We start from the raw sequence: 288,358 nt of genomic DNA, 5'->3' as shown, positions 1-288,358 counted from the left end.
CAGCAGATGTTTGCTGGCTGGAGGCTCTGCTGCTGCTCATGTGTTCCTCAGAGCTCCTTTGAGAAACCTGCCTGTGCTGGTTCAGTGGAAAAACAGTCATGGCTCACACAGAGTATGTTGGAATATTGGTTTTGCCCTGGTAATCAGAACTATGGAGACCAGTTGTGATTGTTTGTGATTGTGATTGTTGAGGGACACTTTGGGAGGGCAACATTTTTCCCCACAGTACCTGGAATTCGAAGGGTTATGTTTGGCAATGGCCTGGATCAAGGCAAGCAAAAGGGACTCCACGCTTGCTAAATAGATGTGTTGAGGAAAATCAGACAACAACATGTATGAACTGACATAGTCTCCCTCCAGATTTCACTCTAAATTTGGCCTCTCTTCATCCAGCTGTTCCTCTGACAATATGGAGATGAGGGCTACCGTGGTAGATTCACCTCATGGAAGTCCTCCTGGAGTCCTCTCTGCATTATGGCTTGCCTTTGTGAAGGCCTGGGTTTGATGGTCTAGTAAGTCTTTTCCATCCTGTGATCCTACATGGCCTTGGTTCACATTTCCTCTTCCTGGCATGGAGTCTCCAACAACTCTGCTGCTCTGCCCAGGAGACTGAGTGCTTCTGCCAAGGCAGCTGCTCCATGTGAGATCCAACACCAAAGGAGAAGGGAATTTTATTTCCTTGAACAGAAAATGCTGTGTAAATTCAGGAATGCCAGGAAGGAATATTCTTGGCTTGTCTTTCATCCGCACTGTAAATGATGTATCTAGTGAGTAGTGAGTGGTGATAGAGAGCTGCATTCAAACCTTAATCAGCCAGAAGTATGGTCACAACCAATAAACTAATGAACCCCTACAAAGCCCAGCCTCCCAAGAGGGGTCAGAGTCTATTTATACAGAGTGAGAAAAGACTGTTTTTCACAGACCCTGGAACAGCAAAAGCAGGTTATTCTTTGGCACTTGCTTTCCCTCTGTGGAGCAGGGAGGAAGAACAATTGGCTCCTTCTTCCCTGTTACATAGCTTTAGAATATTTGGGGTTAAAACAGAGCAATTATTTGCTGAAGAATAAATTAGAAAAGCACTCAGCTATTTTTGAATTTGGCTTGAATTTCATGACTAGCTCCTGTTGGATAAGAAGGGGAGGAATTTTTTTTTAGAATGTCACAGTGTTTTATTTGATTGCGATATCTGTGGTCTGAAACATTTGATTTCAGAACAATATTTTCTGCTGGACACATCACCTCTAAAACAAAGTTAAAAACAGATTTTAAAAAGAGGTTTTGCAATTTCAAAAAGAAGCAGATCTTTTCCTTTGAAGTCAAGGGAACCATTTAATCTCAAATGACAGCTTTTTCTTTTCAAGTAGCTTTGCCAACTTCTCCCTTCATGGTTGTGTGCTTCTCTTTGGCTTGGCAGGAATTGGCTCCATGATTTCTGCTCCTTTCCTCTTCTCCATCATGGCCTATATCACTCTTTGGACTGAACAGGCCAACATAGTATAGGTCCTTTTGGATTAAAAAATAATCTGAAAACATTTCTGGAAGAAAATAGTTTCAATTCATTTTTAACAAAATGAACTTCTGAAACAAAGCATTTAAGAGTGGAACAGTTAGAACAAAGTAGTGATTTAACGGAGCCCTTAGATTTCATGATTTAATAAAACACATTGAGGATGTTGTAGTGACTCTAAGGTTAGACAGTTTGCCTGCATGAACCAAGGGCAGATAGACAGGGATCAAGAAAAATCCTGGGTCACTGCAGCTTTAGTATTCCTGTTTATCACTGTTGCAGAGGAAGCAACTTCCTCCTGATGTGTCCCTCCATCTAGTTAAAGTGATTTTGTGAGAACCCTATGAACACTTTTCAAGCACTGAAGCACCATGAAGCACTCCAATAGCTCTGCCTATCTTGTGTTTGGATGCCTTAGTAAGTAAAGCCTGCTTCTGTCATCACAGGCCCAAAAAACTTAAGCAAAACCTTTGAGTGTATTATAGCATTGTAGCCCTAAAGGGTTGCTGTTGCTTTCACACTTATTTCACTGTCCTTCTGTTGGACTTGGAGATACCAAAAGTTTATTTCTTCACTGCAGTAACTCACTGCATCCTGTTAACAAAGAGTGCTGAGACCTTGGATAACAAAGAATGCATCTTTCCAGCACTTGCTTTGTTTGGCAAAATGCAGCAACCATCCAGTAAATGTGTGCCTGATCTGACTTGCACAGCTCTTCCCTGCAGTCCTGCCTTTTCCCCCTTTGCTTAGGTATCAAAACCCTTTGGTTAAATCCTACCTCACTGAAATCAGTAGAAAATCTACTTTCTTCAGAAGTCCAGATCTCACATGCCTTCAAAGGAGGAAGACTTCCTCTCTCATATGGTTTGTACTTTGTGTTACCTGATGTTAAATGGAATCCAACAGCAATGGCAGTGAAAAAGATACAGGGGAATGACCACATATGAGCTGTAGCTAGAAGATCAAATATGCCAATCACATTATTAAACCAAGAACTGCGGTTTATCACTGCCAAGTAGAGACATGATTTTTCACAGGAAAAAATCCACGTGTTGGAAACTTAATCTAGATACACAGCCATTGAAAAGCAACATTTTTTAGAAGTCATGATAAGTAATTACCAGTACTCACCTAGATATGTGGTGGAGTTTTCTACTCTTCAAGTCTTAAAATAAAGATATTTTACTAATATATACACACTGTGTATCCAGAGTCTTGTTGCTTTCTGGAATAACATGTTGAAATCACATATGCATGCATAGATCAGAATAAACTCTAAAGATGATTCTGCTCTGAAAAATCGTGAGTTGTTTTTTCCTAAATAAAATCTGCTGCATATACAAATTTCGCTATACTTCTGATTATTAGAAATAGCATAAATAATTTTCTTGATTGTCAATCTATACTTTTATAAGAAAAACATTTAAATACTTCTGTTTTTTTGAGCCGGCAGTGCTGCCATGCTGGATATTTTGTGAGCACTTCACACACACCACTAGAAAGATAGGGAAGAATACTATGGATAGGGTTGAAACAATAATCCCCATGACTTCTAACCGTTTCCACATAAATCATCATCAGTAATTGAGGGCCATCTTCTTTATGTGTGACATGTTTCTGAATCTTTATTTTCACACTTTTTCATCTGTAAAATAAAGATTTTTGCCAGCAGAGTATCCTTTACTTGTTTGATACCTGACCTTTCACAAAGAAAAGTCCATTAGGAAACGTGATGCTTATCACACTTCCCTTCCTTCCGTATTTTGCTGGAAATGGCAAATGGCCCCTAATTATTTCTTTATGAGTTAAACCAACCTATTTTCTCATGTGGGGATGGTTCAGTCTAAAAGCCCAAGCAAGTGAAATTATTCTCCTTTTAGGGCAAAAATGGCTTTCTTGAAGAAAATATTAGATCAGTGATAGGCTGTCCTTATCAATATAATACAAGTCATTTTCTCCAGGTAGAAATTCAATTTTAAATCAATAGAAATGAAATCATGAAGGCAACTCCTATTTTTCAAGCAAAATTCCATGCAACAAAACTTGCTGTCTTTTGTCCAGAAAAGGAATCACTAATAAAAAGTCAATTTATGGCAGACCAGGTGCATGAACATATGATGTTTGGCTCCCCCTCTTGGTGGGTTATTAGTTGTGTGGGAACCCTTTTCTTCCCCTTTACTGAAAGCAGATTATCAAAATTTCCTTTCCCTATGTACATTATGCACCTGGAAATAGTTTCAGCTTGAACTAGGGTGTTTTGTCCAGTGATTCAACAAAAAGCTATCCCATCCCTGTTGAAACAAATGGACTCCGCTCTTGTTTTGCTCCTGCTCTCTCTCTTGGAACTATCTTGCACAAGTTTCTATGATCTGTTGTTTCACATTATGAATAAATTGGTTTTCTTCACTTTAGTTATCCCCTAATCCCTTTTAGGCATATGATAGTTTTGGAACCTTATACAGTGTCTCTGGTTAATGTACCTCTGAGAAGTTAGATAACACTGATCCTTATTTAGCCTGCATTCAGTAGAATTACATTGAGCTATTTTTGGCTAAATGCCCTTTTAATTTTCCAAGCTCTCAAATGGAGTCATTTAAAGTATAAAAATGTATGAACATCTTTCCTCTAAACTAAATGGCACTCTTTTTCTTGGCTTAATTTCCTTTGGAAGTAAAAGCTATACTATGCTTCACTGGTACCAACAATCAGTAATGTAGTGTAAGTTGCCAGACATAAAGATGAGATAAGTATTTGAATTTCCAGTAGTGTTTTCAAGGAATTATCTATATGCAGCTCTTATTCTATTCTGAGAACCCATCTGGGCCAGCAACACTAATTATATTTCTCATCTAAATATGAGGGACTTGTAATCTATGTGAATTGCGTATATACTTTTTTTCAAAAATCACTGTAAGGGTCAATATTAATATTAGTCCTAAACCTGAGAATGCCTTGATGATGCAACATTTGCACTGCACAATTTGTTATTAATGGTTCAGCATGGAAAGCATGGCATTTAGTTCCTCTTATTTTTCTCTCAAGATGAACTTACCATCCCATTTATTCAATACAATTTATTCAATTATTCAAATAATGATCAGTTCTGGTCTAGGAGGCAACCATGTAAAACCAGCCCAGGCTTCCACATCAGAGCTATTCCTTGAATGCACTGAGTCATTTCTGCAGACTGAGGACAAAAATAGCTTTTCACTGCTGACGCTGCAGGACAGCCAAGAGAGCTTGGAGAGATGGAGCTGGAATCGATTTCTCTTCTGCATCATCTATTTTGAATGAAGTGAAAAACCTTCTTTAAAAAAAGCAATGTTTCCTGAAATGTACATTTCTCAACAAACCTCTGTTCCAAATAGCCGAACTCTTCCTCTGCCTTCCCTTTTAAAACTTTTGTTCACCAGCTGACTTTTCTCAAAGTCCCTCTGTTTCCCTTGAAGGAAGCTGCTTGTACTATTTTGTTTTTATAAACCCGTACCTATTAATATCTCTTTCTTTTTTTTTTTTTCAACAAAACCAATAGTAAAATTCTGCTGACCAAGCCAGCTTAGACAACTTTTAGAGAAATACTGATTTTGGCAACTTTCAGAGGGGATCTGCAGAAAGTTCCTCAGGTTCCAGAGCTGAAATACTAAGTACTCATAACTCATTAAAAAAGAAGTCTCCAATTATTAATCTTGCCATCTTCCTGTGTAGATGAGTGGTTGCCCAGGATGGAGGGAAATGAGGAACTCTGGCTGGTAGGGTTTGCTATGCCATTCTGGAACGTGCAGGAATGTACAAGCGATCAGGGCACTTTGCCACTACAACCCACACTCTGATAAAGGCTTTCAAGTCAGAGCTGCTGCTTGGTCTGTGTCTGTGGGAGCAGTCAACCTCTTCCCCTGCGTGGGATGACTGGGGGCAATATGAGTGTCACACATTGCCTGCACTCACAGCCCTGTTCTCATCAGGTACATTTTGTGTCATCAAGACCAGAAGCTTCAGGAATAAGGTATTTTTTCTCACCACCTTTCCCCTACACATTACCTCCCACCACTCTTCTCAGTGAATGTTTAAGATATAAGGCAGAATGGTGTAGCTGAGCAATTCCTAAAACTGGGAGCACCCAGGTCTGGGAGTGCCAGAGCAGACTTCGAATGGGCTGTGATGAATGGTCCCAATGTTAAGCACCTAGTGCATGTCATGGGGTCTTTCTGTGCCCTGACCTAAGAACAGTTCTAGTGCTCTTTAGAGAGTCTGTGTGTTTAATCAGCAGCATGTGCGGGTGGGAGGTGAGGCTGTGTCTCTCTATATACTACTTACTCGTTTTTACCCACTTCCTAAATCCTTCACCAGAGTCTCAAGGGATTATTCGTTTGATATGAAGCTAATAACTTGTGTATCTTTCCAGTATTTAAGTAAGTGGAAAAGAGCCCGTTTTCCTAATCTCATTGGCATCTAGATTGTATTTTATGGATTTTATCATATGGAACTAATATTTCAGTACATTTCAGAAAAGACTATGCTTAATGCAATCCAGCACTTCTGATTATACTGGCCAATTTTTACAACATTATGAAACAATTAAGATGATACATATGCAATATGAATATGGCATAAGTAAAATATGAGCTGAGCAACATGATGGTGAGCAGATTTATTTATGGGATGCTTTTCGCTGGATACTTGACTAAATGAAGAGAGATAGGGACAAAAGTGTTGGGTAGGTGCTTCTCTGTAAGCCTGAGATCCATGCGTACAGCATGTTCAGCATGTAGTAAATGCAGGATGGGGTGGCCAGAAGAGACATCAGTGTGCACAGGTCCTAACAGTTGTCCCTTCTGCAAAGCTTTGCTGAAGTCCTACAGAAAATCCACAGAAGAGGAGTGTTTTGCCTTCCTGTTCCATCTGTGTGCTGATGTTAAAGCCATAAATATTGCTCAAAAAGTTTGGTTGGTATTACGCTATTGGACTTACTCACAGTGGACTGCAGGTTTGCTGGGCTGCAGGCATGGAGATGAGAGAATGAAACTGTCCTGAGAACATTCCTGGAGTGGTGGAGAGCAAGGTGCACCACCCTCCAAATGCTGGGCTCAGAGGAAGAACAGACATAGTGCGTTTGCTGGTAATTTATTTGAATAAAAGCTGATGATGAATCTCTTGTATGAGCTCTGTGCAATCGTTTTAGCATTACAAGACCCTGCTGTCCCATGCATGGTGCCTGGCAAGAATTTATCACCAGTGGTCTCATGGCACTGATCCTGTTACTGCTCTCCTGAAGGCACTGCTGCTGCTATTTCCACAGCTTTGCAGCGATCTCATGTATCAAAGTCCTACTGCAGTCTCTCCTCCTCTCCACCTTTACTGTGCAGGGGGCTTGTGGGACTCCAGGAGTCTCTCACTTCATTTTCCTTTAAGCAAATTACTTCTGCACATTCAGCTGTGGGAGGGGAATGGGATTCTGGCAGCTTTAATGAAATCCAAGGGTATTTAGGTTCAAGTGATGACAAATGAATGTAATTAATATATTAAAGTATGAGACTGTAAGTACTCCCACCCTCAGAGTAGTGTTGCTTGTTTTTAAGAGCAGTTTCAAAATATAATTCATTATGTGATCTGAGGGGATATCGAGCCAATTTCCACTTGGATCCATATCCTTGAGGACTGTAAGGAACGTGTTATTCTGCCTAGCACCAGGGATAATGCGTGCTTCTCAGGCTGAATTCATGTGAATTGCTTTCAAGTAGCAGTACTCAAGCGAGCATCTGGTTGGACTGAAAACTCCAGAGAAGGCATCTCCAAAGGCTCAGGCACATATGTAGTTGGATCTGTCCTGGCTTTTCCTAGTAGTCACTGCTTTCACTCAGATGCAGCTTTTGCTTTGAATATACTTGCTTGCCAGCACTGCCAGCTGTGGCAAAAACCACAACTTCTGTCCAAGGTTCCCAGCTTTGTATTTCAGAAATATGATCCACACTACCTTCTCTGGGTTTCACCACCTTTAGACCCAAACGTTGTCCCACTGGCTGTATTCAAACCTTCATCAGAATTCAGAAAGTGTTGAGGATTTGGATTTCTCCTTAGATGTCTCCAGAAATCTTTTTTTCTTTGATCCTTAGGATTGGTTAATTTGTGATCTTTATTGAGCTTTATTGGTTTTTGTTGTTTGCCTCTTTGGTTGACAATTTACCACCCTAAGAGAAAATAAATTTGGATTGCACAAAATGTTTTGCTGAGAGAGAGCAGATACGCCTACCTTTTACCTTTCTACATTTGTCTTCTATTTCATGGGTCTTGGGTTGTTCCGATCATATGATTCAGAGGATGAGTTGGAGCAGGAATCTAATCCAGATGGCCTGAACTGCCCCTGATTACCTCAGTCTCCAGAGATAGCTTGTAGAGGCCATGCAGGTTTTTCATACCGATCAAACATCTTCCCAGGAAGATTTGAAACAGCAGAAAATCTCTTCAAATTTACTCAGTCATCCATATGATAGGAAATATTTCCCAGTGATTTGTGAAAACTATGTCACGGCAAAGCAAAATTGTTTAATATATCTGTAGCCAATATGAAGTCTCTATATAGAGGGGCACTAAGGAATTAAAAATCCAATGAAAGAGTCCAAAACCAGGAAGGATGATTATTTAATGAAACAAATGTTTTTTTAGGGGCTTAAGGTATTTTAAAACCTATTCCATGTAGCATGTATATGCCATCTTGACTTATTCTTTCCTTGGGAATTATTTAACTGGATTACATTTGCACACAAAACTACAAACTGGAATAGGTGATGCAAGTATTTTAATTAAGGCTTCTTAAAGTATACAGAATGCAAAATACAAATAACCAATAGTTGTGCATGAAGTTCACACGGTCAACCAGACAAAAAAATTTGAAGTCATCCAAAACTTTCATCCATCGCACCATATATTGTGTGCAAATACCTATTATAATGTCTCAAGTGCTTTAAACCACACAACTCTCCAACTGAAGTCTCAGGTTCAATTAAAGTCTGAAAATGCCCCAAAGCAAATAGCTACAGTGATTTCAGTAAGGAAATCAACACTAAAGAAAAGCTCCCTGAACAGCAATAATCATACTATATCTCTCTAGTCAGTTGTAAAAATCATGATTTTTCATTTCCCGATGAAAATTAAAATCTGAGGTGTGCACTTACAGTCTAATAAGATATTCACTTTGACTTGAAACAAAAATGCACTCAATTTCTGAAAAACATGACTTGGTACCAGTCTAAATATTTCATCACTATTATTTATCCAGAAAGAAGTATTGGAAGGCCTTTGTAGTTGAGACAGCAGGTGTCTTCATAACAGTCCATTGAAATGTACAAACCACGTACAGGAGCGATTCTGTTTCAAATTATAAAAAAAATTGTCTGTAACAGGTTAAGGCTCAATAAGGCTATAGCCCTTAGTAGCTGCTTGCTGCACTATGTGATGTGAGTGAGTAGTGACCATGCAGCTGCATAACCTCTCCATCACCTTCCAGATGAATGTGGTTTTGCGGATGATAACTGCCTTACTCTACCTCCAAGAAAAGGCCTTTTGTAATAGTTCTGCTGCTGAGAGTGAGTATTCAGTGTGCACTTGAACTGTGCTGACCCCTCACCATCAGCTACACAAAGTAGGCAGAAATGTTGGCCACGTCCGGACTCCAAATGGCATGAAAGAGCCATAGAGAGGCACAGCATAGCTTCCTAGGTCTTTGCTGACCAGAGAGTAACTCAAGTTATGGTAGGTAGAAGAGTCATAAAGAAAATGAAATGGGTAAAGTGAATTGGTTGGAGCTCTCTCTCAGGCTGCATGGTGCTTTCTTTCTGGTGCCTTTGAGCATATCTATTTGGTGTCTTTCTGTGCATGCCCCAGGATGATTTATTCTTCTGTCAGGATCTGTTCATTCAGACTGAATCTGCAGACCAATGAGGTTTGTGCTGAGTAGTCTCACTCACTGTCCCATTGTGGATGCCATCCTCAGCACCTCTGGAGCAGGCCTAGAGATCCCACGAAGATAAAACCCAGCTGTAGTCACAGTCAGACCATGGCTGACACCCAAGGGTTTGGGTGCTTGCAAACAGCACCAAATATTCTTCCAACAGTTGTACAGTGGACTTTCAAACATCTACATGCAAAGCCTAGGACAAACCACATACTCTTTCCACTGTGGTGGTAGAGTGAATTGTTAAAACTTCACTCTGCAGCTCTTATATAGATGCCTGGTTATTTATGAATTTCTGATTGATAATCAACTGAAGATGTAGTATCGGAAGCCAAAAAGGTGCTGCAAAGGCCAGTCCAGGATGCGTCACTTTGCTACAAAGGGCAGTGTGGATCTGGTGCAACATGGGCACAGCTCAGGGATCTCTGCTCCACAGATAGGATTGGCCCAAACCAGATGAGCAGGGAGAGACATCTAAGCTATTTGGAACAAATCCAGTTGAAGCAGTCAAAATAGTCCCTACTTGATATTAAATTAGCACTCAACTGCACAATTAATCTATTTTTGAGATCTTTCCTCTGACATAAAATGGGCTGTGAATGACTCAGGTATTTGCCTTGCCTGTTATAGTGGAATAGATATGGCAACTGCCTATAGGAGAGATGACACGCAAAATCCTGTTTTTTATACGGTCATATCTTTCAAAATATTAAACTTCTCTATTGACTATTACTATAATGTTTTCTTACTTTTTGAATATGCAGGTTTTTTGCAGCTGCTACTAAACCCAGGCTTTTGGTTTCCCAGAGACTAGGACAGTACTCTCCTCCATTTGCAGAAATTCTGCAGGGCTGATAAACCTTTCTGCAGTATAGCCATTTGTTCTCTTGCTCAGGTTTTGTTTCTGGGCAGTTTATTGACAGAGGCTCAGACTAGTGTCATGTCATGCAGAAATTCCATTTCACAAATAGATATGGATTTAATTGTATTAGAGAAAGAAGGTAAAACCTGCCTTCTGAAAGCATGTCAGATTGTAAGCAACTGTGTCAGTGGCCTTGCTTAATCAGATTATTATATAAATTACCACATTGCTGATTTGGCAGATTTTCCAGCTTGCTCTACTTCCCCTTGCCTCAGAGAAGGGCGGTGCAGAATTTGGTCCATTGACTTGGGTTCATCCAAGGAGACTGACTCACTCAAAATGCCCAGGTTCTCCAGAGCAATGCCTAATCTGCAGCCATATTCAGGCCCTCCAAGACAGCTTCAGATTTCTGTGAGTTTATTATTCTGTCTTTGAATGTTTCCCAATCATCCTTTTCAGATATATAGCAAACTGTTTCCTAAATGAACTTTAAGCCAGGACATGAGCCTCACTCATTCGTTTGTGTGCTTTTGGCTTCCTGCAAGCAGCACTAGCTCTGTGGTTTTGTGAAATGGACTCATTTATCACCGAATGTGATGGTGATGATACCACCACCCTGTATGAGTGTCAGACGCCTCACAGCTGTCTGATCAGACAGATTTCTTGTTCCTCTGGCAAGGCTTCATGAAAGACACAATGCTACAGATGAAAGGTCAATTTTATATAATGGATGAAAACAATGAGTAGCAGATTAAACTAGTTTTCTGGTAAATAGGGCCATTACTTTCCAGTAAATAATGTCATGAATTACTTGATAAATAACGCAAGTTGTGAGATAAAGAAGATACTCATTAAAGTGATGGAAAATTAGGCATTTCTATGAACTCAAATATTCCTTTGGTTTTCTTTCCACTATGATCTAGTCCTTGAAATATTTACTAACAGGTCATTTTAGCAAGGCTAACTAATGAATTCTGTGTAAGAGTTTAAGCTCAGTCTAGAGAGATAGTACTTTTCAAGCAGTATTTGTTTTCTGATTTATAGGAATGGGAGATGATAAAAGGGGTACAACCTCTCAGGAAATACCCTTCCCAAGGAGTACACTAAAAAGACCCTGGGCATCCCCCTGCACTCCTGACCTTCCTGACCCTCCTTACCACTTGCATCACAGCCGTTTTAGGCAGTCATTACAGTTTCTGCTCATGAGTCAAAGCACCTCCCCTGTCAGCAAGTTCATGGAGAAGGTTGCTTTGTACAGGTAGGAGGTTTTTATGTGGCTTTACTTGCAGCAAAATTACAGCTGCATGTCTGCTAGCCAGTACAACAAACAGAACCATCCCTTCTGCAGTGGAAAGGGATTACTAAAAAGAGGAAAGATTTCCAGCCTGAAATACTCAATTCTGTTGTCTTTACAAAAGCAGAGAAGACAAAATCACTGGGGATTCTTGAACAATGAACAGGAAGTAATATAATCTGGTCAAATAAGAAAGTATGTTAAAGTAATTATCTTTCAGATAACTCCTCAACAGAGCTAGACAAATCCTAAAGAGCACTTGTGAGCCATAGCTAGTGGGTCTATGAATGGGAAAAAGAAGCTCTAGAAAGCTCTTCTAGTAGAGGATCATAAATGTGTCCTGTTAAAACTTAACTTGATAAGCTAAGAAATTATAACAAGTAGTTGCCAAGACCTTGAGGAGACTCAGCTTAGTAACCCTGCAAGATCCTTTCCAGTTCTTTCTCATCACAAAGGCACTTCATGTGAACATGTTTTAGTCATTTTATTTGGTCCTTCATAAGCTGTGGTGCAGCAGGGTTTCTCTTTGCACAAATAGGAAGCTGCACACTCAACATAAGGAATGTAGTGCCATGAAGGTCTCTGTCCGTACACTATGGCTCCTTAGCCCTGCCCAATCCCCTCCATGCTTTCTTGCACAAGTTCACTCCAAAAACAGTATCTTCTTAAGGCTTCAGTCAGTGAACACTGACCAGTGGTGAAAATCTGTTACTGAGGAGTGCCTGCCAGAACTTTGTTCCTTGGGCAAACTGTGCTGGAGAGCCTGCCGAGACTCCCTCTCCTCCTCTATCAGACAGGGCTGCAAATCAGACAAAGATGTTAATCAGGCAAACAAATATTTATACAATATCATTGACTGTTGCACCCTAGGGTTGCTGTGGAAAAAAACAACACAGTAAATTTTTATAAACATCTCTTACTAGTGTCCTGCTCTTTAGAAATTACAACACGTTTGCTTTCTAAATTATTTTCAAGGGGGATGAGGAATGAACCACAAAAATACACATTCTGCAATTATAATTCATCTTCAATTTAGTTGGAGGAAGCAGATTTGCAGATATATTTTCATCCAAACTGGCTTACTTTAATATTTCTGTCTTTTTCCATTTTGTCTGAATAAACAGACACAGAGCACAATAAAAAAGGGAATCTGCTATTATTCATTTTTTCCTTCTGGCTGCTGTAAAGACCTCTGTTTATTGTTTGTTTTGAAATACATAATAGCTCTTCTTCCTCACATGTCTGTTTACTGGTTTCTGCCTTGTCAGGAGATGTTATTCTCAACTGACACACGGTGGATTTGAGTGTTGGGAGACCGTCACCAGGATCTCTTTCTGAATCATCTGGAAACCTCTACCTACAGCTCTGCACAGAAAGTGAGAAGAGCCCCCTTACTACTTTTCTTAACGGCACCTGCAGTGTGTGGGGCAATGAGGCTCAGTCCATCACTCACGCCATGCAATCCCCACAGATGGGAGAGGGCCTTCTTTCAGCTCCTCATCAATGCCCTTACATTACTGACATAGACGTGACAACTACTACCAGATTTTCTGTACCTTTCACACAGTTTACTTTCTTTAAATGAATTCATTCCCACTATCTGCATTCACACTCATTTATTCTGTCCAGAGGCCCAAGCTGTGATAGTCCTTTGGTACAGATACTGTAAAACTCTGCATTCAAGAATAGATGACCTGTGCAGGAAACATCCAGTCTTTCATCTTCTTGCTTCCCATGGGGAAAGAGGTGTATATGAACACTGGACATGATAGCCCAAGTCTTGATCAGTGGCTCATGAGCCAGACCCCTGTGTTCCAGTTCATTGGCATTCTGCACAGGTGCACTCTCAGGCCCTTCAGGAAACCATGAGCAGTGACTGAACTGTGAATAGAGCATTAAAAAATGAAACTTGTAAAGCTAGGCTTACCCAATATATGATTGCTGTTACTTGTGCTATTCAGACATTTTAAGAGATGTAATTCTACACTTCGATATTTTTCTCCAAATTACCCTAAACTGTTAAAACTTGAAAACAAAAGTCTTTACCAATCTGGAAACAATATGTATTAGAACTGGAACATTAATCGGGTTTCCAAACACCCTCTCAAATAGCATTTAATTTGAATTATGGATGCAAGCTGCAGCTGTGTTCAAGTAAGAATGATGAGCATGGTTCCACCCTTCCAGGATGTGACTGCAACTTCGTGGTTTATCACCGAGCTGAAGGGTCATTTCTAATCACTCCCTTGGCAGAAACCTGCCATGGCCAACACCATTTGGAAATGTCGTTGAGATGTGGTCTCCAACACCACGTAATACAGAAGTAAAGCTGGTCTCTTATCTGTCATCAACTGCAAAGACTCCCATTGTTGGGAATGAGGTATTCAAACATTCATTCAGATATTGAAAAAATTTCCTCCTCATTCAGTATAAGAACCAGGCAGATTTATCCCAAAACACTTAACCTGCATTTGTTGGAGTGTGCAGATGGGAGTTCAGTAAATTGACAGCTGCAGAGTAGGTCTCCAGTTCTCCTGACTGTGTCCTCACAGCTCTCCAAAAAAACCAAACCAAACCAAAACAGTGGAAAAAACAAACAAACAAACAAACAAACAAAAACTACCACACAAACCCAAATCCAAACCCAAATGAAAATCACCAACACCACCACAAAAAAAAACAAAACAAAAAAAAAAACACACAAAAAAACTTTCAATTCTTTTCACCTAGAACCCAAACCTGTTCATTCTTTTTACCTGCTCTGTTGCTGCCCAGTCTGTCTCAGCCTGATGAATTTCTAGCTTCAATTCCAGTAAGCCCTCTCACGTCTCACAGGATCATTTCTGAAATGTAACATGAAAATCATAGAGTCACTGAATGGCTTGGGTTGTAAAGGATCTCAAGGAATATCATGTTCCAACCCCCTGCTGCAGGTTAGAACTTGATGTAGGTTGTCCAGCACCCCATCCAATCTGGCCTTGAACACCTCCAGGGACGGGTCATCCACAGCCTCTCTGAGCAGTGTGTTCCAGCACCTTACCACTCTCTCAGTGAAAAACCCACACCTGACATCTTATCATAATCTCCCCTCCTTTAGTTTAAAACCATTTCCCCTTGTCCTGTCACTATCTACCCATGTAAAATAAAATATCCTCATGGTGCAGCTATGCTTGTGGTCAGACTTCAATGTGCCGTTACTTTAATTTGACTCTTATAAGCATGAACAGATTCACATCTTCAGGCAGGAAAGCAACCCATCAGTGGTTTCTTTGCTCTTGATTTGTATGCATGCCTCTGACTCTCACTGTGACTGCCACAGCCGAAAGGAGAACTAGATCTCCATTTGATTCAGCCTTTCATAAATAGAAATATCTTTAAATGCTATTTAAAATATGTTACATTTAACAAATCGACATGAAGTCCCTCACAATTTATTGCATTTGGCAATATTAATAAATGTGGTCTATATTTTACAAATCAAGAACATGCTTGCTGGAGGTGTGTGCACTGGAAATCACTTCTATCCAGAATCCTGCTCTTATTTCCATTAGGAAGTGTTTTCTCCTGTTTTACTGCATACATGTCTGCAAGAGTGACTACAAGATACATTTTAGTCAAACAGTGTATTTTCTCTCCTTCCACCAGATGGGAAATGCTTTCTCCTCATTGAAAATGTCATGTTGTATTGATTATCAATCACAGTAAAACATTACAGGAGCTTGAATTGGTTTCTTTATTTAAGAAAAAGAAGGAAAAAAAAAAAGAATTCAGAAGACAGAACAATAGGAACAATTAAATATTGCAAAATGTTTTGTCATTTTACTGTGGAAATACTTTGGGTTAAGTCAGCAATGCCATCCTCCATATTTTTATGTGAATTAAACTGTTACTAATTTTTTACTTTTTCTAATCATAGGAACATTTTGTAGAGTTGTCACAACTCACAGAGCCTTATCCAATCCAGATGTGCTGGTAGGTGCACAGAAGTGTTTCAGTCTATGACTGATGTCCCAGACATGGCATTTGCATGAGATACCAACCCTGCAGAGGGCTATGGAGGCTGCTCTACATGTGCAGTAAGCTACATCTTGTATGTACAGCTTGACTAGAGGAGGAAGCACTAAATTCTGGGATTTTGATCCAGTTTGTTTGGAGTCTCACCTTTCTACAGCTTCTCTGAGCAACTCCAAAGCCATCACAGACACAGTTTTCTTTTAACTGTGAGTCCTGCTGCTTCCCAGACTCGGGTTCTCCAGATCACTCTTCAGTATCTCTGAGCAACCGAGACCCCACATCAGTCCTGGGTGTGACTCTGCCCTTCAAGGAAGAGGGAAGACAGACATGAATATGAAGACAGAAGGATCTAACAGAGATACTGAAGCCTTTGGGTCAGATAATGAAACTGAACTGGAGGAGAATGGATCTGCAGAAATGTAGCCTTTGTTCTCAGCCATTTTTGGACGTTTGGTCTTTCATTAACCCACATCCAATAACCCAGTACAGAACCAAGGTGGTTCTTGTGCAAAGTGCACTGGTGGAAGGTTTGTGCTTTAAGTGTAAAATGAAATTCTGGGGCTGATCCTCAGACTCCTTTGCTGGGTTTACCTCCTGTATTTCTCTCCTGTAGCACCAAGACTTTGCCTCTTCTTGTTCCCACACATGCCAGCATGTTCACACTCTTTGTACATCCAGGGGTGAGCTGCAGCTTTATGGCAAAACTTACAAATCAAGATGTTAGACTGCTTTATCACATTTAAGTATTAAGTATTAAATATTTTCTGTTATGATGAAAGGGCCTTTTGTGTTCATGGTTAAAACTGTCAGGGCTCATTTTTCTAGATCTGTGCATTTAATCTAAGCCAACTAGTATACTTATTCCTGATGGGTACACTAAACAGATTTCAGTACCTGCCTTGTCCTTTCTGTTATGTATTAAAATTCTTACTCCCCTTTTTCATTGATAGCACTGTAAATGTGATCTGATGAATCTGTTGTCAAGAAGCTGTCATTCTTTTCAGTTTTATATTTCTCAAATGAAAAAATGTTGGAAATGAGATTATGTACTCACAAACACATGCTCTTTTTCCCACTGTGCTTCTTTATATTAAGGCTGACTTTGACCAACCGACCTCAAGTCAGCAGAAATCTTGCATGTGTTCATATTCAGGCTTCAAGAGTTTGTTGGGGTTTTTTTCGTATTATTCTACCCTTGCATTCTCTTAAATATCTAACTTTCAAGGAGTCAACAATATAAATTAAAAAATTTCTATCTGACTTGATTTAGTATCTGATTTAATGTTTTTATCATAGAGAACAGTGTCCAATATTAAAAAGATATAAAGATTTTGTCATCTTAACTCTTTCTGAACTTGAAAAAGATGATTCTATATAACCTTTGCTGCTGTATTATATCCACTATTTGCAGTAAGCATTGCCAAGTTTTAACAGAGTTCTTTTAATGAACATTCTTTAACTTCAGATACACAGCTATCCTGATGACAGTCATGTCTTGTCTTTGCAGAAGCATTATGAACATCACCACCAATTGTGTTTAACTTCACTGGTTATTTTCCTTCTGTGCTCATGCTACTTGTTTGCAGTAGAGGCTATGACTTACTTCCAACAATATCTTTCACTCAGAAATACTGGCATAAATCATGCTGTCAGAATGGAAAACAAGTTAAAAAAGTAGCTGTAGGAATTTGCTGCTTTGTGAAAAACGCTGGGAGAAAAGTATAAAGTTTTAAGAGTTACTAACTTGTGAAGTGAGAAAAAGATCAGATCCAGGAAATGTGTCACAGTGAAATATGTAGACGTATGGAAGAAGGACTGGACATTCTTCCCAGATAAACTTTCTGGATATTAATGGCCACATTTTTAGCATTACATGATTATTCCATCCAGATTTGGGACAGAATCCAAGGATTTTGTTGCACTGAGGTATGCATTTAAGTGACATCTTGACCTGAGGCCAAAATTTCGGGTCTCCTTTTAGGTGGCTTTGTGCAGTCAGGGGAGTTGTGCTCGTGCTGAGATTGCTTGCCCTCCAAAATGTGCTGTCACCCAGCTGCAAATGCTCCCAGATCCTCATCCAGGAGCTCCTCTCCAAAATATACTGTACATTATACTAGATAAGGGAAAGAATTTCAGGGATTTTTTTCAAACGATTAAAGAAGTTGCATCATTGGTAATACATCATCTCTAACACAGTGCTCCCTGCCAAAGAAAATCCCACACAATCACATAAAGGCAACAAGCAAAGCAGCAGACATGAGCAAACCCAGGATTCCTGAATCCCTGTGTTAGAATGCTACTGTTGCCTAAAACATATACTTCACATGAAAGACCCAGTACACTGATCTACGCATAATTTAGACATCTAAGCTGCTTGGCTACAAATCCCCAAGGTTAGGCGGTGCAGGCTGCCAGGGCAGGAAAAAAAACAACAGGCACAAAAAGCAGACCCTTAGCCTGTGATGTACTCAATTCAAGGATAGAAAGGGAATGTGGGAAACATCTTTTAAATTTTATTTTTGTCTATATGGGAAGTGATACAAGTTTATTTACTAAAAGAGTGTGATACAAGAGAAAGGCACTTTCAGAGGTTTCATGTGGTGCTGTATGTTTAATAACCCTTTTTAGAATCCATATCCAAATCCATCACGGTCACTGTGGGTAAAACTTATCTGATGGTTGGACATTTAGATCTTCCAGTAAGTGGGAGCCCACAGTCAAACTCCCTCCTCAGCAGGAAGAAGGCAAAATTTCATCCTGCAGCCTCTCACAACAGCTGGGGTGTTGGCAGATGTGCACCTTCTTACATGCTGGGGCCATACTACTGGGAAGGAGGGCACTTCTCCATGCGCTGCACAGAGCAACTCTTTGGTCTTGTCTTTTTGGCGTTCAGCCCTAAGGCTCTCTACTCCTGAAAGAATACTGTACTTACTTTCCTTCGGCACAGCACTACTAAGGAATAGGTCTGGGAGAATGACTAGAGATACCAAGGCTGTCCTGATCAACATGGCCTATGCAGCACATAATGAAGTGCTCTCTGCCCTGTGTTGCAGCTCCCACAGGAGGTAGATGGAAGGCCCACGTAAACATGTAGGCACACTGGTGTCTCTACCCTCCAAGGTAGACTATAAGCCTCAAAAGGACTTTCAGAGGGGATGTAGCTGAGCCCAAAGCTACAACTCATGAAGAAATACATACCTTTGTTATTCTGATGGATGTTGGTTTGGCATAGCCTTAAAATTCCCACAGTAAGATATATTCTGCAGCCTCCCCAAGTAATCCAGTACAGGACTTCATTGCCTTACTGACAGAAACATATTCCCTTCTCTAACCAAAACCTTGTGGTAGTTTAAGCCCATTGCTTCTTGTCCTGACCATTATGGACAAAAAGAATGAATTATTCCCTCCTGGCTTACAGCAGCCTTATTTAATCTTTGATACTTGTCATATTCTAGTCTCAAGTTTTCCTCCTTCAGATTAACTCCTTCTCCTTCAGTCTTCTTTCCCTGTCCTGTTTTCCAGACCTCCTTCAATCTCCAGATGCACAGGTTCTGGTTGATTCATGTCTGTCTCAACGCATTGCACCACTATCAGTTCCACAGAGTCCTTGGACAAAGCTGAGAGGAGCAGAAAGTGTACTTAGTCTGGCAGTAAACTTGATAAAGGTAGTCCAGTGATGCTGATCACTGTTCATATGTCAGTACAGCACTGGATTGTCACAACTGAGTGCCATAACTCTCAAGGAGCCTACACTCTACTATGGCCTAAGGTCCTTTGCTGCATGAGACCTATCAAGCTAGTTGTTTTCCAGTTGTGTTTCAGCTGTTGTTTGACCTTATCATGAAAAACACACAGAACACATATTACTTATAAAGTCAAAAAGCTCCAGAGATAACATATATTTTGTGATTTCATTAAAAAAATATTAGTTCAAATCTTTTTTCCTTTTAACTTTGCTTATCTTCTCAATTTATTTGAAAAGCCTGGTGAAGATGCTACCTAAGTTTTACATACGTGATCCCAATTCACTAAGATTCTTTCCGGCAGAGTATTGAGTTCATCATAAATCTGTGTCCAGTGCTCAGATCAAGTGTGCAAAATATACTTCAAATTGGGACAAGGAGGAGCTGTTTGAGATTCATTAGGAACAATCAGTGGACCTTTTCTTTAGTACAAGTTATGCTGAAAGGCAACAAAATAATACGAATCTCAAATTTGGATGTTTTTTCCATTAACATGGGGCAGAAGCAGTCTTGCTACTTGTCATTACTATATTGAACAGTACACTTCATCAGAAGGATCTGCCATAACTAGAACAAGAATCATGGACCCTCTTTTTTTACTGGCAGCAAAAAGATCTTGTGTATTTTTCTCTTGAAAAAAAAAATGAAAGAAAATCTAAATTCAGATTTTTTATTTTGTTTACTTTTGTATTTTATGTTCAAGCAATTTGAAAATCATTTTCCCACACTTTCTATTCTGCTCCAGCTAATCAAGTAATCACTGTCCATTATTCCAAAACTTAAAACTAAACTTCCATAAGAAATCAATGCATCATTTCATTACCTTGAATTACTAAAATGTTTCAAAATTCTACTCTGTGACTTAATCACTTTCAAATGCTTCTTCAAGAAATTACTGAAAACATGTTGCAGTTTTATGAAGACAAGTAGATAGTGAGAAATAAGAAATGCACAGAATGTTTCAGTTATAATACAAAGAGAACTCATTTAATCCTGAAATAAAGTTCTTCATGACCAAGAAATGTGCTTTTATTATTGCATCTCAGTTTGCATTCAGAAGTATCAGTTATAAATATACAGATCTGATTCAAGCACTATCAGAGTTTATTCAATCGCTCAGATGTTCATTTATAGTATGCAAATTACAAAATATTCATTTTGCAAAATGCATTTAAAATAATTCTTAACCTTTGTAGTTATCAAAATTCCTACATGAGTCTATGCATCCAAATCTTTGACAAATACTACCTTAGCAGAGGTATTTCTGGTCTGTCTTTTAACTAAACTCACCTGAATGTGCAGGTGTATAGGACATTCTCTTGATGGTAACCAAGGCTGGTGCATTGCTTTGTTCCAAAGTGTTGCGCATTGGTTGTATCGAAAAGATTTATGTACACTGTTTTCAGAGGGGTATGCTTTGGGATTACTGACGTCAGACTGCTACAAAAAAAAACCTTCAAAACTGAAGAGATTTTATGCACTTCAGTGCATTTGAATTTACTGAAAAGGCATAAGCATGAAGTGCATATGACACAAGGTCTAGAAATCTCCCATCCTGCTGCATTTTGCCTTGAACCCATGAAATTACAGTTTTACAGCCAACATAGCTTTAAACCAGACCTGGTTCAGAATTTGGACCTGAATGTGGCCTTCCATATTAATGGAGATTTGACACATATGTGTGCAATCATAAGCAACCCCCCTGATATCTCCTACAGCAAACCCTGTGGCAGCATTATTATAACCGTACATAGCTACATATAAGATGTGGAATCCAACCAGCATCCAGATTTGAGGAATCATCCATAAAAGTTTCACATAGCTAAAGTGAGCAGTCAACCCTCTCTTAATAAATTTAACGTTTTCACAGATTCTCTGGTCAGTTTCACAGTATAAAGTACTCTTTAAAGAGACATGTACATTTATATGCATGTACACAGGTCACCTGGAAAACATCCAAAACCTTTCCTTAGAGCAGTCAAACACAAATTTCTAGATGTATTAAGCAAGATCCTTGTGCTGTAATAATGATATTTCTTGCAGTGCTGCAGATTTATGTTGTGTAGCAGTGGGTTCAGCAGAATTTCAAACCTGCAAATATGTCATAAGATAAGCATGTCAGAGGCTGTGGGGATGTCAGGTAATTTGACTTGTACATCTATCTTTGTTCTGGCATCTGCCCATTTGTGACATACACAGATGATATAGCTTAGGGAGTACAGAAGACCTGACTGTTACTGGTACTTGTTAAAGTGAGATATAAAATGGTAAATATTATCTATCTCCTTGATTTAGAGAAGTCAGACCATATATTTTTGGAAGGATGAAACACTATCTGATGTGGTACATGACATTTGTATCTGATACATGATCAAATCCAAACGTAAGTAAAAACACTACAAGTCTGCTTTACTCCATTGCTTCTAACAAAAAGATGCTTAACAGTGGTACAAGGAAAGATATGTTAGGAAAAATGTCAGTCTGAAAAAGAACATTCTGCATTAGTCAACCTGTTATCCTTTTCCCCTATTGATGAGTGTCATCTTAGCTTTCAAGTCTTGCCATAGTCCAGCAGATATGTCTAGTGTCTATCAGCCCTAGATGTTCAGAACCTGAATCCTACCCTAATTGCTTATGATACCCACCAGTTTGTAGTGACAGCCCTATGGTTACAACATGGTTGTGGTTGAAGACCTACCATGACACAAGGAAGAGCTGGTGCTGCAGGACTGATCCATCTCAGTCTCTGGAGGATAGTGAACACAGCCCAGCCTCCTGATGGTCATTGCTTTTACCACAGGGGTGTAAACACCTCAGGCAACAACAGAAAGAAAGTATTCCCACCTCCTCTACATTCAGAGTAGTCTGATTGGCGTGTGCTAAGAGCAGGGGGAAAGTAATGATCTGATCAGGTCACTCAGCTCTTGCTGATGAAAGAACAGATAGTTTATTAACCAGTGCCATCAGCAATGCCAAACTGCTCTAAGCTGTCCAGATAGAAGCAAAGGCCATGCTCTGGTGATCTAGAAAACTTCAGCCCAGAGAAGGATACTTAGAGCTCATGTACTGTGAAGGACTTCAGCTCCCTTGCATTTCCAGGTCCATTGCAGAGTGTACAACCAAATATTTTAATGTTTAGATGTACAGAGTTTTTTCCTGATGCGATTTGTTGAATGGTACTGCTGTGTGTTTGCAACATTTTCAGTGACTGCATCCATATCCACAGAAATATCTGAAGCCAAAAGCTAACACACCTTTCACACAAATAAAAGTTCAATTTGAACTATACCTTCAGATTGTTTTAACTGTTACTCAACTGTTGAAAGTCCCTTATTGCTCTTTCTAGGGAAGATGTGGCTCTTAGCTTAGACAGACAATCTTGCAGCAGGAAAAGCAGACACTAATAAACAAGAACAACCGGAACAACCCAGAGACTGAAGTTTCTTTGCATAAACTATTATTTTAGGATTTATGAATAACAAACACATCCACTGAAATGAGACTGTGAATGACTCACATTCAGAAAAAGCCCAGCTTTCATTGGGCATTCTGTTTATCACAAATAATTTAATCAACTCTAAAAATATTTGGGGGGTTTTTCCTTACAGGGAAAAAAGTGTCTCACCAAAATGGACTTGTTAAAAGGGAAAAAAATGTGTGGACTGGCTCGTAACCCTGCAATCCAGCCCAAATAAGGACAGTGTGTGGTTATGCTATCCCAGGAGCAGAGCTTTGACCAGGCAGTGCCTGTCAATCTAATACTTCCCCTCTGAGGCGTGGGAGAGAGAAACCACTCCACTGACTTTCAAAGCTCCTCAGCATTGCCAGGAGAGCCTGGTGGTGAAGCTAGTAGGCTCTGTAGCCCCCCAGCACTCCAACATGTTTTGGTGACACAAATGACTTTCCTGGGGAGCTGGGCAGTGCCTCACACTTTTATCCTTTCACAGAAATATCTGTGCAAGAGATATCTGCTGAGTCCAAGTCAGCAAAACTTCTTTTCCAAGTCTTGAGCAATAGGTGGGTTTTGATGTTTGCACAGTTTAAAGTGTGTGAATATCTCACACTTTTGCTTGTATTTGTGGATTCTTGGTCGACCCACTGCTGAACTGTTTCCTTTGACAGCTCCTCCCTCACCATCCGTCTAATGCTTTCTGACTTTCTGAGATTGCACCGATGTGTGGTACAATGCTAAATGCATTCCTGAAATCCAAAGACATTATGTCTATTCAGCTGGGGTAAAGTCTCTCCAAAAATACAAATACACTTATCAGACATGAGCTATTTTTTAATCGTTTCATGCTGAGTGACCTTTAATAAATCAGAATTAAACAAAATCCTTATAGGTCAATATGTGTGTTTCCTCCCCTTAATGTGCTCCAGCCTATAGGCAGGTAGGAGAATGCTACAACTTTGCAGTCTCCTGCAAATTTCCCCTAAGTGCAATGAGAATTGGTGCTGTTCTGGCTGGGAGCCTGTATGCATAAAATCTTATGAGTAAGAGCTCATCATGGAAAAATGTTGTTCCCTCGTATGGCATGAATTAGGCAGTCAGCTTTACCCTGCTGGAGCTGCCTGTGGGAATAAGGTGCCACCGTTCAGACAAAAGCAACATGGAATCATACAGTCCAGAAATCACAGAATCATAGAAACATAGAAACACAGAAACATAGAATCATAGAATCAAAGAATCAGAATGGCTTGGGATGGAAGGGACCTCAAAGATCATCTAGTTCCAGTGTCCCTGCTGTGGGCAGGGTTGCCAACCGCTATATCAGGCGCTGGGTCAGATTGTCCAAGGTTCCACCCAACCTGGCCTTGAACACCTCCAGGGATGAGCATGGACAACCTTTCTGTGCCATTACCTCACCACCCTCACAAAAAAAAAAAACCACTTTCCCCAACATCTAATCTAAATCTCACCTCTTTTCACTTAAAACTGTTCTCCTTTTTCCTATCATTATCCACCTGTGTAAAAAGTTATTTTCCCTCCTGCTTATAAGCTCCCTTTAAGTATTGGAATGCCACAATGAGGTATCTCCTGAGCCTTCTCTTCACGTGGTAAAATGAACTGGATGCTTGCAAGGTGCAACCACTATTCCTCAGAATCTCTTCAGGAAAATGATCCTTCACTGGGTAACAGAATGGAAAGATGAAGGGATAGATAACCTTACACTGGGCTGGATGAAAACAATTCAGAGTATAACACTGGAAGAAAGAATGCAGAGGGTCAAGGTTCATCCCTAACTCTGTCATGGGCAATGGGATCCCAGTGAGACACATTTAGGTCTTAGAGTGAATAGGATAAAAAAATTCCCAGTACATTACTTATGATGCAAGTTATAATTACGTTAGATGCAAATGAAAGGCAACTCATCAGTATTCAGAAGCAGCCAAGTGCTTTCAACTGCATGGTCCAAATACAGCTTCAATTCAGTTAGTCCATGAGGAAGAACTTCTTGCCCATACAGAGAGCACTGCAGAACTGGGGCCAAAACCAGCAAAATGCCTCTGAAGCATGGGAGACACAAGTGATTTTGTAATACAGTATTTATACCAGCACAATATATATCTTGCTTCTGCCCTTTCTGAAGAAAGTGCAAGAAATTTACCATTTATACATTTTTATTGATAATACATATGTCTGGGAAGTCCAGAAATCTCTCTGAAATATACAGAAACCTTGAAATTGAAAAAAGGGAGGTTTACAAACTGCCCCAAAATAACTTTTATATGCCAGCCTGAGTGTTGTAAGATTTGTGCCCATTGCCTTTGCATAGCTGTAGCCAGAAAAATTGTACCCCCTAACCAAGCACCTCAAACAGGAGTGCCCAGTTCTGAGTGATGAGCCAGACTCCAGTGTTCTGTACCTGTTGCTTGTCTCTCTTCCAGATTTGTGTAGTTTGGGGAAGGGGGATAAAAAAAGGTGATTCTGAGTTTGCGGTGGAATGAAGGAAACTGCCTGTGACAGAGTGTTTTCCAGCACTGGCTATTTGATTGCTTCTTAGAGGTTTGCAGTGCCAGAAATGGCCCCAGCAGAAATGGATTAGTGGGCAAAGAACAACTGAGAAGGTCAGAAGGTGGAAAACAAAGGCAGTTTAACATGTAGCTATGTTGTTTATCACCAAGTTAAAGAAAAACTCATCACTTTGCATAGGACGACCCTACACAATCTGAACTACCACAGTTTATTTAGCCTGTGCAAAGGGATGGTGAACTAGATCTGGCTAGACTGCATCAGCTGGCAGGCTCCTGTTTGGGGAGTAAACATATGTCAATACATTTTACATGACCAGTCTCCACTGCAAGGGGACAGAGAGGAGAAATCATACCCAGTCTGGGAAATTTCCATGGCAGTTTTACAGTTCAGAAAATATACATATCACACACACACACATATGCAGTAAGCACAAAAGATTAGCATTGGAACTGACAACTTGTAAGCCAAGTTTTAGCTTTATGTGATTCGAAACAGCTGAGTGATAAATTAAAATAAAAACAAATGCCAGCAGCTCTTTAATGCGAGTGGGATTGGTGGGCGCTCCTGTCAGGAGAGCCTGGTGCGTACATATTGATATAATTGGCCGGGTGGAGGTGGTAGAACAAACGTGACTCTTCCAAAGCAGTGTTGGCACTGACAATAATTGTTAACAGATTTGGTTTCCTATTCACCTCTTTTTTCCCTTATAGTTCCTTCTTAACTTATCAGCAGATTTTACTTTTGAATTATTAGAAATTGCATCCTTCTTTTATTGATTCTTGTGAGTTGCCAGCCAGCCACTAATTGCTTCCAGCTCTGGCATTTCAAAATTACTGATTTCCTTTTAGATACTTCAATCATTCATATATCTTCTTCTCTGTCCTTCCACCCCCCTTATGACTTTCTTTGGCTTGAGCTTTTCTCAGAGGAGCAGTAAGCTTAGTTAACCCTCGTCATTCTAGCCAAGCACTGTTCTCATTCTTACGGCAAAGGGTAGATCAGAGCTGCCACTAAACGTAAATCCTCATCTAACTCAACTCCAAGCACAAGCTCTCTCAATCCAAATACTTGGAATTTGGACATCTAGTTCATGTGCTGTGCAGGTATTCATATATATTTATATGTATGCTTGCACACATACATACACACTGTCACACATACATATGTGTATACATACATAAAATGAGTTTGTGTGTTTATATGTAAACTTATGTAAACTTATGTAAACTTCTATTTATATAGCATATAAACAAATGCATAAAGTAATGGAAGCGTCTTTAAGGTCTAGTGGACTGTTCTTTCCTTTTGTCTGTTTGCCTTGTGGCTGGTGGAGCAGGGCACTGATGGCACTGAGGCCATCAGAGTCAGGAACCACTTACAGATGTGCTGCTAACCTGTGGCAAAGGGAAGGGAGGTGAAAGGGAAGTCTGTGTTCTGAAGCTGTGGCCTGCACTGTCTGCTTCCCCAGGCTGGAAATTCCCATCACAACCTCATCAGCTCTTTGTGCTGGGAAGCACAAAGGGGAGGAAATACACGCATTGACCTATAAGGATTTTGTTTAATTCTGATTTATTAAAGGTCACTCAGCATGAAACGATTAAAAAATAGCTCATGTCTGATAAATGTGCTGCTTACTAGAGCTCTCTGAATGTAAGCAAAGATACCTGAATTGCCACACATTTTCCAGACACTACAAACATGCAGATGGGCTGCCATGGAGCACTGCCCACCTGAATGACTTGCCAAGATGCAGTAACTGATGTGTGAGCCTGTGTTCTGAAGCTGTGGCCTGCACTGTCTGCCTCCCCAGGCTGGAAATTCCCATCACAGCCTCCTCAGCAATTTGTGCTGAGAAGCACAACCTGCCACTGCTGTCAACCCACGCACCTAGCCCTATGGAGCAGGACTTTCCAGGCTCAAAGACAGGTTTAGCTGCTCAAGAGGTCTGTGCTGTCCCAAGTGCATGCTCTGAGCTGTCAGTCACGCTTTTAGAAGTGCCTGTCCCATAAAGCAATAAATACAGGACCTAGGAGCATTTGATGAGACTCCTTTTTTCCCTATTGCACAGTTTCTCCTTCCCCAGGCCTTGTCTAATCTACTTCCACTGCTCTGCTGAAAGCAGCTGATGGCAGCTGTTAAACATATGGTTTAATTTTAGGGATCAGTCCCAGCCATGCAAATTAGTATTCACTTGCTTTTAAATTCAAGAGTCTCTGCATAGTGAGAACAGAAGCAGTTGGAAACTGCTGCCCAAAGCAAGATCCTGTCTGAAAAGACCAAGAGTAGTCAAAGTATGTCCATGAGCACAGATGCAAAGGTGAAAGGAATGACTGGCTGCAGCTGAGCATGTTAGTAGAGCAAGAGCTTGGAGATGGACCTGCGATAAAGCCACATTTCTCTAGACCATGATGCTCATTGCAAAGACATGCAGTGAGGGTAAAAAGTAAAGCTTAGTCTGTTTTATTACAATCCTGTCTTGTCCTTTTTAGGATGGATCTCTAAAAATAGACAATATGGAATACTTTAATGAGCTGAGTTTAAGGAAAAAAGAAGAAAGGAAATTAAACATCAAGAATGTCCATGTCTTTTTCTTACATAATCCACAACTAGTCTTACCCATTCTGTTTTGGTTGTAAGTCTACTACGGGATGCACGCTCCAGATTTTCACTGACTGCACTCAGCATCCTGAAATCATAGAATCATAGAATCATAGAATGGTCTGGGTTGAAAAGGACCTCAAAGATCATCTGGTTTCAACCCCCCTGACGTGGGCAGGGTCTCCAACTGCTAGACCAGGCTGCTCAGAGCCACATCCAGCCTGGATGTGATATAGATAACAAGTATCTATATGGTGAAATGGATCTGTTTTCATTTTGGAGGACTGAATGTTCCTTTTCATGCAGTAGCTTGTCATCCTGCATACAGTTCAGAAGACATTTTTGCCAATGAGAAGCATAATTCATTGGCTTACTTATTCCAGAGTGATACAGAAATACATGGGATGTATTTATTGAATACACTGAATATTGAATGTATACATTCAATGTCTTGCGTTTTCAACCTGTAATGCTAAATGGCTGGTAAAGGTCAACATGATACTGCATTACTGTTACAAACCAAATCAGTGCAGGCTAGCCAGTCTTTGGGCATTGTTTTTCCACTGCATGTAAACAACAGAATTTGTGACTAGCAGTAATAAAGAACTAACATGTCTCTTTGTGTCCTAAAGTTAAAGAAAAATATGCATTCATTCTAAGCAAACCAAACCCTCTAATCAAGATTGATCCCTATCCCAGGTGACAGGTTTGTGAACAAATCTTTTCACTTCAGCAAAAAACTTCAGTTTCCTAGGAGCTTAGAAAGTCTGCAGCAGGGTAAGCAAAAAGCCAAGGGCAATTCTATTTCTAAATCCACAGACTCATCCTTAAAATTGCACCAAGTCTAGAATTCTTGCCGTGTTACTCATGATTCTTGAGTGGTATCTCATTTTTAGTCCTCTGCCTATAGAGGAAGGAAAGGGAAAAGGGGAGGGGAAGGAGAAGATTTGTGAGAGGAGATATAGTGACTGCATACAAAAAGTAGGAAGTTTGGGGATGGAGAATCAGATAAGTAAAATGCAAAACAGCAAAATGTGATGTAGAAAACAAATTAGCAAATGCAAACCAGTTAGCAAGATAAATTTAAAACATTCAGCATTATCTGGACTGATTTTCTTAAATGCTACTTATCATTTTGAAACTGACAATTCACGTAGGTCATCTCAAAATGAATAAAGGAAGAGGTGGAACCGTTTTATCAGTCTTCCTTCATCATATGTCTCTGTGTGACACCTGAAGTCATCCCATGTATTTCTTTATCACTCTGGAATAGTAAGTCAATTTAAATCAATATATTTACTACAGATTTACACCACATCACTACATGCAAGTCTTAAGTGAAGGATTTCAAACAGATGTGATCTGTCATGAGCTGTAGCCTGATATGAACTCTGTAATCCAGATTACGATCAATCAAATTCTTACTTGCAGTAACAAATGAAGATTTATGTCCTAGCTCTCCTTTTTTATGACCAAAGAACTGAATTACTGCATCCTCTTCTCTTCTATGACAACAACCCTCCACAAGATTGAAAGTGAGCTCTCTTACCCTTCAAAAAGTATTTCTAACTGTCTCAGTATTCATAACAATCCTTGGCCCATGCTAGATTGTGAACCATGCTAAGGAACTTCTTTGGAAAAGATAAAAATAGATCAAAATAGTATTAGAATAGTCTCATGTAGTTTAAGAACAAATATAATATTCCTACTTCTCTAGGCTTGGATGTAACCTAAGCACATTACTTGATAAGGAAGATTACTATGAAACAGCAAATTCCTGGATGCTTAACACTTATGCCTACAAAAAATAACGAGTGTGAAATTTTAGTGTATAGCCAGTGGCAAGTAAATGTGTGGTTAGTCTTAGCAGCTATCAAGTTAGTACTAAATAAAAGCTATCACCTACAGAAAACACTTAACTACAACAGAACTGTATTCAGACTTGTTAGATTTCTGGTACATATTTAAATCTTTATAAAGACTCTTGAAAGCATCATAACTTATGTGAGTTTGTTTATACAGTGCACATGGATAATGCCCTCACTTAGGACTGTTTGTGGTGGAGTCTCTCTTTTGAGAGGCAGAATATGACTTTAACTTGTTATTTCTGATGGGATCTGAAGAGAACAAATTTAAAGAGGCCTTGGTTTACCAAAGTCTTGCCAAACCTCCAGCACAAAGCAAGGTCAACACCAAATTCAGGCCAGATTTCTTTGGGCTCTACTCAGTCAAGACTAGAAACCCTCCAGTGACGAAGTCTACAGAGCCTCTCTGGCAGCCTACTCCATTTCTTCACTCTTCTCTTCATGGAGTCTTTTTTTTTATGTTAATGCCTCCCTTACTTCTCTTTATTGAATTATTACATTCCTTAAACTCCAAACCTCATTTTGCATGTACATTAAAGGTAATTTCTGAAGACACGTGATTTAGAAGACACATGATAGATTTAGATTAGATATTGGAAGAAATTCTTCACTATATGAGTCATGAGGCATTGGCACAGGTTGCAGAGAAGTTGTGGATGCCCCATCCCTGGTGGTATTGAAGACGAGTCTGGATGGGGCCCTGGCCAACCTGGTCTAGTGGGAGGTTCCTGCCTGTGGCAGAGGGATACAAACAAGATGGTCTTTAAGGTACCTCCCAGCCCAAATCATTTTGTGATACCATGATGACATAGGAAGACAGAAATCACAAAAACAAAGGAAAAAACAGCTAACAGTGGAGCGAATGACGTGAATAAGTGGAGACAGTTGCTGAAGAACTGCATTTCTACGCTTGCAGTGCAATGTGGGTGAAAAAGAGAAATGCCTTAACCCAGCAGCTAGAAGAAATGTTAAATGAAGCTTACTTTCCTCACAATGTGATACTTTCCCAGTGTGCTATGCAAATCATGTTACAAAAAAGTTATGCCACTGTTCTTTTTTTTACCTATTTGTAGAAAACGTGAGAGGATTGGATTTGACCAGCAACTATATCCATGCTAACCTCTGAGGTAACTCAATAAAAAATCCTCTTCTGCTAGGAAAAGTGGCCTCCCTTAGCCTTACCAGGTGTTTTGTGCCTCCCTCTCCTGTCTTATCACTGAGGACAGAGTTGGCTTCCAGCAAAGTGGGAAGAAGCCCAGCCCGAAAAGCAAAGAGATCCCCAGCCAAAGGAATCTCCTTGGAAGCGGTTCTTTAAATAAACTTCACATTCTTTCCTTTCTATAAAATTATTGTTTATAATTTTGATATTCTCTCAGATCAGCATAATACATTGGCATGGCTTGTCAAATAAAAGTCAGGCAGAAAGCAAGGATCCAAATCACACTGATACTTCGGTATAAAGCAATGACTTCATCAGGATATACACAAATAAGAAAAAAAATACAATTTAAATGTTACTTGTGGATCAGATCATCATATGTCACAAGTCTGGATTAATTTAAATAAAGCTACCTTCGCTTTTACCAGTTCATTTCTTTTTCTGGAATGTTAAAAAATATTTCACAATTTTATATTTTACTATTTTCCAAATATTGTTAGAATTTTGGGGAAGGGAAGTTATATTTTCTCTTTTTCTAAATGGCCTTTTGCCATTTAGCAATCTTTCATAAGATTTTCTTCTGAATTTGACAGAGGAACTCTTTAATAAAAGCAAAAAGCTGATCTGTTAGTTTTTGCTAGCCAACATTGTAAAATGTCATTCAGGTGGGAAATCACTAAAGAATTGGACATTAGAATCTGTAAAATGCTGGTCTTAGAAACGCCAAAATAAAATAAATGACGGGAAGGAAACTTTCTGTCCAGTACTTTGAAAAGTGGCTACTATACAAAGCAAAGTTCAAAATAAATACAAGGAAAAGGGATTTGTTATTAAGCTCCAAAGTCTTGATTTCTTTAAATGTTCACTTTAAATGTTCACTTAGTGAACATTTAGTAGGTTCATAGACTTGAGACGAGAAAATAATATACACACATTAAAATTCCATATTATTTCTGCAATTGCACCACTTTCCTTTAACTCCAAGCTTCGCTCTAAGGAATGATTCAGTGTCTTGTAAGCTACATCTGTACCACTGTGGGCAGCAACTATCTCACTTGGGCACTACTCAACTCAACTTCTTGCCTAACTGGACCTCATCTTTCTGTGGTGGCATTATTTCACCACAGAGAGAAGTCAATGACTAGTTAGCATTCATAGAGTATACACAAGGAGGGCAGCAGAAGCTATGAAACATGGGGAGAATCATTTCAGAACCCCAGCAAAGGGAAGGGTTGTCTCCTGAAAGTCTCTCTCCTTTTTTCTGTTGATACTAACTGTGCAAATATCTCTGTCTTTACAATATGCAGAGCGAATATGAGCAATTTGAAAATGTGAAAATAACAGAACTTTTAGAAGTTGTATGTTCACAATGTACCCTTTAGGTAGATTATTTAAAAATAAACTTACCCTTTTGACCCAGTTTTCCTCCAAACAGACTATTTTCGGTACATTTATTAACAATCTGAGAAATGACTCTAGCAAATGTCTTTGAAAATTCTACTGTATTAATACACAACTTTTCCATAGTTACTCTGGCAACTTTATCATTGAAAAGTAATCAGTCACTCAATTAAGTACGACCTATACTTCATAAAACCATACTGGCTAACTCTAATAAAGTTACACTTCTTATTTTTCTCCCTTACTGGGTTCTCTTGAAGTCTTTATGTTGATATCCTTACCATCAGCGCAGAGTACACTGGCTTACTGTTGCTCTTACTAATCACATAAGCTATAGTCAAATTCCCTAATCTTGCTGATGTGAATATCTACCTACATTTATCAGTAGAGACATCAATCATTTTTATGCTTGGTTCCTTCAAAAGTCAAAGATGAGGGCTAGATGAAGGCCTCTTCCTCAAACTGCCTACTCCAAGGGCTACTAATCTTTCTCAAGCCTCTGAGGTGTTTAGGATGGAATTCCTCTTCTAATGCACTGGAGGGCCTCTTGCCTGCAGTGTGTGGCTCTGCTCGCCTTGGCACTGTAAAGACTAGAAGGAGGAGAACAGCTTGCAATGAGTGACTTCCCAGGTTAAGTTTGCTTCTGATGTCCTTTTACAGATTTTCTGTAATTAGAATTTCCTACTTGCTATTTTGTAATCAGAATTATTTAGCTAAACAAGGCATATGCATACCTCTTAGAACCTATTTCACAGATAGCAGCAGAGTACACAATCAGACCTATGAATTAAGTCAGAATTAATGTAAAAATGATCCAGACAGCTCTCAGAGCAAGGCTCTTCCCAGCGTTGATCCCAAAGTGAGAAATACTGATGATGCCTGATCTGTGGCTATAGAAGACTTGCCACTGATGGAACAGACCCACACAGAATCAGAAAACCTTTCAGCTGCACAGTTGCACAGGGACTCCTGGTGTTCCTGTGTGTGAGGAAGAGCCAAGTGATCAACTCTACTCAGACTTTAGGTAAACTGTTTCCCAGAATAACCCACCTCTTTCCATTGGGAACTGAAGTCAACTAGTGAACTCTTAACTGGGAGACTTCAGGCTAAGTGCCCAAATTTATGGGGAATGAATCCAGGCCCTAACACATGCATTAATTCATCTGCATAACTCCAGGCACAAAAACATTCATTACTTCCATGCTGGTCCGGCTTATCTGTACAGTATCTCATTCTCATTTACATTGCCAGCCAGGTGAGGGGAGGGCTTGTCCCACTCTGCTCTGCTCTGTGTAGTCTCACCCTGAGCACTGGGTGCAGCTTGGGTGCCGCAATAGAAAAAGGACATAAGAATATTAGAGTGTGTCCAACAAACAGCAAAAATTACAATGAAGGATTTAAAGGGCAAGATGTATGAAGAACGCTGAGGCCCCTTGATTTGTGCAATCCAGAGCAAGGAGCGGAAGGGCAGCGCTGAGCTCTGCTCTGTGTGGCAGCGACAGGGCCCGAGGGAACAGCATGGAGCTGAGTCAGGGGAGAGGCGGATGGGGGTCAGGGACAGGTTCTGCACCAGAGGGCAGTGGGCATGGAATGGGCTGCCCAGGGCAGTGGGCACGGCCCCGAGTGCCGGAGTTCAAGGAGCGTTTGGACAGATCTCAGACACAGGGTCTGAATTCTGGGTAATCCTGAGTGGAAATAACCTCACCACAACCACTGGTCTGATCACACTGCCATCTATAAGGTGCTGAGACACACTAAAAACTTTGCTACCAGCAAAAGCCACAACAGGCCACAACTGCACATAAATGCGCAGCAGCTTGACTTCATCCACACTGACAATATTCACTTCACTTGCGTGAGTGTATATAACTCATTTCAGCCTATCTTGCTGAGAAGAGCTGAGCTCAGGATTCTTTTGTTTTGAACTTTGAAAACCTTTCACAGTGTTTTTCGTAACTCCTCATCCAAAGTCCCTGTACATTTAAATATCAAATCTTATTTTTCATTCTCAACTAGTAAATCTCATCTATTTCTAAATCCCTCTTGAAATATTAGTGTTATTCTGCATATTCTGTCATAAGCATTACTTTGTGGATTACATTGCCAAAATATTTTTGTGATCTGTCTGAGCTTAGCCATTTTAAATCCAACCATTAATACACATCTGCTCACAGCTGAGAAAAAAATTCTATTGGAACTATGAAAGATGAAGTTAATAACCAGTTATTGTGATATGTATTCTGTGTGTGTGTTTCAGGTTTTACTTATTCCTAGACACTGGGTCCTGTGGTTCTGCAAGGACATCCCTGATTGGGATGAGACACTCATTCATGGATTCCTTGGACCTCACTGAAGCAGCTTCAGTGGAGCAGGTTGCCACCCCATAGGGTAGCTTTGAAATTATATAGCGTGAGAGATGATCCCGGTTGATACCCTTGGTAGAGAGACATGCCCTGAAACAGTATGCATGTCTTATCACAAAGTCTTCAGTCTTTTCAAATCCACAACTAGGCTTGCAGAAGGAAGGCAATGGCACCATCAGCAATACCATTAGAAGTTTTCTTCTGCTAGTCTGCTTTGCCAGCCAGCGTGGCTGGGTTGATCACTTCCATAGATGTCCAGGAAACAAAGCCAAGCTACTGTTGTCAAAGGCATGAAAGAGAAGTAAGTTATCTTGTGTCAGCTGACTTGTGATAACTGTACCTGTAGTGCTCCTACCTTGCTGTGCCTCTGAGACAGTGTGACTGAGTTTATTCCTCATTCAAGTATTCTTCATTCAAAGAAGTACAACATTATTTCACATCTGCTCAAAGAACATCTAGAATGATTTCTGTTATGCTTTACTTTAATACCACATCTCAGTAACTTGGGTGTGGTTAAAAAGTATAGAAGAATGTGTAATATCACTGAAGGGCATCAGAAGAAAAATCACTTGCTTGCACTGCTCACTTCCCAGACCAGCCAGTCACCCTCCCTGCTGAATATCCATGTCTTTATTTGTAATTTTAGCCTGTTTCTCTGAAGTTCTCAGACCTTGACTTTCTCTCCTTCAAAAGGTGATTACACAAAACTGTTCCTGATTGAAAGTGTTCCTGGGAGAGGACTGCAGACTCTTCAAGGCCACTGACTAACCTTCATCACAGTCAGTGGTGAAATCACTTTTCTGCAATGAAGACTGGGCAACTCAGCTTTGCAGATCTCTGGCTGGAAGGAGTCCCTCACCAGGACTTGAGCGATTTCCGTGGTTTTCTATCCTCACCAATTTTTTATAACACCTGAAAAATCTTCTCAGAAAACTGAGGAGAATTTTTTAGCACTGGTCACATCAAGAACTTCCCTCCTCCATGGGAAGACACTTAGATGGTTGTTTATGGCTCAATATATTTCTAACTTAATGTAGAAAAATGGTAATGACAGGAGGAGCTAATCCACAGTCATGACAGGCTGCAAGGCTCCTTCATTCAATAAACTAAAGAAACTTGGCCATATCCAGATTGGATGACCATCACTGTCTTTCTCCATCCTCTGGCTTCTCCAAGTCTCACATACATTACACACCTCCAGTCTCACCAGATGATTGCAGACCAACTTTGATGTCGTCAGGAGGTTCCACTCCTCTTTTAAACCTTCACATTATTTTACAAATGCAGAAATCCAGGAGGACATCACCTTACTGGTATCATTTTCCAACACTTTGTTATGCCTGATCAGGATGTCTGAGGCTGGTGCTGGGGGAGAACAGTCCATTTTTTCTCTCTTCACACTACCTGTGGAGAGGTTACAAATTCTCAGGCTTCATTTGTTGATTTTAATCAGTCTGAGAGCTGCTGCATCCAGGAGGTGTGTCAGTGAGGTATACTCATCTTTCCTTGACTGGGTGGCAAACTGTCCCACCAGGTGTCGGAGGAGGGTGGAAGGAGTTTGGGAGACATGGGAGGGGATTTCCATCAAAAGAAAAAAGTGGAGAATGCTTGGCCTACATGAGGATCCTTGGAGAGCCTAGCTCATCTTCTCACACTGCCTGACATTTATTTATCTGTTATAATACAGCATTGCTTCTGGAGACTGCTTAACCCAGGAAATCTTGTAGTTGCAGCAAAGGGCAACAAGAATCCTAAGCAAGATGAAATCAGGGTTCGTCTTCCACCTCACACAAGTGTGGGTGAAAAAACTGTACTGCACCCTTTCTGGATTTTATCTCCAATCCTCTTCTCCACAAGCTTTTGAATAAATTCAGCAATCTGCTCAAGGATGCTGTCTTTAGTGGAATACAGGTCAAATGCCACCACACTACCCCAGAGGGAATACTTGTTGGAGAAGAGCCTAGATTACGGTGGGATGCCCCGAGTTGTGGTGGATCGCAGGAGAATGCTTGTTGCCTGCTCTCCCTGATTCCAGCTCTTGGCTCCTTGTGTCCAAGGCAAGGACAGCCCTACCACGTACCATAGCCCTCAGGGCTACCCCAGGGTAGCTGAAATACTGCCACACAGACACTGTGGGAACCACTGCTGGAACAGCTACTACAGCACTGCTTTCTGTGATGCAGAAAAATGAAGCAACAAACAACGTGATAAAAGAAGTATGTCAAAAGGACAATGCAGTCAACTTAGAACCCATCAACTTTGACACACACTTTCATAGAATCACAGAATGGCTTGAGATGGAAGGAACCTTGAAGCTCATCCAGTTTCAACCCCCCTTGCCATGAGCAGGGTTGCCACCCACTGAATCAGGTTGCTGAGGGCCCCATCCAACCTAGCCTTGAACACCTCCAGCGGTGGGGCATCTACAGTTCTTTTGACTGCATTGCAACTGTTCATGCCTGTAGATACACAGTTGTCAGCTGTAATAACAACCAAAATTGGCCTGATCTTATGTGAAAAGCCTCCTCCCTGCCTTCCAAAATGAAGTGGCAGTCTCAGAAACTTTTCTCTTTTGGCTCTGGAGAGGGTTGTGTATCAGGGCACAGAGGAGAGGAACACATTCATGCACAGATGTGTACCAAAACAGATATGACTACAGGAAAAAAAAGAAAAAAGAAAGAAAGAAAGAAAGAAAGAAAGAAAGAAAAGAAAGGAAGAAAGAAAGAAAGAAAGGAAAAAAAAAAAAAAGGAAGAAAGAAAGAAAGAAAAGAAAGAAAAAAAAGAAGAAAGATGGCTAGGAGGCAAGTATTTTTAATAGTGTTCCCTTTAACTGAGCCTAAAGAGAAGTAACACTTCATTTTACCTTTTCTATTAAAGCAAAGATCTCACCAGTGTCAGTTGTGTGCAGGTGCTATGCACAGCGGGAAACAACCCAAACCAGCATGTGTGCTTTGAAATATTTCTTTTAAACAGACACTAAGTATTTTCAGCTTTCGGGGAATGTGGTGCAAAATAACAAGTAGATAAAATATCACCGTGCTGTGCAAGGGAGGATACAAGCAGTTATCTTCTGCGATTTCACACTAATATTTAGCTATCATGTAGCAGTCTCTCTGCTGACCCGCCTGCATAAACACTCAGTAATTAACCAGCACCCTCCCCACTATACAACCAGTATGTATTATTGCTCACACCATCGCCAGTTTACAGATAAGGGACTTGGAGAAATGATGAAGCTTATCCAGACCTGCTCAGGATGTTTGTAGCAAAGCACAGAGCAGAATCAATCCCTGCAGGACACTTTACCCTGCTCTGCCTTTAATGTTACAGCCTGGAGACATGTCAAAGCAGTCCTTGGTGGAGAGGAGTCCACCTGCAAAAACTACTAAAGCCATTTCACACCCCTGGCAGTGTCTGGAGCAGAAGAGGCACAGCAGGAAACCACAGGAGGACTGTAAATCAGAATGGAGGCAGAGCAGTGTGGGAAAGCTGCCTGTGCTCTGCTTCTTGCTGGGAGCTTTTCTCAGCGCTTTTGATGCTTCTTCTCCTTCATTGCTAAAATCTGCTCACGATGTAAATGCTCCTCATTGACTAATCATTCCTTTTAATTACCATGCGTGGTTTAGTTGTGGAGAGGATATGAAAACAATGAGAGTACAAGCATTGCACTAATTTGTTGCAGGTATGTGGCTGCAGGAACGGCTTGTGAGCATCCTACAGATGATTGTGTCCCAGCAGGGACATTGTCCTTTGCCTGCACTTCCCAAAGGGGCTGCCCGTCTCTCTCATTTCATCCCACTCACTATCGCTGCCGTCAGAAGCAGCACACTGAATAATAGAGACCAGTTCTCCATATAGGAATAAATAAATAAACAAATAAAGCTATATTACATCTCTAAGGATTAACTTCTGCCATTTTACACCTGATTTTGCTTTAAGCTTGGAGTGATGAGGAAGAAGATGTCATGGACCAATGAGGTTGTTTTCATCACAGGAAATGATGTGAAGCAAAAGGAAATCTTCACGTGGGAAATAGTCAAAACACATTAAAATTTCAACTCACTGTAAGGACTGAATTTCTTCTGCAGGGAGGATGGACAATTTGAGGAAGTACAAAGAAGGGCTGTCCCATTTTTCCCATTTTCTCCTGAAGGACTCAATAAATGCAACTGCATTTCAATTAATTGAAAAACAGGTTTAAGAGTAGCAACAGAATTTTTCTGGCCTGGTTTTCGGGATGTTTTGGTTTGGCTATTGAAACAGTCGATTGTTTTTTTCACTTTGTTGCATGGAAACTATATGTGGCCACTAATCATAGCCCAGTAAGTTCTTATTCTGTGGCATAAAAGTCACACATTCAAACTGCAGCAACATTGCCCTACTTCTAAACCGGGCAGTATATTGCAGTCCTGACCATCAGATCTTGTGTCTATTACAAAAATCAAGCTGCATGTTTTTCCAGGTGCTACCATCTTGGAAACAAGGCACGTGGGAACCCAAAAATGTGCTTCAGGACTTAACATGAGGCCTACAATTAGAATTTTTTATTGAATCTCGTTATTGCAGCCTGCTTTCAACTGAAGTGTGCATTTGTTTAAACACCTCCAAACTCAAATTTATTCTGACCATTGAAGAGAGTTGTAGTCTCAGAGTCAGTCAAATAAAATAGTTCAGTTTAATTGTTAATGTTATTTCTTCTGATTGAAACACTTTCTTTAAATCGGGAACATTTTGCTAAGATGAGCATTTTAAAATATATTGCAAATACTTCAGGTGTGCAGGATAAAATTTCTAAGAGGAAATACGTTGTGCTTTGCACAAGCAATGCAACACTTACACCTCAACACAAATGCATATGGAAAAATGTGGAAGGTGCAATTTAGAGTTCCTGTGTAACTCAGACAAAATGCCCCAGAATTATTTTCCAGCGCTACTTAGCACTTGTGTCTTCAGCTGTCTTTAGATGGTTAACTCAGCTAGCTGAAGCATCTCTTTAGCTGCAATTCTAAACAAATCTGAAATGCAGGCCGTTTACAAAACTCTTCTGCTTCCTGTAAAAATGAGCCTTCAGTTCCTTGCTAATAATATTAGAGATAAATATTAGCAATACAATGTGCATCTGACCTGAAGTGTGCAGCTCTAGGTTGGACCTGCATTCAGAGAACATGAAACCCTTCATGTAGTTGTAGTTATATATACCAAGTCTGACATATCAGCAGCATATGTTATAAATGTAAGATTGACTAATATTGACTTTAGGGAGTACAGAAGACAGTGGAAAGTCCGTGTGAGAAGCTTAATATGAAGGAAGGAAAGGATCACCTTCACTCCACCAAGGGGTCTCCTAAAAAAATGGCAGAAATAGGGAATGTGGATTAGTGATAGACAAGAACCCACAGTCAGGCTGCTCGGGCATACTTGCTTTCAGCATATCCTCAATATGTCCCTCCAGCCTTCCTCATAATGCTTCCTGGCAGAGTACAGCTTAGATATTTGTGGTGTCTCCTTCTTCTTAGGGAGGACAGGATAGAAATAACATTCATCTTCCTCTGGGATGCCTCCAAGGATGTAATCTTTTTCACGGTTTACCAAATGATAAGTCTGATGGCTTTTCATTAGGCATTATTCCAAGAGACCTCACCGCTAGGACATTTCTCTTTTTCCTCCACTTGTCATTGATTTTCTGTAGGTTTCATTGTGATCTTCTCTGATAAAACCTCCTGAGCAATGAATGATAAAGTGCTCTTTTCAACACGGGGCAAGAATGAGCCCAAACATCGCTTCTAATCCCTCAGTTTTAGGAAATTCTAGATAGCACTAATGCAACATTTGCTACTTCCAAACTGGCTACATGAGCTACAGCACAACCTCTGGAATGAGTTTGGCAGAAAGAATAAAAAGACATAAACATTTTCTGTGACAGCGCTGGCATGCCTGTATTTGTTACCTTCCTTTTGTTACAGTAAAGAATTTCCTCTCTTTCTTCACTTTTCTTAGCAAACACTGACGAGAGTGATCAATGAATAGAAATCCCATCCAGTGTAAACTAGGCATGAGCTGGTGCAATGTAGTAAGAAGTCACCCTGCCTATTCCAGTCTCTCATACAGAACAGTCTGTTATTGCTTTCACCATGAAGAAACAACGTGCAGGAGGTACGGCCGATGTGAGAGCAGAGACGAATGTTCTGAGTTTGGAGCCAGGGTGAAAAATGAGTAATGTTTTTGTAAGCTCTTAAAGTGGCATCATACATTTTTCTCTGCCTCTACACCACTCCACCATATGTAGTGATTCCTTGCCAAAAATATGCGTATTTAGCTTTCAGAATCTTTCCAGTTTCTCTCTATATCCTTGACCATGTTGGTGGTTTGTTGGTAGGGATCACTGAGGTGATCCTTATTGAGGTATTCATTCTCAATCCAAGGATCCCAGAACAGTCTTGAGCATCTAATCCCAGAGGAAAGCCTCTTGCAGCACCTCCAGAGGGAGTATTGTGTCCCTGAGAATTGTTGAGATGTTTCTATGCACACAATCAACAAACACAACAGCTTCTTTGCCCTAAGATGTTGCAAAGTCACTTCTGGTTTGTTACAGTTTTCTCTCCTAAGTCTTCATGTATTCAATGGTATCCAAGTATTACTCTGCTGCTGATTATGTAGTTAAGATGATTTTCCCTGAGCTATATTAGTTTGTGGGGTTTTTTCTCAGTTGAATCTAATCGTGCTGTTTCCTGCCCATATTCCCAACCTTAAAAGTCCCTTTGGAGAAATGATTTCTACCTCCTCACCGGTGTACATGTGAGGAAGACTAAGCAATCGCCCAAGGCAGAAAAACAGGAAGGAGAAAAGTAATAAAGGGTCTCGGTTCCCAGGTCCCATTGATTTCATATGTACTGAGCAGTGCACAGAGGGAAATCAGCACCATGCAGGCACGTGAAACACAACTGATCCCCAAGACAGAGAGACTGGAGAGCTGGTAACGCATTACCAACCTCCAGTAATTTAAGAATCATTTTGTTAACTACTTCAACATGCTAGGCTTTTATATGAAAAAAATTAATTTCCTTTTATAGCGTAAATAAAGTCATTACATAAAATCAGGATCAGTTATAATCCCTGCAGACTTCCCTCCAACTCGGTATATTGTTGCTTATCATTAGCATTTGTTTCCAATCTTTTATTCAGTTTTCACTCCACATAATAAAGTTCATGTCCGAGTAAGACGCTCCAAATGTTAATAACAAGGAATTTACCAAGTGCTCCAATCAAGCGAGCATTACAGTGAAACCATCCAGACACCGAAGCAATCTGTGCTAACATTTGTATCACACACACATGCAGACACAATTTTTTGCACAATTCAAAGGTCACTTTAGTTGCTCTGACACTGCATTGTTGGCAAGCCAGTAATTTGCTATCACAAAATAAAGAATTACTCTGACTTTTTAGCCAATGGAAATGATTTAAGAAGAATTGTCTCTGGTGGTCAGGATCAGTGCATGTTATAATTTCCAAGAGAAATGCTAATAAAAAGTACACAATTCCTGTAATTTATCAAATTTTTAGAAATTTAATGGGATGTATCTGAGACAGTGAAAAAGAATTACCCAAGTGCTCCTCATCACACAAGAAATATCTACATCTTGTAATAATTATTCCCTTCCTAGATTCCCAAAACACATCAGATGATCATTTTTGAGAAACTCAGTTAATGGATGGAGTTAAGGCATTGTTTCAGGGAGCATTAAAGCTATCTAGGGTGCTTTAGGCCATTTAGGCTTATGTAAAATGTGCTCAGAAATTAGACTATGCTGATTAAGATGTTCTTGCAAACTCCTGAGACTTTCAGGACAGCCTAGGCTACTCTACAGCTATGTGCCAATATAGTCACTGATTTTCTAGTTTTGGACAGTTTCAGTCTAGAAAGTGAGTAGAGCCAAAGAGCTCTGAATAAGTTTCATTCTGTGATTTTTGCTGTATTCAGAGGTTTACTGGGTAGAAATCCACACAGATAAAAAACAAAGAAAATGTTCCCATGAGCTCCCATGAAGACTGAATTTTTGGCAGCTTTGTTGAAACCTAAAACAAGTGTGAAAGAGCTAAATTATTTGTCATCATTTTCACTATATATGGATGTATTTTATTTATTTTCAATATATTTTCTATGTGTTACGATCTATGAGCTGTTTTCCCATTTTTCATCATCACAGAATGTCTGGGCATTCACCAGGGTTTGAGTGTCCATTTTCCTGTGGCCTTACTTCAGAAGTGCTGAGTTCCTACTGATCTCACTTTTCTGAGATCACTCCCCACCACCTAACAAGAGGCCACTGGTCTTGAAAAATACAGAAATAGTGTCTTGCTTGTGGCTTGTCTGCTAGCCTAAATGGTGTGAATTAAAGAACTGATGTCTTCCTGCTATCATGATAACCAAGTCATATCAGTTTATACCAAGCCACCTGAATTCACTTCTTTTATTAAGCTGATGGGTAAATCCCTGGTAAAATAGCAGTAGAAAATATTTTTCATAGGAAAACTGGTTACAGAGGATCTATATTCTAAGCAAAATGAGCAGCACGTAAGAAAGAGATTTAAGGTAATCGAGTAATCATTAATATGTTTGTGTTCATTCGCTTATCTATGCTTCCTCCACTCTGAGGAGGTAAAAAAGTCTTGCAAAGAGGAGCTCAACGTGTGCTGAAGTGCACAAAGGCACTCAGCGCAAAGGGTGGACAAACATTTGTTCATCACAGTCCTCTTCACCGTGTCTGCCTCCCAAATTCCCTTCAGCTCCTCGCCTCTACGTTTCTTCCCCCTCACCCACAGAAAGAAAAATGTGCAGATGGGTCTTGTAACTCTGTGTAAATGGTGCCTCTGTGAATATTTGGACTTCACGAATGAGAAACGAAGCTGAACGTGTCCAGATCCCAAAGCACCCCAGAGGCACTCTGACAGAGTTATAGATGCCCCAAACGAACACTTCCAAAGACTGTATTAGTCAGAGATTTTTATACTTTAACCAAGAGGACGAAAAATCAAAAGAACTGCAAAAACTCTTTTCAACACTTTGCATGTAACTGATGATCCCAAATGCAAGCTGAGTACCATTCTCAGAGCTACCCTTGGAGCATTCCTGACTTGCAATATAAAAAGACAGGGCAGTCATGTGCAATAACAGTCAGGAGGAAAAAACAAGTCATTCCCACAGGAGACCATCCATAGCCACAGTAAAACTATACAATAATGTAAGTAAATAACTAAGTGGAGGGGGCTGACAGTCTTGTTTTATCTAACAAGACTGGGGGGAATGTACATTTGGATTCAAACTGACAGCTGCTTATGGGATGGAAGGGCTTTCATTCATGGTGCTGAGTTTGATGGATTGGTACCAGCATGAGAACTGCAGGTCCACATCTGCATACACAAATAGCTGCTTCTGGGAGGGTTTTCGAAATTTGAGAAGGAAAAATGTTATCGTGCGGTTTGCCCTTCTGCAATTCTATATGCAGGGAAATGCTGAGAGTGGTAAGACATCTGGCTTGTAAGTAAACTAGGAAGTCTGGAGAGAGACTGATATCACATGAGGTGAAAAAAATCTCTTAGCTGTAGAGTCTCAGAGCAATATTCTCTTGGATGAGTCCCTTTCTGTTTCTATGTTTATGTTTTCTTATTTAACCTACAGACAATTTGACCAGTGCTGTTCCAGTTCTATGCATAAGACAGCAATATTTTGAAATAAGGAGCATTCAAGTTACTGCAACATTAAGGCTCCAGCATTTAGAAAGCAGGATCCTCCTAAAGTCACGGTATGCTGAAGCCAACAGTTTTTATTTTTTAGTTGTTATGCCTCAGAGCTGGCTGCTTGCACTGCTGGCTCATGGCATGATAATCACGGCTACAGGGAGTGGTATTGCCATTTGGACCCAGTGAAGCTGGGCTGATTTTCCCTACCTGAGGATGTGACCCTTTCTCTTTCACAGGTGGGTTTGGCCAAACCTGGAAAGTAGCAAGATGAGCACAAATAAGAAGTAGTGGTAGCAAAATTATCGTGTCTTCTTCTGCATGCAGTGATAAATCCCTGTCAGACCTTTGCAGTTCCTTTCATCTCTCTCTTCTGCTTTTTTTTTTTCTTCTTGTATTATCTTTATCCTTAACGTTATCTTTATCCTTAGCATTCCCTCTGCATGTATTTGATGTCTGGGTACATTGCTTGTTCCTGCTGGCATGATATGGAGCATTTTTGCAGATGTTCAGCCTCCTGGTGGGTTGGGATCCTCACTGCAGTGGGGACATGTCTTCCCCTTATTCTATGAAGGAAAACCATTCCATATAACTATTTTCCTCACATATGAAGACCAGACCTCGGGCACTTCTACCCTCAGGCTATCACATTTAACTAGTTGAGGGTGGAGGAATTTTCCAGTGGTCCAGCCAAGTGAATGCTTATAAGGACACAGAGCATACACGAGATCTTTACGTATGCACAGAGGGGATGATCTAAAAGTTTCCTGTTACTGCAATACAGCTACTAAATGTAAATTGACAGAATGCAAAAAATATTATCATGGAAACATCAGCAAGCAGAGTAGCCTGTGGGAAAACATCACAGGACAAGGAAAAAAGAGTTCCCCTCCACATTTGGAAATTTGGATGAAGTGCTAAGCTGCAGGGATTGGATCTTGAACTAAATGTCAGTACCTTGGGGTCGGTGACCTTACCTCTACAGTACTTTATTGGTAGTGTGATAGATAATTTATAGCTTTAAAAAATGCTGGAAGGACATACTCTTTCATGGAACATATGGTTTGGATTTGTACTATGTCCATTACTCTTGTTTCTGACAGTCTGTAATAAGTCTATATAAATTTGTTACTAAATTGCTATTCTCTAATAAATATACAGTATTTCCATTATTTGACGATATCATTGTCACAGGGGTACATATGTCAGGTCCAAAAGCAATTATGAAACGTATGAGTATGTGCCAGGACTTCATTTTGACGTGCAACCTTTAATTTTAAATACAATCATATAAGCAAGAAAGCTTTAACATTTTAGCTTGAATTTCTTGCAATAATAGTCTTTTGTTTATTTCCTTCTTTTAAATAAAATTGACACTGACAGCATATTGGCAGGGTTAAAATAATCCTGTTATTACAAGCACTTAATCACAATAAAAAGGAAACAATGTATTTTTTTAAAATATTCCTTTGAAGCATTACTGCCCGATTACCTCACAATTTCTTTATCTCTTAGCAAGTCCCTGCCAAGCCTGTGTTTCATTTTTCTGTCTGTGAAGAATGACACTTCTTTTCCCCAAGTATAAGCAGATTTTTCAGTGGCTGTGAAATTCCACCCTATTTCTGGTATTCCTGCAAGAATGACCACGGTGGTTTATCTTGGGAAATAAGTTATAATTATTACTATGATTTATTTGGTCATTAAAACAATCTGTAAGTTCGTACCCTTTCTTTGGCAGAATGTGATTGTTTGCAGTAACTATCCATTTCTTTCTTGCTGACCATACTGAGTTCCTGTGACCCTGAAAATTTAATTGTTATTGTTGTGGAATCATCACAGGCTGGCTTGCATTGGAAGGGATCTCAAAGACCATCCAGTTCCAACTCCTTCTGGGGTCGGGCAGGCTTGGCAGGCACTAAATCAGGCACTAGGGTACTAGATGAGGTTGTTCCCATCTAGATCAACAGAGTTTTGTTGTCAGCTTCCACAGGAGAAGTTTCAGGTTCCAGTAAGAAACAGACGATTTTTTATTATTATTACTTTTACTGAAAGCTAATTCTACCATGAGATTCAGGAAAAATCATGCAAAAGCTTTTGTTTCTTTCACTATATTGTCCTACCAGCAAAGGAGCACTGAGATGTTATGTCTAAACAGAGGCTACCAAAGTTTGTCACTGAGAACAATCACTTGGGAATGTCCCAAACACTATTACTTTTATATCCTACATGATGATATTTTCAGTCAAGCGATATGCAATTTTTGCCAAACCCAAGTAATATTAATACAGCTTCTCTTTGGTCATATTGGCAGGACCTGTGTAGTGTGGCAGGTGTTCTCCAAGCTTCAGTTCCCCTCAGAGCTTGCTGGAACAATCTGAGGTTCCCTCTTGACTTTGAGTCTGGGTTTCCTCTGCAAAACTAGGCAGGATTGCCTGGAAATGGTGCATATCTGAGTCTTGTCCCAGCAGGAGGAAAAATCTTGGATCCCACATTTCAGAGGTTGAATTTATCATTGCCTATTCCCATTATTGAGTCTCTCTGTTCTTATGACAAATCATAACAGAACTAGCAAATGGTGTCTTGCCATTTTTTGTAGTGTTTCCTTCAAACAAAGTTTGCTGGTTTCATCTTTCAAAATTCAAGGTCTGCAACACGGCTGTTCTATTTCCAAGTCAAGCATTAACTTTACCTGTGCAACAAATGCATTAAAAACATCATCAATCATCCTGTTGCCATCATAGATCAGCAATTCCCCATAAGCACGCAAAGAAAGCAAGAGCACTTTGCTGCAACGTTTGACAGAACTGTGTCTTGTATTAGTAATAAAAATACATTGCACATGTAAATTGCATTTTATACAAATATCCCTGTGTGCATTACAAAGGTTGAATTATCATTATCCTTGTTTTACAAATTGCCTGCCAGTGTCACAACGAAAACCATTATATCATTTTCCTTCAGCTAGATCTTTTTAATCACTAGTGACCAGGGCTGAGTTCAAAATCCAACTCCCACGCAAGTATCAAACCAGTATTTAAACCTCCTCATTGTCCCCTGGCGACACTTTCATGGAAATAATAGTGATGAGCTTGAACATATTGCTGAGTGCTGCAATATTTGTGAGAGAAGATCTCTAGAAGCACTCCACACTCCAGTCTGCCTTCCATTTCAGCTACTCCTGCAGTAAAACAGGGTGTATGTAGTAATGCATTTCACAGCAAGCTGTAGAATCAAAAAGTTATCTGCAAAAAGTGCAGCTATCAAGATAGGCTGGCAGCAAGAGAGGAGATGTAGATCCATAGCATTTATGACTATGGGTCACACAGTGCCTTCTTTAGGAAATAGGAGAGAGCCTGTAAGTCTTTCCCTTTTGCATGTGCTTTAAAAGATCTTGTGACTCTTGTACTATCACAAAAGCATGCAGTTAGTAACAAAGTCATCTTAGACCAGACCCTGTTCCCTTGAAGTAGAAAAGATCTTTTGAGTAGTGGTGTCAGGGAAACGCCATCTGTGGAGCATCCATCTCTTAGACTCTGCATGGCAGAATGTGAACCTCCTGCAAGATGGGTCTTTCCTTGCTGTAAGACACTCTTCTGAAGTAGCATGAATTTCAAGACAGGATTTCCTTGCTGTCTCACATTTCTCCAGAAAATGAATACAGCTTTGGTGCTGTGGCAGAGGTGCTGCTCAGCTTGCTTGTCTTTCTGCATGTGGGGACCCTTCTCCATTTATGTCCATGAGGACCATCAACCCAATATAACTCCATGCTCCACACAGTCAACATAATCCAACATCAGTATGTCTTGGATTATAACTGAAAGACACTCTGACTTTTTGCAGGAGAGGAACCAAAATTCTTGTAAATCTCACTGGAGTTTGGGGCAAAAAAACTACCACTTTTACCTGTGTTATGTTCAGTCTTCAAAGACTGTAAGTCATACACAGCAACCAACTTGCCTTTGCTAAAGCTTTTCTTCTTATTTCTTCTTTGAACTCACCTAGTATCAGTGTTCAGCCTTCACACTCTGCTATGCCTTCATCTGCAAGGCATCCTGCTGCCAGCTTCATTGGTGTTCTCCTGGGGATGGCATATTTTCACCTTTTCAGGGTCCCCAGCAGCTGTCAGACAAGTGATGAAAGGGAAGTAAAATATTGGTCAACAATGAAAGTATACAGAAGAATAACCAAAACACCTCAGAAATCTGGATAGAATTATTTCATACACATAGAGGATCTTATTTTGATATTTCTGCTTTAGGCGCATTTATTTTTTAAGAACACCTGTGATTTCCACATCTGGAGTTCAGCAGGATGAGAGGCCTGGGTTCTTCCCTGCGAAAACAACTGGAGCTGCAAAACAGATCCAGATACCAGTGGCTGTGTGACTCAAGGACTGATAACTGGAGGCATTGAATTTACATTGAAATCCATTTCTGTCCAGAAATGAGCTAACGCTGTTGTCGTCTGATGGTTCACAGGCACTCTGTCTCTGGAGTGCTGGGGGAAAAAAAATTGGTGATTGGTCAGGTTTTTTTGAGAATTGCACAAGGTCACTGTCTGACACCTCTTCAATAACTTTACTAGAGAGAATAAATATCAAATGAAAATATTTTCATTTCTGCAGACTAGAGCTGATTGTAGCACTAAGTAAGCACTAGGACAACTGCTTGGTGTTGCCTGGGCAAACAAATGTGTGTAATATTCATTTTGTGTTTATAGACCAGTTTGCTGACTAAAACTCTAGCTGCTCTGTAGAACGTGCTGCTAATATACCAAGTTCGGACTAACAAACCATGACAGACAGTAGCTTGATTTATGAAGTACCTGAAACGCTTTTTATCAAAAAAGGAAAATTTACATTGGAAAACAATGAAGATCTACTCAAGCAGAAAGATTTAATGGAACTATTTCAGCTCTCTTGAAACTTTTTAAGGAAATAAAAGAGCAAACTAAGCTGAAGAAGAAACATTTTGGGCGTCAGCCTCTCTTCTCCTTCTTAACTAGCATCAGGACTAGAAGGAATGGCCTCAAGTTGCATCAAGGGAGGTTCAGGTTGGATATTGGGAAAAAGTTCTTCTTCAGAAGAATGATTGGGCACTGGAACAGGCTGCCCAGGGTAGAGTTTGTGTCACTGTCCCTGGAGGTGTCCAAGAAAGGTACTAGATGTGGTACTAAAATGTAGTTTAGTGGGAAAATATTGTTGGTAGGTGGATGGTTGAACAAGATGATCTTGGAGGTCTTTTCCAACCTTGGTGATTCTATGATTTTTATATTTTCTGAGTGTATCCTTTCTGATTTTTCTTTCAAAAATATGTTTCAAATTAAAAATAAAACAAAACTTCTAATTTTATTAAAAACAAAATCTTGCAATTGGCAAGATTTTTTTCACCTTGCAGGTTTTTTCCTTCTAAAGAGAAGGCAAATTCAAAAATCCTAAAGAAACTCCTGGAATTGACACTTTATTCTGCTCATAATTCTTGCACGTGCAGTTAAAGGACTTTATTTTTGTTGCCTGTATGTTGCAGAGAGTTTAGTATTTGAGTTTTCATAGTAAAATATTTTAGGAAACAAAAATTCAGTCACATGTCTCTGTTTCTGGAGAGAACAACCCAAATATGATGAATGACAAATCACAAAAAAGGAATCTGATTTAACACTAGAATTCATGTTCAGTTTACAAAGTAAAATAAACTGTTTAAACAAATTAATGGGAAAAACGAATTCATAAGAAGTCTGAGGTAATGGAATTTCCCCTTGTATGTTCTTTGAGCATGTTTTTCTTTGTGACAAATTTCCTTGGATCCTTTCATGACATAATATTCCATACCAAATTATTGGTGCAGGGGTTTTTTTTCTGATTATTCTAGAGCTTTTGATATATATAGCCTTGATTCATTGTGTAGATGCCAAGAATTTAACAAGATTAAAAGATGCAATCAGATGATTACTTAGTTATTAAGCATCTTAAGTGTTGTGCTACATATGTTTTTTTAAATCCTCTTACTTCTGTCCAGAAAATGCCTCAAGGCATTTTTCAATGAACCCACTTTTCAATGAACATTTAATACCATGTATAGAGAAATTGCAGTTGTCTGGAACTTCTATGGAAGTAGACTTTTCTACAGAAAGACTTAAATTAGAGAGGGATTCAATGAATTGCCATATTTATTCATCATTATTTCTCACTGATGTAAAATCCTAAGCATCACGTAAAATAAAATAAATTGATCTCATGACTTTCCCAAAAACTTTGATTTCCATTGATAGTAACTTTTCCAGACCGTTGAAGAAAAATCAGTACAACATCTGCAACTGAGGACCTGTCCTATCTAAATGCCTCAGCCCCTCTCTCAGCCCTGCACAGATGAGCAGATCATCCGCAATCAACAGAGAAGCAGAAAGCTTTCTTTTAGGAAAATAACAATAAACTACAGGGTGGACTGTTGCAGTAGAAACTACATTGCTTGTTCATCTAGAACCATGGTGCCCAGTGCTGGGAAGTCACAGATGTGGCAATCAGGGGCACGAACACCACTCCGCCGACCGCCATAACTCACTCTCCTTCTGCTTGTGCACTTTGCCAAAATTCTCCCTCTCTTCTTCAGGGATCTGAAGAGTCAGCAAACGGCTTGGCAATATCGTATTGCTCAAAGCCAGGATTCACTCAGTGTCCTGACCAATCCAGTGGCCTTTTATGATGGAGTGATGGCTTTAGTGGACAAAGGAAGAACAACTGAATCTGTCTAGCTGGATTTGCACAAGCCTTTGACATGGTCCCACACCACATCCTTATTTCTGAATTGGAGAGATATGGATTTGAAGGCTAGCTGAGTTGGTGGATGAAGAATTGGTTGAGTTGAATGGTTGCAGCCAAAATGTTGTGGACAATGGCTCTATGTCCAGGTGAAGGCCAGTTATGGGTGTGCGTCCCCCCCCCAGGGACTCAGGAGAAGACAAGACACTGAAACAGATTGTCCAGAGCAAAATTGGATGCCCCATCGCTGCAGGCCAGGTCAGGTTGGATGGGGCCCTGGGCAGCCTGATCTGATGTGTGGCAGCCCTGCCTACATCAGGAGGTTGGAACTGGATGATCTTTAAGATCTCTAAGAAATTCTGTGATTCTATGATCCTATGTTTCTATGATTCTGTGTGTATTATAATTACATTTGTTGCTTGAGTCAAAGTGAGCTAGTGGTCCAGGACACTGTTTCTGGTTAACCTGATAAATGCACAGCAGGAGCACTCTTCCAAATACTTGCAAGACACCTTGGATAGATAGTGCCCAGCTACAGTGAGAAAAGCCACAAAATGTTCGTACACAAATACATCTTCTATCTAGATGAACTTCCAGTGCTGTCCTCAGATTCAGTCCTTTCTTTTTGAGATGTTCACTGATCAGTCTTTAATGGAACCGCTGGCATAGGGCATTTCAAACCAAAGACATATTAATTTGCTTAGCATCTAAACAATACTTAAAGGAACAGACAGTCAATTTTATCTGTAACAGCCCTCACAAACAAAAGGGCTGAGGCTTTCCTTCTTTATGTTTCTCTTGTGCATCTATCTACAGTCATTGTACAGTAATGGTTAGACTGAGAGGAGCAAAGCAGCATCTCTTGAGGAATTTGCAAGGTTTGAGAATGAAAAAGAGAATTACTGCCACCAAATTTTGAAAGATCTTAGAACACCTTGCAGCTAATTTGGTTATGTTGTCACATGTATGCCTAAATTAAAACTTGTATGCCTTCTGTGTTCTTGTAGTCTTCTCTCTCTCTTTTTCTTTTTTTGACTCCAAGGGGAATGATCTCTCAGGACATTTACAAAAAAAACAGCTTTTGAAGTAAGGTGTGAACTTGTTACTTGTTACTGTGCTGACCAACCAAACAAACTAGGATGCCCAGAGCATTTCTCAGCAGAGGTCAGGGCTGTATGTCAGCCTTGAGCCATGCTCTGGAGATTTCTATGGCTGGACAGGACAAGTTGAAAATCATTCTGAGGCACATATTAAAATGTAAAGAATCATTGTCACTGGGAGCCTTTACCCTATCTATACATCTATCTACTGCACTAAATGCATCTGCTCTCCCCTGCTACTCTGAGCTATCCTTAAACTGCCCCCACACCATGACAGAGGTAAGATAAAAAAGGCCTGGGGACATCTCCATGAGTGCTGTGGCACTGGTGCAGGATGCTAGACTCTCCATGGGGTTCCCAGGACCTCCCCAAGGGCACAGTCCCTCCCGCAGACCCTTCTTCCTACCAACTCTGTGCACTCCACAGCTGGAGGAACACAGCATCCCTCACTGTGACCCATGCACACATAGGGCTATTGCCGCTTATAGGGACATTTTAATTCTTTTGTACTTTGTGAGTCTATTGTAGAAAAAAAATCATGCAAGATTGCCTGCAGGAATTTGGACTATTTCTGCCATGTGTTTGGGTGCAGAGATTTTGTTTGCCTGTAATCAGAAACATTACCTTTTCCTCCCCCCAATAAAATGATTCCTCTAATATTTAAGTTCCAAGCCTATACACTGTGTTTATAAGCCTCAAGCACTGAAATAATATAAGATTGAGTTTCCCTCAGGTAAGTACTTCCAGATACTTTATCTGCTATATCATTACAACTATACTCTATTTGTTACTGTACTATGTAATACAATACTTGCATTATATTCCACATGAAAAGCTGTTTCTGCAGCATCTTGTCATCATTTCACGAACGCGGCTTTGAAGCCGTTTTGAATTCTGAATTCAGTGCATAACAGCTAAGGCTCAAGTGCACAACACCGTATTATTTACTCAGATGGGGTTAATTGCTGAATAAAAGAATGGTTCCTTTCAGTTTACCTTTTTACAATCTCACTCGCACTGGATATGGAAGACAGGAAAGTCTGTGATAAATATCAAACTTTCTAATCAGAAACGAGCCCGGTCGGATTTGAAATCTTGAACTTAATCCAGAATCAGGAAATGCAGCCACTTGTGTTACTGTTGCTGAAAGAAGAAAATGACCTTTTTATTGTAGCTTACATTCACTATTGTACTTGTGAACCATGGGGAATGGAGCAGGAGAAATGGAAAGGCTTAAGGAGATCTTCTTTTAACAAGGAAACTGAAATTGGGTGTAATAAAACTATATAACTGATATAAAGGCTGTGTTACTCCAAGAGAAATAGGTGACTTTGACACAAATTCACTCCCAACATTCCTGCATCTTAGCCACCATTAATGTTTACTGTCAGACACATCACTTTGAATTTTACAAGCAGAGGTTCATTTGAATGTAGAAAAATTAACAAGGTGGACTTCTAATAGGAATATAAAAAGTAAGATAATGTTATAAATTTGATGTGGAAATTGATCTTAAGGAACTACTTTTATTTCCCAGTGATGTTACAGGGTGAGTGCCTGTAGGATTATTTCAATATAATGACTTTCTGCCAGTGATTTATTTGTAGCCAAAACAGAACTACTGCCAGTACCCAAGGGCCATAACTCAACAGCGCGGCACACTTCTGGACTGTACACGGTGGTAGATGAGTGGACAAGATGAGATCACAAGCATAAAATTATTCACTTTTTTGTGACATGGAACCCAAGCCACGGAATTTATACCTTACCCAAATCAAGGTTGTTTTATTTTTTTTGCATGAGTGTTTCATTGTGGTGCTCTGAAGAATCATATGCAAAGAGAGTTACAAACGCAGTTGGAGCTTGATCTGAAAAGCTGTCATAATACTGTATGGACACTTAACTGAAGTGGACAGTTTTTAAAATAGATTTAATATATTATAAATATTTTAGAAATACTGAGAGTCTTCTACATTCCTTACAGCTGACCATTCTCTCTGGAAATCAGTTAACTCAATTATTTGAAGAAATCAGATCCCAGCTATGAGTGAAAGTTTAAGTTGATGGTCAGACAGTGGAAAACAGTAAGAGCTTTCTGTGCATTTTGTAAAGTGTTCAGTGTATTTTAAAGAGATTCAGTCTTGTTTTCTGATCCTTAGGTCTCATTTTTCACTGTGTTGGATTCTGGAATTTAAGATTTTTGCTTCCTTTTCACTATGTATATTATGAATTCCCCAGAAGACACTTAAAATGAAACCAACACAAAATCACACACCAACACAAAAGAAAAACTCACAGGAAGATATTGGCATTGACTGAAAGGACAACCTTCTACTTTTCTGGAAAATGGTCTAGCAGATTATTTCATCTGCCAACCAACTCTTATAGAACATAATAAAAATTTTGCTGCGAGTTTCAGCTTGAACAGATTCAGGCCTTTGTCTGTATGGTTTGTTGGCTTTGATGTGCAAGAAATATCCAAGGCCAGGACCAACCATGCTTATACTAAAGGATGGGAGAGTTAGTGGTGAAATCTCACCACCAGCATCTACCAACTGTGCTGTGCGTGACTCCCACATTTTCAAACTCAGCAGTGGAGTTCCTTGAACAATTAAAATGCGTTGCCATGTTCTATTAAAAGGGAGTTGCAGCAGATGGGATGCTGGTAAGCACCTTGGGCCAGAAAGTAACTCTTGTTCTCGAGTTGAATAGGAAGCAGCTCCATAGTCCCACGTTTGCTGCACTGGATATTTTAATTTCTCACTATTCTTCCACAGGAAGAGGGAAATCAAGACCTTGTGAATTGAAAAAGAAGAGCAAATGAAATCAAGAAAATGGCTACACTGCAGAAGCCAGTGCTGTAGTTAGGTCATTGACTTGAAATCTGGGAAAACTAGTTCCAGTTTCTAAATTTCACAGTTTTACAGTTCTAAATTTCATGATTCTAAATCATTTGTAAGAAAAGAATATAACTGGTTGGCTATAATAAGCACCCACCATACTCAATTATTTTTGCAAACTCATCAATTCCTGCATGTCTTTAACCTGAACACTGAAGAAAGAAACATTTGTTGAAATGTTGACTGGTACCCGTCTTAGTAGTTTTGTAGCAGTTAAGAAATGTATCTCATGTATTTTCTTTTTTCTAGATAGACATCACATCACAGAAGAAGATCGCACCTTAAGTCTGGTTGATCTACTTTTGTTATCTCCATTATGTTCTTTATTCTGCTTTTTGTTTACCTTCATCTTTTCTGCTACTAGACTACCTGTCCAAAGCAACAGAAATCCAGGGCGGGGGTTGTTTGACTACCAGGTTTAACTAGAAAACTCCCAAGCTCAGCCTCCCTTCTGAGCTTAGAGTACTCAGGGATCATTTGCCCCTGCTTCCCTGTTGATTCTGAATTCATTGCCACAATTACTCCTCAGCAAACTAGCAGGGAGCACTGGTTGCCAATTGCCTTGCTTGTCGATGTGACATTCAGGAAACAGAACATGGCAAATTTCTTTGGTCTCGTCTCTGGTTTTGCTTTAACGATGTCATTGTGATGGCACAAGAAAGAGTTAACAGAACAAAAAAACAAGTCTCTCTCCAAGAATTTTTATAACTTTCTTTACGCTACAGAGCTATGGAGAAAAACAACATTTTAAGTGTAGCTCTTTTTTTCCATTAGGTTGTCTGCTTTTACAGGTGGTGAGTTGCTATATGACTCAAAAATCTCCACACATTCAAATCTGATAGAAAGTTGGTCTGGAACTGCAGCACTCAACTTACCTGACCCATTGCTTGAGGCTTTATAACACAGTCACTTATTAAGCTAACAGCAATAGCCTGCTGTGTGAACACCTAAAACAATGAAAACCAGAGATACAGCTTTCTGCCTGGCAACTGGTTCCCCTTTCCTGGAGCAATGTACATGGATTCATTTTCACTGTCCCTGGGAGAAGAGCCTGGCAGTCACAGTATCCACCCATCCACTGAATATAGAATTTCACTCGTAATCTCTTTAATAGAAGACAGAACCAACTGATTCTTTCTTGCCACTTTCATTGCTTTTAAGATTTGTGTGGCCATTTATCATGGAAAGTGAATCCTTTGTGTACTACAGTTTTGCCAGAAAGCTGGATCAAGATGGACATTTGGAGTCAGGGCAAAAAGAGCTGACAGCTTTGGTGTTAGATCTTCTCATGGCCAACTAATTCCACCAGGTTGCTATATGCTCAGAACAATACAGGATAATTCAGGCGTGAAGGGACCCCAAGGGGCTCCTAGCCCAACCTGCTCCTCCAAGCAGGATCCCGTCCCTGGTCAGCACAGGTTACTCTGGGCTGTATTCAATCAGGTCTTAAAAACCTTCAAGGATAGAGACAGCACAACCTCTCTGAGCAGTTAGTTCTGCTGCAAGATAGTCCATGTGGGAAAGAATTTCTTCTTATGTCCAGTTGGAAACTCATTTGTTTCAATGAAATTGACAAAAAAAAATTCTGTTGTCCCTTGTCATCTACAGTGCAACCTGCCTTGTCTCATGGATTTGTACAGACTGAGTTCTTGTAGATAATTTCTGACAAGATATTCAGCCAGAGCTGGTTATTCCTAACACCCTTAAACCCTTTTAATAAGCACAAACATCTGGGAGAACTTGTCAATGAAGAGTAGAGCAAAGCAGGCAGCATGTACCTGAGCTCTGTTGTGTCTGCTGACAGTAGATCACTTTCCCCTTTAGGCTACAGGATGATCTTTCCCTTTTCAGTCTTTTACTGAGGCAATGGTAGAAGTTCTTCTTGCCCTCGTCATTTTTTGTAACTATCTTCTATGGTGAGCCTTGGCATTCCTAGCACTGTCCCTATATACCTGGGCATTGTTCCTTAACTCCCTTGTGGCCCATCCCTGCTTTCACTTCCAGCGAGATGTTTCTTCACACATTTGTGTTCTCTGTTTAGCTAAGTTAGTCTCCCGATACATCTATTTGCTTTCCTGGGTATTGGGATGTTTTGTATTTGAGTTTGGAGAAGCACCCACCTTAGCGCCCACCAGATTTCACAAGCTCTTTACCTTCAGAGCAATTCCCAAAGGATCCCACCTGTCCACTTCCTGAATAAGTCACAGCACATTGCCATCCTCGTTGAGCTCTCATCTGACCCAGGGGCCACAAATTCTCACCCAGCCCATCAACCATTCCATTCAGGAGTTCCATACATTAAATGTGCTTCTCCACATGGAGGATAAGATAGCACATCTTCCCTGCATCTCTTGAAAACCCTGTATGCTCCATGGCACTGCAGTCATGTGAACCACCCCACTGCAAGATACTCTAGAGTGAATGAACTGGGGACATTGAAGGCAGGAGAGTCTGGTGTCCCAAAGTATTACTTACTGTTTTTATCCAAAGTCTTTCTTTCCCAGAGAGTTCACATAACTTATAGTAATACTGACTTAAAGTGTCTGCCTTGCAGAGCAAAGTCATGCACCACCACAGAGGAAGCACAAGGGAAAGAAAGGAGGAAAAAGATAAATCAGATCAATCCATATGATTTTGCAAAGTATTATTTCATATTACTTTTTTTCTTATCTCAAAAAGGACATAAACCTATGAGGAGGAACCTGAATGAACCAGAAGAATACATATGTCCTTCAAAGAGTTAATGAAAATTAAATGGGTTTGTTGCCTATTTTGTTCCTTCCATTGAGCTACTTTTGGAATTAGAATGCAAAACCCATGAGTGAAGCTGACCGCAATGTAAAATAGCCACTGGAGGATGTCCATGGATGACCAAGGGGATTTTGGAAGGAGGCTCATTTATTTATGCTGCCAGACAACACCACATGGGCAGTCTGATGGAATAAGACTTTCAACATCATAAAAGTCCTTGAGGCATAATTAGAAACTTTGGGCAACTAGATAAAATTTATTTTGGGAGGAGTGTTAGTCAGGTTTGACTTGTTCTTATGTCATATGTTCTTATGATTGTTTAATAATTTAGGAAATAAATGTATCTATTTGTTTATTTGTTTTTCTTCTCTTTCTTATCTATATTAAATCTGCCTGTACCAAGAAACACTAAGAAGTCAAAGGCCATCAAGACATACTACACTCTTTCTGAGATAGAGTTCTCAGACAGCCCAAACTGCTTTTTAAGCAATTTATTGGCAGCGAAAAGGAATGGAAAAGAGGTGAAGAGATGGCCCATAAAAAAAGGTTGTTCTAGGTTGGTGTCTGATCTGGAATTTCACATCTGGAAAGGTGGAAAGTCAAAAGGCTCAGTTTTGCCCTTTAGGTGTGGAAAAGTGAGCATGTTTTATAAATAGCATGTCCTTCCACTTGAACAAAAAAATAATAGCATGCTGTACATGACATTCCTTCTCTGAATAGGTGAGAGTGAGATGGGGGCAGTAACGTGTGAACTGAAGAGGGAGGTGAATCGAATTCTGCCACTTTTTACCAATTACAAAAATTGCAACTTGAGAGGAACAAATCAATCTGGCCACAATAAAGGCCCTTTGCCAAAACATAAACATCTCCATACAAATGACTTTAAGACGAGGAAAAGAACTTCAGAACTTCTGTTCATTTCTTGTTTGCTTCGCGTTTTTTTCCATTTTATTTGGAGTATCTGAAAAATCTGTTTTAGTTTTGCTCAGGTTTTTAAATGAATATATATACTGAACATTAGATGTTCATATTCCAACCAGGCTGAAAGATACTGTGACTGGGGATTTAGTAAAGGTGTGTTTCTATAGAAGAATGTGTTGTGAAACAGGGACTTTAAGGTAGCTAAAATGACTTTTGTTGTTTATTACACATATTTAACTCCAGCACTTAACATTATGAAGAGATGAAGACTTCATCCAAACCATTTAAGGTTTTATGAGTCACAGTTCTACACATTAATTATCTGCAAAGCCAGGCTTTTTCACACTTTTAATTATGATTTTAACTGTACAAAAGTATAAAGGAAGAAAACCTCTTAAAATACAATTTCCAGGTTGTTGTGTTGCATAAAATGGAAAAAAAAAAAAAAATTAACATTTTTAACAGGGTCAAGACTTTACGGAAATTTAGACCATTTGGGGGTGTTCAAGGAAAGACTGGATGTTGTGTTGAGGGACATGGTTTAGTGGGAGCTATTGGTAATAGGTGAACGGTTGGACTGGATGATCTTTTAGTCTTTTCCAACCTTGGTGATTCTATGATTCTATGATCATTTCAGTGGTTTTCTAAATGTGGCTACAAATTCCATTTTCTTTTGAAAACTATCACTTAACAGACACAGAAATTCAACTTGAGCACTTCACGCTTTTGAAAGATGTGCTGGTGACCACCAAAAGCCATCTGGCATACCATATGCAGCTCTGCCCATCCCACTGCCTTTTTTTACTGATGTTGTCCAAGACTGTCAGTTAACACACAGCCAAGATCAGTACAAACGTGAGGATCCCAACAATCAAACAGCTCTCTGCTCTCAGTCTCTGCATCCACTTGGTAATTAAAGGATGGCCTTCAATCACTGAAACCTGGACAACCTCATGGCAAACCATTCAATTCTGAAGATCTCCCTTAGTGACATATATACAACACAAGATGTCTTTAGTGGCATATTTCAGATTTAAAAAAATCATATTTTCTTGAGTGTTCATCATCACATGTTACTTTTTCCAAGTCTGAGAGATAAATGTAAGTAGATTTCCCAGAGGCATTGATGATGCAACTGTCATAAAAATGGACATAACAATGTCAATTAATGGATTGCATCAGGGATCACAACTATCAGCAACGTTGCTTGTGGGTTATTTTAAGCTGTACACATTGCATGGATAAATAAAATTACCAATAAGAGTAGACTTGTTGTGCCCTTCATACCTCAAATGGAGAAAAGGAAGTCTAGAACATTATTTTATTCTGCTTGTGTCAAACAGACTGAGCTCTGATCTTATGGGTCAGGATGGAAGGCTTATGGATGAGTATAGGACTGCTTCTTTCCCATATCTCTTCTATGCGGGCTCAGGGCAGATGGAGCACAAGCTGAGGAGGGACAGTGGTGCTGAGCTGCCTCAGGGTGTGCTGCTGAGCATGACACACAGGACCCCAGGTTGCCCAGGTGCATCTTACAAGGCTGAGAGAGGCCACAGCAGCATGCTGCAAATGTGTCAGGCATGGACTCATCTCTGGGGAAAGAGATGGGAGTCGCAAGGTGTCTTGCTCCACCCATAGAAAACATGACCAGGCAAGTGAGGTCAACCCCAACCATTGCTGGTTGCAAGATGCCCAGCAGCTCAAGCACTGTGCTGCAATCACAAGCCTCATCTACTGCATTGCTCCTGCACCTTGTTCCTAAATTTAGGGTGAGGACTGAATAAGGGTTAAGAAAATGCCCGAAGAGTTGACAGTAAACATCTGACCAGCACCCAGACTAAACTCTCCTGGCACTTTATGAAGCTCTCTACAGTATATGTGGCAAGACACAGAGCATCTGTGGTGTCCTCCATGGCCCTAATTTGAGTGGATGTGGATTCCTCCATGCAAGAACCTCTGACTGGATCCTCAGTTATCCATGCCAGCAACACAGAAATGGAAGCTGGTTTGATATCTGTGCTGACTGATAGCAGGAATCCAAGTTCTTCTGCTGCCATAGGGATCCTGCTTTCACTGCAGCAATTGTTACCCTGAGCAAGTGAGAAGGGAGCAGGCTCCAGAGCCAAGCCTGCAGTTTCCACTGTTGCTCTCAGCACGGGCTCGCATTTCTCCAGCACAGCTGCATTGTGTTGCAGGCCTTCTCATTGCTGGAGGATAGTGCCACTGGCAGGCCTGAGTGCTTCATCAGGAAAACATCTCGTAGGGCCAGTTCTGATACCAAAGTCACGATTTCTCTATCTGCACAAGGCTGCATGGGGAAAGCTGGAGGTGCATCGGGGCAGGAGCTGGCTCCCTGCCACCAGCTGTGCTGTTGGAATAATGCTGCGAGACACAGCATAGCCTTGTCTCAAGGCAGACAGCCCTGGACTGCAATCTATATTAGCTTTAAGTGGATTAGTTACAGCCTATCAAACTCTTGTGTGTGTGTTACTATTCAGAATTAGAGTGACCTAATTTCAGCACAACTTCATTCCACCTGTAACAGGGTTAAACTAAATCTGAGAACAAATGCTTTATTACAGCTGGTAAATCTGCTTTGCACCTCTAGTTAATTTGGATTAACATCTTGGAGGGACAACCCATGCTTGAGCCCTTGTTGGTGGCCAATTCAGGTTAAAGTATATGTTGCTATCACTGATGGGAGGAAAATGTGCCAGAGTGCTCCCTGCTACGAGTTGGAGAAGCAGGAGAGGGTCATACAGTAAGGACTACTCCTGCTGAAAGTCAACACTAAAGCCCTTTTTCTTGGAGCTCTCTCACCAGCTGCCTCGTTAGGTGGGTATCATAGCATTTCAGTGCCAGCAGCAGAGGAGAAGGAGGTGTCCCATGATTCCCAAATACTTCAACAAGCAAGTTGGTATTTCCTAAAATGGTGAGTTTAATGGTCAGGATGATCAATTAGTGTATCTGGGCATCACTGCTAACCAAGGAACAACAGTGCAGTTTTTTATTTCAGAGCAATCTACTATCACAGGGCATTTCCACCCCTCTGAGGTGTGCACATGGCTGATTTTCTACTGCTTCAAAATGATCAGCAGGAATCTGTTTCTGCCTGAATCTGAACATTATTCAGTTCATGAATATTTGTCTAAGATGTCTGATTATTAAGGCCAAACGAAGCCTTCACTTCCTCTAGAAATATTTGTGCAATGACCTATAACTACCGGCCAACACGCCTGCCAGCACTTCGTTAGATGACATCCCATTCTACAATAACTATTATCATTTGATAAACTCTTGAGGTTAAGAATACAGATGTAAGATCTCCAAGATTCCTAATGGGAATACTTCATATCAGAAGTATGTTTCCCTTGAGGATGACATCACCACAGGGACACATATTTTAAATATTTTGGCCATCATATTTGAAAGTTTCTTGTAAAATACAAAAATGATTTTTGAGCCATGAAAGAACTTTTCTACTGGTCTCAAGTAAACATACTACCATTTAACTCTTTTGAAAGCTTTGTGCATAGCACAAAAAATATCATGGGGAACAAATACAATTGTTTGGCAAGAATTATTGCCTTGCCAAAGAAAGAAGCATGTTTTATATAGAGCTTATACTATCTAAAATATTTATTTGCCACATGCTATCCTAGCTTTTTTTGTGATAAAACAGTTCTAGTAAAGTCTACTTCATAATATCAGATCAGAACTCTGAACGTCTGAATGTCTGGAGAGTTGGATTCTAGGTTCAAGTCTAAGAAGCATTAATCACATGCTTTTATTGTTTTTGTTTGTTTGTTTGTTTTGTAGTTGATGAACAGGTCAACAATGGCCCTGAAATGTTCTCTTACTTCCAACTATCAACTAGATTAATTATCAATAAAATCTCATGAGACATTACACCATCATTCAAAAGGTAGCTATGAGCTAATTGGCAGTATCTTTATAAAATTTAATTTACTTATGTTAATTTAACAGTACAGTATGCAAAATCACTTAAATGAGGCCTTAACTATATCCTAAAGAGAATATTCAAAATAAAAATGAGCACTTGAATATTCATTCAATGAGACTAGTTTGCGTCCAATCCTATTAATTCTTTTCGAATACAGCACTCGAGTCACTTCCACTCTCTAAGACTTCATAGAATTTCTGACTGACAGACAAACCCTAAAGATGTGTTTTAAAAAAAATGATGATAATAGGAAGTCAGGATTTCAAAAATTAATTGTATCTGAAATCTAAATGTATAATTAACACTTTGTGTCTTGGTGTCATAGTTTGAAGGCCTATTGTGTATTTTATAAAGTAGAAAATTTATTTTGAGCTTTAAGAAGAAAAACAAAGTCAGTTCTGCTTTCAGAAAGCTGTATTAATACCCATGTGCCTTGATGAGTTTATTTATACTCATATTAATTGGCATATCAAATTTTAAAAGGCCCATCAATTAAAAAAGCATGGTGCTTTAAGGTAAGCTACACTCACTCCCAGCAGTTCAGAGAGCCAATAGTTTGGGTGATTTGATAATACAGAAATCAGTGGCTACCGTGGGCAAGGGTACCCATTCCTCTGCCCACATGTGCTCAGAATCAGAGACTTAGCACCACCGGAATGCAGACTCTGAAAAAGAAAATTGCATCATGTTCACATGGAAACAACAACAGTGAAGAAGTGTTAGACTGCCTCTGAAAAATGACCTATCCTTTTCCAGCCTATCAGGAAATCTGCAGGTAAGCTTCATCTTAGTCTCCTCAGAATGGACACAAAAATCAGGTATGCTTTCTGGACTGAAAGGCTGAAATAGAGAAAAATACGTACCAATAACACAAACTTCTGTATGCCTTATATTTCAGTATCACTGTCAATCTGCCCATCTTTCTTAACTTTCTTAGATCTTTTCTATATGGGTGACAGCTCACAAGCTTGACTTCCGCGAAACATCTTCCAAAATAAATTAAGCATATACATATTCTCTTTCTTTCTTTCCCACTTCAATTTTACTCTACCTAGGCATTTATACCACACTTACTAGTAACTTGAATTTTCTACTACATCAGCCTGAACGGGAAAAAGGAAAGCAGAAAACAATCAGATTCTGTTGGGTAGTTTGGCTCTTGTCTCTATCTTTCCGCCATATTAAGAATGATCACTTTTGGGATTTCATCAGATCTATTGCTTGGAAGAACACTGCCACTAGATGTAAACTAACTCAAGAATAAGCAATGTTATGCAGAAATACAAGGCAGTCTTCTCTTGTGTTGCATAAGACTAGACAGAGAAAAAAAGATCCATAGGAATTGTATTTTAAGTCAACGGACATATGAAAGTGCATGGAGTACACGTTTGCCAGTCTAACAACCCATGAGAAGCTGTCACTCGAGAAGAAATATTTGGTAAGTATAATGAAGTTCATAAGAAGACACCAAATTAAGCAGATTTCATTGTCATTTTTTGACATCACTAGATAATAGACTTCACAAATCAGTCACACACAGATTGATTATAATGTGACCTAAAATTACAGAAACATAGGGGAAGGAATGAAAAACTTTCAAATTAAGTTTAAAACTACAGATGTCTTTGTTTTTTACATTGGCAACTCTAACACTATTGCCTTTGGACATTACATTTTTAAGAAACATCTGTCTAATTTGGATCTGTCATACTGCAACTGTGATTAGTTAGAGATGTTACAAAAAGTAAAACTACTTATGCAAGTAAGGTCTACACAGTTAGTATCTCATAAACACAAAGCAATAAATTTGTAAGAACAGATTGAATTTTTCTGTTGTCTTTTACCCATGGACCCTGAAACACCTGAAGATCATTATTTAATTAAATATTGCACAACCTAGAGAGACAGACAAGACGCATAACTGAAATTCAGTAAGTCTCCAGTGAGATGTAAAACAGCACATATTCCTTCAGCAGCTTCAGAGGGTATGAGGATAGAAGTCAATGAAAATTCAAGAGCTCACAAGCAGGTAAACTATCATTTATGCTATGCTTGAGTGAGTTCTTCTAACATGAAAGCTTTTGAGGTCTCTGTACCACGATCCTTGTGATCACGAGTGGTCAGTCATTCCCTCCTTCCCCCAAAAAATATGGCAGTGGCAACTGTTCTGTTTTAAATTTCATCTGTGAGAACTTTGAGATAAATTTCAGAGCAGAACAAAAATTTTTAGACAAATAGTTTACTCGCCAAAAAATGCAGGATGACTGAAGCTATTTGGGAGTTTGGATTGAATTCAGCGAATTGTTTCAGCCAAACAATGTGGGGGAGTAAAGCGGAATTCTGAAAATGTGAAACATTTTGTTCTAACATTATCAAAATTACAAAATTTTTCCTTTATTTTCTTCTTTTCAGTTAAAGCATTTGAACAAGCAGGCAGTGTAATCAAAAAAGAAGAAAAGAGGACAATGACACACAAGAAAAACCTGGACTGTGTCACACTTGGAAGCTTTTCAGCCTGACCATTCCCAGTTTGTGCAAGAAAGCCTCCAAATGAGAATGAGCTGTACCATGGAGAATAAGGATACGTGCACATTCCAGCTGAGAACATATTTCTCCTGTGAGTTAGAGCATAGATGCACCAGTTGAAAGCTGGAAAATGCCGTTACTAAAGTCTACCAGTTTGATCTATTTGCTCGTTTTACATAACGTGTTTGATGAGAAGTGATTCAGACAGCTTCTCATCTGCCTTACTGAACTATTTTTGCACGGGTCATCTTCTGCCTTATAGTGGTTACAAATATAGACTAGACAAAACTACCAGTTCTCTGGAACTGACAGCACATCTTGGACGAATGCTTCTCTTAAGCTGACTGCAGCTGCGTGGAGGTGACAAATGCAGAACAAGCCATCTCACCTGCTCACCAAAGGGCTGTCTGGTGACTGAGGAACTGAATAAAAGCAGCTAATTTCCCACTCACTGATGGAGCAGTATGCAATGTTCTTGAACTCTGGAAAACTCACTGACTGTAGTCCACATGACTTAAAAGGATTGCACACTTTGGACTAGTATACTCATACAAAAGGCCATAGACAACTAGCTCAAGAGCAAGCAATCCAAGAAGAATAGGGCAATCTTTGTGCATTCTTCTTGCTCTAAGCTCCACTGCAAGGCCTTCCATTGCAGCTGAAGACTGAGAACAATGAATTAGTTTCTGAGCCCAAAAAAGACAGCAAAAATACATGCTTACAGAAAAAGAAGGAAAAAAAAATGGAAAAGAAGAATAAACTTGAATTGTAACAGTTCTAACATGTCTCTCATCTGAGCAGCTGAGAAGAGAAGCTTTTAAGACACTGCTGCATACATTCAGAGCATGCCTGGCTGACATGGTGCTCTGGTAGGACCAAACTGTTGTTCTAGCAGGCTGGGTTGCTCGGGCTGCAGACTTGGAAATAGCTACTTAAAGTGTTCAGGAGGAAATGGAGTCTCTGTGACTTTAACCCCAGCACTGAACTCCTGCCTGATAACAAGCAGGGGGAGAGTGCTTACTCATAAACATAAGTGACGTTCAAATGTCTGAAACATCATTCCTTCCGTTGTATGAAGCTGGCAGAGAAGCAAAAGATTAGAGAACCTATAAAGATACATAGCTTAGAGATGTGTGGGAGGCTCCAACCCATTTCTGGCTGGATGCATGAGACTGCTGTCAGGGGCATGTTGACCAATCATCCACAATGCAAATCTTCAAGCCCTGGCAATTCACCTTGAAACTCAGAGTCTCTGGAGTCTGACCCCAACCTGTTGTAGCTCACTTTGTGTGGACAGATTGTGTAAATTTCAACTAACTACAGCTTCCACTACTGGCAGAAATCCTAAACTCAGCTGTACTTGGGGCTCTATGTCTTCCCTTGCTCTGTGATAGCTCATATAAGCTTTCTTGCAAGAGAAGAATCTGGCATCCAAGACTGCAACTGCTAAACTCCTTTTACAGACATCTGTATATGCTTTTCAATATGGAGCTGAGGTACCACATTATTGTGAAGGGAGAAAAGTGATGTGGAGGAGTGAAAAGCTTTCTACCATACAGGATCTAATTATTGTTTCAATATTTTCAAAGATTTGTTCACTTTGCTGGTGCACAGAGAAGGGGAACAGACCTTCATGTATGTGTATGACAGACACACACAGTCCACTGGGCTGTTGATGTGATTTTGGCTCAGCTTAGCAGTGGTTGTATATTGACTCATGTTAGTAAGCAGCTTATCCCAGTTGTGTTTGCTCTGGTGCTTTCTGGCTAGGGATCTTCTCGGGGACCAGAATTTGTTAGCGTGTGAGAAAATAGAGTCTACTTCCATAAGAGAAACCTTCACCTACCCAGCTAACAGAGAACAGGTGTTGAATGACCAAAAAGAGTGCTATGCAGCTGGTTGGCTAGAGCCACAACATGCTGTGAAATAGATAAACTTGTTCTGGTCTTGACTTTGACAGCTTTTAGTTTAAAGGACTTCTATCTTATTCACTGCAGTGATCCACTTTTCCTGCTTGCTTCTACAGAAACTACTCTATTTCAGCATGCTTTTCCCTTCCTAGATCTCATCTGTGAATACATATAACATATATATATGTATATATATATATGTATATATATATGTATATATTTATTTATGTTATACCAGCAAGAAGGTGGTTAGGCCGTGTAACAGGCTCACAGGCTCTCCAGGGCAGCAGTCATGGCCCCAAGATGCCAGAGTTCAAGAAGCATTTGGACCACACTCTGAAATACAGGGTTTGAGGTGAGCTGAAATTGATGATACTGTTGGTCCCTTACAAAGCTTGGCAGTAGGACTAATGTTTGCTGGGAAGCAGTTTTGTACCCAGTTTAAGAAGTCTACCTTGGGCAAACTCCACTAGGTCATGTTTCTTTTATGAACAAAAATTAAGGATTAATGAAAAGGATTTTTTTTAATCAATGTCAATTTTTTTACTCAAAAGGATTAAAAACAGACCTGCTGCATACAAAGACAAAGTGTATTGGTAAACATAATCATCATCTCTGCTATTTCCAGAGCCCTATTAAAACTCAATCATTAAGATATGTGTAATCACAACTAAATTTCATCAGTTATCTTACCTCTCTTCACATACATTCAATTTTACAAAGTGCTGAGGAAAAAGAAATTGAGATTACACAATTTACAGATGTCCTGAGAATGCTGCAAATTGTTGATGGAATAAACTGCTCTGAGAGATCACCTTTCCTTCATTTCAAAGCCTCCATTTGCTAATTTGGCTGATGCTGAGAGATGTTTTCTTCATGGGGCCTTCTGTCTCTTCCACTTTGGCAAGCAATGGAAGAAGATGATATAAGAGTGACTGTTCCAAGTTCAGCACATACAACCTCAGCTTTAATTCATGTTTGGAAGGAAAAGCTGTTTCTACTATATAAATAAATTACATCCTCTACAAAAACTTTTCTATGGCTCTCTGACAGTAATACTTGATGAAAAAGTATAATTTTTTTATCACGCACAACCTGTGAGAAGTGTCCCTTTGTCATAAGAAAGGATTAAGGCTGTGCTACTTTCATTCTTGGCACATTTCCTTAACTAAATTGTAATGGTTTCATTTCCTTTTCTTTTCAATGTGAATTTAGTGCTGATGAAAGGTACCAGCTTAGCAGCTCAGGAAGCTGAAGTATGTTATTCATCCAGAGGGTGAGAACAACACAGGTAATCGTAATGTAGACTACCACTGAAGCCAATCAAATTTCACATGGATGGGAAAACTATTTCAGTCAAATCATTTGTCCTTCTCTTCCCAAGGCACATACAATTCTCTGTCTCCCTGGGAACTTGGCTAACATCAAGCCCACTAGTGTTCCTAAAATTGGTTGCGTAAAAAATTCAACTGTTCACTCAAAATGTTAACAAAGCAAATGTGGCTACAACTATTTCACAGACAAATTTGTTGGTGAAACTTTCCAGGTAGCTTTGTTTTAAGGTCAAATGTCCCAGAAAGAAGTTATACTTCTTCGGGGCTGGACTCAATGATCTCTAGAGGTCCTTTCCAGCCCCTAGAATTCTGTGATTAAGATGCTGTACAGACTTCTTTTTCAGACATAAATTTTATGCATCCATAATTGCACTCCATGATACAGCCATTCAAAGCAGGCTCAGGTGCAACATTCATGCATTCAGTATGCTTCACATGCCTGATTTCAGGCCAAATGGGCCTTCATGCTAGATTGTTGGACTGTGAAGTCACCTTGATGGTTCTATATTTGAGTTCACTAATTTTATTTCTGAATGGAAAAAACAATTTCTGTTGGTGAACTTATTTCTAGGTTTGGGTGTCTCTTAAATGTGAACAGTTCAAAAGATGCACTGTTTCACATGTTGCCTACGTATTTGATTAATTAATGGGACACATTGCACAGTGATGTTATATGCTGTAGAAGACCAACTGTGGTATTTGCTAGATACAATGCAGAGTACTTGAAACTGGATATGTCATTTCTAAGCTAAAGGGCAACTGCAGTCTTTGCAGGCTGTTTCCAAATCTCTTTCCAATGCTGTCATCAACAGACAATTGAAACACTTTCAGTAAGGCCTTAATTCTGAATTCCTATTTCAAAGATTTACAGAGCAGTGTCATCCATGCTGTGAATATATACAAAGTCTGCAAAACGGTATGTAAATTCAAACTCTTCTGTATTCATGACAATGTTACTGCACAAATGTGAAAACAAAGTAAATATGACTCAGAATGTTTGATAATAGTCATTAGGTGATTTAAATCCAAGCATCCAGGGTGCTCTAAAGTTTTATCACAGCTGGATAGGAACATGAATATATTCTTGATGACCTATGCTATGTTTTTGTCTGTAAATGTTCTTCAGTTCTTCTCTTTTTTCTTCTGAAGTAGTAAATAGCCAGTAGCAAGTATGTAGATGATTAAATTTATGATACCATTGGTAACAAGAACATTGTTGATAGCACAAGACCAGAGTCCAATATATACACCAGAAAAATCCTCTGCTCCATATTTTAGATGTAATCTTATAATAATTTAAGTGTAAATGCAAATATCTAAGGCCAGATAATGTTTACTCATTATTGATCAGGAGTAACTGAGCCAGAAGTCCTCCAATTTCGGACTTAAGTTTTCCTACTAGCTGATCTTCTTAATCCACTCTTCTCTCTGCCCTTTGGTGGGGAGTTAACTAACTTCAGACTTTCTTAAATTCCTTAAACACAGCTTTGGATGGTCAGGTTCAGAGCTTATGTGAGGAGCTAGGGCATTTTTACTGTGGCTAGTGGATGTGAGCCTGAGTGCATCTCAGTGAACATAAATAAAAAGTCAGTCTGAGGGAAGCTGGGTCAGCGTAATGCACTCCTGGGAGGAAGAGAGGCGGAAGAAGGTGTAAAATACACCAACTCAGACTCCCTCCAGAATTGTAGAACACAGATTAACATCTGAATTTGGCTCCCATAGCCTGACTCAGAAAAGTGAACTCTTTCCAAGTCTGGAGACACCGGTACATTCTGTGCAAAATCCTTAAAGGGATACTGTTAAACTTGTCTAGCTCACAAATTAACTTAGCCTGACGTATCTTGGATTTTACTCTGGAGGCACAGCCCTGTTCAAAGAATCTCCACACAGCAGAAATGAGGAAAAGAGAACGTGCTGCTCATGACCCGCCACTGCAGCATGTGGCCTGCAGCTTTGGTGCCACAGATACTTATGCTGGGATTGTGTAGATCTTTTGTTTTTCAGATAGAAGAGGAAAGAGAACGAGACAGTGTGTTACCTTATAGCACAAAAACATAACAGAGAAGCTTCCAAGATCCTTACAGTAAGATGCTGTGTGGGAAGTACATGCCAAAATAGGGGCTGGTTGGCTTGCAGATGTGCCTTTGCTATATAAACTGCAAGAAGAAAACATACATGACAGGACTCTCTTCTACTGTCTTTGTAAAACGAAATAATTTGACAAATCAAAAGATGAAGAGAAAATACTAGTGCATGCAATTGGCTTAGATTTTAAATTCAGGATCAGATTTGAATCATAGAATAGTTTGAGTTGAAAGGGACCATTAAAGGTCATCAAGTCCAACTTCCCTTCAATGAACAGGGACACTTACAGCTAGAACAGGAGCTACAGCAGCTTAGGGATCAGTCCAGCCTGACCTCAAGTGTCTCCACAGATGAGGCATCACTGCCTCTCTGGGCAACCTGTTGGAGTGCTTCACCACTCTTACTGTAAAAAACTTCTTCATTGTATCCAGTCTGAATCTCCCCTCTTTTAGTTTGAAACCGTTTCCCCTTGCCTTATCACAACAGATTCTGCTAAAGAGTCTGTCCCCTTCCTTCTTACAGCCCTCCTCGAGGTACTGATAGGCCACTATCAGGTCTCAGAATTGCAGAATCACAGAATAGCCCAAGTTGGAAGGGACCTCAATAATCATGAGTTTCCAACCCCCCCACTACCATAGGCAGAGCCACCAACCTCCATATTTAATACTAGACCAGGCTGCCCAGGACCTGAGAGCACCTTCTTCAAGCTGAACAGCCCCAGCTCTCTCAGCCTGTCCTCACAGGAAAGGCGTTTCATCCTTTGGATCATTTCTGTGACCCTTCTCTGGACACGCTCCAACAGATCTATGTCTCTTGTACTGAAGACTCCACATCTAGAAGCAATACTCCAGGTGAGATCTCACCAGTGCAGAGCAGAGGGGCAGGATCACCTCTCTCACCCTGCTGGCCTCACTTCTTTTGATACAGCCCAGAATACGGTTGGCTGTCTGGGCTGTGAAGGCACATTGCTGGCTCATGTCCAGCTTGCCATCCACTGGTACCCCCAAGTTCTTTTCACCAGGGCTGTGTTCCATCTTTACATCCCCGAGCCTGTACTGATAGCGGGGGTTGCCATGACCCAGGTGCAAGAGCTTGCACTGGGATTTATTGAACCTCATGAGATTCACCTGGGACCACTGCTCAAGCCTGACCAAGTCTCTTTGGATGACATACTATTCCTCTGGTGTGTCAGCTGCCCCACACTGCTTGGTGTCATCTGCAAACTTGCTGAGAGTGCACTCAATCCCACTGTTGATGTCACTGATGACGAAGTTAAAGTGCACTGGTCCCATCACTGAACCATGAGGGCCATCATTCTCCATCCAGACATTGAGCCACTGACAACCATTCTCTGGGTATGATTTAAAAGATTTAGAAGATGTTTTGCAGCAGGGCCTGCTGGCCCTGCAGAAGGTTTAGTAATGTCCTCTCTCCACAAAATACACTTTTGCTTAGTGACTTAGGCTGGGGCAGAGAAGAATAACTGCTTTGCTGCTCTCTCAGTCAGTGACAGCAGTTACAATGCACTGGCCTAGTCAACAACTAAGTATCCACACAGCTGCTCCCCATGAAGGTTTAGCTCCTCATCTACCTACAGAGTGCTGGGTGGCAAACGCAAAGCTTTCTCTAAGGAAACCCTCTGCCACCATTCTCCAGATCTGCCCTGGAAAGGACTGATGACCTTCAGACTGCTGCCTCTTTCTCTTTCATGAGCTTTCTAAAAAATGATAGCATAAATTGTGTCTATTGTGATTCACATGCCAACATATAGTGGTGACTAATGAAGACTTGAGGAGAACATAGTTCATTATTTGGTCAGAGGGTGTGGAGGCACTGGTATTGGTTCAGAACTACCCTCCTGCTTTTTATGTATGTAGGAAGTCTGGGGAAAATACCACAGTTTCTCTTCTACCACCAAAATTTGGATTTACAACGGAAAGGTTGCAAAATTCAAAGAACACAAAATTGGAGTCTTGCAATTTTTAAAGACGTTGGGATGAACTTCTAAATTTGGTGATCAAAGCAGCAAGGAAATTCAGGAATTGTTTCATTTTAATTCCCAGCTCTGAACCCAGGGAGAATATCTGCAGTGCCATCCCTTTTCCTCATGTTCAACAGCAAAGAGATTTTCTGGAGGGAATTTTACTTCTTGAAAACTCATTGTGTTTTACTATAGAAGTAACCTTTTTAATTTTTCAGGTTTTGTTTCACTAGAATCATAGAATGGTTTGGGTTGGAAAGGACCTTAAAAATCACCTATTTACAACCCCTTCCATTGTCTTCTCAGGGCCCCATCCAATCTTGAATGCCTCCAAGTATGGTGCATCCACAACTTCTCTGGGAAATCTGTCTCACTACTCTGTGACTAAAAAAATTCCTTCTCATATCTAATCTAAACCTTCCCCCCTTTAGTTTAAATCTGTTCCCTTTTCCTATCACTATCAGACCATGTAAAAAGTCAGTCTCTGTCCTGCTTATGAGATCCCTTCAGGTACTGGAAGGCTGCAGTACAATATCCTCAGAGATTTCTCTTTTGCAAGTTAAGCAAGCCCAACTCCCTCAAACTTTCTTCATAGGAAAGGTGCTCCAGCCCTCTGATCATCTTGGTGGCTCTCATCTGGATCTGCTCCAACAGCTTCACATCCCTCCTGTGTTGGAGGCCCCAGGCCTGGACACAACACTCCAAATGGGGCCTCACAATGGCAGAGCAGAGAGGAACAATCACTTCCTTCATTCTACTGGCCTCCTCTCTTTTGTTGCAGCCCAGAGTACTGCTGGCCTTCTGGGCTGCAAGAGCACACTGCTGGCTCATGTCCAAGTTATCACCCAATGGATACCTCTCTGTCTTTCTCCACAGGGCTGCTCTCAATGAGTTCTTCTCTTAATTTGCACACATATTTGGGATTGCTTCCATGCAAGTACAACACTTAGCCTTGTTGAACACCATTGGGTTCATGTAGGCCCACTTTTCAAGCCTTTCCAGGTACCTTTGAATGGCATCCTTCCCTTTTTTTGTGTCAGCTGCACCACTCAGTTTGGTGTCATCACCAACTTGTTGAGGGTGCATTCAATCCCACTATTCAGTTGGATCTCGTTTTGTTTTCCTTTAATTTAGTACTGTCAGTGCTTGAAATAAATTGCTCAAATTATCACTTATTTTTTATCAAGTTCATCATGGACTTTGAGTTAAAAAGTATAATTAGTTCATAAAAAGTCTGCATCAGAAATTGACTTATTGTGGGAGCCCAGTGATCAGTGCTACTGGCACCAAGAATGGCAGGAGGGAAAGCAGAAAGATAACTGCATTTTTGCCCAGCAAGGATGCAAGGTAGAAATGCAGCGAGAAGGCCAGCAGTGTCAGCAGCTTAAGGCAGCATGAAGTGTCTGTGAGAGAGAGCAGCAGCCCCAGCACAGCTGTGTCCCAGAGACCACATTTGTAATGACTCGGCATAGCACATGCCAGAAAACCTGCCTACCCCCGCAGCCATCGGAGTTGTGAGTGGATGCTTTAGGCCGAATTAATCCCTAGTGGAAGCTCAGGAAAAGCCAGGGGAGCTAGAGGCTAAAAAAAAAAAAAAAAAAGTAGCTCTTTATTAACATCATAGTTTGGAAGCCAGTTTTTGTACATCAAGAAGCGATAAGCAACCAAAATGATGTCGGAGAAGAAGAAGACTTCTCTTTCTAAGAACTTCTAACTCCAGCATTACTCATCCTTATTTCCTGCTGTCCCTTCTGTTCACTCAAGTGGCTGGTAGAAATCCAAAGCCTGTTAATTATCCCTTGCTAAAGAAACAGACTAAATATCTCTCAGTGATTTGATCAGCTTCATGGACATGGGCCAAGAGATTAGCACCAGATCGTGCAAGCAAAGGATCAGCCTGAGGTCTGCTGCAAGCCCACACTTCAGGCAGGGGAAAGTTTTTCAGATGTAGGAATTGCACCTGAAAACTGTGCTCTGTAACATGATAGAGTGGGTAACATCTGCCAGGGTTTGCAAGATGTTAAATACACAAACATATGTTTGGGCAGCCTCATGCAGACTTTCGTAGCCCATAAAGAAGACACCTAAGGGGGTATGCTTTCAAGGGCTGAGGTCGGCATTTTTGGTTGGGGGTGATTAATTTTGGTTGGGAAGTGAGCAGTAATGGTGGTGAAAACTGGGAAAAATAAACTTCAATAAAAGTCTCTGCAAAAGCAGACGTTCCCAGAAAACATTTAGACCAAAGCCAATTTTCCTTAGAAAACATGCTAAAAGAAAGTAATCAGATCAAACACTGACTTACCTCAGCTTTTTGCATGCTGCCAGGCACTTCAAAGTGCAAATACGCAGGTTACCAGCTAGAGCTGAAGTGCAGGTGTCAGTCTGATGGCAATCAATGAAAGCAGTATGTAAAGCAAGTATCAGTGTGCAAACTGGGACTGCGCTTTTCAAACATTATGCACAATTCAATTCAATCTGTGTCATGCCTGACCACATAGAGTTAAATCAAAACAAGCTGTTAGGCCAAACAAAGAGGAAATTAAACAATGGCAAAGATAAGTTCAGACTGAAAAATATCAAGAGTTTTTGTGGAAACAATAGGGATGTTATTAATTGTAAAATAGCCATTAGGCTCCAAACAGCTTGGCAGCATTCACTTTTCCAAGCCTCGGGTCAGAATCAGAGGACACTAAACCATCAAAGCAGCCAGGGTTCAGAAAAGCAGAATTGAATGCATTGCTGAGGGTATGAAGAGCATGTCAGTGAATGCTGGCACCTGGACAAAACACCCAGATGGAGACCTGCAGACCCCACTGCAGCTCAGCAGTCTGCTCTAAGCCCAGAGATGGAGGTAAAGGGCTGAAGAGCAGCTGGTGCCTGCAGGGAAGTTCTCTGGAGGTTTTCAAGACAGCAGCATCCTTGGAGGTGTTCAAGGAACACAGATATGTGGCGCTGAGGGACACAGTTAGTGGGTATGGTGGTGATGGGACTAAATGATCTTAGCTGTCTTTTCCAACCTTAACAGTTCTACTACTCTGTGAAATTCCTGCATCACATTACTCCAGGTCATGGAAAGCTTGTAGTGCTGTTTAGTAAAAGTCTTATAATCTGTGATTTACTAAGCGTCAACATAGGTCTCCATGACAAATCTTGAGTCTTCATGAAGAAAGCATTTATCCAACCAGCCTGAAGTAATTCAAAATATTGGTCAGAGAAAGACAATGTCCTCTCATGAATAATGGAGCATGGCATAGGAAGAGAGTGAGGAAAAGGGCACACCCTTGTCTTATGCTGAGCATGGATAAAGTGGGGCAGCCCAGCACATTGGGTAATTCTTTCCAAGTTCTGTTCTACAGGGACTCTCTCAGGTGCTGCTTCCAGCCCCAAAGCTTCCACAGTCAATGTCACCTTAAATACCATCTACTCTACTCACCACACTGAACTAGTAGAGCAGATCGGGTCATGGTATTTGTCCTAACAGGATCATGTGTGCTCCTCTAGGAACCTGCTCCTGGGAGAGGAATCGGCATCTGCAAGGCACATAGCCCCAAATCTAGGACAGGTGCAATGCCCTGGGGATGATCCTTCCCTTCCATTGCTCAGAGAGCACAGACAGCTGGCTCTGCAACACTTCCAGTTGTTCTTAAACCAACAGTGGGAGCAAACAGTACTTTCTGATCTTGAGTTAAGAATTCAGGTGCCCGTGTGTGATGGGTTTGGTCTGTGCTACAAATCTTTCAGCCCCTTGGATATGGATGTAAAATATCATCATCTGGGGCTACCACCAATTATTTTTTGCTAATTATATAACTAGTTGTAACAGTTACTTAAATTATTAATCCTATAAAGTAGTCAGTTTAAATTACAACTGTAACCCAGTTGTGTGTAGTTTTACTTTCTTATCTGGTGATTGCCAAGAATATGAATGAATATCTGTATAGAGTCATCTAGACAAGAGGTATAAAATAGAAACAAAATGGAAAAATTATGAAAAGAGGTAATGGCTTTGAGTTGTGCCAGGCTGGTTCAAGCTGGATATTAGGAAGCATTTCTTCTTAGTAAGAGCAGTGAGGCACTGGCACAGGCTGCCCAGGGAGATGGTGGAGTCACCAACCCTGGAGATGTTCAAGAGACATGCAGATGTGGCACTGCGGGACATGGTTAGTGGGCATGGTGGGGGTGGGTTGGCAGTTGGACGAGATGATCTTGGAGGTCTTTTACTACTTTAATGATTCTATGATTCTAAGCTAGCGTTTAAATCAATGCCAATTCACATTCCAGTTCGATTCGCATAAAGTATTCAAGGTTGATTTTAAAAAATCTGTAACAAATGCTTTATATCAAACCACTTACTTGAAAATAAATTCTGTTCTAACAGAATTGGTTTGATTGTACTTCAGTTTTGAATACATTTTGATAAAAATTAAAGCAAAACAACAAACTATTGCACTGAGAACAGACTTTTTAACTAAAACAATTCATCACATTTAACTGCAATATGTTATGTTTTGGTCTAACATTTGTTGACTTAAATGTATGCCAAATTCTTGGTCTCACCCAGAGGCCAAATAACAAAATGCTTTGAAATGTAAGTAAACTTCTAGGATATATATCATAAAACAAAGATGAGGGAGCACCATATTGCATGCTGTTGGTAAGTTTCCATAGTTGTACATAAAGGCCGTAATGGAAGAGCTGAATATACATTGCTCAGATTGCCCCTGTCCCATATTGTCTCTGGTGTCACTACACAGACCTGATGGCACCTGTTGCCCAGCTCTTTGAGGAGCCCCTGGGTTTCACTGGGGAGGGTTACCAGGAACAGTTGGTGGAGGCAGAAACATGCAGCCCTCAGCAAGGTCCCCATGCAACCTAAAACCTGGCAGTGCTCTCAGGTAAGCAACAGGTCAGGGAAGGCACTGCCACAACTTAGTGTCAGGTCCTGTGTTTCTGATTACACAAACATCTCCTCTCCCAAAACTCCACCCAGAACTCCAGCATTGCCTGGATTCTGGTTTAATTCTTTCAAATTATGCTTATATAAGTAGATAAAATTGCTTCAGGGTCCATCCCTATTAATATGTCAGTGGTTCAAAGGACATTCATGAGAAGAGACTCTGGCCATTACCATTCCAGTTGGCCTTGGTGTCAGAGAATATGCTTTGGCACATTTAATTTTCCAGCATAGATGTGTCCATGAGGACCAGGAAATATCACTCAGAATTAAATAAATACATAAAAGACAATATTTTCCAATATCTACAAGGAAATTTTGGAGGAGTTGACTGATGCCAAATATTTTTTTACACTTGATGTGTCAGCAGGGTTCTGGCAGGTGCCCTTAGCAAAAAAATAAGCACATATTTTTGCACATTCAACACCCTCTTTGGGAGATAGTTTCCTCCAGCCACCATATGGGTTGTATTCAGTATCCAAGGTGTTTTACAAGTAAATAAAACTTTTTTTTTTTTTTTTTATCATATATAGAGTGCTTAAGCCTAAACAGATGAGGAAAAATAGCAAAATAACAAGACAAAAAGCTCCAAGAGCCTTAGAAATAATCAGATATGCTGTGAAGAAGTCAAACAAATAGTAACACTAATCTAAATGTGACATAATGAAAAGAGCACACCTGGAGAGGAAGTTTTGACAACACATTGTACAGAGAGGTCCTAGTGTATGTGGGCTGTCACTGACATGACTGTCCCAACAAGCAGAGGATGCTCAAACTTCTCATAATGGTAAACTCTAGAAATGAATGTATGTATCGAAAAATATGGAAAGTTGATATTGTTAAAGGAGAGACTGTGCTGAGACAGCCCAGTGCTAATAGTCCAACAGACCTACCAGTGCCTCTGAACATGGCGCTGGCACTGTGCCCTCACAGCAGGCAGGTCCGAACTGGAGGGCGGTCAGCTCTGTGCCACAACCAGCACTGAACATTGCTGTCAGATGTCTGAGAGCCATCATCTTTCTTCTCAAGCTCTGGGGTTTCAGATAGCTGCTTGAGGAAGTGCAGTGTTAAGATTTAAAGCCAAGTAAGAACAATATGCTGCTGTTACAAATTATGCCCTGCCAAGCCCTTCAACCAAGAACGTACAAAGCTTTGGTTCCTTCATCTTTCCAGCACTGCTTTGTAGTTGAACACAAACCCAGTCAGCACGGAAAATGTCTGGACCACATGAAAAAAATGTGAATGTTCTCAGTCTGAAACAGCTTATGTGATATCCAACTGGAGGAGTCAAAGGCTTGACTGGTGTCACGGAGACCTTGTTGGCCAGAAGTGTTGGGTGCAAGAATTCTTGTTGGCTGCTAGTACACGGCGATGCAGGGGCACCTCTGAAGTCTTGCTATCTCTATCGACATGATTTTCTTGGAAAGCATTGGTTACAAACAGCAATCATACCCTCAGAAACCAGTTACTCAGGGGCAGATGAGACCTAAAAACACCAGCCATGATTAAGTGTAGGACAGAGAGATGGTGGTCTTGCCCGGGAAGATCTAGTATGACCAACAGCCAAATTGACTTCAGACAGCTTTGTCCCACAACACAGCCTGGTCTCTGTACAGTCAGCACATGTTAGCTAAACTGTGCTGCTTGGTTGGCTGTCTGACATTTTGTATTATCTACGTTTTACTTGTTATTTTTATAGTCAGTGAAGGAAGAGGATGTCTATCTACCTTTAATAATGGCTTGCAGAATTCAATTGGAGCCGGTTTTCATGTTGGGCAGAAGCCCATATCACACTGTGCTACCACTTATCACCAAGGCACTGAAGGATGTCACCTGTTAGACTTCTCAACTTGGAATGATATGCAGTCAAAACAACGGATCTGGCCATGGACATCTGCACCCTGATACTCCATCTAGCCCTTAAATCCCCTTGGTATGTCAAACAGGACAAGGGTCACTTTTTGAGTGTGGTGGTAAAAGCATAGAAGTTCTAATGAGAGGAGGAGTGAGGTTCATTTAGACAGAGAAAGGACAAAAGTAAAAGGATTAAAACATGAGATAATCAGAACACAATGACCTGCTGTTTAAATCCAGACTAGAAATGCAGAGGGAGAAGAAATTAATCAAATAGTGAACCAACTATTCCAATTTAAATAGTCATACATTTCCTTTTACAAATAACTGGTATAAAACAACAGATGGTGGATAGAAGGGACTGAAGATTACATTATTTTTATTGAGCAGTGTTTTACTTGGGGATTAGAGGAACTAGTATTCATGATATTTTAATAAAGTCTGGTTTTGGCAGCTTTTTCAGCATCCACATGCAGAAAGAAATGTCACTTTCAAATATCAGATCAACAGTACCTCTAGCTCTTTCATTTCTCCTGAGCTTCATCCTATTGACTTTCAAATCACTCTGTGATTTAGAATACCAGAGTGTTTCAAAAATAGAATATACTTGGTGGCATTTCAAGTCTAACATTTTGCTCAAATGTGCATTGTCCAATTCAGCAGATTGTTTAACAAAAAGCAGCTACAGGGGTCAACAAACCTGACTCAGCAAGGAAGTTACTGGAAAAACTCAAGCTGATAGATTTTTTAAAAATCTAAGATAAACCACATGATTGGGTTTCAAGTTTTAAATGAATTTCACAAAGAAGTGATAAAAAAAACACACAGTATCAGAGAGAAATTAGCAGAATACTCCAAATCCCTTGCTTGTAACTTTAGTACTTGTTTTGTTGTGGGAATAAATCAGAGTATCAATACTGTCAGTGAAATTCTTACAATTTTCTGTGGGAAGCATATTATATTAAAGAGACTCTAATCTCGCAATCCCTTGATCATTAAAACTCAATAATAAAAAGAGGGTCAAAAGGCAAACAAATGAAATAAGATCCAGTGATTGCAAAAATAAACAACTGAGCAATAGATGGTAATTTCATGAAGCGTGTGCAGTAGTTCATATTGCCAGAGTGGACTGGGAACAAGACTGTATTTCAGAAAAAAAAAAAAAAAAAAAAAAAGGAAAGATATTTGTCTGAAAATGATGGTTTTTTTTCTTTTTTTTTGCTACTCTTTTATACACCACAATTGTGTGGTCTGTTTTTCAGAGAACGAAGAAGCCAACTGAACTTCCTTTGGCCAGAGATGTATTGTCTCAGGAGTGGAGTCAGGTTTCTCTTGAATAACTGAAGGCAAGATTGTTGTCTTATATTATATGTGTTGTTACCAAAGCTATTGTGGATGAAGACCATACCCAAACCATAGCAGGCTGTAGCAAATCCAGAGAAATATGTCCTTTTCTTCTTCTTCAGAAAAAGAAAAAACTTTTTCCATTGTATCACTGAGAAAACATCTGTTGCTAATCCATGTCATTTTAGAAGACTGACTAGTAGCAGTAGATTAGTCTTAAGAAAAAATCTTCCTCAGTGCCCTTTCTGCACCCTAAACATATCAAACAGGGGAAAGCAGATGTGCCAGACTCCAGCAGGAGCTGATGCAAGATGAGCTGGAGGCATATCCAGTTGTCCAAGTAAACCTTGAGTTTACGTGCAAGACTTTGTGTTTTTCTTACATACTTTTTTCCATTCTTTTTTAAAGACTCCACATGCAAAACCAGTGCAGAAGATACTGGGACGAAATTTAAAGATGTCTGAGGAATATCCTTAGACCTTGAGCACAGGGGGACATCTTCAGCACATAACCTTCAGATCTCAAAATCTGTGATGACTGCTGACTCTCTCCATTTTGTCTAGGAAGTGGTCTTTGACATTTTCTCATCCATTTAGAGATCTGTGTGTTATTAACTCTGTGTCTGCTTCCAGGAGAGCACCAAATGAGCTCTTCAAAAGTAAGCAGGGGCAGTATGTGTCAAGGCAGCCACACCTCTGCACTCCTGGACCATGAGCCTATTCACACAGCACAATGTAAGAGAATCGTAATGGGAGGTGATGCCTTTTGCTGCTATCTAATATGTAGTTGGGATTGTATTTGTTTATGTCATTTGAGTTGAAACAAAAATCAGATCATCTCTGCCTATCCTGTTCTTGCTACTGCCACATTTTCTTCACTCATTTGTTTTCTTCTATAATAGTATTGCACTCTCTGTTATCGGAATATTTTAGTTCCTGGAGTAATGTTGTTTTTGAAATTTCTCTCATTTCTCTTATTTTACCCTCTTCTCTTCCACTGTATTGTTCCAGCAGTCCCACAGTGCAGCCTGAGATAAAATATCTCCCCTTCACACCATAGCCCTGATACCACATTTGGTGTATATTTTCATTACATGTCTCTGTCATATATAACGTACAACAACAATCTTAATTACAGATTTTCAAGATGAGGCATCAGTATGCTCTTATGCTCCTTATACAAAGGTCAAGCACTCTTTTCTTTCTCCCTCCTCATGATGTAGTCCTATCCACATTAACTTTTACAGGTAAGCAACTAGTGAAGAGGACAAGATAACAGTACCTCAGCCCTTCATTGCCCTCTAGTGCAGTATTTCACACATAGACATCTCTAATGAATGTCATATTGTCAGTCTAAGTAGTGTTTCTTTATATGCCGGGATCTCAGGAAATGTAGTATATAAAGTGGAACAACATAAATGCCACTCCAAGCAATGTCATTTGATGGTCATTTCTTGAATCAGGACAAGCAGGAAGAGAAGCGAAAGGAGGTCTTTATCTGTCTGACAAGGCAGGATGATTTTTCTTAAAGAAGGCTGATGCACAAGAGTTACGGATTTGGGTCTGGAAAATAGAGAAGTGTGACTTCTTCTACTTGAGTACTTTGCTTTAATCTATTAAAAGTGAGTCACAGCAGATCTGCATCTTGGATGCCCTATAGAATTTAGGTTGCAGTGGAAGGATAGAGATTCAAGACCTCATGAAGGCACTGTTAAAGTGCAGAATATGTTTCCATCTCAGGTTTGCACTATCTCAGTTGTGGGGGTGTTTCGATTCAGTAACTGTTTCTGAGCAGAGGCAAGTTAGAGGTAGAGGAATCTGACGGAAAAGGACAAGCATGCAATTAAATGCTTAAGAGAAAGGGAAAGGAAAATAATAATTAGTGGCTGATGTGGTATTAGGAGCAACGAGAGAAATAAGCAAAGATGGAAAGAGAAAAAGCTCTTGACACTGTTCATTGGAGCATCATGTTGGTAGCACCATTACAGAAAGACATACCTGGGGTTTCACATACCCAGCTTCTAGCTAATGAAGGTACTTTCAGCGCACATTTCCTCATGTGTTGCACTGTGTGTTAAAGAGAGTTGGCTGAAAAATGCAAATGGCAATATCACAATTCCTCGAATCTTCACATTGATGAGGATTTCTTTTCAAAAAAGGACTTTACCAGAACTTTTAGAAATCAAATACAGGATGAGTTGAAAATTATTTTAATGTGAATAGTATAAAAAAAAAAAATAAAATGTACATCTCAAAGATGACGAACCTGCTCATTCCATCTACTTTTTCATGTGAACCAGGGAATGCTTTTAGAAAAATTCACCTCATGATGTGAAATTATATGACTATTTCTTTCATTTTACAGTGGAATTTTCACAGAATAGCTTTGCTTGTATTGCTGTGGTCCTATTTTCTCATGGTTAAAATAAATGGTTTTGTTCACCCTTGCAGGAATACAAAAATTGCACCGAAGAGTTGAACTTCTGCTCTAGTAAAGTCAGTCAAGGTTCTGCTATTGACTCCACAAAAACAAGATTCAGATCTGATGGCTTGCCTGGGCTGTACCAATGTCTGTTAGATTCCATTTGAGCCTACAATATTGTCTGCTGAATAGTACAAGGAAATTTGTTTCTAAGAAGGGCTGTTTATTTTGATTCAGTCTAAATGATCTTTCAAGGATATTTATGTCATGAAGCACATCAGTTCTCCACCAGCAATAATAATAATAATAATAAAAAAATAAATAATAAATAAATAAATAAAATAATCTTAAACTACTTTAGTTTCTCAGTGCATTTAAGTTTATTAAGCTGACCTGATTTTTTAATTAATTTATTTTTTTAATCAGATCAACATTAGCCTGTTTTCTCAACAAAAGCATTTTCCACCATGAAAGTTTTTAGCAGGTTGCCTATGCTCTCTTGCCTCCAGACTTCCCTTGACCACACTGCTCTCCCAGCAACAGGAAAAGCCCTTCTCTAGAAAGGCCTTGTGGTGACCCACAGGAGCTAACATACCACAGGGCCAGGCACAAGGCCATGTATCTAAAGATAAAGTGGTGAACATCAGCCTGCAACATCCAAGATACAGCACCCTCCTTGTCATCCAGAGATGTAGACGAATGTTAAATCAGGAGGTCTGGGCACTTCAGCAGTCAAAAATGTGTCTGTCTGGAACAGGAAAAATGAAAAGTGATGACTGAAAACATCAAAATGTTTCTCTCTTTTCAAGTACTTATGTGAACAAAGGGCAGAGTTTCCAGCCTCTCATCCTGGATGCCCCAGGCTCAATCTTCGATCATGTTTGTCAGGCGAATCATTTTTGTGTTCCATATGCTGGTTCCTTTGAGTACATCTCATCCCTCCCTGAGAGAAAAGCTCTGATTTTCCTGGCTTCAGACTACTCCTTGGATTGAAGTAACCTTTGCAACTGTCAGCCTTATCCTGCAAGGTCCCTTTGGTCTGAATGGTACGTTCATGTAAGCTTCTATAAAAAAACTTCTTAACACTACATCACAGCTTATTGTTTTAGAACAGAAGATTAAAAGGTTGTGAAAGTGGCATGCTTACTGTAGATTGTAGCAGGCAAGCAATGTTATCTAGATGTTTACCATCCTTCATCAGAGAGCTTGAGTGGCATTTCTTTATTAATTTCCCCAGCAAGCCCCTTGCTATTAATCCTGTTCCACGTCTCTTTAAGAAATTTTTTGACTCTGTTTCCTGGAGTTTCGATTCTCTTCCATATCCTGCCTGGGACACATCCTGCCCCAGTGGGCAGAATTTGCTAAATTCAACAGCTGCACAGATGTACAGCATCAAAGCAGATGGCATTTGCAGCAATCCTAAATGCGATTGTATTCCTCCTTGCCTATGGACAGTCAGCACCTCCTAGGACCAAACACATTTTCATACTGTAAATCCGTCACAGTATTTAAAGACACTTATAAACATATGGAATTCATAAATTACTCAAGAGCACTCCAGCATCCTTCAAGATTCTTTTCTGAAGCTAAATATTCTACAGAAATGCAAACTATTATTATTATCTTGCGACCAATAGCAGTTAGAAGTAGTGAAGAGATCACTGCCACTTTCTCTGCACTGTACTATCCTAGTATGTGCTTGAAGTCCCTTGGACATTTACAGTTCTGAATAACCCATTGCTTAAAAACATATTTGTATGAGCAAAGAAATTGAAATTAGAACAGATTGAGCAAAGTAATGTTAATAATCTTAAAAATAGTGATATAACTAAGTTAGAACAAGCAAAACACTTTCTCTCTGTTTCCATCAGATTTAAAATAAGGGTAGTTTGAAGAAAATGAGTCAGCTGTTGTTAACCAACAATATATGCACACTGTTTTCCATTGGAATTTCTGGGGCAAAGTGTACTGATACAAGTACAGGAACAGCTGGATGCACTTTGAAGAAACAATAAAAAAAAAGAAGGCAGCTTCAGGGGGCGTTTTGATATAAAAGGAATTTGTCTGAGATGGTTATGGTCCATTAGATTAATGTCTGAGCAAAAGACAGTTGAAGTCGAAGTCTCCCTCACAGCTTTGTTGGACTTTGGATGAGGCCATAAAGCAAATTACAAAGCAAGCTGAACGCCATCCTTAGCTATTGCAGGTGTTACTCTTCCAGATACAAATTACTGGCAAATAACATATACTGAAGGACCTTAAGTATTTCTAGCAGATGACACTGATCTAAGGCACTGAAAAAAGACTTGCTTTTGATTATTGAGTATTTGATGAATTTTCAATACATTGTGGTTACCCTGACCTGCAGTTTTCTGCAACCACTGGAAGTTTGTTCCACTGCTACACTTGGACCATATGGTCAAAGGTCTCTCTTGTGGTGAAAAATGTAATGTTAGACAGTTTTCTGTCTGGGATTATTGCATAAGTCTGTTCACTAATTCACTCTTTTCCACAGACACATGTTATGGGTTTGGAGAACAGCATGCTGAAAAGAAGTAAGGGGAGAGGTGAGATAGGGCCAGTAGAGTCCAATGGAGCAGAGTGCACGTTTCTTCAAGATGCAAAGCTCTTCCAACTTTCCCTGTTCCAGAAGGCAGAGTGGTCCCAAGGCAGCATAACATTGGCTTTTCTCCTTTCCCTCTCTCAGCAGCCATTTCTTCCACAGAGCTTGTCCAGCCAGAGGAGAAAATACAAAGTTTGTTTTGACCAAGGATAATTTTATCTTCTTTCTGGAATGCTGTCTCAGCTAGAAAGTGACTCAGAAATGTGAATAGTTGAGGGAGTCTATGGATTTTCATTTAGGTGAAAAATGAGACATTGATCCCTTTTCAGCCCACTAGAAACATTGTGGAATAGAAGCTTTTTATTTTTATTTAATTCTTAATGACTGAATCATAATTATAATAACTCACCCAATACTGTATGGCAGTATGTAATTTCAATTCATCTTTACTTTCCAAGACTCTGATTCAGCATTATAAAATACAGCCTGCAATGTGCCTTGCATTTTCCTTATCAGCATCACTAGGAGTGCTGTCACTCCAAAGTAGACAATGAGATCATGGCCCCATTCCAAGAAATTTTGACAGAGCTGGTTTTCATGGGACAAATTAGTGGGTATCACCCAACTTCTGCTCAGGTGTCATGCTTTCAGGAACTTCAGCATTCCTTAGAAGGCTGATGCACATCCTAAATGACAATACATAAGCTGCATAGGTATTACATTTTGTGTCAGAAAGCAATAGGATCACCTGAAGCCCTGCCTGGAGGCCACATAATGACATCTTGGAAGCATGGAGGGGAGTGGAGGGGAGAGGAGAGAGAGGAGTTCCTCTAGTGACTACAGGCTGGTCAGCCTCACTTTCATTCCTTAAATGTGAAAGAGCAAATAACACTGGAAATCATTTCTAAACATAGAAAGGACAAAAATGTGATTGAGAATCATGAACATGGTGTCATCAACATTTACAAAGAGGAAATCATACCTGATCAGTCTTTTATGCTCTGATTATTATTATTAATCTGGTTATTATCCCATGGGATGAGAATAGAACAGCTATAGAATCACAGAATGACTCAGTTGGAAGGGACCTTAAAGATTGACTAGTTACAGTCACTCTGCAGTGGACAAGGTTGCCAACCACTAGATCAAGCTGTCTGAGTCCAACCTGGCCTTGAATGCCTCCAAATGGGGCATCCACCACTTCTTTGGGAAACCTGTTCCAGTGTCTTACCACTCTCTGATTAAAAGATTTCTCCTCGTATCTAATCTAAATCTTCCCTCTTTTGGCTTAAAGCCATTCCCCCTTGTCCTATCTTTATAAGACCATGTAAAAAGTCAGTCTCTGTCCTGCTTATGAGATCCCTTCAGGTACTGGTAGGGAACAGTGATATCTCCCAGGAGCCTCCTCTTCTGCAAGCTAAGCAAGCCCAACTCCCTCAAACTTTCTTCATAGGAAAGGTTTTCCAGCCAGCCCTCTGATCATCTTTGTGGCTTTCCTCTGAACCCACTCCAACAGCTTCACATCCCTCCTGTGTTGGAGGCCCCAGGCCTGGACACAACACTCCAAATGGGGCCTCACAATGGCAGAGCAGAGACGAACAATCACTTCCCTCATTCTACTGCCTCCTCTCTTTTAATGTAGCCCAGAGTATTGCTGGCCTTCTGGGCTGCAAGAGCACACTGCTGGCTCATGTCCAAGTTTTCATCCATTGGGTACCCCCATGTCTTTCTCCACAAGTCTGCCCTCAATGAGTTCTTCCCTCAGTTTGCACACATATCATGCCCTGACCCTAGTGCAACAACTTGTCCTTGTTGAACCTCATTAGGTTCATGTAGGCCCACTTTTCAAGTCTTTTCAGGTCCCGAACCTCCCTTTTGTGTCAGCTACACCGCTCAGCTGAGCAAATGTGCTGAGTGCACTCAATCCCCATCATCTGTGTCATTGATAAAGATGCTGAAGAGCACTGGTCCCAAGATGGACCCCTAAAATTATACTTTATAACTAATGGGAACTTCTCTTTCTCTCTCCAGCCTGCACCACTGCCTCCTGTCAAGGCCAGTGCTTTTCTTATCCACAAAAGCCCCAAAACAGGTACTATATGAAACACTAAAGGATTTCCCACACCGGGAGTCGAACCCGGGCTGCCTGGGTGAAAACCAGAAATCCTAACCGCTAGACCATGTGGGAACACAATAGCTAGTTCTTATCTTGGCTTAAGCAAGGTTTTCAACACTGTCTCCTGTAATATCCTCACAGAAAAGCTGAAAAAGTATGAGCTGGATATCAATGAGGTGAATGGTCTGAGAGGTAAACAGAAACTGGCTGAACTGTTGAGTTCCAAGGACTGTGTTCCTTGCTATGACAGAGGCAAGTCAATGATGGTATACTCCAGGGTTTGATAATGAGTCCAGATCTGTTTGACATCTTTATTAATGACCTGACCAGTGTGGCAGAGTACACTCCCAGCAAATCTGCAGATGATGCAAAACCGAGAAGACTAGCTGCTACACTATACTGCTGTTTCTTAAGACCTTGACAGAAAAAGAGAAATGGCCCAACAGGTACCCCACCAACTTCAAGAAGGGGAAAAGCAAAGTGCTTCACTCAGGGAGGAATAAACTGCACGCACCTGGACAAGGTGGATGGCAGCTTTGGGGCTACTGCTGGACAAGGTTAACATGAGCCAGCAATGTCCCTTTTTGACAAAGAATGCCAATGGTCTCCTGGAAACACATCCCTTCCAACACCTTCCTCCCAGCAGGTTGAGGGAGGCAGATCTTACCCATCTGCTCAGCACCGGTGAGGCCACACCTGGAGTGCTGTATCTAGTTCTGGGATCCCCAGTAGAAAAGAGATTTGGACATACTGCAGAGAGTCTAATGAAGAGACACAAAAATGATTATTGGATTGGAGCACATCTCTCCTACAAGGAAAGGCTGAGAGCACTGGGACTCTTCACTCTGGAAGAGGGAAGGTTGGACGTACAAATGCCTGATGGAAGGTATGAAGAATATGAAAGCAGACTTCCCCACAGTATCCATTTACAAGACAAGAAAAACAGACATAAACTAAAATACAGGATATTCTGTTCAAACTTAGGAAAAACTGCTTTACTGTGAGTGCAGTTGAACACTGGCACAGGTTGCCCAGAGAGGTTATGAAGTCTCCAGTTTAAGAGATGTTCAAAACTGATTAGACATAGTCCTGAGATACCTGCTGTGGTTAACATGTGGTTAGCATGGGGTTGAACCAGGTGATTTCCAGAGATGCCTGCCAGCTTCAGCTGTTCTGTTATTCTGTGGTTCTGTAGTTTGGTCACATACAGCTGAACCAGGAGGTACCAGGATAGCTTTCACATTCTTCACACAGGAGTGCAGTCCAAGCTACAGCCTCACCTTTCAAGATCTTGTCCCTCACAGCCAAGACACTGGCAGAAAAGAGTCAAATACAGTGGAATCTTCCCAATATCTTGAGAATGTGCATTGGTTTGATGACAGAACTACTGGGGGCTACAATCTGATTTTGTATTAAAACTCCCTGTTCAAACTGAAATGAAGAAATGGCAGTCAGCCTGAAGGGGCAACACTGTCAGAAATTCCGTTTTTCTGTGAAATTTACCTACAAACAGGGGCTGAAAAACTGGATAAGTTGGAGGCAGGGAGGAATGCACAGCTGGGAGGAGAAAGGGAGAAGGAGATGATGAGTTTTATTTTAAACATATGTATTAATCATGGCACAGAAGAGAAATAAGGGTGGGAAACTGCAGCTGGGAGGGGGAGGGCAGACAGAGGCACTGATGATTATTGTAAATATAATTATTAAATCATTGCTCCAAGCGGGGAACCAGGGTGGGAATATGCAGCTGGAAGGTGGAGGGCAAGGGGAAAGCAGCAATTTTATATTCAGAGTTAGTACTGAGCATGGCTTGGGAGGGGACCAGGGGTACAGCCTTGCAGCTGGAGGTGGGAGTGCCACAGGAGAACACTGGTTCCTAGACCTGTCACGTTAAAATATGCGCATCTTGCCTCCGAGAAACTGTGGTGCAAAAGCTGTGCAAGGCTTGCAGGACAGGAGAGCTTTTATTTTAAAGGAGTGAGGGCGAAATCTTGTTCACCTGCTGGGTTTTTGCTAAGCTCTTGCAGCTCTATTACAAAATTACTCCATAAACTTTTACAATTGGCCTCACGCCAGCTAAATGTCATTATTAATACTGCTATAGAAAGTGCCAACAGAGCTGAAATACTCGTGGGGAGACGCTGCAAAAGACATACAAAACTCCAGACTTCTGAACAGTCAGAAGAAGGAAAGGGAGAAGGGGGAGGAAGAAAATTGCCATGTGGACCATGTATGAATTAATGGGGTTTATGAAAGAACAAAGTTCAGTCATCAAGACTGGCCACTGCCAGCATGTTTTCATGTTGCCCAAAGTAATTGCATCCACTCTGGTTCACAGAAATAGGATGCAGGATATGTTTAAGGCAGAGAAAGATAGTATTGTGTGTTTTAGGTATTCTACAATGGTTAAGTATGATAATGCAACAAGCAAACTATGAAGAGAACAAAATCCTCTCTAGTGCTGCATGCTTTCACCCTCCAAAGCTGTCACTGGGAGCAGAAGGTACTTAGAAACCCACGGGATCTGGCTCTCAGCTGTGTCATCACCTCTCACTGTCTTTCAGTCTGGCACAATCTGTTGGAAAAGTGATTATGAAGACCCTCTTTGATTTGGGCCTCCAACACCTGTGGCAATACTGCTGAAAATTTCAGAGCTGAAAAGAAAAAATTAAGAAACCTTTTAGTAAGAAATATATACAAACCATCACATCACAACACACCAGGAGTGTCATTCAGCTCTTGATTTTGAACTTATAAGGGACAACACAAAGTAATAAACTCCACAGCCACGTTTCTTGGGCATTGATTACCTGTGTCAGAGAAGGCCTCAAGTTGGAGATTTAGAACTGGATTGGGAGAAATAATCACCAAATTTGGAATAATCTGCCCTGAGGTTGGTCTGAGACTTGGTGCAGTTCATAGGTAATGGAAAAAATCAGGACTATAAAAGCTTGTACAGGCTCCTCAACCTGTTTTAAATTCTTCCCTGGATAATTCTGAGGGAAGCTGAATGTCAGTCAAAGAAGTCACATTAAAGTATACATTTTTAGATCTTTTTAGTACTGAAAATTTGTCACATTCTCATCTTCAGGTTGTAGGGATATTCTCTGGCTTAACCATTTTCCTGAGTAGGATTGCTTTATTGAATCAGGGCCACAGAAAACATCTGTCTCTGCAGCACAAGGAATGCTCTTCACGAAGCTCATCATCAGGAACTCCTTCATGAATGAAGCATTAAAGCAATATTTTCTCTTTTTTTTTCTTTCTGCTATCAGTTCAAGAGAAAGCACCATGAATAGAAAGGGAACCTGTGTCATTGCCTTGTAACTAATCACAGTGGCAGTCTTTTGTGCCCTTTGCACAGCAAAGCACTGATAATAATAGAATCGGTCATTAGAAAGGAAAACATCATCTTGCCATTTTCCTGCCAATTAAAGATTGTTTCCTGTCCTTTCTACTGCCTTATCTAGATCAAATTTTAAAGTCTCAAAGATTCAGCAATTCACCTTTTACTGGAAAAAAAAAACAAAACTGCAAAGAGCTCAAATCTAGAAGCTTAGTTTAGATGCTCCCTTTCTTAGCTCTATTTACATTCAGCCTTTCTCCTTCCTATTCAGTGGCTTGAAGAGATGCTCTTATAATCTTAAAGTACACCATTTCACTATTTTGTATCTGAAACTAAATGTTAGAAAAACTTATAAATATTTTTATATATTTAAATATAATCTAAACATATACCCACATATTATATAAACTTATAAATTAATATACATATATGATTTTACGAACAAAGTGAACTACTTATATCATTGGTCTCTGCATATTGACAATTAGAACTCTACAATTTAGTTCAGTCAAGGTTTACACTTGTCTTTCCCCAAAGATTTCAATGAAGTGAATACATTCATATGAAGAAACTTGATTCTAGAAGTTAACAAATTAGTAGACATCATTGCGCTTAATTTTAATATATTTTATTCATATATTCAGAAATTAATTTATCATAGAATTGTAGAATTGTTTGAGTTGAAAGGGACCCTTAAAGGTCATCTAATCCAACTCCCCTGCAAAGAGCAGGGATACCTACAGCTACATCAGGTTGTCTTTGGTAAATCCATAAAGAAGTCTCTATGATCTTCAGCTGGGAAATTCTCAAGTCTTCTAAGTTGTATGCTTTCATTGTGCACTCAGTCTCAGTTACATTGCAATGTATTTGTCTGTGCATCTTTGAGATGCACTTAAGGTAAGACTAAGGAAAGATGTCCAGTGCCCTTAAGACACACATAACAGGACTGACTAACTCAGACTTATTTGTCTTGTACTATGGTGGAAGATTAGAATATAAGCTTCCACTGAGCTCAGGCACTGTATCTAACCTAAAGCATGTGGCTTTTTGTTCATTTGTTAGTTTTGCTTTTTTTTTTTTTTTTTTTTTTTTTTTTGGGTGGGGGAATTTAGGCACATCAGATAAATATTTCTCTAGTCTTGGTAAGACAATAGATAAGATTCTTCTCTGGTTCACAGTAAGCATATAAGGGTGTAATAGTAATGACATCGGTGAAATCTTTCTTGATTTGCCAGGTGTGAGCAGAAGAAGAATCAGATCATCTTTTATTTCTTTTTTGCAGTTCTCCTATCCAGCCAGACAGGTGTGCCGGCCACGTTATGTTACCATATGTCAGGAGAAACAGTTTTTAAAGCAGTTAATACTATACTTGGGAAAACCCTATGTAGCATATGCCATTTAATATACACACATATTATCCATACAATTACACAATTGGGTAAAATATACAAAATCAAGTTGTATTTAGATGATTTTTGGTCATAAGCCAATGCAAATATTATTCTCCCAAGATTCCAGGGAGAGATTAAGTGTAGAGCTGTGACTCGTGCAATGTTCGCCAACTGCTGACTAATTGAACGCCCATCATTATTGCATTCATATATACAATGAGGGTGAAAATTCAGAGAAGAACCACACCGCACAGCATACTTCGAATAGCAATGGTCATTTTGAAGCACATTATCATATATTTTTCCAGTGTTAATTTCACCCAGTTGTTTTAGGGTCTTGGGGGACTTAGAGCATCATACCGTGGAGAACAAAGTACCAAACCTGTATCGTATAAATGAGAAAGCAGAGACAAATGTATGTGTACAGGCTGTACAACATGTTCAAAATTCTGTCTTGAATAAATGTGAAAATGGGAGAAAACTACACTGTACTGCTTTTTATGCATACTATCTCTCGGCAAACATTTTATAAGACAAGACTCTGGGAATGCTGTACATTATCACTGGGGAAAATAATTACAGCAACCACAACGTGTATAAAGACAGAGAGACATGTTGGAAAAACATTTCCTATAATTGTACTGTGACAAAACGTGCAGTTAAATTTTATACACGTGGTGAAAATTACACCACAATTAATGGCATTCCTTAAACATAATTCATTCTTAATGTTTTTTAGTAGGTTAGAAAAAAGTGAGCTGACAGTATTGTGTTATCATATAATTAGACAACAATTCAACAATTTTCAACAAATGTCATAAGCCAGGCAGTGCTGGTGCTTGGCAGAAGGTTACCTATGTTTGTGATGCTTCAAAGAGTAGTGTTCAAGATACCATTCCCCCATCGCATTTAAATTTGGAGGCAAAACATTCTACAATTTAATTGAATACTTTTTTGCTGAAAAGTATGTTTCCATTTAGGGAAATGGAGTTTGATTTCCTCTCTTTGCCACATTTAGCATCCTGTGGCAGGCAGGCAGTGTGTTGTGTATTTATTTAATTCTAACCAGTGGGTTACTTTGATAGCAGTTTGTGCTTTCAGTGAAATCTCTACAAGCAGGGCATTTTCCATTGCTGCATGAAAGGCAAGCTGTGTTATTTTCCAGTTCCTTCAAATCTGGAAGATAGCCAGGGGCAGTCAGACACATGCAGTGTGTTGTCACCTAGGTGAGTTCTAACCTGTATCTCAGCACTGCATTGATGGTTGCCATTCCGAAGGACTTGAACTTAAGAGAATATGAGTGCCCCAGTCACTGTAATCTCCTCCACCACTTAAAGACCTACTGATACGCACAGGCATTAAATGCCTCTTCCATTTCCCAGTCACACACAGCATGGCTAATTACTCCCGGGAAACTTAAACTCCCACTTCAATTTCGACAGGACTGCACTTAATTTCTGTTCAAATTTCTTCTACAGCAACAGTGTTTGCTGCAAAGCATAGCAAAGCACAGGGCTCCAAGCAACTTTCTGGGCCATTAAGTCAATTCTCCTGTTACTGCAAACAAACACAATGTACAATTTTTTTCATACACTATTCAAGCTACAACATAAAAGTAGTTGTTGGGTTTTAGCCTCTGTTACTCAACTGGAGAATATTCCAAAGTGCACTTGCTCTGACAGTGAAGAACTGTCTTCTCATTTCCAGTTTAAACTTGTTTCTTCTCTGTTTATACCCACTATACATGTGAAAATACCTTTAGTTTAAATGGCTCTTTTTTTTCCTGCTGCTTTCCCTTCTTTTCCTCCTCTTATTTTCATTTTGCCAGAGTAAGCAAGTCAGTCTTTTCTATTATCCTCTTATCATTATATTAGTGACAAAGACACTTCTTTTGAACCTCATTGATTCCCCATCTTCATCTGTTAGACTTGCAAGTCGCCTTTCTTAACCGTGAATGGGCAGACTAACACACAATGCTAGAGGTCTAGCCACAAACCTGTATGAAGATATCATCATTTCTTTGACCTCACTGGCAGAAATTTCACTGCAAAATTCTGGGGCTACATTTGGCTTTTGATGGTTATATCACACTGATGGCTCTCAGTTCTTTGATCAGTAATTGAAAGAGGCTCTTTCACAACTTTTTTTTTACTAATGGATGAACTCAGATATTCTAGCATAACTTTTCATTAATTCAATTATTGTATTTTATCCATTCCTGTTTGGGTCTTCAGACTGCCATTTCCAAAACAAGTGGATTGGCAATGCTTCTAAATTCTATACATCAGTAAGTTCTATGTTTGCAAGAAGGCATTAAACAAGACCAGTATTGGTAATCATTCGGGTTTTATCCATTCCTTTTTCACAGACCCTGCTGCTGAGCACCATTATCCCCAATACCTAATTTACAATTCTTCTCCTGATTTGCCTTGTTATAACTAGCAGAGGCTGCTCATTCATTTCCAGAGCACGTTTTCCTGAAATCTCAGTAGATTATATTTACCACATTATTTTTGTCCAGAAAATCAGTTATTAAATAGAAATAGTACAGTATGATCTACTTTTGCTAAAACTATGATTTGTATTTTACTGTTTTTCATGTGCCTCTTTCAAAGCCTGCTGTAGACCTTTGTGTACTGTTAGGTCAGATTTACACGTACATGACTATCTGGATGCCCTTTCCCACACTTGAATACAGACATTTTCTCTGCTGCTCTCCTGGCCCGATGTGCCAACGTTCACTCAAACCAGATGATGACTGCACTTGCTAACAACCTTACAAGGCTCAATAGCACACCTTTCAGTCGCTTGTGATAGAGACACTTAGCCCAAAATTCCAAGTTGAATTTCTCAGTTCTTTTCCTCATTCCCACTGATCCTTTTGTCCCCATGGTCAGTACTGTCATCCTTGCTGAACACTGGTACTTGAAACACTTTGTCTCTAGGTTCACAGTATCTTTAGTCACTGTCCCAAGTTCCATTTCTGCTTACCTAAAGCAGACTAACTCTGCGGTTTCCCTTTACATTCCTTGCTAAGCCCGGTTCAGGTTGACATCAGACTCCCCTTAGTCACACCTTTCTGACTGTCCCATCAAAGCTTTCCTTAGAGCAGTCATTTTTCAGCTCCTGTAGGTTCCCTACTTATTCACCACAATCTTTCTGAGATAGCAATTTTTCCAGTCAGGTCTGAAACACCTGCCTTTATGACTGTTGCCATTGCTTGTTATACTTTTCTCAGCATCTTTGACCTGAAGCAGTTCCATGCCTTCTCCGCTTTTAAGACCCTGAACTCCTCAGCTCCAGCTGTCTTTCCTAGCAAGTTCTCCCAATTAATCAAAGTTTTCCCCAATGAAATCCTAAATCTTAACTAGAGAACTCTTTGGCTCAAGACCACTTATGTTGAACAGCCCCCATGTTCCATCCAAAAGCTGACTTTGTTAGTGGATGAAGTCCTTGCTGTGTGTAGTATGCAGAGCCAAATCCTGACACCTTTCTTCTGTCCTCTTTATTCTGGCATAAGTTTGCTAAAATCAATGGGAGTTTTATTTATATAAGAACTAAAGGAGTGAGCATATACTTTGTAGCCCCCTTTGAAAACCCTTAATATGAAAGGCACTACGCAAATACATTATTATTTTTACTTGCTTTTTATAAAGCACAAAATATTATTGGCCATTGAAAGTTTATGGAAACTTGATGCAATTGCAGTTGGCATTGACCTTTTCCCCAGCACAGGAGTCCCTAGGACAACACAGATGTCATGTGCAATGAAATTAATGTTGTGGGCACAGCTGTTTAGTAAAATAAAGTGAGATAAAAAGAAACAATTACCTAATCTGATATGGGATCTTTTCAAATTTTTTTTCTCTACGTTATGCTACAGTTTGCAACTTATTGACCCATCCAGTTCCAGACAGTTTTTTTTCCCTTTTGTAAAATCAGTTTTCACTTACATGGACTGCTGGGAAGCATTATTCCAAATGATGAAGTGTAGGAAGTAGAGCTGACAAGAACATTTTACATAGCTAACATGTACACCCAGACTTCTTTTCTGCAATTTACTTATAGGCTTAACTTGATTGTTCTCAGGTTAATATGCACAATTTGGAAAATTGAAATAACCTTCTATAATGTTCAAACACAATCCCATAAACTGAATCAGTTGTTAAAGTAAGCTTTACCTCAAGACCCCACAATGAGGTATCTATTACCAGGAGCTCTAAGCAAATGTTCTTTTAATTAGCTACATTTATCTTTAATCCCTGTTTTGACAGAAACTCTAACATAAACATACATTACAAATACAGAAAATCCAACTCAAAGTATGGTTAATTTTTATGTTTGACAGAGCCATTTGGAAAAAATAACTGTGACCTTTTTGGAGCCTGGAAAAAAAATATCTTAATGTGATGTCATTATAACACAGTTTCAGAAATCAAGAAGAAACAGTGGCATCTGTAGCTAAAGTACAATAACAATTCTTAAACTACTCCTTAAAAGAGGCAATAAAACCCTAAAAAGACCTTTGGGCCTTATGCTGAGGCAGCTGCAAAATCATGTTAAATAATTTTTGTAAGGACAACAGTAATTACAAAACCGATTAAAGTTTACCTACATTTCATTCCTAGAATGTCTGCAAAGAGGACCATGAAACCAGATGGTTACAGAGAACATGTGATGGATATATTCCATCAAGCATGTCCGTTACCTTGGAAACAACAGAAATAACATTATCTTTAGTGTCTATTTCTTCACAAAACTGTTCATTTAAGTGCTGCTGCCAATCTAAGCAAAATCCATATGAATACTTGAGTATCAGCTCAAAAAAACAGTTTGCCTCTCCCTGCCCTGCAATAAGTGTGCTGGACATTGCTGAGTGTTACAAGAAAGGTAGCAGAGCACATCTTCTCCTTGGTGTATGTCATATTCAGCTGATTTTCTACAACCTTTTTCGTTTCTCTATTCTTTCTTTCTTTTTTCTTTTTCTTTTTTTTCATTTTTGGAGAGAGACAATTAGATTTGGGTTAAATTTCTGAGCTATCATATTCAGAGAGTTCAGTTGCTATTTGAACAAAAATGAAACCAGATGATAAACAGTTCCTCCTTTCTCTCTTTCTGTATCGATAAAAAGAACCAGAGGCAGAACAGAAGAGAGACTTTGAAAAAAACATGAGACAGTGAAGAAGGCTTTCACAGGGAGTCTTAACCTTGCAAGTAAGCATGTGGATGAGAAAACAGTAAATCTGAAGTTAAATGAGGGAGTGTATAAGAATAGAGATGATAGACAGCACTGTCACCATACTAACTTGGGATATTCTACCTTCATCCTCTCTGCTGTGGATATTTCATCTCCAAGAAGATAAATGCTCCATCCTCTTTTACCATTTCTCCTTCTTCCTGTTCCATTGAAGTAATCAGGAAACATAGGCAGTGTTATATGTAACAAGCCATGCCATGCTCCAGAAGCCACAAAATGGCATACTTTCTGGCTTTCACTCATCTTAGAAATGTGTGGAACACATAGATTATCTGAAATGATTATATGAATCCAGTGACAGCAGCAAAGAGAGAGATTTCAAAAGGATCTCAACATCTGAACATAGACTCATAGATTGGTTTAGGTAAAAAGGATCTTTAAGATCACCTAGTTCCAACCCCCTGCTACAATCAGGGACACCTCTCTCTGGACCAGGTTTCTCAAAGTGCTATTCAGCCTGGCCTTGAATGCCTCTAGGGAGGGGACATCCAAATCTGTTTGGTAAAACTATATGTGAGGTAAAGCCTCAGCTTGTTCCTAGAAAAGTATATGGCAAAAACCCTATCAGTACCACTGTGCAGTGCTTGATCTAACACCCTCCCCCTCACAAAGTAGACTGGTCAGGCCCATCCCACGGCACATATACACAGGTTAAAGCATTTCAGCCACAAGATTGTCTCACCATATGTTCCCACACCAACAAGCTCAATGATGCATTATGCCACACAGTCACTAGATCAAGAGTCCTGGCCAAAACTTGTGAAAACATTCCTAAGATGACAAGAATCAGAATCCCATCTTTGCTCCATCCGATATTCACAACTATGGAAAAAAAGAAAATAAGATAATAAAAAAAAGAGCTTCTAACAAAAAATGGAGGAGTTGAACATGTCATACAGAGTCAGATCTGCAGCTTAAGAATTTCACACCTCACAAAGCTGGTGTGGAATATGCATCACAGTGATTTGTGAAGGGAAAACAAGAGAGGGCCGAGGTGCAGAGACACAGCAATACAGGCTGGGAATAAAGAACCAGGAGTATGGTAATGTGTGTTACAGCTTGCTATAAGAATATATCCCCATCTCTCACACCTTGTTGGCACTGGTGTATCAGAAATGTGTTTTATATAGGTGGCAGCTGGGACAGCCCCCTGAAGTTCATCTGCTCGCACAGGAGCATGAAGTCTGTGACAGGGGCACAAGAGCCACAGAAGGCTGAAATTTCCGCTGCTGGAAAGTTAAAGATATTCACGTCTGAGGGATATCACATTACCTTGGTTCTTTCCACTTTCACGTTCAAAGCTCTGCATACCTGTGCCCTGACCCCTACTTAAGTCCAGAGTCATCATATTCCCTCTCCATCCTCCACTGAGGTCAGTGTTTTTAAACTCATTCCCTTGCCCTCTGCATGTCACAGAAAGCATTTTATTGTTATGGGTCAATATTTGGGCACTCTGATCTCACAAAGAGTGAGTTTTTCCCAATGAAAGTTGACTGGTTCTATCAAAACAAAGAGCAGTGTATTTCACGAAGTGCACTTTTTGTTCCTGTCCTTAGTGCACAAATTAAAATGAAGCACTTTTTCCCAGCAATGGTGACTAAATACCCTGGAGATAGTCAGGCATTCCCACAGTGCACACCTTTGTTTGGCAGCTCTGAAGGAAGTTGTTAAGATGCTGATTTGTCTCGCCATTTGAGCTTGGCTTACAGGACAGTTACACCCATGTGTTTTTTCCGGGATGGAATCTTTTCTGTTTCCGCTCATTCTTCTTCACCAAGGACAGATGGGGGCAAGTACCATAGGTTGCAAGGGACACATCTCCAATGAGTATCTCTGCAAAAGAGGTATTTATATTACCACTTCACATAACCAGGAGATGGGGAATGTGACACAACCCCTCATTTTTCTTTTTTAAAAATATGCACATGGGTCCCTATGCTCCTGTCACCTTACTTCTATTTCCACATTGCTGAATGAGCAAAGTTTTTCACCTGCTCTCTCATATCTAAAAATTGTCTTCATATGTCTGGGTGAGAGTGGCTCCAGAACAACCTTTATTATTGCACATATACTTCCTCAACAACTGACTTTGTTTTCTGAAACATCTGCAACCTGGGGCCCAATTGCCCTACACAGGACAGAAACAACTACCAGCAACTCAGCTTAGCTACAGCTTGGCTTTAACTTCAACAATTTTGACTTGCCCATCACTCTTTTATTCCTCCTCTGATAGTGGGGAGAATCTCCATCTTTGGCTATAACTGGCATCACTCCAAGACTTGAAAACGTGTACAATAGTTTCTTTAACTCTTCCCTTCTTCTTGTCCTGAGAAAGTACAAACCAGTGCATTAGTTTTTCAATGTGCTTGTACAATTCTTCCTTTAGTATGTGTTGCGCTTTCTGCTTTTATTAAAAAAACAGTTCAAAGAAATGAGCCTTCCCTTGGACCAGAAAGTAGTCTGCAAACAACGAGGGAAAATTTTGGTCCCAATAAATATATCCTGCAGCAATTAAAGGGAAGTAAACAGAGCAGGCAGAAAAGGACTGGAAACAACAGAGTGGAGCAGCTGCGTGCATTGCATTAAAACATGTTTATCATCTGGTCTACTTGGAGTTGTATTTTACATTGTGAATTTCTTATATTTTGGCTTAATAAACTTCAATTCTCACATTCTTTCAAAGTTATAAATAAGTCCAGATATCCTTCCCACATATTTCTTCATGATCTCAAGTACGATTTTTTAGCCTATGATTAGTATGATGATAATGGTAATAATGATTAGTTTCAATGTATGTGATTAGGCCACATCAGAAGCATTTTTCATATCTGATTCCCTTTGTTGAGACAAGATGTACAGACACCTGAATAAGAAACTGAACTTCATTCTTGCACACCAAATCTTGAACGCCACAATAACCACAAGTAAATTGAACAAAGGAGAAATACTGTAGAAAACCATATATTGAATTTGAGAAAAAAAATTAATCTGAAATTACTTTAAAATATTCTGACATGGTAAGCAGAACAAATGGAATTTCCATTGCTTTTAGAAGATCCCCTCCTTCCTTCTCTTTCCTTTGGGAGGGAGGGAGGGAGGGAGGGAGGGAGGGAGGGAAGGAAGGAAGGAAGGAAGGAAGGAAGGAAGGAAGGAAGGAAGGAAGGAAGGGAGTCATCTTTATCCACAGCATCAACTTGGATGAGGAGAAATTGGCATTTAGAGGAGAAGGTTAGTCACTAATGGCTGGTTGTGAGTGGGAAGCACTCAGCACACCAGTGCCTTGTCTGGCTCTTTTTTTTTTTTCTTTTTTTTTCTTTTTTTTTCTTTTTTTTTTCTTTTCTTTTCTTTTCTTTTCTTTTCTTTTCTTTTCTTTTCTTTTCTTTTCTTTTCTTTTCTTTTCTTTTCTTTTCTTTTCTTTTCTTTTCTTATGCTGCTGAGATAAAAACATTTAAGGATAATATTATTTTTCTAAAGGCAAAATCTTTCTCAGCAGCATAGAAATATTTATGACACTCCTTGTATAATCATTACCAAAAATTACTTTTAAAGTAAGGCATAAATTTTTCTACAAGAGTCAGTGTGTTTGAAATTACCTTGAAGTTGTTTAATGTAATTAGCTTTCAGACATCATTTCTATGTGTTAAAAATGTACTATGAAGAGGTGGAAACCTGAGAACACACTGAAGTGCAGAGTAGGCTCAAAGAATTAAATGAATGTAGTCAGAGAGGATTATGTATTACCAAAAGGAAAGGTTCCCAGATCTGGGAACCAGTTTACTGATTCTTGTCAACTGAAATGAGATCTATTTTCTTTTTTTTTTTTTTTCTGTCTCTCTCTCTGTCTTTTTTTTTTTTTTTTTTTAAACTCCCTAGGAAACGAATTCTGATTCTGAAGTATTTGCAGAGAAAAGATAATCCATGGAAACAAAATGAAGAGGATATCTCAAAATTGACATAATTTTATTAACAATAACACTGGATTTTTCTTTCTAAAAGGAAAAGAAAGCTGATAGAATCACCCATGCTAAGAAATGAGAAAGCCCTTTCCAAAGCCTGATCAGCCAGGTTGTTTGCCAAGGGTCAGCTTACAACTGCCACCCAAGGAACATTTTAATTACACTGTCCAGACCAACTTAAAAAGTCCCACTTTTCCCATTCATTTATTTCAGAGAGTGTCACATACATTTGCTGGTCACTGAAACCTCCTGTTTCCCTCAGCCATTTCCAATGAACCCATAGAGTATTAAATGAGAAAACTGCCAAAAGCATTAAATTCCCGAAAAGAAAAAAAAAGAAGAAAGAAAAAAGAAAAAAGAGAAAAGGGAAAAGAAAATAAAGAAAAAAAAGAAAAAAGAAAAGAGAAAAAAGAAAAAGGAAAAAAAAAATCTTGAAGGGAAGAAGTTGCCCTTTAAGCGGAGATAACAGCAAAAGGGAGAAATGCTTCGGAATGACTGACTGCTCCAAAGACACAGCAGGAGGCTGTGGAGGATGACTAGTGTCTCTGCCTTGCTCTGGACTGATCTGCTTTTTCTTCAGCTTTAGAAGAGAATTGCATGGTCCTTGAGTGTCTTGAGAGTAGCTTTCATGTCTGAGAGGAACTTGGTTGATAAAAATTGGCGATAGAGACAGAAAAATGGTTGGAGTGGGCACCTTTAGAGTGGAAATGTTGTGCATGTCTCTTACTTCTGTGAACATCCAATTGCTAAGACAGTGGAGGGACACTAAAGGGGATCTCATCCCTAGGGCAGGGAATGTTCCCAGCTGTATGGAACTGGCAAAGAAAGACAAATTTCAGACACACAGAAGGTAACAATGGGGTTTCCACTATGGTTACTGCTCCGCTCCTTCTTTCCCCTTCCCTTCTAAACTGTATTGACTATACTGGACTTGATGATCTTAGAGATCTTTTCCAACCTTAATGATTCTATGATATGCAGGAATGATTATTCACACATTTTATGACCTGTGTTCTGAATTCACAAGAATGACTCTGATATGTGGCACATAGCACATCTCTTTTACCTGTTGAGAACCTTGCCACAATGTTGGCAGCGTGCTGGATCCAGAGAGAGGACTATGCAGTGCTGGTCCTTCCTGGCTACCTCCTCTCCCAGCCTTTAGTCCTCTGGGCCCTTTGACTTTGCACCATGGAGTGCAATGCCACTTTGAAGAGAGGTGGAGATTGGCACCGATTTATTTTGAAGAGGGAAGAGTGTTTAGTGGGCAACTACAGGAGGAAAATGGAAGCTTTCTGAGTGGCTCTGTTCCCCGCCAACAAAGGTTTTGGCTTCTTTGAGCCTATCTGCTTAAAGTGAGGGAGGACAAGGAAGGACCAACTGTCCAGACCACATACATTTAATTTTTTTCCCCCATATTTGTAGTTAGGAAATCAAGTCAGATCTCAAGCAAGGCTTCATAAATACCCAAACAAGGTGTTCATGCTCTCTTGGTACCCAAGCCAAGCAATATCTCTCTTCTCAAGGAAAAGGTAGAGCATTTAGAGGTTAGGCAGCTCATGGGCATCTGCATGATCCCAACTTGATGACTCCCACTTCTCCCCATGGTTGGACTAGAAGATCTTAGTGGTGTTTTCCGACTTTAATGAGTCTACAATTCTATGATACCACCCACAGCAGGACCAGGCCGCACACTCCTTCAGGCCTGCTGGGACAATGCAGCTCTGCTCAGGCAAATAAGAGGAAGCAGGTTTTCCAGAGAGGTGATCTAATTTACATGTCGCTTACACTACGGTATATGGGAATACATTTGACTCTTTGATTTCCCAGTCGTAAATTTTACTCCTGCTGACAGAAAGAGTAATTGCTGTGACCAGAATCAAACTGATTGCTTAAAATGTCGAAGTTGACTTTTTTGCTCCACTTCCACAACATATACATTCCTGAAGGCTGAGGTTTAGACAGATAGATATGGTATTAGTGTTTACCAGAAGTATCTTTGAAATGCTTTGTAGTGCCAAAGTATACAGAAGGCTCATTTACTATGTTGGAAGAGTAAATGTAACAGGGGTATTTCTGCAGAAGTAAAATATATGTATGTTTTTATTTCCTATTCTCTTACATAACCTTGTTATTAGTTTGAAACTCTCCAGGCATTCTGTAGGTGATAAAAAGAGGAGAAAAGTTATTTCTAGAAAGCTGAGCAGTTCTAATTTCCCCTGTTTTTAAACTAAACATGCCAGCTTAAGCAGAAAGGTGTAACCACACTCCGCTTCAGGGACAGGATAGCAGTCAGACCAACAAATGAAAATAAAGGTCCAAGCAATTTCCATAAGGAGATGCAGCTGAAGGCCGCTGATCCTTTTGCAGATACAGCTGCCTGCACAGTACCAGAAGGTGCGGCAAGGAAGGAGGCCTGCGGTGGGGAAAGGGAAAGCAGCTGGCAAAAACAGACAAAGGTTTGCACCAAGCCTTGCACAACTCCTCCATCAACATAATCACCACCTGCCGGCTCTGCTGTTCCCACACAAAGTCCCACAGAGGGCTCAGGAGTGCTAAGAGATTTCACCAGGATTTGGGAGCATGAAGGCCACCCCATGCTCTCAGTTGTTCTCTGCCGTTCAGGGCTCAGGGCTGTTGCTCATATGGTTTGCTTCCATTCCTTCCCTGGGCTTCCATCTGATGACACCACTATCAATATATGCTCTGGTGTAGATCAGCACCGCATACTCCATGCATATTTCAATTTGCTTTAACTCAATGAAAGATGGAGGCTTTGATGGTTAATCAAGTGCTCAAGTGAAAAAGGTTATTCTGATTAAAGTTTGGTAGGCTGAGTTCAAATGAAAATTGCTAGACAAACAGGATAATAATCCCATGTGTGTTAGAATACTTCATTTTGCTCAGGTCTGGCCCTTTTCTTGCTGGCCATGCCTCCTCATCCTTCCCACACTATACTTGAATGGATATATCAACCCCTGTAGACAGTGAGAAGGAAGACTGTCCCATAGTGGTGTGTCTCCTTCGAGTCACTTTCCCAGAAACCATGTCAGCTGAGTAAACATTCCTCTCTGCTCAAGAAATGAGGAATGAGCTCATGGTGAGGTTGATAAAAGCAGAATCTTCCTCCTCAACACCAATGTATCTGCAGGAGGGATGGAAACCTGCTTCCATCTCTGTGCATGCTCAGCTATGGGCATGGGGCAGGAAAACCCACCAGCATACTAGGTTCATATCTTTAGCCTTGCGTCTCAGAATCATTGACTCATGGAATCACAGAATCATAGAATCACAGAATGACTTGTGTTGGAAGGGACCTTCAAGTTCCAACTCCTATGCCATGGGTAGGGCTGCTATCCTCTACATTGCCCTGTCACCTGTCCCTGGTGAGCCTCATAGAGCCTGAAGAGATGTCTTGTATAATGACAACCTAACTTCATCCTAGTGCCATTAACCAGCAGCTATCCTATATACGCCTGTGTCCCATAGACAGTTGCCACAAATGCCTTGAAGACAGGTCTTGACATTTTGTGCCACTGCAGGTTGGAAGCAGGACATCCAAATCATGGGAACGCCTCTGCCTACACCCTGTGTAAAGCAGAAACAGTGATATCTTCCAAGGAGGCTTTGCTGCAGGTAAAGTAATGAGCACATTGCAGGAATTGCAATATAATTATTATTAGATCCTTGTAATTTTTAAAGGTGTACTGTGTTGGATTTGCCCCCTTAAGAGCATTAGGAAGGAGTGGGACAAAATTTAGCTCTGTACTAAGGACTTTGAAAATCCTTCTCCTCCAACTTTAAAAGCAACCCAAATTGTTAAATCTAATACTAACCCAGAAAAATCTGGAAGCTTCTGAAAAGTTTGATACTTAAGATGGCTGTCAGAAAATCAGAAATCAGAAAATACTCTATGAACTACATCTAAATGATTTTACACAGCTTTGTAAAAACAATTAGAGCATCACTTCACAGGAATGGGTAAGCAGAATTGGATTCCCGCTTTACAGGGAAAACTGACAAAAAAAAGTCATTGTGAATAGTCGTAGAATCATAGAATAGCTTAGTTTGGAAGGGAACTTAAAGACTTAAGACAGCTACCTTTATTTTGAAATGGGTATTTATCGTGTATTAAGCTGGCTCCTCACTGATCTCTGTTTGGTTTCACAGGTATGCCGTGAAAGTCTGGTTTAGCTGAAGTACTGCATAAAGCTGTTTTAACAGGCTTCAGTTCTGAAGTCCCCAAGCTTCGTTTATTAATGCTCTGGAGGCTTATATTGGTGCCACTCAAGGGAACCCAGTCCGTAAGAGAAAGGCATGTTAATCTTTTTATTGTTACAGAGAGAAATTAAAATGCATGGCTTATTACACTCGCCTCATAACTGCGCATGGCTACATGCAAAAATTGACGGTAAAAATGAAGTCATGCTTTTTACAATGTGACTACCAGAATAATTTCACGTGAGTAACCATTATTTGGGATACATTTAAAGTGGTAAGAAATTCCGAGATGGCTGTTTCAGCATACTGTATTAATCAACCCAGGCTTAATTGTATGATAGCCCAAAAGTCAAACTTTTCCTTAAGTTTCCTGACCTTGACCTGAAGAAAATGTTATAACAAAATTTCAGATTGGGTTTCTTCAAGGCAACAGTTCCTTTTACCTAAACATACCTTTGAAATGGAGAGAAAGAGCTTGCTGATAAATGTTTCAACACCGCACTTTATTAAAACAAGTTATTCCTGTTGTTTACTGTGCGGTTAGGCCATGATGAAAAGCAGATCTTCACCAATACATTTCTGTGCAAATTCCTTACCTTTCTGTTTACAAAAGAAAGTGAAGTACCTTTCAGTGGTATTTGTCACAGAGCACTAGCAGCCAACAATGCGCACTGTCAACTGCTTAAGGTTTCACTTCCTAATTAACTTTTCCAGCAGCAAAGGAACTGTCTGAAACCACAAAGCTCTCCCATTTACCCGCCCGTCACCCCGCCCCATTCATCCGCGGCCCCACGGCTGCAGCCACCGCACAGCAGAGTCCCGCAGGGGGTCCCTACCATCAAGGGAAACCTGAGCAGCCCGCCTGCACCGCGGCCACTTTGCTGCTTGAGAAAACTGCTTTTTCTAAACGAAACTGCTTTTTCTAAAAGATGCGATTCTGCCACAAACTCCCAGTGCTGATATTTTTCTGAAGTAAAGCGTTTCTCTTCTTTCTTTTTTTTTTTTTTGATTTTTATTTTGCCTGTCCTCATACGGATAACTTCCCATTCAAACACTTGCTAGGCTTGTGAAGTGAATGGACTGTCCCCAGGTACAAATCGTCTTTTGTTCTACCGAATAGCAAAAATACTGGACATAGCTGAAATGGTCATAGAGGGTGTTGAGATCTACTTGAATGTGATAAAAAGGAAAAGAAAAAAAAAAAAAAAAAAAAGCTCTGTGTAATTGTTTGCAATTACAAAACAGCTTTAATTTGAACAGTTCAAAACGCAGATCAGCACAGAAGTCCTGCCCATTTCGAACACATTCCCCTATTTCTTCTAATAATTAACTCTTGGCTCGTTTTTCATTATCAGGTGTGTCTTTTAGAGCATGATTTGTTTACCTGAAGTAAAATTTCTGCAATAGTTACCAAAGCGTGAATCAGCTGGAAGATGCCAAACCCAGATGTTGAACACAAATACAATCCCAACAAGTTTCTGCAAACAAGTGCTCTCTGAACATTGTGTCCTAACTTCTGCTGTTTGCTCAGCCTTATGATGGTACAAAAACAATTTGGTATGAAGCTCAAAGGCACAGAAACCAACCTGTTTTCATTTTTGTGCTGTAAGTTTTTTTCCCTGCCAGGACGATTGTGGAATACTAATTGCTTTATAGCTCAAATATCTCAAGGTGAGGCTCTTCCAAATGCAGGCTCTCAAACTTATCGACACTGCACATTGCTGGTAGCTAAATTACAGAACGACAGATTCATCAACTGAATGAGCTGCTATCAGATAATATGAGCTGCAGACGTCTCAGAAGAAATCGCTGACATCTGCAGAGCCCTGGCAATTAACTGCTTACAGGTCCTACACCTGCCTACTGATAGGATTTATTTCACAAATCATTTTAATGGCCATTTTCTCCAGCAGAAAAAAAATATATCTGAGAAGGTAAAAAGTTCAGCACCGCAGCATGATGTGGGAAAGCAGGATGGAGAGACGAAACTCTACAGAGCTCTGTGTGCTCTCCAGCCCCAAGCTGCCCGCAGGCAGGGAGCCAGCACGCAGCTCCTGGCAGAAGGTGCTGCTTGGCCACTCGTAACTGAGCCACTGGTTGTACAGTAGGAGAGGCAATGACACTAGTAAGCACTAATCCTACCAAAGGCTTTCTGGTCCCTTTCCAGGTCAGCTCTAATCGGCTGTGACTGTAAGGGCCACTTTAAATGACAGCCCGTGACATAGGTTACACAGCAAGCCTTACAGATGAGTCACATCCAGCCCCTTGGATTAAGCAGGGGTTGCTTCACTAACCTTCTGCTCACTGAAGTCTGCTTAGTAAGCAATCACGCAATAACAACCTGATTCCAAATAGGCACGTTTCAGTAAGTAGGCGTTTCCCAACAGTGAACCACAGATACAAAATAATAATGATAGCCTAGAAAGACTGAGATGCCAGGTGGTTCCAAACATCATGCACTAAGCTCGCTTTCCCCTTCAAATTAGCTGCAGACTCATGAAAATCATAGAATCATAGGATCCTAGAATTGTAGAATCATTAACATTGGAAAGACCATTAAGATCACCTAGGCCAAATTGTCAAGCCATCCCCACCATGACCACTAACCCCACTAACATCTCACAGTGCCACATCTCCACATTCCTTGAACACCTCCAGAGATGGTGACTCCCCCACCCTTCTGGGCAGATTGTGCCAGTGCCTCACCACTTTTCCTGAGAAGAAACTGTTCCTAATGTCCAACCTGAACATGCCAACCTAAGGCCATTATTTCTTAACTATCACTAGTTAGCTGGGAGAAGAGGCTGACTCCCAGCTTGCTGTAACTTTCTTTCAGGTCATTGTAGAGAGCAGTAAACATGAGCATACAGGTGGCTGCATGTCACTTATAGCCAACATACTGATGCCACATAGCAGAAACTTCTGGGTGTAGGCACCTCCAGTGCTGGGAAGCAACCATGTTTTCCTTGTCTGAGTCAACAGTCCAGATATACTGTGAAGATTAATAACATGATTTTTTTCTATTATAAAGCAATATTTATATAAGGAAAGACAATAAATGTATTAACAGCAGGAAATCCCATTTGTGCAGGGACAAGTCCAGATGTTGCTCACAAAGTGCAAACTCTAAACTGCAAAGTGCAGTGGGTACCGCCGAAATTAAACTAAATTAAGTTAATGGAGGCATTTCCTATTCTGCCATTTTGGAAACAACAAAGCATCTGTTAATAAGGAAAAACTAGAGAAATGACCAGCCTACTGGGTAGCCCACCAAACAAACACATTACACTCTCTGCTCAGGAATTTCACTTAGATCCTTTATAAAGCAGGCATTAGAAATTTCCATATCTGCAGGTTCATATTTTCAAGAGCACGTGAGTTATGTGAGAACACAAGAATTGAAGTGTGCCTTCTCCTGCCATAAATAATCTGACAAATACATGCGAGTCCAGTCTCAGCTATTGTGCTTAGTCTTCTTGGCAAATCGCTAGTATGTTGGTTTTTTTGTTTTTGCCATACTGATTCTCACATGGGTACTGCTCACATTTGCTCCCAGTGCCTTTACATGCAGACGACAGCCACAGCACAACCATGCTTGCTCTCCAGCAGTGTAGACACACGTAACTCCAGGCTAAGATTTCACAAGAAAATAGTGGTAAAAAAACTTGGCCTGCCAGGCTAGCATACACAGATTATTACTGTTTTCTACACTGGATATCACTGCATCCAGAAAAAAACATCCTGGCAGAGGACAGCTGCTTCATGTCCCGAAACACCTGATTTCCTTCCTTCACCCTGCTACCACTCATATTTTGAAGGACTGGAGCTAAATCTGTTTACAGATACAGATAAACAGTACAGATATCCCCCAAGAAAAATTCCAGGTGTTCAGCACAAAGATGCAAGGAACATGGTTTTGTTGGTGATAACAATGTACGGATTTGGAAATTCACCTCTACTTGTGCAAAGAGTGGTGGCCCAGGGGGCTTGCACTGATTTTCTCTGCTGAAGATCGGTTTACAGCTCCCTCCTGCACCTCCTCAAAGTCTGTCTGGACAAAGAGTAAGAATCTCCGTTTTGTGGGAAATTCTGCCATTGAGTTCCAGCCACAGCAAGAAACGTACTTTTGTAGTTTCTAACACTTTTTCAAGGAGGGATAATAGAAACATTTCTGTCTGAAACCAAACAGATCAGCTGACTGCACCAGTCCTGGCCATGCAAGGAGCCTCAAGGCCCAGTGCCCACCCAGGGTTCCAGTGCAGAGTCACCCTCAGTGAGTACCTCAGCCACCACTGCCCCATTCTGCCAAAGGGACTCTCACCAGCAGCATCCCAGCTGCTGCATATACCAGTGCTCTCTAGCATTCTCCCCACTACACATTGCAGCTTTTCAGATGTTTGTGTGTTGTGGTTTTTTGTTGGTTTTTTTTTTTTGAAATTCCTAGAGGGTGCTGGGAACACAGATGGAAGGTGAGTATATCCAGATGCTCATATTGGCTTTTCCCAGTACTGCTTTGGGTTTTGCAGTTGCAGGAGGAAGGGAAACTGAACCCAAATATTCTGTTACTGTCATAAACTGCTCCAATTCTCCCACTTTCAATACTTCTAAAATTAAGGCCATGCACCATTGCCTCACTATATCCCTTTCACTCCACTCTTTATAGATATTCTATATGAGGCTGGTCTACAGTTTCTGTCATCATTAAGGGATTTCATGACAAATAGTCTATAAGCCTGAACCTTTAATCCTTCCTATTCATTCTAGCACAGAGTCCCCAGGGAGGACTTGCAATGTATTCTCACCAACGAGACTGTCTCAAAGTGAATGTCCTTCCCCTGAGGTTATTCAGCATCTTCATCACCCATGGCAGTTCTCTGAAAGGAGCTCCCCACAGCTCTTCCACTGAACCTTCACACTGCTGCCATAGTCAGGGGTCACAAATGCCTTGTTGGGTAATACAAAATCCCCGATGGAAAGGAAGTCAAATAGCAAAATTCCCATTGCCACTGGGACACATTTAGCAGATCGTATAGACCAAGGACTACACATGGAAACACTGTCATGCGTGTCTCTGTAAAAATATTATATCTATCTTGGCTTCATTATTCCTACTATTTCTTGGTCCATAATAAAAGCAAACAAATCCTAGATTTCCTCTTTCCTATAGCTTCTATTAATGAATCTAACCCTACTCCCGTCCTACTCCTTAACTGTAAGATAGATTTGGATTTTCAGATTAAGAAAAAAAATCTGCAGAAAAAAAAACAAAAATCAACATCAAATTTCATAACCTTTTTTTTTTTTCTTTTAAGTGTTAAAATTGTTCTTAGAAAAAACTCCAAATTTATTCAGCTAAGAAATGCAACATCAGGGTCCTTAAACAATCTACATGACAATGTGTAATAATTTGACAAAATAATTAAGTAGTTACGTTGGAAGGATTTTAATGACGTGGTTAGAGATTGGATTATATTTATTTTTAATGTGTTGTTTCTAAAAAATAGAGTAAGTGATACGTGGAATTTTTTTTTTTAACATTTTTTTGTTATTTTTCTTTCTTATAAAGAGGTTTACTGCTGCATTAAAAGCATACAAAACTCCCAGATCTGGCCAAACAGTCAATGTGGCTTTGAATTACATCGGTTACACATGAAGTGTAACACCTGGAGCCTGCCGGGAGTTTGGCCCTTATTGTTGCCTATGGAGCATCTGATAGGTCGGAGAACCCTGAACTGCAGTGTCCCACATTCTGACAGTGTGCAACAGCTTTCTGAATGTGGGAATGCATGGGCCAAGCAAGAGAAACGCCTGGCTGTCTCCCTCTCAGCAGGTTTACTGCTGCATTAAAAGCATGGAACTCATAGGACGTGAATGTTACAGATACGGAAGACTGCTACCTGCGAGGCTGCTTCTTCCTTCCTTGCAAAAAGAAGTCCAAAAATAACAAGACAGGGGACTACAGAATTTTGCATGTGGTCACCAATTGTAGAGGCTTCATTTGTTGAGTGCCTGGTGAAGATCTTGGCACTTGACTCCTATGCATTCCCAGATACAAGATCCTGGAAGCCAACCACATCTATCTAATGTTTCATATGCTGCAGAACCTTGCCTATCTGGGATGGGAAACCAAGATAAATAATCGCTTCTGACCTCTGTTCCTATAGATTTCACCAGTCCACTACTACAACTGGGTTAGTATCCCCTTCTTACCTCAAAATCCACTGTTTTAATGAAGCATGGATTAATATAAGATATACATCAATATCATGCCCATTACCACTCCTAGAAAACACAACTGCAAAAATGACCTGCATGTTTTCTGAGCTGGGGTTGAATGGGTTCAGTAAATCAGTTGTGGGGCCACTCACTGAGCAATTAGGGGACACGGCAACTTTAATAACTGCTCTGTAATTAAGAACTTGCACTTACTGTGTACAGATGGAAGTGGATATCGGATCATTTGAACAAGTAATTTGGACTCATATGTGAAAAAAGTGGAAAAAATGAAGGCTAGGTGACCTTAATATTGATGTTTAATACTGGCTATGCAGTGCTTCATTTTACAGTTTTTATAGTGTTTCTTGAAGAATGGTATATTTTTTTAACATAGAAGACTACAAGTTGACTCACTTGCTTTTCCACAAGGCCTGGTGAGATTTTTGATTTTTCAAAATTTTATAATATTAATAAATTTTGAAGATAACTGAGTGTAGGGTACTGATACTGAAGGTTGGTGATACTTTGTCTTAAGGTTGTTTTTTGTGCCCCAGAAATATAAAAAATATAAACAAACAAATATTTTCATGAGTTGAGTTTTTAAAGAAGCAAAAGATCTTGGTAAGAACTTCCCAAAATAACTCTTCCCATACATTATATAAAAGAAAAAAAAAAAAAAAAAGCCATCAAGTTTAGCAAAAATTTCTGGGAACAGGATTGAAAATATTTATCATCAATAGCATTGCCTGAAATAGCAGTTAAATATAACAGTGTATAAAAACCTAATCATGAAATTTCTATAAATATATCCCGTGTAAAACATCATCTTGCACAAAGCATTACAGCCGAACCATAGAGGAAGTGTCATTTTTAAGCAAGAGCATTTAGCAGACATAAATGCTAAACTTGTCCAAGGATCACATCTTTAACTATAAATCCAACTTAAATATAATTTTAGCTTAGAAACTGGTTGCAAGATTTACTTGTGAAATGCCAGAAAACTTATCCAATGCGTAGTGTTGTAAATTGCTAAGGACTGGCTGCACCTTTCATATAAAACCAGAGATTTAATCCCCTTGGAGTAAAACTTAGTCTTAAAAATGTCATCATGCTTGGTCCTTCCAGCATGCTTTCTCATTTATTATTATTTCTTGATTCTTATGTACACATGCTCAGCTAGCAACAAAATATTCCTAGTACTATAAACTAGATGAGTATAGAAAGAAGCAGAATCTTCAATTCCCAAGGTTACCAGCTACTTTTATTTTTATTCAAAATCATTTCATGTAGACTTTTTCTTTCATTTTGTATTGTTCATTATTGCTTCCCCAGTCAAATTCACTCACTTTAAATCTTCATAATCGTTAAACGGTGTGTGCCACTTCAATCTCAAAAAAGAAAAAAATTTAGTCGTGTAGCAGAGATTAAAGGCTTTTGACATGCTCACTGTTAACAGGAAGGAAAATACATTTCTTCATCAAATCATTTTCACAAAGTCTCATATAGTTCATCAGAAATGGCCATTAGTGTTATTTCAAAGACGTTCCTGTGGTTTCTGCTAACTACTTATTACACAACCATCATTTTATAATATAAACCAATGACTCGGTGATAAAGTACACCAGTTGGAAACATAAACAGATGCATTATGGATAACTTAAGTACTGCTTTCTCTTCTACAAAATTCGTTCTATGTCACTTAAAAGGAAAAATCAAAGGAACCTTATGTTTAATAATATTTAGATATTCAAGATATGCCTAAACTAAGCATTTACAATATTCTATGTTGCAGAATACTGAACTTTGGATTTGAAAATTAAATGAGATGGAAAATGCTTATGATCCCTTGATAAGCATAGCTAGGAATAAATTGGCATGCGGAGGAGAAAGAAAAGCCAAAAACAGCAAGAGCTGTGCTGCGCAGGGCTTTTGTAATGACTTTGTGGCCCTATTTCCCAGACTGTATTTCCAGTTTTTGAAAATCAGACAGGCAAAGAAGTACGTTAAAACCATCTTGAAAAATCAAAATTTTCTGCAAAACTATTTATATGTTTTTATAACTATATTGTGGTAAATGCAAACTCAGTCCTAAAATGTATACACAAGCATGCAACATTGACTGCGGGATGGCACCATTGTCTCTAGCAGTGACTTCAATGAAAATAATACCCCAGTTTTGCAGCAGAGTTTGTGTGTTTATTGGTTGCCTGTTTGCTGAGAGGAATGATCTCAAATCCATGTTCTTTCAGTAAGAGTTCAGGTCTTCACTACTATACTTTAAAATAAGAAACTCAAAAAAAATTCATCTTTCACTTATGTAGGAAGAAATGAGTTGATAAATTTAACCAAAGAAAGTGTATTAAAGTGTTAAAACCAATTAACAGAAGTTAAGTTGAAGATTTGGCATGCAGCTCTGAAGGACCCACAGCATAAGCAGCAACAGCAGAAGGTGCTGATCCCACCTCACAACGTTAGAAGTAGTGCCCTCCAAAGGCAAGACACTCCTTTACCAACACTACAGTCTCCAGAAAAGACACTCAGAGGTAGAAAGAGCTTCAAATGTTGCCGTATCCGTTGATGTGGTCACATATTTCCAACTAGCTAGCAGCTATGTGCTAAACTGTTCTCAGAAAGGAATTTCAACACACCGGCTCATTTTTTAAAAGGAAAAACCCTAGAAAGCAGCAGAGCAATTTCCAATTCTCCAAGCAATCCTCAGCAGCCATCTTAGGAATTGTCCTCTTATAAACAGCCCAAGAACAGCAAAGGTTTCCTTCAGCAAGGTTTTCAACACTGTCTTCTGCATCATCCTTATATCCAAGATGGCCTTTGCTGTCTTGCTGGGTGGACTGCAATATGGATTGTTCAGCGAAAGAGTAAAGGTTGCAGGTAGTACCCTACACAGCAGCTAGTGACAAGAAGGGTTCCTCAGGGGTCTGCTATGGGACATGTCCCATTTAACATCTTTATCGAGGATATTATGAAGGAGTAGGAATTCACACTCGTCAAGTCCACCAATGGTACCAAATTGAGAGAATCAGCTGACACCACCTAGATCAGAGGTGCCATCCAGAAGGACCTAAACTGCCTAGTGGGATGGCCCAACCAAACTTGAAAAAATTTGAAGTGCTACATCTAGGAAGGAAGAACCCTGAGCTGGAGAATTTCTGTATGCGGACCAGCTTCCTCAGAGAGGAGAGAATTGATGGACACAAAGATGGAAACAAACAGCCTGGCCATGGACCCCAGGGCCCAGTAAGGTGTACCAGTACTGTTCAGGGCTGTATTAATGTTTGTCAGTCAACTGTGGTATCAGTTATTCCTTTCTACTAAGCACTTCTTAGACCACATCTGGAATATTGTGTTCAGTTTGTGGGAACGCCCTGTATAAGAAGGATCAATAAAGTAGTCAGTAAAGTCCATAGGAATCACTATTAAGAGAGGGAGCAACTACTGTAATAAGAACTTGTACACCCTTGATTGAACAAACAGTACGATAAGCAATACTGTATAGACTTCTATGATGTCCCGAAGTTGCACAGTTAACACAAACACAAGTGAAGAAAACCCTCTGCTAATCTGGTATCGATATGTAATGCATCTCATAATAAGCCAGGCAATTTTTCCGTCAACGTGATTGCAACACATGACAAACTCCACATTGGTATTGCATGGAACCCTGATGGAGCTTTCAGTCCTTCATAAAGAAACAAGATCACTCTCATGGAATCCAATAATGTGGTTTTTTTCTGTGATTTAATTTTGCCATTACTTTTTTTTTTTTTTTTTTTTCCACCAGACAGGTTTGAGGAAGATTTTTACTTGTGAGAAAATTGAAAACTCATTTTTGAAGGAAAGGTTTGAAATATTTCAGGTAGCCCCAGTAGATAAATAAACAATAATAGCAAGACTAGCATCACCAGTTGACTTCAAACATCACATAATTCTACGTCTTCCAATGTGTTCTGGTTGAAAGTGCCAGAGGAAAAATATCAAGGAAACCTGGGGACCCTAGCTGTACTGCCCTGCCTCTCTTTCTTCTTATGTTATTTTCTTCTTAAATATTTTTTTCTCGTGTAAATTTTTAGCTAATATCTCAAACAAAAGGAAAAAACCAAAATGCAATTTACCATAAATCAAGCATTAGGCAGTCTCTTGCAGTATATCTTAAGACACACCACTGTGAAGGTAAGTGTCTGACTTGACGTAGCATGATGAAGCAGTAAGGAGAGTGAGAAGCTTCAGTGAATACAGAAAATCTGATGCCAAGCACTGACAGGACATGAGAGTGTGCAGCATATAATATACCTGGTTAATTTTAAAATCAAAGAAAAGAAGAAAAAAATAATAATTTTAAGCTCTTATGGTAACTGCTTAATGAAGAGCGACAAGAGTCTACGTGACGGGGTCATGTTATATCAAGAACAAACAGTGCCCTCTGTGGTTTAACAGAAAATGTGTTGTTGGTTTCTTCTGCATTGTATTTTTAAACACAGAAGCTGAGAGCACCCAAAATTGCCCTATTTAGTATAATCACTTAGCCTGATGAAAATCTTCAGTCTTTTTACCATGCTTACCTCAGGAATGCAGATTACAAGTAGCAAACAGAAAGTAATCCACAAATAGCTTTAGAATCCTGTTTGAAAAATTGGCCTGTGAGCTATGTAGGTCTAAAAGCCAAGTGAGTACATTATGATCCAAAAAAGTGAACGATTTTTTTAAATGATTTATGTAAACTAGGAAAGAAAAACTCACTTTAAAACAAACTAGAGCATGTATTGTTGATACGATCACATTTTAGAATACACTAAGTGTTCCAAATGGCCCTCAGTTCAATTTTGGGAAGTAAACAAAGCTCAGCTTTCAATGAGATTTAGGTTTTAAAACACAAGAAATTAGGTATATGTTAATTCAAACATTCATTAAATCCAGACTGCCATGAATTATACTCCATGGGCTAAAGTGATTGCTAATGCAGATAACAGTCATGCTTATGCAATCTGTTACAGATAATATGTTAAGTGAAAAGCTTTGCACAAACTTTAAACTAAAGGAACTTTCCAGTTAACAAAAGGGACAAAATTAAGGCACCATTTAAAACACATATTTTGTTCTATATTTGAAATCAGAGAGTACGTCCATGTTTTATACACAGACGCAGGCTTGTACACATACACATTATTTTAATAGATGCCAGATGTGAAGTGTGTTTGACACCCAGCTTACTTTCAGGGATGCAAATGTTGCATTCACGCAGCACAAAGCAGAAGCAGCATCCACTAAGGAGCACAGCCCTCCCCAGCATGACGGCGCTGTGGCCCCAGCACTGGGGTGGTACAGCTGCTTACAGAGGAGCAGTGTCCATGAGGCCATGTCCTCGGGGCTCCTGAGCACCTAGGGAGGAGAAAGCAGCCGAGATCAGTTCCTGTCCCATGTGAGCAGATGCTTCTCCAGCAGCTGGGAGGTGGACGTAGCCCATGGAACGGCGCTGAAAAGAGCATTTCAGCCACACCTTCAGGAAGGGGGTATCGGGAAACTGAGGGGGTTGCTGCTCCATTCCCACCTCACTTGCCTCACTTGCTTCTCCCCAGCTCCAGCTGCTCTTGGTCTCTCTCATCCAAGGCTCAGAGAACAGGACAGTGGGACACCTCTGTAGGCAGACAGTGGGGTGATTGAGATCCAGAATAGGACCAACACATGTGGGTGTCTCCAGTGTGTGAGGTGCTATGATTTTTGCTACAATGAAAGCCTAGAAAAGTCTTCTTTAAAGATGGTTTAAAGTAACTCATGTTCACACTCCTATGAGGTCCTGAACATGCACCAAGACAGCTGTGGACACTGCTAAGCTGGAAGACACTGGCAGGCACTCAAAGTCACCGTAGTCCATAATGGAGATGAGAGCAGGCATAGGAATGGTCCAGGGAGACTGGGGACACTCACAGCCCCCTGGGGATGCAGGACCTCATTGCACTGAGTGCCCATCCATGCTCAGTGTCACAGTGACAGAGAGGATGCCCCTTCCAAAATTTTGTTACACAATGTCTAATCTGCTCTTGTGGAGAAACAGGTAAAACCACGGTTGTCTGCAGCTCAGTTTCAGTGGTTCATCACCAGTAACATCACTGTATTATTCTCACAGGCACCAAGACCAGATTTGCTGGAGCAGCTGTAGGAATAGCGAGGTAGGTTTACTATGCAGTAAAGCCATTACCATACTTCATTGATGGTTGTTTGTAAAAGACTTTGAAGATGTAAAGGGTAATATAAGCACTGACTGATATTATTAGTATTTCAAAAGCTACTTCGGCTTTTAGGCTTGATACATTTGCAGCATGCAAAAAGCCGTATACCAATTCTTTGTCCTGCAGCTGCAAAGCCATCAGCGGACAGAGAGTGAAAAATGAGCTCACAGTTATCTATCAAAACACATTAATTTAGCATACTTGTATTTGTAAAGTATTATAGTGTAAAGTGTTATTAAAGTTAGCTTGGTGTCTGGGGTGGATATAGGAAGATGAAGAAATTAAACATTCATTTTCCCATCCTGGGTGTCACTTTTGTTATGATATCAAGGTGAACAGTGTTCTTCTGGCTGGGCCTCTCTATAAACCCTGCAGTGCAGAGCACAGCACAGATGTCTAAATAATCTCCAAAGGCAGTTTCGCTTTGCTGATTACTGTTGATGTCAGTGCACTTATGTGGGACCTCCTGCTCTATTTTCCAGGCTCCTCTTTATGCACTGGCATGAAGCTTTGGCACACCGATGGTGTGGCACCTGGAGGCATTGCTAGTTCCCAAGAAATGCAGCCCGACACCCACCCTGACCCTGACTGCAAGATAGGACACACAAGCAGGTGCACCTCTGGCCCTAAGTTGATGGTCAGGGTGGGGAGTGAGAAGCCACAGGAGTCAGAAGAGAGCGCAAGAGGGCTCCAGCAGGACCGGTGGTAGGAAATAGGATGCACTTACCCATCCCATAGCATAACCTCAGACAAGTAGTGCTTTTGGCAGAGACAGTTCCCTCCAGCAAAGCGCTTGCTTTGCCTAAGATGGCCAGTAAAGACCAGGAAAAATATTTTTAAATGACTGGTAAATTACTTCTTGTAGTTTAGTAACAAGGTGCTCGTTCTGGACAACCTGACCAAGTGTCTGTCTTAGTTATTAGTAATCCTGCCCACAGCAGGGGGGTTGGATCTAGATGATTTTTGAGGTCCCATTCAATCCAAGCCATTCTATGATTCTATGACCCTATGATTCTGCAGTCAAGTAGTTTCAGCATCTCCCAATGGGCAACAGGTATTGACAATATTCATAAGAAAAAAATAATAATAATCAATAAATAAAGCAGTAGAAATAGAAGTGGGCGAGTGGACACTGAGTCAAAACAAAGAACACTAACAAATGTATAATTTTTAAAAAATATATTGAAAAAACACTTTGAACTGTTGTCACAGGGTCTCGTCGGAGCTGTGGGCAAATTGCTTCCTGTTCTCACTTTCATTTGTGGCTGCATTTCTTGGCAAGACCTCATCTCCTGGGTGCCAAAGCGACTCCCAGGATGCACTGCACTGAGAATTTTTTTCTGTGAAAGATACAGAGGAGGAAGGCAAGGCTGACTAGGAGAAAGACAAAAGATTCTTAAATTATTGTTTCTTGTTCATGAAGTGATCAAAGGAGAAACAAAAAAGTCACAAAACTTCTCAGGTATAAAAATGTATAATCAACTTATTTTGAACAGCTTGGATGACATCTGAACACCCTATGGCAAATGGAAGAAAGGAGACATCATTAACAAAGCTATTATTTATAGGATTAGATTATATGTTGTTGAAGCTTCAGGCATCCTAGTGAAAAACCATCTCTCAGGCCTAGTGGAAGTGTAAAGGCCCCTTGGTTCTCTTTAAGCCTGAGGCTCCCATTTTTCTCTCATTAATATCTAAATAGATGTCCCTACCAGCCAATTCCCCCACTCTCTCACACACATGCTCAGAGTGTAGCAGGTGGCACAGCTGGTTTCTCAGAGATGCCAAAGCTGTTAAATGCTAAATTCAGGTGCTCTTTAGCTCACTCTCTTATATAGAAGCATGTATACATATACGTTATGTAGGAGCCCATCTACAAGCGAGGAAAGCCACTTCATGTACAGGAAAAAAGATCAAGTCACAGCACATAGAAAGAGCTGTTAATCCATCTGCTTTTCTTGGTGACAGCATAGGATGCTTCTACAATAGAGCTTCTTCTCTGCTGCAGCTGGCTGTTGATGTTTGGCTGAAAATTATTCTATTACTTCTTGCTGTATTCCGATATAGATTACGAACTATCACGCACAAGCACTCCATTGAATTTGCTTGAAGACTGCAAGAAACTTAAGCTAGAAAGTCACCTGCAGCAAAGGAGAGATAGAACGCAGTTCTTCAGAGCAGCACTCAGCTGCCTTCATCACCAAACCTTCCTTCCTCTTCCCGCAGTCAGCTGTAGCCTTTATCCTACAGCTTCTAATTTATGCAGCCAGAAGTTGGTGCCCTACAGCCCGGATCCACCTTCCTTGAAAAACCCCAATCCATCTCGTGGGCTCAATATACTGTGCATTGAACACTGTACATACCTACAGGTTGACCCCCTTTTTATAGATCCAAGGGAGGCAAATTGTTCCTAGTACATCCAAGTTTTTGTGTGACTGATTTTTCACCATTAGGTGCAGTTCTTTCTTCTTTGGTGAGAAATTAGGACAGGGAGAAGGCAGACGGATTTACTCCTAACCTGGAGTTTTGTGGGAGAGAAAAAGATCAGTACCATGGTATCAGTAGCCTCATTGGTTACCGTCTAGGAATGGTAACCAGGGAGTTCAGTGCCAGCACTCTGCCTCTTGATGTGAAGGCATAACAAACGAGAACAAGAATCAGATGTACCCATTCCACCACGATTGCACTAAATGCAGTCCAGCAGGTTACTGTACTAGCACAAACTTCAGAGAAATTTTTTTCTTGACAGCAGAGGATGAGCAAAATGTGGAAAGCACAGGCCCATTATGAAGCTTCACAGCATACTCTGGTGGTCATCAGCACTCAGTATAAACTCATTTGACCCAGCACCTTCCATCCAGTCTCTTTTCAGCTCAAAACAGGTATATTCTTTACTTACTCATTTTTCTTCACTTTTTATCCCTAAATTCTTCCCTGTCAGTCCTAGCCTCCCGTACAGCACTATAAACTCAAATATTCTTCCACTAGATTTATACATGTATTTCACTGTTGGGAATTGTTATGGTATTCTACTTTGATCTTCGCAATAAAATAACACATAAAATTTCACTGCAATAATTATTTGAATGAGGCCACATCTTCTCAAAAGAAAAACAAACTAATTTTAAAGTGGTCATTTAAGGAAAGGTACCATAAGTTTGTTATGTGGCTGAAATGATTAACAACCCCCAAAATATTTGATCCCAATTTCTACTCAAAATCTTCAGACTACAGCTCCGAGATCTCCAAGCGTGTTACATTTTTTGTGAGCCATACCATACTACAGCTCAACCTCTTAGCATTCATTAACTGGAGCCTCTTTGCAACTTAATCACCAGTGTTACATAATCACCAATGTTACATGGTAAAAGTAGCTTAAAGCTTTACCTGCCCTTTAACTCTAACTTCTCCTTTGATTAAAATAGTCAGCTTGACCCCTCTGAATATTTCACCAAAGGATATGTTTTCTAATCTTTCCCTCATTCTGATCTTCCTCTAACGACCTATGATGTACTTTGTACACTGAATAATCTGATTAGTTTATTTAGTAAAATACCTTGTCTGATGACACCCTTCGGAGAGCTCCTTCTGACAAATCAGAGCTACTTACCTCCTAAGGAAGACTCATTTTCTGTTTTGTTTTGTTTTGTTTTGTTTTGCTTTGCTTTGCTTTGCTTTGTTTTGTTTTGTTTTCTAGAAGTGTGGTGTTGCCTTTAGCAGTACACTGAGTCAGAAGACCCATCATCAGTAACCACCCATATTTACTCCTCCCCAATGTCTGCTAGTTGCAAACCTCCTCAGCAAATATTTCCTTTCAGATCTTATGTTAGAAAAACTCAAAAGAAAATAATAATAATAATAATTTTTAGAAAAAAAGATCTATAAGATAACCATAAAAATAGAGATTTTCAGCAATGATTATCTGTTTATTATGACATTATGGTACCTAATCTAGCTAGGGAAGAGAATACCCTGTTTTTGATTAAAATGCTGCATGGTACTAAATCAAACATTTTACAAGCCTTGTTTTTCAACCAACTTGGAAGGCTATCCAAAAGAAAAAGAAAAAAAAATCTGCTTAGTTTCAATTTTTTTCCCCTAAAAAGCTATATTTTGTGGATTAGTTATATTAATTTACTTCATTCTTTATTAATTGAGCCTTTCATCAACAACCATTTTTTTCAAACTAGTGTAGATGTACCTGCTTTAAATTACCTAGGTTGCAATATTACTCCTTTTAGTATAGTGTAACCTTAATTTTCACTCTGTCCTCTAAAACTTTGCACTGTTCCAGGACTTATTGAAAAATACCATTAGTCATCTAAAGAGCTCTTTGGTCACCTCTTATGAACTTCTCAGATGCAAATGATCTAGACTGCTTGATTTTCAGTTGTCTAGTTTCAGTGGCTGCCTCCGGGCAACTGCTGGGCTAAAAAGTATTTCAGTATCAGGATCAGCATGTAATGTGACTAATTCTTGTGGCTTTTTTCAAAATACATAACAGAAGTATTTACTTAACTTTTGTTAAGTAACTTTTGTTACTTCTCCATTATAACTGACACTTCTTCCATTTCTTCTCTCAGTGGCCAATATACTTTTTGTTCCTAGCTTCCAAACTTCATTCTCATTGCCTTTGGTAGTTTCAGACATTGATTTTTTGTTTCTATTGTCAAGCTTTTGGACTTCTTATTTCTTATTGAAATCAAACTTGTTATTTTAATGCACTATATGTGTTTTAGAGTTTTTTTCTGCCTACATGTAATAATCTAGTTATAGCACATGGTCTAATCATGGTATGTATTTCCATAATTATTTATTTTCTGTTCACTAAGATTAAAGTTGATGTACCACACAGTTAAGCAAGATGCTAAATCTTTTAAAATCCAGTACGTCTTGAAATTGTCTGCAGTATTTTAATGTTGACAGAATGGTGCAGCCAGGTTGTCAATCAAACCGAATGTTCAAGCAATTTATAGCTTTTTTTGTTGTTCCAACACTTATTATCAGCATGCATTATAGAAACACACTATTGTGATTTTGTGATTTCATTTGAAAACTGATTAGATGCTTCTCGTGTTTTCTCTCAGAATAATGTTCAATACCATTTTCGTAACATCATGCTAACGGCCCCAGAAACTATAAGAAGCATACTCAAACTCTTCCCTGTGTGCAACCACATCCCATAATACCTTGTCAGGCTTAGATTTTTACTTCTGTTGCTGTAAGACATTTCCTTACAACAGTCAAATGCTATGAATGGATTTTCTCTAAGTCCTCTCCAGGCTTCAATATCCCTTTCTGATGACAATCATCAGAGCTGGGTGCCATACCCTCATCAACACTACTCTTCTAAATACAAACGTACAATGGCAAGCAGCACAAAGAAACTCTTTTCTCAAAGTTTACACAGATGCTAAGACACACCTCCCATCCACCCACCCATCCATCCATCCATCCATCCATCCATCCATCCATCCATCCATCCATTCATCCTTCTCCACTTTCAGAAACACCAAGACCAGTTCCAAATGACAGTGATTAGCAAGGAGCTCCCATCTGCTGGGACAATATTCTATTAGATGTCAACATCTGGCTGAGGAACATTTCATGTTGTATAACCATGGCATCCATGCACTGGAGAAACTGCCAAGTGCTGGAGCCAAAGTGGCTGGGTCGTCATGATCTGCTTCCCGCTTTATTTTCTCCACTGCACCATGACTCCCCCAAAAGCAGACTGCAAACATGAGAGGAGAAGAGGGGAAGGGAAAGGACGTCCAGTGACTCAGAGAGAGATAACGACCCATTTTACATACCATACCATTCTCTTTCTCTTCTTGACTCTTCCTAAATAGGTTGCGTTCAGGGACTTTTGCATTCCAGGCATGTGAGTCCCATGGGTAGCATCCAGTGATACAGTGCAAGGCAGACAGATTTATTGTCAGGTTCACAGCATTGCTTCACGGACAATTAAAAACTTATTCTCCTCATATCTCTTTTTGCCATGGTTAATTTTAGCTTAATATCTTGATTGGAGTGAAAATGAGTATGCATTTGTTCCCACTTCTGCCATGGTAATCAGGTGGATCAGCTGCCCTGCTCCTTGCAAGGACAGATGTCCCAAACCTGGGGACTTCCCTGACCCCAGTCACTCTGTGTCCCAATCTTACCACACCACCCGCAGGCTGGGGGCAGCTTCCATGGGAAAAAAACAGACTGACATCACCCTAGCATCCCAATCCCAAGATGGGATGCCTTAGTAGCATTTCCTACCTGATCTGCTTGGCTGCTTTGTTTTCAGATCCAGTTAGCTGAATGACTTCCCTGTTTTGAAAAACATGGCTAATAATGGGAAAATAGATATTTTCTGCACATGGGCATGACCCCAAAGGTCACATTCTACGTAGATGACTCTTTTCTCATTGAACTTCAAAAGCTTGCTGACATGCTTCTGAAAACTGCTCCGAGAAAAGAATTTTTAATAGACAGCATTCATTCCGCCCAGCTCCATGTTGCATATTCATACTGGCATACGGTGCTCTGTGCCATTCCTCATCTACACTTCCAGGCACAAACAAGAGGGGTTACTAAGAAATGCTCTTTCACTTAATCTCAGGGACTTAAGGGTTCTTGTCAGGAAACACAGCTACCAATACCATGAAGTCATTTTAAAGGGATAAATAGATAAATAAATAAGGCGCATAGCTCAGGGATGATTTTCACTTTGGCTACAATTTTAATCAGGATAATAACACCCAAGAGTAGCATGGCAGTGCTTTTCCTTTCATTTTGTGCCATGTTCAAGTGATGTTGTTTCACAGCTTTAATAGTCCTGTCAGCATTCATCAGCAAATCAAAACAGCCTCCAGAATACTGCCATAAAAACACAGTAGATTTTTAATTAGAACAGGACAGCCTTTAGCACACCAAATACATGTTAAATTGATATTTCTCACTGCAAGCTCAAGATTACCCAGTTTCAGCTGTTTCCAAATGAAGCAAATCAAGCTTAATGTGAGCTCAGCTGAACAAATGTATTTTCTTAGGTTTACAGCAGCTTTTAACATTTAATGCCGTGTCTTTCCCCCCCCCCCCCCCGCCTTTTTTTTTTTTAAGATGATGTTATGGTAGGAAAATGTTACACTTGCCTATGTGAGATTTACAGATGACCTTTTTACTGGACAAAAGTTCTGTGGAACATGGGACAGAATATAAATCCCACTCTCTGCTTCATCAAAAGCTGATAAATATGTGAGGAAGATTAAGAGTGTAGCTTAACGAGCCAGTATGTTTTCCATTACAGTTGTAACTCTTTGCCAAAAAGTGTCCATTCCACATTCATTTTGTTTTGAAAAATAACGAGTACTTCATGAAGCCATATAGGTTTTCTAGATGCACCACTTTTCAGGACGTTAGTGGTTTGTGGTCTTGTTGATGTGGATCAGAAGGAGTCATACCCATTTGTTGCTTTTACTGCAATCTTAAGTACCACGAGCTCCTGGATCATTTGTTATTAGTATCTGGGAAATATTAAACCGTACTCAGGATTCACATCCAATCCCATTTTACAGTAATGAAAACCACAGGAAAAATGTGATGTTTGTTACTCCTATGTTAGTTTTCTATTAATTATGTGGAACACATGTCTTTTTTCCGTTTAGCAAGTCAGAAGGTGTGACCTCAGGAAAAAGAAACACTTTCAAAGACTAGCTTAAAACCATGGAAGAAGGGAATCTGTTTTGGTGACAGCATACATACACTCCTCATCTGCACAGCTACCACAGCAGCTAGTTGGATTCCCTGAAATCAGACAATGTGCAAATGTTCCTTGTCCTAAAAAGTAAGAAGGACTGGTGGGCATTACAGCCCACCTACAGAAGGAAGTGTCTTCAGGCACTTTTAACACGGCAGTCTCACCTCCTGGGCACGGGGCTTCACCTGGGCAACATAATGAATGGAGGAGCTGGGCACATTGCTCCTCGATCTGCATTAACAGAGACTCACTAGAGAAATTTTACTGATGGACTCAAGTGTATTTTATACAATAACTCATGTGTGACTTGTGTTACCCACTTAAGGAGATGCCTATTGTTGTAATATGTACTTTATCCTAGCAAGAAGTAGAAAAAGCACAACAGTAGGAAGGAAAAAATAAAGTTAGAAAATCTAGTTGGTTGACTGCAGAAACATAGAATCATAGAATCATTTGAGTTGAAAGGAACATTCAAAGATTCATAGAATATAGAATCACTAAGATCCAATGAGATCACCTTGTCCAACTGTCAAACCTTCACCACCATGCCCACTGACCATGTCCTTCAGTGCCACACCTACACACTTCTTGAACACCTTGAGGGATGATGACTCCACCACTTCCCTGGGCAGCCTTTGCCAATGCATCAACACTCTTTCTGAAAAGAGATTTTTCCTAATACCCAGTCTGAACCTCCCCTTTGGCAAGTTAAGGCCATTCCCTCTCATCACCATTACCTGGGAGAAGAGGCCGACCTTCACCTCGCCACAACCTCCTTTCAGGCAGTTGCAGAGAGTGATAAGGTCTTTCCTAAGCCTCCTCTGCTCCAAACTGAACAATCTCAGTTCCCTCAGTCACTCCCCGTAAGATCTGTGCTTCAGGCCACTCACCAGCTTTGTTACCCCTCTCTGGACACAGTGCCTTTCTTGTAGTGAGGGGCCCAAAACTGAATATAGTACTTAAGGTGCGGCCTCGCCAGTGCTGAGTACAGGATGATCACCTCCCTGCTCCTGCTAGCCACACTATTTCTGATACAAGCCAGGATTCCATTGGCCTTCTTAGTCACTTGGGCACACAAATGTCAACCAACATCCCCAGATCCTTTTCCTCTGCACAGCTTTCCAGCCACTCTGCCCTAAGCCTATAGCACTGCCTGGTGTTGTTGCAAAAAAAGAGTAGGACCCAGCACTTACTCTTGTTGAACTTTATCCCACTGACCTCAGCCCAATGATCCAGTCTGTCCAGATCCCTCTATAGAGCCTTCATATCCCTAGGCAGAGCTACACTTCCTCCCAACTTGGTGTCATCTGCAAACTTAATGGGGTCCACTCAATGCCTTCATCCAGATAATCAATAAAGATATTAAACAGGGCTGTCCCAAATACTGACCCCTGGGGAACACCACCGGTCACTAGCTGGATTTAACTCCATTTACCACCACTTTCTGGGCCCAGCCATCCAGCCAGTTCTTTATCCAGCAAAGAGTGTATCTGTCCAAGCCATTGGCTGCCAGCTTCTCCAGAAGAATACTCACTTGCCATTTACTCCAATTCCCCTACAATGAGCAGGGACACCTACATCTAGGTAGGGTTCCTCAGAACCCTGTTCAGCCTGACCTTGAATGTCTCCAGGGATCACCTCCCTGGGCAGCCAGTATCCTGGTGTCCATCTGGATGCCACATCTCTGCAACTCATTTTGAGCTTGACCTGAGGGTCTTAGAAATAATGCAAGGAAGTTAAGTTCTATAGAAAGGGATTAACAATGAGCCGGAAAACCACTGCATTGCCCAGCAGAGAACTGGTGGCAGAGCAAAGGCTGTACTATTTTCACTGCCATGCTGGGAGTGTAGAGCTGAAGACATCAGAGGATACACAATCCCTGCTTACTGGACAGTGATCTTCTCTGAGCCATGCCTTGCTAGAGAGGTCTGAAGAAGAGCAGGGGAGTTGCTTCAGGGTCATCCAAGCAAACCACATGTTCTGACTCCTCCAGAGTTTGATCCCCCTCTTTGTGAGAGGTTCACTGGTGCCAGTCCTTCTGGCAGCAAATTACTCTGTATGTATTTTTCTTTGGTCTGTCAGGAAACCTGCAGGACCTGCAGGCTGTTCAACCAGCTTATACCACATGGGAAATGTTGCACTCTGGCAGGATGATGGGACAAAATCTCCATCCAAACATATATCTTATTATTGATTTTGGGCTTAGTCCTAAATGGTTTTGTTTTGTTTTTTCCTCCAAATAAACATATTCATCACAGTTAAGACATTCCGTCTTAATCATTTTGCTCAGTGCTCAACCCAAAACAGCCAGAAAGTGAAATACCTCTAAGTCAATCATCAAAGCTAAGTTAAATAAGCACAAACCTTCACTTAAGTTTTAAATTGCAATGAAGTTTTGAAAAGGCGTTCTGTACCTGAAATTTCACATGTAAATTATGACTTCACTTTCAAAATTTATGTTGGCCAAATTTCTGTAGTGAATCCATCAAATGCAATAGTCTGTGGGAAGCTTACTTCCGAGAAACAATTTCCTACAGTGAGAAGCAGAAAATAAGTAGAATGACGAATGTATCCTTGCACGTATGACTGTTTAATAGAAACAAGCAGGCATCATGATAATGCAAAATTTAAAAGAAATGGGATAATGTCTGCATTTTACCATTTTCCAACTGTTTCAGCTCCATGCTAAGGCTCAGATCTGAAAGATGCTGAGTGTCCCCAGTTTGGCAAACACCAAAGGGCAAAATTTATTTCAAGTCTACGAAGAGGACTTCAAATCTAATGTAAAACCAAACAGATTAAAAAGCAATGGCTCAAAAAATACACTCCATCACAATACAAGTGGCAGAATTAATCACACATTAGTGTGATTAGACCTCAGTTGTGCTGGAATCTGTTTTGGAGAAGTGAAAGTCCATTTCCAACCACAGGCATTTCCCTGACCCTATTTTGCAAGCTATTTCTTCACCAGTCCTTATTTTGTCTGTGTATGCCTTCCCTCAGGGTGAGGTGAGATATCATCTTTCTGAGAAGCACCACATCATCGAGCCAGGGGTTGGTGGGAAACACAACTGCATGCTATGACAGTCTTCCTCTTTCTATGTGCAAGTGACATCATTTATTTCCAGGTGGCACTTGAGCTGTTGTCTTTGTCCCTATCACCATCTAGCTGAGGGAATTTATGCTCCAATTTTCTTCCCCCTGTAAAAAGTTATTAAGAATTTGGATATGCAATCCGTTAGGGAAAGATTTGAACTTTCTTCTGTTGTCTATTCTGGGTCAGGCTCAGAGATCTGAAGTAGGGTTTGTTACTCTTTGTATGGGTACTTTATTCTTGCTGTCCCAACCACATCAGAAGCAAGGCCACTGCACTCCAATCCCAACATTTTTATCTTTCCTCTCTTTAAACCATTACAACTTACAGCACAAGAAATGTGTCTGTCAAATATTTATTAGGAAAAACACAAAGCCACGGGAATAAAAATGAGAGACTACTTGTTCAATTACTTTTCAAGGCTATTATATGATGGTCTTCATGCTGCTGAGCATTTCCTATGTTGATAGTATGTTCTAAGTAGCTGCAAGCAGTTCTTTCAATAGCTCCGAATCCCATACAAGACACAATCAAAGGCAAGTTTAAATATTAAGAAAGAAATCTGCAGAAGAATGCTATTAATGCTTGAGGAATATTATGTATAATCCACAATGTTGGAAAAAGCAAAATACAAAGTCATTAACACTTTCTGCTCCTTTTCTGTTAGGACAAAAGGTAATGGCCTTAAGTTCGCCAGGGGAGATTAAGTTGGATATTAGGAAAAATTTCTTCTCAGAAAAAGTGGTAATGCATGGGAACAGGCTGCTCAGGGAGGTGGTGGAGTCACCATCCCTAGGGGTGTTCAAGAACCTCATGGATACAGCACTGAGGGATATGGCTACTGGGCATAGTGGTGATGGGTCAGTGGCTGGACTAGATGACCTTAGTGGCCTTCTGCAACCTCAGTGATTCTATGATTCTATGACTTGATTGTCTCATCTGCCCAGAGATAAAATACCTCAACGTCAGCCCCTGCTCCAGCAAAGAGTAGTTGGAGAGGAAACATCCCCATCCTGGCCTAGGAAAAGCCTAAATCCTGTTGCTGGAGGAATCAACTAAGTGATAGGGCACAAGGCTCCAGGTCCCCATTTCTAGAGAGTGCCCAAATCACTGTGACCTTAGGTAAAAGGTAAAAGTAGACCAGTGCCTTCCCTTCTAATGAACGTATAAAGATTTCCCAGTGGGAATGCCTCAAGCCATCTTTCAAAGAGAAATTGTTAAGGAGAAACATGTAAGAAACACTACTGGAAATCCATTAGTGCAAGAAAGGATTTGTTTTCAAAGCCAAAATAATTCAGCTAAAGCAGTAATATGCAACAGAACAGAGCTCACATAAACATTTCACAAGTGGGTGGCAAGGAGCAAAGAACCAGAGAGGAATAAATAAATTACTCCTCTCTGCTAAATAAATCATGTAAATTGTAAGCTTTCTGGGGCAGATACTCTAGATACTTTCTTTTCTGTATATATTTGTACAGTGTGCCACAAGACAGACCCCCAGATTCTTTGAGGGGGCCTCTGGAGCCCACAGGAATACAAATGGAAAATTGGATGAAAATCAGTCAATGCTGAGGTAGACCTGGCCCCATTCCGAGGGGATGGCAGGGCCGTGCAGCCGTGTCCACATCACTTCTCTGCAGATGTGGCCTTGCTCCTGCACCGCCCTGTACTGAGAAAGTTGGGACAGCTCCAGGCTGTAAGCACCCCAAAGGCTGGCCTGAGCCCCCACCTGTCACCATACATTTGCCATCGCCTGTGGAATTTTCTTCCATGCCTCTCCCCTTAGGGAAGAAATCAGAAGTGTTTTCTAGAAGCAGTCCCCAGGGAAAAAAGACCCAAGCAAATGTCCCATGGTGACTTTAAGTACATGCAGCATTTGTGTTATGTTTGGGTAGACATATCTCAGCACAGCTTCAAAGAAGTGGCACAAAGCTCCTTGAGACAGGGAGGAGGAAATGTTCCCTTTGGAAACCCTAGATTGATTATTTTGTATATAGGCTCCCCCAAAAATTACACTGGGTAATCCATGTGTGCTTAACCTTTGGGCTCTCAACTAATTAATTAAGTTACACATAGTACACTCAGTGTTAGTGAGGTAATATTTCATCATGTTTAAAGTAGTGAAGGTTTTGGCACAGTGCAGTCTTTTCTTAGTCCAGATTGGAATAACAGGGGTTATATAAATGCAAATTACACAATTTGACAGCTGTGTAACATCAGCATGTTATGACTGAAAGAGCTAAATCCCAAGACCCTCACTGACCAGTGAAATCAGACTCCCATTGAACTCTGCCTGCATAGGGCCTGCAGAAGACAGTCCAGGTTGGACGTCGTCGCTCTCCTGAGCAGCACATTTCATCGCACTGCTCCACTCACATGTGGGCTTTCAGTGCTTGCTCCTCCTTCCCCTACACATCGCCAGCTATTGTGGAATTTCTTTCTTCTCACACCAACTGTATCTTCTTCCTTGCCTTTTCTCTATCCTTTCCATTTTGCTGTCTTTCTTTCGAATGCTCCTTTATTTTCTTCTGAGTTCCTTTCCCTCTCTTCAGAATGCTTTCATTGTATTTTATTTGTTGTTCTAACGTGACTTTTTGAGCAACTCTGATGTCGTCTCCTGTTCCTCTGGCCATTGTCCTTCTAGACCAGCACATTCCCATTCCAGTAAGGATTCGCCCATCAATTTCTCTTCAGTTTCTTCTCAAAGTAGGAATCACCTTGGTTTGGTCTGGCCATCCACAGGTGACACCCCACCACCACCTCTCTACAACTTCCTGAAAGAAAACTAGCAAGGTGGGGGTCAGTATCTTTTCTAGGTAACAGCAATAGGATGAGAAGAAATAGCCTTAAGAAATAACCTTAAGAGTTGGTTCTGGTTGGATATTTAGAAAAATTTATTTTCAGAAAAAGTGGTAAAACATTGAAACAGGTTGCTCAGGGAGGTGGTGGAGTCACCATCCCTGGAGGTGTTCAAGAAACATGGAGATGTGGCACTGAGTGACATGGTCTGGAGCTGTCACAGATATGGACTGATGGTTAGACTAGGTGACTTTATTGGTCTTTCCAACCTTAATGAATCTATAATTTTTTCTTTGCCACAGCTTTTTGGAGTATTTCTTGTCTCAGTTACCTCCAGATCCCACAGATGTTGCAGCAAATGCCCAAGCCAAGAGGGCACCTGTAATATTAGCTTATTTACTCTCCTGTCCAGTCTGCTCATTCTGCTGTGTCAAGAGACTAATCCAGACACATGAGATTGACATTTGTCTTTCCCCCAGGACATGCCTAATATAATTCTTTATTTTTTCTACCCCTTAAAGTATCATTTTTTAACAAATGCTAATGAAAATGACTGAAACATTTACACAGAACAAATACAAAATGTAAACATGAGCTAATCTATCTTTTCCATCAGGCACTAGCAGATTCTCTCTAAACTTGTATAATTCATAGCCCCCTACTCCCAGATTTAGATATATAAATCCACAGGGATAAAGACTTGAGGTAATGTGTAATTTTCAATTGCATTATAACAACGATCTGAAATCATAGGACCACAGTATTTCTTCCATAGAGGCAAAGCACTGAGTAAGAGTCACCACAGAGTAGGAAAAGCCCAAGGAAATACAAGCTCATGGCTTTGTAGACAGTGGCTACAGCATCAAAACAATCTGATTGTTATAACGTTGTTTCACACAAAGGGCAGGCATGTGATAATCTGGAGGATGGGCCATATCCACACTGCTCTCCTGAGGCCCCTCTGGGGACCACTCCATCTCTGACTTCTGTCTGTGTCCAAACTTCTGACCTTAGTGTCTTCCTGTTCTCATTGCACATCAAGGTCACAGTTTGGATACAAAAGGATTTGCATCACTTTTCTCCGTCTCATTCCAATAGGGATTTCTCTCTCAGCTCCATTCCCCTCACCAAGGAAGGTCTCAAGCCAGCAGTGCTAAAAGGGAGCATTCAGGTTGTGGGAGATACCCATGGGGACTGCTCATACTCCCTGGTTCACCACCAAATTTTGTTCCACACACTGCTGAGCATTTCACCCTGAGCAGAGGAAGGGGCACAGTGTCAGAGGGAGGGACAGATCTTCATATGAAACACACAGTAAATGGGACATGGAAGGAATCAAGGATGATGAAGTTCTGCCAAAAATTAAAGAGCGTCTGACTTTATCATTGAAAACATCTCTGAGGATGTATTCCAAAATAAATACAGAAATTCTCTTTTTTCCTAGAGTTCTCAAAGATAAAAGACCTTGCTCACCCTGGTGTCAGTGCAGTTTATAGCACAAGATCCAGAAAAAAATTGTAAAAATTTGTAACTTCTGCCTTCGTAGCAGACAGTGATTATCCCTCACTTGCAGGTGAGGAGTAGAAGGTAAGTGAGTTGCTTAGGTCACACAGAGCTAGAAAAAAACACTGCTCTTTTGATTTCCAAGACTGTGGCTTAAAACATAATCCTTCCTTTTTCTCTACAGCTTCCACCTCATTCAAGTCTCAGCACAGTGGTTATCATAATTTTACACTAATTTTGACTAATTTTCTGCATCACTGCTCTGCATTTAATTACTTCAAAATGCATCTCTGAATCATTTAATATACTGTAACTGTTTTTGTGTGCTAAATAGAAGCATCGAGTGGTCTGGCAAAGCTCAACACTAAATAAATAGACCTTGAGGGAAAAATCTGAGGGAGATAGGGAGATATTTCCTTTCCCCAAAAAAGCTGTGGCTAACCTTATCCATGCTTCCCAAGTCTCTAAGAAAGCTCCATAGAGAGGAACTGAGAAAATAACTGCAAAAACCAATTTGATTAATGCAGCCTTCTTTCCAGCCTCCATAACATTCAAAAGGAGATCTTTGATTTCTTAATGTACTAATTATTTATGCTTATTTAATCACAAAAAAAAAAAAAAATCAAAACAGACTGACTAGAAAGGAAAGGGAAAATGAAATAGGAAAGAAAAATATACCTGGCAATGTCATTTCCTAAAATGCTTTTTATAAAACAAGAAGAATTGATGAACACAAAGTCTCAGCAGAAATTCAGTAACAAGGTAATAGCAGAGGGCAGAATAATACAATCAAGATGCAGACTTGCTGACTTGCTCTACTCTGCTCTTTGCAGGAGATACAGTTGGTTTGGAAGCATGGACCTCTAGGAAGGATGAAACCACAGACGTATAAGGATACTGATACTAGTCATTAAGAGGAAAAAAATTATTTTTTTTTTAATTTTCTTAACAGGAAATTCTACATCCTTTCTCTGGATTTTTAAAAATGAAAATAAAGTGAAAAAGTGATATAAAAAAACCCACAACACTTAAATGTTTGATAAATTTGAGAAAAACAATCTGTGAAAGTCATATTTTACAGTGACAGCGTTAGATGGAATGTAGAGTGATAGGAAAAATCAACTGCTAGCAGCATTTTTTAATCTTAGGACAGAATTTCTGGCAGTTTACACATCAAAAGGAGCCAGTTGAAACATCTGAAGACACTTACTCATTAAATCAATTGGGAAACTTCAGTCAATGAACACGTTACCCCAGCTTGGCAGTGGGTGCCTGGGTGCCATTGAGCTTGGGCAAGTTTGTCCCAAGAAGGGTTCTCTCCAGTAGGGGACCTTCTGTACTCAAAGGGCACCAAGGATGGATTGGGTGCCATGGGGCATCCATAAGGAGATTCATCTCACCAACATGAGACAAACATTAGGAAGGAATGATCCACCTTCTAGATGCATTAGGTTAGAGACCAAAGGCTAAATGAAGAAACCACTCAAAGGCAGCCCTCTCACAGGAGGCAAAGTGCCTTAGCATCAAGGGCCTGGGACGTGTCCCAGCAAAACACACAAACTTACATGTTGGCCACAGCAGTCACATGTGCTCTGGCACACCTGAGAAATAGAGATACAGTCATATTTTTCTGAGGTACTTTGAGTCCCACATTTCCCAGGGCTATTTATTCAAAAGCCTTTCTGTTGAACTGCACCAAAAGCTACAGCCTACTCCTTTTTTTTTTTTTTTTTTTTAACATTATTCAACCAGTTCTACCAAAATCCCACACTTTCCCTGGACATTGCTTATATGGTACAGAAGGGGAATTTTTAAATCACATGTATTGCGAACAGAATATAATTTAATGCAGAATATACTTTAATCACTTCCTGAAGTCTGTGATTTTGGTAGAACATATCTCTAGTGGCATGCAAATCTGGATTTTATTATTATAACCTGAGGTGTGATTGAATCTGATTTGTAAATTAATTCATTTTTGAAAATATGAAGTCATACAAAATTGGCTGCTATTAGTTCAAGTTTTTATCTGGCACAATAAATAAATCCCAGCTCTCCTCAGTGACGAACAGGGAGAAAAGTAGAGTACTGTAGAAAACAATTTGTAGGCAAAAAATGTGCAGTAATTGTTACTAGCTGTACTTCCTTGTCTTTTAATTAATTTACAGAGAAAAGAACAAACAAAACTCCTGAATTTGTATATTTTGCATTTTTAAACAACATTGTTTTTCTATGAAGTGTCATGGAAAAAAAATAGTTCATACACTCCATTTGTATGCTACATTATTAGCATAATGCTACAAACATGACTTACTCGTACTGCTCTATATTCTAGAGGCTCAGAGAAAAGGTTGCTTCTGTGTGTGTTATTATATTTTTTCAGTGTTCTATACAGGTAAAATTTGCTTCTCTATTGTCTGCTCAATCAAAACTGAAAACGATAACCACTGACTTTCATTTTTCAATGTCTTCCAGTCCGAAAAAAAAAAAAAAAAATCATATACCCATGAAGCAAGGAAGCTCTGTCATACTCAAGGACCAGGATTTGGAAGTCAACTCCAAATTCAGTTCCAAATCAGGACTTCCTGGTAAGAATCAGAATGCCAAAACTCATTCTCCTTTAAGTTAAAGCGGCCAACAGAAGGGTTGTGACCTGCAGGGACCCATTCTTTAGGTGGGGTCAGCAGTCCAGAGCAAGTTGTTAGAGGTATTATGGAAAACTCTTTGCCTAGAGATGAAACATGAGACTTTGGAGACAATAAGGGTGAAATCATAATTCAGGAGGAACAAGCGATCCCCTGCTGTTATAGACTTAATTCTAAACCCAGCCAAAGCAGCATAAGGACCTGACTGACACCCAGGCTACATTACAGACTGAATTAGTCCTGCCCTACTGCTTTGCTCATTCCAAATACTATCCACGATGTTCTGCTGAGAAACTTTAGTGCAGCTTTCTTTGCCAGTCTTGCTTTTTGTGCAGATGTAAGTGCTCAACCACCTTTTGTGCTGGTGCCCACTGAAAAACACAACAGCAAAATACATAGGGAGAATCTGTAATTCATCTGATCTCACAGTGCTACAAACTACAGCTTTTCTGTGTCAGTGTAATTCAATTAATATTGATCAACTACAAGAAACTGATATGGGTACAAATTCATAGGTAATACAGAAGAAAAAAATGTGTTTTTTTTTCAATTATGGCAGCATAAGAAAAGAAGAGATAGCTGACTGCTCCGTTGTAAAATTGTACATACATGGTGGTTTCTGCAAGGTTTCATTTTCTTTTTCCATTAGATCTAGGAGAATCACAGTGACTTTCCCCAATTAACATAACTGACTGAATGATTTCACTTCTTCCTTCTTTGGACTGGATTAGCTGTTGCCAGCTGCTTACTGTCCTAATTACTTTTGAGGAAAAACTCTTCTAATTCCCATCGTTCTGCAATGGTTCTGCAGCTTTTTGCCATCTTTGAATGCAGTCACTGAAAAGATAGAGCTAAAATTGGGGGGAAATGGCTCTGTATCATCATTACTTGTTATCTGCACTCTGTCTCCTTTTAAACCTGTCCTGCAGCAGGCTAACTATTTTGCAAACTTTTTCCTTTCTACTCCTATTTCTGAAGACCAGAAATATAGCACAGATAATATACTGCCATTAGGTTCTTTTTTATTGAGGTCTAGAACTATATGATTAAACTTCATTCTCCAAAAGGTTTTGGTATTAAGCTTTCAGGAAATGTAGAGTTTAGTGTTTTGCTTGGTAGCTCAATATTTTTCTAGGATTGCTTAAATATTTGTCTGATTTCTCTGCTGTTTTGGCCTGGTGTTAACTTGCATCTAGTACTTTGCTCTGAATTTAGAGTATATTAACTCTAGAGTATATTAACTCTAACTCTTCTATATTTTTACCAAGTGAAAGATCTTAGACACTGACCAAATAGTTGCACAAACACTTTTTTCTGATCAAGTTTTGTATATTTCAAGGTTTCAAATCATCTCTTCATCCTCTTACATATTCCAGTACAAAAGTGCAATGCTTCAGTCTTATAAATAGAATCATAGAATCATTGAGTAGTTCAGGTTGGAAAAGACCTTCAAGATCATCAAGTCCAACCACAACCTGACCATATTATCTTAACTCTAGCAACCCTCCGCTAAATCATGTTCCTGAGCACCACATTCAAATGGATTTGAAACACATCCAGGGATGGTGACTCAACCACCTCCCTGGGGAGCCTATTCCAGTGCTTAACAACCCTTTCTGCAAAGAAATTGTTCCTGATATTCAACCTAAACCTCCCCTGGCACAACTTGAGGCCATTTCCCCTTGTCCTGTCACCTGTCATCAGTGAGAAGAGACTTGCTCTCAGTGCAATCACTTTTCAGGTATTTGAAGACAGCAATAACGTCTTCCCTAAGCCGCCTTTTCCCCAGTCTAAACAGCCCCGGTTCCTTCAGTCTTTCCTCATAGGGCATATTCTCCAAGCCCTCCACAAGCCTTGTTGCCCTTCTTTGGACCTGCTCCAGCACCTCAGTGTCTTTTCTGTATACTGAGGCCCCAAAACTAAACACAGTACTCGAGGTGAGGCCTCACCAATGCTGAGTACAGGGCAGGATTACTTCCCTAGTCCTGCTCACCACACTATTCCTGATACAAAGGATGCCATTGGCTTTCTTGGCCACCTGGGCACACTGCTGGCTCATATTCAGCCAACTATCTATCTACACCAAGGTCCCTTTCCATCAGGCAGCTTTCCAAGCCACTCCTCACCAAACCTGTAGGGTTGCCTGGGGTTGTTGTGACCAAAATGCAGGATTTGACACTTGGCCCTATTGAAACTCATATAGTTAACCTTGGCCCATCAATCCAGTCTATCCAGGTCCCTCTGTAGTGTCCTTCTCCCCTCAGGCAGATCAACACTCCCTCACAACTTGGTGTTGTCTGCAAACTTACTGAGGGTGCACTCAATCCCCTCATCAAGATCGCCAATAAAGATGTTGAATAGAATTGGTCCCAGTACTGAGCCCTGGGGGATACCACTTGTGACTGGCTGCCAACCAGATTTAATTTCAATGAGCACAGCACTTTGGACCTGGCCATCCAGACAGTGTTTCACCAATTGGAGCATGAGCTCATCCAAACCGTGGGCAGCCAGCTTCTCCGCAAGAATGTTGTGCAGGACAGTGTCAAAGGCTTTACTGAAGTTCAGGTAGACCACATTGACAGCCTTATCTTCATCCACTAAGCAGGTCACCTTGCCATAGAATGAAGTCAGGTTTGCCCAGTTTGCTGACAGGGCCTGATCCCCTAATTGACCTTTAATTGGTCCATGATGGCTCCTGAGATTTCTGTTCCACAACCTTCCTGGCACCTGGAGACTGATAGGTCTGTAGCTACCAGCATCATCTTTCCGGTATCACATTTGAGAGGAGAAATCATTTCGCTTGTACTGATTTTGTACACATCAACTTCTTTTTTTATAGTAACACACTGGAAGCTAATTCTCTGTCATAAGTCTAGCATGACTCCTAAATCTTCACTTTTTTAAGCAGCAGACAAACTAATGTTGTAGTGTTTTACACTGAAATATCATGCAGCACTCTGAAAGCTATATAAAACTTAAATATTACAACAAAGATAACACACCAGGATATGTAAGTCTGTTCCAATAAATGAATAATCTTGTCACATCTCTATCACTGTAATTCTTGAGCACTTGCCAAGAACATACTAAGCAATGGGATTACTGTCTGTTTTGGGTGTTTCATTCATTCCTTCACCTTCTTCCTGAGGTTGGAGAGCTGACTGTGCAGTATTGGATTTTCCTTTTGCTAGGTTTCTCATTCAGATGTATTTTTTATAAATGCTTCGTCTGCTCTACATGTACTCAGGGAGAACAAAGATGGGCAACATGCCTCCTACATATGGTGTGGAAAGCGCTGAAGCTTGAGATGCTCATTATTCCCATAGGAGACCACTCCACAGCCTCCAACTGGCTGCCCAGAAACTCCTGGCTACACTACAAGGCTAGATTTTGTCTGTGGAGCTGTCTGAAGACTACTGCTAGCTGGATGTTAGCTGGATGCTAGCATCTGTTTGAGAATATTGAGCAACATTGGGCAACAGTTGGGGTGAAAATGTCAACTCACATCCATACACACTTCAATAGGAGTGTGAAAAGTTAAGTACTCCAACTGCAGTGTGGGAAAAAGATTAATATTCTGCTGATTCCCATGCAAAATATCTTTAATGACCACTTGAGGTTCAGTTTTTTAGTTCTATATCATGTGTAAAACAGGATCTCTCTTTCTGAAAAGTAGACAAAACGTTCTGTGCTAAATCACAAGAAGAATCCCAACTGCTGAATCAAAAGTATTGCTCAGAAACACCTGTGTATTCAAAATACTGTATAACTGAATATAGAACCTGGGAAAATAATTACAGATGGGGAAAAAAAAAAAAAGGAAAAAAAAGCTTGGATATTTTTTTAAATAAAATACAGATGAACTAAAGTTGCTTCTCATTGCTTTCTGGTTTCCAAGGAAAATCTAAGTATTTTCTACTACAAGATACATTGCTACCTCATAAATCCACAGGTAGAGCTTTTTTAGCTGATGCCTGTAAATGACACCCCCCGTATCATCTGTCGTTCCTTCTCCAGCAGTCTCCCTTTCTGTTGAATATTCCAGCCTCTGGAAGTCTCAGTGGACTAATATAAAGTACCCAATTTTTAAAAGCCCCAAGACCCCTTTAAATAAAACACTTTCCCTAGCTGAAGAGTAACACCAGAAACTTTTATTTTACCCCAGGTCTCGCTCCATATGACACCTATAAACAATAAATCAAAGCAACAGCATCAGATTTTTAACCTCCACCAGTACTCGTTTCTGACTAATTAAAAAATTTCTTTTCAACTTCCTTGGATAAATATGAAATAGCTGCCCAAGAATATGATGGGCTGGCATAGGTTGCATTTGGTATCATTGTAAAATGAAGTTCATAAGGTTAATCAAGTTACCAGCATTTTAGAAGTTGGGAAACTTTCTGTCCCAGATGGCTTAACAGGTGACTCCTATAAATTACACAGTACATTACAACGGCATCCGCTAGCCTTGTTAGAAGAAGGAGTAAGTCAGCATTTCCATTATAAACCCCTATTTTCAGAGTTTATTAGATAGCCGTAAAAACATTCTCCAACCTGAATTTGGCACACTAGGTTTTCACCTTATGAACAAACTTTCTGTGTTACAGAAAGCATATCATATGCAAGTCACATTTCACATTAGATCAAAATTTTCAAAGCTAATTAAAAACAAAACCTCTGAAATTTTTAGAACTCTTCTTACCATCCCTGTGTTGCTACCAAGGATATTAAGTTTAACAAGGTTTTGTTCCACTATGGCCTATAATTTCTTGCTAACTGATCCTGAAGGCAGGTTATTGAATTTGCAACATGATAATTCCTTTCACAACAATGCACCAGAACATTATAAAGGGAATCTTACACCAACTTCTGACAGAATGGCATCTTGAGATTTTGTGGGGGGGGGGGGGGGGAAATAGGAATGAAAATATAGTCTAAAATGAAGAACATGTTTAGTTCACCTAAAGTCGGGCAAACCCTGGAAAAAGATCTCATGTTAAAATGGTGACATAATTTAAGCAACCATTTGATGCCCAGCAAATATGCAGTATTAGCAAAAAACAAGGAAAGAATGACTTCACGTACACCAAAAATATTATTTAACATACATAACAGAAACAACAGAAAAGTATCAATGAAATAGTTATAGGTTAACAATACCAAAAGATTTAACATGGAAATGAAAAGGGAATTCCAAGCACCACTACATTTCATATATTTCTAATTCTAATCTACCCATACTGATATACTGCTGCACATCAGCCTTAACCCCAAGCAGCCCAAAAGTAGTTGCTCAGGCATGGAAATGGGATTTTGAATGACACACAGTGCTTGTTTCAATATTAATAAATATAATATTAAGTATTAAAACAGCTTAATAAGTATCCTTTTCCGAAACTTGAAGCAGACAGTGTCAATTCTTCAAAGAAAATTCTGTGCAACCTGAAGGATGCCTGCCTAATGTTTCTTTGCTGAACACAAGCTCCATATCTATAGGTCACCAGTTCAGAAACTAGATGATTTTAAAGCTCCCTTCCAACCCAAACTATTCTATGATTCTGTGATTCTATGATATCCTTTATCTTCCTCTCACCCAACTGCAAAGCCAGTTGAAGCCTCGCTGGCCTTTGGGGACCCTTTGGTTTATACTTTGGGTTCATCTCACTCTACACAGGGAGATACAGAGATTCAGAACCTGACAAGCACTTCTCATTGCCATACTTGCTTACAGAAGTACAAGGCAATACTGTGGCAGTTTTAGCTGATCATGCAGTAAGACCCTATTATTTCACTTACTAGGATTTATTAAATATATTGTAAGATGAAACAAAACTGAATTACAAAGTAATAAACCTGAAGTATAGATAAGAAGTGTCATGTTTGTAGTTTTCCTTGTCAGAAGTCCATGCATAAAACATGAGAAACTCCTTTAATATATTCATTGCTTCATCAGCTCATACCTTGCTTGTGCTCAATCACGAGCATTTTTATTGGAATTTTTCTTCCAAATTGCATCATTGTTAACATCTAATCTACTGCATTTAATCGTCTTTGAAAGAACATTAAGTGAAACTGGTTTCTGCTTACGTTTTGGCTTCTTGTCTGAGAAATGCTACTTCAGTGATGCCTTCTTGTCTTCACAACTGCCTTCCTTTGCCTTAGTTTTACATTGTCTAACACCTACCAGTATGCAGCATCCCATATGCAGACTGAATGTATATCTCCCACAGTAATATGGGAAAAAGGGAATGCAGTACGTAAGTATCTACTGATAGTGGACATATCCTCAAAACAGTTTTATTTCAGACGTATTTCAGCATAGAAGACCGCTGTCTTCTTACAAGCAGTCTGGAAATGACAAATCCAGGTCAAGTTTAACCAAGGAACTATTTCAAATTCTTGATTGCCCAGAAAACTGCCCTCTGTCAAAAAGATCCATAGACAAAGGAAACTTCTTCCCATGTGATTTCCAAGCTTCTGTTTGCCTTTGCTTTTTTCACTTTAACTCAGAAACAGGAGATGATATGTAAACTTCAGAGTGAGAAGAGCCTTGACAGTCTCAGTGGACAGAAGAATGTTTGCTTAATATCTTTCACATTTAGAGAGAGCTATATTCCTCTTGAGATACTCCTTTGATTTGGTTTTATCTAGGAGATGTGAGAAGGGTAATTAAAAGGATATACTTGTCCGTGGCAACTCCCTAAACCCTCACTACTAGATCTGTACTTGTCACCCTTGATCCACACTATTTTTCATTGTTACTTTTGTTGACACTATCTAGGTGATGATAAGTCCTCTAGCTGTAGTGATTTCCTGTGGAAGACAATATAATGGGTTAACAGACAACACGACTGATGCTGCTTGGATTTTATGCTCTGCAGGTTTTTCTCATAGCTAATGTAGGGATATATGCTTTGGTTGTTGCATTAATTACACCTAACTCCTGCTACCAAATACCTTTGTCTTCTAATAGTTCTCCCATCATAGTTTCCAGAGGAGTTAGAACAGCCTTACAACTGGCCTATCATGTTAAATTGCTATAAACTTGGAAAAAATAAAGGTCCCACGTACAATTATGCACTGTAAGCACAGTGTAAACAGGATTGAGCCCATTCAGAGGTCATCTCGTTTTCCCGGTGATGGGTCAGAGTTCTCCAAGGGCTGCAGAGAAGAGATGGTGAATATATCAAAGATATGACATAGTTTTACACCCTAAGATATTTGACTTATCTTTGAAGGAAAGCTTAATAAAAACAGTGGGTGACTCACAAGTGATGGGCTGTACCAGTCTGGAGACACTGGGAAACAACATGGATGGTTTTGCTCTTGAGATCCTGAATCCAGAAAGAGGTCTCTTTCATCCTGTTTGGCAGAAAAATCTTCTTAAAAAACATTAAACTTCAAAAGAAATCAAGATTTTTATAACTTACAGCAGCAATCACCCTTAGCTTTGAATACCATCTGAGCACAAAAAATATGTATAAATACATACATGTATATGAGTGAGTGGATGCAACTTGTATGACTGCGAGCAAAATACTTGAAGAACAAAATTAATAGAGAACATCCAACTCTTCTTACAAAAACAGACAAATCTGAATAAAGGCAGTTAAAAGACAACTGAATCAAAGTAATTAAACTAACATCTTGCAAATATTTCCCATATTATTCACTTGTTTACTGTGATACCTAGCCTACTTTTCAACAACTGTGCTTACCCTGCTTGTTCTGTCCATCAGTTTACCCTAATTGCATTTGGCAGACAGTAGACATCGTAGAGGACATTGACATCTATTTGCTGAAAATCAGAAATGTCTGATGGAAAACGCAAAGAGAACTCAGCTGTTGTTCAATCTGTTTGGCAGCAGCTGGTCAGTCTACAGACGTGCTCTTTAGAGAACGAATATGTATGTGTGCCTGCATTAGACATTGCACACGGTGTCCAACAGTGAAAACATGAAGGAGCTGAGAGTGCTGTGGAAGGAAATAAAACCAGAGGGAGAACTGATTGTGCTGCGGCAGGAGCGGCTGACAGTGTGGGTAATGTTCAGGAAGAGAGATTACTGCATTGAGCTAAGGATATGAGAAATGGGACAGCAGACACAGAGAAAATCACTGTTCAGGGAACTTCTATTTCAGCAGAAAAACACCAAGTTCCTTCCCCCAATGCTCACAGCCCTCCTCCTCTCAGCATGGAAGGAGCAGCTTCCACACCTGCTTCCCCAGGAAAACATTTTGTTTGAGAGCTGCCAGAAGTCTCGGATGCTGCTTGCACCAGGAGAGAGAGCACTTGGCAGCCCTCACTCAGCTCAGATATCTCAGACTGAGATATGTCTGGGTTACACCAGCTCCTGGGACTCAATCTGAAAAGTCACTCCCACACTTGAGCTTCTTCCACAGCAGTGGAGAGCATCGCCTCCAAGCCACTGGCCTGGCCCCTCCAAAATATCCCTTCATTTAATTGGTCTTGGCAAAGGAATGATTACAAATAAATCCATTGATATTGAAACTTAATGCACAGCATCTTTAATGCGTTGAACCTTAATATGAGTGAACTTATTCTCAGAGTACAATGTAAAGCTAGTCAGCGTGCATAAATCCAGAACTTGTAATGAAAACAATGTAGTAAAAAAGACATCTAACCACATACAGGATAGCTGAAATTAATTCATGCTGTCTGTCCAACTACCTGCCAGAGAGGTTGTAATTCAGCTGACAGAGTTCTCAACAGATGTTGTCTGTCTGTCAAAAAAATAAAATGTCTGGGTTCATTTCCAATATAAAAATGGAATGGAAATAAATATGAAATATTTTGCCATCTGTTACACTGCTGAGTCACTAGAGAATATCATCCCCAAATGTGCATACTTGCAGATTAATTGGTCTATAGCTGTCTGGCAAAAATAAATAAATGCTCCACGGCAGTGATTTGACCACATAACAGGAGATAGATGGAGACTGCTCTAAGGAGGAACAGTAAACCCAAGCATCAGAAGAAACAAGATACAAGAAACCCTCAAAGACATTGCACCATCATAATCCACATTAATTAATAAACAGATTTTTCTAATGAGTCTCCCAAGAGCCTGTGGATATTACATCTTCCACCAAGCCACTTACTGCCGTTCTTGGAGGGAGTTCCACGTGGTGCATGGCGGGGTGGGCTTGGGAGCAGAGAAGGGAGAAGGAGAGATTTCTCCTCAAAGAGAAAGAGGAACTTATTGGAGTGAGCCTTTGCATTATGTGCTATTTGAACACAAGCCCATGGGCAACATCATTAAATTATGTAAAGCTAGTTCCATTCTTTTTTCTGTCTTTGAGGATGAACCATATGCTTGAGCATAAAGCTGGATTCATAAACATGGCAGCTTTCTGGTGCCACAGAGATGTCCTTTTTAGAGACCAATCCAGACTCACTAAGGTGGAATTCAGTCCCATCCATTCCTGTCTACAGCACTGTAGGAGCTAACATGAGAATCATAGAATCACGGAATTATTAAGGTTGGAAAAAACCTCGAAGATCATCTAGTCCAACTGTCAATCCAGCACCGCTTTGCCACCTGAGATCCTACAGTATGCTTACACACAGCACCATGGGAGTGCTATCAGGGCACAGATACCTTCCCTCTGTTCACTTTCTACACAGTCAAATCCAAAAGATCTGAAAACCAGCAATATGTTGTAAATATCCCCTCAATACTCTCCAAAGCAATGCCAGGATCAACACCTTAGCCTAAGTCAAACCAATGATGACACTGAAAAACAGAAAGAGGATATGCTGTAAGCTTCAAGGATACTACCAGATGGTGGGTTTAAATCTACCTTAGCTTCTTTCCCTCCACTGAATTGGAGTTAAAAGAGAAGAAAACAGAGAAGCAGAAAAATAATCTGGTCTTCTATCCCTGCACAAAACACTAGAAAGTGGCTTCACTTTCTACATGGAGAGGAATGAGAACAGGTGACCTCAGCAAAAAAGGGTGATCTTGGCCGGAATTTGGCTTTATTTTTCACCAAAACTTGAAGTGGTTTTCATATTATTTCTTTCACATCATACTACCTATCTCTGGCAGTAAAAATCTATATGTAGGATATGTTTCATAGAACATCTTGCTGAGCCTTGGGTTCTCCACATCCACTCCAGTGCCATCTCCCAGGGAGCTCATCCCCAGCAATCCTCCTTGCCATCTCCTGCAGATCTTCAGCAGCACTGAGCAAGAAGGGCTGGTGAGATAATGCTGGCAGCACAAAATTCAGCAAACATGGTAGCCTCTTGGCTCATACACAGACATAGGAGTTTAGCACATCAACTTTTCTTGCATGATGATGGACTCAGTGATAATGACACCAATGGCAGCATAAGTGGAGGATTCAAACTTCTTCAAATTTCCCTTGTTCCTGACTTGTGATGCTCTCAGTACAGAAAGGCTCATCAGAGATATTTAATGATGGTGAAGTCACTTATGCAGGAACCATGCCAATGTCCCTATAGCTGGGCAAACTCTGCTGTGTGCCCTCCTGTCCTGTGGCAGGGCTGAAGGCAGTTCTGCTTCTTCTCTGCTAGTTGACAATTTCCCTCACTGGGGAAGGCTTTGCCTCCCAGATTTTGCAGCCAGAGTTCCAAGTTTCTGAAGCACTCAGATCACACTCAGGGTCAGCATCAGCTGCCATTTCAGAGCATAGCAAAGCTCCCTGAATTGTTTTAGGAGAGATAATGGATGCTTTAAGACACTGGCTTAGCATAAAAGATGCCAGAGCACCAAGAGATCAAACCCTTTGAAATCACGTGAGACCAGTCGTGAAGTACTTGGCCATACTATGCTCTACATGAGGCACTCAAATTTTCAAGTCTATAATTAGGTACTAGGTTGGTAATTAGGCCAAGGTCACAGCTGTGCTGTTGAGATTGAAATCAATTCCTACAGCCAAAAATGTCTCTTGTTCAATATTTACTTACAGAAGAGCAGCAGAACAGACCTTCTAGAAACCCCCTCTTCTTTTTTGTGATGTTTTTGATACAATTTTTTTTTTTTAATTGCTGTCTAAATACTAAGTATGGCACTTATCATTCATTAAAGAAGAAGCCAAAGAGACCAAAAGAGCCAGGATTACTAACTCACTTCTGGACAACATTAGGGTTAAGGTCAGATAAATGCAAGTGGGAGAAGAACATATCTCCACTCAACTTCATAAAAAATTAATGCATTCTTCTGACAGCAATTAATTGCTCACTGGTATGTATCAGAAATACAGTACAAGAAATCCCCTAAGACTTTGAACATCTTCATTTTACTTTGAAATCAAAGAAGAATATCAGTGCCAAATAATCCTCTCATCTGAGCTCATACCTGTACTTTAGATAAAGTCTATAAATACTCACTGCTTATAGAGCCAAAAATTTAAAAGCATTTCACCTCTCTGAAATCCAGCAATGTACAGAATGGTCAGGGACTTAAAATAATTCAAATTCACCTTATACAATTTTTGAACCTTTTTGAATTACAATGTTGTATTTGGATGAGGTGAACTTACTAAAAAGTTGTCCAGTTATAATTAACACTAGAAAATAATGTAAAAAGAAAAAGAAAAAAGGAAAAAAGAGGATAAGAAAAGGAAAAAAAGAAAAAAGAAAAATCTTGAATTGCTTGGGAATTCTGAAGAGAAGGTTCATTCAGATTAAATCAAGTACACCATGTGAGTCTTATTTTCCTGACTTTCATGATTTATATGTTTGATTCCTCTTGGAATTGAAGCAAACCTTTATTTCCCCTGGTCATGACCATACAATAGCAGGAACTCCACATTTGTCTGATCTAGCAAACTAATTTTGCCTTTTGGCATAGGACTAATGTCGCGCCTCTTTCATTCCCTCCATTCCTCTTATTTTGAAGACTTAATAGATCAGGATTTCAGTTTCAATAAGGTGAACATTATTGCTTTTTCTCTTTAACATCTTTAAATAGAAAGTTTCTCCATACTATAAAGAGAACTTCCTCAAGGGTTCAGTCACAGCTCTTGCCTCTCCTCCTTGAAGGTCCTAAGCTCTTCTCCGTCTTGGTTTTCCACATGGACATCACCTCTCCCACTTCTGAACCCTCATTACTGATCCCTATTCCTGCACTTTTTGTTAAGGCAAGGTTGCACTTAGACAAATATTTTCCCCAAAATTTCATTCACTTTGGCATCAGGGAGCTATCTAAGAGAGCTATTTACATATTTTTCCCCTTAAATTGCATAGATCAAGGCAAGATCCATGTTCTTGGTAAGCAGACACATGTCTTTTCCCACCAACCCACTCCCCGGAACACACCAGGGAAGCTTCCTGCCAGTTTACAAGATGTCCTGTGGAAACCTACTCACACTTCTGAGTCCACAGCTGACATGTCCAAGAAAAGCTGCCCCACTCAGAGTTTCTCAACAGCTAACTCACTGAATAGACATTGCAAAGATAAGCAAGAACAATGAAGATTTGCTGGTGGGTTTGGCTAGAATTTTTTTAGACAAAAAAATTAGTAGTTATTGTATCTTCCTGCTCCTTTCCATTTTTCATATTTTCCAGACATGCTGCACTCTTGCTGACTTCCATTCATGGAATTTCATTTGCGGCACCCATACATGCATACAATTCATTTGTCTTGAGGGCAGTATTAAATATTTCTGTTTGTGATATGAGTGATGAGTGATATTCTCTTATTTTGAGAAAGGGAAACGTCTGAATTTCTTTTCTAACACCAGCTTCTATACGTATACCCTCTTCTTACACTGTCCCCAGAGCATCCACTACAGCCATGAATGGATATTGAACCTGTGGTCAAATTCAGTATGGTTATTCTTATATTTCTGACTCTTTACTCCAGATATACTTCTGGGAATGGATGCAGCAGCTTTCCAAATGTTTCCAGCCAGGTGCCTGTGCATTGTTTCTGCCAGTTAGAAAGGGTCAGCTTGACTCACACTAGCCTGGTACAGGCATTATGAACAATAAAGCCTTAAAGAAGTGCAGTGACATTTTATTCACCAAGAGGGAGATGCAGTGCCATAAGTGGTACCAAGCAATTTGCTGGAGTTAGAGGTTTTCTGATCAGGTCTGACCTGGTACAGTGATGGAGACAGACCTCTTTTAATCAGGCAGTTCGCACCAATGCTCCATCCAGAGGTCTTCCCATGATTTCAAATAGGGCTTTTAAGGAAGGAGAGTCTTTTGAAATATTGCCACAAGAATAGCCTCCTACTCTGAGTATGCAGGTGAAATCTCCCCCAAATCATTGATCTCCAGGCCTTCTTTTACAGATACATCCAAGTGGAAGAAAGGAGAGGAAAAAAATGAGGGAGGGAGGAAACGGAGCAAATCTGTGCTAGTTGTTTTACTTCCCTGTTGAAATAGCCCCATAGCATTCAGTAGCACTGACAGGCTATTACTCTGCTGTTCTGGCAAGTTGATAATGGCTTTGTATTTTCTCTTATTGTCAGCAAAAGTGACTGGAATTCATTGAGAATTGTATGAACGGTCTCAGTGCTTTCATACCAGATTTGGGAATATGTTTAAAAGTGATCAGTGATTTCAGTTCTCTCTTAATTCTATTACAGCCTATCATAATTACTCGAGATTAAATAAATAAAAAGTAAAACACTTGGCAAAGTGAGGAAAACTGTGTTTAAGTCTAATACTTCTTGTAATTAAAATCAACTATTCAACTACTCCAACTACCCATTCGACTACTTTTACCTGACCATGAAGATCTAACTGTGTCAGCATTCACTTATCAGAACATATCAGGGAATAGCAGGACCACTAGGCCTAGTACATTTTTTTTAAAAGCACAAAGAATGCATGCTGAAAATGCAGAGGTTAGTTTGGGGAATTGTTTGCAGAGAGATTAAATGCTGCATGAACACATAACACTGACTCATATATAGGGACGAAAGTAGAAAATATAGCCATTTCCTTTTTATCTTCTATTATTTCTCAGCATGAAATATGTTTGTAAAGAGACAGAAATATACTGAAACATTTATTTTAGATTCATGTGGAATTTTAAGTCTTCATATGCTGCACTCTTGCTGACTTCCATTCATTTTTTCTTTTTGTACTGTATATAACTGGACATAGAACTAGATACTTCTACCACAAATACACGAAATGCTAATTAACTATGAAATATTCTCCCAAAGGAAGTGATGCAGGGTAAACTTTATCTAAAACTGAAATCTAGACCAAATAAAATACTAGAAGATAAAGCAAAGGAAACAATCCCCTACCGCAAAGATATCCGGTCAGACTGAGAAAGTCCTGTAATTGTTTATGTGACGTTTCTCATCCTGTAAACTTTGGTGATCCACAGGAAAGCACCTGAAAAATATTAGACTCACTCACTTGGTCAAACGCACAGTATGGGCAGACTTACTGACAGATGCTGGTCTTCAATGGACAATACAATTCACTTAATTGACTATTTTTGTGTCACTTGAACTTGGCAGAGAACAGTGTGTGTGTATCACAGTAAGAAAGTATTAGACAACAAAAGCCAACACGGCCAAACTCAGTGTGGTGGAACACTTACCCTCCCATCCATCCAACCAATGACCCCCAGCCCCACTTAGCCAGCTCCCCTTCTTGCCATCACACTTCAAGGTGGTCCCACCACCTCCACTGCTGGTGCAGAGGATGGAGAGAGAGGCCCACGGCCCACCACTCTAGGAGAAATTCTACCTGGAGTTACCAAAGGAGAGCACTGGGGATTTCTGCCTGAGGCAGAAACTGGAGTCCAACAGGATTGGGGAATGCAGGATTGAAACCAACAGAGACAAACCTCAGGGAAAATGCCTCTTGAACTAGACATAACCAGATGACACCAGAGGCTTAAGCAGTGGCTGGCTGACCTGAGCACTGCCTGGGAGGTGAGGACATGGCCATTACCACGATAAGTCTATGCGTTTTGATCTATACTATAAGGATGAGCATTATCAGCAGCAGTGACCAGGGCACAAGCATTCCCCTGGAGATTAATCACCATTTGGAAAGAGCTGATGGACAGAGGGCCTTAGGGCATTAACCCCAAATGGCCATTAATCCCCCAAAATGCCATCTACCAAGGCCTTTACCACTATTAAAAGATAAAAACCTTGGAAAAGGAGGGGGACAGAAGGGCTGCCTGAAAAAAAGAGTATTTTCTTCTTCCTTCCTGCAGTATGGTTCAGATCTTTATAATGATTCACATCAATCAACTGTTTTGAGTTACTGAACTTCATTGGGACAGAAACAAACCTCCCTTTTCCTCCTTCCTTCTTGATTAAGATTAAAAATAAATATGGTGACTAAAAGAAAATGAGAGGGGAAAGAGGGACTGAGAGAAGGAAGACACAGAACTGCTCTTTGAGCTGAGATGTTTTCTTAGTTGAAAGGCCACATCAATTGTGGAAATTCAAAACAGAAAAAATGATCTTCGTACTAAGTGCAACTGACTCCCAAGATATCTGTATACACATAAAGTGAAATAATTAGACCTTGGATGAAAAATCTTGACAGTACAAAGAAAGACCATGATCTAATATCAGAACAAAGTTAACAGATGTCATTAAGTGAGACGATTAGCCGATGACGGAAGGTCGCACCCAGTTTACTTTTCACAGTTGACAGATCAAAGTTATTCGTTCAGTTTGAGCAAAGACTGAATACAGTTACCCTAGGAAAATCCTTTCACATAGCATTAAGTCTCTTTCTGTCTTGTGTTTCTTAGATGTAAATTGTCAGGAAAAATACTAGTGAAAGAGTACAGAGCAAGGGTAACCAGCTCATGTAGTCCTCAATGGAAATTCCCTTAGTGGTAGGTAAAAATAAATGTGTAATTGTATTCAGCAGCCCTTACACTCGTGTGAATCACATGCCTGAGATGTTATGAGCTAGACCCCACTGCAAGTGACACAGCTGTGAGCCAGGAGAAGCCACTACACCATGTCCTGCACTGGGACAGGGCAGAGCATCCTATGGGCTCTGGCTGAGTCCCCATCATCCTCCTCCAATTTCTCCTCATGGACCACCACTCACATCCCACTCAGCCTCAATAATTGCTATGAAGAAAGAGGATTAGGGGACAGAGGGTGTTGCATGATGTGAGAGCAGGGGAAAAATACCCAGGGTTCACTTTCAATCCTGAGCCCTCATGGTCCCCTCGAGTTGGTCTGGATCATCAGCAGCCATGAATCACAACCATTGTGCCCTCTTGTCCAGGTGGGCAACCAGCCCAACAAAGACATGCCACAAATAACAGGCAGGATCATTGTAGTACGTTTTTTATTATTGAATTTTTACACAGCCTCTGTCCAGGTTTGGGATAGCTGATGTTAGTGTTGGGTTTTGCTCCTGGTTTTTCTTGTTTGGTCTCCAGAATTGGAAGGAAGGGGGATATTTAAAACACAGATTTTAAACCTGACCTCCTTCATACCTTCTCTACAACACAAATGTTACTAATTTTGTATTGGATTTCACTTAGGAAGACATGGAATTTATTCATTTGTAATCTTGAAATCTTCAGTGAAAAACATACAGAAGAAATTCTCAACTTCAGTAAACTTACTTTAGTTCAAGTGTGCATCCAGCCCTTGTCCATTTGCTTAGTTACACAATCAAATAATATCCCTTAGAGAGCTGCATTTCTGACCATTCAACCCAGCAGCTGAACTGAGTTGATTTTAAAAGCTATAAGCCTTTGACTCGACTTTGCCAATTTTGTACCACGCTTCCAATAAGGCAAAATGAAGCTACAGCCTCCAAATAATCCACAGAACAAATTTTAAAAATATGCTTGTACCATAATAAAATAAAGGAAAAATAACACATTTATGCTGTAATAAAAATATTCACAAATGCAGTGGAGTAGAGTTTCAACCGGCTGCAGTTCAAATATTCTACAAAACTCTGTGTCAGCTAAAGTTACCGTTTGAATGCAGAGAGTCTAACATTAAGGAATGTTTTAAAATGCAGAAAGATTATGCTGGCCACTGCCCTCTGAAGCTGGGGAATTTGTTCCCTGCCAAACCTGCTGCGGGATGAGAATCAAGACATTCAGACCCTGCCGGGGAAGAATGATTGCTTCATTGTGTGAAGGTCTTTCTGTTACATGCAGCACAATAGCAGAGTTCTTCATCGGAGAAGCACACAGTGGATTATAAAAACTCTTAACTCTGTGGTCATCAGGAATTTTAGCAGTATCAAAGTTAGAGGAACAAAGAAAGTGGTGACTAACAGAGAAAAGAAAGGGAGGGCTTAACCTTTGTCCTGAGGGTGATAAAATAGCATCACATGGCTGAAAATCAGTCTAACTTCAGCCATGTGATGCAGTTGACACAATCACTTTTGTGAAAGTTTCAGGATGGCATCAGTAGTCAAAAGGTCATATTTGAAAGGACTTTCTAATTATACCATCACAATATTGGCTGGAAGGCTATGTAAGGTTTTATTCCGCAGCTACAAGTCTGAGTATATGTTTATCTCTGCCTTAAAGTTTATGATGATATTCATAAGAGCAACAGGCAGACCACAGGAACATGCAATTGACAGTTATTTATGGCTAAGGGTAACAGCAAATCTTAGATCTCATCGCACAGAGCCCATCTCCACTTGTCTCAACTTTTTTTTACCATACCAGTTACAGTGATATATGCCATGAATTACAAGTGGATTTAACAGGCCAGAGATAATTGCTAAAGGGGCTACTGAAGACTTGGGCTGAACTGTCTGCTTTACTGTTGCTATTGTTGAAAGACTGCAAAAATATGTTTGTGTATCAATTTTCTTTTGAGAGAAGACACTTTCGGAATCTAGTGGTTCTCCTTCACTGGCGGATTCTCCTACACCTCCTCTTGAGGTATCTTGATCCTCTTGTAGGCAATATGGCTTTTTCCCCATTCTTCCAACTATGTGTCTCCCACTGCATAACCCTATGAATTGCTTTGGCTCAGATATTTCAGCCTGCTTGGCCTTCTGTTCATAGAATTATAGAATCATAGAATGGCCTGGGTTGAAAAGGACCTCAAAGATCATCTAGTTTCAATTGCCCTGCCATGGGCAGGGTCACCAATCACTAAACCAGGCTGCCTAGAGCCACATACAGCCTAGTGAGGTCACTGTGACCAGAACTCAATTCCTAAATATTCCTTTTGAAGTTTTCCTGCTCTTCCACCTCCACTGGCCACACCAAGAGGTTTTCGTCCACTATTTTTTCACTACTTTAGAGACACTGACTCTCTGGAAGTAGATGAAAAAGCTGTCATTCACCTCTTTCAAATAACCAGTGAGTTTCATTTTAAACTGACCTCTCACATTTATCACAGTTATTCAGACGGATTTTGAAGTTTTCTCCATGATTTTGTGATCATATTCCTCCGCACTGAGTGATGTAACGTCAGTTCAAGATCTCAGAGCATTAACTACCATAGAAGTCCATAAACCAATATAAGGTAAATTTCTCATACATCTCTTAGACAATCTCCCTGAGGGCCTTAAATGGGAACAGGCAGATACCCCAAGATGAATAATCATATGCAAATCAGACCTTGGAAAAAAGCAGTTTGCCAGCCTATGAAGAGTACCGAACTTCAGCTGAACTTCATCCTCTGTCACTGCTCTGTTTTTTGTGTGATGTGAATGAAGCTGGAGACTTGCCCAGGTGATGCCCACCAAGATGCCCAGGTTCTAGAACCTGCATCCCTGCCCGAGGCTCTCAGTGCCTGCCACTGATATAACACATAGATACAACACATCACGGAACACATCACTGTGCTCAAAAGACAGAGGAAGTTACAAACCACAGCAGTGATTCAAAGCTAATAAACACATGTTGAATCTAACATTAACTGAAAGATTTCCTGTGTTGGGGAAAATCAATGATCATTTTAACACCTTCTTCTCTTTTTTCTTTTTAAAGTAAAAATTACATTCTCTTGGGTATCAAAAACCTCTGTTTACAGTCAGGTTCTACATTTCTGAAACGTAAGACATATTATGGGAACTTTTAATATTAACTATATTTAGTGGGCTCTTTATTGTCCATACAGGCAATGCTATAAAAAAATATTTCTTTCATAAGCTATATATATATGCGTGTGTGAGAGATGTTGAAGAAATCCGTATGGTCAGCAAAAAAGCTTCGGGTCTTATTTTTAAATGAATAGAAAATCTCCCAAGATCTTACACCAAATGGAAAATGAAGCAGGAATGGACAAAGCATTTGCGAGTAGAAGCAGCCAAAGTGGTTTGCAATCTGAGTATCAGCAGAATCGGTCAGACACGTTATAACAAAGTTATTGTTAGTTTTTGCCCACACACCAAGAAAATGTTTCAAAGGCCTGCATCTCTTCAGACTTCCAACTCAGGAAATAGTGGGTTTTTTTTTCATACAAAAGAGCAAGCAGATATATTTACATTTAAAACGAGAGGAACAAAAGCACAGGAACAAAAGCACCGTTTCTGCATGAACACGTGTTCCCCTCTGTGATGGTCTGCACACGGGCACCAGAGGATTGGGAAATGTAAGAGTGTAGAAAGTGGAGATGACAGCTGCCCAGCAACACTGCATGCAAAGAAGGGAAGGGGCTGCCTCCAGCCACCTCCTGGAAGACCAAACCCACCAAACCCACAGCCAGTGTTGGGCTTTTCAGGGATGACAGAACTGGCCCCATGCTCAACCTCAAAAAAGAATGCAAATGGTGAATCTTTTTTTTTTTCCTGAACATGAAATATAGGTGCTATCTCTTTAAAAGAAGAGAGTGGCAAGCCATATCTTTATTAAACTTATTTGTGTAAGCCCTCATGTTGTCTTATCGTACTGGGGAATCTGTTACACAACCACTGCTCACAAAAGAGATCACGAGGTCACCCAAATCTTGCGATCTGCCTGTGGTGAAATTTCAACCAGCACACAATGCACCTCTTTTTGGTGCGATCGCACTGACCTGGTTTCTTGCAGAGATTTCGGCACAGTTCAGTTCTGATCGGACAGAAAAATATTCCTGATGCTGCACTGTCACGATGACCTACCTAACCCTACCATGGGTTGCTCTCCCCATCTGAGCAGCCAGCTGCACAGCCCAGCTCTGATGGGTTGTACTGGTTAAAAGGAGAAGCTGGTGCGTTGCCAGTGGCTTTGATGCCATTCTGTATTGTATTTTTGTTCTGATTGCTTAGAGCAGATTGAGGGCCATCAGAGACACGGGTCTTCCTACGGGCCTTACTGTCCTTGACTCAGCAGCTCAGCCTAGCTGTCCTCTCTCTTCTGCTAGGGACAAACACCAGTGCTACTCAGATTGCGTTTGTTCTTTTCCTTGGTACCATACCACTTCTTGCCTGCTCGCACATAGCATGCACCCAAAGGGCAGCCTGCTGCAATGGGCATCCAAACTGCTGAGCCCTGCAGTTGCCTTTGTCCTGGGAGAAAACCCTGTCCTGCAGCTAGCAGGAATGGAAGGCCCAAGTTAAATCTTTCATAACAAGATTTAATCCAATTTATAGCTGGACTTAATGTGAAACTGAAGATGTGTTATGGCTCAGAAGGAGTATCAGCAGCATCTCAGACAGAGAAGGCTCTGAGCACAGAGGTGCGTCTCCTGAGGGCGAGGTGTTTGATTCAGATGCACAAGCAGAGCTGGGTTTGTTATCCAAACTTCTCAAACCTGCAATGCTGGGCTGGAAATCTCATGAAAACATGATTTATTGGAAGCTTTCTAATACTTCCTGCTTCTGCCTGGGCTGGAAGTACCACAAGAGCTGCATTTCTGTGGTATTTTGGTATTTCCAGTTGTGGTCCCAGCTGGAACTGAGAAGGGAAGAGGCACACACACTTGAAAATGATCATTTCTTGGTCATTTGCATTTTTTTCAAATCATGGGAAAGGTTTCTGCCGGGTCCACTCTGAGGCAACATGTTTTGGAGAGGTATTCTCCTCCTAAATGCTACAGAAAGTCATGACTTTTTAGTTATATAAAATTTGCACTTCAGGTTGGAATTTTATAAAAATGACTCTCTGGCTTACTGTTTTATATTAACTCTACATAGTTCTGTAACATAAAGAATTTCACAATGTCAGTCATGCATAATAATAATATAACAATCTAAAATAATAATGCAATAAATCCACTCACTAGTCATCGTGGGCCAAACTCTGGCAACCTTTTGTGAAAATGTGCTGCAAACACATGTACAAAAAGTCTCTTAGCTCAGTCCTAGGGATGGCTTCAAGCCAAGAAGTTATCTAACAGCAAATCAACAGACAAGTGTCACCAAAAATGTCGAATAGCTAAGCAGTTCTGCTGTGAGCATAAGTTATTCCATTTCAGACGTGGAAAGGTTTAATTGAGTTCTACGCAATTAACAAACCTTAATTATGAGTAATTTGTTAGTCATGCTCACTTTTGGCTAAGCCCTTGCTTTTTTCCTTCTCTCAGCTTTCCCTCCCAAAACACCTGCAAGCAGATTTGCAGGGGGAGCGAGGCAGGGGGGTTCTGGCCTGAATTCTGATAAAATGTCTCATTGGTACAGATTTAATCGTTTTTATGAAAACAGCTGCTCTCCTTAGAGAATGTGCCCATGAGCAAAGCCGTTTTCACTTCTAACAAGGGCCTGAGGAGCTGCACTGGCAAAAATCACCTGCTGGAAAGAGTGAATCAGCTGTCCCCAACGCAGCACTGTGCTGCTCCTCGTCTCGTTAACCTACTCTACCTGGCAGCTGCACTGGGCCAGTCTCAATCATCTCTGATGAAGGAACAACCCCATTTGGGTGTAACCAGAGCCAGCAGCAGCAGCCAAGGGGTGTGGATGCCTTTGAATCACCTGATGGAGTCTGCCATCATGCAGTGCTAACACCCCGCTTCCGCTGGGAATAACTTGTGCTCTCCTTCCAGCTCTCCTGTTACATGGTGCGTATCTTCAACCATCATTTAACTCCTCAAATTTTAACCGTATCAACTTTCTGAATGCAAGCCAGTCTCACGTTACTGCTCAACTGAGGCCTGTGGAATCAACAAAGAGGGTGAATTTTACCCATCTGTTTCGATCTTTATATGAGGATAATTGGAATGAAGCAAAGCAATTTTGACTATGAAGAAAGAAGCCTGAGACTGAAACCTAGAGGTTACTAGAGAAAAGGTCTTAAGTATGTTGATTACACCACTGGTGGGACAAAGAAACAGCAGTTCCTCCCATGGCAAGCTCAGATTATTCATTCTCCGTAGCCAACTGTCCTTGAGGCTACTCACACTCGTGTTCCACTTCACTGCAATTTTGCAAAGCTCTGTGCTTTCAGTAGAGGGGAATTTTACTCTGTCTACCCCACTCAGTGGAGTGTCGCTCAGAGACTCCCAAGCAAATGGGAAAAACGTTAATCCAGAAGTGGAAGCAGCATAGCATGACAAAAGGTCATGCTATTAGCATCTTCTTTAGCACCGGTGTGCTAACACGGCAGTACTGTTTTCAGTGCCACACAAAGGAGCCTGCACATACTGGTGCGGATGGGCACTGACCTGGGTATCCCCACCCCACTCTGCTCTGTTCAGCATGGCCATGTGGCCAGCATTCCATTACAGTCTGTGGCCTCCCACCCTGCCAAAAAGAGATCCACAAGTTCTAATGGTGTAGAAACATAACCATGGGAACACCATAAGGATATCTAACATATAGGTGAGAAAAAAGAAGTCTGTGGTTGGGTTTCTCTGAGTCTGCAATAGAGAACTATATAAATTCTTTCACTGAGGCTCTGGAGCATGTAGAGAGAAGGGCGATGAAGCTGTGAAGGATCTGGAGCGCAAGTCTTATGGTGAGCATCTGAGAGATCTGGGATTGTTCAATCTGGAGAAGAGGAGGCTCAGGGGAGACCTTATCGCTCTGCAGCTGCCTGAAAGGAGGTCGCAGCAAGGAGGGAGTCAGACTCTTCTCCCATGTAACAGCAGTAGGATGAGAGGGAATAGCCTTAAGCTGCACCACGGGAGGTTCAGATTGGATATTAGGAAAAATTTCATCTCAGAAAGAGTGGCAATGCATTGGAATTGGTTGCCTAGGAAGGTATCTTGAACACCATCCCTGGAGGTGTTCAAGAAAAGGGTAGATGTGGCACTGAGGGACATGGCTTAGTGGGCATGGCGGAGACAGGTCAGTGGTTGGACTAGGTGAACTTAATGCTCTTTCCCAACGTTAATGATGCTATGATTCTATATAACTCTCCCAGCTCCATGCTCCTTCTGGTGGTAGCATCCTTTTTTAAGTCCTGAAAGTAGCTAGGACACCACAGAGAACAAGTTCTCATTACTCCAGTAATGAAAAACATCAGACTGCATCATAGATCAGCACTACACTCTTTGCAAATGCTGCAATCTTAGGAGAACACTGTGCCCCCAAGGACATGACAGAAAGGGGCAGGTTGTCTAAAAAGCCAGAACCTCAATAGCTTTTATACAAAAGTCAACTTAACCTTTAATGGCAAAACATCTGAAGATTTTGTGCCGGTTACTTCTAATCTGTGGCAAAAATTTACAGTTACCACAGCCCCTCAGAAATATTTAGAGCTCTCATGAACATAACCAGAGAGTAATTAAGCTTTGGAAAAGAAATCTCTGTGGCAACAGAGATTATGTGCTATATGTTCAATTACTAGGGTGGAAGTTAAAACCTAACAAGAAGAGTTGCAGATTTAACATAAAATAACAGCCAGGGAATATAAATAAAATGTAATACAGCAAATGGGGAATAATTATTTTGTGGATTTATGACACCTGCTTCCCCATTCCATTCAGCAGCGGTAAGGGAAAAGAAAAAGGTACGCGCAGAGGTGAAAAGTTCTTATTTTTTGTTATTATTATTTTTCAATTAATTTCAAGGCATGTAGTTTGGTACTGTGACAGGAAAAAAAAATATGAAGCCATAAATAATATTTCCACTCATGGGAGTTTCCCTAAGCTGCAAATTTTTTGCTGTTGTCAGAAGTGGGAAAACTCAGAAAAGGCGCAAGTTTGAGATTTGAACTTCAAATGACATTTTCAAGATCTTGCTTCTATTAAAGCCTTTTAAAATGCTGGTAGTATAGTATACTATAGTGTATATATATAGTGTATATATATATAGTGTATATATATATATAATATAGTGTATAGTAGTATAAATAAAAGAATAACACTATTTTCACATTTTTTCTCTGTCTCAAGTAGATTCAGGTGCATAAGCTTCCATACCAATTACTATGCGTGTGCTAAAGGAACGTGCAGCTCTTGCCTCCATCTCTTCCACTGTCTCCCCAACTATTCTCCAAGTGCAGTGCCTCATATCATAATAATATCATATCAACATTATGACCACGCCAAGACAGAGAGAGTATCAGCTCCCAGCAGCACACCCAGCACAGCCCAGTGAGCGTGGGGTGAGCTCCAGGCACAGCCATAAACCCCTCAAAACCTTCCCTGCCTCCTAAGGAATGTGGCAGGGTCACGGCTTGAGTGGCCTTAGATACTGCAGTAACGGGCACCCTGGAAAGGCTTATCAATAAATTGAGCCCTGACTTTTGGTGCTTAATTAAACCCAAGGGGTAAAATCCTTCTGCCACGAACAAGCAGGGGTGAGGGATAAGCACTTCATTTGTGAGTGCATGAAAAATACCATAAGGGTAAATGGGTTTGTGGACCCAAGACAAGGCTGGTGAGTTCTCCCATGTTTTTGAGAGCCTGTGCTGTCTCTTTATGCACCATGAAGCCCTGCGGAAGCAGCAAGATTTCAGAACAGCTGCCAGGGGTGGCAGGCAGCAGGACAGTGAGGGCTCCAGCCTGTGTTTGCTGCCCAAATGCTTGCCCCTGAACTCTTAGTCGAGGCAGGAAACTTTGCGAATGACTTTAACCTTTGCTTCTCACAAAATGCACTTTACTTTGATCCTTGAACCATGATCAATAGAAGGTGCAGAATGGCAGGGAAGAATTTTTCTGCTCAGGGGAAACAATGTAGCTCAAAACGCTCAAATAGCCTTAAAAATCTCCCACTAAAATGTGTCTGGAGATTGCAGACCAGTTATTTCCTTCTTTGTGTTGGTCTCAAATACTATCATGAAGCAAGTTCCCTGTCTTCATTCTGTGAGAGAAGAACAAGGCTGTCATATGACAGGGATTTTTTCCTGAAGCACCAGCAGCATTTCCCTCGCTTGCAGCAGGCTGGATTTGGTTCCCTGTCCTACACTTATAATAAAGTGGATGCAGGTGCCATGAGCTGTACTTATCAGAAGTTCCTGTACACAAGAGAAGGACATTCAGCAAACAGCTACATTAACTAAACAATGCTTCCAAGACTAGTTGGTCTACCACAGGAAAAATGTACTTTTTGCACCAGAAATAGCAGCATTTCACAGTCAGCTGGGGAGGTAGTTTCCAAGAATAAGAGCCACAGGCATGTGTACAAATTGACTGGTAATAAACATTCTGACTTTGGTTACAGTCACTGGGCCAAATTCGATCTGACAGTACATCTGAACCATCTTCAGAGCATTTCACTGTGACAGGATGCTGTGAGCCTGAAAATTATGGGCTAGAACCACAGGTGGTTTAAACAGATGCAGCTCATCCTATTCTGATGCCAGAAATACGCTGCAGTCATGGCTTAAATAATTGGTTCCCTTATTTTCCTCCATGAAAACACTGGGTTGGCCATGCTGCTGCCTGATAGAGGCTCGACCAGAGTGCAGAGCACTCGGAGGTCACTCATTTGAGCAGCCCAGCTACTGACAAGAGCTCTCATATGTACCGCAAATCAAAGAGAGGTAAAAGAAAATATTGTGTCTTCAGATGGAGCCTTGTGATGGAGGGCAGAGTCCATCTGAAGAAGAACTGTGAAGGTAAGTTTGCCTGTTGTCCAAGTGAATACACTTGCTCTCTTTTTCTGTAATCCAGCAAAGGGCAGCCCACACAAATATAAAAAATATGAACTCCAACACACCTGCAGTATTTGTGTGTGTAATTGCCAGATCCATCAGCAGGACTCATGCTACAACAGTCCTTACAGTTCTGGCATGATGTCAGAATGGCTGAACAGCAAAGGGAGGAGGTGATCAACAGTGGGGCAACAAAGTTGTGAGGGGTCTGGAGCACAAGTCTTATGGGGAGTAGCTGAGGGAGCTGGGATTGTTCAGTCTGGAGGAGACACAGGGGAGACCTTATTGCTCTCTACAACTGCCTGAAAGGAGGTTGTGTCGAGGTGGGGTTGGTCTCTTCTCCAAGATAACAGCAATAGAATGAGAGGGAATGGCCTTAAGCTGCTCCACAGGAAGTTCAGGTTGGATATTAGGGGAAATCTCTTCTCAGAAAGAGTGGTGAGATATTGGAAAAGGCTGCCTGGGTTGGTAGTGGAGTCATCGTTCCTGGAGGTGTTCGAGAATCTTGAAGATGTGGCACTGAGGGATGTGGTTAGTGGGCATGATTGGACTTGATGGTCTTAGTGTTTTTTTCCAACCTCAATAATTCTATGATTCTACGATTAACATAATCAAGAGTTAGAGACTTTAGTGCTGCTTAGGGCAACAACACTTTGCATCTGTTCTGTGCCTCTCCTCACTGCAGTACTGGTGGCAGCACAAACACTGAGGGAAAGGCAGCATTTAAAGGAGCTAAAGAGCTATCCTTATAGCCTGCTATTCACTGCTCTGCTTCTACAAGTGATAAAAGCAAATCAAGACCTAGTAGATGACGATCTCATTGAAATTCCCAGCTTTACCAGCCCGTGTCTTTCAAGAGATAAGAAATGCAGCAGTGTTTTATACCATCATGCATCTGTTGAAGAGTAAGCTGACATTTTTCCGTTCTGTTTGCCCAACCTGTAAGCAGGGACAGTACCCACAGCTCACCTGAGCTGCAGTGTGGGTGTTCCACCACCCAGGTGTCCAAACCTCACACCATTTTGAATGACTGCAGGGCATAACCTGGTGCTGGCAAAGCAGGCACTTCAGAGATTTTATATCAGTGTATTCCATGTGCCTGCTTTTAGGTACAATCAGGGCATGATGCAAATGATAAAAGAATTACTGCCAATATTTTTATGGAAGGTCCAAGAATTCATGACGCCTAGCAAAGCTTAAAGAATATTCCACTGAGTATATGCCAGTTTTCTATATGCAGTTTTTTACTCACAGTCTGAAGGTGGAACGAAGCATTATCTTCGTATTGCAATCGAACCTACAATTTAAATTACATCATATATAATAATTACAAAACTGCACCTCATGAGATTAGTGTGAAACTAATACTTTGTTTTTGGGTAAGTGGATACCAGTCATATCAGCATTTTATTTTTCAGCTCAGATAAAAGGTGTCTCTCTTAAATCTAATCTAGTATTAATAGGTGTCCTGATTCAAGGGAAAGGCTGCACCAGATGATTGCCAGTGGTCCCTTCCAGAAAACATTTGTGCAATTCTGTGATTCAGGTGTTGCACTGAACCACTCAGAAGTCAAGAGCAGGTAGTCCTTGTTTGGCTTCACATAGTATATATCGGGATGAATTATTTTGTGTTGTTGTTTAGTAATGCTTACAAGCATATGAAATATTTTGTTCAAGTTTTAAGTCTGTGCAAACACATGATCATTTTTTCAAATACAGTGGGACAATTTTTCAGATCTATCTGAAGGCTATCTTTGCTATCACAGATTATAAGTGATATCAAATGTATTATGGACATCAAAATTCTATTGACTCACAAGAATATCCAGCAGAGCAGAGTGATCCTGTTCCTCTCAAATGAAAATGTATAGAGGGAGTTCTTTCATTTTTATTTTTTCCCAAAACTAAGATATAGCTGTAGCTTGGGAGAAAGCAACTGAAACCTGCGTACTTGCACACTTCTGCAAAGGATGTGGGGTGAACAGATTCCTAAGCCAAACCAAGCAGGTGTTTTCAGAGAAGAGTGTTCTTGTAACTATTTTATTAGACAGCTTTAAACTGTATGTGGTTTTATGCTGTTATGTTTACAGTCCTCACGCGGTACGTGGTTTAAAAAGTAACACCTACTCTGTTGCTCCTACTTAATTCTTTCTAATTGTTTTTACCCTCTTTATATCTTCTCTAAAAATAAACACAGATTCTCCCTTCTGTATCCAAATGACTATAGCAAAATAAGCAAAATAATAATAATAATAAACAAAAATAAAAATAGGTACAGCTGAGCTTAGAGACTGCTTTGTTAGCCAACTTTCCTAGTATAAGTCAACATGCCAGAAAGTTTGAAGGTGGAGCTAAATAGAAAAGGTCTGGTTTGGCTGGCGTGACTAGAAAGCATGCCAAGTCATTGAGGTGACTGTATACATACAGAAAAATAAATACATAAAATGATAGATAGGGTCGCTTTGACCACTGGAAAGTCATGCCAAAATATTGTCACTGTCTTGGCTCTGCCATTTTACTGGGTTTTGTAGCCCAGCCAAAACCTGGCACTCCATTAGCAGCTGCATTCTCTTACTCTTCTCTGCCCAGGCAAAAGGAGTAGTATTTATGGGCTATTGTAGCCATACTACAGGAGCGTATGGTGCACATACTAAAAAGGATGAATCAAGCTTTTATGCTCGGGGAAAAGTTGGCTAATGAAAGGAAGTCACAAAAGGAATCAGTGACCACTTGCATCAAAAATAGTAGGAATTTTGACATTTCTAGATATAATCAGTTAATTGTAGCTTTGGCAATTAAAATAGTTCCTCGTTCTATGCAAGGAATCACCTTCAAAAACTATTTCATGACTGAAAATAGTTATGATAATCAAAAGTTCAGTGAAACTGCTAATTCCATGCTGGAAATATTAAGCCAGAGCAAGAGAAATGCCAGGCTTCAGCCACGTGCCTTACTTTCCAAGAAGGATGCTAATTTATTACTCCTATGCCTAGAAGAACCTGGTGGATTTTTTTACACCCAGCAGTACCTGCTACATGTTTTTGTAGATTGTGTTTACTGGGGTGGGCAATGGGAGGTGTGGTTTTGCTTTTGCTAAACCACATCGTGTGGGTTTGGATTTAAAATCCCAAACCAGCACAAGTTTGCATCCAAGTCCCATTGAGCTGAATCATAAAAGTCAGGAGGAAGGGGAGAAACCTCTGGTTTCATATAAAAATAACCAAAATTACTGTTGGTTTTGTTTTGAGCAAAGCAAAATCTGATTCATTTGGAACAGATTTTAATTTTGTATTAACATCCCAAAAGAGTTGGTTAGTAAAACTGCTTTAAGGTTTTACCCACAGCTAGGAAGAAAATAAGCAAAAACTCCTGGTAAGGAACCAGACCTACTCCAGGTGCCAAATCTGCTGGGATTGTGTTTCTGCAAACCACATGCATGCCCACCAGCCACCCTGCTTGACTTACCCTGGCCCTGCACACCACAGCAGCCCTGGCTGTGCCTATCTCACACACACCACGGCCATACAAAGGGGACGCCGTGAAGCAATGCTGCCCAGCGCTGGGCAGGGGTGGGCAGCACTGTGGGTGCCTTCAAGGGATTTTGTTGTAATCTACACATTCATCACTTCTGCATCATCTCTTTAGTTAATTCGTGTTTCTTGAATGTTTTTATAAATCGTAGTGACTTGTATAGCTGATTAAATGCTTCCTGGTAAACTCAGAATCCCATCAGACACGCAATGCTGCCCACTGCTACGTCATACAGCCTGGAGGTATCCATTTTTCTGTACTGAGGCCAAGCAACAAGAACCTGACTACGAGGATCCAAAAATTAGGTGGCATGAGTCTTACCCCAGCACTTAAGAAACCATTATATTGAGTGAACATCACTGTCAGCCCATTCTCACAATGCACACAGATATGGACGGCCCAACCCTCCTTGCCAAGAGCTGGTCAAAAATCAACAGAGGGAACTTCAGCACTCCCTGCACAGAGTCCATCCCAGGCAAGATGCTGTGGCTGCTCATTGCCCTAGGCATCAGGCCTCCTCAAATCCGCTTCTCTAAACTACTTCAGATGCACAGAAGGGTCAGTAGAATAAAAGGCTGTAAGAGAGTATCTAGAAGGCAGCAGCATGGGAAAGGAATAACTGCAGTCCTCCTGGGTCCTCAAAGAACAGAGCTTGGAGCATGAGGACTGAAATTCGCTAGATTAGAAGGCAACATGCAGACACCACTCTCACTTCAGGAGACATATACCCTCAAGACTCACCTACAGAACAACTCAGACCTGCAGAAATGGACTCAGAAATGGACTAGTTCAGCTCAACTCTGGTAGAGAGGCCTACTTTCCAAGAGCTGCTTCAATGCAGAAAACAAAGCTTTGTAATTCCTAACAAAGCCTTCCAAAGAGGAAATTATCTTTAAGTAAATTTTACTCTTTTTATTGCCTAACAGCTCTGGAGTTTTGAGAAGAAAATCTGCTGAATCTGCTGAAGACCTGGATAAGAGAAAAAGTCTGTCCCATTTGCCTCCCTGTCCAGTACAAAGTTTCGTTTGTCAAATAATTGCACAGCAGAAGCATTCTCCTGAGTAGTGGTTGCTCTGTGTTAGAGCTTCCTTTGCCAACATGATGTACAAATTATATAGGGTGATACTACAGCTTCCTCTCTATGGGAGAACAAGGTCTGAGAGCCTTAACAGTGTGTCCTACATTTTTAACTCTTGACCTCTATTGCTTGTTTGTTTTTTATTCCAAATTGAAAGTACTTGACAGCTATTCTGATCTCAGGCTACTGATAACATGCCTGCAGCTGAAATGTCACCCATTTATGGGACGGAGGGGAATGTAGATATCAAAAACAAAACAATCACTTCTCTCTTTGACTTGATCTCCGGGGCACCCAACCCAGATTTAGCATTATCTGAAGTACTCAGTGAGTGCTTCCACAGATGTTCAGCTCCTTTTGAACAAATGTCTCAAGCATCGTTTTAAGCCTTGGGTATAAAATAAACTTTAAATCTGTTACAGCTTGAACAAAAAGCAAAGCTGGCAGCCATTCCTTCCTTTAAAGACCTCTGTTTACTGTAGAGAGTTTTAGCCATGTTTTAATTTCAGAATTTTTAAATATGTATTTTCTGAGAAATAAACAGATGACTTAACTGTAAATTAAACCTGAGTCTCCTGGCTGCTAGCCCAGGTGTCTACCAAGAAGGCCAACTCTCTGGCAAGTTCATCTGCATCTCCTTGGCTGTCCTATAGTTAGGACCACCTCTGTTCACATTCCCCTTACAATACATATATTCACTGGTTAACAAACTGGAACTTATCCCATTGGACTTTCTGTTCCCAAGGAGTTACATATGGATTCTGGCCAGCACAGTTATGTTCACACAGGTACAATATAGGGAAAAGCTGGATAGAAGGTAAAAGCTGTCAGATGCATCCCCTGACTTGCTGCAGGCATGGCCATGAGTGTCACTGTCTGGTCCCTCCTGAGGTACACTCATAAACCTGATGTTGCTAGATTTTAGTCACTGCATTGACAAATCAGTGATGCAGGTATCTCTGGTGACTCAGGCTAATACCTGAAGCTGATTTCTGTTCAGCTGATACCAAATGGGTATCACTATATGGAATACAAATCTGAGGTATGAAGCCAAGCACAGGCCTTTGGCTCTGCAGACAACGCAATTACAAATAAAATTGTGTTCAAAGCCAGGTTGGATGGGGCCTTGGGCAACCTGGTCTAGTGCCCAATTAAGTGGTTGGAAGCCCTGCCTGCAGCAGTGGGGTTGGAACTAGATGGTCTTTGAGATCTCTTCCAACTCATCTCTGCATTACTTTAAGGAGTGACAGGTGTCCAATAACCATGCTTATTCTGATGGACAAAGATATTTTAGACTTTACAGTGTGTCTCACTAGCTAATGCTGCAGGGAGATGGCAGACATCACACAGCATGCATTATACGTGATAATTTCCTATTTCAAATATTTACCCTAAAGCATTTATATCAGCACTCATACCCTATTTCAGAAAATGTTGACCGTGATTTTTAATAAGCAGCCCAGTTGCCCAGTATTGTTTGGATGAGATCACTTGGATGTCATTGGATGATGTACTCTAAAAGACTTCTAGAGTACATGAAAAAGACTTCTGTAATGCAGCAACACAACAGGACTGAAAATGAACTTCTACATATCCCACTTTCTATGAACAGAATTGGCTTTTATTGGGCAAGTAACTCTGCATCTTGGAAAGAAATTTGGCCCAGTCTTTACAAAAGCCAAATTCCTGAAAAATTAAATTAAAAAAAAAATGTTTCTTCCTTAGAAATAAATGATGGCATGCAAAACTTTTTCCCATTTGACCTTCAGCTATGAAACTACTAAGAATGTTACTTTGTGAAATGCCAAAGTTGTCTTAGGTGGATGCTGCAGAAATGTTTAAATTGATGAAGATGATCCATGGATAGCCCAGGACTTACACTATTTAATCCTGGCTCATCAACAACTTACTGATGATATACATGAACTGGATGCATTCAGTTTCATCAGGACAGCATGGAGAAAGACACCATATTCACTCAAGAATTTTCAAGGGAGAAAAGAGTGAGTTGTCTCTTGCAGGAAAAGAAACTCATGCTTAGGCACCAGAAATTCATGAAGACATGGATTTCCGCTGCAAACAGATCACACTGTGAGCAAAGAATATGTCCATTGCATGCAGATATGAATTGGCCGATGGTCAATGGTGCCGTATTTGTTTATGTATGACACAGAAGAGATGTGAAAGCTGGCTGCTTGTCTCCCCTACTTATGATCTTTGCCACCTACGCTGATGGATGATGACAGTGCACTTATTGCACAAGCATACAGACTGACTGCAGCTGCAGGAAAGCAATATAAAGAGCTTTGCTAAGCATGTCTGATTCAATAAAAACAATGTGGTTTTCTAACACCATGATGGCTTAATATTTTCAAGCCTTGAGCCAGCTCCACTGTCACTCTGTAAATTCCAGAGTGAACTGTCCCTACAGGAAAAACATGTGATAGAAACTATTTATCAACCTCTTATGAGAGTATATACATGGCTCATGATGATTTTGAGGGGTTATAGATACAAAAACTGTTTATCCAATCTGTGCTGATATCCAGGGTTGGATTCCCAACTAAAAGCTCCTTTGAAAGCTTATGCTACTTGGCAGTTCCACAACAAGGCAGTAGCTGTTCATGCGTCTTTTCAATCACTGGAATGGACTCCCCAGGGCAGTGGTCACGGCCCCGAGCTGCCGGAGTTCAAGAAGCATTTGGACAACACTCTCAGACATAGGGTTTGCATTTTGGGTGGTCCTCTGTGGAGCCAGGAGTTGGACTCAACATTCCTTGTGGGTCCCTTCCAACTTGGGATATTCTGTGATTCTGTGATTCAATCCATTATTCTACCAGCATATGTGTGAGGAAAAAAAACCAACACTATCAACTGCACAACACTGTCAGATCAAGTACCATTTAATTTTCACTGTGCTATTGTTATCACTACTTTCACAGACGGAAGCATTTTTATATGCATTTAGGTACAGATGTGTGTATGTTTAGTTGTATGTGTTATGTATACGTATATGATGTATCGTGTTAATATTTTCAACAGGAATATCAAAACAACAAAGAGTTCATCTCAGACATCATTAGAATTTGAATTTTTCAAGAGAGAAAAGCAGCACATACAAAGATTCTCCAAATGCTACCTTTAAGCCAGTGGGAAAAAGCAAACATGATGAAGAAACTGTGAAAAGAAATTTACAGAATTTTCCCTTGGAAGAGAGTGTTTGAAGAGTTCTTGTTACAGGCACTCTACAAACACACTAAGTCACATACTCTGTAGCAACACATTTTATGAATTACTGCACGGAAAAACAGGTGCATTATGAAGTAAATGTTGATGATACAGGGCCTTGAATCTGAACCAACACGACATTCAGACACCTTCTTATTCTACACCAGCCTCTCCAACCCTAAGCACACACAATAATTTGAGCCAGCTCAGCATCCCACAAAATTCCAGCCTCACTTGCATGCATGGGAATCTAAACAAGTTCTGGAGTGAGATTGGGTTTCATTTATTTTAACCTAAATCACAGTTTGTCTATTTGTTCCCAGGCTATAGGCAGCCTCAAGAGTGATGATCCAGCCTGTGAACACTGCAATAAACAAAATCCCTTGCTGCTGAAGGAAAACCAGGTTTTCTTCAAGTAAAAGGTCCTAACAGACCAATAAGAAAAGCAATGTACACAGAAATCTGAAGCCCCAAGCTCTTGATGCTGACAAGAGGCAGTTAAAAAGACTTTATATTTCTGACTGAGAGCATGAGGACATCCTGGTATTATGCCCCAGCAGGTGAGCAGTTAAGGGGCTGCTAGGGCACAGTAGCCATGTGTGAATTTGTCACTAATCAGGTGAAAAAGAAATTCCTACCAGAAGAAAAATGTATTTTCATTTTAGCAATAGCAGTTTTCCAAGAGAGGTGGCCAAACAGAAACTCTTGCCTCCAGTGCAATCACCTAGACAAGGGTTGGGTGCTCAGTTGGCATCTCCTTCCTGGCAGCAGGACACAGCAGGTGTCTCAGCCCTGTGGGTATCTGCAACCTACAGGGATGGGATTGGTGATAATTTCAGGCATGCAAGGTGTAGGTGGGAGAAACTAAAGTATTGGTTAATGCTGTAGGATGCAAGCACAGAATCATAGAATCATTAAGGTTGGGAAGATCTCTAAGATCATCTTATCCAGTCCTCCACCAATCAACCACCATGACCACTAAACCACAACCTTCAGAGACAGAGCATGTTCTGCTCTCAGCACTGCCACAATGCAGTTTGAACTCTGCCTTCTGAGTTGCAGCTTTTATTCCTATTCACTTGCCTCATCTGCAGGAATTGCTACTCCTAGTCCCATGCCCAGTGTTAACTACTGTTACTCAGGGCCTCCAATAGCAGAAAATAATAATAACAATCTAAATCTTATAAAGCAGTGTTTGAAAAGAGAAACTGATTTTCAGAACTGCTCTGGTCAGCTTTTTAGTCTCTCTGTGCTGTCACCAATTTTACATTTACCCTGGGTGGTACGAGATAGAAATATGTGCATATAAAAAGGAGATTGTTGTGTAACTGTTCTTTTTTTTTAATAAAAGAAGTTTTAAAAATTTTAAAATCCATCAGAGAAAAAAGAAGAAAGAAGAACTTAGTCACCAGAATATGAAAACTTGCTTTCTCTAGACATGCTGGTTGTCTTCCAAGCTGCATCTGACAGCCAGAGAAGTGCAGTCCATCATGGCTCTTTTTCCATTTCCAAACCTTTCCCCGAAGCCCTTCATTTCTGTGAAACATTCCCTCTCAGTGTATCCCACACTTCATTCCACTCGCAACTGACTTAAGTGATGGATCTGAAAGATCAGAGCTGTGTGAAACAGGTGTGGTAATTTGGAAAACTCACAGATGCTGAATCTGTCACATCCATTAGTCTCTGCAAAAAGTACTGAATGTCTTTGTACGTGTTCATACAGAAACCTATGCACAATCAGGAGAAAAATCAGTAAAAATAGTAGAGTTTTCCTTTTCATTCACTTGTTCTTTCAACCATATCTTACTAATTTTAGAGGAGTGAATAGCCCGTAGCTTAGAGAAAGCACCGGTTTGGCAGTGACAGTATTTTTCTCTTAAAACCAACATATTTATCTTTGATTTATCCATCCTGCCTGTTCCAGTTTTGGCAATAGCTTGTACCATGTCAAGCTCTACTGAAGACCTCTCACTAATATAAGAATTGATATACACCATCAAGACACAATCTGCATAGTATAATACCTGGCTTTTGAGACTTTTCAAGGCGTTTCAAAAGAAATTCCTGAAAATACCAGTGGTACTCAAATTATGGGATAAGCTGTTTCTAAGAGGCTATCATCTCTTTAGCAGTTCACATGTAGCCTTATTCTTTCTGCTCTCTGTTGTCAATATCTATGTAAGTAACAAGATCAGATCTTCGTTCGTTGAATAGAGAGCACTGTTTCACCAATTCCAGTTATGATGGGTCATTTCATACCAACTGAAGATGTTTTCTCTCCTTATTTTGCCCATAATTGCTGTAGTATGAAAGCATCCCTTTCTGACACAGCAGGATTTTTCATTTGGTTTTGGACATGAGGAATTTAGTAAAGGACTTCATAGATCTGTCTACTGGTATCTGATTTATGACTTATCAAACAAAGGTCATTTTAAGTGTAGCATAAGTAGATTGGGTACTCCTTCCCAAGAGCTTCCAAGCATTCTGCCTGGTAGGCACTGTAACTCCATTCATGTCCAAGACCTCCTCTCCTTTTTCTGCAGGATCACCAGTGATGATATTCTACAGCCATGGGTCACACTAGTTTCTCTTCCAATCTAAAATCAGACATTCTTTCTTCTTCTTCTTCTTTCTTCTCTGTCTTGGCCTATTTCTAACCCATAACAGCACTTTTCTTCTTGCCCCATGACTGCTGAATTTCTTCAATAACCCCTTGTGATGGATTTTGTCAAAGACTTTTTGAAAGCTTTGGTGATCTTCTCCTGAGCAGGTTGTAAAATGTAATTTTAGAGTCCAACACTTCTTGTTTCCCTACAAAATCTGCTAAGGTCAGAAGGGAGGAGGGACTGAGTAGCCATTGTGCACGTGCTGGCTGGCACAACCTCCTCCATCTGATGGTGCATTACATGGAAATTGTGTCTGCAGTCACTTTGGCTGAGATTTGAAATCTATTTTTGGAAGGCCTAAAAACCTTCAGGGAGTGACTTTTATTCTTGTAAAGGGTCTTGACTTAAATTTATTAAAGAAATAAAAACTTGCTCTCTCTGCCTAACTTTAGTAGACCTTCACAGCGTATAAAAAAATTGTTTGGCTGGGGGGACAGCCAGGTGGGTACAGATCTCTGGTTTGGTGGGACAGCTTCTCTGAGCCAGGAAGAGATCAAACAGCCTGTGGGAATGTAAGTGGGGGAAGAGGAGCTGATGCTACCTGCAATAAGAGAATTGTCAACTGATGATGACAGCTTGGGACAGTGAATGAAAGTCCTTCAGACATTCTGCAAGACTTTCCTCCAGGAAGAAGTCAGGAGAAGAAGGTTTGGAATAAAGGTAGACGGAGCACAGACAGGAGTCAAGATGTTCCCACGCATGCAAATGCTGGAGCTGTAAGCATAAGCACTACAATGAAGGCACATCTCAGAGATCCTTAGCATTGGAGTGGCTGCCTATACCCTACAGAACTGTTCTTCTGCTACTGTGTAACTCAGCGTGAACTTATTGTCCAGCATTTCAAATCTCCTCTACACCAGGTTATGTGGACATATGAACAGAGAGAATTTTTGAGAAAATCAAGCCTTATTAGCTTTTTTCAATAGTGTACCCAAAAAACAGGCATTAGAGATCATGCTGAATTTTGTTTTGATTCACTGGTGGGTGAATTTGCCACTGTTTGATTTGAAAGAAAATTATTCTAGGGTTTCATAAATTGGAGGCTTTTTAAATCTGGGATTTCCACAAATCGGCCAGCGACCTTGAAGCCTGCAATATTGTTGCATTTAAATAATCCTTAGGAAATAGCCTCCAAACCCTGTACATGTGCTCCAAACTGTTTTTTCCTTCTAATGAAAGAATTCTCCCTCAGTTGAAGGCATCTTCTGTGGAGATCCAGAGACTTTTATCTATTGCCCTGACTTCTTGCTGCAGAGGCCCTTGGTCACAGATGGTGCCATATCGTCATAGAATCACAGAATCATAGAATGGCTTGGGTTGGAAGGGACCTCATAGATCATCAAGCTCCAACCCCCCCCCACCACAGGCAGGGCCACCAACCTCCATATCTAATACTAGACCAGGCTGCCCAGGGCCCCATCCAACCTGGCCTTGAACACCTCCAGGGATGGGGCATCCACAACCTCTCTGGCTTTCTCTTTCTCTTTCTCAACAAGTCCCAATTTTGGAATGTAAGATACTGCCTTAGGGGTCTCAGGAAACTTTTGAGGAATTAAAACTAAACATCCTTTGACTATAGGTGAGAAGGCAAATGAAGTGTGATTGCTTGGGTGTTATCCAGGAGGTTCGTATCTGAGTGTAATGTACTAATGAGGCAGTCAAAAAATAATAATGCCACTGTTTTTCAAGTTCAGAGATGTGGGTGGAAAAAAAGACCTCTGGAAAAAAAAAATATATATGTATATATAGATATTTATATATATATCAGTGGGACTGGGTGATTCAACTGTCATTTAGATGCTTTAGATGTCCTCTCTATAGTTAACCTAAAACACATTGGTCATGAGATCATTTTTCACCTCTTCAAACAAGAGATTTCTATCTCCAGCACTGTCAATCTGGCACTTTTCATGAGTCATAAAATCTTTTTTTTTTTTTTAACTGTATAAGAAAAAGAAATAGTCATTCCAGGAACAACTAATCCAGTATCGTCTCGTAAAATGGATAGGCATCTCCTGTAATAAACATTAAATAAGAACTTGTTACCAAAACAGATGGCGTAAGTCATACTTGATCCAGAAAAATGTTTTCTGCTCTGTATCTTAATAGCCTTGTTCTGTGTTGTGGTATTTCCTGAATGCACCATTTAGCTTATTGCAAGAACGAACGACTCAGTGTATCTGCAGAGCTCCAGCAGGCTCTCTTCTCTCAAGAGATAGAGAATCTGGGGGGTTTGGAAGGTTTGCCGCTACCATCAGGGCTGGAGTAAATGAAGTGAGCTCCGGATTTTGTACGAGAGTAGCTGTGGAGCCCAAACCAAAGCAGTGACATGTCAGATTCCACACTGAATGGTCCTCGTCAAGCAGGGTAGAGATCTCACATCTATCAACAGGACACAGCATGTACCTAAGACATATTGATACTGCCAAGGCCATCGGGTATTATGAGATTATAGCTATCCTAGTAATTGAAGCACTCTAGTTTTAAATACCTAGCCCAGAGGATCCACTGAAACATCACTCCCTTTTTCTACAGGGGGATCTCAAAATGGAGGAAAGATATGAAGATTTTTCCTGCAAAAATACCTTCAGATGTGCTGACCTCATGCTTTGCAGTGGTTTTGGGAGCACTTTTGCAGATCAGTGCCATTTCCTTGGGGTCAGGCAGCAGCTGGCACACGAGCGGTCAGCACACAGCAAAGCAAAGCTGCAAGAGGTGAACAGAGAGGAAAAAGGGAAAAAATGCTGATAAAAGATGTGTGAATATTGCCTTGTATTTAGAAACAGTGAAGGCTTTGGAGTGAACAAGATGCTTAAAAGATAGAATTAATGCAAGAATGAATTGGTGCACAATTAGCCATGAACACACTTATGAGGATAATTAAAAGGCTTTAGCTATCAAATGGCACATACTTCTGAAGAGTGCAAACTGCTTTAAAATGGAACTGATTCAGATTGAGAAAGTGATTGCCTGATGTGACTGTGGGAACAGGGGAGCTGCTGCGTTACCTCTAGGCTACAAGCCCAGGAATGGCACTTTTTAAGTGCCAGGACATCTGATCTGCTGCAGCAGGCAGAACAGACAAGTTCTCAGAGAAAGCTCAAGGAGTGAGGAACAACAGAAGCTTTCCACACAGTTTGCAAATGCTGAAGAGACTTTTACTTTCTGCAGCCTTAATGTAAATGTATCAGGGACTTCCATGTGGTACCCAGGAACCAGCCCAGTCAACACTGAGCAAACTGAGTGCCGAAGGTAAATGGATGTCACTGCATGAGACACCTGGAAGAGCATTGCAAGAAGATATGATTTCTTCCATACGCCCACATGCCTTGGCTTGTTGCCTTGATGCATTCAGCCACACAGGCCACAAGTACTACCAAAATATCTTTCGTTCAGAGGACATCATAGACTGGGACTCATTGTTGGCATCTCAGCCTTTCAGTTGGGTTTAGGTGAGTGATGCATTCATTAATCAAGTAAGTTCATGAGCCACTTACATTACACTGGTAAAATCACCATTGTTACATTGTTTGATCAGCTCTTAAGCTAAAGACATGCTGATTGTCGTGCTCTATTGGAATGCAGATGTTATTCCCATATGTACAGCCATGACCAGCTTGGAGCCAGCCAGCTTCATTAAGCCACTCCTTTGTAACACTTACCTGGTGTTATATATTTCCTCTGGGTCTAGCAGGCAGAACCCATCCTTTTCCCACAAGGCCAGTATTTTCTCCCAACTATTTTCATTTCTGTTTTTTAAAGACCACGTGGAAAAGATGAGATTAATGTAGCCTGATTCTTAACTACATGTTCCAGATAGCTGAAGTGCTCCACGCACACATGGTGTAGGATCATCATGGTAAACACTAAGTCTTTGGGGTTGAACCCTTCACTCTCTCCAGGGTGATGCTACACTGCATCATTACATTACGTTTGCAAAATGTGCCACCACTAAGGCAGTGTGTATTTGGCACTTCAAATTTTTTCTGGTTACAAGTTCTACTATGGTTTCTGACAACAAAGAGAAGTTTGTCTTCTTAAATTAATTTACCTTTCAGCAGAGATTCCTGAGAAGGAGACTTCCTACAGGTGGTTTATTTGCTGGTAGTTTTATTTTATTTTATTTTTTTCTGTAATAAAATTCTCAATCGCAGATGAGTGAGGGTCTCTTTCCCCCTTTCTGCTTTTAGCCAGCAGTATCATTCAGGTAGAATCTACATAGTTTGAGCAGCCTGTAAGGAATCTGGATTTCAGCAGATTGGTATTTGCTCGCAGAACCCAATCTTGTTGTCTGATCTGCTCTGTACCGTACCAATGAGGATTTGTCCCATTTTTGTTCAGGAAGTCTTGATTTTTTCTCAGTATATCATCCTCTGTTAAAGGCAGGCTTACAGTTTCTTTTACTTACATCTGTTTCTGACTGTGTTTTCTCACAAATCCTTTTATAAAATGTCAGAATTTTTGCAGAGAAATATGCAGTATTTGGAACAAATTTGAATGACCCTCCTCATGTCAAGTGGAGGCAATCTGGGCATAATTTCTTTTTTTTCCAGAAAATTATGATTTGCTGAAATGTTGAAGCCATATCCCAGAAAATCTGCATTCAAACAGATTTTTCATCATTTTCAATAACATTTTGGCAAGTTTTGAAATTATTGAAGTAAAAAGTCTCAGGAGTTTTAACAATCAAAATTCCAGTTCTTCAGTTCAGCATGACTTTGTTTCAAAATATAACTAAATTCAATTTAAAATCTCAAAGTTACAAAGCCCTTACTCTGGGAGGAGAAAATGCTGCTACATCAGAAAGCCTGTTTACAAAATTTTCACAATCCTTGGTTACATCGTACAACAAAGAAAATCAGAACCTGCAGCAAAATTTATCACTCACTGTGATTTGGGTAGTCAGTTAAAGTGGTGCAAAGTAAGACTAAGTCTCTAGCATTATTTGTTTACTAGCATCATTCTTCAGCAGATTACCATTATTTAAGAAGAAATATGTTTTAAGGAACAGCTGTAGAGAGCTGTTTCTCTGCCATCTGGAAAAAATAAAGGGAACTGATTCTAAGACATGTTTGTGACATTTGTAATGTAGATATGACGCTGTATGCAGAAAACGTGCAAGTAATGATTTTTCCTTGTGAATGTACGAGGCATTTTTTAGTGATTTATTGAACTGCTTTTCTGCAAAAATAAGGAAAAAGTATTTATGAGGGCCTAAGTAGGGGAGTAAATCTCCCAAAGGTACTTTCTGCCCCTCAGTGCAGCCCAGCCTCAGTGTCCCATCAAAGTGGTTTCTGAACCCTGCCATGGAGCTGGATGCCACTATCCCCAACTCATGGCCCTGATGGGCACCAAGACAGTGCCATGCTGTCACTGTGCTCTGCACCAAGTAGGATGGGACTGAGGCTGCAGGAAAGAATACAAGGAAAACAAAACCCTGTTTTCTGGAAGTCCAGGTATACAATGATTGAAAACCAAAAATAAGCACGCTAAGAAGATATGTAGTGTCACAGCGAGTGAGTGGCTCTCTCTGGGGTACAATCTGTACAAATCTGGAAAGCATACTTTTTTCCCTGAATAACCCCAAAATCATCACTTTACCTTAATGCCCCATCTTCATCTCATTGTTCTGCAAGAAAACACATGGCTGCAAGAGGGATCCAGTGTGTATGTGTGTGCTTTCCATAAGATGCAGCTCACTCTCCCTTCACCTCCACATGTAGCAAGCAAAGCCACGGGAACAGTCAGCCTTGGACAGAGGCTGTAGGTTCTGTCCGTAATCAGCAGCAAATGTCATCAACAGTGCTCAAGGTGAGCGTCCAAGCCCCTGCTCTAAGCAAGGAGTGTGGGCTTCACCATACTTATACACTGCGAACATACTTTCAAGTGCTTACATACATGCAATACAGCATCATAAAATGAAATGAAAACATGCGCTCTGTGAGAGTAGACAGAGACAGGCATTATCAAATAATCTGGCTGCAGTTATAAATACATAATAATATTTAAATTTACAGATCTGACCTCTTATATCTAAAGCCATTATTTACTTTATGCATAAAAGTGCTTTACGTCATGCGCACATAATAAAGAAATGGAAAATCTGAATTGCTCTACAAATATGGGACCTCATCACCTTCTAAGATTTAAGAAAGAAAAAGTAAACTTGGAAAATACAAACTTGGGCGGCCAGGGTGAGTTAGAGAGATCTAGTGATACATATCAGAAATCTGAACTCTTTTATTTACAATAGTCTTTGTACAATGTTTTAATTCACCAGAATAAAATCATACTTGTCACCATATTCTTTCAAGGGCAATTCAGAAATATCTTGCAATAGTTATTTTCATTGTGAAAACAAAATCATCTCATTTACTACAATATTTATGTTTCAGACATGTAATTCATGTTTCAATATATAAATGATGCAAGTCAAAATGTGATGCACCTAATCTATTTCTTTACCTACTGATTAATACTTTTGAGCCATTGGCATTCATCGGTTATTTTTGAAATCAAGTATTTGTAATCTTTAGTATTTGCTTTAGGGCTTTTCTTGTCTCTGGAAAGGATTTAGTTAAGGTCAATTTTGCAAATGAGCAGCTATTAACAGGAACATAACAGCATAGCAGCATATGTCCACATAACAGCCAATTTATTGAAAGCATGAAGGACAGCATGGGCATAGACATAAGCAAGTATTTCTATAGAAACTGGACGCACTGAATCTCACGTGGATTTCTTCTCAGCCATCTCTGCTTGTGAATCACACAAGGACTTCTCATGCTTGAACCCTTCATATTTTCCAGATATGGTTCTCCTGCATTCGTAAGGGTGGGAATGCTTACATACAGATGACTTTATTCCCTTCAGTGATTAAAGAAACTAGATTAAAACTCGACTGGATGGAGAAGAAAAAAAAAGAAAAAAAAAAAACAAGCAAATTCTACATTACAGTTAGAATCATAGAATCATAGAATGGCTTGGGTTGAAAAGGACTGCAATGATTATCGAGTTTCAACCCCCCTGCTATGTGTTGGGTCACCAACCACCAGACCAGGCTGCCCAGAGCCACATCCAGCCTGTTCACTTCTCTTGCGTTTAATAATGACCTCCTCTTCAGTGAGAAGGGTGGTCTTTTACCTAAAGTATGTGAGCAGCAAAACAGATCATTCAGGTTCTGTTTTGAGCTCTGGCACATTTGTCCTTTGGCTTCAGGAAAATTACATAATTCCCACCTATCCTTATTTTCACAAATGTCAAATAAGATAATAAGCTTGGGAGGGAGAGTGAGTGTTCGCCCTTGCACAGGTGAGACCTACAGCCAGGTGGTCAATTAGAGAGACACTCCATCCCTCTCGCAAGCAACAGAGCAGGAGCTCATCTTCAGAGTTCCTGGTTGCCCTAATCTCTCTCTTCATAGAGACAATGGAGGAATGGTGGACCTTTAAGTAGGCAGCCAGCTTTAGATGCCAAGGAGGAAAACATGCCCATCGTCCTTCATATACAGACAGAGAAACATGAGAATATGCATACTGTCACATATAATTGGGAAGAGATCAATGTCTTGAGATTAATCACAGGCAGGTGTTTTCACATTTTTCATACAAATGTGCTACTGCAAACTACACTTAATAATCTAACATTCAGTTATAATTAGTCTCATAATATTCATTTTTCTCCCACTTCTAAAGCAGATTTACATGTGCAAATATGGGAATAATTGAAGTGCATATTGAAATGGCTGTGTAAGACAAGATTTTGATTTCTGTACTGCAAAGCTATTACATATAGTCCGCTAGCTTGCAAATTGGATGCAATTTCATACTTTGGTGTGTATATTACAGCACCAAGACTCTTCACATGATCTTCACTCAACAGTGAAGATATTCTTGGATATTCAGCTTCTAAAAGTTGACCTAAAAACTACATATATGCTTAGGTTTTCTATCACAATCAACTGTCACTGATTTAAATGTGTGGCAATGAAAGGAATCTATTATTATTAATCCTTAAAGAGAGGGAGCTAAATTAAAATTTATTTCCTTACTTAGGAAGTCCTGCATGTCTTAGAAGTACCCAGTCTTTTTGTATATCAACTGTGAAGTGAAAGATCTACCATGTGGCACACAGATAATCAGAGAAAGAGAAATGGAACATTAGCCCTTTAGACATAATGAGGAATATTAATCTTATTATTTCCCTTCTGCAAGCTCACATGGTCATTGGTTGGTGGTAGTTTGACCAGCAAAGTGGGCGTGCAATTCTGAAATGTGAAAAGAGTAACACATGAAAAATTGTGGGAACAAGTAAGATAGAATGGATTTCAATTTGAAATTGCTTTGTTTAACCTTTTGCAGTCCTTTAACTTGGCCTCCATACTAAAAAAACATGATATATTTCCTTCTATTTATTATTTGCACTGGACTACTGAAGAAAAAAAAAAAGGTGAAGTATGCCTCTGAGTCAAAATAGTCTCTGCCAGGAATAACAGCAAATCTCTTGCACCAGTGCCTCATTAGTTTATGGAAAACAGTTCCCTAAGGAAATGCTGGAGTGTAAATAAATTTAAAGCTGTTCAGCATTGCAAGTAAAGGGAATAACAGATTTTTAAAACTCTGGTGGCTCAATGATGCTTTGGTACCATGTTGCAGAAATCATAAATTTCAGGTAGATTTTGCAGGCTGTTTGTAAGCACCTGTCATGTCCTGCCCTTGAAAGTTGGGAGGTTGATCAGATTCGCAAATCCTCTTGTTTAAATGTGAAAAAACAAAGTGAAAATTAAAAGTGAAACAACACTCAATGTTCAAACACAATTGTCAATTTTAATGAAAATCTCTGTTCTACAATTATCTTAAAAGTACTGACACCCTTACAATTACATCTATCTAAGCTGTGCAGCTAAACTATGCAACTTTATAAGAAAATAAAATAAGGCTTGCATTACTTTACCATGTTAAAAAAGAAAGGAGAGACACAGAGGTGGGGAAGGATGGAGAAAGCAATGAACAAAAAAAGAGATCACCAGTCTGAGTTCCACACTGGTCCAGCCAACAGGATGGTTCTCAGTCTGTGAGAGCACTCATCCAGAAGTCCCAAAGATCCCCTCCACCCTCAAGCATACTTTTATTCTCAGGCATTCTTTTATGCCTGCTAGATTTACAGGGTTAATTGTCAACAAGTTAATTGTCAACAAGTCTGCAGTTTAAACTCTGCAGTCAACAATTCTACTTCAACAGGAGAGTTTCGGATAGAGCGAGACTGTCCTGTCTCCACAGAGCTCCCCCCTCCAACCACATCTTCATCCTAAGCCTACTGTCATGGAGATGGTCTTATCTTGTAAGTATTTGTGACAACTTCAAGTACGCAGATAAAGTCTGCTACAGCACTCTAGAGTAATGCTATTACAGAGATATTCTGAAATTACAAAGTGCATGTGTGCTCTCTGTCACTTCTAAATAGTATTTTTCTCATGGCAAGAAGCCCTGCTAGAGGATTTGTCTGCACCTTGACACACCAATCGTACTTTGTGTTTGACTTGTGTTCGTGCACCATCCACCTGCCTGAGCACAAACACTACAGGATCAGAGAATCATGGAATCATAGTATCATCCAGGCTGGAAAACACCTTCAAGATCACCAAGTCCAGTCATCAATCTAGTGAGTCCTACTATTAAATCATGTCCCTTAGTGCCATGACAACGTCTCTTAAGTATTTCCGGAAATAAGGATTCCACCTGAATCCTGAATTCCACCCTGAGCAGCCTGTTCCAATGCTTCACTATCCTCTACTATCCTGTCTGTGAAGAAATTCTTCCTAATGTCCAATCTAAACCTCCCCTCGTGCAACTTGAGGTCATTTCCTTGCATATTATTATTTGTCACATTAGATAAGAGACTGATACTCTTCTCACTGCAACCTGCTTTCAGGTAGTTGTAGAAAGCGATGAGATGTCCCTCAGCCTACACTTCTTCAGACTAAACAATCCCAGTTCCTCAGCCTTTCCTCATAAGTCTCATATAGTCAGTGCATAGCACACTGGATAAGCATCTCTCTGGATGACCTGTGAAGTCCAAACATCTGGACAAAATCCTACTACTCACAGAGACTCAAATGTAGATAGCTCACCCAGGTGTTTAAAGATCCTGTACCTGTAAACAGCATAGGAACAACATGCAGGGCCTCCTTGCCACTCTGTGGATCCCAACTGCTGGGATCTGTTGTGATAGGACACACAAGGAAGTTGTTTCAAAGTAAAAGAGGGGAGATTTAGACTGGACATAAGAAAGAAGTTTTTTTACAGTAAGGATGGTGAGGCACTGTAACAGGTTGCCCAGAGAGGTAGTGGATACCTCAACCTTGGATACATTCAAGGTAGGGTTGGACCAAGCACCACTTAAATGAGCTACCTTAGGTCAAAAAAAGTCTGTGGTATGCAACCTCACAGGCCATGGCTGCACAACCACTCTCTTGTATTCTGGTGAAGCAATAATCCTGTCTTATGTTACACAATACAGGCAGGAGGTAGTGCCTTATTCAAAGGTGATACTCAGACACATTCTAAATCCTACATCTCAGAAGATAATAAATGGTAAGTGTATTTTTGCATCCATTAATAAGACACTCCTTATTGCTCAAGGCTTCTGTCTATCAGACTGATAGCAATAGGTCCTGTTTTTACTTAACACATGGAAGCAAGATTATATCCATCCCGAACTGCCAAAAATTTATGAAGGAAAAATTCTCCAGGGAAAGACTTAGCTTTATATAACATTACTGGGTATTTACAGTTACAGTGGGATGTAGGACTTCTCCATTAGCAGATATGTGTGAGAAAATAAATGAATCCAGCCATCCTCTTCTTGCCTTGCCTGTACATCTGGGGAAGCTGGTGCACATCAGTTATTTCATCTGAAGGCTGCAGTAATTGCTTTTACTGGCTCTGGCCTTCATCTAAGCCAATACCAGCACTGAAGATTTGATTGTACAATACACATCTCTGTTTTGAAGACAGGAAGGGATTAATCCCCACCATCTTCCCCAGGTATTCATTAATAGAGATGACTCTATATGAATATCTGGAGCAAACAACCATTCAGATAATCGAGCAGACCTCCGGTGTTTCATTTTTGACACACAAAGATGCTCAGCACCAGGAACTCCCCAGCGGAATATGTGGTGCTGTGAAACTTTGGCACCTTTGGTCAAGCCACATTATTTTTCAAGTACCAATTTGAGCAGGACAAGTCAATACTGAAGTAATTTCTTGTGTGCATGGACAAGTTCCTTCCCATCCTAAGGCATGCAAGCCCTGCGAGAAATGCTCCAGGACTGGGTGACGGGTCATTCTTAGGACTTGTAGGGTGATGAGAATAGCTAGGAATGCTCTGCTGAACCCAGCACAATGGGATTATGTTGGTTCAGAGCCAAGGAGGAGCAGAGTGCTCTGGTGGGTAGGACAGAAGACAGGACTCAGACAGTGAGCCTGAGCTATCTGTGACTGCTCCCCCATGGAAAGGGAGAAGATGGTCCAGAAAGTGAAGTGTGCTAAGAATGGATGAGCCTTAGAAAACATTCTGCTGAAAGACAACAGTCAAGCCTGATTCCAAACCCCAGATCCAAGAGCATGAGATCTCAAATGATCCTTAAAATAGTCATTCAGACTTAACTCAACTCCACTTCATGTTTAAACAACAGCTTGAACTTTTATGTAATAGGACTAGAATAGCCTAGTGCATTCTAAGCCTCAGTGGGTTTCCAGTGACTGAACTGTATAATAAAATTGAATGAAAAGTGTTAAAGAGGTAGAACTTATGCAGTATTTATTCTTCTGCTTTTGCATATTTAACTTGGATTTAGCTGCAACAATACTACATAAAGAACTGGGGTATGTTCAGAAATGCCTTTGGAACAAAAAAGGATGATGATAGGAGATCTTGCTACAGCTTCTGCTATTAAGTCCTTGGGAGAGCTGAGAAGAGATCGCTCATTAAATAAGTGTTATAATGCATTCAGCACTGAGAGACTAGTTCAGAAGCAGAAAGTGAAAGGTCAACCATTCCCACTAGAGATGTATCCATCCCAGCCAAGCCATTATTATTGCCTGTCGTCACAGTGCCCATCCCCAAATTGTGGGGGAGGTCTTGGAGAAGTGACAGAAACAAAAATGATGGTGATTAAACAGGACAGCAGAACATCTGGGAGTCAGAATGACAAGGCAATCAAGACAGCAGTCCCGTGCCACAGAGAAATATCTGCTAAATGCTTCCAGTTACGGTATCGTTGTCTCATTCACCAGTGAACAAACATATGTGGATGGAGGAAAAAAAGCACTCTCTGGGTCTGTGTAAGCTGATAAAACAGTCCATAAAAACAAATCAGAATAATTTTTCATTGTTTCTTAAAGTTAACAAAAAAAAAAAAAAGCAAATTTCCTCCATTCTCATTTGTACTTAGAGTATCAACTGTGCTCTACATCAGAGCACACTGTAAAATATTACTGAAAACCAGAATCTAACTCATAAATTACTGGCATTCTGTGCCAGACAAGCTTGTACTAATGTTTAGAGAAGCAGATCACCTGGGAGAAATGTGCTCTACAGGTTGCAGGAGAAAGTAAAGAGACAATTAATGGGCATTGGCTGTGCTGCACATATTGTTCCCATGTTGTTAAGGCCAAAGTTGACCGCCTGCCAATAGATATAGAAGTTATTGTCAACAAGATTTACAGTTACTTTTTCATTTGCACAGTTAAAGTAGAAAAGTTGAAAGAGTTATGTGATTTGTTGAAGGTCTGTGCTAACAACTGATAGACCATAGCATCCTGCACCAATGATTGGTAAAGAACACAGACCACAGACTTCACATTTTTCTTGATTCTGGAAGCTATTCTTCATGGCAGAAGTTGAAGTGCCTTGCTATCGTCAGCAACTGTTTTTTATTTTAAACATCCGTCCAAAAAGCCATTCTTCCTGTTGCCAAACTCGACACCAGGCAAGTTCTAATCCTACCAGTGGAATGAAAAAAAGTGTTTTTTTAACAAATTGCATTTTAATGCAGTAAAATGAAGGATGTGGTGTTTCAGCTTGCAGCAAAACTGCCATCAGTTCTTGCTATGGCCACACTTGTATATGAGCACAGACAGCATTATCTAATTAGCCATGTTAGAGTCTGGCCTGATGGTATGTATCTCCATTCTGGGAAAGTAAACATTCTATGATTGCCCATGAAACTGATAAAAATAGTCAAGTAGAGGTGGGTTAGAAAGATCTCTGCAGACTGTAGAGATCCCTCTTGCTCACATTACATGGGTATGATTGCCACTCAAACACAGAAAACAAAAAGCAGAAATTACTTTCAAGGAACAACCTGTCCCAGTAACTTGTTTGGGATCAGCAGCTGTTCAGGATGAATTTGGAGATCTAGGTTGTCAGTTTGTGAATTAGCTGGAAGGTGCTGGACTGAAAAAGGATTCATAAAGTCTTCGCTTTGGTGCATTTTCTAGCATATGGCTAGCTTTGGGGGATTATTCCAACACAGCTTCCAGCAGGCTTTGGCTGGCTTGTGGCTGCACCCTGTGAGCTAGTGTTTGTCTTGTGCTCTGACAGTGTACGCTGTGCCACAAGTGGCTCTTTCAGCCTTTCCTGAACCGGGTCTCCAATTCCTGGAGGAGAACGCAGTTTGTAAATGTGGCTCTGACACTGTTTGGTGCTATCCACACTGGTTTGCAAAAACATTCCATAAGCCATCTCAGCTGGAAGTGGGCTTAACTCTGTCCATTGCCAGAGGTGAAGTCCTTTGTCACAGCCAGTGTAAACAGGACCTCTGCTCAGCAGAAATTAATTGGGCTCATTAAGAGGTAAACCTAGATTTGTAGGATGAATCTATAAGGATTTGTATTCCCATCAGCATTTCGTGTTACAGTAATGCAGCAAGATTGTCACAGATACACCACTGGCCAAGCCTAAGCAGTTCTTTCCTCAGAAATACCACTGGCATGTGGTCAGGAGGCAAGAAAGTCAGGGGGGAAATACAACTTATTTTCAATCCATTGCAGAAAAATCTTTCTTCCCAGCAATACAAACATCAATTCTTAGTCCAGATCACCAGCTCTAACAGTCCTTGACTCCGTTGCATCCATCCTCCAGGGTGTGCCAAGAAGAGTACCATCTAACTTCTCTCTTTAAAGAGGGATTTCTAGAGCTGGGCTTCTTAGAAACCATGAAACATACAGACTTATTCAATCAATCCATAATCTGTATGTTAAATCTGTACAACTTTGCACACATTGCCCTTATCCCCTAATTCTGCCCTATCCCCATCCTTCTAGCCTCATTTTCCACACCACACAATGGATGCAGAACCTTACAATTGATAACATGAGGCCTTTAGGATAGCACAAACTCAATGCAATCTTCCTAGGAAGAATGGAACCATCTTGTACCAGGGACCCACTATGGCCAGATGCTGGGGAAATAATTTTCCCAGCATAAATGTCTTCTGTTTTATACAGGAAAAAAATAAAAAATGTTAAGAGGTTCAGAAAACATGACCTATGAGGGAAGAGCTGAAGGAACTCACTTTGTTTAGTCTAGAAAAGAGAAGTGGCACATGATAACAGTCTTTCAATCTGAAAAAGGCAGTTGGAGACAGAGATGATGAACAGTTCTCTGTGGCCCCAGAGGGAAGGATGAAAAATTAATTTACAGTGAAGGTTTCAGTCAGATACAAGGAAAGAGGAAAGGAGTGATTCAGTTTTTGAGGTGGTCATAATGAGTGGTGGACCAAAGTTCCATGCTACTGGGGAAAATAGTGCAGGTCATTAAGGATAAAATAGACATACATGCCTCTCCTGCTGTGGTATCAGGGCTGGCAAGTTCAGAAAAGTTTACACATCCTTGTTGCATCAAAGACATGCTATATCTAATCTAAGTTATGGGGAAATCCAAGCAAGGAGAGACCAGTTGCCACCAGCCCAGCTGGGACAAGTTGCTCACCCACTCAGATGCTGTTTACCCCAAAGTAACAAAAGTCCTAGGGAAGTAGAAGCTGCAGCTAATCTTAGGCCCTCGCTTAGATATATTCATCCATGAGATCACAAATACAGGTAAATGAAGACATTCAGAAGAGTGACTTGAAAATGCAGAATTATCCCAACGATAAAGAATTGTGTGATTTTTTTTGAGATATTTTTTTCCTTTTTGAAGCCAAAAATAATGTGCTCCAATCTTCTGCAGGTGACCAGTGTAAATTGAACATGTAACCTTAAAAGCATTGAAAGGGAGGGATTTTCACCTGTACTTAAGGCTTACATTATTGTGTTCCAACCAAAGTCAAGGGAGTTATCCATTTCAGCAGGCTGGGGGTAACAGTAGTCACAATAAGAGTTTTAGAAAATAACACAGAATAGGAGCTTGACTATTTGGAAAGAGATTTCACTTATCTGATCAATAAGGATTCAATACCTGTCATTCTTTTCCCTTCCAATTCTCTCTTATTGCTGTTATCCTTTCTCCTTCTTGCCTATCTGTCCACTTCCCAGTCATTTTCCCACTGCAACTACTCACAGGAGAGTCCCAAATCTCCCCCATAATCCCTAGAGGAATCCAGGCTCCAGAAGAAACTGGTTACTTGCACAGATATGCCAATAGCATTTTTTAATACATCAATAGGAATGTTGAAACTAAGTTTTGGAGGAGACTAACTAATATATTAACTCTACTGACAGGCTAACAAATTAGGATTTTAATCATAATTTAATCTTGTAAAAATTATTTTAATCAGACTAAATCAGAATGTTTTCATATTCTTTTGTTACTGCAGCAGATCTTTAAAAACTTGAAAATATTGTTACATTTTCATACACATCATAGTTAAGCAGAATCTCTCATCACTTAGCTTCTTAATCATCAAGGACTGTGCATCGTGTGTACCCACTTACCCATCACATAACAGCAGATGTGTCAAAAAGAGTACAGGAAAGAAAGAGATTATAAAATGACAATGTTTTTTATGTACACTGGTGAACAGTAAACATGATAGCTGGCTAATTTCTTTTCAAATTCATTACATTCAGATCCAATCAGTTTGCATGATACGTGGCATTCGCAAACAGATAGAATTCTGTAGAGCTGCTCTAAATATAATTAACTTGCAATGGGTTGAGGTAATGAATGGACCATCTCATGAAATTTCTGGCTCTTCTAGGAAGGACATACGGTCATACAACATGGGATTTCCAAACTGATGGATCTTGCAGACATCCTTAAATTGTGTCAGACAATGTCTGTACAGTGACACCACAGAAGGAACTGATCTCTTCTTCCTGTACTGAAGGAAAGAAACTACTGTGCATTCAGAATTAATATCAAATAAATCTCAAACTTCTCAATGTCTTTGTGTAGTCAGATACATGTACTTTATGTATACATGGAAGTATATGTTTGGAAAATACATGCAGGAGGGAGTTTCTTCAAACTATGAAGATTTCCACTGAAGAAATTGCTGCATAAAGCTAAGTCTTATACAACAAACTTCACTGAACTACATCTGTGTGTTAATAAACAACTGTAAACAGGTAAATAAGCATTTGAATGTATATTCAGCGTGGCCTATTCTGGAAGAATCAAAAGGAGAAAAATACCTCAACATTATTTAAAATAAAGCAAGAGTTTTTTGCATCTTATTCCTGATGAGGAAAAGGTGTTGTGTAGCAAAACTGGTGTCACTCACACAATTTTTATTTTTTTACAAATAATAAATATATCAAACTACTTCACCTTGGAAAGAACACAGATTTATAAATGAGTTCTAGTCATGTTTGGAAAAGTTGTTTTGGCTGATATAAATAATAAGAGAGATCCTTATTATGTTGAAATGTTTCAGATAGGAAAAGAAACATTTGGTTTGGGGAAAGTCAACACATTGCTTTTTAACACTTCCATTTCACATGGAAACTCAACAGCTCTTGTTTTAAACTGGTGTTTCTCTCTTTAAAAATTAACTAGAAAAAAGTAAGACTGCATGAGTGTGAAAAGGGAGCAGAGGCAAAGATCACTTGACTCACTTTTACCAGGAAAAGAATGACGATGTGAAGATGTGACCAGGGAGCCATAAGTTGAGATCTGACCAGTAAAGGAGAAAATGTGCTCATTTTGGCCAGAGAGCTCCACAAAACCCTTCTTTCGGTATCCACACACATCCCATGATCCAACCTGGATTTCGAAGGCTCCTTAATTTTTGAATGGTCTCAAAAGTGTGTTAAAAGCTTAACAAAGACAACAAATGTCGCCTTTAAGCTTTTACAGGCATTCGTCATCCAATCTGTTACACAGAAATGATTATTTCTATAGTCCTCAGAAATAGTTCATATATTCTTAAGAATAAAAGTAGCCATTATAATTTCATACTTATTGGTGAACATGGATATAATTCTTAAAGAATGCAGAAGTTCATATTAATTCATCAGCAATTTGCTTGTACTTTTAAGAATCATGTTTTTTATATTGGTAAAATTTTTTATACTTTTTTAACAATGCATGGAAAGCAGAGTTCCCAGAGAATGTTACTATGGCACACCAAAGAATTATGTCATTAGTCAAGACACCAGATCTACAGCCTCCTTGTACCCTAAAGAGATCTATATGCATTTCAATGGCATTACTCATGTCTGGCAATGTCTTCCTAAGTTGCTCAAACTAAAGGATCTGGGCATTGTTCAAATGGAAGGGTCAAGGGTTTTAAAGGAATCAACACCAAAATTTTTGTTACAGTTTTTATGTCTCCAACACAAGCATGGATAAATAATCATGCACTACAGCCACTGATCATTTCACTTAACTATCCAGGGGTGAATATTTCCATTTATTTGGGAACATGACAAAGTATTATTTTCATTACGCTAATAAATACTGTAAAAGTCAAAATAAAAGATTTTATAAGTTCTGGAACATGTCTTATCTAAATCTATGTGATCTGGAAATATTTAGCAAGTGAGTTCAGTAATACAAATCAGAAAGAGAAAGGTCCTGGGTAAAGCCTTAGGGAAATGCCAAACTATTAATTACACATTAAGCAAAAGGTTTTAATTTTACTATTGAAATAGCAAACTATTCAAAGTCTACGGTAGAGTGCAATGAGAACTACTCTCTGAGATAACATAGCATAGAAGTTTAAGTTATTTTGATCCCTAGAGTAAAAGTGCTTTAAAAGATGAAATGAAATTGTGTTGAGATTCTTTTAAATTAGGAAATAGGAAAGACAAATTCTGACCTATTAGCACAGAACTTGGAAACACTAATGATAAAACAAAGTTCTTCTCCTCAAATATTCTTGCAGATTTAACTGTATACTTGCAAATTCTTTTCCTCACCCAAATGAAGTTTCAAAATTGAATTGAATATTGGTAAATGATACAGCATACAGTTTTGATAAAATCAAGTATTCCCATACATGAGAATGTTTGTCCATCCAGTCCCAAGATAAAAAAATACTGCACAAGGCATAGCCATAAGCCTGCTCGCACTCTGTACAAACATAGGAATCTTAATTTATGTCCAAAGCCATAAAGTGTATGCTTACATGTGTATTTACACAATGACACAACTGGCACAAGCTACATAAATGCCATGCAGACACTTGCGGGACAGAAGAGGCTCTAATCAGAGTGAGGTATGCTCCTTCGCTCTGGGAAAAAGGTTACATTTTGCTCTGGACATAAGGATAAAGCCTTCCCTAGCATGTGCAGCACCACAGGATCTTTAATGTCTAGGCACAGCAGACATGACCTCAGTTTTCTAAGGTTTCCTTAATTCCTCAACTCCCACCTGTGAACAGTCACAGAACAGTTGCAGCGCTATTGAATTTGTGCTTTGCTTTGGATTTTTCAGAGGACTGTCTGCCTTAGGTTTGCTGGTTTTTTTTTCAGTTTACCAACCTGTTTCCTCCCTAAATTTCTCTGGGCCTCAGAACCACAAAGCTAATTGTGGAATCAGAAACAGACAAGACACATCATTCCTGTAATTTGCACTCATCTGTGTCCTTGTCAGTCTTCAATGGATGCATCTGGCATGTTGCAAACATACAATACAAGCATTAATCAATTTCGACAAATCAATTTGGTGGGAACTGAAAAAGTCAATCCTCAACTTATCAACAAAATCAAGGGAAAAGGAAAAAAAATCTCTTATAGTGAAAATACTTCCTTTGCTAACTCTAGAACTGTATGTATTTCCCTGTGAATGAAGACCTGTGTGTAGAACTCCCCATCTATCACTGGAGGGAACTCAGCAACCCCTTGAATACCAACTGGGGAGAAATTCATAAAAGAAATCCTCAGAGATCCTTATTCCAGAGAATCCCTTCTTCTTCTGAACGTTCCCACTCTAAAAAGGGAAAGCTGTTTTTATGTTCATGACTTATGTCAGCTATTACTAGTGAGCAACTGTCCTTCACTAGGAATAATTAGTGAGCTACCTAAGCACCTGGGACCTCTAGCACTGTTCACGGGCTGCTCCACAGATGTGTTAAAAAATTGGGAAAGATGCATTAAATTTATATGACTGTGAAATAATGCAGCTCCAATTTAATTGGACTTCAATTTTCAAGACAAACCCTTCCCTGAAGTCCATAGAACTGCTGTGTGTGAAAGAAAGATTAGTGTGGATTCTCATGCACGTTACAGTGACTCTAACACCCTTCAAGTCTTCCTGTACCCATCAGAAAGTACCACACCTGGAAACAAATGCTCCTTCCAAACATATATTCCTACTTTTGTGTGTGTGTGAACATTCTTCTTTGCGGTCTCTCAGGGAACCTGAGAAAGGATTTCCATCATCCACCTTCGCAAAGTCCTCCCCCCACCAGGATATTATCCACTTGATTCATAAGTTCAGGTCAATATAACCTTGAGGAAGTTATCACAGTAAAAGCCATGTGCATTTGTCTACAGGAGGGGGAACTGGCCAGCACTCTGTCGAAGCAGGGAGTTGCTCTAAGGAACTTCTCTGGCCTCAGTCCGGTGGTGTTTCATGACGTACCGGGGTCAATTTATATTTATGGATGTGTTCACTAACACAGAAGGCTAGCTATGGAGAATGGAGTGGAAGTCATTGCATAATGGTGGAAGGCAGGGATTGTCCATAGTAGCTCTCCCTTCCAGCTTAGAAAGTCAAAACAAGCTTGCCAAAAGATGGCTTATCTTTTCACACTCAAGCTTTATGTTGACTTTCCTCTGCTTGCCTCCTCCCCCGAGTTCCACTGGTTACATGCTCTTCTTATTACACTGAAGTCATAAAAAATTGTAAAATACCTTCATTTCACTTCTTGATCACTCTCAGATACCATAGTCCATGGTTCCTTTAATGAAATTCTCAGGCAGCACTTCTCTGTATCTTTATCTGAGTTGGGTAATAAAGCGTCTCTTAAGCCAACCTCCTTTCACAATATATAAACTAGTGCTGGGCAAGCTTTTCATAGCAAATGTTTTATTTAGTGAATTAAGCCTTTTGTTCCCGTTGTGAATTATTATGGACAAACCTTGACTTTAATTCATCTGGTTGTTATTCACAATTGTTCAAATAACTGTGTCAGTGAACATATTTCAGCTGTTTAGATTGTTCTCAAGTGATTCACTTCAGTTCTTTCTTTTGCTATTTGTTATATGCTATTTACCATTCAAGGATTGGATTTGGTATTACATACCCCACGGAGTGACAGTATTACCTGATCCCTACAGCACTGGAAGGTCTATGTGCAGGGGCAAAATCAAAGATTGTACAAATGCTTGTTCTTACTATTGCCTCTGTTTGCAATACATTTTTTCTATAAAAATCTATGCAAATATTTAATAAGCATCCATGAAGAGGCCAGTTTTCTGCAAATGGTCTTTTGATATAAATAATCAGGTAACCACATTTTAACAGAAACCATTAAGAGATCTGAGAAAACCATCCAATTGGATTGACAGTTTTAGTCAAATATTTAAGATCCCAGGCAATGGGACGCCAGATTCCAATAGTCCTGTGACTCAGTCAGCTCTTTCTTTTCTTTTTTGAAACAAACATTTCTAAGTAATTTTGTATAATATTCAGTTGGCTTTAATGAGTGCTAAGTAACATATGTATCTTCAGATTTCCAATAGTGCCAACAAGCATAAAGAAGCAGACAGAATACATCCTATTAAATCGCTTTGAAAGTATTATGATTTTTCTAAATTCAGATAATAATCTGTCAGGTATAATCTCCTTTTTTGCATTTAAAGAGATTCCCAGAAAGTACAAAACTTATATGTAAACCTAGATCTGACTTGCAGCAAAATTAGTGTCCCAGTTAGGCTTTTAGTTTTAGCCTGTATCATCTTTGCTATGTGCCTCAGGGTACTGAATATTTCCAGTACCGTTCCTACAAGTTTTCTCCACACATGCACAAATAAAAGTAATACATTTTATCAACAACAACAGAGGCTAAAATAACTACAGTGGGCCAAGCTCCATCCCAAAGTCAATACTGGGGCTGCAGATACTTTTTGTAGGCAGATTACAGCCTCTCTTCTCACATTTGAAAGGCGTAATTTGTAAGCTTTTTCTACAATTCAAAGCTTTTGTTTAGAACAATAATGAACTGTGATTCAGTGAACCCAATAAAACTACTTTGCCAAAATCTCTTCAAGGTGCTGCAGGTATCTGAACCTCCATCACTCATCTCTCAGAAGTGCTCGCTTATTGATTGCGTTATGCATTCATGTGTTTTCCTTCCCATCTGTTAAAGCTATCAGCCATGACAATAAGTTCTTCAGATTTCTGTTGAAAAATTGTGTTAGTTTTAACATTTACTGCATTTTTGCAATTTATCACTCTTTTTACCCTAGTATAACATGAGCTTTTCAATTTGCTTAAATAAATATTGGCAACAAATCAAAGAAAGTAATGTAAGCCCATAGAACACGATTTCAAACTAACTATAGAAAGCATGCCAGGGACAGCCCTGATGTTAGATGTGTTAGGCTCACTAATTTTCCTGTGTGATATAGTCTTTCCTGACTAAATGCATGCAAAGGCGGTAACACAACCTATGACATGCACTGGTTCCTACGATGTCTTTAGCAATATTCTGTTCGTATTTCCTCAAATGTCATAATAGCCAAAAGTGTTCAAGAAACATTTAGATGTTGTACTAAGAGACATGGTTTAGTGGGGAAATACTGGTGGCAGCTGGACAGTTGGACTGGATGATCTTTTTGGAGTCTTTTCCAACTTTGGTGATTCTGTGAGTCTGTAGCACTATCTAGACAGAGCTGGCAACCCGACTAATGACATCAGTTAATCCGTAATATTTTCATTAGTTACATTTTTCTGTTAGGTCTGAAATTTTCTAGAGTAATCCTATAGCGTTGTGTTATGCCTCTAGTTACTAGGAACCCCAGCAGGGCACTGGAAAGCAGAAATACCAAAGACAATTGGGATCTTTCTTGTGAACTTGCCTGTACTTGTATATATTCACCAAAGGATAATTACACCAAAGTGTCTTGGAACATGCTAGGCAGGAACTGTTTTATTCAGCAACAGTGTGGTCAGGACCCCCTGGAGCTCCCTAAGGAGTTAGTCTGGGTTTTTACCAGCGTGATTAAGATTTAACCTGGACCTCAGTTTTCTCTCCCTCCAGTTTTCAGTGACTGTACAATTCAGTCCTCTCAAGCACTTATCTTCTTTCCATAAATTGCATATAAACTACATGCAGGCACCCCAGAGAATATGAACTCAAGACTCCAATGCTGTCCTAAAGGAATTGTAATAATGGAAAACCCATGACTTATCAAGAAATAAACCTGTAACAATCTATGATTCACATTTTCCTTTAGAGCTATGCAGAAAATACAGCCTTGCTGCAGGTGCAGTTTTACAGATACTGACATTTCTTGCCTGGAAAACAATCACAAATCATCATAATGATTATAAAATTCATAATTATATGAAACCCGATTTTATCTTCACCAAGCAACTTCACTTATGCCCCTCTGCTTTCATTGGCTACTCCTGGCTTTTCCATGTTAGTTACAGCATAGACAGTGGTAAGAACAAATAACAGAAGCAAATTTAAAGCTCTGCTAAAACTAATAGCCTGTCTTCAGAATCATACAGGAGCTTGATGCTTGGGTGACAGCCATAAACAACTGCTCATGCTTTGGTGTCCAACAAGCAATAAATTCTGTCAGTTTTTTCTTATGAAGGAAATTTTTCTTGTTCATTTAGGATAAATGCAGCCTGTGACTCAGCCATCAAACACCATCCAGGCCCTATTCTCTTTTTCTTTCCCCACTTGGAAATGCATGCCCATCTCAGCTACCCTCATTCTTACCCCATTCCCACATACAAGGACAGCAGCTTCTCCTCCTTTTATGCACCTCATCCTCCACTAGCTATATTTCATCCCTAGAAACAAATCTTTGATTCTCCCAGATGAACCCCAAAGTATTGCCAGATCTCAAGGCAGGGACCTGACACACTGAGGATACATGGCTATGAGACAGACACCAGGAAATATCCAAAATAGGTGCCAGAGCGTGTGAAATAAAGGTTGAATGGCTGGTGCGCATGAGAAAGGAATAAGTGCTCAGTGTGCCAGGAGCCTGTGACTATGAAGGTAGAGCATCAGGGCACAGGGTAGGCTTGGGGCAGTGAGTAAGTATATGTGTGCCTGATCAGGCCCCAAATTCAGGGCACTGCTTGGCTGGCATGGTGGTGGAGGACACAAAAAGAGGAGCATTTCAGTACTGACAGACAGTAATGTACTTGGGAAAGGGAAGAAAAATGAAAGAAATTGGTGAGGCAGAAAAAAGACACAGAAGTTGAAATAAGACCATGGATACATATATACCATAGGAGCATTTTTAACTGCCTGGGAAAGAGTGGACACCACTCTTTTAACTCTTTTTGTCTGCACAACCCAGAATATTTTACCTTTATAAAATTAATGTCTCTTGAGGTAAGCTGTTTTCCTTCCTGGAAGGAAGTGAGATCTGCTCACCATCTCTTGCTTCAGTGGCTCTGCCCAGCATTTGCCACAGCACTGACTGAAAGATCATTGTTCATCATTAAGATTCTTGATCTATGTGGAAAAGTTGAAGCTAAAAATGTGAAGGTAGCTAAAAATAATGAACTCATGTCATTTATTTCCTCGGTCTTGGACTACGTTGTATTTATTTATCCCTTTGCCAATTCTATTCTACATTCCTACTGTGCTGGGCCCATGTTAGAGAGGACATATAGAAGTCTGAGTGAAGATGTATGCCTGTTTCAGGTTGATTTCAGCAGTACCAACAGAATGAGTAAATGGATATGACTTGCAGATAACCAACAGTTACTATTTGTGTTGTGGATGCCCCATGCCTGGAGGTGTTCAAGGCCAGATTAGATGGGGCCCTGGGCACCCTGGTCTAGTATTAAATGGGGAAGTTGGTGACCCTGCATGTGGCAGGGGGGTTGGAGATTCATGATCCTTGAAGTTCCCTCCAACCCTGGCCATTCTGTGATTCTGTCTACAAGTGAAAATACTATGGAGCTGGAGCTCCTCTCAGATGGTGTCTTCCATTTAAATGCTATAAAGAAAAATGATTTGTGAATCACAACCCACTGAGGTAGACATCAACAACTGCATATATGAATTCTAGTATTGGGCAAGCAAGATTCACTAAAATGGTCAACTTTGTAGCTGAATACTGAAAGCCACACAACTCCTCTTCAAGTAGGCTTCCCTTGCATGCATTTTTGAGGCAGAAATTCTGGAAAGGGATCCCAACACTCCCAGCCCTGAGGAGATTTATGTGTAGAGCTAGCTAACATGAAACATGGATGCAAAAGGGTGTCAGCAGCTTCCTTTCCCCAAAGCTGGAAATCTTTGCTTTGTGCTGCAGAGCACCCCATCATCCTTTGAATCAAGAGCCCCAAAGCTCCACCTGAAGCTCTGTCTTTCAGAAGCTAGCTACAGATCATTCTTGTCTTTAAAAAGTTGGTATACAGAGATCCTACCACCGCTATTTTATACAACAGCTAACTTTGGTAGAGCACTTCAGCAGTTCTTCCCTCTGCTGAATAGTTCACACTTCCTGTCCTAACCACAAAACATTCCTCCAAGGCTCTCTGGCCAAAACCATACAAACATGACTGCATATCCTCCTGGGATGCTCATTGAGGATGAGCAGAACTCAAGTCCCAGCCTGTGGTCCAAGGTGCACACTGAAGGCCTCCTTTAATTATTCAGTGTGAAATGAAAAATCACTCATAACACTCTCGGAGAAGAGTGTCCCTAAAACCACCACAAAGCTAACAATAAAGGAACATTAAATGGTAGCTATTAAGTCTTGGTTTCTATTTTACAAGAACTGAGAACACCTCTCCAAACAAAAGAGGATAAAGACTTTTCCTGAAATGGGTGGGGAAAATAGTTCTGTACTTTTTCAAGCAGAGAATTGAACTAGATTTGGATTTTGCACATCCTTGGTAAAGGCATTAATCTCTAGGATTTGAGGGGTGTGGTATGAAAGAAGATGTAGTAATAACCTTCCTCTGAAAGAGCAGAGGCTCTGTTGCATCCTCTTCAGGACACATTGATGTTGTCCCTGAGACCTAGCCCTGAGAAGATCTAGAAGTTTCAGTCTATTTGGAGACCTAAACTAGATCCCCAGCTGGCTTGAACGCCAAGTGGGAAAACAAAACTATCATCAATAATCAGCCACATAAGAGAAAAAAATGACTTGGAATCAGAATGTTAATTCAGAGAGTTTTTAAAACAACAACTTGAACTTGCCTGGACAAAGCAAGTACAAAAATGTAGAAGGTTTGGAAGGTGTCACTCACTTTAGATGGCATTAGACAGGGAGAGCAGGAAGCAGCAGGGCAGAATGAAAACTGACATAGATCAAGAGCACCTAGAACTTGCTATCGATAGAAATGTGTGCTTTATTTCCACTACAGATTAATGAAACACCTCACAAATATTGTGCATTTGTGGAGAGCATGCAGGTCTGTAGGCAGCATACATATTACTTAGTGTGCACTACCCCTGTGCATTGCTTTCAAGCATCATCACCAGAGGCTTTTTAAGATTCTGTAGCCATGGAATTAGCTGTGGTATTGCCAGCCAGCTGTGTATCCTCCATGGACTTTGGAACAAGCTATAAAAGTAAAAAGAAAAACATACTTTGCCAGCTCCTTGCAAAACAGAGCCAGCACTTTAAAACCAAGTGGGTCCTTTTCCGCCCGGCAGATCTTGAGGTCGGCCTCTCAGGTCACCATTCAGGATTACGTCAGGGACCAACTAGCTGGGTTCAGGCAGGCTCGGGTTGGTCTGGCAGGCTGCGTGAAGCGAACAAAAGCCAGACCAAGACAGAAAGTGGAGGGAGTGGGATAGGAGGAAATGAAGAAGACTGTTCCAAAGGCCTTTAAATTACGATGGCCATGTTTTTGCAATACTATTGGAAAACTAAGTGAATTGCTCCCTTCCTTAGCCCCCTCCTGCTGTGGCTGTATTTCTTTTAGCTAAGGGCCTGAGTCAGTAAAGATGCATCCAGTTTCCATGCTGTCCAAATGCTTGTAATCGCTGCAGAAGCCAGAGATTTCAAGACACTGGACTCTCATGTTAAGCACAGCTGTCCTTTGGGTGGGCTTTCAAAGTTTTCAAGACCACAGAACGACTGTCAGAAGATCACAGATACACTGGAAGGTCGTCACAAATTTACCCTAGAAAGGGCTGATTTGCAGAAAATTCTACTCACCTGTTTTCTTAAGAGCAGAAGCCTTTGAAGAGTTACTGTTCAGAAAACTAACAGCTGAGGGAACTTGACTCTACAGTCACTGTGAATAAAGCAGACTATTATGCTTTAGTTCACAGTTACATTAGTGGAAAGCCAAAGGTCTTCTATGTGCTGTAAAACCACATAATAAAAGCAGCTGACATTTTCTGGAGGAGCCAGGAGATCTCTAACTTTGCACTCTGTCATGCAATTTGTAAGGACACAGCCACATAGAAGACAACATTTAGTAGTTACATGGCAGTAAAGAACATCTAAATCTAAAAAAAAAAAAAAAAAATTTGGACTTCACATAGAACAAGTTACCAGAACTTCATCAGAAGCTTTCCAAGGAAACACTACTCATTATATGCAAGATATATCACCTTTTCTTCAGTTGCTCTGTACCCATTAAGCACCCCATGAGAGCAATGACAACCATGTAGGCTAGCAAGTTGCCCGTACAGAACAAAGATCTATGTTAAAAGAACCTGAAATTGTAGAGAATGAGAAGCTGTGAATTTCATGGTGGATTCCCATTCCCATTGTTTGCCCTTCTTCTCCCCTTAAACACCCAATGTGTCTGTTTAAAGAGTGAGCGTTGCTTTCTATTTTGTATTTTGTTTCCTCTTGCTTTATTCATGTAATTCATTGCAGACTTCAGGACAGTAAACCCTGTAGAATTTGCTAGTGGCCCACAGAGCTAGCATAAAATAAAAAGTTACAAGTCCACATAACCTTAATTTTATGTTTATAAGCTATATTTATTGCCATATCATAAGTTTGAAAAGACTGCTAAGTGTTCAGTGTGGGAATGCAGGGAATTTCTCTTAAGTTAGTTTTATGGAGATAGGTGTTGTTAAGCTGTAGGAAAGGTTACGGCCCTTTCAAGTCCCCAGAGCAGAATGTCTATGAGGTATTTTTAGAGTATTTATTAAATACCTCAACCACTCCCTCAATATCGTTCATTGAAATTCAAATTTGGGACCTTTGCTCTGTTCAGGTAAGCTTGGTTTTAATGCCATTAAGTATTCTTGGTGAGAACACTATCAAAAATCAACGTATGAGAATTTGCCCACCTACATTTTGTTTTAATTTTGCAAGTGCTCCTCCCTGCAGCACATAGGTATTATACAGCCAAGTATAACACAGAATGTACTAGGCTTAGACTTCAGCAGCAGAAGTGATCAGAGGGTCTTAGTACTTTTGGGGCTAATTTTACCTGAGGGCTCTGGGCAGAATACACTCTCCTGCATGCTTCAGTTTTCCTACCTGTAAAACTAGACTGATAGAGTAATTTCTGAAGCTTCCTTGTGACCTACCAAAGAACAACTGCTAGACAAGAGAAAGGATTATCACTCCACACACTTCTCAGCCTTTCCTTCTCCCCTCAACCCTTCACTCTGCTCTTCCAAGACATATGTCCACTCAGATTGCTGGAGGGCCACACAGTAAGCCAGACTAAAAGCTGCCTACAGACAAAGTCGTAACAGGATGCTCGTGTTGTGGAGTCAACCTGAACACTGCCTAGAAAAAGGACGGGCCAGGATGTCGAACAGGTTGAGACCACACTTCATCTGCTCTGTGGGGCACCAATATCCCAGTCTTCTCCCTGGAAGTGCTGCAGTAATGTAATGTGGAGAGGTGCAGGGCTTGGGGCAGAGCTGGCAGAAAAGACAGAAAGCTGAAACTGAAGGCTACTCATTGCCCGTGAATATGAGCACAGGCCTTTTTTTAAATCTTTTTTCCTATGTCTGCTTTTTGAAATCGTGTTTGCCTCACCACATCCACCATGAATTATGAAGTTCCTCTCTTCTTAATGCTCATATCATTTTTATTTGAATTCCTCATTTAATTTTTAAAGGGAAAAATTTATTATTTTTTACAGAACATCAAGAGGATCTCAGATTGAAACAAGCTTTTGCAATTCAGCCTATAGTGTCATTTAAGAGAAGAAAGTAAATTGTGTGATAGAGACTCTGAAGTGTAAATGCTTTCTGGCATTAGTTTTCTCTTTCTGGCAATTAGAGTCTTTTTAGATTTCAAGAAAACATTGCTTTTATCTTCCAACTACGAGTTCACCAGCAGCATCTTTTAAGTGACTGATAATCTATTTTCCCAGTGGAGGTAATTAAAATAAATTCTAGATCAGTCAAACAACTCCTTGAAATTCACTTTACCTTCTGACAGCTTGTTCTAAAAACCATAATGTCACCCTGCAATGCCCTCTGCTGGGAGACACGACTTGGAAGAAAAGTTTCCAGTTTGTGTCCTCAAGCAAGAAACAATACTTTGATGAGATGGACTGGATTTTCACCTTCAGTATGAAATCCTGACACCACTGAAATTGGTGGGTTTGTGGCTTTTAGTTTTAGTGACTTCAGCTTTGATCTTTCCCCTTTAGAAAACAACATTGTTCATTAACTGAACTGGAATAAAACTGTTTATTTCAAGACCAAATGAAAATTACTGAGTTACAGAGATAAAGGTCTCTTTTTAGTATCTATTGAGCTCATAGAGAGGTGTTATAAGGAAGCTGCAAAAGACATTATTCTTCTTGACATTATTAAAAGTCATTTTAACTGTAAAAGACTGTACATGTACAAAGACAAATGCAAACAGCATTCACATATCACATGACTACGTCTAACATATATTTTCACTGATTGGCATGCTGGTATCAGAAACAAGGTACATATTATGCAGTAAAACAAAGAAATGTATCTGGAACCTGAAATGTGAGAATGCCAACCCTGTTAAGTGTCACCTCCAAGTTCCTCCGAGATGCAGCATCATTCAGAAATGTCTGAATCTGTTCTGCTGAGGGCTCTGCATCTAGAATGATAGTATCTCAAACTGCTAATTTTATCACATGCATGATTCATACCAAAAAAAAAAAAAAAAGAAAACAGCAAAATATCACAGTGCCTACATAGAACTACAAAACATTTTAAAAAGATCCAAAACCTTTTACATAAAGCCATACTGAACATTTGGACCAGAAACAGATGCTGATTTGATCTAGTCCATGTAAACTACCAATAGGAAAATATTTACTATCCTATCAAGGAGGATAGCAAGGAGCAAGAGGAAGCTTTGGCAAGGAGAAGAGCTGACTGATTATGTGAAAGACAAGGCAAGAGAGCATCTATTTCTAGATGCCACAAAACAGGGATGGACTCCCTGGTAGTGATCAAAGTTAGAGGGCAGAGAAGCCACACAGCACATAGATTCAGATTTGATCACATTTTCCTTAAATTCCCCTACTTCTGTGACATAGCCTTTGGGCTGGGTTGCTGAAAAAGAAGGAGATGGGAGCCTGTCCCTATACTGTTCCCCTCAATAAACCTGTGGGTCCACAGAGAAGCCTGATTTGAGCAGATGTGGATGCTCAGGGCAACATCATGGGAGAGACAGAGCAGATAGATCAGCAGATACAGAAATCTCAGAAAACTTGCAGTGGGGTTACACATCGCTGGCACCACCACTAACCAGAGTCCATTTCTTGGCACAGCCTCCCACTTGGGTTGCTCTGGAGGGGAAATCCCTGAACCTAGTCCCTGCCTAGCTTTTCCAAGGCCAGAGCCAATCAGAAACTCCACAAAGAGCAGATCCAGGTTCACCAGCACTACTGGCAAGGCATATGCACAGTTTTGTGTCCACATTTCAGACTTTTCCTCCAGGTCCTCTCCTGCCATGCACTTAGCTGAACTATTACAGCTGGGTTCTCCTGCGTTTGCTTTTGATACACAGCATCATCTCGAAAGAAAGGCACACACTAAGGCAGTGCTGTGGCAGGAGATTACAGAATTCCTTGAGTTCATTTATTCTAGAATAACAAGTCACTTAAGAAGTGTAAGAAAGCTGCATCCATTTGCAGGAATGCAATGTTAGTTGGCCATTAAAATACCTCAAAAAAATACAAAATCACACAAACTGCAATCTTCCCCTTCACATGCATATTCACACCACGACCCCGCAGGTTATGGGCCAGCTATTCCCAGCTCACAGCTCATCTGGAGAATCATCCCTGAAAAACATTTTCCAGCCTTGGCAAGGATAACGTAATACTATTGCTGCTTTGGTTTCAACTCCTGCATCCCTCAGCTAGGATGGCCTTGCATGTTGTCTCTCACCGCAGCTATGCAATGAGCAGCAAGTAGGTAGGATTTTTCCACAATAGCCCCCATTTGTCTCTGCTGGACATTTGCTCTTTACTACTCGTGTAGTACTTCCTAGCAAGTCAGTTATGTTACATTTACTACTGATTATTACTTCTATCTTTTAGATGGAAACATTTTTTCCTTGTGATGAGATGGTTCCCCTGCATTAACTTGCTTTATCGCCACGTGCCTCCCTGTGCTCTACTTTACAGGGACAGACACCCTGGGTGCCAGAGAATGCAGGTGCAGGAAAGCCACGCAGCGCCTGGCAACACCATTTTTATGTGAAGTTACACATAATTCTAACATTTCAAAGTGTAACCTTCTTGATACACAGCCTTAGAAGCTAACAGGTTGGGGTTTTTTGTAGGGTTTTTTGTTTTGTTTTGTTTTGTTTTATTTTCCAGAAATGACTTTACAATGTTTGCTATGCCCTCATGGAGATCAAAATGTCATGTTTATAGGCAGTTTTCAAGACTATGCCAGGTTGGAGCTGTTGGAGTAGGCCCAGAGGAGGCCATTGGGACGATCAGAGGGCTGGAGCACCTCTCCTATGATGAAAGGTTGAGGGAGCTGGGCTTGTTTAGCTTGGAGAAGAGAAGGCTCGTGGGAGACCTCATTGAGGCCTTCCAGTACTTGAAGGGAGCTTACAAGCAGGAGGGAGACTGACTTTTTACACAGTCTAACAGTGATAGGAGAAGGGGGAATGGTTTTAAACCAGAAAAGAGGAGATTTAATTTGGCCGTTAGGAGAAGAATTTTTACTCAGAGAGTGGGGAGGCCGTGGCACAAGCTGCCCAGAGAAGCTGTGGGTATCCCATCCCTGGAGTTGTTCAAGGCCAGGTTAAATGAGCCCTGGGCATTCTGAGCTGGTGGGTAGCAGCCCTGCCCATGGCAGCGGGTTGGAACTGGATAGGCTTTAAGGTTCCTTCCAACCCAAGCCATTCTATGATTCAGTCCATGATTTTGTAATTCAAATTGCGCCCAGACAAGTACGTTTTGCCCTGAAAACCTTCTCCTTCCCTTAGCATGTGCCTCGTTGTCATTCTCTCTTGAAAATGGGCATGTGTGGCTGCAAAGATCCAAAACAATGTTAACAGGTTTGGTTGTCTCTGTGGACACTTACTGCTCTCCTCAGGAAAGTCTTCCTATGCAAAAGAACTGGATGACACAGTAATTAGGTAGTGGGTGCTCACATCCTAGCTCTGAAATGATTTCAAGATTGGAAGTAACTGAAATTTTTTCCAGTTCTAATGCCAGTCTGGTCCATCAAGAGTGAGGGGGCTGTGCCAGAAAACCTAAATGAAAATTTACCCTCTGTGCTGGCACCTTTGATGGGAAGGATCAGCAGTGAAGTCCAAGTCTGAATTGGCCTCCAGCTTAAATTGCTCTTTGATCCAAGGCTGTCTCTCAACATAATAAGCGAGTAACATTACATAAGGAATCTTGCACACTTTGCTATTTCTTCTGCCAAGCAGTCTTTCAAGACGTTGTCTCCCTATCTGATATCTTTACAGAGAATAATTTCATCCACAGAAATGCTTGCTAGTGATTAAATTATGGCCAAGAATCTACATGTGGCCTGGATTTACTCATGTCAGTGCACTGTACCACTACTGGAAAATAAGCATAGTGTCATTCAAAACGATATACTGGAGTGTGACCAGGAACAGCACTGGAACAATATCCTGTGACTGGAAGCAAGAAGTTGAATTGGTTGTAAAATGAGGTTCAAGCCATTCACATTTGCTACAGGTAGCATATCACCTTGGTGACAGGCAGCTGCTGTGCTTCTACCATCCTCTGAGGCAAGAGATTACAAAGCAGAAAAAGCTCAGCCATGTTATCACCACAGCAAGGAGGTCTCCCTGCATTCCTTTCACTCGTGGCTGGCAGCAGTTTGGAGGAACAGAAGAAATTACAACTTCATCAGTCTTTATCACTCTCTGAGCCCCAGAGAGTTTGTCATTCAGGGAAGAGAGCTAAGGAAAGTTCTGCTGAACTGCTATTAAGGCTGGTTTTGGTTCCGAGAGAAAACAGGCAGGCAGATTGACATCCTGCTCTAGGAAGGTATTTTGTCCTTATCACTGTGGTAGCAAAAGCCAGTTTTATCAGCACTGCTAAGAAGGCTGCAGTGGCTTGAGCATTAGAGAGCATGATGGCTTCCACCCAGACCAGCCTCCCAGTCCTCTTCTCCATAGGACACACAATGAAAGTCTTCAAAAAAAAAAAAAAAAAAAAAGCAGCATTGACAGACGGAATAACAGAATGGTCATTCAGTCATTCTGTACTCAAGACTGACACATTTCCAGCCCTCAGTAGTTGGTAACCATTCTGTTTGCATCAATATAATGTCAGCAGAAGACATGATTTGCACAAATTAGTTCACTCATCTCCTAACAGAGGGCAAAATTCAGGACGTGACCTCAGATCCTTTCTCCTGCACTCCTCCTCCTGACCACAGCTTAGCTAATGGCCCAGTATGTCAGATTCACCTCAGTGTGATTCCAGAAACTAGTCTGGAATTAATTTGAGCCAGTAAGTTTCTTTGATTGCATCAGGCAAGTTTTGAACAACAAGATCTAAACAGCAGGCAGCACAAAAACAATCTCTGTAGTTAAAGGAATTCTAGAGGTCTGTGAGGTCTGTGCCTTCTTTTTTCTTTTCCTTTTTTTTTTCTTTCAAATGCTTTCCAACTGAGCAAATGCAGCAGTGGGTTCATGGGAGAAGGCCTTGAGGCATCCCAATTTTGGCACACTTATCCCATAGACACTCCATACATTTTTGGCACCTTACAGTAGACACATTGACAGCCACAGGATTGATGGAAAGGGAAAGAAGCTGTTTTGCAGTCAAAAGAGAATGTACTCGGATTTCTAAGGCCATTTGAAAGAATGCCAGAATGATACCGGATTTCAGCATTCTTAAGCTCCTTTACGATGATGCAGCAAGTGGTCTTTTCCACATGTGATGATGTACTTCAGGACAAGCATTTCTTCAGCATTTTCCAAGCCTGTGGGCTCCTGATCCTTTTTCAAATTACGGAGATGATAGCATACCAGGGAGAACTGTGATTAGTTTAAACTCTCCACAGCTGTGAGAGATGGATGTAAAAATTCCACCCAAAAATCCACTTCTTCTGGATTGAATTTACCTACATGACATTGAGTTCTGACCAAGGGACCACTTTAAAGTACTGGAGCAGTATCAGTGCTATTTGGTTTCTTCCATCAAATCAACAAGGGCAGGCTCACAACTGCCTTAACCCCACACATTTCCCAGCAGCACTGCCATTGCCTTGGCCAGGGTATCAAAGAGCCCCAAGATGCGTGAGGAGAAAAATGGAACAAATAAATAAAAGCTGAAGTAGGGAGAGAATCCAAACTGGGCTGGCAGTTCACTGCTGGCAACACTGGGAGAACTGTAAAACACCATGTAACGGAGAGGCTTCGCTCCGTGCTATGAGGGATTGCAGCCCCAATCCAATTGTAATGGTTCTGGTGAGGGGGTGAGTGCCAAGCTTCCTGTTAGCAGCAATAAGGGCGGGCACTGTCTGTGAGGACAGGGGAGGCTGAGCACATACTGGAAGGCTGTGGCTGACGCTTGGTTAGGTTATCTTGTAGAGCATCCTTTCAACACGCTGTGTATGTTTGGGGCACTCTAAACTGGGAAGCTGCAAATTACCTTGGTTATAGCCTGGCCACAGCCACTTCCCTCATTGCTACCCTCAGCACGCAGGCTGGAACCAACCACAACAGGCAGAACTGCCCAGAACCAGACACATCCCAGCCCCACCCTCCTATCCACGCCAATGGCCAGTTGGAAGTTTCCTACAGGGGTCCGTTAAGCATCAGCTCTGTTTTATACATTTTGCTCTACCGGCAGAGACTTAAACTCCAAACCACCATGGCCCCGGTTCTAAAAACCGGCAGCTCTCGGCCCCGAGGTGGCTGCCTGGAGTGACGGCAGCCGGGCACACATCCCTAGTAAGCTGGGGAGACCTCCTACAACATGCGTAGTCGTGGCCGAGTGGTTAAGGCGATGGACTAGAAATCCATTGGGGTCTCCCCGCGCAGGTTCGAATCCTGCCGACTACGGCCGGAACTGTAGGGTTCCGCGCATGTGTTTTATTTGTTCCTCTTTTGTTTAGAACAAGTCCACCCTCCCGAACAGACCAGGCGGATGGGCTCACGGGTTCCACCGCGACGGAACTGCCCCAGGACCCTCCCGGCACTCGGCGGGAGCGGAGGCTCCACTCTGGAAACGGGGGCGGTGCGAGGCCGCCCTGGCAACGGCCTGCTGCGGCAAGATGGCGGACGAGTTGGATCGGCTACTGGACGAAGTGGAGCGGAGGTTCTGCCGCATGCCGGAGCGGGGGGCGGCGGGCGGAGGTCGGAAAGGCGACATGGAACGGGCGACGACGACGGAGGGCGGCAGGTGAGCAGCGTTCCGACGTGCGAATCTCCGACCGGCGTGGCAAGAGGGGGGCTGGGGCCGGCATGGAGCTTAGCATGTGGGTTTACGGCCCCGCGTCTGATTGCCACCGTTTCTCAGGAGTATCGGAATAAATGTGGCACTAAACCTGCGTCTGTTTGTGAGTCACGGCCAGATGTTACTTAGCTCTGTCGTTTGGTTTCAGACTGAAAGAGAGGAGATGTAGATTGGATATAAGGAAGAAGCTTGTTACGTCAGCGCAGTGAGGCACCCCGGTTTGCCCAGAGCGGCGGTGGGTCCTGAGGCCGGGCTGCAGGGACTCTGAGCAGCCCGTGAGCTGTGGCTGTCGCTGGTCAGTGCAGGGGAGTTGGCCTGCAGGGGTCCCTTCATGCTCAAACGTTCCCGGTTAAGACTACGCTAAAGCTGACCTTGCTATGGAGCAGCTTCTTTCAGCCGGTGGGTTAGCTGCCTGGCATTGCCCTCCCTGGAGTTTTTTCCTTGGCTGCAAGCCCACAATGGGAAATGTTTCATAGAGTCCTTTGAGGCTCCCGAGAAGAAGGATGCTCCTCGCTGCTTCCTCAGCTAAGCCTGCTCTCACTGAGGTGTTCAAACAGTGACCTGTGCAGTCTTCATTGTCACTTCAGCTTCTTCCACATCCATCAACTGAGCCATTTTTATAAGCAGGATGGAGAGCACATCTCCTTGCAGACAGCTGCCTGAGATGGCCAATTCTGTCTCTTACACCATGAGAAAGATCAGAGATTTGCATACGAAGTCAGCATCCTCTTTCACAGGCCAACAAAGGTGAATTTTCCAAACGCCTCCCGCCTCACCCATCTAGCTTTAAAGGCTTAATGTGCAGTTAATCCATTTTGAATTGCTAACAAAAGCTCTTAAGTTTATAATTATGGATTATAAAAATAAACACTGCTGCTACAGTTGGAAAGAATAAAAAGAAAGGCTTTTTGAGTGGGAACTGTGCGCTGCTAGGTTGGAGACACAGGGTTAGTGAACAGATTCACTGCTTCAAGAACTAGTTGTGATACTAAAGAACAGGTTCAAATTTCCATACAGACATCCTTCCAAACACATCTGTCACTTCTCCTGTGTACTACTGCTTTATTTTATCACTGTCTGCTTTTAGTATTGACCTATGTCCTGCAATCTTGTCAATCCTTCTAAAGTGACAGTAATAGAACCATTTTCAGCGGTGGTGCACCCCCAGAGAAAGCCTGCTGTGTTTGCATCAGAGACTGCTGGGTACATGAATAGTGACTGACCTGAGCACGTTAGATGGGATCTATGAGGCATAAAGCTTGCTAATTTCAAAGTGTTACTTCACTGTTTTAGAGATTTCTGCATTTTGATTGGTCTGAAGGGAAAAAAAAAAAAAAAAAAGCCAGCAGGAGACAGTAGCCCAATGCATTGTGTTCTAAATTGTATTTGCAAGTCGTATAACATCAGGAGAGAGCTCCCTCTGACCTTTTTGTATATCTGCTGCTGAAAATAAATGTGAAAAATCAGAGTTGTCCAATCTGTTACTCAGTAAATGCAGCAGGGGTTCTATTATCACTACTTTATTGAAGGTTGGTAGTGGTAGGGAATAAAGGGAATAAGCAGAAGGCCAATGACAGGACAGTTCAATGAAGAGGCCTTATCCTGCATGGTACATCTTGTCCATAATTATTTGGATGGCCTACCTTAGATACTACAGTAATATTAGAGGAGAAGATTGGGACTAATTTTATGTTTTTAACTTACAGTTCTTATAATTGTTTTGATCGTGCTACAAAATGAAAGTTGATTTGCTTGTGTTTCAGATCAGCTAAAACATTAACGGGTGCTGGCAGCGATGAAGATGATATAGATGACATTATTGATGAAATCTGTAATGACAGCAGCTTTGCCAGAACACCTCTGGTGAGTACAAGTTTGGAGAAATGCAGAAACCATGGAAAAAAATAAAAAAGCACTACAAACTAAAACTGATTTAAAACAAGAAAGAATTGAAATATGCTGTAGAATAAACATGAAAAATAAAGCAGGAAGGAAAGCGCAACAATCCTGTAGTGATGAACAAGAGAGATATAAAGGGATCATCTAACCCAGGCTGTTAAAGGAAATGCTAGTTCAACGTAGAGCACAGTGTCAAATATAAAAAAAAAAAAATCTAACCTTCTACTCAAGCCAGTTGCTTAGGAATATGTCTAGTTAGATTTTGAATTTTGAATTAGGCTTTTCAAGAGAGGAGATTTCAAAACTAAACCTGTAACCTGTTCCTGTGTTAGATCATCCTCACAAAAAAATTTTTTCTGACGTTTCAGTTTGTGTCCATTACCCCACCTCTTGTCAGTGGGCACTGACACAAACTGACAGTATTCTGAATATGTCATCCTTGCTTCTCCCCAGCATATACTTGTATCCATTGACGAAACTCTCCTGACCTTGATCTTCCACAGGCTAAGCAGTCCCAGCTCTCTCAGCTTCTACCTGTATGTCAGATGGTCTAAAGACTTTAATCACCTTCATGGTGGTTTGCAGGACCTATTCCATGATGTCCATATCGCTTTTGTATTGGGCACAGCACTCCAGGCATATCCAGGAGGCAGGAGAAGGTCTTGATTCTAATGTCAAGGTGATTGTGTCAGTTCCTTCAGGCAGAGCTGTAAATTTGGTATGGGGAGAGAAGCCTTGCTACCTATCCATCTGTAACTTCAGCACATTTTGTCTCAGACAGCCTTACAGAAAACTGAGCAAGAAAAATCCCAAATTCTTAGTCTCCGTTTTACTGGATTATTTGAATTTCCTGGCTCTTGCTTTTTAAGTAAAACGGCCTATTGCCATATTGCTGAAACGCTGCCTTTTATTCTTTGCTTTTTAAATAGAAATTGAAGTCTAACTACCCAAGTGTCAGACCTGGAAGCAGTAGTGCTGTTGTACAGGCTCATAGGAAAAGGTAAACGAAAAACGTTCGGGCTACTTTAACATAGCTTGATTAAAGCTTGTCTGATAGTATTACTCATGGTTCATTTGTCTTGATGTGAACTAAGGAAAAAAATGAGTATTCAGTCAACTTTATAAGAAAAAGCACACTGTTGAACAGAAAGTTAATATTAAAGAATTATTGATGTGTTTTCACGTGGTCAAAATTATTTACATGTAAGTAATTATGGAACAACAATTTCCTCTGCCTTCTGGACAAATGCAGTTATCAAACACTGCAATGTTTAGTCACGTAGAATTGAAGAATCATAGAACAGCTCAGGTTGGAAAAGACCTTAAAGATCGTTGAGTCCAACCACAACCTGACCATACTACTCTAACAACCCTCCACTAAAACATGTCCCTGAGCACTACATCCAAATGGATCTGAAACACATCCAGGGATGGTGACTCAACCACCTCCCTGGGGAGCTTATTCCAATGCTTAACAACCCTTTCTGTAAAGAAGTGTTTACTGATATCCAACCTAAACCTCCCCTGGCACAATTTGAGGCCATTTCCCCTCATCCTGTCACCTGTCATCAATGAGAAGAGACCAGCCCCACTCTCAGTGCAATCAACTTTCAGGTATTTGAAGAGAATAATAAGGTCTCCCCTCAGCCTTCTCTTTCCCAGACTGAACAGCCACAGTTCCATATAGACAATGTTTATCACAGTTTTTCTATGAATATCTTGGCAAAAGAAAAAAAATTGAATTAAATCGTTCGCAAGCATTTGATGCTTTGCCTGTATTGAATAAATATTAACTTGCCATGCCTTTAAACGACTAAAGGGAAAATCTTGCTGAAAAAGTACTGCTTGAAGCAGTGTAACACACAACAGTTTAAGTTAGTATTAAGCTGCCTTTTTTCAAAATGTTTTGCTACCATTTCATTATTTTCTTTTAATTAAATCCATATAGGTGCTGTCCAGTGTACCTGGGTGGAAGCTCTTCACCAAATGGCATAGGAACGAATATTTCAAAAAGGTTAAAAAAAAAAATCTATCATTAGTTTTAATCACAACTGTGTTTCCGTGGTGGTTTAGAGCCCTGAGTTTGAACTGTAGGGACAGCTCTATATCCATTGAAATGCACAGCTGCCTGTAACTGCAGTTTGAGTTTGCTGATCCCCTCCAGTCCCCTGTTCATGACTACAGGATCCTTTTCTTCATTTGAGCAGTTGAAGAATCTGTGCAAATGAGACAAGAGACTCCAACAATCAAAGCCATGTAGTTAAGGAGGCTTTTTGTGTGATGGCAGAGTATGCCACCTAAATCAGTAGACTGGTTTAAGTCATCTCACAGCTTGAACTGAAGACAGGCATCCCAGAGCCTCAACTGAGGACAAGCAGAGTGCTTGGTAGCTTCAGGAAAGTTAACTGGAGGAAAGGGACTTCAGATATAAAGCTCTGATATCCAATAGAAAATTAGTGCATTTCCATCTGGGATTTTTCGTAGTAATTATACACATGATGCCCATGCAGGTGATAGTCAGGTGCCACACCAGTGAGAAGGATCAAAGAGTATATATGGAGAATATCAGTTTATTTGGTGTATTCGAGGAATCTGGAAGAGTTACTACATGATCATAGGTTTGAATGCGTACATAATGAATCATCCAGAGATGTGAAAAATTAAGATTACAGGTCAACCACACTTGTAGTATTTCTGAGTGTGTTTTGTTTTAAAACTAATGATTTGTGTAGCTTCTCTTACTGTTACAAGCTCTTGGAGGTTTCTGGTGGTTTTTTTGTCTTCGACCAGAACGTGTGACCAGCTGCGTTGTACTGCTTGTGACTTCCGTGTATCGCTTTTCAATGACTACATCTGGGATCAGTCCTGTGATTATCTTTTTTTCAGGTATGTCTCAGGAGGGTTTGGTGTTAATATTGTTTTACTTTGCCTCAGGGCTAGATGGGAACAGGGGGAGTGAAGAGTCCTTGGCAGTCTGTGTTATTTAATAAGGAGCATGGGTGCAACCTCTTCAGTAATCGCTTGGGAAAGTCTGCAGGAAGAAGAATGCAGCATCTCCCACCATCTGTGTTCATGCCTTTCCATTTCTTCCTCCATCACCCTCACCCTCTGCTTTTCAAAAGAATTCAGGTTTGGTAAATTGTGAGGTAGCATTAGTGTCAAAACAAGCAGGTAATCAGTGTGATGGGTTGGCCTCTGATGGGCCACTGCTGGATGTAAAAAAAAAAAAACTGAATGTAGTGCCAGCCTGTGCTTCTCACCATACCTGCAGTGGCATAAGCTACAATTGTTTCAAGGCAGTTTTTCTGCTTTCCAAAGTGAAGTATTGTCCTGCCATGTTCAGTGAAAATCAAATAGCTTGCTTTCTTAACAGGCTTTTTTTTTTTTGAAGCAGTATTTGATTAACTGGAGAGTTGGGGTTTTTACTTTCTTGTTATGTTGTGAAGTCTTTGATTTTAGTCTTTTTTTTTTTTTTTTTTTGGCAGAGTTAAAATTAAGGCATTCTTCTTTCCAGTTTATCTGCAACTGTACCAAATGCCAGGACTTAGAGAAGTGTTACATAGTAGGCATGCTCCTAGTGCAGATAGCAAGTTTACATTCTTACTGTGGTGAATTCTCTGTCTGTGTCTGTTCTCAGGTGGAGGTAATGGTTCAGAGTTCGTGTTTGGCCACCAGGGGGTGTGGTAGCTGGAACAGAACAGTAATGGATAAATCCTCTCCTGTTCCATTGTTTTTCTTATACTACGTTTTTGGTTTTCCTATGATTTCCCTCTGGTTTCAAAAACTTGCATTTCTCTTACAGTGAAAATGTTTTATTCTCAGTGCTTAAAAACAGCAACATTTGTAAAATAAATGTAAAAATGCAGTGCTGCTCTAATCTCCTAAGGTGAGTTTGGTTGCTAGAAAGGCTAAATAAAAATACAGTTCTTCAATTTACCTAAAGTCTAAATTCTGCTGCTTCTGCGATCCTGAGTTTATAAAAAATATAATAACATGAAAGGAGGTAGTATCAGATAATTGTAATATTGTGAAAGTTTGATAAGATTAATACATTTTTGTATAATTTCTTATTAATGAGATTGATTCTACCTGGTTCTTTCTCTGGAGGCTGAAGCAGGGTTTCTAGACAAGACAGAGAACATTATTTATAGAAACATTAAACTGTAGCTGATTTGAGAGTACAGAAACCACACACTGAATTTTGCTCTCAGGAAAGGATTGTGTTCAAAACAGAGTTTAAGCATATCCCTAAATTCATTCCTATCAGTGGCACTCAGAAATGTTAAGAGCATTTCTGAAATGAAATAGCCTCGTGAGTTTTTTTTCAAAAGAAAAGAAAAGTTTTAAACTGAACTCCTTTGTTTGACAGGAATAACATGCCTGAGCTCAATAAACTAAGAGCAAAGATGATAAAGAAGAAAGGATCGCGAGCATATGCTTGTCAGTGCAGCTGGAGATCCATCAGTGAATTAACTGACCTCCAAGCAGACCAGCAGCTTCGGTGGGTTTGTGGTAAACATGCAGAATGAAGTCGTCCTGTGTGTGGTACCTGCAGTTTCCTGACAACAGAAACCTGAATATTTCTATTTAGAAATAGATCATAATACTCAGAGCAGTATGGGGAGTTGAATTATTAGGAGAAACAATTTGGAGGTTTTGTGGAGACTAAATAATGTTAAAGCTCATATTCAGCAGTGTAAGAGAAAGGAAGAGGAAAAGGACAGATTTAGACACAGATAAAGCACCTTAAGGATGTTCCTCCTATCTAGCACAGAGCCTTTTTTCTCCTGGCTGCAAAATTTTGGACTCAGAGAAAACAGTGGGCTGAGATGCAGCCATGACACACAAGTGTATAAATTTCTACACAGAAATTAATACTGTTTTGCTTTGCTCATAGTTGCTAATGAGCAAGTGGTCCTAGATCTCTTAAAAGTATACTGCAAGATCAACTCTCACCTCTAAGGTTTCAGCACACCCCAACACTTTATTTTAGCTGACAATAGCCAAAACCTGCAGGTGTTGGAAATTTCTTTTCAATTCATACTGCTTTCTTCAAAGCACTTTCTGCTGATTCAGGACTTTTACCACAGGGAATTTCTTGGACTTCCCTTCAGCCTTCACTGCAAGTGATGAACAGGTTATTGTACAACTATTAAATATGCCATTTAAAAGATATTTTGAAGACTATATGACTTCTATCGATACTTTCAAGGGGAAAAAAAGGCTCAGTCTGTAAAGAGTGAGAAAGCAGTATATCCCCACTGACTTCCACATTTGGATTTTTTTCAGCTTCTGTAGCTTTCACTTCAGCCTCACTTCTGAATGTCAGTCAGAAAATGTATCTGTCCTGTTACAACACACTCCCTTCCCCCAGCAACATCATAACATACTTCCAGTATTATGCTACTTGGTGAATTGTCTTGATTATAGCTAGTGTCACTGTAGTTTATGAACTCCTGCTTTTCACTATGTATAAATAATACAGGGATGGATTTGGGTTTCAGGGGAGAAGAAGGAAGGTCAGGATTATCTTGGCAATCGTGTTATTGAAAGGTCCCATAATGGGAAGTCTGTTAATATTTCTGCTATGCAGTGTGTAATATTCAAATACCTGAAAGGTGTTTACAGCGAGAGCAGAGCTGGTCTCTTCTCATTGGTGACAGGTGACAGGATGAGGGGAAATGGCCTCAAGTTGTGCCAGGGGAGGTCTAGGTTGGTATCAGTAAACACTTCTTTACAGAAAGGGTTGTTAAGCAGTGGAATAGGCTCCCCAGGGAGGGGTTGAGTCACCATCCCTGGATGTGTTTCAGATCCATTTGGATGAGGTGCTCAGGGACATGATTTAGCAGAGGGATGTTAGAGTTAGAGTAGTATGTTTAGGTCGTGGTTGGACCCAATGATCTTTAAGGTCTTTTCCAACCTGAGCTGTTCTATGATTCTATATTCTACACATAAATTCAAAATTACTTCCTTTGTGCAAATTCTTGGTATACTGATCTATTTCTGTTTTTGTGGTGTTTTACTCATTGCTATAATTTGTACATGATCAATCTGTTGTTCTTCTGAGCTTTTTTAGAACAATTACATGATCTTTCTTAGGAAAGTCACCTCTTGAATCTGTAGCCTTTTCTGTACCCGTCTGAAAGAGCAGATTTTGCTTGTGACCAGAGGCATTCTGCTTCCTGCTCACCTTCCACTTCTATGAGTGTTTCTTAAAGCTTTTACGACTTGTAGTGTGCCTGGGAGACCTAGCAGTGCTTCCCTGCACAGTGCTTTGGTGCTGTAGAGTGCATGTGCATGTTCCACTGGCACACACAGCCTTGCTAGTAGGTTCAGAGGTGAATTGGCTTTGGAGAGATACTTCAGTCTCCCTTGACATAGCAGTATACACAAACTTTGGGGCCAGGTATTATTTTCAACACAATTGCTGTTTCAGACAGCAGTTTCAACAGTTACAAGTCTAAAACAGCAGGTTCAGGAGACACACAAACCACAGACCAGCTGATTAATGTCCAGTCTGCTACTGGAAGAGGTCAGCTGACGTTTCTATCCTCAGTGAAGAGATGGTCCTTATGTGGACTTAGGAAGTAAGTGTTCGTCGGTTTTGTTCAGATGGGTCGAAGCTGTTTCCATTCCTGGAGAACACTAGTTAGTACCAGGTAATGGTAAGAGAACAACTCAGTTATAGTGCTTAATTTATTAATAAGCAAAGAGAAGAAGAAATTTTGTTCTTGAAGACGCTTCAAAGAGTGCTGAGTTATCTTGGCTTGCCTGTTTCAAGGCCATTTGAGACTGATGACCAAGTAGCCCCATGGGATGCTGCTTTGGTCAGGGTTTCCACGTGCCATAATGTAGAAAACATTGTGAGCAGGAAACAGGCCAAGTCCTAGCGCCTGTCTCAGTTGGTGAGACCGAGTCTCATGTGACTTAGAGAAGAAGCGTGTCTCCTGCACCCTGTTTTAAACATGTCACCCTCTCTAGATCTACCAAATGTGTGGGGCCTTGCTGGAACAAAGTTCAAGGCATCTGTCTTAGTGATTGTTATGACAAGAAGATGACCTGCAGCACCTGAAAAGGGGAGGCTAGGGAGGAATTGAGACATGTAGACTAAAAGTACAGAAGAAGTAAAAATTGCTGTGAATACTGATACCATTACATCAGCAGTTTTCTTATATCACCTCAGTCTTTTGTTAACTCAGACAGTTGTGGAAACTGTGTGCTCTCATACATGACTGTTATCAAATGATCTTGTCACTAACACCATTAAGACCACACTCCAAGCCTTGAAAATGTTAAAAGATAATCTTTATTGGTAAGTGTGTACTGAAACCTGAGCATTCCTCTGAAATCACATTTATTCAAGTACATTTACTTGGTCCTGACCTTGGTCAGATTGATGGGGTATGACAGCACGTTGTCCAAGTGAAGTTATTGATACATGCAGAAATAGTGCTTATTGCAGTGTTCTCCCATTACAGAATTCAACAGAATTCAGATTTCTAGATCTGAGAATAGTATGTCATTAAATGTAATTATTTTGTTGGAAAAAGAACTGGTATTAAGCATTTGAGTTCCCTACGTTCAGTGTTAGATGTTACAAACCACTTCAAAGTCTTCAAATGAAAAGAATGTAAAAAGATGTCACGTTGGAGCTTCTGTGTTTAACGGTATTCTAAGATTGCACAAAGGTTCTCAAGATATAGCCCAGACTTTACGTGATACTTCTGTGTCACTTCTCTGAGACAGCTGGGATTACAGAAATGATTTTGTTTGAGAATGCCACTCAGCTGTTGTCAGACAGAAGTACTGGAGAACAGCTTTGCCGAGTATAAATGTGACCATTATTTTCCTTTAATTTTTGCTTTGGAAGAAATAATACCATTTCTGTTTGGGAAGCAGGCAAGGTGATAACAAGACTTTCATTTGGCTTGCGTGATGTACTTGGAAATTTTCTAGCCTGCAGCATTAGTCCGTAGCAGATCCCTCAACAAAACAAGCAATGAAGTATAATAAAATGAGAATCCACGCAAAATTGCATGGAAATGTAGTTGGTGGTTTAATGTCATAGCAATTTCTTAAAATCTGTGTTCTTGCAGTACTTCTAAAGAGAAATAAAGTTCTGATGTACATAATATCTTTTATTATAGCTTTACTTTATAACTTTTTTATTAAGAATATTGGCCTGCCATAGAATTTAACATACTAAAGCATAGTAGCTTTACATATGGCAGGATCTGCGCTGTGTAAAATTGAATAAAGATTTCTTTTTTTCTGAGCAAGTATTTCAGTTTTTTACTTAAAGCATTCTGTAAATGTGAGGCACCAGAAGCTTCCACTTGTTAGAAGACTGCTCGCTTCTCTTCTTTCCTGAGTCTGCAGCTGGCACAAGTGGCAGTCACACAATGGGCTGTGTTGGGAGCTGCCAAAGCAAATTCCTCCTACCAGGCTTTTTTTTTTCGCACTGGGCCCAACCAGTTTTGCCTTCTATGCGACAATCTGATAACCACAGTCAGGCCAACCTATCGGGGATGGAAATAAAGGAGTGCCACATGCTGCTCATGTGTGAGAGCCACCTACCATGCCTGGAACTGGGCATATGTGCATTGAGGAGTGTCTTTTTAAAATGTAGATGTGTCAGTAAAATGCAGAGTTGGAACAAATCTGAATTGTGTTTCTTGAAAACTGTGACTCTTAATACATTGTTTCTGTCTAAGAGAAGACTTACAAAAATGATGTGGGACCATGTTTTCTATGTTGAAAGGGTCATGAAATTTCACCAATAAAAAAGCATTGCCAGATCACGAGAAAGAGCAAGTAAATATTGTTTTCTTACCTCAGTGGGGATGTAGCAACTATGCATGAAGTAAAAGAGTTTTATCATTCTCTATCAGACAGCACATGGACAGTACATTAAATTGAAGTGAATTCATAAAGGCAGATGCATTTACCACATTTCTCAAACGCTTAGCTAGGATAGAAGTTGGAGGCAGTTGCTGTGGGAGGTGGCATATAGCTGAACTTGCAGAGTGGGATGCTGGTGCCTTCATGTGTCAGTGAAGGCAGGCTATCACTGGTTTCGTAGCAATCACTTAAAGATGGGGCATCGATGAAGGGAGCACTCCATTTGCAGTCTCTTGGATCTTTTTATGACAAAGTACCAGGAAGAACTTGCTCTGCCTGCGGGGGTTGGAATAAATCTTTTTTCTCCAGCATGAAGAAATTCTGCATGACACAAATTAGAGTAATTGACCTAAATATCTGTCATAATCCATTTTGCACTTGAGTTCCAGGTATTGGTGCCATTGGGGCAACAATTATTTCACATTCTGAATGGGCAGTGTGGATGTGGTAAGAACACACAAAAAGCACTGTCTCACAAATACCCCCAACTTACCTTACTCGTGCTTTGCAGTGTCACAGTGTGTGGTTAGAGGGTAGCTCCTATGCATGTTCAATTCACTTTGACAGCTTTAGTTCTGCTGCTTCAGACGTACTTTCGAAGTCTCTTTGGGAGTAAAATGTGATTACACAACGTCGTCTGTAGAGGGCAGAGCAACACCGCTGAGTGTTGCAGTCCGGGCTTCTGCTTAACGATACAACCGCGGACTTTTTTTCTAGAGTAATGAAGATTTACCTATTTTTGTATTTGTCTCCCATTGGTGTAATTACAGATGGAGCAGCCAGATCTGTGGCAACTCCACTTGATTTTTGCATTACTTCATCCAAACTACTCAAGTGGTCCTTGACCTGTACTGAAGCTGATTATCTTTTAGCCCTCAGCTAAAGAATCATAGTAAAAATGAGTGTGCATATACATAAACATATACACATACATACGTACATACACACACATATATCTATCTTCTAGCAACATCAGAGGAAGAACTGAGTCTTCAGGATTTACCGTTCACCCTGCCCAAATTAATTTCCTCTGAGGATGTTGTTAAGCAATTTTGGCAAGCAGAGGTTGTGTAATGTAGAATCTCATGATTTCCAGTACAAAGTTTATGTAGTTTATATACTCTGGGCAGCTTGGTCTGGTGGTTGGCGACCCTGCTCATGGCAGGGGGTTGAAACTAGATGATCTTTGAGGTCCTTTTCAACCCAGGCCCTTCTCTGATTCTACGAAAGCACACTGCTCAAGGTGTGACAAGATGGCAAAACTTACAAAGAAATTGTAAGATCAAGGTCTAGAAATGCCAAATGATTGTTTCTGTCTATGAAGAAAAGTAATATGGAAGATGGGAGCTGCTCCAAAGCATGTGACTGCTGGCAGTGAGAATCTTCCAAGTACCTGCACCTTGCAGTACATCAGCTGTTAGCCGTGGTTAAGGTTTTGGTGAACAGCAAGATATAAAATGTTGTATCCACTTGAACTCTCTTCAGGTCCTTCAGTAAGTCAGCAGATGGAAGTACTAAATACAGTCTTTATTAACCTGTGAGGTTGTGCCTCTTTCTGTAGTTACAAGGCTAACTGCTGCACCTGAAGCAAAAATGTGCTTTTAACCAGGAGCAAGATATATCTAACCCATAAAATCAAAAGTTGCTTATTTTGCTGGTGAAGAGTATCATCTGAATTTAGCCTAGTTACACCACAGATGAGTAATCTCAGTAACTTTTTTCCTTATTTATTTCCCTTTAATAGGAGAAAAAGTTGGCAACAAGTTTTAGTAGAGAATAGAACAGCAAGCAAGGCTGAGTAGTATACTGCAGAAGACTGCATATAAAAAGGCTTTGTAGATACATATTTTTCAGCTGATAAATAAACCTTATCTTTGCTTTGGATTTTGTTTGTTTAGTTCTGAAGTAATGCAGACACACCTAAATAACAGAGATAAAAGTAGTGTGCTGTAGGGGGAAGTTCAGATGTCTTCAAAACATTTATCAAAAGGAAGGACAAAAGGACCACGTAGGAGGTGTCCCCTCTAGGAGATTTTTAGGATGACTGCAATCCCATAGGTCTGGCCCAGAAGACAGGGCTGGATCTGCCCCACATTGCTGCCCCCCAGTCACTTCCACGCTGGACCCCTGAGCTGCAGAGTGAAGTGACGTGCAGAAGAAAGGAGCTGCACCTCCAGAGGGTACCGTTGTGTTCCACAAAGATGTCCACAAGGAGAAGTGAGCTGAATGCAACTCATTTGGGTTGAGGTTTTTCCTCTAAAATTTGTGCTATGGGCTTCTTGCAGTACTTTTCAAGCTGTTTCCTGGTGATAGACTTTAGATACATTCGTTCAGGTGAAAAGCCTCTAAGCCAGTGGTTTATAACTGTTACTCAAATACAATAAAATTGTCAAAGTTTTTCATGAGCATTTAATGAAACTGAAACCCTTACAGCCTTAGAGCTTACACTGAAGAACTGGGAGAAAGAAGAGATGTTTTCATACTGGACAAACAGACATAATATTTCAGACCCAAGTACCCTAAATACATCTATTTTAAAAGTGATTGTCTACAGAGGGACAAAATGCTAATTGGCTATTGAAAACTGGGATTTATAAGGTGTCTATTGAATGTTTCAGTCTCTAATTAAAGGGGAGCAGTATGGCCTTATTATAAGATAATGCAATGCTTGTGATAGCAAATAGAGTGTATGTCTTTCAGCTAATGCAGAGAAGCATTGGAATAGTCAGCAATCTGTACTTGGAAGACTGTGTCCTGCCTGCACTGATGTAAACAGCATTGACAGGAAGGGGGAAGCAGCTACCCCAGACAGGAAGATTGAATTTAGTATCCAGCTCCTTATCTTGGCAGAGCGGCTGCTCAGGATGCCGGTAAGGAGTGGACAGATTGCTCCAGCAGACCTGCCTGTCCCTTCCTGGGAAGACCTTCATGTCAATGTAATCAGGGTATGATCTCAAATATGCTGAAGGGTTTAGGAGGAGATTGTATCTGGAGGCTGATTATCCAAAATAATGCTTACCATGGTGTAGTGCAGTCTCATTCTGTCCCTGCCACTGTCACTTGCAGGAAGAGATTGACTTGCATGGTGAAGAAGAAGGGTATGTGTCTTTTAACAGGAAAAGCTTTTATCATATTAAGTGTTATCATTAGTCTTATTGCCTCTAAAGAAGTCAGAGACGTTCCTGAATCCTAGTGCACAACGCAATATCTAGTTTAATTTTTGGATGAGGGGCTTGGTAAGAGCTGATGCAGACCAGTTCCAGCCCTTCAGAGGTATAAGCAGCATTGCTGCAGCATTGTTTTATGTGCTTTGAATCAGGAAGGCACCTGGTTCACAAGTGAAAGATGAATGGTCTCAAAACTCTCTTTACAGTTGCTCAGTAACATTTGACATGAGTTTCTTTCTGATTTCTGTGTGTATCTTGGGAAATCCATCTGCCCTGAACCTACAGCGAAGCAAGGCACCATTCAGTCAATGCACTGGTGGATGAAATGAAGAGTCAACACAAAATCATAATATCCTCAGCATTGACTTTTCTATGAATGATGATTTCTGTTCCTCTCTTCTTCCCCCAAGTATGCTCCAAAGTCGTTTCAGATTTTTCTAAAAACTATTCAAGCTAAAATTGAGACCTGGAAACACTTCAAGGCAGTTTTTCAGCTGCATCTGCCCACACATGTCTGAAACACCTCTTTTCACATTTTTTTTTTTTTTTCCACACTAGATATATATTTAGTTCAATTCTGGTGAGGAAGGCTGGAAACAATCAAACTATGAAAAATGAGAGTGGTATAAGAGTCTACCAATGCTTCTGAAGAACACTGACATATATCTGTCTTGGGGAATCATGAAGAGAACGTTCTGGAACCAAATTACTAAGGCAACTTAAGCCAAGGAGAAACCAGGGCCATCTGCTCAGCACATGGTGGGTTGGGCACATCTCCTGCTGTGCCTGGGATCGCTGCTGACACAGCTGGCAGCAGCCAGCACCCAGTGCCCAGCCAGGTGCTTCACACACAGCTGCTGGGGTAAGCAAAAATCCTTCGTCTCTCTGTTTTTGCAAAAGAGTTCCTTTCCCCCTGCCATACATTGGAAATGGCTCCCAAAGCCTGGAGAGTATTAGTTCTTTATAAAGGATGTGTTTGTAAAGCGGATCATTTCCAGATGTCCAATGGTTTTGCAGACCTTGCAATAACAATTCGCTACCGAGAGTTCTCAGCCAGCTCCGGGCATTTGGTTACCTGAGTATTTCTAGCATCTATCACAAGGCAAAGGACACCTTTAAGCAGGGAAAAAGCAAACAGCCTAACAGCACAGTACCAGCACCTCATCAGGTCTGCCCCAGCACATTCTCACTTCATTGTCCCATACCTGACAGGCCATAAAAGAGCAAAACAGCCACTTTCCTTTTCTGTCTGATGCTGCAAGTTACTCACATTTCCTGTCCTGCTATTTCAAGGACTAAGGTCTCAAAATGGGAGCCCATTAACTTGTCTGAAATGACATATTTTCCTCTCTTCCTACAGTCATGTCCAAGTGAACTGTATCAACACTGCCTGAGAGGCATCACCAGGGTCGAGGCACACTGTGCTGAGCCCATACAGGTGCCACCAGTTGTGCAGGGGCTGTGGTGGCTGCTGCATGCCATTGGTGGCCAAGGAAAGATAGCGAGGGTTCCTCTGCCTGGAGGAGCAGGAGGGACATCCCTCTCTCATGCTACCCAGTGGTTTGGGCTGTATTTTAGCCCAGAGTGGATGGACACAGGAGAAGAGGACAGGAGCTCAACACTTTTGACAGTCTCCCCTTAACTTAGCACATTTACACTTAAACCATTTTAAAATATAGCATTGCTTCTCCTGTGCCCTTCCCTGCTGCACTGATCAGCTCTGGGCCTGGGAGGTCACACAGTACATCTCAGAGGCCGAGAAGTGGAGCTAAGAAAAGCAGATCTGTTGTCAGCAGCCTTGCATTTGCTTTGCAGGTGTATGTGCTGCTGGAAGAAAAACTAGAGCTTGCAGATAGAAAGCAAGATCTGCAAGCAAGGCCATAAGCTGAGCAGCAGCTGACTTTGGCTTTTAAAACCCAGAGGCAAATTCTCAACAAAATGCAAAGTGTGTTTGTAGGGAAATCTTTTCACTCCAACGTACTCTGACTCAGCACTGGTACGTAGAGTACAGCTCATTAGCACACTCATGTGCAGATATCCTCATTGAGCTCCTGCCACTGGGTTACATGCAGGAGAGTGTAAAGGGCTGCATCCCTGCCATGCTCCGGGCAGCATCCCACCAGCTGCCAGCATTGCTTGTGCTTCCATGTACAGTGCCTGGGCACTATAACAAAAGCCAAGGGTTCCAGCAGAGCTTGTATTTTTGTCAAAGTTTGGGGAATTTCAGACATTTGCATTGCTTGGAGCGTCTGAAAGAAAGATGAGCCCTCTGTAAAGCATCATATCTTTAAAAACTCCACAGATGATAGCCCTAGTGAAGAAAGCACAGAAAGGTAAAGAAACGTAGAAGTAGAAAAGCTACAGCCACAGACTTTAAAGTGTAAATAAAATGTGGCCCTGGCCCACAGATTTCTACTTCTTAGAACCTTGAGAAATTATCTCCACTTGATTTGTAAATTGAATCAATATGACAGTGTTGGGAATGTGGCAGTTTCATGAGCAGCTGATGCTAAAATAAGGTCCGCAGGCACCAAAATGTCTCTGTGCTACGCAGTCTGAAGTGTGGTTATGCAATGGGGATAAGCACAGCATTTCCTTGGAGCATTAACCTGAATTAAAGGATGAAATGGTTGCGCAGGGATCAAGCCCCCCTGGTCACCACTGAGGGCTCCATCAGTGCTGGTCAGCACTGCTGCACAGTAACAGCAAGAAGAGAACAAACACATAGTAAGTCACACAGCTGGGCCCCTGCAAGGGGGTTCTCTTCCCCACAGCACCTCACTTTATGTCTGGGAAATGGCACTGCTACCATCAGTGTGCTATCCCTGTGACAAGTGCTGGGTAGGCTTACTGCAAAGGATGCTCAGCTGGATGGTGCCACTCGGCACTAAAGGGAAGAGCAGTCCCTGGGTATCATCATTAAGTGTCCTAGAATTTGAAACTAAGGGAAGAATGAAAGAGGTTTTGACCACGAGATGAAGATTTTAAGGTTCTCAAATGTTTGTTCCCTGTTTCCTTGCTTCAAGTACCCATGGGCATTCCTGGCTCCCTGTGATGCTGACAGTGATGCTGCTCAATGCTTTGGGTGACGTTCATGTTTGTAACTTACTAATGGGATGAACAAGGCTGCAGACATGCACGCAAAAGCAGCACTGCTGAAGGCTTCATGGGGCTTCTGTTCTCAAAGTCAGCTCTCCCTTACAGCAGAATGCATCCCTAGCCAAGTGGCGTTAGCCTCTAATTGCATGCCAACAGTCCTCTTTTGCCACTGCACTGATTAAAGGCAAAACGAAGGCAGTTGGCTGATGTATTTCCCTATACTGATTTTGTGTCTGAGCTCTGCAGCATCCTGTAACTAGGCATGGCTGCTGGCTCTAGAACAGCTTCCCAGTAGGACCAGTTTGGTGTTTTGCTGTTACATCAAACCGGCTGGGGTAGTTTTGTATCATTCCTTTATCTCTGCCCAGGCCTAGGAAGCCAGAAATAAGAACAGTCCTCCTGATACTCTCCTAGGGAAACCAGTTTAAAAATCATACCTTAGGAGCTTATCTAACTACAGATTACATCAGTTCAACAGAGTCAATTAAATTCATTTAAGCTTCCACAAAACACTGTACGCATACTCTCGCTTGCACTTCAAACAGGCTTATTGCATACCTGCCTTTGTCATCACTTGCTCAGTGACTTTCGGTGTGTGCTTCCTACACCTGCAGGTAGGTCACAAAAAATGTTTAAGGGATTTGTCATCCTCTGAGAAGAACATCGGGTCTCCATTTCTAGTTACAAAATTTTACATGCCAGCCCCACTCTAAGGTGAAATCTAGGGTGGTGACATGCTATGGAAAAGAGGAAGGCTGATCAGGGACTTTGTCCCTTTTCGTTTTTAACTCAGAGAGCAGTGAAGCACTGACACAGGCTGCCCAGAGCAGCTGTGGTGCCCCATCCCTGGAGTCATTCAAAGCCAGGTTGGATGGGGTCCTGAGCAGCCTGAGCTGGTGGGGGGCAGCCCTGCCCATGGCAGGGGGGTCGGACCTGAGTGGGCTTTAAGGTCCCTTATAAGCCAAACCATTCTGTGATTCTATGACTTCATGATTTTCTTAAACCACATTTTCAAAATTATAGAAACATTGTACACATAGTTGGCTGCCAGGTTGGCAGAACTATTGCAAACAAAGCTGTTCTCCTTAAAGTGCTTAACATTAGAAACAAATAAAGATACATTACAGATATCATCTGTCCATTGAAATGGCCATTCTCTTACTGCACACTCACCTCTTTTCCAGTTTGACAAAGCCTTTTTTAGGAACACTTTTTGTAGAGGCAGACATGTAGAAAAAGGATCGAGTCACTGTCTTTAGTTCCTTGTAAATTCTTGGTTTTTAATTAACTGCTCAGCAACAATCACTCCCAGATACATCAGTTATGCTGAAACAATTGACATGTTAAATATTGATAAGGATATAGGAAATAATAGAAGGAAAAATCTACCAAGGAGAAACTTTAGGAGGGCTGTGTATAGATGCCCTTGTGTATACATGTCCTTTAGCAAACTGTTACTTAGCTAGCACATAAAAGAGAGAGACTGGGGTAAGAAGCACAGCTATTTTTGCAGCTGTTTTACATCTATCTAAAGCATGGTGCAAGGGCACCGCCTCTCTAATTGTAAACATCAACATGCAGATGTTTCCTCTGGCCAGTGAAAGCAGCTGAAGCTCACATGGTCTGGTGCTCATGGTCATGATCATGGACTGATCGCTGACACAGAGCTGATGTCATCAGACTCCATCACTGCCACCCCATGTCACCAACAGGCCTCACTGAGAGAAAGGAGGGATGCTGTAGTGACAAGCAGTGACAGGGAGGAGCACAGGGCACCATGAGCAGTAGAGAAGTGAGTAGGAGGCTGAATGCAAGTCATAAAGTGAAGGACACAGCACATAGATGCCTTTGGCAAGAACACAGTAAGTCTCTCCAGATATGATGCAGGGAGGGATGGGGCTGAAGAAATTTGTGCAGAGGAAACTACACAAGCAAGAGAAAATGCTCATTCTTTTGGTTTCCTTCCTTACTCAAGAAGACTTTCTGCATCTTTCAGGTGTAACTCCTGAAGTTGCTGATGCACGCCATGATAAAACCACATTGCAGGTGGATGCAGAGGGAATGCATGATGACTTGAGCTGCTGTTTTCTGGGTGAGGACATGGCCAATAACAGGCCCTCCCCTGAGCCTGCAAGACAGCAATCTGAGAGCTATGCAGGGGCACATGTGGCGTTTCATGTTGCTTATTTTGCCTATGTACTTCATGCAATATGGTACAGCTTGACATTGGTGTGTTTTGCATGGATTTCAGAGTCTCTGAGAGCTAATATTACTTGGAAAAGGGGATATGCTGCATTTGGAGAGAAGTAAAATTCTCAGAAGTGCCATTGACCAATAATCAAAGTGAGAATGGACCAAAGAGATCTGAGATCCCATGTTTAATATCATCCCACGTGGCTGGCACAATGGCCAAGCAATGATATTCAAAATGGCAGCAGCCTTCCTACTGAGAGCACAAGACCTTCCCTAAGGCCCAGCAGTGTCCCCTGCCTCAAGCTCCAGCAGGCCTGCACAGTGCCAATTAGTGCTAATTAGTGCTAACGTGTGCTTGCTCTCGCAGCTGTCCCCACCTGCCAGCCTGCAACAGGTTAAAATAAATGAATAATATTTAAATGAAGAGAATGTTTGTGATTCCCAGCCAACTGCCCCAGAGCAGCTATGACCAGCAGGTTACCTGGCAGCATTCCATCACACTCCCTATGATGCCTGTAAACAAATACCTGCGTGCAGCTGCTCTCCCCAGGCAGAAGCCATGAGCAGTTTCTGTGGGCAAAGGCACTGGGCAGGAGTGAGGACAGGGTGAACGTGAGGCTGACCTGCTGTGACTAGGCCCAACAGGGCTGGCTGGCTGTGACTCAGCCTCGAGCACCACAAGTGGGTTTTCTGGTTCTTCAGGGTGGAGCAAAACCCATCCAGTGCTGCATCCCATGGACCAAACAGGGCCTGAGGCCTGGAGGGACCCATAGGCCCTGCCCCACATCTGAGTACACATGCTCAGGGAGCCAGGTGATGACAGGACCTCACTGATGAACGTGCTGCTGTTCTAAATCTTGGCAGGCAGCTGTGCAATACAAGCCTCAGACCCTCAGAGGGATGCTGCAGGGCTGGTGTTTGGCCAGACACCAGCTTGCCCCTGGAAATCCCATGCAGCCAGTCGCCTACCAATGTGGCTGAATCAGACCTGGGTGTTAGGCGCTTTGATTTGATTCCACTGCACCATCAGAAAACATGTCCTTATTATAAAGAAAAAGTAAAAGCAAACCACAAGCACAACTGCTATGTTTTAATGTGAGTGGAGGTTTTTATCACCCTGCAGTGAGAGCTCGGGTTGGGTTTCTGAAATGCAGCCAACTTCACATTAACCACACTTGGACATCCTCCCCCTTCCAGTTCCATTTAAGGCCTAGTTGTCTTTGTGAGCAGCAGTGCTGAGGAGGATCAGATCCTAGCACATTTCTTTCAAGCTGACTGGAGAGGAAAGAGCTCCTCCAGTCTGGATTTTTGTCTTTTGATAAGAGTGACACCAACACTTGCTTTCAGTCAAGTGTTGTGACAGAAAGCTGCATGCCAGAGCAGGACCATAGACAAGGACACATAGGACACAGCAGGGACATGGCAGGGGCTGTATCAGTACTAGCACCATGGGGAGCCCTGAATTTACCTGCTGGCACCTAGCAGCACAAACGATGTTCTCCTTGCCCCCATGTACGTGTAAGTACAGCTCTATTTCAGGCACACGGCTCTTCCCCACTTACAGTGGAGCAAGCAAGAGGCAAAAAGAAAAAAAAAGATTCCTAGCCTCCCCAAAGGCAGATCATGCCCCCTGGGCTGCTACAAAAGCTGCCCTTAAATTATTAAGCAAGAAAAGTGGCCTGCTTTGCTTAAAAGGTTTGTGCTTTCAGGCCATCATGCTATTTACTGCAGAAGCCAAAGGAGAGTAGTTGATACAAGCAGGCAAGAGTATGGAGATGCGCCCAGGACAGCAGGATCTGGCTGTAGGAAGAGCTTCAGAGTCTTCAGATACACTGTGGCTTAGCCAGGAGAGGCACCCAAGCTATCAAACAGAGGATGAAGAACAGGAGCACAACAATGCCTTTCTCAGAGCTTCCTTCTCTCAGCAATTCAAAGATAAGGAGTCAGCACTTCCAAAGAAAGAATTTACATATAATACATTCAGGCTCTTTATTTCACTTTCAGATTAGGAACCTTCAGGGTTCATGTTTTCAGTTTTCCTCCAAAGACCTGTTGCATAGTGAAACCTGATGTTTTGATGTTGCTCTGGGGAGATGGAGCAGTAGGAAAACAGCTGGCGTATCGGCAGCCAGCAGCATTGCTCCAGCAGCCCTTTGCATGGCCCTGGTGCTGAATCAGCAAGAGAATGCTGCAGGGCTGCTGGAGCAAACTCAGCATGCCAATGCTCCACTGGAAGGAAACTAGCAGCATCATCTGTCTACCTGCAGGAGCAGGAACTGCTCTGTGGGTTGAAACGCCCTGTGGACTACTTACCAGTGCAAAGTGCATACTGTTTGGGTGATAGAGGCTCCATGTGTTCATAGAATCATAAAAATCACAGAATGGCCTGGGTTGAAAAGGACCACAATGATCATCTAGTTTCAACCCCCCAGCTACATGCAGGGCTGTCAACCACTAGACCAGGCTGCCCAGACCCAGATCCAGCCTGGCCTTGAATACCTCCAAAAATTGGGGCATCCACAACCTCCTTGGGCAGTCACCAGTCCAGTGCATCACCAACTTCTGTGTGAAAAACTTCCTCCCAATATCTAACCTAAATCTCCCCGTCTCAGTTTTCTCAATTTAAAACCATTCCCCCTTGTCCTATAACTATCCACCCTCATAAACAGCCATTCCCCCTCCTGCTTATACACTTCCCTCAGGTTTTGGAAGGCCACAATGAGGTCTCCCCGGAGCCTTCTCTTCTCCAAGATAAACAAGCCCAGTTCTCTCAACCTTCCCTTACAGAGAGGTGCTCCAGCCCTCTGATCATCTTAGTGGCCCTCCTCTGAACTCGTTCCAAGAGCTCCATGTCCTTCCTGTGCTGGGGACCCCAGGCCTGGATGCAGTACTCCAGATGGGGCCTCCCAAGAGCTGAGTAGAGGGGGACAATCACCTCTCTCTCTCTGCTGGTCACCCCTCTTTTAATGCAACCCAGAACACAGTTGGCCTTTCAGGCTGCAAGCGCACACTGCTGGCTCATGTCCAGCTTCTTGTCTACCAGGACCCCCAAGTCCTTCTCTGCAGGACTGCTCTCAAGGAGATCTTCCCCCAATTTGTATAAATACCTGAGATTGTCGTGACCCAAGTACAGCACCCCGTAGTTGGCCTTGTTGAACCTCATTAGGTTTTCATGAGCTCACTTCTTTATCCTGTCCAGTTCCCTCTGGATGGCTTCCCTTCCTTCCAGTGTATCAACTGTACTGCTCAGCTTGATGTCATCTGCAAACTCTCTGAGAGTACACTCGATGCAATCATCTATGTCACTGATGAAGATGTTGAAGAGCAGCGGTCCCAAGACTGACCCCTGAGGGACATCGCTTGTGACCAGCCTCCACCCTGACACAGAACCATTGGTTACAACCCTGTGGCCAAGGAAAAAGCATCGTGACCCTACCACCAGGCTCCTCTGCCTCCTCACACCATGCTATGCTCAGTGTGCCTGCTCAGTTGGATCGTGTGCCTCCTCCCTGATTGCCTCCCACACCATGGCTCTTGATAACACAGCATGGTAAGTGTTCAGCTGCCTCACAGTGAGATTACAGATCAAATGTCTGCTGTGTCTTCAATTTTTTTTTTCTTTCCCTTCTGAAAACAAAAACTCACACTTGCAGCCAGCAGGAAAAAGATTGCTCACTTCGCACTTCTCTCGCATCACCAGATAATCGACTACAAATTCTGTGCTTTAAACAAAAGAGGATAGGCAGATACTTCGCAGTGTGCCACAGTGACATTGGGCAAGGTGTTGGATCCCTGCTGGAACCTACTTCCCTTCCCACAATGGCTTTGGGCCCTGTCCTCCATGCCACACGCTGCTGTGCCAGCACACACTGCCCTTGTTCCAAAGAAGGCCAATGGTACCCTTGATTGTGTTAGGCAATATGTTGCCATCAGACGAAAGGAGGTGATCCCTCACCTCTGCTCAGCACTGGTGAGGCCACATCTGGAGTGCTGGGTCCAGTTCAGGGGCCCCCAGTACAGGAGAGACATGGACATACCGGAGAGTCCAGCAGAGGGGCCATGAAAATGATGAAGGGGCTTTGTAGAGCAAAAGCTGCACCTTGAATCCGCTGCAGGAACAGCCCTGACCCTTCTTCTCCTCTCCACCACCATTCCTTTCCCTGTAGCTTCCTGCAGCTCCAGCGCAGGTGCTTACATGGACTATAGCAGGAAATTCCCATCTGTGATGTTACTTAGTATTTTAAACAAAACGCTGGTCTAGCTACCAGGCATCCAGCAAAATATGCCTGCATGTCTGCTTTGGCATCTGTGTGTGTAAACAGAGCCCCAGTTGCTTAGCCACTAATGGGTGTACTTTGACTGTCACACAGCATTCTCCCTATCTCACAAAATCCAGCTCTCAGCATCCAGAGCTGCAGCCCCTGACACTCATCAGCTCCATCAGAACTCATCAGAGAAAGCAGACAGCAGGAAGGAGCAGACCAACCCTGCCCCAAACATGTTGTTCCTCTGTGACTCACTTTCCTTTTTCCTTGATCGAGGTTTTTCCTTTGAAACCTATTGCAAGAGGCAGGTTCAGACATGTCATAGAGTGAAGCAACTGAGGAGCCCTTATTCAAGCAGGGATGCACAACAGTGTCTATAATAACAAGGGTGTTGCCTTATGGAGGCATGGTTGTAACCATATGCTTTCTCTGCATGGTAAACACAGAATGATTTAACACTGAGGTACACCATAGGACGTTCCCAGAGTTACTGTCTGAACTGCTCTGAGCATTGAGGAAAGCACATGCAACACTGAGCAGGAGTCCTATCTTGCTACAGGACAGAGCATTGCTGGTGGCAGCTGTGCTGCTTTAGGGGTAGGTAGGCCCGTGGCTGATGATGCCCAGGGCAGTGTGACTGCTGGAGTGACACCACTACAGGTGTCAGCCCACAACAAGAGGTTTAAAGCATAAACGATGGGATGGAGCAAAGCAAAGAAATGCGCTGTGCTGGCATTCCAAACCTAGACAAATGTCAGCACTTATGCTGGGGAACAGAAAATGAAGTGTTGAGATAGGATAGTTCTCCTCTGAAAGAACTATGTATGGGTGAAAATGGGGAACAGAAGAAAGGGATAAAAGCAGCAGAAGAAAAACATCTTGTGTGAAATACCTGGATACAAATAAGGAAAATACCAACAACTCTTAGATGTTCTTCCATCTTCCTGCTTCAAGAAGAGGCTGGGAAACAAGGCTGAAATAAGGAATCAAGTTCCCAAAAAGATCCAGTACATATACATACACACAGCCCTTTAGTGGACAGGACAAAGGGCAGTGGTTTTAAACTAAAAAGAAAGGAGATTCAGATTGGATATAGGAGAACTCTTGTCACTGTGAGGGCAGTGAGGCCCTGGCACAGGTGGCCCAGAGAAGCTATTGATGCCCCATGCATCCAAACTGCTCAAGGTCAGGTTGGATGGGACCATGGGCAGCCTGATCTGGAGGTGCCCGTGGCGGGGGGGTTGGAACCGGGTGATCTCTTAGGTTCTTCCAATCCAAGCCATTCTGTGATTCTGTGTAAATCCTGTATACCAACCTTCCCTTTACCCTGTGTAGGTTGCACTGCACACTGCAACAAACAGCATTCACCACCAAAACAGTAGGGACAGACACCTCAGACACACCTGTACACATGCATTCATGCTTGCACAAGTGGAAGGACAACTAAGGAAACCTCTAACACCTCACACCTCTAACAGCACAAGATCCAACACAGAAACTGCAGATAAAATCCACAGGCAGCAGCACTGGAGCCAGGAGTTCATAGCCAAGCCCCACCTGTCAGATCCAAACTAGGCGACACACACCAGGCGTGCTGACGCTTGCTGCCACCAGCAGATTGCAACCTCTGTGCTTGCTTTGCTCAGGAATTTCCACATTCATTCAACCCTCCCCGACTCCTGAATAAGTATTCAGAGTAAGCGTAGTTCCATCCCCATTCCTGCTTTTGGGATGCCACAGCTGGCAGTACTGGGAGTTATCTCTCCCAACAGCTACACAAGAGGACTCTGCCATTGGTAGCCGCTAAGGATCACACTCGACCCTTGAGCAGGACCCTTTGTTTGTATGTGCTTAGCAGCTTAGCAGTTAACTGCTTTTCATGGTATCATCCAGGTTGGAAAAGGCCTTCAAGATCACTGGTCCAACCACCAACTGGATCAGTCAGTCCAACCACTGACCACATTGCTTAGTGCCATGTCTACACCTTCCCAAGCAGCTGACCCATAACACAAAGTGACAAGCATCAGAAAGCAAGCACCCAGAAGGCAACTTCCCTCTGCTTCCAGAGAGCTCGTGCAAGAACTTAAACCACAAAAACCAAAGGTGAATCAGATTCAAAATGAGCTCCTTGCATACAGTACTCTCAGTTTTGATGAACTAAAGCAACATGTAGGATCACTACTCAAAAGACTGTGTTATGCATAACAAGGGTCAGGTCAGATGTACACCATAAGTAACACTACTACAGACTTTTTAAAAAAATAGATAGTAACTTTCACTTCAGAAAAAGAGCCAAGAGCAGACTAAGCTCTACAGCCTCTTCTCACCACAGCTGGTTTCTTTTCCTACTACAGCAAGCCCCATAGCACTCTGGATGCTCGTGATGGACTGAAAGGCTTCCTGACTATGTTAACTTATTAATGCATTCATTTTCTCAACATAGTCATTACCTCTGTTGCCTTCCTTCTTCCCCACATGCACACCTCAGAGCTCCCACAGCCCAGCCTAACTGCAGAGCTGCATTCACATCGCCTGTGTCAGGCCGGAGAGCAGGCTCAGCCCACAGTTGTTATCTTCACGATAGGACTGGTATGAAGCAAGCCAGGTGGATCAGGAAGGAAGTGGTTGCACATATCTCTGTATCTGTATACAAGGAAGCAGGTGCCCATCTCATGCTGGAAAGGGACTTCACAGAAATCTGCACAAGACCGGGCTGGGGACACACCAAAGGAATTGACCAATACTCAGAACAAGCAGCTCTCCATCCCCAGCTGTTTTCTTGGAGATTGCTGTAACTTGGTGTAGAAGACTTTCCAAAAGCTAATATTAGATACATTCATACCATTTAATCCAGTTACTCCCTGTATAACTAAGAATAATCTCTGCACTGATGAGGCCACACCTGGAGTGCCAAGTACAGTTTTGGGGCCTCAGTACAAGAGAGAGACATCTGATGGAGAGAGTCCAGCAAAGGGCCATAAAGATTCTGCAGGGCCTGGAGCCCCTCACCTGTGAGGAGAAGAGAGCTAGGCCTGCTCAGCATGGAGAAGAGGGGACTCTTGGTCTACATAAAAACCTGAAGGGAAGATGTTAAGACAGAGCCAGGCTCTATTCAGTGGTGCCCAGTGCCAGGACAAGAGGCCATGGGCACAAACTGGAGCACACGGGCTCCCTCTGAGCAGTAGGCAGCACTGCTGTGCTGTATGGTGCTGAAACACCAGGCTGAAGCTCCAGAGGCCCTGAGGTCTCCTCCCTGGGTCCTGGGCCCCACTCTGGGTGTCCCTCCTGGAGCAGGGTGAGCCAGATGGCCCAGAGGGCCCTGCCAGCCTCAGCCATCCTGGGGTTTTGTGAAAGTACAAAAATCCCAAAGCCTGCTTTCATCATATGCTTGGTTCTGTTGCTACCCTGTCACTTCTTAGGCTACCAGAAGTTAACCAAAGACAGACTCTTAAAGTACTGGGTACAAGTAACACTGAAAATCCTGCTCCTCACAGATCATCTCATTGTCAAACCAATCTTATCTCACCCTTGTTTTCATCCTAAATGTGCCAAAACATACATTCAATGTAGTGTTCCAATTTTTACTCAGGTCACGAGTAGCGTTTTATGGACAATTAAAAAGTAGTTCAGAAAGCACTTACCTGGAGACTGAGATTCAGACTGCTTATTCCCAGAGCTGCTTTAGGACTCTTTCAGACCCATACAGGGTAACAGAGCCATCTCACTGCACGGCGGGCCCATCTGTCACTGCACTGCACTCCCCAGCAACTCAAACTTCAGCACAACAAGGGAACAGAGCAGAGACTCTCCACACCCAGCGCTGCCCAGAAGCACGGCAGCCAGCTCTGGCAAAGGTAGTCCTCAGGCACAAACAAGGATCTTACATTTCATCCAACACAAGGCAGCTCGTGGCCAAGACGATTTCTAATATTTACCACAGTAATTTGCTGTTGCTAAAAGAAAAAAAATAAATCAGCCTTCAGACATTGGAAGATCTGTGCCCTTCTGTAGCATTATCTGCTAACAGAACCAGGCGGTCTTCTATCAGTCCATAGCAATTAGAGGAAAACACAAGATGACTGTAACACAATCCCTAATCTGCTTCCATTTAAACATTAACCAGTAACAATGATAACCCCTATTTCATTTGCACCGGGAGATTAACTCAAGCCTATTCCCAGGGGAAAGCCCCACGATAAGCAGAATGTTTCTGCACGTCATCTTCATAATCTGCCTGTTAGACAAGGGACACTAAAAGCCCCTCTCAGCTTTCACTAAATCAACTCTCCTGGTTTGGTTTTTAAAACTTTCTTTTAAGCCGAGCAGTAGTGCTCAGTCCTTGCAGGTTACTCACTAGATGCAGGAAGTTCACATGCACCAGATGCAAAACAGTCTCACTTATCTCAAGATAACAGCAGTGATTAAGAGCACAAGCTGAAGTCGTGGGCTTCAAATAGAAACCTATAGAAGCCACCTCCCTGTCACAGAATCATAGAATAGCCTAGGTTGAAAAGGACCTCAAAGATCATCTAGTTTCAACCCCCCACATGTCTTTTAGCATCTCCAACAAATGAAGTACAGGCTCCTGGGCAAGGTGCAGAGCATGCAAAATCTGAACTCACTGAAGCAAAGCAGGATTTGTTCCTACAAAGCAGATGCAGAGCGTTGCCAAAGAGATGCTGCAGGCAACTGAAGAAGTTGCTTCTAAATCCGTAACTGTATTCATTCCAAGGGTAATTGTTAATCTCACCCTGCATGCGTATTTATCCCCAGTTTTATTAATCGGTCTTGAAAACAAACACACCTGCTGTTCGTTTGGGGGGCAGTTGTTTTTCCCTGTCACCCTCCAAGGCCCACAGTTAAAGAAAAGTGAACACGTAGGCTTGAAGCTACACCATGTATTTGTAAATAAAACAATCTGACAGAATACAAAGAACAAAACAAGCCCTTTCTGGAGTTTGTAAGTAACGAGAGGAGTTGATGGCAAGTCTGTTTGGTGAAGTTTTAAGCAAATACCACTGAGGGATATGACTATTACCACAGAACACTGCTTTTTTTAATACTTCCTCAAAAAGTATGGACCACATACATCAATTTCAAATGAGAAATGAAAGAATCCCTCCTCCCCAAAAAACATTGGTTTGGTTACAGCTTCAGGGATCAGTGCAAGTTTCATTCACAGAGAAAAGGTACTTGAAGTAGATGCAAGAACATTCTGCAGAATATAGGATGTGACCCAACTCCTTTCCCCCACAAAGTGCTAGAGAGTAAGCACAACATATAAAAACACACAAAAAAAAAAAAATACACAGAAAGACTGAACCTTCAACAAAGTCTGACAGCATAGAAAAGGAAAACAATCGTATCAGGAAGAACATTTCTGTTAGTCATTAGAATGTATGTACAAGGGAAGTTTGCATTCTGAATCTGTACAAAAACTGAAGCAAACAAGTCTCTGTTCCTGAAACTTTTCAACATTCTGATTAAGATAGATACAAAAAGTAATCACAAAGCGTCTTCTCAGAATAGCCCATTTTCCCATTCCCCTGCCTTTCAAGGAGTGAACGTATGTAATTATTTATTTCAGTCTTTAAATACATACAGCTGTACATTGCTTATCTGACAATCTTACATAACCTTCCTGGTCCCCAGCATCTATCAAAGTGTTTTCTCCTTTTTGTGTTTATTGCAAAGCAGATCAAATGCTCTTCAGTGCTTTCAAAGAGTTATTTTCAGAAACTGCCCAAGCTAAAACCATTCCTTTACTTTCACCTGAAGTACTGCAGACAATTAACGCAGAGTGCCTCCCTGAAGATGCTGAGCGCATCATTAGCTACCAGGAATCTCACTGAGTGAGATGGCTTTGAAGAGCTTTGCTAACTTTTTTTTTTTTAATGACTGACTTACAGTGTACAAGAATGGGAGACTAGTGCAATATGCAGCATTGATTGTTTATTCAATAAATATTTAACCCAATTATTGCCACCAAGGCAAACAGTGCAGAAACTGTCACTTAAAGATACACAAAAGTTTAACCTTTTTTTTGTATAAAGTCAGTTGCTATTATATTCATACAACTATTTCAAAGATATTTTTCCCCTTCAAAATTGACATTACCTTTATAAAAATATAAAAACATAGAATTTGGGGGAGAGGGGCTAACATGTTTTTACAAGTCTAACCTTTACATATACATAGGAACATGACATTTCTGTATTAAGAAATAATTAAGAATAAAAATGAATACTACGGTAGAGACATTTTCTGCACTATCTTATTATAGTTCTTAAATATATCTTTCTTGGTCCTTGGGTACACGTTTAGAATGAAACAACTTGCATCTCACATGTATCCTGAGGTCAGCTGTGTACAAAGGAAAGCCAATTTCGTATGCAGATTTGCAGGCTGCTTGTTCAAGATTTGACATTATTCTTATACAAAGCCAGTAAGATTTGGGAAGAAAGTGAAAAAAAACCTCTCATCAATGTTTTAAGAAACAAGTTAGTGTCGCATTTGGGAAATATCTCCAAAAATATAAACTATCACAGCAAAATGCTATATTGCCCCACTAAAATCTCAGTATGCATTTGCCAGATTTTAAACTTCTAAACTGCTCTGAGAAGAAAGAGTGTGGATATCCCTGTGAAAAGTCACCCTCAGCTTCTCATCCCCAGGTCCCAGCCCACAGCACAGCTCCTGTGGAGAGAACCCCATCGAAGCCCACAGGGTTGGGCAGCTTTGGGGCTGCCTGAGTGGTGAGGGTGTGGGATCCAGTTCCCCTCAGCCTGTGGGTGTGCAGTTGAGAGCTCCACTTTGAACACAGCAGTTATTCTCTATAGCACCAGCAATCTCTCAGACACCAGCATCAGGTGAATACAGACAACACAGAATAGGATTGTTTCTTCCTGAATCAGCACAAGTGTTACAAGGCACTGCTTGGCATAGGAGGTCATAAATAAGAGCAAAACAAGAAAGTTCCCAAGTTCTGTGACACTGAGGTTTGTAATCATGTCACATTTCAACTCATCATATACCATGTTTAGAGAAAACAAATGGTTTGCAGGATTAACCAAAACATCACTGTTCTAAGCATGCTTACAGTTTCCCTCTCCATACCAAAAAAAAAAAAAAAGAAAGCCAACCCCACATAACACATTGATATGAAACATTAGGAAGCGTGGGTTGTTAAATTAAGAAAGTACTTTCTATTTTCCAATCTTCCACAAAAGTCTAACCTAGACATAACTCAAGTATAAGAAATTGGAAAACAATCTGATAACATTTACAACAGTCTATCCCTGCAGAGGAGTGAAAAATCTATTGTCTAGAGAACTCATAGATCGAGGCACATCGCAATTGAAGATATTCAGGCATATTTTATGGCTAGAACAGGATTTTTTCAGGGAACCTTGCTACAAGCTTCCCCAAAAGCAGCTCCATACGGTCTGAAACACAAACATTTGGTCTTTAATCACTACTGTCTTCATCATCATCATCATCAGATGCATCATTTAAAGAAGACTTAGGCGACTGGCTGTAGGAGTCCGATCTCGTGGACTGACAAGCAGTCACCTCCCCAGTAGAAAGAAGATCATAGCAGAAATCACAAATCCTCACAGGCTTGGAAGACTGGCTGGGGAGAAGGAACCTCTTCTCAGAGCAAGGCCCGCAGACGACAAAGCCGCACTTGCGACAGTGGTGACGACGGTTGACGGGGGTAAATTTTGCTTTCTGACAGCGCATACAGACAGTGGCTTCTGAGTCTGGCACCCAGACAGCAGCATGCTCATTGCTAGGAGTCTTCCCACTCTTGGAAAGCAAATCAGAAACGCACTTATTTATATGGTTCATCCATTCAGACTTCTCCGTAGCAGTGGCAGCATAAACTGCAAAAGACTTAGTAGGCGTCTTGATGAGCCACCCATTCCGCAAGTCTCCCTCATCCTGGATGGAATCGATGGTGACGTTTTCCAACGGGATTATGTGCTGTTTATTGTATTTCTTCTTCTGGATGACAATATTACCATAAACAAGAATGTCATTGAACAGGAAGAACTGCCTCGCTTTGGGCTTCTTCCTACACAGCTTCGTTAATACTCCCTCTCCGATGAGAACGCGACCAGGGATAGTCAAAGGCTGACCAGCTGCTCCAAAGCAGTTTTCCACTATACTTATTCTTCTAGTATTTGCCTCGCTGTTTGCCAAGCGATCCACCATCTTTCACAAGTATCCTAAAAGTAGGAAAAAAACAAGTTTGTAATTAGAACAGAACTGATTCAACAGCAGACTTCCAGAAGGAAGGCACCAAGCCCGCATTTCTGAAAATATCCAACAGAGCCTGCTGGCTCAGAAGTGCCAACTTGGGCTAGATTTCAATAAGTATTAACTCCTGAGAATTTTTAGCAACTGATTAGTCCTTTTTAGAAGCATAAATGTTCCATTCAGCTCAGCTGCTATCTTTATCAGACACACAGCACCTACAGTGCTGTTTCTGAGAGCTTCAGGCAACAGACTAGGAGGCTTCCCCTCTAGTAACGTTATTACATACATCTTGAACACATCTACATCAATCCCAATTACATAATGCACACAGGCAGTCCGCCACAGAGGAAAGGTCACACAGTTCCCCACTGCTCCTGACAAACAGTGAGTGACTTGCACTGGCTGAAAGTTCAGACAGGAAGGCTTTGCATGTCAGGAAATGCTGATAAAATAAGCTACAGAATAATATGTTCCAGTTATGGTTTAAATCATCCCCTTTTTCTTCCCCTAACAGCAAATAAAATCTTCTCATGAAAGGGCAAGACACTAAAGCATCCAAAGGTTAGCTATAAATAAGTTCCTGCAGAGATTCACACCTCTGCAACCAGCTCTTTAACCTGCTTTTAAGTCAGAGCTTTCCATACAGAGGTCAAAAAAGGAAACTTTGCCAGGCAGTTTCAGACACATCCCTACCAAGATCCTTGTGAGTATGGCCACAAACCCAGCTGTGTGCTCCACGGAGCTGTAGGAGAGCTGGCAGCAGCAAGCACCAACTCCACACCTTTCCCCAGACAGGCAGAAGACCGCTCTCTTGCCATGTGATTTAGCTAACACAGGAGTGATGCTCAATACACCCTTTAGCAGGATCCACGTCTTTACACAGGCTCGAAGGAAAGAGCAGTAGGAAACACCCCAGTATCTGTAACCTGTGTTTCCCAGCACAAATCCAGATTGTAGGGACCTCTGTATTCACTTATCTGTTCTTCCAGATTTACACTGCCTGCCTCCAGTATGGGATCACCCTTTAAATGAAACAGGGCTGGAGCAAGGCCTCACTGCTGCTCAGGCTAGCACAAACACTGAGCACACCAATCTTCTTCCTACAAACTCAGATACTTCCCTACAGAATAGCAACAGAACTCCTGTACAGAAATTCATTTGCAGACACATCTCTCATCAGGCCTCACCTAGATAAGTATGCTGCACTTACTCAGATTACATGAACCCACAGTTAAACGTGATTAAAAAGTTACCTCTAAGTAACTGCTTTAAAAGCTGTACTACCACTATGAAAAACAATTTCAATGAACAAACATACTAAGACAATTTCAACAAACAGACTTACTCAAATATAACTAAGTCAATCGTTTTAAAACTACGTACAATATATTCAACTATGTTCATTGTCGTTGTTCAAGAGGTGTCTGGATGACGAGCTACGAGATATGGTTTAGTAGCTTAGTGGTAATAATGGTGATAGGAGGATGGTTGGACTAGATGATCTTGTAGGTCCTTTCCAACCTTGCCATTCTATGATTCTATATGATCTTGTACCTATGCCTCACACTGAAGACAGAAGAATAGTTTCTCAGAGGTACTGTCCAGCATTTCTTCTGAATTGTCATTACACGTCTCATGACATGAGTTAAGCTATTTCAATATAGCAATAATCAGGTTCACAGCCTGATAGTGGAAGTACAAAGCTCCCCAAAATGAAGTCATTTTGATCTGCAGTCGGTCAGAATAAATCACAAACAGGTTGATAAAAGAAAGAAATGAATCAAGAAATGCAACTGTGCTGCATCAACGCACACGGGTAAGTGCACCCACACCACTTCCACCAGGTACCAGTCAAACCTAAAAACTGAATGAAAGAAAAAAAAAAAAAAAAAAGCCTGACCTCCTCTCCTGCCTCACCTACTGCCTTCCTATTTGATCAGATAAAAATATTTCCCTAGCAGTACGCTTAAGTCAGCTTTGCAGCAGATGATACACTTCTTTCTGGCCTTCAACCAGAATAACCACCTCTATCTTCACTAAGTTTCTGAGTGCTGAAATGCTTGTTGCTTATCTCTGAAGAGAAGACATGGAGTCCAAGTGGAAGGAAAAAAGGAAAAAAAAAAAAAAAAAACAAGCAACTCCCATTGCTATTCATCCCCTTCCCTGGCCAGATGTTCCAAACTGGTTTTTCCTGTTCCTAGTCTTGCCAAGGTCCCCTAAGTTTTGTCCATCACTCTCTTAAAGAGAGATGCCCAAGAAAGGCACTACTGAATCCCTACATCCCACAGCAACAAACTTAAAAGATGATAGAGCCCCACCCTCCTCATGTGGCGATGCTCATTTATGGTGAGGAGATGCTCTGCCAGGGCCAGGCACAGAAAGCAGGCTGGCTTAAACCCACGAGCAAATGAGTATTACAGTAAATACTGGGAGATTTTCCTTCCCCCGCCCAGAGAATAGCAACAGATTCAAGTTACATCAACATGACTCATTCTATTGTGTTTCTTTTTTTAATGACATTGTTATTCAGGCATACCCCAAATACACCTTCCAACAAAACCTCAGTTCTTTGAAGCACTCCAAGTCCCAAAACAAATACAAGCACATATAGATGTGCACACAACCTACATTTACCTGCTTTTTTCAGCATTAACATCTAGACACGCTGTTATCACTTTTTAAATCTCTACAGCCACCTACCACCATCTGCATTGGGGAAAAAGCTTAAATGAAGTTTTAGGAGAGCAACCAGCTTCACCTCTACTACAGCACTACTGGGAAGAAATTCTGCTGGTGGTCCCAGCTCCCAGCCCTCTCTCTACCCAGGAGAAAGCACTAAGGAGGGAATGCAGATGAGGTTACACAAGGCTTCCCGGTTTGTTTGCTGTTGTCCTAGGCTCAAAAAATCAAATTCAAAGAGCAAGGCTAGCAGCGAGGGCTAACAGCAACCACTGCTATCTCACAACACACAGCAGCACGCAGCCCTCCTGAGCAACTTGGTGCCACAATCCAACCAAGGGTCGCCTTGGGCTGCCACAGCAAGGGGTCACTCACAGCATCACCCAGCAAACCCCCATCCTCCGCAAGGAGGGGAAGGAAACTGAGCAGCAGAGCAGAGGGATGCTGAGCAGAGCAATGTGCTTCTCTGCTAACCCCTACCAACACACACTGGTGCTAAGCCTACATGTTGTATCACCGATGCGTAAATCGCAACAAGCTGAGTGATTCTGCTAGTTCACAGGGGATAAAAAAAAATAAAGCAAGACTAAAAACTACTCACAACCATACGTGTCACCGCAGCAAGCTCTTGGTGTGAGATGACAGCAACCCTCAAGCTGCACTCCTGCTCCTGCTGCCAGCAAAGAGCAAACTCGGCCCAAGGTCACCGCATGAGCTTTCAAAATACAAGTCCCTACGAGGAGAAAACGGGGGGAGAAGAGACTAAAGGTTTAATTTAATGTTCTCTAGGGCGACCTAAGAAAAAACAGCTCTAACAGGGAGTGTTTAATCATCACAGTAACTTAAAACTGAGGCACATGACTCCAGAACTTGGGCAAGGCTGTACTTTCGTCTGGTTGTTAATGACACCGCTCATGGGACTCCATGCAAGAATTTTGGACAAGTTAAGGACCATTAGGACAGACAAAAAGAAAAAAGAAATAGCATCTCTTCCACATTGAAGCTTATGTCTGTAATACTCAACAAATCCTCGCTCAGCAGTCTCAGCTAAGGTCACAAAAACCATAGGCTGCAGATGGATCCCTCCACTTTCTTCCAAGGAAAACATATGCTTTTTCACAGTAACAGAACTTCTGAAATAAGCACTCTGATGTTTTTCTCACAATGTTATGTCTTTAAATTCAAGCTTTTAAATCCTTCTGAAATCCTATGCGATGCTCATTTACTTTGACCAGCATTTTTTGAGAAGGAAGTCAGTTGAGAAGTGGACAAAAAGCCTGAAGAAGGAGAATAATGATTAGAAATAACCAAAGTCAGAAAATATTAGACTAGCAATAGAAAAAGAGAAGCTATCTGACATCAGAAGAGGTGCCCCCTCTTCTTCCCACAGGAACACAGATCTAGGAGATGTGAAACCAGAAGACACTACAGACTTTCTACTCTCTTGGTAAGTAAAACAACGGTGCTTTTGATCCCAAGAAGTCACAGTTCAAACCCATGCAAAAAATTATCCTTTACCAGCCTTTTACAATTACTGTCTTCTCTTAAAGCACATTCAGATATACTGCAGAAGATAACAGATTACTCACTGAGGCTAGGTGGCAACACTTCCTATGCTTTCTCTTGAGGTTTCCACTGTTGAACACTGTGAGAAGCAGATACTCGATTACTGCCCTCAAGATGCAAAATTTCAAGATCTGATCAAACAAAACAATCCCCAAGTGATGGAAAATTGCTGGAAATATTCCCCACATCTTCCCCAAAGCAAACAGGGAATAAGAAAGAACCATGGGTTTCAAAATGGCAGGCTAGACAAATCCACTTAAGGAAAGCAGAACTGTTTTACACATAGTATCTGTTTGTGGATGCTATGAAATCAGAACTCTCAAGCATAGAACTTCTATCATGTTTTTCTCATTTCCCACTTCTGGCATCCACACTCCCAGAATCACAGAATCACAGAATTGCCTGGGTTGAAAAGGACCACAATGATCATCTGATTTCAACCCCCTGCTATGTGCAGGGTCGCCAACCACCAGACCAGGCTGCCCAGAGCCACATCCAGCCTGGCCTTGAATGCCTCCAGGGATGGGGCCTACGCAACCTCCTTAGGCAACCTGTTCCAGTGTGTCACCACCCTCTGTGTGAAAAATTTCCTCCTAGTATCTAACCTAAATCTCCCCCGTCTCAGTTTAAAACCATTCCCCCTTGTCCCATCACTATCCACCCTCATAAATAGTTGTTCCCAAGCCCCTCTGCAAGAAGGGCTCTGTTTGTCTGAGAGGATCACCAGCCCATCACATCAGCTCCCATTTCTGCACACTGGGTGCAGTGTGGTGCCAGTTGCTAGTCGGAACAGCACAGAAATAAACAGATCATCATCTGAGAAAGATTAGCTACGTACAGCTGCACCACAAGTAAGTCTGCCAGCCTTTCCAAACAAAGAAATAGCAATTCTCAGGATGCTGCAATACTCTCTGTTCGCCCTCCTTCTGACATTTGCTCTCAGGAAGCCCATTTCAAGATAGGGATGCTGGGCAAAGGCTGTCTTCTCTGTAGGATAATAGACAATTTAAAGGTGATACGTTATTTCATGACACGAAGTCCCCCCACTTCATTACCCTATGCAGAACTGTCTGACATTAAGGTATTTTTACTTCTACTCACAAGAAATTTCACTTATCCACAACAAAACACATGTTCAGGAAGTCAGAAACTTCAGCAAATACATGGCACTCCTGGCCACTAGACTGATAATATCCTTGAAGTGGCTGCATATGAAACCAGTCACTTGACACACACGTTTCTTTTTGATGCAGCATCCTGATGATTAAACCAGCCTTTCCAAACGGAATACTTCTAAAGATGTTGCTTAAAAGAGAAGAATGCTTATCCTATGTCTCAGTGATGCAGGCTGCATACAGCTCAACAAAGCCTCGTTTCCCTACCCCACACACTGTGCAGCGCTTCCATGATCAGGGCTCCCTGCCAGACAGGCACAGAAGGCATGTATGAGAAGGACACAATCCCAACCCTCTGGCTCCTTCAGCAAAGCAAACAGCATCAGCACAGCTCCATTACTTTCTGACAGGGCAAGAACCAGCCTCATCCAGTGCACAGCCCTCGTCATCAAGTGTTAATTAATAAGCACCTGATTTTTAACATTATTGTGCTTCAGCATTCCTTGAAGGGAGGAAAATGCTACCAGCCTTGCCTTAATTGCTTGTTCATCCATCATCTTCATCACAATGAGCAATTAAGTTGCTAACAATTATGTTTAACATGTTATATTTACATAGACCAGGCAGGCTGGATTTTTCAGAGTCACGGTATCAGGAAGCAGGCAGCTCACTCTTTACTACATGCATTTACAATTCAGGTGACAGCTGTACAGGAAAAAAAAAAAAGCTATCTGTCAATATCTGAGCTGCTGGAAAGCATACAAGGGCTCAAAATCAACAGCACAAAAAGTCCATCTTGTCTAAAGCAGCAACGGAGCTTGGATGTTTCCAAGTCAGATTCAATAACACAAGTCCAATAAATAAATATCAGGAACCACAGTATCTGGTCACACCGCCTTTACAGGTGAAACGGGACCAGCACAAACCTGACTGTAACCTGTGAAGCAAGCGAGGAGAACTGAAAGGAAAAAAAAAAAAAAAAAGAGAAGAAACAGAAGAATGCTGAAGCAACAGAACAAAGAAAGGAGGCAGAAACAGCAGATCTAAGTGAAAGCACATAATATGCCACTGGTTTGTCCAGGTGTCGCAACAGCCCTTTTTCTTGCACCTGCATTTGTGCATACAGGCTCAGAACATACATTCCAGCCTGTACGTTCAGAACTAACCTACTTTCCTTCTTGCCCATGGAGAACATACTTTATAATGAAAGCTTCTGCTTTCTGGAGCTTTTCAATACAAATGAGAGTCAAACAATTTAAAGTTTCATCAAGTCTGATCCCACACCTCAAAGCTTTTGATAGAACCAGTTTCAAGCAGAACTCCATCCTGCTTTATTACAATTAATTACACAAGCTGAACACCCATGAAAGGTACAGAAGCTCCATAAGTCCTGTACAAACTCAAAGCAAGTAAACTGTAAAGGCAGACAAGGACCATCTGCAGAGCAGATACCTAATCGGCATTAAGTGACTGATTTGTAAGGAAACTCCTCTCTGGGATCAGAGGAAGAGCTCACCCTCTCCCAGAGGACGGCCCATCAGTGCAGTCACTTAGCATGCATTCCTGTTACATATGCTTTTTAGTAATAGGCTTCAAGTAATGGTTATACTCCATATTTTCAGGTCACACGCCTTCAGCTTTCCTCCTGCACTTTGTCTATGCAAGGAGGACACGGTAATTTGACTTACTAAGGAATAAACATGAACACAAAGGATTAAGTTACCCAAAGCCCTCATACAACCCTGTGATTTAAGGCTCTGACACAGTAATTCTCTGCCTTTTTGTGGAGGAACTCAGCTATGAAGGCACATCAGTACTGCAACAGTACTTTAATCTCTATTAGCATTAGAAGTAGTGTTCGTAAGTGCAACACTTGACCTTCTGCATTACTGCCAAACAAAACAGCCTGAATTTTTCATGTGCGATCTCTAACGCTTCGAAAATAGTTCCATTGGGGAAAACTGCTGAACTAAACACAAGCACAGCAGTAGTCCACATTTTTGAAGGTTAGAAAATAAATCAGCACAAGTCTTCAATCTCACCAATTCCACCTCCTACACAGCCTCCATCAACACGTACAAAAAGGGACGATGCCATCACTTGTCCCAAATGCTTCACCACACCATCTCTGCTGGCAAAATGAGGCGTGCTGCGCGCTCAGCTCTGAGAGCTGCAAGCAGAAGCCAAGCGCTCACACACAAACCAGCACTGCCTGTCGTGAGCCATGAAGGGACAAGGGCTGGATGAAAGATGAGACAGGACAAATCTACTTGTAAAGCAGTGCAGCCTCCTAACAAGCAGATCTCCAGTTACTCTGCTTGCAAAATATTCCTTAAAGCGCTTCACAAACTGCTTTGCTATCCAAAGGATGTTAATAACGGGAATGACAAAAGGAGACATCGTCAAGTGGAGGTATTCAAGGCCAGATTGGATGGGGCCCTGGGCAGCCTGGTCTAGTATTAAATGTGGAGATTGGTGGACCTGCCTGTGGTGTGGGGGTTGGAGATTCATGATCCCTGAGGTCCCTTCCAACTCGGGCCATTCTGTAATTCTGTGATTATGACACTGCAGAGAAATATGAAGCAATAGATTCAAGGTGGACACAACAGCAGAAATGACGCAATGAGATCCTCTGCAGTTCTCCAGCACAATTGTTACCCAGAATCTCTTCTGACCTTCAGAGACATGCAGATCGCAGGACAGAAAGTCAAACACTCCCACAAGCAGCTGTCCTAAGTCTCACTTCTTCAGGGCGCAGGCCATTGCAGCTCCTGTTTTAACGACATAACATCCTGCAGCTTAAGAATTCTTTGAGTACATTGTAAGGAATTTTAGAATACCCTAACTTAGAAGGAAGGACTGTCATTTCCTTTTCATTCACTGGTTGGGTAAGAATAGCTCAGGGAATGTAAATGTTTTTAAATGAAGAAAAACAAAAGCTTTATTGTCAAACTTGCAAGACAAGCCCATTACCCTTAACATCTCCCAGAGCCATTATCCAAGCCAGATAAAAATGCCTAGAAAGGCCTATTACATTTCCACTATGGAGACTGTTTCTAGGAGGATCTTTCAAACTATGTGACCTTACATTCCCCAGCCCACTCCCAAGTGGGTTTGGATACAGAAGCTATCTTTAGCAGGAGACTCCCCCCACCTGCTTAGCCCAGAATGGCTCGTGTGGATTCTGCGCACCGCCTTACCTACAGCTTGGAGTTTAATACAATCAACTTCAGCAGGGAAGAAACACTGATTTAACCTCCTTGTAAACTGACAGACGTGCCAAATGAGTCATAATGCAAACTAATCATAATGGAGACCGGAGGAAAAAGATGAGGCAAAGGGAAGCAGGCTTCAACCCATTAAAAAAAAAAAATATGCAGAACTCAGGAGTGCTGACTCCCAAAACTGTTACCACTGCTTTGTCCCTCTAAGTCACAATAACTTGCCTGACACTACTCCCAGGAGCTGTTTATCAGCATATTTTGGTCTCAAAAAAACAGAGCTTCAGCACTGCTGCTCTGTGAAACCAAGCAAGGTTCCTAGTAATGGGACACAAAGCCTCATTGGGGAAAGCAGTGAGGCGCAGGCAGGCGGGGGCTGAGCAGGATACGTGCAAGGAGCAGGGCACAGGGCCTGCCTCAGCAGCACAGGTACACTGAGCTCACACCATCACGCTGGGAGAAGGTGTAGAAGCCTAGGAGCAACGTTCCTGTAAAAGATCCTGCATCGTAATGAAATCAGCTGCTTATTGCCACTGTCAGGCTGCTATTTGTACCAAATTTTAGTAGCTGATAGTGCTTTTGTCTCCTGGCAGGACAGATGCCTATCTTGGAGCAGGAAGGGGAACAGCTCCCCAAGCCCCAGCCCTCCCTGTTTTCCCTTGCTCAGGATCACACCAGGATACCATTTCAAAACTAAGACATTTACACAGATTTGGTGCCCCAAAAGCTCAAGCTCTCTGAAGCAACAGCACAGACGGCCAGAGATGTTTTACTTTTACATGGTCAGCAAGTAGCACACTGCACATTGCTGTTGTGCTTAAGATGAGCATGGGATGAGGGCCGTGACAAAAGTCAACAGAAAGCACTTGACCAACTCTGGCATAAGCTGATGTTATATCAACACAGCACAGGGACAGGAATTCCCTGTCACAGCATATCTTTCAAATGGGGAGATAAATTATTTAAGTGAGCATTCTGGGAAGGTGCAGGGAAAGAGGCAGAGAGCATCATTAGCACAGAACGTAACCCGTTACCCAGTTACAGCAGTTCGGCATGAAGCGTCACCAAACCCACTTCACAAGCTTCTCTTCAAAATCACATTGGTTTAGTGGTAAGCATCAATTACTGCGTTTGGAGGCACATGTAGAGACACTTCCACACGTCACATGTCACATGTCAATGTTATACACCATACAGAAGTGCTTTAAGAAAAAAGTTACTACACGCTTCAGGCCAAAAACCAGTTCCAGGGAGGCAGGCCGCCTCTCCGACGAAGCAGAACAGGATTCAGAGGATTTGGTCCTCTGACATAAGCAGGGTCTGCTAGCGTGCTCCCTGCAGCATTGCCAATGAGTACATCAAGCTGCCAGCATTCTCATTACTTCCATCACCATCACGAGACTAGTTACTCAGTTTTAACAGTGGACTACACATAACTGATTACAGCATGACCACGCCATATAAAGAATTAGTGAGAGTGAGAAAAAGGCACGAGCCATTAGCTGCTAACAGGTAGCTACAACAAAAGAACTTGCTTTTAACCAGCCCTGCTTTGAAGCACAGCAAAAGTTTTTCCCTGCAGCCCCACAATTCTGAAGTACTGAAGTATAATCACATCATCACTATTTTGTTGTTTGTTTGTTTTAATTATATAAAATATTATTTTCATGTGCATGCATCCTTTAAGAATTCAGATGCCTTATTTGGGAAATAAAGGTTTCTTTAACCAGTTTGAAGTAGTGGGCATTCCCACAAAGGGAAGCAGGACCCAGGCCAAGCATCAGCACAGCCTCCAGCCACCCTGACTTTCTGCTGCTCTTGAACCCCAGATAAGTTTAGAAATCTCTACTGTGGGAGACATACCAAACGCTATGCTGTACTGAAGAATTACAATCAAGAGATTGGTAGCTGGTACATAACACAGTCAGATGCAGCACTTTTTCATTATTATAGTGGGGAAAGCAGAACAGCCAGAATATTTTGGCAGATGCAAGGGGCTCGGAGGTAGCTGGAACACAGCGTGGTGCTCAGAGCCAAGCACACATCCTGCCACACCTTGCTTCAGGACACCTGAAGGCACCCAAGGGCTGGAACTCCACATCTCTCTCCTCTGCCTCTAGCAATAATTAAATTGCATTTCTCCAGCAATATTTAAAATACACAAGCCATGCGTTGCATTGCTCTTTCACAATCAAGCGATGGGCAGAGGAAAAAAGAGAGGAAAAGAAAAATAAAGAGTCAGTTCCTGAAAGAATTCCTTAATCGTAACAGCTTAACTACATGGCCTTCTTAGGAAACGCACTCACCAGCCTTTGACAGCCTGTCAAATGCACTGTCGAGTTCTGTGGAAAGCACGTGGAGTGCTGGAGCACCCAGCACGATGCCATCCCTTGGTGCAGGAGGGGTTGGCAGCCCACTGCCCCTGCTGAGCACCAGGACCCATCGCATTGCAACATTGCAGCTCACTGCTTCCCTGGTGTCATCTTATGTGCAGGAACAGGACTGGGACAAGCGTTACTGTGTTCAAAACCTTCAAGATACAACTGTTTGTTCTTCTTTTCTACTTATACAAGATGCCTAAATGCGGTTGAATATGCAATATTCTGAACACTGTATTACTGTAAAATATCAAAATGCAAAGGGAAAAAAAAAAGAAAACAACACTTGAAAATAGATTTCAAAATCCTTAAATTATTCATTGTTGCAACAGAAGCAGGCAGAAAGTATCATTACACCCATGGTAGCAGCATTCCTATTTATGTAACACCAGAGAGCCAGAACAAACATATTAGTGCATTTTTGACTACGTAAAATATCAGGCTGAAAAAAAAAAATCATGAAACATACTACTCTGTTCAGTAACACTCGCACACAGTGATACTTCCTTTTGTAGAAAGAAAATCTTTGTCCAGCAGCTCTCATGTGGTCAAACAATTCTTCATGCACACAAACCCACTCACTGCAGCAGCACTACTGATGTGGGTAGGAATTTGCAGGACTCTACTTGCTAACACAGTTGTCATCAGGGCTTATAGTTTATGACAACGCCAAAATAATGGTTTAGATGTAAGCCTACCACACCTACCTACACAGCAGCTTTAATTCCCCTTTCAGCTGTAAGGAGTCCCTCACTAAATCATGAACACAAAGTCATTCTACAACAATAAACCCTGTATTTCATCGAATCACAGAATGGTTTGGGTTGAAAAGGACCACAGTGATCATCTAGTTTCAACCCTCCTGCTATGTGCATGGCCGCCAACCACCAGACCAGGCTGCCCAGAGCCACAGAGTATTTGCTGCACAAAGTTTTAAATACGTGATTCTACTTCAAAAGTCTGCTTTTACACTTGTTTATTTGCTTTCAGCACAATCTCCAGGTCGGCAGACTTCCATCAAATTACTGAATTACTGTGAGCTATAACACACGTATACAAGCACCATCCGTCATTAAAAAGCCACATAAAGCTAATGGAAAGGTAAGTCTGAATATTAAGAGAGCCTGGAGTATGTCACAAGCATACCTTTAGCACTTAGGCAGTAAGAACAAGCTTTAATTTCTTAATGCAGAAGTTAAAAGCAAGCCAACAACTTCCTTGCCTACTAACATCTAAGAACCTCACCCACAATTAACATCTGAGTCTCCTTATTTGACATCACCTGATAAGTGGTTTTTACATATAAATAATCACTGCCGTTAATGAAAACTTGTGTCTTAGTGAAAAGACACTGCTCAGTTTCTGGATGATCAGACAGCAGTAAGTCAATCCAGCTCTGAGCTCCCACACGCCGGTTTCCACTTAGTGTTTCAGGGATTTCCTCTGTGTGGTTTTCTCTGCAGAACAGAACTCAACTGCTCCAGAAGCCACATTAGCTATTTACATGCAGAAGAATTTGGGCTTCGTGCTTACAATGCTTTACTTTCACTGTGTTTTGGACACACGGCCTGAATGTCATTTTGAACATAAGCACAGCCCTAAAACATTAGGAAAAGAATTATTTAATGACTTGAGCTGACAGACATATTGATAAGGTTGGAATTTGATGATCCATGAGGTCCCATCCAATCTTTCTATATCCCAACCTGCCTTTCTACGAGTCTGCGTTGAGCTATGCAGGGATCCCTCACTGGATTAGTCAACATTATTCACACAACACAATTCAGAGGGAAAAAAAGCTCCTCCTGTGCTGACGAGCCCCGTCCTCCCCTCACGCTGTTGGGCGCAGTCTGTGGGGTCTCCGCACTGACAGCATTAAGCCTTTAAACGCTTTCCTTCTTTCAGAGAGCCTCAACCACACCAAAACACACCGTTCCGAACCGAAAGCTGGAGCGCTGAAGTTCTCCTTATTCCGGGAGCGAAAGAGGAACCGGCAATCGCGCTTCTGAAATCCGCCCCGGCTGCGGGGTTCGGTTTCAGGCCCGCCTCGTGCCGGCACAGCCCGTCCCGGAGCACGGCGGTACTGAGGAAGCCAAGGGAACCCGGTCCCGAGGGCCGCTCCGCTCGCTGACAACTGCAGCACCCGGGGACAGACGGCACACAGCACCCCGCAGCCGCTGCACAGCCAGCTCCCCGCCGCGCCGCACGCGTTTGCGTCCATAACCTCTCGGACGAGCGGCAGGCAGCGCTCCGCGGGAGGCGCGAGGAGCCGCGCCCCGCTGTCGGGCAGCATCGCAGCGGCGCTCCTCTCGGAAACACACATCCAACCGACCCGCTGACAGACGAGCCTCCGCAATTTCACCTCTTTCCCGCTGCTGCTTTTTAAATTATTTCTTAATTTAGGACCCAACTCACGCACCCCTCGAACCCGCGGACTCCGGGGAACCCCGATCGAGGGTTCCACGCACTTACGTAACGCCCGAGGCTGGCAGCTGCAGGGCTTTTTCCCCCTGTTAAAGCCCAACACCTCTCGGACGGGACAAACGGACAAACGAGCGCCCGCCGCCGCCCCTCCGCTTCCCGACAGCCGCCCGCTCTCCCCGCAGCGCCCTCCCGGCGAGGAGCGGCAGCTCCCGGCCCCGCGCCGCGCCCCCTCCCGCGGGGCAGCTCCCCGCCCGCCCGCAGCCCCCGGCTCCCAACATGGCCGCGACGGAGCGGCCGGAGCCCCAGCAGGGACGCGCTCCGTCAGGAAAGTTTCTTTCTCTGCCTCCCCGCCCCGCTCCGGCAGCATGAACCCGAGCGGAAAGCCGCCAGTTCCGCGCCGCCCTCACCGCGCTGCTCGCCCGGCACTCCGCGCTTCGGCAGCCGCCCCAACCCCGCCGCGTTCTCCCCGCTCGGCCGCGGTCATGCACCCGCCGAGGCCGGGCTCCGGGACACCGCCCGCGCGGGGCGGGGCCGCCGCCATCTTGGGCGGAGCCAGGCGGGCGGGAAGCGCTGAGGGACGGCCGGGAGCTGCTCTGCGGGGTGCTGCCGGCGTGCGGAGGGGGATTGTCGGGGCTCGAAAACATTACCCCAGTTTGGGGATTTGTTCGAAAGCGCCTTTCCATTCTTTGCATACCATCCATCTGTCGCTTCAAGCACCGTTTTCTTGAAGCGAACGAAAAGGACTGTCATGTTCTTTTTTTTTATCAATCCCTATGTAAACGTTTTGTAGCACACAGAAGGCAGTCGCTGACTTGTTTGAGTTTGAATAGCTGCCAGTCAGCTCGGAAAAACGCGCCCCGGCCTGATAGTACAAACTGTACCAGAAACATCACAGAACTCATAAATACAGAGAGGCAGTAGCACAACTCCAACACTTTGGCATTAATCTCGCCCTATGCAGAGGAAAGACTCGGCCTGCTGTGACATCCCTCCAATGCAATGCCTGCGCTTTGAAAACCAGCCTGAGGGTCTGCTTAAGGAAAATCTCACAAGAAACACTGTGGGTTTCACTTTCCCCATTTCACAGTGCAGCCAGTTGTTGGGCAACAAGGCAGGGTGACAGTTTTTCCCCATTTTCTAAAGGGAAAAAAAAATTAGTTAGACAGTGGGGCTTTCCTGTGGTAGCAACAAACCATTGAAATTTCCTAATTTCAACTGAATCTGTAAAACCTGGGACTTTTCATTGCTATTGCTTCTCCACCGCCATTTGGAATTTGTTCATCTTGATACAGTCAAAAAAATAGAAGGGAAAATAATAATTTTTTAAAAGTCACATAATGTCCCAAACAGATCTGCCCATTCTCAGAGCTTAGGAGTGTAAGGAGTCCTGTTTGGCACCCATTAACTTCACCCTGTCCCCAGTAGTGACTGCTAGTGGAGACTGAGGAAAAATACATAAAAATAGAGCAATTTCCTATTTGTCTTGTGAATTGAGCTTCTAAGGAGTCTTTTTTTTTTTTTTTTTTTGAGGTGTGGGCCTCAGTGCCTCAGTGTTAAAGAAGCTGTTGTTAATACACTGCTCTAAGAGAGACCAACTGATAATATTTCACATAGAATCACAGGATCACAGGGGTTGGAAGGGACGTCTGGAGCTCATCTAGTCCAACCTCTTGCTAAAGCAGGTTCCCTACAGCAGGTCACATAGGGAGGCATTCAGGCTGGTTCTGAATATCTCTAGAGAAGGAGACTCCATAATTTCTTTGGGCTCTCTCGCCCTCATATTTATCTAATTTTTTTTCACCTTCATAACATCACATGCAAATGTAATTATTATTTTAAAATTCATTATTTGATGATTGAAGGAAAATATATATTATCTAGGAAACATGCTACTATAATTTTGCTCCCATCTACTTCTGTTCATTCTGTAAGAGCCAGCAGTGTTTGTATTCTGAAAATTACCACATGCTTGCTAACCTTTGATCAGTACTTCATGGCAAACTCACCACGGCCAATTAATGGGCTGGCCAGAGCCAGGGATGAACCACGGAAACCTGTGTTAATCATTGCTGAACACCTTGATCCTCTGAGGATTCAGGTCAGCGAGCATTCTAACTCAGTCAGGTCAAGGTGGGATTAGAATTGTACTCTTGCCATTAAAAAAAAAAAAAGTTCATTGTAAAATAACCACAGGAAATACCTGAGTGATAAATAAGGACCTCACACTATTTTAATGGAGCTGTATTTAACATAAAATTGATAAACAGTGGTTATTTTTTGCATGTAACATTAATGAGAAGAGGCATTCAAAAGAAAATCTGATGTACTCAGATACAATTCTTCTTATACATTTCATCTTTTGAATAAAAACATGTATGGGCTTTCTTTTTCCTGTGAAAAGACACACCATTCGTTTCTTTCGTATGATAAAAAGACCAGTAAAACAGGACCATCTGTAATTTTAAATAATTGTAAAATAATTTCTGTGAGGTCACATTAATAACATGGATTTTTCTACATTAGAAATCTTCAATTTTTTTTTCCAAAGCTTTGAGAGTTACAGAAGCTACTGTTGCTTAGTGAAGAGCTTGTGCCAATGCATTATTGTGAGAGCCAGTATCTTTATGTGTACAACAGAAACTAAACTTCAGGAATCAAATTCAAGACCTCAGACTGATTCCCAACTTCCCTCAGTTAAAATTATTTAAACATGTTCTATACACTTAGACCCTAGTCATGGACTATAGCTCAGAAGGTATTTGTAATTTTTGTCTCAGGTTTTTGTTGAGCTACTGCCATTTATAAACATTACAAGACTTTAACATCTTAGCCTATTTTAAAAGCCAAAAATCGCAAACTGATCTGCTATTTCTCAGCTGAGATCAAGATACACTCAATGCAAGATTCTTCCTTCTTCCTCTCTGTTGTACTTACCACACAGATGAGACACAGCAAACACTATTTGGCACCAAATCTTAACAGATAACACAAAGGCTCAAGCCATGCTCATTTTCTGATGTATTGTCTCTCTGGCGCTACTAACAGGAAGGGATCACTGTTTTTGAAAGAATAGTTTCTCACCATTGCTAACCATCTGTATATTCAAAATCTCTTTAGAACCTGAGGACAACTTCCTATCAGTCAAGGGAAAATCCACCATCTGTGCTGCATTTTCATATGCTGAAGAGTTCATCATAACCAAGAGAACCCCCTCATGTTGAAGGTACGAAAGAATTTGGCAGAGAAGTAGCAATAACAAGCAAGGCCTTTCTCTAAAAATAATGTTTATAATAGAAAATAACGTACACACAGAACAACCTTTCATTCATTTAGTGTTCATCTCATCTCTTCCAAACAGCATTTTTTGCTCAGTTTACATAGACAAAGTGCAAGCCAACAGCCTGAGAAGGAAGGGCTCAGGAGCTGAATCAGAAATAACTCTCTGTTTCCTAAGGATCAGCATGTCTCACTGTGACTCTTCAAATATTCACATTTTCCCGGTGTCCACTTTCATTAGCTAACCCATAATGATTGATTCTGAACTTGCTCCGTTGAAATCAGAATATGATTCTTCACTCCTTCCAAGAAATTAATCTGGTAAGATAGATTTCTGAAGCAGAAAGCTTCACTTCGTCCAGTGTTTTGTACTTTCTGGCTTTCCAAGTTCCATAAAAGCAGTGTTTTTACAGTTCAATGTGTATTATTACTAAAAGCTTAAACTATACGATTTGTAAATATACAAATCATATAAATTTTTCAGGAGTCTGGCATTGTGAAACATTCTGCAAAACACTGAAGGAATCTGGTCCCACGTGTTCGTTTCTGAATAAACCATATGCTAAAATTTGGAATTCCATCCTTAAATTGATCTGTTCAGGGCTATGGTTTGAGAGGATGAACACTTGTATGGGGCTGCTGAATCACGGCATGAACCTTTGATTGATCACCTGAGGCGAGCAATGAGTCAGCCAGGGGAGCACAGGTGAAGGCAATTCACCTGTGCTGCAGGAAGGGGTGGAGCCTGGCTCCACCTCTCCTAGACCTATTTAAGAGCTGACTGCCAGTGGGGAAGGATCTCTCTGGAGATCTGCTCCATCAGGAGTTCATCTTGTGAGCCCAGGACAGGGTGAGTGACTTTCTCTTATTTCTCCAATATAAATTATATTAGCCAAGCTCCTGGACACACACACACAGGCCATCTGTATATCCATTGATTAAACAACACTTCTTTGTGTTTCATTTGGACAGAAATGGGCAATAACTCAATTAAAAAAGTGTGGATGGCCAGTAGGGTGCTTTTACATCTCCTGACATTAGAAGACAACAAACAGATGTATTTGCTGTATTTGAACCTTTGGGGGGTTTTGAGCAATGATAGCAGTGTCTGACTGTGGGTTGGCTGAAAAGGATTTTCAGACCTCTGTCTCTCCAGCAATGATTTGCAGTAATGCTTTCCAGCAGACTGAGATCCAGATCTCAGAAGCACATAAACACCCAACTCCCAGTCTTAGAAGAGGTCTCAGAAGAGGACACCAGAGCTTCATGCTCTCCTCCCAGAAGTGGCGAATCCAACCACCAGCCCTGTACAGTCATCTCCCTCTTTCCAAATGAGCTGCAAATACTGTGCTACATTGTGGAGTAACACCAGTACAAAAAGCTGTCATGCTTTTTGAGAAGCCTATTTACATTGTCAACAGCTTCATGCTAGCTGTCTCCTGGCAGATATGGCATCCTCTGGCATAGTGAGAGCTTGAAAGGGCTCCAAGCTAGGAGGGAAGCTGGTGGGGGTCTTTGCTGCTGAAATGCCCCTGAAGGAGTGTAACCACAGCTGTATGTGGTGAAAGTCCATGTTCTTAGGTCCTCAATAGGAGTATGCCTTATATCCAGATCCTGCATGACATGCTAATGACATAAACAGCGTACTACTGAGACTGGGACAGCTCTGAGCCCACCCAGAGACACAGCTCCAGGCACCTTTACAGACAGGGCCTGTAAGGATTAGCAGCAGCTGTTGTGCAGCAGTTATTTGCATTGTGGTTTCAGATGTATGGGGTGAACTGCTGTTCTGCTGTGCATTAGTTACTCATGTCCTTCACCTGCACTACACAAAAAGTTGTATTATTTGCATGCAGGCAGACCTCACAAAACTTTCACAGCTACAGTTCAGATCTCTAATTTCTGAAAATTGCAGCCGTTATTAAACCCCCTTACACACTGCCACATGAGCTCAGCTCTCCTAGAGGGGTTTTTGCACACTTGTTTATTTGAAGCTGGAGTGAAAATAACTGAGGAGCCTGACTGAGGCTGGGAATCTCACAGACTTGTGCAGAGTGAAAAAATCAGCTCACCTTTACTGCAGCTGTTTGGTTAGGAGGGACACTGGACCTCTAAACCAGAATGCCATACATAAGCACTTTGAAGGAACGAGGTCCTTGTGACACTGGAGAAGTCTGACAGTGACAGCTCAACTGTTTTTTCCCTCCCCTTCATTTAATTTTATGCTTATTTAAGCATGGCAATCTAAATAGCCACGGATGCCCTAAACCCCAGTGTTTTGCTTTGCCTGGGGTAACTAAAGAAGGTGTGAAATTACAAAATCTAAGCTTTCACACTTCAGCCTTAACTGATTACATGCAGTAATAAGTCAAGAAACAGCATATAAATACACTCTGGTAAAACTAAACACATGCTCTGAATTTTTAACAGTTTGGAGGGGTTTGTTTTGTTTCTTAAACTATGAGCTCAATGAAGTCCAAACAATCCCCCCATCCTGGCCCCAACGTTTTGGCTTTGATTCCCCACAGTACTGTGATGCTAATTTAATACAAGAACAACTCAATTAGAGCAAAAGTAAAGAAAATGTAAAGTTTGAACTGTCTGAATAGGAAAGAGTTGTGCTCAGCATAGGACACACAGGACAAAATCATCCTTAGCTCAGCCCGCAGTACACAGACAGCTGCTCCTAGACCTTATAGCACATTACACAAGAGCAGCTACCATTTACAAGTTGCTTTCCGCTGCCAACTTGCAAAAGAAAGATCTCAACCACTTATTATTGCACAATTAAAAGTTTCACAGCTGACAGTCAGCCACATTGTTAAAAAAATCTGCACTTAGAGCAAGATTCACAAAAGCTGAAAAAAGGTGGAAATGCTTGGATTATTTACAGGTAATTTACAGGTGTAAATTTTAGGAACACACAACTGCCATCAGAAAATGGAATTCTCAGAACATTCAGCATAATGCTTTTTTGTAGTTCAGGTCTTAAGCTGGCATGACAACAATATGAAAACAAAATCCTTACTGTTTTGGCACAGATTGCTCATAATCATCTAAATGGCTCCTCTCTTTATCTTCCTTTGAAAAACATTAAGGCAAATGCAAAAGAGGAAGGGTGGGTGGCACCAGAGAGGATCATAACAAGATGCAAATATTCACATGCAAAGTTCTGAAGGTCTGAGAGAAGCGGGTGCAGTCCGGTGGATGTAAATATCAAATGTGATGGAGATTTTAGCATTTTTCCCTGAATTATTTTGTTTTATACTCAGGTTAAGCTGGAAACAAACTCAACTGCAAACTCAAGATGACCAGTCAAGTGATATCTGATGTCAATTTGTTTGTTCAGAATTTTTGACTGCATAGTTTTTACATATTGCAGATAAGATGCAATCCGTTACAAGAACACTACAATTACATTTTACAATCTTAAACCTGCAAGTCTAAGTGGAAAGAGACTCTGGAACACTCCAGTAAGCCACTCTGAAAAGAAAGATGAAAACAAAATTCAGTGACTAACCAAAAAAAACCCAAGACCTTAATGATCAAATAGATGCGCAAGGCATCACATAAGGCTACTCAGGAGTACACCAGCAGCTATTTTACAAGAGCTAAATTAATTAAACATTATTCAATTAGGCATGGAAATTATTTTCAGGCATGTAATTAGCGGCTAGCAACGTGCTAGTTTTCTTCTGATATGAATGACTAGTAGATTAACACCACTGTAAGAAGATATTTTGTCAGATCCAACAAAAAAAGCAGAAGAAAGAGGATGTTTTTGTAGGATGCAGAATTACAAATGATCAGAACTGACAAGCAGAATTTCTCCTGTGGCACCAATTGATACGAAGAAATAAAATGGGATAGTACTAGTGAAAGCAGGCCTACTACAGCTACCTTGTTTGACAGGTGTTCAACGCTCCCATTTGCAGCTCAGTTTCTAAGGGCCGAATTTGGAACGACCATCCAGAAAAGAAAACTGTTCCTTGAAGGATACAAATGAAATACTGGCTGCTTATTCAGGCAGCCTCCTATCACTTGCATTTCAAACTATTTTACTTTCTGAAGTCACATCTCTCTTGCAACTGAAATCATAACTTGAATTCCATTACTCCATATCTTGTTTGCTAATTCACTGGTAAGCTCCTCTCACCACGCTTACCATTCAGTGCATCACACAGTTTCTTTTCCACATTAGAACAAGTCAGTCCTTCCACTTCTTCCTTTGTAAGTATATTGTCAAGATTTGTTCCACTTCAACACCAAAGCAAAGCATCGCCCTTGTGGCTTGGAAGCAAGATATCACTGTAGCAACTCAATGTACTTGCTATACTGCATGTCTTTTCTTCTTTTCCTCCTCCCCATAGATGTTGAGTTACTGTACTAAGTTCCTGCCAAAAGTTAACTTTACAGGAGAGTGATTCCTTTTGAAAGGAAAGACAGGGCTGCCTCTATTGTCCTGACTCAGCATGCTGGGAACAAAACGAGGACCAACTGCAGAAAGAGACATTTGTAATGCTTTCTCCAGAACATAAACAGAGTGAATGTGCAGCTGGTCCGGTAGTAGCAACAGAGCCTAAGCCCTTGCTCTTAATTTGGCAGGAAGAGCTGTGGTGCCTGCAATGGGAGAGAGGATTTTCTTTTCACCAGACCCCTTTGCCCGATTCAAGAACACCAATGCTAAGATACAGCAGCTGAGTTGAGGACACAGCCAATTAAAATTTTACTTTCAGAAAATATCCAGAGGACTCTTGATGCAGTATATGCAGACTTTTACAGGTTCATCTTAACTGTGACCATTACATCTCTAATACAGAAAGCAAGACAATGAGCTAAACAAATTCAAAAAGAACTGTTTTACTGAGGCATAGGAAACTACAGAATTAACTAAGATCTACGTCACAAACCAACTTCAAACACATATAACGAAACCACTGAATGAAGGATTTCACGTTGGGTTCCTGCCACGCTTGCAGATTCTGTGGTTAAAAAAGCCACCAATCTTCTCAGAAATGTGCTGTGTAGCATTGTACACCAAAATACAGGATGCTGTTATACAACCAAGCATCTGGAGAGATTAATTCTGATGAAAAAAATCTCTAGGATAAAAGCTATTTAATAGAACGAGGATGATGGCAGAGGAGACTACTGGATTTGTGCAACTGAATCAAGCTAGATGTTAGGAAGTATTATTTTGCTAAAAAACAAGTCAAGCAAGTATTTTGCACTTAAAGTTTGATCTTAGGAGATGCTGAGTACAAAGCTCCCTTTAATTCCCCACCAAAAAAACAGAGCAGTACATTTGCAAGGAGGGAGGACTAAAATGACCCAGCACATCCAAGAACGTATCTCTTAATAGTATCAAAGAAAAAGAATTCAGTGAAGCTACATAAGAGGGTTTCCTGAGAGACACAGTGAATGTGAATAAAGGGGCTCTCAGACCCACGTGGCAGTGAGAGAGAGAGCAGGAGGAAGACAATGCCAAGCTCAGAGCACAGCGAAAGTGCTTGGCTGAGTTAGAAATAATAACCATGTAAGAGTTCTCTTCATCTGTTGCAAAGCTATTCTCCTACTGCCCAGAGTCACTTCAGGTTGGATATCAGGGAAAACTTCTTTACAGAAAGTGTTGTTAAGCACTGGAGCAGGCTTCCCAGGGAGGTGGTTGAGTCACCATCCCTGGATGCATTTCAAATCCATTTGGATGTGGTGCTCAGGGACATGATTTAGTGGAGGGTTGTTAGAGTCAGGGTAGTATGGTCAGGTTGTGGTTGGACTTGATGATCTTTAAGGTCTTGTCCAACCTGAGCAGTTCTATGATTCTACAGTTATAAAGCTCAACTTCAACATACAGTTAAATAATTACTACAGGTCTAATTTTGAAATGCTACATAAACACTAGGTAATTAAGAATGCTGAAGCTTTTCCTGACAGTTTTCTTACATCCAAATATACGCAGTCATTCTTTCAGCTATGAAGTATCACAGTGCAAAAAGTTTGCACTTTGCCCTAAACAGAATTGCTTAATTGATACACAATATAAGGCTTTACTGCTTTGGAGCACAAAGGTTTTTTTGGGAGTTGGTTTTGGGTTTTTGTCACTAAGGTAGAAAGCGTTACAAGCATCCATTAGTACAGAATTTGTCCAAGAACAACTCTACCATGCTACTCTTATTACAAGAAAAGAGACAAGGAAAGTAATCTCAGACAAGGACAGATGACTTGGCAGACGTGTGAAGCAGAGATATCAGCCTAGTATTCCAAGAACAAATTTCACTACTGCCAGCAAGCTGACAGCTACAGTCCATGCACATCCGCTATTTCCCATGAACAGCAGTTTGTACAATTTGCAGAAGTGTGAAGTCAGACACTTAACAATTCTACCAAGTCCTTAAAGAGAAAAAAAAGCAGCAATCCGAACTTCATACTAAGAAAATTTTAATATGTTTTTTTCCAAGTTCTAATATATAAATACAATGGTAATAATGTATTCCTCTTTTGTAAGCTTGGATGAAATATATTGAAGTCCACTTTCCGTATGTTATATAAATAATCATCTAAAGCAACCTAGAAAAGAAAAGAAAAAAGGCTTAGTCCGTATGGTGCACACAGCTAATTGGGCATTAAATTTAAAATGATACATGCAACCAGATTAGGAACTGCAAAAAGGCTTGACAGTATGTCTGTTTTAGCAAGTGCAGCGTGACCATCACATTTGAAGAAAACACAAAAAACAACTTTTGAGAAGAGAAGCATTATCTTTCACTACACCAACCAGAAAATGAATAAAAATAGACAAGATTTTGGCCCCTTGCATTAGAAAGGTTGTTTAAGAGTACAGACAGTGCTAGAGAAATTCTGTAGTTAAAAAAAGAGTGAAAGTTTTGCTCAAATTATGAGGTTCCACAGTAGTATCTAAATGAAGTCTTCAGTAAGTTTCAGGTACTACACTTTCCCGTGGACATATAAAGTATTAGTTAACAATTTTAATTAATTAGTTTAAGCTTCATTTGAGCTTCTACTTTTCACAAACACACGAGCACAAAAGCAAGGTCATCATTTCAACACTGCATATCACACCCACCGTATGGTAAAAAGCAGGATATGCCTTCACAGGAACTTTCTTACTGAAAGATCTAGCCTGAAAGTAAATGGGATAAGATGGAAAGGAAGTGGAAAGAGTAATTATCAGAAGAGTTGAACATTTCAGACTAAATATAAAGTACCATATATAAATGCTTAGAGCCAACAAAACGTGCTGTTCTCTGACATACTGAAACTACTACTTTTCACTATGGGTAAACCATCCTTCAATGTACACAAAAGTAATTATGCAAAAAGTGTACTATGTTGGGAGATCCCTCCTAGAATTCTTTAACCTTCTGACAACCTTACAGTTTGCATAATGATATAACAATGTAAATTAGCATCCCTCGGTTCCTGCAAAGTTCCAAGTTGCATCTGTTTTAATAAATATGGCATCATATTTATTAAAATATGACATATATCAAATAATTCTTTGCATCCCAAGAGACAGAATCAATGGTCCAGAAATGCATTTCTCTGAGTGGATCTTTTTGGGCCAGTCTTACCATCAGTTCCAGAAGTTCAATTATGCTCTATCTATATTCATGGGACTCTGCAAGTATCTCAGAGCCTCAGGCCCTCAGTGTCTATGGGTAAAAACTAAACTAAACCACAGATGAATCAAATGTACAGTTTAAATGCACATGCAAGTCAGCTGCAGCAAATCTTCCTGTAGGGCTTAATTATAAATACAGAATCCCTCCTTCTTTCATCTCTTCTTACATGCTAAAACAAAAAGCCAACAAAAATACTCTTCACAAATACTGGTGAGTATTTAGGAGTCTGTGTTAGTTTTCCATGGATCTCCCAGATAACTGAGAAAATGTGGCTAAAACTTTAGGAGGGGAAAATACTGAATCTTTTCAGATGGCAAATTATTTTAAAACTCTAAGATGAAATTAATGTGCATACATATAAAAGGAAAATTGCCTTCTCTAATCTAGCTTACTATTGCTATTTGTAAGAGCAAAGGAAAAAAGTAATCTTGCTTGATTGTCTTAACTCAGAATGGGTCTGCATGACTGCCATTTAGAAAGCACCTTATCTCCCCTGGCAAACTGATGTACCATAAAAGAGATAAAGGCAAAAGGCCAAAAGGAGTCCTCCTGGGAAAATGCAGGAGATAGTACTGAAGACAAAGACAGGGAACAAGTAAAGATTGCTAACACATTTCAAAGGGCTGCGTGGGACTGACACAGCACCTTCATCATATGCTTTTATTCTGATAAAACACAACGTTCCTAAAGAAAACCACAATCTTCGCTGTCTTACTTTGCCCTCTGCTGGTCAGCGGTCACAGTATCCAAAAGAGCTGACCATGCTTCAGAAACTTCTCTCACAAGATTAAGTGCCATTTTAGTACAATATACTTCACATAATATCCCCGAGATTTATTTAGCATTTTCAGATTGTTCCTTCTGACTGGGAAACAGGCATAACAACTGTTATCCTTATCCTCCAAAGCATATGTGACTCATGTAAATTCTGTGACTGTTAAAACCTCTGCAGGTTTAAGCTTCGCCACTCCCTGTAATTCCAAACAATCCACTTCAGAAACTCTCTACTGCCCATTATTCTTCACGGATTGATGATGGAGTTTGGTAGTGTGTATTAAGAGATTTTTTAAATTAAGATTATTGAATAAAATGCTAGCGTTGCTCTAACTTGGCTTCCTTCTGTTCACGTTTTCTGCACAGCCTCCCATGACGTAATCACATGGCATATTATCCACAGAGCCCTCCCTGCATAACGTGGGCAGGACTCTAGGAATGGGGTAGGGAGGAAAAGGAGTAAGGTTCTGACTGCTCACTTCAGAAGCAGTTTGACAAGGAGGGATGGGAGCCAGGGGACCATCACAGTGAGAATGGTCACACGGTTACAGTATTTGAAAAGCTCTGAGGAGATGAATTTTCTCTTTTTGCTTCTTTCCCAAAGTTTTCGTGCAATACCACCAACAAAATTTTAAACAGCTGCACAATAAATACACACTGCTCGTTTTTTGTTTGGTTGGTTGGTTTTTTACACCTGCTGTCACTGATTTGAGGCATCACAGGCCAAACTCTTAGCATTTTTGTAATGACAACTGCAACCCAACAGGTTTCACACCCTGTACACTGCAGGCAGTACAGTAAGGGATAAAAGAAAAAAAAAAAAAAAAAAAAAGGTTTCTGCTTGAACACTGATGTGGGCAGTTTTGACCTTCCGTTTTCTTTGCCACTTTTTCAAACTCTTCTATTAACAGCTTCCTTGGGAGCAGGACAACAAGACATCAGGTGAAACAGCATGAAGACAAATACATCTAATACAAGTTATAAATAGTCTGTATTAAAGATAAAGCCTAAAGCTACATATTTTTGACCCCTAAAAATTAATCAGCTAACAAACTCACAGAACAAACCAGGGATGCCTTATTTTATCTTCAGAAAAATGAAAATTAAGAAGGGCTCTCCTGCCTATATTGCAGAAAATACTTTGTGATTGTGGCTAACATTGTAACTGAGGATTCATGATGCAAATGCAGAGAATTTCAACATTTCCTTACTTTGAAGCAGTATCTTTTCAGAGTCCCTGTGTTTGATGCGATACTCAAAGTACACACGGCACGTACTGCTGACAAAGAAAACTCTTTACAGTGCTTCCTGCAAGTTTTATTTTCCAGATAAAGGCAGACTAACCGTGCACTGCTGATGAAGCATTCTTTTGCTTCTTGCATCAGGTTCTGAGTGTAGCTAAAATAAGAGTATTTATTTAAAAAAAAAAAAGACTATGCAGGTCTTCAGAATTCATTATCTACTGCTCCAAGCAAGAAGCACCCTTCCTAATGTACTTGGCTGTGAGCCCAAAAAGAAATAAACAGAATATACATTTCCCAACACAGTTCTGAGCACGTCTGGTCACACTGAGAAATGAATTCCCCTCTCCCAAACACTAACCAGCAGTCAGAGCCGCAATGCCCTGCTCTCCTGCTGTGCTGTGAGGTACCATATGTGCAAGTCCTTCCTATGGTGCTGATACCATTCTGGCTCATTCTTGCACTTACAGTCTGCTCAAATTTTCTCTCCCAGTAATAAGGCTTTTAGGCAGTACTTATAATTTAGGTTAAAATATCTGAAATAAAGCATGCAGGTATAAGATTTCTAATAATACATTCACAGTGCTTTGTAAATCAACTATGTTTATCAAAAGAAAGGGGGAAGGAATCTCACATGTTCTAGGTGAATATGGGCCTGGCTGGCAATGTCATAAATTACATCTCTCACGTTTTTCTCTTGCTTGCATCTTATGAAATCCTCTTGTGAAACTCCATGCTAGACACAGGAAGGAAAAGCAAGAAGTAAAAAACTCTCAGCAAATATCATGTTTCCATTTTAGCTTCACAAAAGATAGGAAAATGCAAAAGCCTGTCCCAGCAACCGAACTACTGACCTAAGACTGAAAAAGCCCAAGTGTGTTCTGCTGCTGCCCCTCCCTGCAACTCCTCTATTTTTTTTTTTTTTTTTTTTTTGTCAATTACTTGCAAAACAATTCAAGAGAATAAAAAGAACATCTGAAACTGACTCTCTCTGCATGGACTTGTTCCCTAAAGACACTGCGGTCAGACAGACAGCCCTGTTAGGCTTTAAAGTTCTGGGAAGTTATATCAACTTAACCATACTCCAAAAAACAGTAGAAAGTGCAACAAAGCCAGCAACAGTTAACACAGAAGCCATGTTTACCTTGGGATTGGCAATGCTAGGTCTGCAAAATAAAAACATTAAAAAAAAAAAAAAAAAGCATTCTCTGACTGCAGTAACCAGGAAGATAAAATATAGTACATTCAGAACTGCACCAGTTTCCTGTTCTTCTCAGCAACATTCAGACATGAAAACTGTATGAAGCAGGCAAGTGAGCCTCCCAGAAGTACAGATTCAAGTACCACTCTGCAGTACTTGCCTGCAGCTGAAATGCTTACACAGAAGGGACACAAGCTGTTGGCCTGTCCCCTGATCTTTACGCAGTTTCGCTGTACAACACCTTCTACAGCAGGGATGACTGAATTTTCAGCCTACAGCTGAAAACCTAAAACCTTGGAAGGTCTCACATACCAGCCAATCCCAGAAGTGCTGAAAGCAAGGACTTTCTTCCTGCAGTCCCATAAGCCTGACCTACATTAGTGTCTATGCCTTTCGCAGACTACTTAAGTGACTAAACTTCAAATCAAAACTTTCAACTGTACTGAAATTACATACAGTAAAGAGTAGAAGTGCCTTAAGCGTCACCATAATGACATAAACTTTGCTCAGGTATAAGAACAGCATTAACATCTAAAAATACAGACTGGAGATAAAGGAGTAACTGCTGCCATGGCTACAAATGTAGCCAGAGAACATTAATGAAAAAATATGTTTTAATTCCAGTTTACCTGAATTGCAAGAGCTACTAAGTTTCAGTGGTGTACTGGGTGTACAATTCAAACTGGAGAACTATATGCCATCTCATACAGCAACATATGGAAGGTATGGTTATAGCTATCAATTGTGTAAGATCAAAAAAAGAAAGAAAGGAACACCAGAACATTTATAAAAAGGTAATGTAAAGAGAAACTTGAGAAGATTGTTCAGAAGTCCCTATTCTGCATGTGTATTTCTACATTTTAACAGAAAAGTTCCTGAAAGATGAAATACTACCAAATTTAACAAAAGATTACAAAATAGGGGAGGAAAAAGAAAAAAAAAAAAACACATTCTGCTGTTTCCTGAAGGTCATTCCTCTCACTTTATATCTACAAAACCACTGGGCTGCAGCAGAAACCAGAGCACGAAGGAAAAAAAAAAAAAAAAAAAAAAAAAACATGCTGTTTCTGTGCTAATATAGTACAAACTCCTATCTAGTGTTGAGAGATGCAGTTAGATACCACATTGTTCAACTCCAGGTAACTTGTTTCTCTTACCAACATACAAATGTCCATGGGCAGAAAGACCTTTCGTCTTGTACAATGATATGGAGTAGCTCTCAAACAGGTAACGATGCCTTGTGCTTTCCCAATGTGACTGGCTGCATGGTCAGCATGGATGTCCTTCACACCTGAAATGGCAGAAATAGCATGTCTTACTGTCAGACCTCTTGAGGAGTCTTCTCCCACGTGTATTTCAGACATTTTTAAGGAAAGCTAACAAGTGTACCGATGCATTACAGAACTGCTTATGTTCATAACCTGCCTTGAGACCTCATCTCAGAGGTGCAAAGCAGTAGGGAATGCACTGATTCCTGTTCAGATACTATCCATTGCTACACCGAACCATTTACACTGGCATACCTTCTTTCAGGATAGTAACATTCCAAGAACAGTTTGCCCTGCCAGAGAAATCATTCAAGTACGAAATTCCTGATTAGCATTAATGCTTACAGTGTGGTTTCACCCATTAGCTGCAGCTGATTCAGCAGTGTCCCGAAGCTAAGGGGAACGGCCATATGCTTCCTCCATATGTCTGCCACCTCCCTCGTGCTGCCAGGGGTAATGAGACAGCAGCATGGTAAACCAGTACAGCTAACTTTGGTTCCTGCCTGGCTACTAACTGAGACAAGAGGATGGTGACTGGGGTAAAGCAGCAGCATCTTTCTTCGTGGCAAGACCATATAATATTGGCTCACACTGACCACAGGGTTGAACCAGGATAAAATGAAAATTTAAAGGAAAATAAAGAAAACTAAAATTCACAAGAGTTCTAACAGAAGCAACATTCCACAAAGACAGAAATGAGGATACCAGATCAGGGAGCCTACCTGACAACTGGAAACGATACCAGATATAACAGATTCATTGCCTGAGCCTTGCCTGGGTCTCAACCCTTTGGAAATAGTGTATACAGGCAGACTATGTGGAGTTACTCTGGCAATGGTGGTAGAAAGCAGACTTTGGAAGATAAGTTTACAAGTTAAAATGAGCCTGACAAGAGAAGTAACCCCAAACCAGTAGAATGAAGCAGCACTACTACAAGAAAGATACACACCACCTGGAGATGGCAGGAGTGAAGAAGCTAAAAAAGCACAAGAAATTTAGCAAAGAAGACTTGGTCTGTGTAGTATAGAAAAGACTGCTGATGAGAAATATCTAGCCTACGTTCAATTAATTTCACCATTTTTGAAAGAAAACACAGGATAATTGCTTAACATATAGCAAAGGAGATTCTTGCTTACATATTTTGTTAAATTGTCATACTTAAGAGAAGTTAAACATGATAGGAAGCCACAGAAAATCTGGAGTCTCCAGATTTCAAGAACAGGATCATCTGACTTTCAACAGACGTGAGCCAAACATCCTTCAGTATTAAAGACATTTCTCAGCATGGAAGACGATGATATTTTTCATAGTCCTACATTTCTACAATCAAAAGCTCAAAGAAATTGGAAGATTTCACCGAATCCCTACTGAGAAAGCAAATATCACATGTTAAGATGTGGGTTCTTCATTTCCTCCTGAAAAGAATGTGCTCTTTCTACTACTTTTTTCCCCGTCTCTTTCAACTTCAGCTTTGACATTCCATCAGGTGACTCTGATGTTGCAACTACAATATTCATGCTAAATATTATACTACTGATAAATAAACACCAGCCTTTTTACATCTGAGCTCACACAGGCAATAGTACCATGATGCAACGCACATCTCCAAGAAAATCATCCTCTTCTTCACCTCAAGTGAACAGTTCTTTTCCAATTTGTGGGTATTCTATTACGCAACATTAGCTTTAAACCACAAGGATCATATTGTCTTCATTGCCTTTTTTCTAGCTATTCAATTATTGATAGTGAATCTGCTTTTGGGAAGGAGAGAGGATTCAAGCCCAAGTTAGCAACATCACCAAGGGAAGCTTATAGGTTTGGAACTGTTTCAGAATAGCCAGTACATATCACTGCAGTAGAGAACAATAGCTGCTGAATAACTACAGTGCTCTGTGTTCTACCAAGTGGAACAATCAGAAAACAAAGTAAAGAGCTGAATTTACCATCCTGCACAATAGGGGCAAGAACAACAGAACAGTAGAAAACTACACTGAACTTTCCACTCAGTTATCTTCTAAGGAAAGTATGTAGTTCTAAGAGAGCTGCAATAAGATTCCAGGTTTATGGTTGAGCATTCAGAAAAAACCTCATGTGAGAACTTCTACTGAAATGAAAATTGGGTGGAAAATTGGTTTGTTTTTTTTTTGTTGTTGTTGTTTTTGCAACAATGATAAATATTATACCAGTATTAATGAGTCATCAACGAAATCTAAAAATGGGAAAATACCTACCCAGCATTTCCAACGTGAGGTATAAGAGAGCACTCTGAGTGTTCTCAGCATATGCTTCAAGCTCCTGGATGTTACGGTATGCTCTATCGTCCAAATTCTTCTCCTGTAATTTGAACAGAACTTCAGTAAAAAGTAAGTGTAACTGCTATTTGTGCCAGCTATTTGTTCAGATTAGCCTAATCCACTATTATCAAGAAAAGGTAGCATTGAGAGATATAAAAGGAGTATATACTGATAGAAACAGGCACTGAAGCCCATAGCAACTCTACCACAAATAAGTACATATAACCACAACCAAGTCTGGTGACTGGAGCAATTACAACTTCTTGCAATGACAAATCAAAATTTTTCAGAAAATTATACTGCCAATAGAAAACATTTTATTGTATTCTTAACTATTAAATTGCTAATTTTAATACTTTGTTAGCATCTGAAGAATGGAAAATAAACAGGAATATATACTTTAGAACACGCACATGAAACAAGAAAAAAAAAATCCATCCATCACACATAGGAGTTTCAAAGTCACGTGCAAACACCCCCTAGAATAGAATTTCTGACATTGTTCTTCCTGTCCTAGTGGCTTTTGTGGCTAAAACCAGTTTTAATAAAACTCTCAAGTCTTTCATAGCAACGACACTGAAAGTAAGTGACCATCAATTTGCTCACAGTGTAACTTCATGAAAGCAGCTTCAGCAGCAAAGCTACTTCAAGGAATTCCTGCCCTTAGTCTTGCCCTCGTGCCAGAGTTGGTAGCAGCATCACTGTATCTGTGAAATTCTCTCTCATTTTCTCCTCTTATAGGGTGGGTATTTTTAGATTCATATCATCTTACAGCTCTGACTTAGAGCACACAAGGGAGAAAAACAGCAAAGTATGGCAGAAAAGTTCAGACAGGTTTCAGCCAATTTTGAGGTTTTATATCCGTGACTCATCACAAGATAAGGCAATTTAGGGGCAAAACTGACATGGTAATATATAGGAGATGAAAAAGAACACAAAGATGCCAAGAGCAGGACTGGAATGGCATAAAAAGAGGCTGTGTGTGAGGTTTGCTTCTTACACAACTTCATTTCCATTTCTATTAAAATGGAGTTTTCCAGAATTTTTAACAGTTGTATATAGAGACCTAACTATTTAATCTAGCAGACAGGACTTCCCTCAGTTACAAATAGAAAGGCCAGGTGTAACTCACAATGGACTACTACTAGAGGTAACTACTTTAAATCAGAAACTAAGGTCTGCGGTATAAAAATGTGAGCACAGATACGTTATCAGAGCAGAGAACAAAAAAGATTCACACTCGCAAGCTGTACTTTAAGTTCTAAAGGGATTCTATTACCATTTTGGCCAAGAAGAGCAGAAATTGTGAGAACATCAAGGGAGAATTAAAAGGAAATACAGAGTGCTCTTCTCAGGAGAAACAGCATTGTCTGAAAAAGATGAATTACTTAACCTTTGGTTTTACACACAAATGCATGAAATTATGGGGAAAAAAAGTCTAATATGATTGAAAAGAGAATGAGACTTTGAATGGTAAATACTTACTCTTTCATCAATGATCTTCGTGAACCACATTTTAGACAAGTTATGCCTCTTAACTGCCTGAAAATTATATAAAAAATTGCTGTTAATGTATAAAAAATAATGGCAATATTGCATTATGACAGTTGAAAACAATTTTTGATAGTACTTTTTCACAAGGACTGTATTCACTGAATCAAAGTTGAATCAACTGGTAAGTTAATGAAAAATGGAGAATCTTCAAATATAAAAATTGTCTAACTGGCATTTGCTTCGACTTAATTCACACACAAAAAAAGAAATCTTGGATGTCAATTAACTAAAAACATTTCTATAACAAAATACATAACATAGGTTGTTTGGGTTTTTTTGCTTTTATTAAAGCATTTCATGTTCACATATCTGTATTTTGGCTCTTAACTTGCACTTGACTTGCTTACTGCAACTCAACTTCTCTTCAATCCTCTTACTTACATCAATCCATGCACACACGCTCCTCCAAACCTAAATGAATTTTGCAGACCACACTGTCAGGCAAGACTCTAATCATACATATAAATATTTAAAAATAAAACTCATGGAGCAGATTTCTCATAATCTTCACCCTTACAGTTCACTATCCACTTCTGTACACACATTATATCTGTAAGTATTTTTTCATGGTTTGATAAAACTAGGTCTTATTGCTGATTCAGCTAATTGTGCTTTGGGGAAACACCAGGAATGCAAAGAAGTGAGTTCTAAGTTACATCTACACATCAGTTTGGCTTCTCACTCATTCATCTGAGGAGCGAGTCTGCAAATAAAGTCCCTGAAACAGTCACAGAAGATCAAGGTGTGACGCTTTAACTCAAGCTCTGCTGAACTACCCCACTTGTGCGTTACATCCATTTTAAGCTACCATCATTCAAGTAAGTTCTCATTTTTCAAATTCTCTCATTTTCCCCAGAAATGAACAGAGGACTTGAGCTCACTTTGCACTGGTTCAAAATGGATATACACATAAGAACAAATAGAACAACCTTGGCACCTATATTTATATTCAAGTTACTAAGAGTTGAGCCATTCGCAGTTCTAGAAATATTTTTACAGACTATTTATGTACTTCACTGGAACGCACAACTCTCAGAATCCAAATTTGAGTATTCTGCAATACACAAAACTTTTCAAAAAGTTAACATAATAAGTTAGTATTTCTGGAAAATCAGAACTGTCTGCATTCAAACTCAACAGTTTGAATGTGGGAACAGAATATACTCAAAATATACTGTGTGAAAGGCGTGCTAGTTCTGTTAATAGCTCTGCAATACTTAAGAGTCCAGGTGTCTATTTCTAAATCTTACTTTCTCAGAACTGTAGTGATATTCACAAAGATTCACAAAATTGAACTCTTTGAATAAGTCATTCTTGGGGTATTTGCTGAAATACAGAAGTTAAATCATATCTTGAGTGCAGAGGTCACCAGGACAGGTTGTGCTGTAGCTCATTAGAATGCTCTGCAGCAGTCAGAGGTAGCAGAGCTCCCAGAAATACTTTCAGACCTTTTCCCAACACCTTACTTCACAACCTATTCTGTTTGGATTGTCTTCTATCAGTCTTCCTTCAGAGAAGTCACATGTAAGGTCAAATCTTACTATACAGATAGGTCAATTCTTTCTTCTACTTCAAAAACAACTTCCTCTGTGAGAACAGAGCATGACTAGCAGTCATAGCTGGTGGAAAGGGCTGCAATTTATATCTGAACTATGTTTGTTGAAAGTTAATCTTTAGCTAACAAACATTTCTGCCCCACACTGATATACACATAAGCAGCCTGAAATTAGTAGTGGAAAGAATATATACAATCATATCCAAAACCAAATTGTACCTAATCTATTCAGACAATTAAAAGTGAGGATATTTTCAGAAATAAAAATAAACTCCACAAAAAAAGCAAGTTCCTCCTTGGAAAGGAGACAAGCATTTGGGGTAGAAAACAATCCTGTTTCTGGGCAGTTTGCCATACACTGAAACAGAAAGAATAAAGAAAAAAAAATTCAAAGGCACAAACAGATTGACATGCAGAACTATCAATACTGCATTCTAATGTTTGTGTTAAAGATGGAGCATGGGTGATATTTTAATGCCCATAATTCAGCAAAAAGGCTTGCAACATTTGCCAGTCTTCATGCTAACTGTATGGACACTGCTGTGGCAATGGCACGCTTTGTAAGAGCTAAAGACACCCATGAATAGCTCTGCACCTCCTAAAAGTGACTGACTAACAGGTGGTCTTCCTGGCTTCACCTGTGTTTTCCCTTACTTAAGCAAACAGTATCTTGTTTAAATCCAATTTTAACCCACGTATTGACAGAGGAACAAATGCTGACTTACGCTTCATTTCACACTTGAAGGAAGAACAACCAGGGACAGGCCACAGTTTCAGCACTGTCAACAATCATTCAAAGAAGATTTCTATGATTTGGAAAGAACTCATTTTTGTGCTCTCACAGGTGCAACAGAGAACTAAAGTTAAAACACTCCAGTCCCACAGGATCTGCATTGTTCCAACCCAGCATTACAGTGGGAGTCAGGGATTTTTAATGCAAAGAAAGCAAATGAATACTTGGATGAAGAGTCCATATTTGTCTGCCTGCTTTTCAGCTGGTCCATACAACTAACTACCTAAGGGATCTACATTAACTGTATTCAGCTATGGAGACCTAGACAAACTGCAGCTTCTCTGTCCAGGAGCCCAGAGATCCCCAGTTTAAACACAAGTTCTGATCTTACAGAACCTTTCAAAAAGCACCTGCTGTAAGGCTTCTAAGACTTGATGTGACCTGTGGCCCTAAGATGACCAGCTAGCACCATACAAAATTGCTATCTCTGAATAAATTCAACATGACTCTGAAAATCTGATCCACTAGCTCTGAAGTTCAACCTGCTCTGAATGGGAATTGGTATGGCCAGAGGCCCATACCAATTAAATTATTCTGTGACTCTAAATCATGATCATGAAGAGATCAATTTATAATGCCTTCAGTCATCTGATGAACTTCTCGATGGCAGTTCTACTTAGAAATAAAACATTCATACAGAAATTTTCTTCTTCAGCCATGACCCGAAGAGGAACAGGTCTGTGGGCGTACTTTGTGAGTAATGTTCTGGTGCCTGCTAGAATTCACATACAGATGTCTCAGTAAAAATAAACTTCAAAGTTCACAAGTACACTTCCTGTTACTCAACAGACAAAAAAGGATCTGCACAGAATATCATATATAAATAGAAGTCATCAAGCAACCCTTTAGCAAGGAGAGAGGCTGTATGAAGATTCTCCCTGTTATCCAGTAACTAGGCATGAAGATCTTGGGCTTTTCTTCGTACACAATTTGCTAATTAACCTCTATGCTTTGTCTCCTGTCTTTTTGTAAAACTTGCTCTTCAGGCAGGACCAGCACTCGCTTAGGTAAAATACATTTGACAGTGGGATTGTGTGCACGCTCAGCAAGTTGCCAACAGCATCACACTGTGTGGTGAGGTCAACACACTGGAGGGAAGTGACAACCCAGGATGACCTCAACAGACTCAAGAGATGGACCCATGCAAACCTCATGGAGTTCAGAAGGGCCAAGCGATAGGCCAAATAAATGGACTGGGACAATCCCAAACACAATACTGGCTGGGCAGAAAACTGATTGAGAGCAACAGTGCAGAGAAGGACTTATGAGTTTTAGTCAATGAGAAGCCCAGTATGAGTCAACAGTGTGCACCTGTAGCCCAGAAAGCCAACTGCACTGTGTTAAAAGTAGTATGGCCAGCAGGGTAAGGGAGGTGATTGTCCTGTTCTCATTAGAACCCACCTGCAGTACTGCATCCAGGCCTGGGACCCCCAGCATAAGAAAGACGTGGAGCCATTGGAGGGAGCTCAGGGGAGCCTATGAGGACTCTCAAAGGGCTGGAGCACCTCTCCTACCAGAAAGCTGAGTGAGCTGGGCTTCTTCACTCCTTCAGAAGCGAAGGCTCCAGAGACACATTACAGTGGCCTTGCAGTACCTAGAGGAGGTCTTATGGGAAAGATAGGGAGAGGCTTTTTATCAGAAAAATGTAATGACAGAACAAGGGGTAATGGTTTTAAACTAAAAGAGGGCAGATTTAGATTAGACTTCAGGAAGAAATTCTCTACTATGAGAATGGTGAAACACTGGAAAAGGTTGTCCACAGAAGCTGTGGATATCTTACTGCTGGAAGTGTTCAAGGCCAGGTTTAAGTAACCTGACCTAGTGGAAGATGTCCCTGCAAGTAAGCAGCAGGGTTGGAACTGGATCCCATCCAACCCAAGCCATTCTGTGATTCTATGATTTCAACTAGGTCTCACCTAAATATCCTCCTTCTCTGATTCTATCCTGTGATCGTAGGTGAGAAAATACCATACAGACATACACGCCCTTTACATTAACTGCTTTATATAAAATAACAGTTAACAATGCAACACAACACATACAAAACATTATTTCTAACAGCAATATTTTCATCAAATGAACTTCAGGATAACAAAGACGTATCTTACCCTCCACAGTGCTACAGCAACTGGCTGATGTGGTGGGTTATTGCAGTATATATCTTCCACAGCTTTCCTCCAGAACTGCATTCGCATCAAACCTGTAGTCTTCTGAGTTATGGAGTCTTTTATCTGAAAAGGATACATATGGAGTGAAATTCACAGTCTCCTTAAGGCACTATGGTCCGCCTCTACTGAAAAGTCAGACAGAGAAACAGACTAACTCATTGGGAAAAGGGCTCAGTTCTCAATTTGTTTACTCCTAATGAAACTTACAACCACTACAGAGAATAAATAAAAATGAAATCTTCACCACAAGGTGACTTTGGAACTCACAGAGTTTAAGTCCAGGACAACTCCCACCTTGGCATTCTTCTCAGGATAAGAAGCAGTGGTAACAGCAGTGAGGGAGAGAAGCACTATAGGCTGCCAGAAGCGCAGCCCACAGAGACTTATCACAGGGTTTGCTGAGAAAGCACACATTTTGAACTGCTCTGCTTCCTTCTGACAAGTGCCACAAACGTTTGAGGTTGCATTAGAAGTTTCTGGCCATCCAGCAAAAGTGAGAGACTGCAGCCACTCCCATACCACAAATCTCTAATTACAAACTTCCCTCTTAGTAGTATTTCCTTTACTTTGCTTCTACCAGCACCTGACTCCTTCACCCAAAATTCTGATGGGCTTTTTACAGATAGGGATTAGCTACACTTTTCTAATTCACTCAGTGCATTTGAAGCCAGCACAGATGCAATCACATAGCAGTACCACAGACCACAGCCTGTTTGTTATCACATAATTTTGAAAATACAGAACATAAAGAAGAGTCACAGCATCTATACACACGAACAAAACAAAGTGGGGGAGGCAATTTTCCAAGGGCCACTCAAAACTAGAGGTTTGTACTGACTTCTTTTTTCATTGCCCTTTATAATATGAAAAGTTAATCTCAGCAAAATGCCAGCTGCTTGTTAAATAACAGTTCTGAAACTCTAAATTATACATTCCCAGAGTTCACAAATATATTTTAATACCTGCCTGAGCCAGTTCCACATTGAATGCTCTCAAGGCAAAAGCAGAGGTTCGAGATTCTGCAGGCAACAGCAGAGAACACAGAAATCCTTCATAGTCACGCTTTCTATGAAAGGACAAAAAGAATGGATATATTATTTATAGCTCCATGTAAACCAGGCATGCTACTGCTTAGTATAGGGCTCCTAAAATAGGAGCAGCAAGTTACAGTTCAAAAGTCCAACTTTTTGCAAAAGCAGCACCTTTCAAGCTTATTTTGAAATAAGGCAAGTTCCAAGAGGGGGGAGTGCAATCTGAACTCTCACTGCACCGCTCAAATCCAGATCTCAAGATATTTGGCTAAAGGCACGGAACAAGCTTGTGGAAGAACTGTAAACAGAATCCAGATCGTCTGACTTCCAGACTTCTGTTCTAAATAAGAAACCACATTTTGTTGAAAGACTGCACGTTGAAGTTCGACAGAAGAGCAATGGATTAACCATTACATTTTGGTTTACTGACAACTATACTAAAAGTATAAGAACTCTGGCACTTGCTGTCAATCTAAAGTGGCATACTTTTGTTTGGCCGCTTGGGTGCGCCATTAAATGAAGAACAAACAGAGCACAGGAAGAATGATTATAAAATGCAAAATCATATGTAGGTGTAACTACCAGAAACACTCGGTCACCTCAGAAATGCTAACTTTCTTGATTTGAGCAATATTTGTGTACTTTTGATAAGCTAGGAACATGGTTCTTCAAGAGAAAGAAAGTAGCAACCCCGACTTATGCCTTGAGAACAGAGCAGTTGCGTCAAGTTAAATATTTACTCATTTTCATGAAGTTTGTCCTTAAATGTACTCCTGTTTCTTTTGAATGTGAACTTAAGATAGCAAAACCAAACCAGAGGGTAGTACTGGGGTTGCTACTTTTGGCATGAAACAAAAAAGGAAGTGAAATTTAACAGCTGTTCTTACCCTCTAAATACATAACAGCTGATAACAAGCAAACACTTAGAGTTCTCATAATACTTGTGGAACTTGTGTTAGAGCCTTATGCAAAGCCACAAATATCAACAAAAAAAAGGTATTTCTGGATTTTAGCAGGCTTTCAGCCACATTCGTAATAGAATCATAAAATCGTAGAATGGCCTGGGAAAAGGACCACAATGATCATCTGGTTTCAACCCCCTGCTATGTGCAGGGTCGCCAACCACCAGACCAGGCTGCCCAGAGCCACATCCAGCCTGGCCTTGAATGCCTCCAGGGATGGGGCATCCACAACCTCCTTGGGCAACCTGTTCCAGTGTGCCACCACCCTCTGTGTGAAAAACTTCCTCCTAATATCTAACCTAAAGCTCCCCTATCTCAGTTTAAAACCATTCTCCCTAGTCCTATCATTATCCACCCTCATAAACAGCCATTAATAAAAAACAAATGCATCAAACCTTCCTCAGTTTAAGACAATTTCTGCAAAGCATAATCAGCTCAAAACCTAGGAATTGTTTCTGAACAGACTGTAAAAACACCCCGGTATTGTCCAACCTGGGCAGAGCTGTGAAGCTTACGTTCCCCAGAAAGAAAGTTTTTATTGTAATAAACAAATGAGAGCTGCCTGCACCGCCTTTAGCGGTTTATTTCTGCTCGACCCCCTCGGCCTTTTCGTTCCCCGGAGCTGTTATGATTCCCATGCCATTTGAGCTGTCAACAGCGGCTTCAAATCAACGACGTCAAAAGCATAAGCACACTTCATTTCACTACTCTGAATGCTTGTGAGCTTTTATAAGCAGTCTATTTTTAACAAAAAAAAAAAAAAAAAAAAAGGTCACATCCATCTTATCTTCCGTGACTGGACCGACCCGCCTCCCGCAGCCGCATCCCCGGGCGGGCCGGGCCGCCCCCCCCCCGCGTCGCACAGCGGCTCTCCCCACCCCCGAGGCGGGCTGGGAGCGGCCCGGCCTCCCCGCGCCGCACTCACCGCAGCAGCTCGGCGCAGTACTGCGCTTCTCCGCCGGGCTCCGGCCGGCTCCAGCCCGCCGCCGCCCTCCCGCCTCGCGGCCACGGCAGCCCGCCGCGGGCCCCCACCGCCCTCAGCAGACGAGGGAACGATGCGGACCGCAACCCTCCCGCAGCCGTGGCGGCCGCCATGCTGCCCGCAGCGCCGCGTCGTTCCGCCCCTGCCGTCAGTCAGCCCCAGCCCAGGGGGCGGCTCCTTCCTCGCGCCGCGCCGAGGAGCGCACGGATCGAGGGGCCGGTAGGCGGCGCCCGAGAACGCGCGATGGCGGGCCGGGTGTCGGAGCGCCGCGTGGCCTTTTGTTGTCCTGCAAATGGCCTCCGCTGTTGGCTGCTGCGGCGGGTTGAGCTGGGCGCCCCTGCTCCTCGCAGGTCCTGCGTAGGGCCTCACACAGCGCCCGCTGAGCCTGGAGGGGCGAGGTGATGAAATCTCTTCTTGTAGCAGACCCAAACTCTGATGGGTAGTGTTCACAGAAGGCCACTGCCAGGCAACGCAGCACTGGTACCACACGCGGGATGAGGCTTCAGGGCAGACCTAGCGCTACACGAGCCCCCTGCCGTCCTAGCGTCTTCATAGGATGGCTTGGATTGGAAAGGACCTGCATGCCCACCGAGTTCTTACCCCCAGCTGTGGGCAGGGCTGCTGCCCACCGGATCATTGTGCAGAGCCCCACGTAGCTTGGTCTGGAATGGATCCAGGGATGGGGTACCCACAGCTTCTCTGGCCAACTGTGCCACAGTCTCACCAATATCACAGTGAAAATTTTCCCCTGGCAACTAATATAACTCTTTTAGTTTAAAATCGTTCCCCCTTTTCCTGTCACTATCAGACCATGTAAAAAGTTGGTCTCCCCTCTGCTTACGAGCTGACTTTATGTAATGGAAAGTCACACTGAAGTCTCCCCTGTGCCTTCTCCAGGCTGAACAAGCCCAGTTCCATCAGCCTGTCTTCATAGAAGAGGTGCTCCAGCCCTCTCATTGTCCTTGTGTCCTCCTCTGGACTGTGTCCATCACTGGAGGATGACTTAGAAGCCTTCAGGTGCAGGCTGGGGCACTGCTGGACCTTGTGCTGGACACGGCTTGTCTTCAGCGCTAGCTCACAGTGCAGTCTTTTTAGTCCCATAGTCACAAGCAGAGCAGCTGTGCTCCCTCCATGTTTGGCCTAAATGAGGATAAATCAATACATTAACATAAAGCTTGCCATTATTAAGAGCTATTTTGTCTTAAAACTACACCAAACCGAACTGTGTGTAGTTACTAGTAGAAGCAGCAGCAGCAGCTGAGCTTTCTGTCCTCAGCCTTGCCACCCTGCTTCCAGTTTCACTGCTCTGTTTTGCTGAGTTAGTCTTCTACCAATCTGGTGGTGTGAATCAGTTCACTGTGAGAACTTCAGCAGGGTAATTTAACATGAGCATAGGGCTACAGGCTGGAAAGTGAAGGTCTCCCTGACAATGGCCAGTAATATACATGTTTGTTAGCAGAGCTAGCTGAACTGAAGCCATGCAGTGCATATGGGGCAAGTTTTGAATGGGCAGCAACATTCAAGTCACAAGACTTCTGTTTGGAAATGAGAGCAAGCTTTTATTTTGTGTCATGGCAAGACAACACAGGGGAAAGGAGGAAAGGAAGCCTGGGAATCTCACCCCAACCTTATTTATTTTATTGATTAGTGGCTCTTGTGGGTTTATGCTGAGTCTTTATTTTTCCCTTTTCCTCTGTTCTTTCCCTCGTCTCTAAAGTTCTCTTTGTCTTGAAACTCTGGACCTTGTTTTGAATCCCTGCTCTGCCTCGAGCAGGAATTATGTTTGTCAGGGCACCCAAAGGAGGTCATTTAGCTTTGGTAGATTTCTGGGTGGAGGCTGAAACTGCTGTTGTTTAAGTTTTCAGAGAGAACCCCTAGATAAATGAATCCAGCTCTTTCAGCTGCTGCCAATTCCTGGCAGAAAGGTTACATAAACATACCCTAAACCTCAAGGGTATTATAAATAAATCTTATAAAATATTAAATTTTGTTAATCTCTGAATGAACCAAAACACTGCTAAACTGATTTAAATCCTTGGTAAGAAAAGAATTAACCAGGTGTCTTATAAAAGTCCTGACCTCTTTCTCAGCACACTGACATTTATTTCTGGTCATTCTGTACCCTCACTGTTCTCATTAAATTACTTCTTTTTTTTTTTTCTTTAAACAAAAACTTCACATATCATGAATAGTTAACAAAAAGCTTCTTCAAGTCTTGATTGTAGCACTAGTGGAACTGCTAGTGACAACAGTGGCTGGTTTAGGCAGAGATAAAGAAATGCTTTAACATGGCATTTCTGGGGGAAAAAAATGACAGAAAATACCAATCAGTTAAAACCAACAACTCTTACAGATATCTGTAGTACTTGTCAGCATATAAATGAGAGAAACCCTGAACTATCCCATGATAGCCAAGCAGAGCCTGAAATATGAGAGGCCTACTTGTATTCAGGTGCTTGTGCCCAAAAAGTCATCATACAGAAAAGAAAGGGAGAAGAGACCCACCTCAGGATATCCAACAGGATGGAGACTGAGGTACTGACGGGGAGATGGGAGACACCGGTATCCCTAACCTGTAACAATGAGAGAAGAAATAAGAATGGGGACCTGCGCTTGTATGGGCAAGGATATATTCCCGCCTCCTCTCATTTTCCTCTGCTGAATAATCCTGGATTCATTCCAATATGAGAGTTGAGGAAAAAATCTTCGTGGAGTAGCCATAGTATTTCCTGTCCAGTTGCATGCCACAGTGAACAGGCACATGGCAGTTATTTTTACCTGAACTACAAAAAATACTCAGCCAAAAATCCTTGTTTTAAGGGAGTATACTAACAAAACATGACTAACTGCAGTCGTTCCATTCCTGGCCACAGAATAATACATTCATGCATGTGGTAACAAGCAGTGAGCTACATTAAAACACACTTATCCCATTTTACATGGTTTACATAATAAAGTCTTTAATTGCAAAGTAGATAGAAAGTTTCAAAATGACGTTGCAGTGAAGGGGTTTCATCTTTGTTGCTGCTGCATGTGTTTATTTTTTGTGGTTTTGTCTGTAGATAAATGTGTTTATAAACTTTCATTTCTTTCTTATTACCATTTTGCACTCCCCAGTTTCAATCACAGATGAAAACTGCAAGAGGTTCTATACTAATGACACTGGAGAACAAAGGTCTCTAATTTATGAAGCATGAGAACCACTGTGTGCTTCCCTGGCTGTGTGCTGAAGGACTGAACTGACTGCCCTGAGTGAAAGCAAACAGCTCTTTTTTCCATGTCCACTGACACCTTTGCCAACTGTGGGCACACTCCACTGCACTCAGCAGGAATTGCTGCCCACCTGGTATTCTCAAACCTCCTGCAGTTTTACGTGGGGTTCAGTTTTACTCCCATAGGTAGATCTCTCAATGAACTTCAGATATGCCGTCAAGCATATTTATGGATGTTAACTAGCTTTCAGTTATTTCTGATTCAGGCTGCAAAGCTGTGAGTGAAGCAGCGGGTATTCAGGTCATGCAACTTCTGTTGCACGATACCTTTCAATACCTATCTTTTCTTAGGATAGTCTCTTATCTCTTTTTAGCCAGTGGAGCAAAACAGGACTTTTGCAGAGAGTAACTCAGAATAAGGATATGGTATCACACACAGATCATTCTAATTAACCTCAGACTCTCTTCTAATTGCGGGTTACTAATCCTCTCTGAACCTCTCCAGAGCTGTACCACAATCTCTGAGCATACAGGCAGAAGCAGAACTTGGAGCCAAATTTTCAAGGGCTTAGCACATAGCTGCTCGGCTTCCACTTTGACATCAAAATGAGGATTTCAGAACTGAGAAGGCATTGCTGTTTATCTAAGGCATTCCTTTGAAAACCCAGCTCTCTGTGGGGACAATGCACTCTCTTCAGAATTTTGGCTCTGGTTTTTCAAGAGCCACCCTGAAAACTCAGTATTGTCATGAGAGATGACTTATCTGTCTGCCCTTGCGCAGAAGCGCAGGCCTACGCAAACACAACTTGGTTCCATGTTGTTGCCTGGGGTGATATCAGATGCAAATACAGGGAGTATTTGAATGGAATTCACAAAGTGTATGCTTTTAAGATAAAGCAGAGCCAAGTCCTGCTGCTGCTGCTTTGGATGCAAATGTATTTGTAATGAACTCTGGTTTTGTACGTGTCCCTTATCTTGCACCTGTTATCATCTTTGTTGTAAAAAGCTTACAGGTAAGCTTGCCAAATGATACGCCCCATCTGTGCTACCTGGATAAACACTGTTAGCAAGAAACATGCAAACTGAAAAGCCACAAGTTCTTGATGGACAGGTACCAGTGCTGTTTCTCAAACTAGCAAGGACAAGGTCTTTGTGTTCCTTCAACAAGTTGCCAGCCTTTTCTTGTCTGAAATTCTTGTGAAGTTGTTGGGAGGGAGATGAGAAAGAAGAAGCTGGGAGCGTGCAAGCTGGTTTTTGGCATGCAGATGAAGTCAGTCCCAAACAGAAGAAGGATTTCAGTGGAATCTACAAAATGAATGTTTTTTAGCCAGTGCTAAGCTAGAGCTGTATTGGAGGCAGTTGTGTTTGTTGTGAATGTTTGTTTTGATCTTGCAACCTGAACTAGCAGTTGGATGGAGGGAAGGCGAATAATAGAAAACTGCATCACTGGGGCTTGTTCCTAAGAAGACTGGAAATAAATGACCCAGCAGGTGTGACATGGTGAAAGTCCTATGGCTTTCCAGTGAAGAAACAACAGTAGGGGAGAACAGTTTGTTCTGGGAGCTTATCATGTTCCACTGAGACCTCTACATTTTCCTGTGTTATTTCATTTTAGGAACTTGTGAGAACTACTGAGTAACTAATGTACAAGGCTGGTAGCTTGGGTTTTGAAGGCCTATCACTAAGTTCCTGTGGGCAACATTTGTACTCTCAGATGGTCACATCTGAGAGGGACTGACACTCTGGCCCCTGGACCAAGCCATTTTAACCGACTTGCATACTTAGTGCCCAAATCCCAAGGACTTTTGGATGTAGAGAACACATCACTACTGCATATTAGCAGGGACACAGGGAGGTATGAGATGTATCCCACCAAGGAAACATCCTTGGGCTTGTTGCCACCTTTGCTACCTGAGGCAAAAAGGATGAGACCAGCAGCACTTGGTGTGCCTGAGTACAGACCACTCCCTGCTCTGCTGCCTTGCACTCCCTGTGCAGGCATGCTGCTGCTTGCTGCTTTTGTGTTAGAGCAAGGTAGAGGGTAGAACTTGGCATCGTGAGCACCCTGTCCTAGACCTCCAGTCATAAGGGAGTTCACCTAATGCTATTTTCCAAAACAAAAGACACTAACAGGGCATATGTTCCTATTGCTGCCTACCACATAGGGTCTGTATGTGTAAGAACTGGGAAGGGCACCGCATGTTCTCACTGAGAGTAACCCATAACCTGATTTCTCTAGCAGAGTCCATGGTGACGGAAACTTGGCACTTGGATACCTCTGCAGTACCAAGACTCTTGTTGCTTAAAAAAAAAAATAGTGGCCTGAAGGGATCCCTCTCCATTATGGTCAAGGAACTTTAACCAGGCTCCAAACTCTTGCCAGCTGAACGTGCTGCCTGGCAGCTGAGCAAAACACTGCAGGTCTGCTGGCAGTTATACAGCATCCCAAGCACCCTTACTTCCTCCAAGGCTCTTGTACAGCTTGTACAAGGACTCAGAGAAAACTTTCCATTCAGAATGGGCATTCCTAGGTGGTGCAGGCCACCTTCTCACCACTGGGCAGTATGCCAGTCTCTGGGGAGGAGATAATGCTTTGGGACGCTCACATTTAACAAAGATCTAGCAGCAACATGTCCAAAAGCTACAGGTCTGCAAGGACGCAGAACTGCATCCATTTCACATTAACCTTTGGTCTCCAGTTCCCAGTGGCTCATTATATGGAACTGATCTCTCCTTCCTTATCCCAGCCCGCCATGGCACGTACCAGGCTGTCCCCATTTGAGCAGGCCGTGCAGTCAGCAGCTTGCAGGAGAATGCCTCAAACCCTGCTAGTTCCTCACTGAAAAGATAGTGCCTGCTGAGTGTTGCTGATAGCCACAGTTCTCTTCCTACCACAAGTGTCTTACACTGTGCAGTCTGTGGACAAGGGCCTTTTATGGCTGAGCAGGGAAAAAGAAGCCCCAGGAGCCTCAGAAATCTTTACAGGGGTGAGCAAACAGCACTTCAACTCTGTGCACCTCTTGTGTTTTCAAACAAAAGGCTGAAAAGCCCAATGGCAATTAAGTTTTTGTTTATATATACATACATGAATAATGAAAGCCTTGCCCTTCTGACTGGGCTTCCTGGCAGGAGCTGAGACACCAGAAGCCTTCTCCTTTACTCTTATGCCTTCTCTTTTGAAAAACTGTTTCTCTCCCACGCCATCATACCTGTGGGTTGGTTCCAGTCCTAGCACACCTTATCCCAAGGTCACACGTAGCCGCTCCAAACTGTGGATGCTCAGTCCTTTTGCTGACCCTGTTGCTGGGGCGTGATGTGGAGGAAAGCAGGGCCCAGCTCTGCCCACGGGCTGTTAGTGCAACACAGCTACCTTCCAAAGTCTAACTCCACCTTGTTCATCACAACGCAAGCTTAGCCCCATTGTTGATAGCTCACATGGCTGCCAAGAGATGCGTTTTTGCTGCAAGGAGTGGGAAGTGTGAGCACTGAGAGGTGTAAAAGAATGCAAGGCTGCCAACTCTCTTGAAATATCCTTGAAGGACAGGACAATTTTATACCCTCCAGATCACAGGGGACCACTGTAGGGATGGAACTGCAGAGTATAGCATGGAGATGCCTACGTAGGTTCCTGGGACACTATAGTGCTTGTTCTATGTATGCTCCTTTGAAGAGGATTGTTGGAAAAATACCAAGTTTGCTGGGGTTGGTCCCTGAGGTGGTAAGGGATGCTGTTGTGTAGGAGATATTACAGCTGGCTTTACCAACTTAATGGCACCCACAACCATGCACAGAAACAGCACCTTGGGTACTTAAATGTTTTTCCTGACAAAATTCTGGGCACTTACAGCTCCTCAGAACAGCGAGCAGGGCCTGAATTCTCAATTAGCATCCTCACTGACATAGAGATGGCACGCTTACCTCAACCAGGATCTGTCCCCTCAAGCTCTGCTTGGTCAAACACCTGTCAAATCCAAGGAGGCAAGGAGAGGGAACTCATCTGGGCAGAAACTGGGAGGGTCTTCTGCAGAGGGTTCCAGGACACAAACATGGGAATCTGCGGTGGTGGGCAGAAATGTTCTCCTTCTAAAGAGCCCCTTACCACCCAACCATAACTGGTGAAGTACAGCAGTTGCTGAGAAAAGGATGCCTAGATATTGCCCTGCTTTCCACCCTCCCCCTCCCCCCCCCCTTTTTTTATTTATTTTCTATTGGATCCTAAAGCATGTCTAAAACTCCTTTTAGAGACTGACTATACTCATATACAAACAGACCAGAGTTCAATTCCGAACATTATAAATGGTCATGTTAATTAAATGCAGCTAAAATACTGAAAAGAGATGCGGAGAAGACAACGTTAATGACAAAACACCCTCAGAGAGCATAGGAGGAGAAAAAGTGCTGATGTAGTAAGGTAATTTATGGTGATTCTCTGGTTGCTGAAACAGATGAATTATTGAGAACCTTACAGGAGAAAGAAGCTTTAGGTTGGAAGATTGATGACTAAAAACCATGGGGAAGTAATCCTTTCTGCATCAGTATGGCAGAGCTCAGTCCTGGGAGGCAGGTCACCATAGGTCAAGGCCTGAAGTGGAACCCTGAGCTGGAGAACTCCTCTGATCAACTCCTGCCCCCACACTGCCTTCTCTCCACTCCCTCATTAACAAAAGGAAGCTGTGCATTTCAGTGGTGTGATTTCTCTCAGCTGCACAGTTTGGCTCCTAACCAAAAGCTTCAGTCTGAGCAAAGATAAAGCAAGTTACTCCTGTTTTGTCCTGAAGTTAGCAAGTTATTAAATGTGGATATTACTGTATTTTGGCATATGTGAGATTAGGGAGTCATTTTCTCATCTTTTATTCCACATAGGTCATTGTAATCTTTTAACACAAAAGCATATTGAGAGGGATTCAGTTTAGGGAACTCATACATAACTGTGAGTTACTGTGTGTGCTTCCCTCAGTAACTGCATTACAAATAAAGCAAAGAGAAACTCCTGTACCATTGTTATTCTTTCCTATAATCTGAAAACGTTGTATGAAAAAATGA

At 41.0% G+C, this 288,358-nt stretch overlaps 3 protein-coding genes, 2 long non-coding RNA genes and 2 other non-coding genes across 11 annotated transcripts; 3 read left to right on the top strand and 4 right to left on the bottom strand.

The window, feature by feature from the left end:
- Positions 1-45,718: 45,718 nt before the first annotated feature.
- On the bottom strand, positions 45,719-235,816 carry LOC146544768 (uncharacterized). The gene is made up of 3 exons (XR_014882619.1): positions 235,358-235,816; positions 48,468-48,588; positions 45,719-47,158 (listed from the first exon to the last, which is right to left on the bottom strand). It is a non-coding gene; the product is annotated as an uncharacterized LOC146544768 (long non-coding RNA).
- TRNAE-UUC (transfer RNA glutamic acid (anticodon UUC)) lies at positions 87,948-88,019 on the bottom strand. Its single transcript has one exon. It is a non-coding gene; the product is annotated as a tRNA-Glu (tRNA).
- Positions 207,717-207,798, top strand: TRNAS-AGA (transfer RNA serine (anticodon AGA)). Its single transcript has one exon. It is a non-coding gene; the product is annotated as a tRNA-Ser (tRNA).
- Positions 207,776-218,366, top strand: CFAP418 (cilia and flagella associated protein 418). The gene is made up of 6 exons (XM_010709152.4): positions 207,776-208,138; positions 209,956-210,055; positions 211,021-211,091; positions 212,040-212,105; positions 212,882-212,977; positions 214,461-218,366. The coding sequence occupies exons 1-6, from the start codon at positions 208,011-208,013 to the stop codon at positions 214,618-214,620; spliced, it is 621 nt and encodes a 206-aa protein (XP_010707454.2). The 5' UTR covers positions 207,776-208,010; the 3' UTR covers positions 214,621-218,366.
- A 783-nt stretch (positions 235,817-236,599) lies between the features above and the next one.
- On the bottom strand, positions 236,600-253,924 carry PLEKHF2 (pleckstrin homology and FYVE domain containing 2). 3 transcript variants are annotated; one of them, XM_085221444.1, is made up of 2 exons: positions 253,769-253,924; positions 236,600-239,947 (listed from the first exon to the last, which is right to left on the bottom strand). In XM_085221444.1, the coding sequence occupies exon 2, from the start codon at positions 239,931-239,933 to the stop codon at positions 239,184-239,186; it is 750 nt and encodes a 249-aa protein (XP_085077570.1). In that variant the 5' UTR covers positions 239,934-239,947; positions 253,769-253,924; the 3' UTR covers positions 236,600-239,183. The 3 variants fall into 3 exon arrangements, with proteins under 3 accessions (XP_085077570.1, XP_010707451.1, XP_010707452.1); XM_010709149.3 differs by lacking the exon at positions 253,769-253,924 and adding an exon at positions 253,410-253,593; XM_010709150.3 differs by lacking the exon at positions 253,769-253,924 and adding an exon at positions 243,259-243,871.
- Positions 253,925-257,233: 3,309 nt separating this feature from the next.
- LOC146544767 (uncharacterized) lies at positions 257,234-265,387 on the top strand. Its single transcript, XR_014882618.1, has 2 exons — positions 257,234-257,487; positions 259,910-265,387. It is a non-coding gene; the product is annotated as an uncharacterized LOC146544767 (long non-coding RNA).
- On the bottom strand, positions 263,059-280,489 carry NDUFAF6 (NADH:ubiquinone oxidoreductase complex assembly factor 6). Of its 3 annotated transcripts, none has more exons than XM_085221441.1 (9): positions 280,047-280,485; positions 278,095-278,194; positions 277,069-277,191; positions 272,544-272,600; positions 270,996-271,098; positions 268,654-268,787; positions 266,930-267,031; positions 263,722-263,778; positions 263,059-263,204 (listed from the first exon to the last, which is right to left on the bottom strand). In XM_085221441.1, exons 1-9 carry the CDS (start codon positions 280,214-280,216, stop codon positions 263,076-263,078), a joined length of 975 nt encoding a protein of 324 aa, XP_085077567.1. In that variant the 5' UTR covers positions 280,217-280,485; the 3' UTR covers positions 263,059-263,075. The 3 variants fall into 3 exon arrangements, with proteins under 3 accessions (XP_085077567.1, XP_085077569.1, XP_085077568.1); XM_085221443.1 differs by having other exon boundaries at positions 278,091-278,194; positions 280,047-280,188; XM_085221442.1 differs by lacking the exon at positions 263,722-263,778 and having other exon boundaries at positions 280,047-280,489.
- Between the last annotated feature and the right edge of the window lie 7,869 nt (positions 280,490-288,358).

Source organism: Meleagris gallopavo, chromosome 3 (assembly GCF_905368555.1).
Source record: "Meleagris gallopavo chromosome 3, MGAL_WU_HG_1.1, whole genome shotgun sequence".
Classification (NCBI taxonomy): domain Eukaryota; kingdom Metazoa; phylum Chordata; class Aves; order Galliformes; family Phasianidae; genus Meleagris; species Meleagris gallopavo.
The sequence above is the reverse complement of the archived record's forward strand: the minus strand, read 5'-3'. Positions and strand labels throughout refer to the sequence as shown.

Excerpts from the sequence above, each read along its gene's own strand:
- CFAP418 (XM_010709152.4), top strand. The coding sequence starts at position 208,011 with ATGGCGGACGAGTTGGATCGGCTACTGGACGAAGTGGAGCGGAGGTTC. Across the intron at positions 208,139-209,955 it reads ACGACGACGGAGGGCGGCAG|ATCAGCTAAAACATTAACGG; the intron begins GTGAGCAGCGTT and ends CTTGTGTTTCAG. Across the intron at positions 210,056-211,020 it reads GCTTTGCCAGAACACCTCTG|AAATTGAAGTCTAACTACCC; the intron begins GTGAGTACAAGT and ends CTTTTTAAATAG.
- NDUFAF6 (XM_085221441.1), bottom strand. The coding sequence starts at position 280,216 with ATGGCGGCCGCCACGGCTGCGGGAGGGTTGCGGTCCGCATCGTTCCCT. Across the intron at positions 268,788-270,995 it reads CCTCACGTTGGAAATGCTGG|GTGTGAAGGACATCCATGCT; the intron begins GTAGGTATTTTC and ends CTGCCATTTCAG. Across the intron at positions 263,779-266,929 it reads CCCATATTCACCTAGAACAT|GCTAGATCTTTCAGTAAGAA; the intron begins GTGAGATTCCTT and ends ATTTACTTTCAG.
- PLEKHF2 (XM_085221444.1), bottom strand. The coding sequence starts at position 239,933 with ATGGTGGATCGCTTGGCAAACAGCGAGGCAAATACTAGAAGAATAAGT.